Below are 271,761 nucleotides of genomic sequence, written 5' to 3' on the forward strand. Positions count from 1 at the left end.
CACTTTGGGCAGCTCAAAGGCCCCGCTGACCAGCCCTTCCTCAGCCCTCCTCACCCTCCCCGCCCTCTGTCCCCAGGTTGACTGGCTTGGCCTTCACCTCAACACAGAGCTGGCTCCTGTCTCTGGTCTTCTGCATATCCGTCTGTCTGAGTCACAGTCACCTCCTCACCCCCTCCCTTCCTCTTCTCCCCAACATCAAGCATCCTTCTGAGAAGCTGCCCTCAGGGCCCCAGACTGCCTCAGCTGCTACTCTCTGGGCCCCCAGGTCCCTGGGACCTGTACCTCCCTCTGCATGGATCGTGTCCTGCTGGGATTCCCTGTGTCTGTCTGCACCTCCTTCTGGGCTTTGAGCTCCCCTGGGGCAGGATACTGTATGTTGCCCCCAGGCTCCTTCCTCTCCAGGATCCAGTGAAGGGTCTGGCCTGGAATGGGGGGTGGCAGAGGGACTCTGCATGGAAAAGGCGCTGGAGGGGCCACGGGGCAGGGACATGGGGCCCAGCGACTCCCTTCTCTCAGCTGGGACACGGCAGGCCTGGGAGTGCTGAACACAAGGCCTCAATTTACTTCATCTCTAAATACAGAAGGGCCCAGCCAGCTACTGTCATCACGAGCCAAATTCGGAGCTTGACCCCTATCTGGATGGGGACACAGGACAGTTCTTTCGAGTTTCCTTCCAGACAGCCTTTCTTTTTCCAGGTTATAAGACAAAAGGAATTGTTCCATTTCCTGGAATAAACGTACAGACGTATCTTGTGTCTTTCAGCGGTAAACCACAGAACAGAAACCGAGCCTGCCTGCAACTTCGATCACCCAATAGGTGAGACTGGTGCGGAACCGAAAGGAAGGACAGAAGAAGGAAGGGGAGTGACCTACGTGCTGTTGGGGGAAGGGCAGAGCTCCAAACCCTGGCCAGGAGCAGAGGCAGGCAGAGAGGGGATTAGTTCACCTCCCCAAGCCTTTCCCCGAATAGAGGCTTCTCCTGTGAACTGAGTGTGAGCACGCTGGGCCCTCACGGCCCAGACAGGCACAGCTTCTAGAACAAGACCCAGCTTCCTTCACGTGTCACTCACCATGACTCCCCCTCCCTACAAGCCAGGCATGCGATGGAGCCCTGTGGACACAGACAGCACATAGCCCCTCGGCCAAGACCTCATAGCCCCCCAGAGAAAGCACGCTTTCTTATAAGAATGGAATATTCATACGAGTTTTCAAAATAGCAGCTGGTGCCCACTCTCCCCAAGACCAACAATGCAGACTGAGGGAGCCACTCACTGTAGATTTTCCTTTATAAGCAGGAGGACTCGGAGTAAACCTCCACTTCCAGGGAGTGGAGGTTAAGCAAGTGTGACACCTGCTGCTCTCCTGCCCCGCCTTCCAGATGAACTCTGAGAATCTCACTTTTGGTTTCATGCTGCCCTGCTCAGAGTCGATCACTCACTAACCAAGCAGCGAACAAAACTCTGAAGCCTAAAAAATGACCATGATGGACAATCACACAGGGACTCTCGACACACAGAAGTGTAAGAGAAATAGTGTCTCTGGGCAGCCACCCCTGACCCAGTCTTGAAGCTGGCACAACCTCCCCCACCTGAGGATTTCATCAGCTTTGCAGTGCCAAAAAACAACCCCAGGAGCTCAGAGGCTTAGCACAACAACCACTTCCTTCTTTCCGTCACCCGGGGGCTGGGGTCAGCTGAGAATCTTCTGGGCTCTGCTGAGTTTGCATCCTGGTATCCCAGTGGAAGGAGCAGCCTCTAGCTGGGACATGTCTTGTGACAAAGGACACAAGAGCCGAAGAAGCCGAGCCTAACCATGCACTCTCGTTTAAAACTTCTGCTCAGATGTGGGAATCGAAATGTATGCTTGTTTGCTCCCCTCGGCCAAAGCAAATCCCATGACCAAGCCCGAAGTCTGTGAGGAACATGGACAAGTCCCATGATAATGGCAGGGAGATATCATCTTTACGGTAAGGGAGCATAACAGGGGATCCTGTCTACCGCAAGGACATTCTTTCCATGGCCCTTCAGAAACTTAAATACCAGGAGGTATTTGGCTGGAAGGGACTGGAGAGTGATTTTTTGCCACAGCAAAAAGCACAGATGGGATCTAGGTTAGGTTCTCTTGGGCACAAAGTATACACTGCATTCACTGGAACATCTTCAGCTAAAAGTAACAGAATTAAACTACAACAGATTCAGCAGTGAGGAAATATCACTATCACTTGTATACCAAGAAGCCAAGAGATGGCGGGGCTTGTCAGAGGACCCATGATAACATCAAGCACACCCCTACCCTCCTCCTGTCATCAATCACGTTCTTCTCGGTGTCTACAGTATCAGCCCTCATGGGGACAAAATGGCTGCAGCAGCTCCATATGTCCCATTCTCACATGACTGTGTCCAAAGGCAGAATACAAGGTTATTTATCATGTGTCTCTTTTTACCAGGGAGCAAAATCTTTCCCAGAAACATTTCAGACAAACTGGCTATTTGTAGTCATCATCATTCTCTGAGGCAGGGGCCCATTTTGGTTTCCCAGACCAATCAGGATTCTAGCCATGAGAAGACTGGGAAGTCAGCATATCAGTGGGTCTTTTTTTTTTTTTTTTAATTATTATCCAGTCTGACAACATGTGTCTTCTGATTGGGACATTTAGCCCATTTACATCCAGGATAACTATTGAGAAATATGAATTTAGTGCCACTGTTTTGCCTGTAAGATGACTGTTACTGCATATTGTTTCTGTTCCTTTCTGGTCTATGTTACTTTTAAGCTCTCTCTGCTTAGAGGACCCCTTTCAATATTTCTTGTAGGGATGGTGTGGTGATTGCAAATTCTTTTCGTTTTTATTTGTCCTGGAAGCTTTTTATCTCCCCTTCTATTTTCAATGACAGCTGAGGTGGATAAAGTATTCTTAGCTGCATATTTTTCTCATTTGGTGCCCTGTATATATCATGCCAGCCCTTTCTGGCCTGCCAGGTCTCTGTGGATAGGTCTGTTGCCAATCTAGTGTTTCTGCCATTGTAGGTTACAGACCTCTTTTCCTGAACTGCTTTCAGGATTTTCTCTTTGTCTCTGAGATTTGTAAGTTTTACTATTAGACTGGTCAGAGTGTTGACCTATTTTTACCGATTTTGGCGGGGGGGGGGGTTCTCTGAGCCTCCTGAATTTTGATGCCTGTTTCCTTCCCCAAACTAAGGAAATTCTCCACTATAATTTGCTCCAATATACCTTCTACCCCCCACCCCCTGCCTCTCTTCCTTCTTCTTCTGGGATCCCAATTATTCTAATATTGTTCTGTCTTATGGTACCACTTATCTCTCAAATTCTCCCCTCATGATCCAGTAGTTATTTATCTCTCTTTTTCTCAGCTTCTTTATTCTCTATCATTTGGTCTTCTATATCTACTAATTCTGTCTCATTTATCTTAGCAGTAAGAGCCTCCATTTTTTTTATTACACCTCATTAATAGCCTTTTTGATTTCGACTTGGTTAGATTTTATTTCTCCAGAAATGGAATCTCTGGTATCTTCTATGCTTTTTTTTAAAGCCCATCCATTAATAATACAAGAATAGTAGGGGACTTTAACAGTCTTCTCACTGACATGAACAAATAATCTAAGCAAAAGATCAACAGGGCTTTAATTGACACACTGGACCACATGGACTTCATAAATATATTCAGAACATTCCATCCCAAAGCAACAGAATACACATTCTTCTCTAGTGCACAAGGAAACATTCTCCAGAATGGACCACATCCTGGGTCACAAATCAGGTCTCAATTGGTACCAAAAGATTGGGATCATTACCTGCATATTTTCAGACTCAATCACAAGAGGAAAATTGGAAAGAATTCAAATATATGAAGGCTAAAGAGCATCCTACTAAAGAATTAATGGGTCAACCAGGAAGTTAAAGAAGAATTGAAAAAATTCAATGGAAACAAATGAAAATGAAAACAAAACTGTTCAGAACATTTGGGATGCAGCAAAGGCTGTCCTAAGAGAAAAGGATATAGCAATACAAGCCTTTCTCAAGAAACAAGAAAGTTCTCAAATACACAACCTAACCTTAGAGCTAAAGGAGCTGGGAAAAGAACAGCAAATAAAACCTAAACCCAGGAGGAGAAGAGAAATAATAAAGATTAGAGCAGAAATCAATGAAATAGAAACCAAAAGAACAGTAGAACAGATCAACAAAACCAGGAGATAGCTCTTTGAAAGAATTAATAAGATTGATAAACCCCTGGGCAGACTCCTAAAAAAGAAAAGAGAAAGGACGCAAATAAGTAAAATCATGAATGAAAGAAGAGAGATCACAACCAACACCAAAGAAATACAAACAATTATAAGAACATATTATGAGCAACAATGTATCAACAAATTAGACAATCTGGAAGAAGTGGATGCATTTCTAGAGACGTGTAAACTACCAAAACTGAACCAGGAAGAAATAGAAAACCTAAACAGACCCCAAGGAGCAAAGATATTGAAGCAGTCATCAATTCTCCCAACAAAAAAGACCCCAGGGCCAGATGGCTTCCCAGGGGAATTCTACCAAACATTTAAAGAAGAATTAATACCTATTCTGAAATTGTTCCAAAAAATAGAAATGGAAGGAAAACTTCCAAACTCATTTGACGAAGCCAACATTACCTTGATCCCCAAACCAGACAAAGGCCCCATCAAAAAGGAGAATTACAGACCAATATCCCTGATTAACATGGATGCCAAAATTGTCACCAAGACACTGTCCAATAGGATCCAACAGTACCTTAAAAGGATTATTCACCACCACCAAATGGGATTTATTCCTAAGCTGCAAGGGTGATTCAGCATTTGCAAATCAATCAACATGATACATCACACTAATAAAAGAAAGGACAAGAACCATATGTTCCTCTCAATTGATGCAAAAAACATTTGACAAAATACAGCATTCTTTCTTGATTAAAACTCTTCACAGTGTAGGGATAAAGGGTACATACCTCAGTATCATAAAGCCATCTATGAAAAACCCACAGGAAATATCATTTTCAATGGGGGAAAATTGAGAGCTTGTCCCCTAGGGTTAGGAACACGGCAAAGATGTCCACTCTCTCTCACCACTGTTATTCAACATAGTACTAGAAGTCCTAGCCTCAGCAATCAGACAACAAAAAGAAATAAAATGCATCTGAATTGGCAAAAAAAAAGAAGTCAAACTCTCCCTCTTTGCAGAGGACATGATATATAATGTGGAAATCCCAAAAGACTCTACCCCAAAACTGCTAAAACTCATACAGGAATTCAGTAAATTGACAAGATATAAAATCAATGTACAGAAATCAGTTGCATTTCTATACATCAACAGCAAGACAGGAGAAAGAGAAATTAAGAAGCTGATCCCATTTACAATTACACCCACAAGATATCTAGGAATATATCTAACCAAAGAGGCAAAGAATCTGTACTCAGAAAACTATAGAATATTCATGAAAAATTGAGGAAGACACAAAGAAATAGAAAAACATGTTCATGGTTTGGAAGAACAAGTGTTGTGAAAATGTCTGTGCTACCTAGAGGAATCTACACATTTAATACAATTCCTATCAAAATACCATAAACTTTTTTCAAAGAAATGGAAACAATAATCCTAAAATTTGTATGGAACCAGAAAAAAACCTGAATAGCCAGAGGAATGTTGAAACAGAAAAGCAAACTGGTGGCATCACAGCTCTGGACTTCAAGCTCTATTACAAAGCTGTAATCATCAAGACAATCTGGTACTGGCACAAACAGACACATAGACCAATGGAACAGAAATAGAGAACCCACAAATGGACCCTCAACTCTAAGGTAATCTAATCTTCGACAAAGCAGGAAAGAATGTCCAAAGGAAAAAAAAGACATTATCTTCAACAAATGGTGTTGGGAAAATTGGACAGCCATATGCAGAAGAAGGAAACAACCATTCCTTACACCACACACAAAAATAGACTCAAAGTGGATGAAAGACTTAAATGTGGGACAGGAAACCATCAAAATCCTTGAGGAGAACATGGTCAGCAACCTCTTCGATCTCAGCCACAGCAACTTATTTCTAGAAGCATCACCAAAGACAAGGGAAGCAAGGGTAAAAATGAACTATTGGGACTTCATCAAGATGAAAAGCTTTTGCAGAGCCAAGGAAAGAGTCAACGAAACCAAAAGACAACTGACAGAATGAGAAAAGATATTTGCAAGTGACATATCATATAAAGGGCTAGTATACAAAAATCTATAAAGAACTTATCAAACTCAACACCCAAAGAACAAATAATCCAATCAAGAAATGGGCAGAAAACATGAACAGACACTTCTGCAAAGAAGACATCCAAATGGCCCGCAGACACATGAAAAAGTGTTCCACATCACTTGGTGTCAGGGAAATACAAATCAAAACCACAGTGAGATACCACCTTAGACCAATCAGAATGGCTAAAATGAACAAGTTAGGAAAAAACAGATGTTGGCAAGGATGCAGAGAAAGGGGAACCCTCCTTCAATGTTGGGAATGCAAGCTGGTGCGGCCACTCTGGAAAACAATATGGAGGCTCCTCAAAAAGTTGAAAATAGAGCTACCCTATGACCCAGATAAAAGATACAAAGATACAAAGATAGTATCTTTGTAAATATACAAAGATAGTGTACTGACAGGGCACGTGCACCCCAAAGTTTGTAGCAGCAATGTCCACAATAGGCAAACTATGGAAAGAGCCCAGATGCCTATTGACAAATGAATAGATAAAGAAGATGTGGTCTATATATACAATGGAACATTACGCAGCCATGAAAAAATGAAATCTTGCCATTTGCAATGACATGGATGGAACTAGAGGGTATTATGCTAAGCGAAATAAGGCAGTCAGAGAAAGACAATTATCATATGATTTCATTGATACGTGGAATTTGAGAAATGAGGCAGAAGAGGGTCACAGGGGAAGAGGAGAAAAAATGAAACAAGACAAGACCAGAGAGGGAGACAAACCGTAAGAGGCTCTTAATCTCTGGAAACAAAGGAGTGGAGGGGGTGGTGCGAGGGATGAGTGGCTGGGTGATGGACACTGGGGAGGGTATGTGCTATGGTGAGGCTATGGTGAGTTCTGTGAATTGTGTAAGACTGATGAATCACAGACCTGTACCCCTGAAACAAATAATACACTTTATGTTAGTAAAAATTAAAAAATTAAAATTAAAAAAATTAAAAGTGCAAAAAACAGGCATAAGAAGAGGAAGAAGAAGAAGAGGAGGGGGAGGAGGAGGCCTGGGAGGTGCAAGTAAGTGACTATTTGAGGAAACAATAGTGTGGGCCAGGGCTCTATACAAAAAAAGTGTTCAGTGGAAGAGTATCTACAGGCAATAACTACATTCAAACCAATCAGACGAGTTCCTTCTGAAATTCAGGTCAAGCAAGGCTGAATATGGTGCAGCCCTGTGCGCCGCGGGAGCCTCTCCCTTGTCTTCTCCTAAGGGACTGTTCTTTCCTTGTATCTGTTCTTTGCTGACCCAGTGTGGATTTTTCATGCTCTCTTTTGGTTCCCCCGCCCCAAAGCGAGGTCTGGAAAGTGCCATTTCATAGCAGTTTATAGACAAGGAGCCACTGGAACCCGGTACTCCTCCAAATTCTCTTGAGTGTACTCTCCACATGTCGATAGTCCCAACATTGTGGATCCTGCTTCCCAATTTAGAATTTAAAAACTGACCTTCCTCCCTAAGTGCAAAGAGGGATTTAAGTTCTGTTGGCACACGCACCCACAGGGGTCTTGGTGTGCAGTGAATCATACTGGGGAAACCGCTAGGTCCCCAGCATTTCTTTCATGGGTGGAATATTGCTTTTGGCTTCCTTCCAGTTGCTTTCTTTTGGCTCTTTCTGCATAAGAAAGGATCAAAGGATCAAAGACAATATAAGGGGATCTAACAACTGTTGCTACATCCCTCCCAATTACGCCTTGGGGAATAAGTGAAGAAACACAGGATATACAGGATGGGTTTATATTCTAAGATGGAAAATTCCACTTATAAACCTGGTAGTCTGCTGGATATAATCCAGGGATTTCCTTAGCTTTAAGCCAGTTTTTTTTGTTTTTTTTAATCTCTGAAAATTCTAGACATGTTCCTCTCCAGTCACAGTTTCCTGATACCTGCCATGGATCCCTAGGAGTAAAATCGGGAGGAATATGTACAGAACATACTTGCGATGTTTTCATAGGGCTTTTCTTCAAAGTAAGTTGGTGTCTGCTGTTCTGGAGGAGATCTGGGTCTGTGATCCGACTCAGGTCTGGCTACTGAGTAAGATGCCGTAATTCTGCATCAGGCTTCTGACTCCAGACATAAAGGATTCTCAGCTGTGCAACTCCAGTAAGAATGAGTTGACTCCTCAATTGTTTTCTGTTCTAGGGACCGACTGACCACATCCCTGCCACCGAAGATGCCTGTGAGCAAACAATTTTTATTCATACTCCAACGTTTTTTTGTCTCAGGGAACCTTGTCTGACGTGTTTAAATGTCCCTGGTTTGGGATCGCATCACCCCTATTGAAATCAGGAGTCTGTTTCCATGGACTCACCTCTCACTTATGTTGCTTGCTTGCAAAGTAGAGCCTCTCCTGTGCTTTTTAAGTGGCACATGGCTTGGGCCAGAGTCCCGCTCCAGATGGGGAGCCACAAGAGGAACAGCTGAGGGGGTCAGACCTCAGCTGCAAAATCCACCTAACCACTTTGAACCTGAAGACAGGCCTCAGAAACAGAAGTCCAATGTCAGAGGGGGCTCCGGCTGGGCCAGCGATGGCCAGAGCCACATCCCTTCTGAGACTCTAGGTCCACAGACTCATGGTAGAGTCCTCACTCTTAAAGAGGAGGTAACTGACACTAACCAAGAGAGGCAGTTGCCTCTTTCCTAAAAGAAAGAAGACCTTACTTGGCACTTATCTTTTTTCTTTTTCCATTTTGAACATGACCTCAATGCAGGGAGGTGAAAGGTCATGACTTGTCAGGGAGGAAGAATATCCTCTACCCTTTCAAGGTCCTTCTAGCTGACTAAGAATTAAATTGAGGGGGACCTGCGTGGCTCAGTTGGGTTAGGTGTCCAACTCCTGATTTCAGCTCAGGTCGTGATCTCAAGCCCCATGTTGGGCTCCCTGCTCAGCTTGGAATCTGCTTAAGACTCTCTCTCCTACTTCCTCTGTCTCATCCCCTACCCCACCCCTCAAATAAATAAATACACCTTTTTTTTTTTAAAAAAGATTCCATTTACTTATTTGGCAAACAGAGATCACAAGTGGGCAGAGAAGCAGGCAGAGAGAAAGGGGGAAGCAGGCTCCCTGCTGAGCAGAGAGCCTGATGCGGGTCTCAATCCCAGGACCCTGGGATCACAACCTGAGCCGAAGGCAGAAGCTTCAACCCACTGAACCACCCTGGTGCCCCAATAAATACACCTTTTTAAAAAAAATAATTAAATTGAGATGAGACAGATTAACAGGAGAAAAATAAAATTTAATTTTGTGCATGTGGGGAATCCACATAGACATGGAAATTCCAAAGACAGTCGGGCAACATGGGGTATATATGTCATTCTGAACTAAGGGGGAGAGGTCTGAAACTGAAAGAAGATATGCACTTCAACAGAAGATGAAAAAGTAAATGTTTGGTAAATATTTGCTGGACCACCCAGAGATGATGGGACATAGAGACTGTTGTTCAAACCTGCCTTACTAGGTCCCTCCCTGTTTACCATACTTAGTTCATAGTATAATGTACTTATCTATGGTGATAAGTACACTTCTATTCCTGGAGCAGGACTCCTAATAAATTCTTTTAGGCATTTATGGGAGAGGTAAAGACCACTTCCTGAATCTACTGCTAAATCTGATTGCCTTTAACAGGAAAATAATCTTCATGCCAAGGTGGCCCATCTTAGGAAAGCCTGCTTCGGTCCCTCCAGACTCTTAGGCTCCTTTCAGAAATAAAGCTCACTTGGAAGCAGATGGATAGTGCGGGCCTGGGGCCAAGACCAAAGGAACCAATAGATCTTGGACCATCAGGATCTTGGGTCCAAAGAACCTGAAGCCAGAGAATGACGTTAGTAGAGGGGGTGCCCTCCCTGAGCCCCCCAAGCATAAGCTCATTCTGATGGAGGTCCTGCTCACAGCAGCAAGCCTGCTTCATTCTCTGCCGGCCGCTAAGCCGACTGCCCCGGCTTCTCCCGCCAGACCCTGTGGGAAACCAGTGTGATTGTCTGAAAACCAGCTGCAGCCTCTTTGTAGCCTTATAATAAAGCCGTTATGACAGTGGATGGGAAGCAGGTAAGCACATCTTAAGTGCTGGTGACCTAGCCAGGGGCCATCTCCCCATCCCGCCCCCACCACACACATGGTCGCTGGCCTTCTCCCAGGCTCACAGAGCCCTGCTGTTCACGGGGCAGCAGGAGCCCCTCTGCAGATCCAGGTGACGGGCTGGAAGCGTTCTGAGACTGCCCAGGAAGCCCTCGACTGGTTTAGGAGAAGAAAGGTGACCCAGTTCCAGGCAGTGAAGGGCGGGAATGAGACAGTCAGGGGGTGACGGGAAAGCTGTAACTCCCAGAAACCCAGAGGCATGTGATAGGTGATGCAGTCGGTTGGGCGTCGGACTCTTGGTTGCAGCTCAGGTCCTGATCTCAGGGTCATGGTCTCGAGTCCTGCGTCCGGCTCCAAGCTCAGCACAGAGCTGGCTTCGAAGTCTGTCTCCCTCTCCTACTGCCTCTCACCTGATGCTCACACGAACACATGCCCTCTCTCAAGATCAAACAAATAAATAAATCTTTTCTAAAAAGAGAGAGAGAGACACGTGATGAGAAACATCTCCCTTCACTGCCTTTGGACACTGCCAGGTCAACACGTGCCCCTCACGTCTGTTGCAGCCGCAGCGGACCAAGGCGGCTGGCCTCCAGGTAGCTTGAGACCGTAGCAGGACTAACTCCATCTTGAATTCACTTGGCTTTGAACGTTTCTCCCTCCCCTGTTACTCCACAGTAGACCCATTCGTAGGCTGTAAGCGCACTGGGGGAACTCGCTGACCTTGGGGTAAACCCGAATGTGGGAACTAGCTGACCTTTAGATTTTAATGAGAACACTGAATTAAGACCGGACACATTGCACAAAATAAACTAACCAGCACATTCTTTCACGTCACTCCCTAAGCCTTCATTACTATGAGCTTGTAATAATCAGTTCTGTTTAGAGTTTCTTAGGGAACTTGAAGAACCTGGCCCAGGTTTATTGAAGACATTTGATTGATGGCTCAAAGCCTGGGGAAGCTTTGGCAGGTGTCTTTTTCATTCCTCTTCTCCTTTAGAAGACCTGCCTGCATGGAGTTGGGAGGGTGAATTTTGGGGCCATCAGTACGCCATCTTCTCTCTTAGCTAGCTTTCTTAACAAAAATCATTTTCCATGCCCCAACACTTGGTCTCTCTCCATTTACTGGCATGTCCTACAGTGAGCAGATCGGACCTGGTTTCAAGGACAAGCCACAGTGATTCCCTCTTCTGAGTTGGGTAATCACTGGCCCTTCCATATAGAGCAAATGTTAACTCTCCTTAAAAAAATAAAATAAAATAAGGAAGTTTATGATGGCTTTTGAGTGAATCTGCTGGTTATGTGTATGACTCTTGGCCTCAGATCAGGTCTGGATCTCAGGGTCAGCCATGTGAGTCCTGCTTTGGGCTCCAAGCTAGGTATGAGCCTACTTTCAAGTTTCAAGAAAACAGATTTTTATGCAGTACTTTTTAAAGAGTATCAAAAGGAAAAGTGAAAGGAAAACTCTCAAAGTTGCTATAAAAGTGGGTCCACACACAGCTGAATAGCAGACACCACCATGGCTGAGGTAAGCCTCCTGGGACTTTCTATCTGTGGCTCTCCAGCAGCAGGGCAGCCCCCTCCTCTAAGGGACTGAGTCTGGGTTCCTGGTCTTGGCACACTGAACTCCAGAGTTTGGAAAGACTTTAGAAGGATGTTATGGAAAAGTCTTAGTTGTTTCAAAGTCCCTTTTCCTGCAGGACAGTGAGGGCTTCGGGCCCAGTGAGCCTCCTCCATCCTTTGGCTCAGCACGGGGCGCAGGGGCTCCTGGGGAAGGAGCTGTGGTGGGTTGGGGACTTCGCTCACCTGAGCTGGGAAGCACCTGGTGTGTGGGCCTGGGGGTGTGGGGGGTGGTATTCCAGGACTTGGGAAGTGAGGAGATCCCCAATATGCTTATCTCCCTCAAGGGGGCTGGAGTTCAGTGCCTGCCCAGCTCTACCCGCCCCCCTTGCTCTTCCCTCCTTGGCATCTGTCCTGCCTCGGTAGGTATGCTGCAATTCCAGCTTTCTGACTCCGGACCTCCCTTTCGTTTGTTTTTTTTTTTTTTTAAGATTTTATTTATTTATTTGACACAGAGAGAAAGGGGAGCTACAGGCAGAGGGAGAGGGAAAAGCAGGCTCTCTGCTAAGCAGGGAGCCCAACTCGGGGCTCGATCCCAGGACTCTGGGATCAGACCTGAGTCTAAGAGAGTCTCTTGACTGACTGAGCCACCCAGGTGCCCCGACTGATCTCCCGTCTTGTCAGCCCTGATGTGCAGATCTACACAGGTCTAGGCAGGGGCAGGCCGGCTCCCCGGTTGGTGTGCACTGAAGGGGAAAGAGTTGAACTCAGGCAATTCCAGGAAATGAGGCCGTTCTCAGAAGCAGCCGCCCAGTCTGCACCCAGCTGATCATGGGGGTGGGCCAAGGGATGGACTGTTGTCAAAATAAATCTGGCTTTTGTTGCCCGGGCAACCTCTCCTTCTCCAAGCCAGCTGGGTTGACCATTTAACTGCCAGCAGCTCCTGTGCAGGAGCTAACTAAGCTAACTAAGGTCTGGGCTGACCTTAGTTAGACACAGAATCTCAGAGTGAAAAATCCCCTTTTGATTCCAATATGGGAACCATCCCTGGGCCTGCTGTGCCCTGGCTGAGAGAGAGGAGGAGCAGGGCCCCATGTCCCTGCCCCGCGGACCCTCCAGCCCCTTTTCCATGCAGAGTCCCTCTGCTGCCCCATTCCAGGCCAGACCCTTCACTGGATCCTGGGGGGCAACATACAGGATCCTGCCCCAGGGGAGCTCAAAGCCCAGAGGGAGGTGCAGACAAACATAGGGAATCCCAGCAGGACATGATGCATGCAGAGGGAGGTACAGGTCCCAGGGACCTGGGGGCCCAGAGAGTGGCAGCTGAGGCAGTCTGGGGCCCTGAGGGCAGCTTCTCAGAAGGATGCTGATGTGGGAAAGAAGAGGAAGGGAGGGGGTGAGGAGGTGACTGTGACTTAGACAGACAGATATGCAGAAGACCAGAGACAGGAGCCAGCTCTGTGTTGAGGTGAAGGGCAAGCCAGTCAACCTGGGGACAGAGGGCGGGGACGGTGAGGAAGGATGAGCTGCCCAAAGTGTGCGCACTGAGCCCTGAGGCCATGGGAAGGTCATAGTGAGATGTGCCCCTTGAGAAGGCCACAGTGGGTCTTGGGGAGACTGGATGTGGGGTTGCAGGGACAGGAGGCCAGGGTGGGCATAAGGGATACAGTCAAGAAGCTGTAGAGTTGAGGGACTGGCTGGCTAATCAGAAGAGCATGTGACTCTTGATCTCAGGGTCGTGAGTCGAACCCAGCTCCGTGTTGGATGTGGTGATTACTAGAATGAATAAAATTTAAAAACATAATACTCAAGGCTGTGAGGTTTTAGAGGCAGGCCCAGAGACTGTCCTGATGAGTTCAGAGGGTAGGAAGTGGACCAGGACATGAATTCAGGAGAAGCCCCCAGGGTTAGATTTGGTAGTTGGATATTGGCGTGACAAAGAGGACTGAGGAAAGCTGACCCTGGGTCCCTGATTAGCTGGCCTGGAATGAGGGACAGAGGGGTGTGGTTTGCTGAAAGCAGGCACAGAAGGAAGAGAAACTGAAACATTCTCCAATCTGATGCTGTGGAAGCCTGGGAGCTGGTGGGGGGAGGGGGGCAGGGGCACTGAGGAGCAGGAAAGTGGTGTGGATGCGGAAGGAGGCATGGGCAAATCAGGGGGAGAAGAGGCAGCTCAGCGCTGCCCAGCTGAGTGTTCTGGGCCAAGCCCCTGTCTCTCTGATCCTCAGTGGCCCACCTGAGCAATGGGGTGATGCTTCCTTCCCCCAGGACTGTAGAAAAAGTGCCTACAGAGGCCTGCTTTGTACATGCTGGGTGCAGGCCCCCTCGGGGCCAGAAGTTGGCCAGCCCTACAGATCCTCAGGTCCCCTCAGGATGCTGTCAGCTCATGTCCCTTGGGTTGGCATCTCCAACAGCGGGTGTCCTGGGGCTGGAGGGGACAGAATCTGAGGAGAGCAAGTGCCTGGTGCAGCCATGGCCACTGAGGCTCAAGAGGTGTGCAGAGGGTCGAGAAGCTGCTGACTCGCCTCCCCGGCTACTGGGGAGGAGTCTGGGGCTCCCAGGCTCGGAAGGGGTTTTCACACAGGTGGTCATGTCCACACATACAGGGGCAGGTGTACAATGTACCTGCACATGCATGCTCACCAACTTGGTGTGCACACAAGTACACCAAGCACACACATGCAGACCAGACATACACACACACAGATGTGCCCATGAGTACGCCCAACACATACATGCAAACCCAACATACACACACACACTAGTGTGTGCATGACAATGCCCAACACACACACGAAAACCCCCATGCAACACAAAAGATGTATCCCACATACATGCACAATCCCAACATATACAGCACACGCTGATATGCAGGTACATGGAACACAACACAGAGAACACACAAGCACCACATGTACATATACACATGTGTGCTCCCCCACATGCATGCCATACAACGTGAGCATGCACACACGTGCATACATCATAATATGCACGCACTGAATCAATCTCCACTCCCCTATTCCACAAGGACATTTTCTCCAAGCTTCCAGCACCCAGTTGTGTGGAACTCTGGAACATGACGGCAGGATCAGGACCCCACAGGGCCCAGGAGTTCCCTCCCACGCCAGGCTCCCACCAAGTGGTGAGCATCACCCAGTGGGGTCCCCAGGCCAAGCTGCAGGGCCCCAGTTGCGCTGTCTACTGTTGCCTGGAAGGCTGCTTACACCACCTTGGGTTTTTGTGTTACAGTTTGGTCAGGAACCCAAACCTGGAGACCTGATTGAGATTTTCCGCTTTGGCTACAAGCACTGGGCTGTCTATGTGGGAGATGGTTATGTGATCCACCTGGCTCCTCCAAGTAAGCGCTGTTGGAAGTATTATTTTGTTAATTTCTATAATCATTTGTTCTGTTTTTGAGATTCCGTATATGAGTGAAATCATACGGTATTTGTCTTTCTCTGTCTGATGTATTTCGCTGAGCATAATACCCTGTAGGTCCGTTCACGGTGCCACAAATGGCAAGATCTTTTTTCATGGCAGAATAGTACTCCATAGGGAGTTTAATTTCTGGAGCTTGGTTGCCCCTTCCAGCCTTTCAGCCTCAGTAAGGGCAGTGGCGGGTGTACCTACCGGGTCTCCCTGGGGACCCACCTCTAGCAGTTGCTGCCGGGTTTGGGTCCCTCTGCTCCAAGAAGGGTGGGAACTCCTCATCCACCCCCTTTTCTGCAGTCATCAGCTTTGTACTTGTCAAGGGAGTATGACAGAAAGAGGGAATCACAGAAGGTTCATAATCTGTTCTCCCAGGGAGAAGGGGGTGCTCAGCCCATATATGCATAACCAAGAGGGCCGCAGAGGAGCCACAGGTGTAGAAGGTCCACTTCTTTAGAAACGTTACCACTCCTCATTTCAGTTTAGGAAGCCAGGGCCCAGAGACCAGAGACCACAAGCACCTTCTCCAAAGCCACACAGCCTGTGACTGACCCTGCTCCCTTTTCCCTTCCCCTCTGCTCTTGCTCTTGTGGATGGTGCCAAGGGCCTGTGGAAGGACTCCTACAGGCCTGCCCAGCACGGATCCCTCTGTTTCCTCTTTGTGAATCCTTAGGCGAAGTTGCGGGAGCTGGTGCGGCCAGCATCATGTCCACCCTGACCGAGAAGGCCATAGTGAAGAAGGAACTACTGTGTGATGTGGTTGGCAGAGACAAGTACCAGGTCAATAACAAACACGACGACAAGTACTCGCCGCTGCCTCCCAGCAAAATCGTCCAGCGGGCGGAGGAGCTGGTGGGGCAGGAGCTGCCCTATTCGCTGCCCTGTGAGAACTGCGAGCATTTCGTGAACGAGCTGCGCTACGGAGTCCCCCGCAGTGACCAGGTGCGTCCTCAGCCTCGTCCCCATCCCCAGGAGCCAGACCATTCCGTCAGCCGGCGGGGGATGGGCATCGGGCACCTAGAAGGCCGAGGAGGCCACGCTCAGGGTAGGGACGAGGGTGGGGAGACGGGCAGGTCGGCCCCGTGGGCCGGCGCCGTTGTGCACCATGACCCACGATGTGAGTCACCGCCCGGGAAGAATCCTGTGTTTTGGACAACACTGTTTGTCTTTTACCCACTTAAACATTGCTCAAAGTGAAGAAAGCACATGAGAAGTTTCCTTTTCCCAAAACAATTCTGAGGCTTTAACACGGAGAATAAACAGCTCATTCTCGGTAGTCTCGTAGAATTCCTGTTTATCCACATTTAAAAAAAAAAAAAAAAAGTAGATTTCTTAGCACTTCTAACGAAGGACAGCTTTCGTGTTTCATAATATTCTGCTTTATGACCTGTGCCACCCACCTGCGGCCCTTTTGGGGTCAGAGCTCCGGTAATCAGGCTCCCCCAGCAGCCAGGCCCTTGAGAAGTCAGTGTCCCCCCCCCCCCCCCCCGCAAAAATGTTCACTCTCGGACTCACCAGGGCCCCCTGTCTTGTGTTTGGTTTCTTTGCCTCCGCACCGAGTGCGCTCACAGCGAGCTGTTGTTGATTTCCTCGACAAAGTTCCTTTTGTGCGAAGTCGAAGTCGCTGTCTCCTGCATTCTCCCTCCATGAGGTTCTGTAAAGAACCAGGGGCACATTGTTCCTCCTCCCTTATCTGCGACTGTTTCTCCCACCCTGACAAATCATTTAGCAAGGAAAATGCTGGGAACGAGAGCTTTCATGTGGGTACCCCCCCCGCCCCGTCATGTGGGTACCCCCCCCCCGAAGCCGCTGCGGCTGCCACAAAGCCACGCCTGATGACCTCTACCGTGAAGGTTAAAGACTGACTCGCAGTCACATCTTGGGTCTGTAGCTTCGTCCAGACCTTGTCATCCTGGCCTCTGGCTGCTAGGAACCTCAGTTCTGGGTACCGTGTGATGTCAGGGACACTGGTGTGTTTCCTGTCATGGCACACAGCCCCATGGGGCCCACTTAGGAGCAGCGCCGAGATGTATTTATTTTTAGCCCGTGAAGACCTCCAAATTCTTCTCTCTAATGGTCATTAAGGGTTTGTGGCAGCCACATGCATACAATCTAGGCAAGTTCTGTGCTTAGGGGAGCAAGGGCAGTGCCGACCGTGTCAGGTAAGGGCATTAGTTTTACGTACAAAGTTCATATTTTCTTATTTTTTATTCCTGGGATTTGGGGTACATGGTCCTCACTGGACTTGTTGGCATAAAATCATGATTAAACATCTTTCTCTTTGCTTGTTCTTGATTCTGCTTAAACCCCTGGCTTGGCTCGTGGGTGAGATTTCTAGATCTATGTTGGTGACTGTCTTTCACGCCCTCGTGTGGGAAAAAGTACGGTTTTGCTGATTTGGGTCATTGGGCCTTCATTGGGGACAGTGGCCATGAGAGCAGACTCTCCATTTGCATTGTCACGGGGTCTGTGTCCCCAGAGCTGTGCCCGGATAGTGCTGGAAATAGGAAGAGGCTGAACTTTCTCTCTGTTTCTTGCTGATCTGAACTGTTTCCACTGGGTTCTGTTCCCTTCAGTGTCGCTGCTGCACCTGATGGAACATGCAGGCGCTGGAAAGGGGGCCCTAAGGACATTGTGGCGCAGAGACTGGGAAAGAAGCAGGGGACAGGGCCGCGGGATACACTGGCCTTGCAGCCAGACTGCAAATTAGGGCAACAGACTAAAGTGTTGGGATGTTTTCTGAGTCACCTGCTCATCTTCCTAAAACACCGTGGTCTTTGCCTCCCCTGTGGGATGGTTTCCTCATCATCTTCTTACCTTTCAAGTTTTTTTAGATGTGGCATTGGCATTTGAAGTTGGAGGGTGCAAAAAGATTTTGTATCAGGTTTCTGGGCTGACGAGGCAGGCTGCTATTTCTTTGTCCTTTTTTTTTTTTTTTCTGGAATAGTTTTTAAAATTTAAGTTTTAGATTTTCAAAGTAATGCGAGCGTGGAAGTTGTAAAGATAGCCAGTTCTCAAAAATCCCCTCTTTGCTCCTCCCCATCTCACCAGACCACCATTCTTTTCTCTTTTAGCTTGGCACAGGAGCTCCTCCTTTGCACAACCACCTTCTGGGGATTTAGGGGCTTAAAATACCCACAGAGTAGGTCGAGTTGGCCTTGGGCCCGTGCACAGCCCTGGCCAGCGGCCTCCACCCCGGGGTTCTGTCCCCATCCAGCTCTCCTCTCCCCATTTCCCTGCCAGTATGTGTTGACTCCTGAGTTGTCGGGTGGGCCAAGGGGCACATGAGTCTCCTGGAACTGAGTGTTCTTGTTGAACAGACCGCCCGTCCTCAGATCCCCGACAGCGTGTGACCTCCCCCTCCCTCTCTTGCAGGTCAGAGATGTCGCTATGGCGGCCGGCATCGCAGGAGTGGGCTTGGCAGCCATGGGCCTCATTGGAGTCATGTTCTCAAGAAACAAGCGGCAGAAGCAATAAGTTGAAGGGCCTGACCCATCGGCAGGGACGTTATCCACTGAGCGGGTCTGGTTGTGCCAGAGGTTTTGCGGTTGGGTTTGTGGGTTTCATTCTGTTTTATAGTGAGGCTTATTTTTACAGAATAAAATAAAGCCCAGCAAGGGAGCGCTTTACTGGAGAAACCGCAGCAGGAACTGGCTGGCGTCAAGTCTGTTGGGGGCGCAGCGGGGCTCGGGGCCTGGCCACGCCAGCGGGCGCCCTGGGCCTTGGGCGCTGTCCTCTCCCTTTGTCTCTGTGGCTGTGGCCTTTGTCCTGGAGGAGTCAGCCCAGCTCTGGCTGTCTCAAGGCTGGGGTAATTCTGGTAATTCTGGTTGTGGGGAGGCAGGGGAGCAGCAAGGGAGACCCGCAGCCCTGACTGACGGGCCACAACAGGACCCATCAGACAGCGAGGACCCTCGGCCTGGAACTAGAGCCAGCTCGGGTTCTCGGACTCTGCAGCTGGATCTGTGGGTGTTTGGCGGAGTCAAAGCCAAACCAAAGCCGACGTCTGCCACGAGGAAAGTCAGTAGAGGCTCTTGCCGATCTTGTGAAATCCTTTTCTATCTCCCTCTGTTCTCCACACCTGGAATCGTGGTTACATATAGGAGGTTGGGTAAGGGGCAGTATCCTACTTCAGGAGGCTACCACAAGGTCTTACAAGCAGTGGGGCACAAAATCAGAACCTTTAGAAGTCTGTTCTGGTGACAGATGTCCCTGGCTGAAAGCCACTCAGTTGGCAAAACAGGGCGGAATCCCAGGTGGTCTCGGGATGCCCGGGGTCACAGAAAGAATGGAGGTGCCCGAGTGCAGCAGAGTTCCTGATCATCTGAGCAGAGAAGCCATCTGCAAATAGCGAACCTCCACACTGTTTTTTTGCTCCAGGTTACCATAAATCACCAACAGGGTCAGGGGACTGCTTTCCCAGCAGGGCCCTGGCAAGCTGCAGAAATATGGGGAGACACACCCCCCCCCCCCGGAGGAATGGGGAGGTGCGCACAAGAGTACTCAAAGTTTGCAGACTCCAAGCTGGGTGGCGGGCCAGAGATAACAACGCTGAGTCAGAGGCTGGGTGAACACAGAGTGAGGAGGGAAACCATGGAGATAAGAGTGACTGCTTGTCTGTGAAGGTGCCCTGAAGATTTGGGGGGTGCAAGCATTCAGCCCTGGGGCTGGAAACCCCAGCGGGGACTTTTTCAGCCCTCCATTGGTTCTGAAAGCCTAAAGGGAGCAGAGGAGCGCCACCTACTGGATTCTGGAGCCACTTACACTTAGCCCAGTCCAATGACAAGGGAGGGCAATTCTGACCTGGGTAGAGCACCTGACCATCATTGCAATAGGGACCTCCCCCAGACGACCGGCAGGAACATCCCTCATGCGCGAAGTTTACCCATCATAGAGAACTGCAAAGTTTCAGCTCTTGGGGGAAACAGTATATAGTATTTGTTGGGTTTATTTTTTTATTCTTTAGTCCCTTGGCATTTTTTTCAGCTATTTCCTTCTTTCAATTCTTTTTTATTCTTTTTAAATTTTTATAATATAAACATATACATTCTATACATATAATTTTTTGTTTCCTTTCATTGTATTTTATTTCAGTTTTGGATATATGTAGGTTTTGCTTTCTTTCCTATTTCAAGATCTAGTTTCCTTTAACAAGCAAACCAAAACACAACCAATATCTAGTTATTTGTTTTGTTTCTAGTTTGATTTTTTCTTCTTTCGTTCTGTGTCTGTTTTTTTTTTTTTCCTGTTTTGTTTTGTTTCTGTTGCTTTTGTTATTGTTGTCTTTTGTCTTTCTTTATTCTATTCCTTTCTGGACAAAATGACGAGACAGAGATATTCACCCTAAAAGACAGAACAGGAGGTAGTACTCACTGCCAGGGATTGAATCAATGTGGATATAACGTAGACGTTTGAAGTAGAATTTAAAACAATGATTATAAAGATACTAGCTGGGACTGAAAAGGCATAAAAGAAACTAGACAATCCCTACCTGTAGAATTCAAAGAATTTAAATCTAGTTAGGCCAAAGTTTAAAATGCTATTATGGAGATGCAGTCCCAAAGGGACACTCCAAAAGTGAGAATAAGTGAGGCAAAGAAAGAGTCAGTGATATAGACAATAAAATGATGGAAAATAAGGAAGCTGAAAAGAAAAGAAAAAGACCACTACTGAATCTCAAAGGGAGACATTGAGATCTTAGTAATTCCATAAGTGAAATAATATGCAGATAATAGAGGTCCCAGAAGACAAAGAGAAGGAGAGGGGCAGAAGGTTTCTTTGAACAAATTATAGCTGAGAACTTCCCTAACTGGAGAACAGAAACAGACATTCAAGTCCAGGAGGCCAGAAAAACCCCTCCCCCCAAAAATCAATAAAAATAGGTCAACACCTCCACATATACTAGTGAAACTTGCAGATTCCAAAGATAAAGATAAAATCCTCAAAGGGCTAAAGGTTAAGGACAAGAGGTCCTTAACCTACCAGTACAGAAACATAAGACTGGCAGCAGGGCTGTGCACAGAGACCTGGCAGGCCAGAAAGGACTGGAAGGATATATTCAGGGAATAATAAATGGGAAAAACATGCAGCCAAGAATACTCTGTCCAGCAAGGCTGTTATTCAGAACACAAGGAGAGAGAGAGTTTTCAGGACAAACAAAAACTAAAGGAACTTGTGGACACTAAACCAGCCCTGCAAGGAATATTAAAGGGGATCCTTTGAGTAAAGACAGAGCCCCAAAATAACAAAGACCAGAAAGGAACAGAGACAATCTACAGGAACCACTACTTTACAGGTAATACAATGAAACCAAATTCATATCTTTCAATAGTTACTCTGAATGTAAATGGACTAAAGGCCCCAGTCAAAAGACATAAGGTAACAGACTGGATAAAAAAGCAAACCCATTGATATGCCGTCTGCAAGATACCTATTTTAGTCCCAAAGTCACCTCAAAATTGAAAAGGAGGCAATGGAAAACCATTTATCATGTGAGTGGATTGAAAGAAAGCTGGATCCTTATACCAGACAAATTAAATTTCAAACCAAAGACTGTAATAAGGAATGAGGAAAGACATTATATCATAATTAAAGGGTCTATCCAACAAGATCTAACAATTGTAAATATCTATGCCCCTTACTTGGGAGCAGCCAATTGTATAAGTCAATTTGTAACAAAATCAAAGAAACAGATCAATAATAACACAGTAATAGTAGGGGACTTTAACACCCCCCCCTTAAATGGATAGATCATCTAAGCAGAAGATGAATAAAGAAACAAGGGCTTTGATTGACACACTGGACCAGATGGACTTCACAGATATACTCAGAACATTCTATCCCAAGCAACAGAATACACATTCTTCTTGAGTGCACATGGAATATTCTCCAGAATAGATCAGATATGGGGTCACAAATCAGACTGGGATCATTCTCTGGAAAATTTCAGACCACAGTGCTTTGAAACTGGAACTCAACAACAAGAAGAAATTTGGAAACTCAAACTCCTCTTTTGGGAGGCCTGCATGCTTATGTTTACTTTTTGAGAGAGAGAGAGAGCAAACCTGTGCATGGAAGTGGGGAGAGCATGAACAAGAGAGAACCCTAAGCAGGCCCCACCCCAGCACAGAGTCCAACGTATGGATGGGCCTCGATCTCAGGACCCGGAGAGCATGACCTGAGGTGAAATCAAGACCAGGAGCCTAACCCCTGAACCACCCAGGGGCCCATGGAGGCCTGTATCCTTCTTCACGGTGTGAGGCTACACAAGGAGGAGGGGAGACACACATGTGATGCATAAGAACAGGAAACATGGGCCTGTCCCAACCTGGGCCTCAGTGAGTGGAATTGTGTGGGAGACTCTGGGCCGTGAACATGAGGACACCACCAGTGTCGGAAGATGCCCCATCCTCCAGTTATCCCTGCTCCTGTCTCGCTTCCACAAACGATGGGATCTCTCACCACGTCCTTCCTCTGCCTCATCACTTCCACACCCAGTGCTCCTGCTTCCTCTCCACTTGGGCTCGCTGGGACCCCCAAGTCTATGATCCCATACCCCTCCTGCAGCCCCTCTTCTCCCATCAGCTCAGCTCCATCTTTCCTGCTGAGGGGGGCCACTCTGGGTGTACCCTGACCAGTTCCCCAGAGTGTGGTGGGCTCAGCCTTCCGATTGGCTGCCGTGCATCAGGTGCTCTCATTCGATCAATCAGCTCTGCCCCATGAGGCGGGGTCACCCGGCTCAAACCTGAGATCCAGACCTTGAGGTCCAGACCTGATTCAAGGCGGAGAGTCAAACGCTGAACCAACCGAGCCATCCAGGTCAGTGCCCAGGGGCTGCTCCTCCAGCATCTCCATTCTGCTTTCACAGCAGGCTGGATGAAGGGCTCAGTACTTCTTTGGTGAACACACATTTGGCAAACGCCTAGGTGTGCCATGAAATTTGGTCTGAGGTTTGCTTCGTTATCAGCTGAGGGTGAGGCCCGGGGAAATGGCTCACAGGAAGGCAGTCGGACACTTCCATGGTTACCATTAGGTGCCCGTTGAAACCCGAGAGGTGCACGGGAATGTGACAGCCCAGCTGATTTCCTACCATGGGGGCCAGACCATGGCTCACAGAGATGGTTCTGGGGCCATAGCAAGCCCCTCGCAGGTGCCAGCCTCCTTCCTCTTCACAGGGTGGGCCCTCAGCACAGATGGGGCTTCTGGCCAGGTAAGGGGGTGGGAGCGGAGGGGCAGAGACCTCTTGTTTCTCCCCCACTGTTCCTGATGCCAATGAACAGACATTCCAGACATGAAAAAAAATAAATGCAAGAGTTGGAATCCAATTTTTTCTTTTCCAAATAGCAGCAATAGGTAGGGGAACCAGACCTCATGAGAGATGTGAGTCAAGGAATGTTCCACGGGTCAAGCCCCAGGCTCCCAGCAGCTCTTGAGATGCCAAGATTGGTGCTGGCTCTGCAGATCCCGGGTGGCTGGGTCGTCACGGGTGCCCATCAGGCATGGCTCACCTGCAAATCCCTCCCTGTGGAACTTATTCTGGGGCCAGGTTTGCATCCTTGTTCATCACAAACATTGGTCCATAATTCTCCTTTTTGGTGGGGTCTTTGTCTGGCTTGGCAATCAAGGTAATGCTGGCCTCAGAAAATGAGATTGGAAGTTTTCCTTGCATTTCTATTATTTTAAACAGTTTCAGAAGAATATGTTTTAATTCTTCTTTAAATGTTAGAATTCCCCTGGGAAACCATCTGGCCCCGGGCTCTGTTTGTGGGGAGATTTTTGATGACTGCTTTAATTTCCTTGCTGGTTATGGTTCTGTTCGGGTTTTCTATTTCTTCCTGGCTTAGTTTTAGTAGTTTATTATCTCTAGGAATGCATCCATTTCTTCCAGATTGCTTATTTTATTAGCATGTAATTACTCATAATCTCCTATAATTATTTGTGACTGCATATTTTTCCCATTCAGCACCTTAAATATATCCTGCCAGTCCTTTCTGGCCTGCCAGGTCTGTGTAGACAGGTCTGCTGCCAGCCTTATGTTTCTACCCTAGTAGGTAATCACCTCTTGTCCCAACTGCTTTCAGAATTTTTGTTATCTTTGAAATTTGCAAGTTTCACTAGTATATGTCCAGATAGTCACCTATTTTTATTGATTTTGAAGGGGGTTCTCTGGGCCTCCTGGACTTGAATGTCTTTTTCTGCTCTCCGGCTAGGGAAGTTCTCAGCTCTGATTTGTTCATATTGTTTCACTTATGGAATTGCTGAGTTCTCCATGTCTTCCTCCAAGATCCAGTAGTGATTTTTTCCTCTTCTTTTCAGCTTCCTTATTTTCCATCATTTTATTGTCTGTATCACTGACTCTCTCTCCTGCATCACTTATTCTCACTTTTGGAGCCTCCATCTGGGACTGCATCTCCGCAATAGCATTTTTAATTTTGGCCTGACTAGATTTAAGTTCTTTGAATTTTATAGGAAGGGATTCTCTAGAGTCGTCTATGCTTTTTTAAGCCCAGTTAGTATCTTTATAATCATTATTTTAAATTCTACTTCCAACATCTACGTTATATCCACATTGATTCAATCCCTGGCAGTGAGTACTACCTCCTGTTCTGTCTTTTAGGGTGAATATCTCTGTCTCATCATTTTGTCCAGAAAAGAATAAAAGAAAGTGAAAAGACAACAATAACAACAGAAAACAAAACAAGCCAGAGGAAAAAAAAAGCAAAAACAAAACAAACTAAGAAAAAAATCAAACAAGAAACAAAACCAAAAACTGATCACGGGTGTGTTTTCCTCTTTCGTGTTAAAAGAAACTAGATCCTGAAATAGGAAAGAAAGAAAGACTTAGATATATCCAAAACTGAAATAAAATACAATGAAAGGAAGCCAAAAATAATATAGACATAGTAAATATATATATGTGCTAAAAATTTAAGAATAAAAAAGAATTGGAAAAAATAAGAAAATAGCTGGAAAAAATAATACTTAAGGACTAAAAAATTAACAAAAAAAAATTTTTAAACCGTGAGTGTTATTTTCCCCAAGAGCTGAAACTAGGCAGTTCTCTATGATAGGTAAACTTCATGCCTGAGGGATATTCCTGCTGGTCCTCTGGGGGGCGCCCATGTTACAATGATTCTCAGGTGTCTTTCCCAGGTCTTTGCCCTCCCTTGTCATTGGACTGGGCTAAGTGTAAGTGGCTCCAGAATCCAGTAGGTGGCGCTCCTCTGCTCCCTTTAGGCTTTCAGAACCAATGGAGGGCTGAAAAAGACCCCGCTGGGGTTTCCAGCCCCAGAACTGAATGCTCGCACCCCCAACTCTTCAGGGCACCTCACAGACAAGCAGCCACTCTCGTCTCCATGGTTTTCCTCCTCACTCTGTGTTCACCCAGCCTCTGACTCAGCGTTGTTATCTCTGGCCCGCCACCCAACTTGGAGTCTGCAAACATTGAGGACTCTTGTGCGCACCTCTCCACTCCTCCAGGGGGAGGGAGGGGGGCTCTCCCCATGTTTCTGCAGCTTGCCGGGCCCCTGCTGGGAAAGCAGTCCCCTGACCCTGTTGGTGATTTATGGTAACCCTGAGCACAAAGCTGGCAGGGCCGGGGGGGGGGGGGGGGGGGGCGTGGCACTGTTTACAAACGGCTTCTCTGCTCAGATGGTCGGGAACTCTGCCGCACTCGGGCACCCCCATTCTTTCTGTGTCCCCGGGCATACTGAGACCAAGCTGTCCCACCTGGGAGTCCACACTCCTTGGCCACCTGGGCGCCTTTCAGCCAGGGACATCCCTCACCAGAGCAGACTTTGAAAATTTTCTGATTTTGTGCCCCGCCACTTATAAGACTTTGTGGTAGCTTCCCTGAGTGGGCTACTGCCCCTCGCTCTACCCTCCAATATGTCAGCCCGGATTCAAGTCTCTGCACCTCCTACCTTGCAAAAAGTGGTCACTTTTCTATTTGTAGGATTGCAACATTTCTTTTCTCAGATCCCCGATTGATTTTGCAGGTGTCCTGAATGATCTGATATCTAGCTGAATTTCGGGGACCGGATGAACTTAGGGTCCCCTCCTCCTCCACCATCTTTACTTCTCCCAGTCTTGGCATGGCTTTCGGATCTCATCGGTCCCTCTGACATTCGAGAAAACAGATCAGCATCCAAAGGAATGAGGATGTCACCTATTATGGGAATTACTTCAACTTTGGTCTAATTGCTATTCCTTTAAAAAGCAAAGAAAATAATTCCTCAACTTTGGCTTGTATTTTGTAACTGGTGGTTCTGCTCTGGGGGTTGGGAGCTGTTGTTCCTGAAACATTTCCAGCAAGACCCGAGTTGGACACCTTTTCACCTGACGCTTCTTTGTATTCTCCTTCGTTTTGCACACATTTTTGAACACTGAGCTTGTGTGCGGCAGTGGACTCGTGCCCCAGACACACTCATGTTTGAGGTGACGTAGTTCTTTATGGATCGTGTCATCAGTCGGTCAGAGGTCCTCATGAGTAAGCCCGGGTGATGTGTGAGGGCTGCTGTAACAAAATCCCACAGTTCTAGAGTCCGGTCCTCAGAACTCAAGCTGTGCACGGGGCCGCACCCTCCTGAGCCTGTGGGGAAGAGTTCGTGCTTGACCTTCTGGTTCCTGCTGGTCTGCGGGCCGTCCTTGGCATTCTTGGACCTTCGCTGTAGACCTTCAGTCTCTGCTACTGCCTTCCCTCTGCGTGTCTCTGTCTTGACATTGCATTCTTCTCCCTGTGTCTGTGTGACTTTTTCTTTTTCTTTCTTTTTATTTATTTGACAGAGGTCACAAGTAGGCAGAGAGGCAGGCAGAGAGAGAGGAGGAAGCAGGCTCCCTGCAGAGCAGAGAGCCCAATGCGGGGCTCGATCCCAGAACCCTGGGATCATGACCCAAGCCGAAGGCAGAGGCTTTAACCCACTGAGCCACCCAGGCGTCCCTGTGTGACTTTTTCTTATAAGGACATCAGTCATGTTGGCTTAGGGCTCACCCTAATGACCTCGTCTTAATGTGATTACCTCTGTGAAGACCCTGTTTCCAGTAACCTGTCCTGGTGGAGATCTTCCTTCATTCTAAGCCTCTTCATAGAGGCTGGATTCAGTTCTATCACCCAGTAATAGGACATCTGTCACTCTCGTTTTTTTCTGTATTTTTAAAAAGTTAATAGCATAATCATTGTGAAATTAGAAATGATGTTCTTGCAAAAAATTGGGACACCTTGGATAAAACTGAAGTCCCCCTTTCTGGTCCCCAGAGATAACCACACATCCGGTTTGAATATATAGTTTCTGTTCTTCTTCTTTGTAAACAGGTAGGTATCCAGATAGGAAATATATAACATGTGGCAACAAGCCGTATGCAAACGCTTTGAAACTTTATGTGTTTTGGGATTCAAAGTTTTTTGGATTTTAGATGGAAAATATTTTAATTGTGTATAAGCATGTGATCGAGGACAGGAATAGGTATTCAGGTGATCCCTCCTGACCAATCATTTACTGTTTCTGCAGGGAGCGGCACGCCTGATTCATGAAATGGAATAAATAAAGCTTATAAGAAGCCTCACGTCCTTTCAAGACAGATTTTTCCTTCAAAGGAGTTTGCCACCTAACTTGGGTTTTTAGAGCTTTTTGGATTTCAGAATTACAGAGAAATCATGCATGTTGTAGTGTATTTGTACGTGTGTTTTGTTTAGTTTATATATAGTATTTTACATGTATTAGGTATTTTTTCTCAGGCCTCATTTTATTGTTTTAACAAAGTAATACATAGAGAGAGATACAGTTTGAAAGTCAGTAGTCTGGTAATGGTCATAATAAAACAGAACACCCTTTTGACCTCCTATTTCCTTTCTCCAGAGGTGATCGCTTGTCTTTGGGCTGTGTCTTCTGCTATTTACTTCTAATTTTTTCAACAACATACTTAGACTACTCCTTCTGGATTTTTTAAAAAAGATTTATTGATTTATTGATTTGACAGACAGGGATCACAAGTAGGCAGAGAGGCAAGCAGAAAGAGGAAAGGAAGCAGGGTCCCTGCTGAGCAGAGAGCCCGATGCGGGGCTCGATCCCAGGACCCTGGGATCACAACCTGAGCTGAAGGCAGAGGCTTTAACTCACTGAGCCACCCAAGTGCCCCTCCTTCTGGATTCTTACAATTGAAAAATTAATAACTTGTTGTATAAAATTAGGGTTTAACACCTTTACCACTCTCCTGCCCTCAGCCACACCTTCCTTCCCCTCATAGTTAGATCTATAACTGTAGATCTTCCAATAGTCAGATCACAATTTTTGGCTAAAAAAGTATTCAATTGCCTTATTCTATGGATATATTTGTATGTTCTTCCTAAGGTTTCTTGTGAATTATGATTGCATTTCTTTTTTTTTTTTAAGATTTTATTTATTTATTTATTTGACAGAGAAAGACACAGCAAGAGAGGGAACACAAGCAGAGGGAGTGGGAGAGGGTGAAGCAGGCTTCCCGCCCCAGAGCAGGAAACCCCACACGGGGCTCGATCCCAGGACTCTGGGATCAAGACCTGAGCCGAAGGCAGACGCTTAATGACTGAGCCACCCAAGCATCCCTATGATTGCATTTCTTGTAATGAATTACCTGTATCATCTTCTTTGTTAGTTTAGTGTTCTCTGTGCTCATCACTAATGTATCCAGAAGGAAGTGGCTCCAAACACCTCAGTACGGTCTTCATAGTTCAGACTCTGGTTTATTTCCCCCCGGGGAAGCACCACGCGTGGGCACAGCGCTCTCCTTGTCCCCTCCTGGACTGCCTCTTCTCATCCTGGTGCACAGCTTTCCCCCTGGCAACTTCTACCTCCCACTTTTTCCCCTTGATGTAGACTTTCAAGACCGGCTCTTCTAGCAATTTTCAAATATACAGTGTCATATTTTAACTATAGTCAGCATGCTGTACATTACATCCCATGACTTACTTATGTTATAGCTAAAAGTTTGTACCTTTTCACTCCCTTCACCCATTTAGCCTGTTCCACACGACCTCTGGCAACCAACTACTTTGCTCTCTGTATCCATCACCCTGGTTTTTTGGTTTGTTTATTTGGGGTTTAGTTTGGTTTTAGAGTCCACATATCAGTGAGGTCATACAGTATGTGTCTTTCTCTGTCTGACTTATTTCACTTAGCATAGTACTCTCAAGGTCTACCCCTGTTGTTGGAAATAGTAAGATTTCCTTCCTTTTATGGCTGATGAATATTCCTCCGAATATATATGCCACGTCTTCTCTATCCATGCATCCCCTGCTGAACGCTTAGGTTGCTTCCATACCTTGGCTATTGTAAATAATGCTGCAATGAACACGGGGGTGCATATGTCTTTTTCAGTTACCATTTTTTTTCCCTTTGGATAAATGCCCAAAAGCAGAATTGCTGGAGATGGTAGTTTTATTTTTAATTTTTTGATGAATCTCCCTATTGTTTTCTGCCATGGCTGCACCAATGTGTATCCCCACCAAAAGTGCATGAGGATTTCCTTTTCTGCACATATTCACCAACACCTGCTATTTCTTTTCTTTCTGATACCAGCAATTCTAAAAGGTGGGGGGGGGGTATGTCATTGTGGGTTTGATTTGCATGTCCCTGATGATTCCTGATGTCGAGAGTTTTTTTCATGTTGGCCATCTGTATGTCTTCCATCTTCTTAAATTGAATGACTAACTTGTTAACTGATACTTTTCTCTTTCCTAATATAAGGATTTGTGTTATGAAATTTCTCTAAGCAACTCTTCAGTTGCGTGGCCCAAAGATCAATATCTAATACTTTTGCTACCATTCAGTTCTGAATATTATCTAATTTCCGTTATGTTTCCATCTTTGTCTCATAACTTGTCTAACAATGTGCTCTAAGACTGCTCAAAGTAGAAGGGTTTTCTAGCTATCACTTTGTTATTGATTTATTAATTGATTTCATAATTGATAATTTAATGGCATTATGATTAGAGAAGATATTCTCTATGTTATCAGTCCCTTGACATTTGCTGAGACGTGATTTAAGGCCCCACATATGGCCTGTTTTTATAAATGTTCCTTTGTGCATGGTCAGAAGTAATCTGTATGCCACAATCATACTATGTATATATATAGTGCCATATATATTAAATCAGCTTGGTGGTAAGTTTTTGTGAAATATTCTATATCTTCATTGATTTTTGCATCTCCTCGATTTATGAGTTCCTGATGGAGGTGTAATTCGATCTCCCACTATAATGGAGAATTTGTCAGTTTCTCCTTGCAATAGGCCAACATTCTCAGAATCTATGTTGAGATTTGTATTCGATGAATAATCGAGAATTATTGTATCTTTCTAGTGAGTTGGGACTTTCACGGAACCTCCTGGAGTGTTTTCCTACACCAACGACCAATCCTGTGATTCTCCAGACACCAACTGGGTGTTGAACAACTCATTTCAATTTTGACACTGACACCTGGGAAGTAGCGTGGACCCCACAGTAAGGCCTCAGTCCCAGGAGACTGCATCCCATCCCCCCTCCCACCTTCAGGCCCCATACTTCTGACCATGGGTTATAAATCAGGGTTCCCATGACCCCTACTAGGTTCAATGACTTGCTGGAACAGCTGACAAAACTTAAGAAGGCACATTCCTTATGTTTAGCAGTTGATTATAACGGGTAAAACCCAGGAAAAACGAATGGGAGACCTGCATAGGGCAAGACATGGGGGCAGAGGGAGGCAAGGCACCTTCATGCCCTCCTCAGGCACACCACTCTCCCTATAGCTCATGGGTTCACCAACCCAGCAGCTTATCAAGTCTCCCCGTTCAAGAGTTCTTATGGGGCTTCATCTTCAAACTCACTCCCTCTCACAGAGATCAGTGGGATTTGAGGGGGACACTCAAAGTTCCAGTCCTCTAATGACTTGGTCTTTCTGATGACCCGCCCCATCGTAAGGCTCTCTCTGGCATCGGCACCTGAGATCAGCTCATTAGCTCATTAGCACACACTTAGGTGTGATCAAAGGGGGTTCATGATGACCAACACCAAATACTCAGGAAATTCCAAGGAGCTCAGGCTAGGGACCAAGGAAAAGACCAAACATATTTCTTATTATGCCATAATTTTTAATGACCTTTGTGGCTAGTAACAATCTTTGCCTTAAAGCCTGTATTTTTTTTTATATCAATACAGTTATGCCAGCTTTTAGTTAGTATGTGTTCTTAGTCCTAGCATATCTTTTTTAATTTTTAAAAATTATTATATAATTCACCGAAATAGATCCAAAGGTCTTATTTTATTTAAATGTTCAGGTTCAAATTTCAGATATATTTTAAAGGTTTTTCTATGTAAATTTCTTAACATATAGAAAGTACTAGAAAGACCAGTACAATGACCACCTACATATCCACAGGCTAGACTAAATACTTTGCTGTTTTGTCATATTTGCTTTATCTGCCTCTATTTTTTTTTAATTTAGGTCATGTGTTTATATAAGCCTAATATCAAGTCACTTAATAAAATTAATAATTCTTTAAAATTTTTTAATGCCAGTCCACATTTGAATTTTCCCAATTGCCTCAAATTGCTTTCACAGTTGTTTTTCACATTTTGTTGTTTTGTCCCCAACATGCCTTTCAATCTAGACAGCCTTCACACACTCTGTATTTCTCCTTCACAGCATGACTTTTCTTTAAGACAACTGACCAGTTGTCATGTAAAATGTTCATCCTTTGAATTTACCTTTTTTTTAAGGTTTTTTTTTTTAAGATTTTAAGGTTTGGGTTTTTTTATTATTATTTTTAAATAATCTCTCCACCCAATGTGGAACTCAACCTCACAACCCCAAGATCAAGAGTCACATACTCTGCCAACGATGCCAGCCAGGCGCCCCTGGATTTTAATTTTTTTATCTGTATGCTTTACGTGTATCTGCTATAAACCGTATTCCTTGAATCCAGTTTCTAACCCAGTAAAATGTTTATCTCTCACTTGACAAGTGTAGTCCATTTATATATATAGTGATTACCAACCAATATAGCTGCAATTCATTTTTCCATCTTATTTGGTTATTTCTACATATCCCACATTTTTGTACGTAATTTTTATTTTCTTTTTTTTTTAATCTTTTTTTTTAAAGATTTTATTTATTTATTTGACAGACAGAGATCACAAGTAGGCAGAGAGGCAGGCAGAGAGAGAGGGGGAAGCAGGTTCCCCGCTGAGCAGAGAGCTCCATGCGGAGCTCGATCCCAGGACCCCGAGATCATGACCTGAGCCAAAGGCAGAGGCTTAACCCACTGAGCCACCCAGGTGACCCCGTAATTTTTATTTTCAACTGAACTGGGATCTTGGTTTTGTTTTCTTGTGCTTATTTTTCCTCATTCCTTTTCTTATCTCTAATTAGCTTGGAGCTCTCCACTCTGCGTGGCTCTACCTCTTCTCCCCTTCTGCCATGTGAGACGGGGGCCTTCAGGAGACCCACCCTTAGACTTTGACCTGTGTCCCCTTCTTTTGGGAGCTTGAGAACTGGTAGGAGATCAACGGAGCTGAGACAAAAAAGAAAGAAAACTGCACCAGGAGAGAGAACTAGTCTATCAGCCCTGGGACGCGGATGGGCTTGCGTTTACCCTGGACCAGATTGGGGCTAAGCAGGAAAGGGCTGGCATGAAGCCATGTGTAAGTCCTGTCCGGGCTTCCCACAGGTCTCCAGACAACCAGGGCTGACAGAGGAAACATTTGCAACCAGTTGGAGAAGCCTTGCCCTGTGGAGGGAAGGCCAGCTGGCCCCAGCAGAGAATTTCTGAGGAAGAAATCCAGAAGAATTTCTGAGACATGCAAGTCTCCTCAGAGAAATGGCCCCTTTGACCATCGGCCATGTCCAGCGACCTATACCAGCAGAACTCAAGGGATCAGCAAGAAAGGTCTTGCCTCATCCCCAAGCCCTCCCAAGAGGGCGGCGCAGCAAGAAGGTCAGTCATGGGGGCGGCCATGCCAGGAAGGTCTGAGGTAACCGTGCCCCATGGGACCCAGCCACGGGGCAGAGCTGACTGGCTGAGGGGAGTGTGGAGCTGAGGGGACACGGAAAGAGGGGACACGGGAGGGGTGTGGGGTCCCAGAGTTGGGAGTCCACAAGCTAGCCCAAGTGGAGAGGAAGCAGGAGGGCGGGGAGTGGAAGCAACATGGCCGAGGAAAGGTGTGGAGAGCAGAGAGCAGAGGGACACAGGAGAAGATTTCACAAGATCGGCAAGAGCCTCTACTGACTTTCCTCGTGGCAGACGTCGGCTTTGGTTTGGCTTTGACTCCGCCAAACACCCACAGATCCAGCTGCAGAGTCCGAGAACCCGAGCTGGCTCTAGTTCCAGGCCGAGGGTCCCCGCTGTCTGATGGGTCCTGTTGTGGCCCGTCAGTCAGGGCTGCGGGTCTCCCTTGCTGCTCCCCTGCCTCCCCACAACCAGAATTACCAGAATTACCCCAGCCTTGAGACAGCCAGAGCTGGGCTGACTCCTCCAGGACAAAGGCCACAGCCACAGAGACAAAGGGAGAGGACAGCGCCCAAGGCCCAGGGCGCCCGCTGGCGTGGCCAGGCCCCGAGCCCCGCTGCGCCCCCAACAGACTTGACGCCAGCCAGTTCCTGCTGCGGTTTCTCCAGTAAAGCGCTCCCTTGCTGGGCTTTATTTTATTCTGTAAAAATAAGCCTCACTATAAAACAGAATGAAACCCACAAACCCAACCGCAAAACCTCTGGCACAACCAGACCCGCTCAGTGGATAACGGGATAACGTCCCTGCCGATGGGTCAGGCCCTTCAACTTATTGCTTCTGCCGCTTGTTTCTTGAGAACATGACTCCAATGAGGCCCATGGCTGCCAAGCCCACTCCTGCGATGCCGGCCGCCACAACGACATCTCTGACCTGCAAGAGAGGGAGGGGGAGGTCACACGCTGTCGGGGATCCGAGGACGGGCGGTCCGTTCAACAAGAACACTCAGTTCCAGGAGACTCACGTGCCCCTTGGCCCACCCGACAACTCAGGAGTCAACACATACTGGCAGGGAAATGGGGAGAGGAGAGCTGGATGGGGACAGAACCCCGGGGTGGAGGCCGCTGGCCAGGGCTGTGCACGGGCCCAAGGCCAACTCGACCTACTCTGTGGGTATTTTAAGTCCCTAAATCCCCAGAGGGTGGTTGTGCAGAGGTCGAGGAGATGAAGGCCGGATGGCTGAGCTCCTGGCGGCCACCAGGCAGCCCTTGTGGCCAGGGGGAGGCCGTGCAGGAACGGCTCTCGACGACTTACCATGTCACACCTGTGTCCCCCGGGGGAGCAAGGACCTCTCCTGTGTCACTTGTCTTGTTCCTCGCTGCCTCCCCCACACCCGGTTCCGCCAGGCACAAGAGTGCTCTTTACCGGTTCTCAAAGAAATGACCCAACTCGGAGTAGGAGTGACGCTCTACCTCACATTATTAGTATTTCTGACTGCATGGCTCATACCAGGAAAAAGAAGTGTTGCAAAAATAAGAGTAGAGCGTGCCTGGGTGGCTCAGTGGGTTAAGCCTCTGCCTTCTGTTCAGGTCATAATCTCAGGGTCCTGGGATCGAGTCCCGCATCGGGCTCTCTGCTCAGCAGGGAGCCTGCTTCCCCCTCTCTCTGCCTGCCTCTCTGCCTACTTGTGATCTCTCTCTGTCAAATAAATAAATAAAATCTTAAAAAAAAAAAAAAAGAGTAGATTTCAGGGTAAAAAGTCCCAAGTCAAATTTCACTCCCCCGGAAACCTGACAAAGAGTAAAGTAAGGCATTTGTTTTCGGTGTCATTTCACAAGGACCCACAGAACTCTAAATTCTAAGGCAGCAGTGGGAAAAGTTGAGGATCAACCCAAATTATAATGGGATCTTCGGGGAAGGTCAGCTACTGGCAACACCAAGCAGCTCTGGAAACGGGAAGAGAAGGAGCTTCAGCTGGGTCCCTGGGGCCCCCTCCCCCCACCCACCCACCCAACTACAACAGAAGTTGGAAGTTGACTCCTGCAGAGGGAGAAACAGAAAACCTGGGGGCCTGGGAATTGAGAAACGCATGTGAGGATGTGGCCAACATATCAAAAACAATGCTAATTGTGACTCTTGGCACTCCTACCCATCTCTGCTTCCAGAACACTACCTACCACAGAAGAGTCAGGAAGACCTTCCTGGGGGATCTGACCTGTCCAAGTGGAAACAAAAGTTACTTGGGGCACCTGGCTGGCTCAGTCAAGGGAGTGTGTGATTCTTGATCTCAAGGTCATGAGTTTACACCCTTCCTTGGGTATAGAAATTACTCAAATAAATAAATAAAACTTAAAAGAAAGAAAGAAAGAAAGGAAAGATACCAATATCGAGGATTCCCAAACAAACTACCCACCTGTATCGCCCAAGTGAAACTTAAAGTCAACAAGCCATTTGTCCCCCCCCAGTTCACTCGAAGCTTCCATTCAGCAGCAAACCCCCTTCATCATGAGCATGTCACCAAGATGTGCCAGAAAAGCCAGAAAAGGCAAAAACACAGATTCTCCCCTAGAACCTCCAGAAAAGAACAGAGCCCGGGGCACCTTGATTTTAGCCCCGTGAAACCATTTTCAGACTTCCGACCTCTAGGACTATGAGAAAATCACGTTGGGTTGTTTTTAGCCACTAAGTTTGTGGTCGCTTCAAGAAAGAAAGAAACCCTTCCCCAGTCCCAAAAGGAAATTCATAATATACCACAACACTCGGCTGTGAGTAAAATTTACATAAACATAAAACACTGAGTAGTAACTTAATAAAAATGTATAATATGGGCGCCTGGTAGCTTGGTTGGTTAAGCGTCTGCCTTTGGCTCAGGCCATGATCCCGGGGTCCTGGGATGGAGCCCCGCATCGGGCTCCCTGCTCAGCAGGGAGTCTGCTTCTCCCCTCCTCTGCCTCTTCCCCAGCTCTCTCTCTCACTCTCTCTCTCAAATAAAAAAATCTTTAGGGGCCCCTGGGTAGCTCAGTGGGTTAAAGACCCTGACTTCGGCTCGGGTCATGATCCCAGGGTCCTGGGATCAAGCCCCGCATCGGACGCTCTGCGAGGCAGGGAGCCTGCCTCCCTTCTCTTTCTCTGCCTCCCTCTCTGCCCACTTGTGATCTCTGTCTGTCAAATGAATAAATAAAAATCTTTAAAAATAAATGAATTTTTAAAAATCTTTAAAAAGTGTACAATATAAAAATTGAGTGTGACTGGGGGAGGGGAGGGAATGATGGTTTAAGCAATTTAACCTTCACTTAGCATAAGGAGTGGTCAAAAGAGCATATCTAAATTTTTTGAATAAAATGATGGTAGTGGGGCACCTGGGTGGTTCAGTCGGTGAAGCATCTGACTTCAGCTCAGGTCATGATCCTGGGGTCCTGGGATGGGCCCTATGTCGGGATCCCTGCTCAGCAGGGAGTCTGCTTTTCCCTCTCCCCCTGCCCCTCCCCCACTTAAGTTCTCACTCTCTTTCTCTCAAATAAATAAAATCTTTTTTTTTTTTTAAAAAGCTGGTAGTGTACACGTATTGTTTAGAAATTCAGAAATAGGTAAATGCCAAGCTAAAAGAGAAAAGAATGGTGGCCTGGTGAGATGGGGAGGAGCAAAGAGGGGATTTTTGAGAACTGGCTATCTTTTTTTTTTTTTTTAATATTTTTATTTATTTATTTGAGAGACAGAGAGAGCATGAGAGGCGAGAAGGTCAGAGGGAGAAGCAGACTCCCCATGGAGCTGGGAGCCTGATGCGGGACTCAATCCCGGGACTCCGGGACCATGACCTGAGCCAAAGGCGGTTGCTTAACCAACTGAGCCACCCAGGTGCCCGAGAACTGGCTATCTTTACAACTTACATGCTCGCATTACTTTGAAAATCTAAAACTTAAATTTTAAAAACTATTCCAGAAAAAAAAAAAAGGACAAAGAAATAGCAGCCTGCCTCGTCAGCCCAGAAACCTGATACAAAATCTTTTTGCAACTTCCACCTTCAAATGCCAATGCCACATCTAAAAAAACTTGAAAGGTAAGAAGATGATGAGGAAACCATCCCACAGGGGAGGCAAAGACCACGGTGTTTTAGGAAGACGAGCAGGTGACTCAGAAAACATCCCAACACTTTAGTCTGTTGCCCTAATTTGCAGTCTGGCTGCAAGGCCAGTGTATCCCGCGGCCCTGTCCCCTGCTTCTTTCCCAGTCTCTGCGCCACAATGTCCTTAGGGCCCCCTTTCCAGCACCTGCATGTTCCATCAGGTGCAGCAGCGACACTGAAGGGAACAGAACCCAGTGGAAACAGTTCAGATCAGCAAGAAACAGAGAGAAAGTTCAGCCTCTTCCTATTTCCAGCACTATCCGGGCACAGCTCTGGGGACACCAGACCCCGTGACAATGCAAATGGAGAGTCTGCTCTCATGGCCACTGTCCCCAATGAAGGCCCGATGGCCCAAATCAGCAAAACCGTACTTTTTCCCATACGAGGGCGTGAAAGACGGTCACCAACATAGATCTAGAAATCTCACCCACGAGCCAAGCCAGGGGTTTAAGCAGAATCAAGAACAAGCAAAGAGAAAGATGTTTAATCATGATTTTATGCCAACAAGTCCAGTGAGGACCATGTACCCCAAATCCCAGGAATAAAAAATAAGAAAATATGAACTTTGTACGTAAAACTAACGCCCTTACCTGACACGGTCGGCACTGCCCTTGCTCCCCTAAGCACAGAACTTGCCTAGATTGTATGCATGTGGCTGCCCTTAATGACCATTAGAGAGAAGAATTTGGAGGTCTTCACAGGCTAAAAATAAATACATCTCGGCGCTGCCCCTAAGTGGGCCCCCGTGGTGGTGTGCGGTGACAGGAAACACACCAGTGTCCCTGACATCACACGGTACCCAGAACTGAGGTTCCTAGCAGCCAGAGGCCAGGATGACAAGGTCTGGATGAAGTTACAGACCCAAGATGTGACTGCGAGTCAGTCTTTAACCTTCACGGTAGAGGTCATCAGGCGTGGCTTTGTGGCAGCCGCAGCAGTTGGGGGGGGGGTACCCACATGAAAGCTCTCGTTCCCAGCATTTTCCTTGCTAAATGATTTGTCAGGGTGGGAGAAACAGTCTGCAGATAAGGGAGGAGGAACAATGTGCCCCTGGTTCTTTACAGAACCTCATGGAGGGAGAATGCAGGAGACAGCGACTTTGACTTCGCACAAAAGGAACTTTGTCGAGGAAATCAACAACAGCTCGCTGTGAGCGCGCTCGGTGCGGAGGCAAAGAGCACAATCAAACACAAGACAGGGGGCCCTGGTTAGTCCGAGAGTGAACATTTTACGGGCGGGGTGGGAGGGGAACGCGCTGACTTCTCACGGGCCAGGCTGCTGGGGGAGCTGAATTACCGGAGCTCTGACCCCAAAAGGGCCACAGGTGGGCGGCACAGGTCATAAAGCAGAATATTATGAAACACGAAAGCTGTCCTTCATTAGAAGTGCTAAGAAATCTGCCTTTTTTTTTTTTTAATGTGGATAAACAGGAATTCTACGAGACTACCGAGAATGAGCTGTTTATTCTCCGTGTTAAAGCCTCAGAATTGTTTTGGGAAAAGGAAACTTCTCATGTGCTTTCTTCACTTTGAGCAATGTTTAAGTGGGTAAAAGACAAACAGTGTTGTCCAAAACACAGGATTCTTCCCGGGCGGTGACTCACATCGTGGGTCATGGTGCACAACGGCGCCGGCCCACGGGGCCGACCTGCCCGTCTCCCCACCCTCGTCCCTACCCTGAGCGTGGCCTCCTCGGCCTTCTAGGTGCCCGATGCCCATCCCCCGCCGGCTGACGGAACGGTCTGGCTCCTGGGGATGGGGACGAAGCTGAGGACGCACCTGGTCACTGCGGGGGACTCCGTAGCGCAGCTCGTTCACGAAATGCTCGCAGTTCTCACAGGGCAGCGAATAGGGCAGCTCCTGCCCCACCAGCTCCTCCGCCCGCTGGACGATTTTGCTGGGAGGCAGCGGCGAGTACTTGTCGTCGTGTTTGTTATTGACCTGGTACTTGTCTCTGCCAACCACATCACACAGTAGTTCCTTCTTCACTATGGCCTTCTCGGTCAGGGTAGACATGATGCTGGCCGCACCAGCTCCCGCAACTTCGCCTAAGGATTCACAAAGAGAAAACAGAGGGATCCATGCTGGGCAGGCCTGTAGGGGTCCTTCCACAGGCCCTTGGCACCATCCACAAGAGCATGAGCAGAGGGGAAGGGAAAAGGGAGCAGGGTCAGTCACAGGCTGTGTGGCTTTGGAGAAGGTGCTTGTGGTCTCTGGTCTCTGGGCCCTGGCTTCCTAAACTGAAATGAGGAGCGGTAACGTTTCTAAAGAAGTGGACCTTCTACACCTGTGGCTCCTCTGCGGCCCTCTTGGTTATGCATATATGGGCTGAGCACCCCCTTCTCCCTGGGGGAACAGATTATGAACCCTCTGTGATTCCCTCAAGGTCATAGTCCCTTGACAAGTACAAAGCTGATGACTGCAGAAAAGGGGGTGGATGAGGAGTTCCCACCCTTCTCGGAGCAGAGGGACCCAAGCCCCGCAGCAACTGCTAGAGGTGGGTCCCCAGGGAGACCCGGTAGGGACACACGGCTCTGCCCTTACTGAGGCTGAAAGGCTGGAAGGGGCAACCAAGCTCCAGAAATTAAACTCCCTATGGAGTACTATTCTGCCATGAAAAAAGATCTTGCCATTTGTGGCACCGTGAACGGACCTACAGGGTATTATGCTCAGCGAAATACATCAGACAGAGAAAGACAAATACCGTATGATTTCACTCATATACGGAATCTCAAAAACAGAACAAATGATCATAGAAATTAACAAAAGGCAGAAACAGAAAGAGAATGAACTGGTGGCTGGTTGCCAGAGGGGAAGGAGAGGGGAGATGGCCAAACGGGCGAGGGGAAGTGGGAGGTACAGGCTCCCAGGTACCCGGGCAGAAGTAAGTCACGATGATAAAGGGCACAAGCTTGGGGAATAGAGTCAGCGGGGTTGTACTACACTGTACAGGGACCGGTGGTAGCTACATTCGCGGTGAGAACAGCATACCGTATAGACCTGTCCAGTCACGGCCCCGTACACCTGTAACTAATGGAACATTGTGTGTCAACTCCATTTCAAGTAAAAAAATAGAAAACTCAAAAGAAAGGGAGTCTAGGGTCCATCCAAGGACCAGGGTGGTGGGGAGGGGAGGCTGACATCAGCACCAGACCGGGCAGCCCTCCCAAGCAGCCAACCTACACAGCTGCGGATGATGGCAAAAGATGTGGGCCCCAGAGAGACCCACTGTCCCTCAAAGAGCCTCTGTGGCCCTGCTGGGATGGGATCTCCAAGGCCCTTTCCCACAGGGGAGGCGTCTTGTTAGGCGGGCCACCATGGGACAGCAGAAGCAACGGCAGGAAGGGCTGCTCAGATTCCAGGTCTTTCCAAAGACGACTAGCCCCCTTTGCCCTGAGTAGATTTGTGAGATTTTGGAAGAGGAGTTCGGGGGAGTTCAGACTTGCTACCAGAGGGGCGGGAGGCATTTGAGGGAGCCACTGGAGTAAAGAATAGAGCTGGTAGCATGCAGCGCTCTGAGTCTGGGGAGGAGGTCAGCCTGGGAATGGGACCAGGTGAGTTTCAGCCCCCAGGCAGGGAGCACGGCAGGGCTGAGACAGGGATGGGGTAAGCAGGGTGCCTGCAGCACAAAATTTAAGGAGGCTCCAATTCTCAGGGCCAGGCCCGTACAGAGTCAATCCCTAAGAGGGAGGCTTCCTTAAGCTTTGTGCTGTGGGTGCCACTCTGGTGGGAAGTTCCATAGGGGATCTCTGGGTTTAGATTCTGACTGTATCACCGAGCGGTGCTAGGTAACCTGGCTGAGCCAACACTGGCCACAGTACAGACTTGGAAGCTTCCTCTAAGTGTGATGGAAAAGCCAGGCAAGAATTTTAAGGCATTTCTTCCTGACTGGTCTTGGGTGAGTTCTGTCTCAGAGCTGGTGAGAAACACCCCCACACCCTGGTCATTGCCTTTTCCTCATCCCCCAAGGAATCTGCCCTATCAGCTTGGGGTGCCACAATGGGAGAAATGGCCAGGCGAGATCTGGCGCTCCGGCGTGGTTAGGTACCAATAGCAAGATGTCTTCAGGAAATGCCAAAATTGAGCACCCTGCCCCCAAGTTCAAAGCCACAACCATTAGGCTAGATGTCCAGTTCAAAGGCGTCAGCCTCTCGGACTACAAAAGAAAATACGTTGTGTTCTTCTTCTGCCCTCTTGATTTCTGTATTGTGTGCCCCCTGGAGACCATTGCTGTCAGTGATTCAGAATTTAAGAAACTCAAGTGCCAAGTGGTTGCTTTGTCTGTGGATTCTCATTTCTGTCACCTGGCATGGATCGACACACCCAAGAAACAAAGAGGACTGGGACCCATGAACATTCCCCTGGTATCAGACCCCACGTGGACCCTCACTCAGGACTGCAGAGTCTTAAAAGCTGCTGAAGGCACCTTGTTCAGGCGCTTCTTTACTATTGATGATACAGTTTCCTTTGGCAGATGACTGAGGATGACCCCCCCCCCCAAATCGGCTGCTCTGTGAGTGAGACTCTGAGACTACCTCGGGCCTTCCAGTTTACTGAGAAGCCTGGGAGAAGGCCCCCGGCTAGCTGAAAGCCTGGTAATGATACCATCAAGCCTGCCACACAGAAAAGCAAAGAATAATTCTCCAAGCAGAAGCAAGCACTGGGCTGTTTTAGGACCAGGCTGCCGTGGGCGGCCAGGAAAACAAAATCTCTTGTGCACATACTGTCACGCTGAAAACACGGGACTTTAGATCCAGTGCAGATGTGGTATGGGGCAGGACAGGCCTGTCCTGCAGGGACTGGGATGGCCAGCCTTCCTACCTCTGCAGAGAATGGCCTGAGCCGCGCTGTGGGGTAGATCAACTGATGTGAGAGAGCCAGTAGGGAGACACCAGTTTTGATCTTTTGTGGTTTCTGTTAAACTTGAGCAGAGGGGAAAAAGAAAAAAAAAAAAGGAATTTAAAGGACAGAAGTAACATAATCCAATTCATACTTTAGAATGATCACGCTGGCTGCCCAGGGGAGGAGGGGCGGAGCACGGCCGGGCAAGAGGCAGACAGAACAGCCGCAAGCTGCAAAGCTTCGGATGGGCAAGACAGTGCAGATGGTGAGAAGTGATCAGACCTGGAGTCTCTCTTGGAGAGGGAGGCAACCCGATTTCCTGTTGCATTAGATACGGGTAGAAAAGATCAAGAATGACCCCTAAATTCTGGCCTCCAGCAGTTGGACAGCGTCATTCACAGGAGCCTTTCTTTCAGGGCACGTCAAGTTCAAGGCGCCAATCCAACACCCACGTGGAGATGCCAAGTAGTCAAGAGGTTATACAACTCTGAAGCTGAGTGGGGAGGTCTATGCTGAGGGGGCTTAGGAAACAGCCACCAATGGAAAGTACTAGAAGCCAGGGGCCTGAGGAGATTGCCTGAGTAGAGTAAGGATGAGGGATATAGAGGAAGAGGAGGAGCCCACACAGGAGACCGAGAAGGAAGGCCCCAAGTGAGAGAGGAAGAAAGACAGGCTTCCGATGAAGATCAGAGAGAGGTCACTCGTGTCAGATGCTACTGAGAAGCCAAGTCAGCCTTGACCGGAAGACCAACCTTCGGCTTTGCCAAGATGTGGAGGGTCTTTTGGTAGCCTTGATAAGTGCTCCTTTGCTTATCAGTTCAGAGGGCTGGTGGAGGGACCCAAAGACAGAATGACAAGAGGAAGTAGATGATGGAAGATTCGCTCTACAGGAAATTAGCTAGAGAAGACGTGAGACGTGAGGTCAAGAGGCTGTTCCTTCTGGAAGTTATTACAGCAGTTTCCATGCCAGTTGGGATAACCGAGCAGAGAGGGGGACCAAGAGAATATAAGAGGTGAGGAATTTGAGGAGCAAAGGCCTCACAAAAGTCAGAGAGGGGGTCCAGGACCCACATACAGAGGTACAGAGGCTGGCGTGTTTTTTTGTTTGTTTGTTTGTTTGTTTTTTAAGATTTTTATTTGACAGAGAGAGAGAGAAAGCACACAAGCAGGGGGAGCTACAGGCAGAGGAAGAGGGAGAAGCAGGGAGCCTGGATTCAGGGCTCAATCTCAGGGTCCCGGGATCATGACCTGAGCTGAAGGCAGATGCTTCCCCAACTGAGCCACCCAGGTGCCCCCAGCGGCTGGCTTTTTAAACAAGAACAGGGGCGATTTTTTTGTATCTTAACCAAAGAAAAGGCAGAGTAGGAGGGTGCAGACCGTGGTGTGGTTCATCGGGCTGGGGAAGGTGCCACACGCTCTGGTTCCTTCTGATTCCTCTGTATGTACAGGGTGAGGCCATCAGTTAGGGATAAAGGGGTGGGCAAAAGACAAAGAATGTTCAAGAATGTCACAGCTACCATGTCCACAGCAGCCAAACACGGGAACCAGTCAGTGTCCTTCAGCAGAAGCATGTATAACGGGCTGCGGTATTTTCATATAACAGAAAACACACAGAATGCAAGAGAACTCCTCCTACCACTCACAGACCGAGGACTCTCCGGGGAAAGGGAGGAAGCCAGACACAAAAAAAACTCAGGCTTTGCGGCTCCTCCCACATGAAGGTGTAGAACAGACAAAACTAGTTCACAGCAAAGGAAGCTCTCAGAGCAGTTGTCTGTCGGGAAGAGGAGGGTGGCTGCAGAGCCATGTGGGAGCCTCGTAGTGTAGTGGAAATGTTCTAGATCTTGATCTGGGTCACTGTCACATGGATGGAGGATTTATTTTTTAAATTCATTGACTATACACTTCACTATATTTTCACACTTTACTGTATTTATGTTATACCTCAGTTTAAGTTAAAAGTTTAAGAAAAGGGGGGCGCCTGGGTGGCTCAGTGGGTTGAGCGTCTGCCTTCGGCTCAGGTCATGATCTCAGGGTCCTGAGATTGAGCCCCGCATCGGGCTTCCTGCTCAAAAGGGAGGCTGCTTCTCCCTCTCTCTCTGCCTACTTGTGATCTCTGTCTGTCAAGTAAATAAATTAAAAAATCTTTAAAAGGAAAAAAAAGTTTAAGAAAAGGGGTGGGGGGATTCTCACAATGGTTCTCCTAGTGAAGCACTCTTAGCTTCAGTTTATAGATAAGGAAACCGAGACTAGAGAGTAGAAACTAGATTCCTCACCAAGCCCACATCCCAAAAGCCCATGCTCTCTCACAGAGTTTTACACTGAAGAGGTGAATAAGTTTAATTAAAACCCACAGTATCGGGGCGCCTGGGTAGCTCAGTGGGTTAAAGCCTCTGCCTTCGGCTCGGGTCATGATCCCAGGTTCCTGGGATCGAGTCCCGCATCGGGCTCTTTGCTCAGCGGGGAGCCTGCTTCCTCCTCTCTCTCTGCCTGACTCTCTGCCTACTTGTGATCTCTGTCTGTCAAATAAATAAATAACATCTTAAAAAAAAAAAAACCCACAGTATTTAAAACAAGAGCCATCCCCTTGGAAGCCCACCTCAGCCCCTGTAGGGGACCCCTAGGGTTCCAAGGAGCAGAGTTTGAAAACTATTGCCCCATACCAACCTGCCTTCTTGCAGCACTCAGGAACCAGCCACCAGTCGGGGACCACCAGTCGGAGAGAGGCGGAGTTCCCTGTCACCCACAGCTGCCCCATCTCCCACTCCTCCCAGCCCCAGCACGGCGGAGGCCCTCAGTGCCCTTACTTGGCGGGGCCAGGTGGACGACATATCCATCGCCAACATAGATGGCCCAGTGTCTGTAGAAAGGGCGGAAGATCTCAATCAGGTCTCCAACCTTGGGCTCTGGCTGCAAAACCAAGAACAAGGCGGTTAGAGGGGGTGCGAGTGAGACCTTGGAACCAGGTGGCAGAGGCTGGGGTCCCTCGCCAGAGGCCGTCAGATTGGGAGGGTGTCTCCCCGACGTTCCCCAGCTGGCCTAGGGCCTGACCAAGAATTGGCCTATCTCTGGCCATAGTGTCCTCCTGGCTGCTTACCCGATGATGAGTGGCTGAGTGTGTGGATGTGCGTGTGCGTGTGAGTATATGAGTAAAGGACACTCCTTTCTCCTGTGCACTAGAATCACACCAACGTTTCCGACACCAGATCCGTGGTTTCTCCACACCACGCAATCTAGTCCTCGGTGGAAACGGACTGGATATCCTACAGTTTATCTCAATTCTGACATTAACTGCCCAGACCTCACACAGACCCCAGGGGTAAAGGGCTCAGTCCCACCAGACTGCCCCCCCACCCAAACTCAGCGGCAGCCACCTGTCCAGATTGTCCCCTGCACTTCTGACTTACTAGCTGTAAATCAGGGGCTTCCATAACCTCCTCCTCTGCTAGAATGGCTCACAGAACTCAGGAAAACAGTTTACTTAACTAGATCACCAGCTTGTTACAACGAGTACAACTCAGGAACAGCCAGAAGGCGGAGTGTCGGAGCGGCGGGGGAGGGGCACAGCCACCACGCCCTCTCCAGGGGACAGTCTCCCAGCACCTCTGTGTGTTCACCAACCCAGAAACTCCCCAACCCCTTCAGTTTTTATCAGGACTGTGTTACACAGGCAGGATTGATTACGTCATTGGTCCTAATGATTAACTCACCGTCCAGCCCCGGAGATAGGGCTGAAATTTCCAGCCCTCTAATAGGTGTGTTCCTCATCACCTCATTAGCATAAACTCAAGTAGGGTGAAGAGGGTTTATGATGAATAACAGAAGACCCTCATCTCTTATCGATCGGGAAATTACAAGGCTTGTAGAAGCCCAGTGCGGGGAATTGGGGAAAAAGACCAAAACTGTATCTCTCATTACTTCCCAAGCAGTGTGTGTAGGATGAGTGTTGTGTTAGGGGGAAGGTGGGGAGCAGCAGCTAGAAGCCCTGTCCTGCTGAGGATCGGGGAGTACGGAGCAGAGCTGGAGAAAACCTCCAGAGGTTCAAGATCACTTCCATTCAGCATTACTGAGGCGCCAAAACAACAGACACTGTGCTAAGTGCTGGGCGTGCGGGGCATTCCATTTGGACCAGAATCGGGGGTGACAAGCTTCTCTGGTCTAAGCCAATCTTAAATCTCTTTACTGAGCGAGGCAACTATCCCTTTAGAAGACCTAGAGAAGGATTCCCTCTGTCCTCTGGCCAAGTCTTCAGGAGTGGGCTCTGACCTGCTTGCTCCTCGTGGCCAGACCCGTAGGGATTTGCCTACATTCCACTGCCAAGCTCCGTGGACCTGACTGAGAAAGTCCATCAAGGATGCCCTGGGGAGGACTCACCCCTGCATGGCCTGCCTTAGGATAGAAACAAAGAAAGTGGGAAGAGCCAATCACAAGGTCAATGGCAGCGCAAGGTCAATGGCAAGCGCATTTCCATTTATACAAACAGTACAACTGAAAATCTGTATTACATGTGGCAGGAAAAGAATCCTTTCACAGAAATGTTATGTATAAATCAGGTTCTCTTATGCAGTGATTGTAATTAGTCTGCCAAAAAGAAGGCACCCAAACCTTACGGAGAACCTATTTCGGAACAAGAGACAATGGTCACAATTTACGGATCCCACTTGCTTTCCAGAAGAGAAGGAAAAAATATTGTTGGTAAGAATTAGGGAGCCTTCAGAAATGCCCCAAAGGGAATTTAACTGGTGGGGGAGGAGGGTTCCTCCATGAATAAGCAAGGACATAAAGACAAGGCAGGAATCCTGCCCTGGGGAAGGCCACAGATTCAACAGGAGACAGTGTGGGCGCCTGGGTGGCTCAGTTGGTGAAGCAACTGCCTTCAGCTCAAGTTGCAATCCCAGAGTCCTGGGATTGAGTCCCACATTGGGATCCCGGCTCCACGGGGAGTCTCTCTTTCCCTCTGACCTTCTTGCCTCTCATGTACTTCCTCACTGTATCTCTCTCAAATAAATAAATAAAATCTTTAATAAAAACAAACAGGAGACAGTGTGAACATCAGTAATACAATGTCAAGGAATGAGCAGTCAGTGGTCCACAGGCCCGAGGAACTCACTGTGCTCCAGACAAATACCAGAAAAAGGTGGCCTACATGTAGAAAGTCGCCTGAAAAAAAAATTTTTTTGTATTACAATGACAAAAATATCTACAAAGAAATTCACCATAAACACCCCAAGATAATGGGGCAGCAAATGCATGGTGATGGGTAGAAGAAGCCATACCCCAAAAGCAAGTCAACGTCATATCCCATTTATGTCCTGTTCCAGAAAGGGTATCATTATAGGACAGAAAGTGATCGGTGATTGCCAGGTGCTGGGAGTGAGGTAGGGAGCGGACAACAAAGGGGCAGGAGGAAACTGGGTAGGGGAACTCAGCTTCCCCAACCGTTCTCTGTCTGACGGCGGTGACAGTTATGCAGTTGTATGTTTTGATGAAAACTCATGGAAACAAACACTAACAGGGGTCCTGGCTGGCTCAGTGGGTGGAGTGAGCGACTCTTGATTTCAAAGTTGTGAGTTCTAATCCCATGCTGGGGTAGAGATTGAAAAAAAAACAAATATAAACTTTTTAAAAATTATTTTTAAAAAGGAAATGAACACTAAAAGGAATAAATTAGACTTAGGTTTTTTTCAACACAAATTTTTTTAATGTATTTAAATTTTTTTTTAAATTTTGGGGTACCTGGGTGGTTCAGTCAGCTAAGCGGCTGCCTTCGGTCGGGTCATGATCTCCAAGTCCTGAGATAGAGACCCCAGTCAGGCTCCCTGCTCCGCAGGGAGTCTGCTTCTTCCTCTCCCGCTGCCCCTCCCCCCCCCCACTGCTCATGCACTCTCTCACTCTCAAATAAATAAATAAAATCTTTAAAGATATTTGAGAGAGAGAGAGAGAGAAGGAGAAAGAGCACAAGCAGGGGGAGAGGGAGAAGCAGGCTCCCCACTGAGCAGGGAGCCCAATGTGGGGCTCAATCCCAGGACCCTGGGACCATGACCTGAGCCAAAGGCAGCTGCTTAACTGACTGAGCCACCCAGGGACCCCTAAAAATTTTTAAATTTTAATAGCTATCTACAGTTTGAGAGGAAAAAAGTGTTGATTTTTAAAATACACAATCAGGGGCGCCTGGGTGGCTCAGTGGGTTAAGCCGCTGCCTTTGGCTCAGGTCATGATCTCAGGGTCCTGGCATCGAGTCCCGCATCGGGCTCTCTGCTCAGCAGGGAGCCTGCTTCCCTCTCTCTCTCTCTGCCTGCCTCTCCATCTACTTGTGATCTCTCTCTGTCAAATAAATAAATAAAATCTTAAAAAAATAAAATAAAATAAAATACACAATCAAATTGCCTGCCCCTTTCAAGGGCAAAAGTACCTATTTCCAAATATGCACAAGGTCAAAACATAATACCACTCAAGGACACTTTTTTAAAACAAAGTGACAGTGCGCCTGTGTGGCTCAGCCATGGAGCATCTGCCTTTGGCTCGGGTCATGATCCCACGGTCCTGGGATTGAGCGTGGCATTGGGCTCCTTGCTCGGCAGGGAACCTGCTTCTCCCTCTGCCTACCGCTCCCCCTGCTTGCACTCTCTCTCTCTGTCAAATAAATAAATAAAATATTTTTAAAAAGATAAAAAATAAAAATGAAGTGAAAGAGAGTGCCTGGGTAGCTCAGATCTCTAAGTATCTGCCTTGAGCTCAGGTCATATCTCCAGGTCCTGGGATCGAGCCCCACGTGGGGCTTCCAGCTCAGCAGGGAGCCTGTCTCTGCCTCTCCTTCTGCCTCTCCCCACTACTCGTGCTCTCTGTCTCTCTCAAGGGAATAAATAAAACCTTTAAAAAATAAAGTGAAAGGTGGTGGGCTGATCTGCGGAGCCCTGCCCGCTAGTTTCTAACTAGTGCAAGGACTCCATGTTCACATGGCAACAGGGATAAGCTTTTAGACACAGAGCTAAGTGGAAACATGAGAATGAGCTCTGCAATGCAACCCCACTTGTATCAATTAAAGATACACACACGCAAACCAATGATACACATCTTAGAAGAAGCACACCTGAAAACATCATTTTAAAAAACCAACAAGAGGGGTGTGTGGGTGGCTCAGTGGGTTAAGCCGCTGCCTTCTGCTCAGGTCATGATCTCAGGGTCCTGGGATTTGAGTCCCACATCGGGCTCTCTGCTCAGCGGGGAGCCTGCTTCTCTCTCTCTCTCTGCCTGCCTGCCTCTCCATCTACTTGTGATCTCTCTCTGTCAAATAAATAAATAAAATCTTTTTAAAAAATAAAAATAAAAAACGAACAAGAACAGAAGCATATGGACTAAAGAACACACACTAAACACATCAGGATGCCGGCTACTGGGAAGATGGAGGAAGGTATGATAATATCAGGAAACCAAAGAAACCTAAGCCAAAACCCACAAGACAGGGGTCACATAAGGGACCAGTGAGGACAGGGTGCCATGCACTGAGACGATGAATGGTGTCACCCTCTATCCTAAAATCCAGCTAGAGAAACAACTCCATTGAGTCAAAGCGAAGAACTCCAGGAACCAGGTTATAAAATTAGACCTATGAGAACAACAGCCCAGGTGTCATATTGGTTGCCTCTGCTTATTTCTGTATGCAAGCTCAGAACGGTTTTTACATTTTGAAAATGGTTGGGGGAAAGTCAAAAGAAGCATGTTCTGTGACATGTGCAATTACAGGACACTCAGACTTGAGCGCGCACAAAGCTCTATTGGCACACGGCCACACCCCATTCATTTACATCTCGCCCTGGGCTGCTTTCTCTCTACAGCAGATGGGCTGAGGAGTGGCAATGGAGACCGTGTGACCTAAAATCTTCCACTCATTGGCCCTTTACAGAGAAAGCTGGCCAGCTCCTGCTGTAAGAGAATCGACTGTGATGCCTCCCGCACTCATTCCACAATCTCGTGGGGATTCACTGCCAGGTGGTTCTTCCTAGGAAGAAGGGGGCTAGCAGGAGGCCCCAGGAAGAGAGCTCCCTCTCCAGCCCAGGGCTCAGGGGACCCCCCAGCCCGCATAGTAACCAGGGCTCAACTACGCAACGCAGGCTCTAACAAGGGCAAAGCTGAGACTCTGCCTGTGCCCACGGGATTTCAGAACAAAAGGTCTTTATCCTTCCCACAAAAGCAGGATTACAAAGAACTGCATTAACAACCGTTTTCCTTAGCAAGCAAACTGAGGACCAATTTCTGGCCTCCGAAATTATCGGAAAAACAACCTAAATAATCATTAATAGGACCAATTAAATAAATGATCCTGCATTCATATGTCCATATGTACATACTGTCGCTAGAGAAAACAAGATGGATTTATGTGAGCAGACATGGAACCGGTTGAGAAAAGCACATTGAAAAACATTAATATCCCATTTTTGCTTAGAATATATTTTTAAAAATTAAAATAAAATAAATACTTTTTTATACATTTATAAGCAGAGTCTACTATACATTAAGCATGATCTAAAGAAAATACACCAAAATGTTGTATATTTTATACAGTGGGGGTTTGGGATTCAGACTTTGACAAGTTATATTATTTCTTTTTTTTTTTAACCAATATGAGTTACTTTTATAATAAAAACTTTTTTAAGATTTTTAGATGGAGAAAAAAGTTCCTCAGGGGGATGAGCCTGAAGTTTTCTCTCTTCATTTTTTAAAAAAGATTTTATTTACTTATTTGACAGAGAGAGAGATCACAAGTAGGCAGAGAGGCAGGCAGAGAGGGAAGCAGGATCCCCACTAAGCAGAGAAACCGATGTGGGGCTTGATCCCAGGACCCCGAGATCATGACCCAAGCTAAAGGCAGAGGCCCCAACCCACTGAGCCACCCAGGCACCCCAATCTCTCTTCTTTTTTTTTTTAATTTTTTTAAAGATTTTATTTATTTATTTGACAGACAGAGATCACAAGTAGGCAGAGAGGCATTCAGAGAGAGGAGGAAGCAGGCTCCCCGCTGAGCAGAGAGCCCGATGTGGGGCTCGACCCCAGGACCCTGGGATCATGACCTGAGCTGAAAGCAGAGGCTTTAACCCACTGAGCCACCCAGGCGCCCCCCTCTTCTTTATTTTTTTAAAATATTTTTAATAATCTATTTATTTTAGAGTGAGAGTAAGAGAGAGCATGGGGTTGGGGGAGAGGAACAGTGGGGGAGAGAGAGAAGAATTTCAAGCAGACTCCTCGCTGAGCACAGAGCCTGGCACAGGACTCCATCTCAGCACCCCATATTCATGACCTGAGCCAAAATCAAGAGCCAGTTGCTTTACTGACTAACCCACCCAGGCGCCTGGTGCTTGAGGTGTTTTAACAGGAAAAGGTGAGTATCATCTATCACCAAAACCTCTTGAAAACATCTCCCACTTGGAACCTATAAATAAGATCGTATTAATGATCCCTAAAAATCAATCACATTTAAATGTAGGATATAAAACTATAAACAAATTTTAAAATAATATAGAGGCCTTTGTATCAGGTCTTAGAATAAAGACACTCGAAGGATAAAAGCCGAAGAAAAAGACACAAAGGAAAAGAGTAAAAGGTTTTACAATTTAAAAAATGTTAAAGGTCTTATTATTAGAAATTTCTATCACTGCCTCTTATGTCCATGCTCCCTTTTAAGGGAAAATGATGGCCCGCGGTCCCCGCTGCCCAGGCAGCTGCCATATTTCCTATCCTGTGACCACCGCCTCCCACACCAGCTGGCGGGACCTAAGAAGGCAAGTAGGTCCCATCCTCTGATCCTCCACACGTGTCCTTCAACTAAGACTTCTTTCCTCGACCTGGCTTACGTGGACTGCTGGCTACCAATAGCCAAATCAGCCAGACCAATACATTCTCTGCATTGAAAAAACAACAACAACAAAAAAAAAACCCCACAAACTACCAAGATAAGCTAGAAGAAAATGACAGCAAATGTAATATCTTTAATATATGAAGAGTTTTTATGAATCAATAAAAATGATTTAAATTCCAAAATCAAAAAGGGGACAAAGGGCATGCTAAATAACTTTAAAAGGAGAAATACGTTATTACCACTAATTTAACTAAACATATTCTACCTCACTTGTAATCAAATAAATGCAAATTAAAAACTGGTTTGGGGGGGCGCCTGGGTGGCTCAGTGGGTTAAGCCGCTGCCTTCGGCTCAGGTCATGATCTCAGCGTCCTGGGATCGAGCCCCGCATCGGGCTCTCTGCTCCACAGGGAGCCTGCTTCCCTTTCTCTCTCTCTCTGCCTGCCTCTCTGCCTACTTGTGATCTCTGTCTGTCAAATAAATAAATAAAATCTTTAAAAAAAAAAAAAAACTGGTTTGGGGGGAAATTAAAATACGAATATTAAAAATAAGAAAAGATACAAGTAAACACGCACTGTCAGCCATTGCTGATAGGAATAGAAATCATTACAACACTTCTGAAGGGCAATTTGGCAATTTTTTTTTTAAAGATTTTATTTATTTGACAGAGAGAAGTCACGAGTAGATGGAGGGGCAGGCAGAGAGAGAGAGGGAAGCAGGCTCCCTGCTGAGCAGAGAGCCCGATGGGGGACTCGATCCCAGGACCCTGAGATCATGACCTGAGCCGAAGGCAGCGGCCTAACCCACTGAGCCACCCAGGCGCCCCTTGGCAATTTTTTTTTTATAATAGTTAGTGACTACGACAGTAGCCAACATCTTTTTTTTTTTTTTAAGATTTTATTTATTTATTTGACAGACAGAGACCACAAGTAGGCAGAGAGGCAGGCAGAGAGAGAGGAAGGGAAGCAGGCTCCCCGCTGAGGAGAGAGCCTGATGTGGGGCTCGATCCCAGGACCCTGAGATCCTGACCTGAGCTGAAGGCAGAGGATTAACCCACTGAGCCACTCAGGCACCCCAATTTGGCAGTCTGTATCACTAACCTTAAAAATAGTCATACTCTTTGACTCAATTTCTATTTATAGACCAAATTTTAAGGAAATAATCTGAAATGCCTACAAAAGCTGTCTACCAGAAAGTGACATCCAATGGTGAAACATCAGATACCTAAAAATCCTATGTAAAAAAATTATTTAATTCTTGCCATATTTAGGGTTGCCTGGGTGGCTCAGTCATTAAGCATCTGCTTTTGGCTCAGGTCATGGTCCCAGGGTCCTGGGATTGAGCCCCGCATCAGTTTCCCTGCTCAGTGGGAAGCCTGCTTCTCCCTCTCCCTCTCCCTGTCCCCCGGCTTGTGTTCCCTCTCTCGCCATCTCTCTGTCAAATAAATAAAATCTTAAAAATCTTAAAATACATATATATATTATATTTCTTGCCAAATTTATATACTAGGACACTCTATATTTTAAAGTTCTATTTTAGAAAAATACCTAATGACAATAAACGGCCATTACATAATGGTTAATGAAAAAGCTTTATACAAAACAGTATATTTTTTTAAACTTTTTTAAAAAAAGAAAACACGTAAAGAAAAGCTGTGGAAATATACCAAAATGTAAACTGTTTATTGGCAGTCAGTGACATCTGGGGTATTTTTAATTCTTTTCTAGTTTTCCAAAATGCTTAAATACACATATATTCATTTTAGAAGCACATACACACACACCAAAAAAAAAAAAAAAAAATCCCTGACAAACATCAGAGTGTTCAGTTTGGGGTAAGCTATACGATGACTACTATGTAATAAAATAAATACACACCACAGAAAGACTAGAAAGATACACACCAACATCTTCACAGGGAATCCTTCTGGGTGCGGGGCTAGGGGCGGTTACTGGAATTATTTTGCTTCCTTCTCTCTTTCTGTATTTTCCAGCTCTCCTGCAATGAGCATTGTTAAGTTCATAGCATGCTTCCTGACATTTTATTATGAAAAATTTTCAGACATAAAATTTCAAGTCTCAAGCATTGAAAACCGAAAGCGCTGTTTGGTGAACATCTGTGTACCCAACCACCTACTAGCTACACTTGTATTACTGTAGTTGCATTATTCTAAATACGCCCACCAGCTCATTCCGGCTGTTGAGTATCTTTAAATTCTTCTTTTAAACTCCAATTATCGTTGTTTGAGAAAAGCAGAGGTTAAGTGCTGAGGGGATCCAGGACAATGACAAGGGCAATAACGCTGTGTGTGACGTGCTCTAACTCTGCTCTTGAACCCACCGGGTTCCTGACTCTGAGCCTGCAGCCTTTATCCCCAGCTGTGGTTCTCGGACTCGAGTCTACACACAATTTGCTGCAGAGGGGGGTGTTGGTATGCTTCCAGGATCACCGTGCCCCTTTTTTTTTTTTTAAGATTTTATTTTTATTTATTTGACAGTCAGAGATCACAAGTAGGCAGAGAGGCAGGCAGAGAAAGAGAGAAAGGAGGAAGCAAGCTCCCCACTGAGCAGAAAGCCTGACGCTGGACTCGATCCCAGGACCCTGAGACCATGACCCAAGCTGAAGGCAGAGGCTTAACCCACAGAGCCACCCAGGCACCTCTCACCGTGCCTTTTTAACAAATATTCTCCTCTGCCTTAGGGCAGCTGTAAGCGGCCAAGGATGCCCACCTCTGCATGGGAAGGTCAAAAAAAACATTTATTTGCTCACTCAACAGATGCTCACAGAGCTGGATGCCAGGCACCAACCTGGCACCTGCCCCGTGTCTATGAACAAAGTAAAAATCCCAACCTCCATGAGCTTTGGTTCAGTACCAGGGAGAGAGACAGAAATGTTTCCATTTCTTTTAAGCCTTAGTAAAGAACTAAATCATCTAGAATATTAGAAGAGATGCCAAATAAAAAAGAAAGAAAAGGGAGGGCAGTGTTACAGGAGCTGGAGGGGATGGGGTGGCAACAGAGGCTGCCGTATGAAATGAGGGGTCTGGAAGGCAGACAGAGGGCCCGACAGATGTCTGGAACATTCAGGCAGAAGGAGCTGCCCGAGCAATGGCCCCAGGTGTTTGAGGAGCAGCCCAGAGGCCAGTGTGGCTGGAGCGGAGGGGACAAAGGCGGAGAGAGGCGTGCAGGTGGTGGAGACGGCTCAGAGAGGCAGGGCCGGAGGGATGACAAGTGAAGGGTTCTGGATTGCTACCAAGGTCAAACCTACAGGGTTTGCTGATGGAATGCGGTGGGGCATGAAGGAAAGCGGGGTCAAGCTCACCCCAAGGTGATCTGGCCAGAGCAAGGGGGAGGCAGGAGGAGCAGGCTCGGGACAAGTGGGTGCCCCTGCTTGGGGTGCTGGCGTGAATCGCCCACCAGGTAGCCAAGTGGAGAAGCCAGGGAGGCAGCTGGAAACGGGCCTCTGGAGGCCAGGAGTGCGCTCTAGGGTGAGGGCCATGGGTGGCCTGCGTGAGCGCGGCTCCTCTCAGAGTTGGAGGCCAAAGTCCGGCTGAACGGGCCTAAGAGAGGAGGGGGAGAGGCGCTGCAGATGATGCTAGAAAAGGCGCCCCTGAGATTTTTGGTGAAGTCCTGAAGCAGATGAGAGGGTCCGCATGTGGTATAGATGGAATTCCAACCCAAATCCTGCACTTACCCCCTCATATCCTCCGGCAATCTGAGAAGGTGGTGGGGAGGGAGTGGCCTTAAGGGGGATGATGGAGACAGGGAGGCAGGGGTGCGGGCAGCCTGAAGCAGAAGCACAGCTGTGAGGGGACAGCCAGCTGCCCGGCAGGGCATTTTTTTAAAGCTTCCGGGTGGTTCTACAGTGCAGCCCAGAGTGAGAACCGGAGGAGAGGGTATCTGAGGGGAGAGAGCTGTGACCCTGAACATCAAGCTGAGATGAGCAGACACACCTGATTTTGCACGTGGGGAAACTGAGGCTGAAGGAGAGCAGATCACTTACCCCCTCCCATCGATCTGAAAGTGGCAAAGGGGTGGCTGAAGCCCCAGCCTCTTCCCTCACAGGAGAAAGGACACAGCCAAGCCCTCCAGCAGACGACTCAGTCTGCAGCCCCTGCAGAGTCAGCCACATTCACCCCTGCAGAGTCACCCACATTTACCCCTGCGGCTCTGATCCAGTGTGAGACCCTCAGCTGTGCATCCCGCACAGCAACAGCACCTGGAGAATTTTCAACCCAAGCAGTGAAACAAAACAAAACAAAACAAAATGTGCTTCTTGAGGCACCTGACTGGCTCAGTCAGGGGAGTGTGTGACTCGGAGGTCGTGAGTTCAAGCCCCGTGTTGAGTGTGGAGCCTACTTAAAAAGTAAATAAATAAAATAGATACTTTTTTTAAAAAGAATGTTTTTAAAACATTCATTTAATTTAATTAGTTAATTTAATGTTTTTAAAGAATGTGCTCCAATTCACACACATCCGGTCCCATTTAGACTCATTGGTCAGAGCTTTGCGATTTTTTTTTTTTAATGAAATATTTCAGATGTTCCCAAAAATACAGAAAGTAGGCTACTGAACATGACTCATGAGCATGTCTAAATCCAGATGGATTTCGTTTTCAGAAAAAGCATACTGACTACAGCCTCGGGGCTCCAGAGTCAGACAGTCTGGGTTCAAATTTAGGCTCTGCTCCTTCCTCAATGGACAGCCTTGGACAAGTTACCCAACTTCTCGCAGCCTCAGTTTCCCCAGCTGTAAAGTGGGAAGAACTTATGGGGTTATCCTGAGGATCAAACGAGGTAACACATACAAAACACTCAGCAAACACCACAAATACATAGGAACACTTCAGTAAATGGCAGTTTTTGCTGCCACTGTCACTGGGTGTGTTTTCATTATGTTTGATTTGGAAAGTTCTCAGTTCCAGGACCAGCTGGAGATGCCGTGGAGGTTGTGAAACCCAGCCTGAGAGCAGGTTCTCCTTGTTCTCAAAACCACATGCTGTGGCAAGTGTGGAAATTCTGATCTCCCTTCAGATCCCCTTCATTCCTGATGTTCTGGGGAAACTCCTGGAAAATTACAAGAAAGACTGAAGTCCAACGTGGGTGCTTAGAGGGGATTTTCCAGCAAAGTGCTGGTTCAAGGAGAAAAGGAAACCTGTGAGGGGCTGGGCATCAATACTGACTATCCAAGTCTGCGTTTTCAGAAGCAGAGCCCATGTCCACCCAAGATTCAGCCCCTCTCTGCTCTACTGCTGTGTGACCTTTAGGAATCACAGAGCCTCTCTGGGCTTCTCTGGTACAGTGCAGCCATACAGACCCATCCAGCAGTTTGTGTGAGGAATAACTGAGATCATGGGGCAAAAGCTGTAAAACCAAATACTTGGGAGAGGGTAGAGACCCTGTGCCCCTGGGTGGGTGGGTGCAGGAAGCATGTGAGGGAGGGAGGTCTGACCACCCACACTCTCCAGCCTCAGCCCTAGAGAGAGGGTAGAGGAGGGGCTGGGTTGACATAGCACCTCTTCCCTTGCCAGCTGCTGAGAAAGGACCGGGGGCAGCTCTAGTGGGTACCAGGTCCAGCCCCTGTGAGGATCCTAGAAAAAGGAGGCAAAATTTCCAGGGCCTTCCAGGCTCTTGGCCTCCAGGCCTGAGGCCGGGGCGATGCATGAATCAGGACTGCCTCCTAACTCCTCTGGAAACCATGATGGCCACCGCTGCTATCAGGCACTGCGTGCACACGAGTTATCTGTTATTCTTAACAGCCGCCCTATTTTATGGGTCAGGAAACAGCTCAGAGATGGGAAGTAACTTGCCCAAGTTCTCAGAGCTCCCCAAGAAGCAATGGGAGGATTCTACTGTAGGTTTTCCTGAATCCAAGGGCCAAATTCTTTCTACTATACCAAGGAGTTTACACGAAGGTACTGACTTCCAGTAAAAGTCACATGGTGAGCTTTGCCTCTACATCACGCTCATTCTAAGCAACTTTGGAACACAGAGAGGAGAGAAATGGTCAGCGCTGGCCCCGACCAGGAGGTGTCACAGGCTGGACTAACAGGCTCAGAGAAAAGGGGAACCCTCCTACACTACTGGTGGGAATGCAAGCTGGTGCAGCCATTCTGGAAAACAGCATGGAGGTTCTTCAAAGTTCAAAATAGAGCTACCCTATGACCCAGCAATTACACTACTGGGTATTTACCCCAAAGACACAAAGGTAGTGATCCGAAGGGGCACGCGCACCCCAATGTTTATAGTACCAATGTCCACAATAGTCAAACTATGGAAACAGTCCAGATGTCCATCAGCAGATGAATGGATGAAGATGTGTTTCATATCTACAGTGGAATATTATGCAGCCATCAAAAAAGAAATCTTGCCATTTTCAACAATGAGGATGGAACTAGAGAGGATTATCCTAAGCAAAATAAGTCAACCAGAGAAAAATAATTATCATATGATCTCACTGATATGTGGAATTCAAGCAACAAAACAGGATTGTGGGGAAGAGAGGGAAAAATAAAACAAGATGAAATCAGAGAGGGAGACAAACCATAAGAGACTCTTAATCATAGGAGACAAACTGAGGGTTGCTGGGGGGGGGGCGGGGAATGGACATAAAGGAGAGCACGTGTTGTAACGAACACTGAGTATTATCTAAGACTGATGAGTCTCATAAATCTACCTTAAAACCAATAATATGTTAATTAACTGAATTTAAATAAAAATAAAAGGCTCAGAGAAACACTGGCTGAACAGGAGACAGGCAGTCTCTCCATCCCAGGGAGGTCCAGACAGCTGCTCTAACAACAAATGACATTCGACAAGCCCAAAGAGGCAGGCAGCCGCACACTCAAAAGAGCAGGAAGGTGGGAGCTGTATTCCTTGGGTGCAAATAGGGATAAGCTGTCCATAGAAATTTTTTAAACAATAAGAACACACCTTAAGCGGGGGCGCCTGGGTGGCTCAGTGGGTTAAGCCTCTCCCTTTGGCTCAGGTCATGATCTCAGTCTCAGGGTCCTGGGATCAAGTTCCACATCGGGCTCTCTGCTCAGTGCAGAGCCTGCTTCCCCCTCTTTCTCTGCCTGCCTCTCTGCCTACTTGTGATTTCTCTCTCTGTGTCTCAAATAAATAAAATCTTAAAAAAAAAAAAAAAAAAAAGAACACACTTTGGGGTGCCTGGACATCTCAGTCGGGTAAGTGGCTGACTTTAGCTCAGGTCATGATCTCAGGGTCCTGGGATCAGGCCCTGCATCAGGGTCCCTGCTCAGTTGGGAGTCAACTTGTCCCTCTCCCTCTGCCCCTACCCCTGCTCATTATCTCTCTCTCCTTCTCTTTCAAATAAAAATATTTAAAAATCTTAAAAAAAAAAAAAAAGCCTGGGTGGCTTAGTGTGTTGAGCCTCTGCCTTCGGTTTGGGTCATGGTCTCAGGGTCCTGGGATGGAGCCCCGCATCAGAATCCCTACTCCGTGGGGAGCCTGCTCCCTCCTCTCTCTTTCTGCCTCTCTGCCTACTTGTGATCTCTCTCTCAAATACATAAATAAAATCTTTTAAAAAAACAACAATAAAAACATACCAAAAGTTGGTCTGCTGTGTATCAGGTACCAATTTTAAAGAATATTGATGACAAAATACTAGTGACTTAATTTTAGTGATAAAATACTACTCACCCCTCCCCCAAAGCTATCTCCTTGAAGTTCTAATTGCTGCCATTACTATTAAGATTTAAGATTTAATTACATCCATGAGCCTCAAATAAGCACATTTTTATTTCTTTTTCTTTAAAAAACTTCGTCTTCTACATGGAAGTTCGATCAGAGAACACTCATTTGTTTAGTCTGCGGACACACAGACTTAGCTACTGTTCCAACAGTAAGTTCCAAGTGGCTCAGTGATTCGAGCTCATGCTAGGCACAGTTTGTGCACCGACTCTCAAGGTCCTGCATTTTCCTGTGTTTCAACGCAGAAGACAGAAGAGTTGGCTCTCCCAGTGCCAGAAGAAACTAAAAGAGAAGCGGATCTCTTTTACTGAGAACTAGACTCATTCTAAAACAATGGATTAAATAAATGTCAGTACCCACTATCACTCAACAGTTTCCTCTGATCTTTTGCAGAAGAAGGAAAATGGAAGAATTTTGCCAAATAAGATAAAAACATATGATGAATTTTCTGGTGATGATGTTTCAGTGAAAATATTTCGTATGTGGAGATATTTAAAAGCCACTAGATTGATTTTTTTTTTAGAGACATAGGCAGTATTGAAATTTCTGGAATTTACTCCGAAATGTGATTTTTAGGAATCTCTGACAAACCTACCCTCACATTTAAGACTTTTCCTAGTTGTATATTTGTGATTTCATGTGAGAGGAGCTTTTGAAATTAAAATTAATAAAAAGTGCCCTTCAGTCAGCTTTGAGCAAAAACAGACGACAAAGCGAGCTCAGCTGAATACGGAACATGGACATGCAAAGATCAATCCTGACAAAGTCACAGACAACTTTCCAGAAGTAAAAGTTCTAAAACAGAAACTGTCTTGTTCCTATTATTCATGACCATAACCAATCTACATGCAAGAGTAAGCTTTCTTTCAAAACTACATTCATGCAATTAAAAACTTCTTTAAAAGATTTTATTTTTAAGCAATCTCCACACCCAACATGGGGCTCAAACCCACGACCTTGGGATCAAGAGTCACAGGCTCACCAGATGCCCCAAATTAAAAACTCCTAAACTCCTAATCCATGACTTTTTCCTATTTTTCTCCATAATATTTACCTTATTTTTCTTTTTCTTACTTTTTTTTTTAACTTTTGCACTGGCATGATTCCACATACAAACCTCCATAAATAAGAAAATTTTCACTGTTTCTTTCCTGGATACTCTTAACTATCTGCTTCATGATTATTATTGAAAACAGTGCTGTCAGACCAAGGAAAGGGATGTTTAAAATGACCACTAGAGGCATCATCTAGGCCAGGTCCACCCTGTTTCCGGTCCTGGCAGCATCTTTTTGTGGACTGAAATAGTAATACCAGTGAATTACAGGGGAGCACTAGCTCTGCGTGGGGAGCACTCTTCCCAGCACGGCCCGTGTATTAAGTCTTATACACTCTGGGGAACCGACTGGCTTTGAGACAAGAAGTGCTCAGAACAGCGCCCCCGCAGGCCTGTGCCCCGCCAAGGGAACACGACCCCAGATGGGTCTACATCCGAGGCCGGTGCCCTGAATCCCTCCATCACAAGTTCTGGTAGGTCGAAGGGAAGCATTTGCTAAGCCCCTTTATGATTTCTGAACCAGATCACAGGGTAGAAAAAGGAAAAGTGAAAGCCGAGAAATTGCTGTCGGGGCTGATCATGGGGTGAGTCAGCCGAGACCGGAAAAGCCCGGAGAAAAGGTTAGACCCAGGCAGGGCCTGGAGCAGCAGGTGCAGCCCCAAACACCTGGCGCTAGAGCCAGTCCAGATGTTCTGGTCTGACAGGCGGGAGGTGGGGGGGGGGGAGGATAGGACAGGGCCATCTGGGAACAAGTCGTGCCTTGCTGCCTCCCTGCTCCCTGATGTCCTCCCTGCTGTGGCATTTGTTTCAAGAGGAGGACTGAGACATCTGGACCAGGAGAAGGCTAACCCACATGGGACACCTGATGGCCCGCGGCTGCGGGAGGTGTGGTCCCACATCCTCCAGGATCCTTACCCGCAGCAACAACTCAGGCTCCAGGACAGTGAGTCCCACTAAAACTCAGCCCTTCCGCAGCCCACAACGCCCCACACTTACCATGGACGCGCGCATCTTTTTCCGTCCTGTGGACCCTCAATTCCAGGCTGGAGTTGGGTGTATCCGCTGTGTAAAGGCCTGAGGCAGGGGAAGCAGGAATTCATTATGTCATTAATCGGGAACTGTGTTCCCAGGACCCCCAAGATACCGCGGATTCTGGCAGAGACCGTGCGCGGTTCTCCTCTGACCCTTCCCAAGGCCACCAGCTTACTCTTGGCGTTCCTCACTCGCCCCCTCCCTGTCCCTGAACTTGGCTGTGAACTTACGAATCCCTTGAAGAGTCAGGGGAGGCTCACCAGACACCTGAGAGGCGGCGGCGCAGCCCGGGGAGGACGATCATTGTCGCCTACCCATGGTGGCGCTCGCGGCCCGGGGTGCCAGGGGGCGCGGCTGCTGGCAGGCTGCCCCCTCACTTGTTTACGCCCGCCTCCCCCACCTTCTCCGTCTCCCACGCAGCGGTCCGGGGGCTAGAGAGCCACCCCGAGCGCCTCATCCTTCCTTAAGTTCGGGGAAGGGCCGCTCCACCCACCTCTCGAACTTGGGAGGCAGCGCACCGCCAAGGGACCGGGTTTAATGGCCGCAGAGGCTCCAGCCGGCGTAAGGTCACCCGGCTCCTCCCCGCGCGGCTGACTAATGAGAGCCTCGCTGAGCTCCCGGCCCCCGCGGCAGGGACAGCCTGCTCCTGCCCCTGGGGCAGACCCGCAGGGATGCCTCCCACTCACCGCCACTGCCTACGCCCTCCGCCACCTAGAGGCGCCCCTGAACCCAGTTCCAGCGCCACCACCTCCTCGCGGATTCCACATACGCGCCTCGGGCCGCCCATCTTGTATTACACGCCGCGCTGGACTGTCCTCCGTTGACTTATCTCCTCCATTCAAGTGGGCTTACAGTTTAAAACTATATTAAATTTGAAAACCATGTGAAGGCTTTCAGAGGTCCGGCAGAAAGAAAGCCCTTTTCACGATTGGGTCTTAAGCCATCAGATATCCCCCAAACCAGGTCCACAGCTCGAATTCCATGAATGAATGACCAGACACAGGCCCTTCTGGCACCAGGCTCTGGCTGGACTCTGACTCCCTAAGAGTGGAACGAGCTCCTGTTCATCCCTCTTGTCCCCACTCCCAGCCAGCCCTGCCCCTTGCCTTCGAGATGCTTGGGCCACATCCTGACCCAGTCACTTGCTGGCTGTAGGGTCCAGGACACCCGTCCCCCTCTGAGCCTGGTCTATTCATCTTGTAAACAGAGCAATGGTGATGCTGGACAATATGTAAGATCACAGGTGAAAATACATTCCCCGAAGGGAGAGCCGCAGATGAAATGATGCTTACGAAGCACGGAGCCTGGTGCGTGGCACGTGGTAAATCCTCGTGGGGACACGTCAGCTGTTAACAGGAGGAAAAGCACAGACTCGTCAATGACATCACACATCAGTCACCAGCTTCCCAATGGGAGAGTCAGAGGCAACACAAATACATACCAGAGCTTTATGGGCATTGCTACTCACCCAACAAATCGTTTTGCATATTAAACAAGTGACTACCCGTAATGTACTCCAAACCCAAGGTGCAGAGGTTGGGGTTGGAGAACACCAGACTGACTCCTGCTTCTCCGGACTCTCTGCTTTCAGAACTGCCCAGAGGTGACTGCCCAATTCCTGAGTGTTGTGCCAGGGAAAGCAAAACAAAAAGCATCCTGATGAATGAGGGTGTCAGGAAAGTGATTTTCATCTTCCACACAGCGCTACAAAGTGGAGCTCTGTAAGACCCCAGGCCAAGAAGCTACCACTCGATGTTGGTGCCGCCACCAGCGAGAGCGTCCCCAGGCCCGTCGCCAAGTCCACCACCAATGTTCGCATGGGAAGCCATGCCAGGATCAAACTGAGCGCGGACTCCAAAGCCTCTGGTCTTTTCTGCAACCGCAGCCATGGAGCCCTGCTCTTGGTGTGGCAGGGGATGGGGTGATGGTGGGCCGAGGCAGGGTCATGGTCATTATTTGCAATGTCCCCATTCTCTGCCTTCTAATGAGGACAGTGGCTCCCCCAGGAGAATCTAGTGTTTTGGAGTCTCTGAGAAAGTTAAGGAAAAAATGGCTCAAATTTATGCTGAAGACATGAGACCCTCTGGGGATTCTGAGCAGGTGGGGTAGGAGGGGTAGCAAGGCCAGGGCAGGAGAAGGAAAGGGGGAAGGGGAGAGAGGAGAGAAAGAAAGAAGAGGCCAGCCAACCACATTTAAAGGAGCAGAATCCATTAGGAACACTTTGTGAGAACACGAGGGTTTCTGTTACTTGACATTAACTCTCAACACCTGAACACTCATCTGGGGAAAACTCCCATCAAGGTCAACTGAATATAGTCTTTCTTCTTTTTTTTGAGTAGGCTCTGTGCCCGATGTGGGGCCTGAACTCAAGACCCTGAGCTTAAGAGTCCCTGCTGACTGAAAACAGGTTTTTTAACACTCACCCAGGCTACTCTGGTGTGGCTTTGTGACCGTTGGACCAGAAAAATCAGGTTTTCGTGAAAGAAAAGGAAGGTGAAGTGTAATTTCCTCCTGGAACCGATTTCTGAAACCCCTTAAGTCCACTAATGAGAACAAATCTGAGAGGCTCTGAAGAGCTTCCCCTACATAAATGTGCAGCATAATCACCTACTTCCCTTTGAAAGAACATTCCTGAAATGTTCCAGGCTTTCTCATTCTCCCATTTGTTAAATGGAGCAACAGTCTGGGGCACTGGGGACTGTGATGGGCATTTGTTTTTTGTCTGTCCAGCAGTCTTTCACTTGGTGACTCTGTGTTTCCGGTGGACCTGCCAAATCACCGTGCCACGTCACCCTGAACTAGGAACACATGTGACCTTAGTCCGGCTATCAGGCCCCAGCCCCCAGGCTATAGCAACTGACCCTGAAGGAACATATGACCCAAGCCAGACCAATCAGAAGCCTTCTCTAAGTTGGAGCTATGTACACACACATTTTTAAATAGGCAGTGGGTTAAAAAAAAAAAAAAAAGGGCTCTTCCCCCTGGAGACATTAAAGAGGTATGATGTAAGACTGGAACCATCTGTCCCTTACCTCCCCTGCAGCACAGAAGAAATCCATCTGCAAACACAGATAATACAGCCGCCACAGACATGAGGTAATTGCCCTGTTGACACATGAGTTCTTCCAGTGCCTGATGTCAATTTTGCTCCCAGACATCCAGTTACCATCAGTTCTTCTTTGATTCTGCTAGAGTTGAACTCATCTTTGCAAACTGATAGATGGTAATCAAAGGCAAGAATGTCAATGCCCCAAAGACAAACCATAGTTTGCTTGGCTTCTCCCATCCACACACGCCCACTTTCCCCACCTGTCTTTCCTTCTCCCCGGCTTGTGCTACGGGGGGCATCGCCACTCTGATGGTAGCCCTCCGGTGTGCTCCATACCTTCCCTATCCTACCAGTTTGTCAGTTTGCACTTTCCCTAACTATACTGCGATGAACACAAGTGCAACAGCTAGCCTGGCACCTTCCATATGACCACCATGAGAGAGAGACAGAGGGAGAGAGGGAGGGATGGATGGCTACTGACCACACCAAGTATATGTTTGTTTAAGATTTTGTTTATTTCTTTGACAGAGAGACAGATCACAGGTAGGCAGAGAGGCAGGCAGAGAGAGAGAGGGAAGCAGGCTCCCTGCTGAGCAGAGAGCCCAATGCAGGACTCGATCCCAGGACCCTGGGATCATGACCTGAGCCAAAGGCGGAGGCTTCAACCCACTGAGCCACCCAGGTGCCCCCCAAGTATATGTTTTGAACTATAAACATACTAGAAGTCTTACTGCAGGGCCAAATGGGCTATGTATAGCAATTAGCCAGTATTTGGGAAGTCCAGTGCCATTTCTCCACTGGCTCCAAGGTCACCAGTGATAGATAGAGCTTCATCCCCTCCCAAAGAGGAAGCATTCAACCAGACGGGGCAACCAAAGGAAAGTGCTGCAAGTTCAAGGGTCCTCACGAGTCCGTGTTACTGTAAATAAAATTTGTGTTTGATTTTAAGCAATACGTCCAAGTCCTCAGCCTTCTCCAGCACTAAGCTAGCAACACTGTTCGGTACGGTTTCACGGATGGAGAAAGGGGACACACCCGAACCACGTTACCACTAACCACCCCAGACATGGAGTTATTATCCCTCCCCTCAGATATCCTGTTCACTTGGCCAAGCCCAAATCTATCTCACAGACCTGCCTGTATTAAAGAACGGAGAAAGAAACAAAATAAAACACAAGACTTGGTGCTATAATCTTTATTCAATTAAATGACCTTACAACTAAGAAACAGAAAACATGCTTTTAAAACTAATAGCATAATCTCAGCCCATTGCACTTTTAAAAACGGGTATTAAATTTTAAAGCCATTCAAAGGCAAGGGTCTGGGAGAAAGAAAGTATTTTCAACAAATCATTTTATAAAGAAAAGAAAAAGAAAACTTGTAGACGCTCAGGATTAATATGGGTCCCTTTAAAGCTTAAGTCCATGGCAGCATTTAGCCAACTAAATTAGGAAGCTTCAGGAATCAAATGCAACCTTTCCTCGGTCAGAAGAGCACTACAGTTAAATTTTAGTTCCGGCACATGAAAATTCCTTCCAAGGAGGAACATTTTCTTTTGAAATCTTTCTGCTCCTAGACCTGTTCTGGAAAGTTCCTGTTATGGGGGTACTTCTGTCACGAATTTTTAGTTATTTTCTCCTTCCTTTCTGTTTTTATTAGCTTAAGGTGTTCTGTGCACGAAAGATGAGGGGTTCAAGTCACAGTGCTAAATTTTCCTTTTTAAAAAACACCCTTCAAAAAGTGTTTTTTTTTTTTAAATCCTAATTACATCCGTTAGTAAACAGGACACTTGTACATTCATTTTTCAGAGAAGGCACTAGGATATCTTAATTTAGAAAAACAGCTTTAACAAGCTTAGCTAATTCTCTAGATGAAAGACATCGCCCCTATGACTCTGAACACGGTGAGCCATCGGTTATAGTCCTGGCAGCAGAGAACCTATCTGGAGCCGCAGGCAGCACCTGTCCGTCCGCTCGGCTCTCTCGCCGGTCTCTGAGCCACCTCCAATACTGATATCAAAGGGATGATTCCAGGGCCAAAATCCAGACCCACGGAGGCAATCCCTGACATAAAGCTAGTGATCGGAATGGTTTTAAACAAGTCTCCCAAATATGTCTCAGGCACTCTAACATAGATGAGAGCCAAAACATAACTACAACACGATGTAAGTAAGAAAAACTAACCCATCGCAGCAAATGGGCTCTTACAATGGGAAAAAAACACTTAAACAAACAGCTTGTACTTTCATGACTGAAGCTTGTCTTCATTATGCCATACTCCTTGACTAAAATTTTGTCAGATCTAAATGTAAGCCAGGAAGATGTAGCCCACGCTGGCTTCCTTGGATGGTAGCCATCCTAAATCCTCCTAAATTACATTTCAATATTTCTTTGGGGGAAAAAGTCCGATGAAGACTTCTATATAAACTACTTAAAAAAAGAAAGAAAACTCCAGGAAAAAATAGAACTTTTTTTTTTTTTAAATCACTTTTGCCTGGGCTTAGGTCAACCTACTTATCTGTAACTCATCCATAGTACATAGGGACCCATCCAAACTCACCCTATCCAAGACACCACTTTTATAAGGCAGGTAAAACACTGGCTATGGCCTGCTAACGGAACGCTCGGCCAGTAACGAGGCAGTTTGCCTGTTTATTTGCCTAAAGCCTTTCATCTCATGTTAAGAGACAAGAGAAAGAATGGATACAGCAAAATGATATTCATAGGCAATTCTACCAAGTACGAAGACAGCGTTAATAGGTAGCCCCCCGTGGAACAGATCTCTTGGTATATCGCTAAAACGGTACAGCTCTGAAGACACTGGGTCATCACACATGATCACTTCCCCCCACTGTATCTACAAACCAATCCAGAAAGATTTCTCATGAAAGAATTGAAATTTTGATTCTATTATTTTAACTATAAAGAGCTAACTGGATTTTTTTAAAAAATTTTTCCTGAAATGAACACTTCCTGTAGACATTCTAAAAACCTCCTTTTATACGTTAATAGGACAATGCCCCCATATAACTGCTGGAAACATGCAAACCATAAATGCTTCTGTGAAAAGGCTGGTCAGGAGTGGCAGAGCTACACACACCAGGCAAACATTTGCAGTGTGAATGCCTAAGCAATGTCTCTGACCCACAAACTAAAGGCTAAGGGAAGTTTAGAGGTATAAGACATGCTTTTCAACCTGGTTATAAATCTCCCTGGACTATTCAAAGCCAGCAATGAGAATGCATCTTTTATTGAAAAAGTTGATATAAAACTACCAATTTACTGGAAAAATAGAGAAAAGAAAGCCAAAGAAAACTCATTAAGGATCATCATTGAGAAAACTTGATCCAATGCTTTCCAGAGCCAGAATAAGTTAACCTAGAAAGACAAAAATAATAAGGCTTCCCCAGGGAATTAACCAAATTATTTAAGATCAAAAGAGAAATGGTGAATTTGAACAGTAACTAAATCCTAAGAAAGGCATACATTACCACATACTGTAATGTATGCCTTTCTTAGGATTTAGTTTACTGGTTTGCTTTAAAAATTCTAATACTTTAGTATTAAAATACGTTTTAGACACATCATCATTTTCTCACCATTAAAAGCATCACTCTAGACAACATTTGAAATCCATAAATGTGCCTCTACAATGCATTAAAAGCCAAGTACCTCAACATCTGCAAGGCCTTTAGCAAATATTATGAACCTTCAGGAAGATGTGAGGCCACCTGAAAATGCACCACAATTTCAAAGAGAAGTTTCCAATTTAACAGTCAACACTAAGCATCACTGATATGCAAGTAAACAGTTTTTAGAACAAGCTGGAACTTTCCTAAAATTTAATGGCAATTGAATAAACTAGCAAGAACTTCAGGGCAAGATGGTATGTAGACATGAAAAAATATATAAAATGCTTGGAATTAATTCAGACCCATAAAAATACTTCAGTGGTGAAGTGTTTAAAGTAGTAAGAAGAAAATTCTTTGATAAAGAGATTACACGCTTCTTTCTTCTGCCTTCCATTCAGACTTCTTCACGTATGTAGAATCTACACTTGGGTTTCACCTTAGCCTTTCTATCTCCCTCCCACAATAAAAATTATCTTAAGAATTAAGGCTCTCCTACCTGAAAGTTTATGTAAATACTTACAGGCAAGTTTTATGGAGTTTAAAAATCCACAATTCACCATTATATTATAATCAAAGGAAAAGGCAATTCATAGATAAAATGTTATCACCCGGTCAAGGTAAATAAAAAGATTTCTTAGACACTTCTAGACCATGTCCACATTTGGGTGTGACTTCAGTCCTCACTAAGCCAAAGCTATTTTAAAGCTACCAGACTAGTCAAGTGAGGTTAAAGAAAGGAAGATTCACTGAACAAAAGTGACAAATTTTAGCTTTATTATTAAAAAGATTAGTGGCCAGGAGAACATAAGTAAATGTTTTGGATAAAGACCTGATTTACTCCTAGGCCACATGAAACAGGACAACTGAAGGCAGTGATGTCTGGTCATGTCTTCCCTTTCGTCCTCAATAAAGTTCTGTTCTTATGTAGAACTCTTGAAACAAGACCTCTTAAATGACAACCGTGAGATATATAGAATACATGTGTGTATATAAACCTGCAAACAGTGAATCTGACCAAGGCACAAGTTCAAGTGACTTATCAGAGGTCACACAGTTCATTTAAACTCAAGCTTTTTTGTTTAAAGTATCGCACTTACTCTTTTCATTATGAGCCATTCTGGCTCTTCAAGGCATGTTTGCCTCTTTTCTAAAAAGAAGCTAGAGGAATGAAGGCAAAAATAAAATAAGAGTATGTTCCAACAAAACTGTCAGCCTGTCAGTAAAAGACCATAAATTTCAGTGTATGGTGGATTTAAATAGGCTGTGGTTTTTCCACACTCTCTGGCAAGCAGGATTTTTTGACATTATAAGATTTTAAAAGTGTAATGGCATCATTTTCAGTCTTTTGTTCTGAAGCTTTTGCAAGTTTTGTAAACATTTTTAAATAGTAAGGTATAAAAGAACAGACCGGTTTCACCCCAAAACAGCATCTTTCATGAGGTTATTCTTGATTCCCTCCCTATTGTGTCCTCAAAAGCCTGGATACAATCTTAAAAGGCACTAAGTGGTACATACAGGATTTAAAACCACATTTGCAGTTTTTCCTTTAGCTTTCTCCCCCATAAAGTGCACAAAGCAGAGAGTAATAAGAAAACAGACACAGGCGTGGATCTATATCAGCAAGGAAAAGAAATGCTTCCAATAGCAATGGAAGTAGGTTTAAGAATGTGAAGCCACGGGAAAGGTCTGTCTATTAATTTATTACTGCTGAGTTTCAGCTCTTCCCAGGTGATCCCAGATCTGCGTTCCTCTGGACTTGGACCTGGCGTGGCAGAAATCCAGACATCAGGAAGGGCTGGCGGCGTTCTCCTTGGATCCCCTCGTCAAGATGCTATTGAGCTTTTTTATCCACAGGGGGCCTCCCAACAACGGCATCCCTCATGGCAGCCTGAGTGGAATTCCCCATATGAGAAGTAGCCTGCAAGAGTCCATGGATTCAACATGTCAGTTAATAAAAGACAACCCAGCACCAAGAGAAAGACTTCGGAGGGAAACCTTCAGAAATCTCTGTCTACATCATGGGTTAGGTTCTCAGAAAATAGGGAAATGGGGGCGCCTGGGTGGCTCAGTGGGTTAAGCCGCTGCCTTCGGCTCAGGTCATGATCTCGGGGTCCTGGGATCGAGTCCCGCATAGGGCTCTCTGCTCAGCAGGGAGCCTGCTTCCCTCTATCTCTCTGCCTGCCTCTCTGTCTACTGGTGATCTCTCTCTGTCAAATAAATAAATAAACAAATCTTTAAAAAAAAAAAAAAAAAGAAAGAAAGAAAGAAAATCGGGAAAAGAAAATGCAGGTGTCAGGGGAGCCTGCGGCAGCAGAGACTTAGCTAAGCCTCTGCTCTGCTAGCCTAGTTGTGTGGGAAGCCATCTTGGCTCCTCAAAAGCTTCTGACTTAACGGATCCGTTCACAGTACTCAGAGAAAGAAATCAGGCTCAAAGATCCCTGCACCTGGAAAACACGTCAATGTCAACAGCCATTGGCTTTGTGAAAGATTTAAAGCAAAAGAGATGCCACCCGTTAGCAGAACTCAAAACAGAGAAATTTCCCAAGCTCCTGATTTTCAATGAAGCAAATTAACCTCGGAGGAGGGGAGAATCACACAGGAAATGTGTCTGAAGAGCATGTGGTTAGAAGCTCCCCAAGAGTAACACAGTATGTCTAAGTCGGAACTTTCTCGCATTAGAGGGCAGTTTTTAGGCATAAAAACAAACTATGAGGAATAAATATTCACATTCTAAAGAAGGATGATACAACGTAGTGCCCATCAAAAAACAAAAACCGGCCAGGGGAAGTTTCTCATGCCTTCTTTCACTGTGAAGCTCTCCCAAGTGGCAACACTCTACGATAAAGGCACAAGCATCTGTGGTTGTCACCCGCAGCCTGGTCAGTGGCCCCACTCACCTGCTCTAGTACGTATGCGGCGCCAGAATCAATTGCTCCTCCCAGCTCGCGATACTGACCAGAGTACCTGATATAGCCCCAAGTAAGAAGTGCTATTAACAGCAGCCCAACCATGCAGTTGAACAGCTGGGCCACAATCTCAAGACCAACAAAGCCAGTGAGGCCTGAGGCTATGTACAAAATCACGATGCCCGTGAAAAGCACCGCGGGGGTTCGGAAGGTGCTGAAGACGTTCTTGCTGGCATTGTGCTTGCAGAAGTTCTCATAGAGCTCCCTGATCTCCTCCTCCAGCTCCTGCTGGTAATGAAGGCTAAAATCCTGCCCACCCATCTTCTTGGTCTTCCTAAAATGGTCCAGAGCAAGCTGCTTGAATTCACAGTGCTTCTCCTCTAGAATGTCTGGAGACAAATAAGGTTTCTCTCCCCCACAAACCTAAAAAGAATAAAGACATAACATGTTGAAGATCCCTTTGAAAACAAGTGCCCAAGGAAACAAGTGAAAAAACTGAAAAAGTCAGAACATTTTAAGACATGAGAAATTAACTTTAAAATGATGACCAAGACCGGTAAAAGTCTGGGTTCGCTTCCTCTGAAAAGTACACTGAAATAAGCAGGGTGACATTAACAGAAAGCCTGCTTTCTTCTTGCTTAGTAATGGAAAGAACTAGAAGACCCCAATTACCAGGGGGACCTGAACACAGCTTTGTTGTCTCGTCGACTTCAGATACATTAAACAGGATCAGTTTGAGCTTCCGAAGTCAGCCACAGGCCCAGGTGACAGATATGTTAGAATAAGACACGTGCCCAACATACCTCCTCCATGTTGTTATAATAAATGTCTTTGGCGGACGCTGCAGCTGCTAAATTGTTGGCTTCAGCAGTGGCCTTTTAAGAAAGGAAAGCATAAACTCTGAATCCCCTCTTTCAACATTCTTCCACAAACAACCAAGTGCCAGTGTCCTCTCACCCTGCCCCATTCTTCCTTTTTTTTAGGATACTTCTGCCATTTTTTAGGTTTCTACATTGCCCAATTTATGAAAGAAAATATTCCTTTTCTGCCAAAAAATCCTTATACATAGAGTCTTTATCATCAATTAACCTCTAGAAATACCATTAAGAAATAGATGTGGGTCAAAAAAGAAGGGAAAAAATTTGTCTTTCTGTGAACTTCAAACTCTAGCTTTCTTTTTGAAAATATTTTGTTACTAAAGAAATAAACATGGGGTACCGGGGTGGCTCAGTCAGTTAAGTGTCTGCCTTCGGCTTGAGTCATGATCCCAGGGGCCTGGGATGGAGCCCCACATCAGGCTCCTTGCTTAGTGGAAAACCTGCTTCTCCCTCTGCCCTTCCCACTGCTTGTGTTCCCTCTCTCGCTGTCTCTCTCTCTCTGTCCAAGAAATAAATAAATTTTTTTTTTAAAAGAAACATTTGACAGTAAACAGCCTTATGTTCTGCACATGAAAGTCAGAAATTGTGTTAACAAAATGACATCTTGAAAATAGCAAAATGTTGTAAATAAAAGTGGCTGAAAATAAAAAATCTGACCAGTAAGCAGTAAATAGGTATGCCAGGACGTGTTCTACTAAAGCAGACAGCAGGTAACAGGACAATAATTTGTCTAAGATAACTGGGCCTGTTCTACCTGGGTATAATAAAACAGTGCTCTCCACAGTACGTTTGGTGGGAAGACCAGGCCCAGTGAGGGGCCGTTCTGCTTTAACTGTATCCCCATGAATATACACAAAAAACCAGGTGGCTTTTTAATTTACTGGGTGGCTCAGTAAATTAGCATCTGCCTTTGGTTCCCTTGTGATCCCAAAGTCCTGGGACAGAGCCCCATGTCAGGCTCCCTGCTCAGTGGGAAGCCTGCTTCCCCCCTCCCTCTGCCTCTCCCCTGCTTGGCTCCCTCCCTCCCTCTCTGTCAAATAAATAAATAAAATCTTGTAAAAAAAAATAATAAAAATAAAAAATAAACCAGGAACAGTCACCATGAAGAATGTGCTAAAAATTAACATACTTCAGCATAAACAGGCAAGGAAAGCAACAGTATTCCTTTTTAAGTCTTATTTATTTTAGAGATACAGCACGTGCCCAAGCGGTGGGGAGGGGGGCTTCAGGGAAAGGGAGACAGAGAATTCTCAAGTAGACCACCCCACTGAGCACACAGCCCTCCATGGGGCTTAGTCGCAGGACCCTGAGATCATGACCTGAGCCCAAATCAGAGTTGGACACCTAACTGCCTGAGCCACCCAGGCACCCACATTCTCAAAGGCTTGTGAATAGTGGCTTGTGTGTAGGTCAACAAGTATCAAACAGTATCATTTAGGACGTCAAAGAACTGCTTACCTGAAGCATAGATTTGGGATGAGGCAGATCTTCTCCTTGGTAAATTTTAATATATGCCTTAGAATATAAACATAGAAATGACTGTGAAAAATGTGATTCTGTCACATTTAATACTATTTTAATGTTTAGAAAGTGACCAAACTGCATTTTCCTAAAGACCTAGATCAACACCCAGGAATTAGCAAAAACACAACACACCTTTGAGTGCATGTTAGCATTTTTTAGTTAACTAAAACTGTTCTCAAGCAGCACGAGCCTAGCAAGACTAGGAGTCCGACCAGATTCCCCATGCACACTGGCCTCACCACTACCTGTGGGCACAGTGACCGTCCGCCTTGAAGAAGCCATGTCACATCTAGGTGCTGTCTCCTCCTACTCACGGCAACTTCCTAACCACCTCCTGTCCACACCATCTTCCTTGAGGAACAATCTTCCTTTAGCCACAGTAATTACTCCTCTAAGAAAGTGCAAAGAACATCCATTTGGTTCTTAGACCGATACTGCCACCCAGTGGCCCACTCCTGGAAGGACACTGGAGGCTCTGAAAATGCCTCTCCCCATCTCCCCCATGAGAAACTTGTCCCTAAGCTTTCAAATAGTAAAATTCAAGTTAGTTTATGACCGAGATCAGTTTTCCCAGAAGTCAAATATTTTGATAATTAAAACCCATATTTACCTTAAAATACTCCAAGAGCCCCCGACAGGTGACTTTTGAGCCATTGATCTCCTTTTCCATTAAGTTCGCCGGGTTTAACACAAATGGGATCAGGACCTGTAACTGCTCTTTGAATTCACTGGCAATATCTGTTCACAAGACCACGAAGAAGAAAACAGTAAGCCAAACAGGTTTATTCGACCAAGAAGGGCAGAAAATGCAATCTTCAGTCTACCTATTTTAACATTTGAAAGTGAGGGGAGGCAGGGGCGCCTGGGTGGCTCATTCGGTTAAGTGTCTGCCTTTGGTTCAGACCATGATCCCAGAGTCCCGGGATGGAACCTGACATCTGGCTCCCTTCACAACGGAGAGTCCACTTTTCCCTCTGCCCCTCTCCCAGCTCATGTTCACTCTCTCTCGCTGACAAATAAAATCTTTAAAAAAAAAAAAAAAAAAGGAAAGGAAAAAGTGAGGGGAGGGAGTCGCAACCATGTCTGACACTTTCTGCCCACGGCCACATCGCTGATGGACCCCTGTGAGAGTACCTGTACCGTCTCGTTCCTTCCCTTCTCGAGATTAAGGGCTGCCTCGTCCACAACAGAACACGCAGAATATCCTTCCCCTGGTTTTCGTTCTGCGGGAGGTAGTCTACTCCGTAGCATTTCACAAAATCTCACTTTTTAAAGAATTTTACTAACACAGTCTTCAAAAAAATCAATTATCAACCCTTCCAGTCCTCTCCCTTACCACACCTTCACGTTCCCCTTGGATCCATGAGAAATCACTATTCATCATCCACTTGCTTTTCTGTTGTTCATTTTTACGCTAAGAGAAGCAGGAGCACCTATTGCTCATGGCATTTTTTTTTAATATTTTATTTACTTATTTGACAGAGATCACAAGTAGGCAGAGAGGCAGGCAGAGAGAGAGGAAGAGAAGCAGGCTCCCCGCTGAGCAGAGAGCCTGATGTGGGGCTCGATCCCAGGACCACGGGATCATGACCTGAGCCTAAGGCAGAGGTTTTAACCCACTGAGCCACCCAGGCGGCCATCATGGCATTTATTTTCTATTATCTCCTCAAGATCTTCTGGGCCATCCTGAAAGAAAAAGGCTACTATCTCAGGAAAGAGGACAGCTCCTTTGCAGCTTCTACAAAACTCCCACTGAGGGTTCAGGAGAGCCATTAATGAGAGCTCCTTCCTCAAAGTGAGAACAGGCTGGTCCATCTCTGAAGACACAAGGGAATCAAAACACAAGGAATCTTCTTAGATTGCCAACTAATTCAAACATCAGCTGAAGAGAAAGTAACCCTAATATATAAAACTGAGAAATCTGACTTCAAATTTTATTCATTCAACAGTTTTTCAGAACCTTTTCATGGCAGACATTGTTGTAAGAGTTGGGGGCAGAGCAGGGAATAAAACAAAGTGGCTTCTAAATTTTTCCAATTACAAATTAAGACTCTCTGTAGAAAAATCTTCAGGTTACTTTTATTTCCTTAGATTCTTTCCTTGGAATATATGGTCCTCTAAAAGCAATTACTAGATAATACAATGACAATGTACACTCCTGGAAGACATTCAAAATGAATTTTAAAAAATCCCTAAAGCCAGACGATGATTAACATTTGAAATACACCCTTTCCTTTCCACGGTGCCTATATATTGCTGTCATTTTTGTGAAAGACTGTACCAATTTATACCTCTCCCACCAACGTATAAGAAGGTTGTTTGTAACTCTCAACACACTAGACATTTTTTTTTTTAAGCAATCCTACACAATATGGGACTCAAATTCATAACCCCGAGATCAAGTGTCAGGCTCTACTGACTGAGCCGGCCAAGGGTTGCAACACACTAGAGTTTTCTTGTTTTTCAAATCGTTACTGACTTGGGCCTTCTGCTTGACAGTACTCCGGACTGGAGAATCTGAGGAGGCCTTCTCCCTGACAAGAACCTGCATACAATCTGTTCCGTTGCGTTGCTGGACCTGGACGTGCAGGTGGCAGCAAGGGGGCAGGAGGGAACTGGACCAGAGCGGCGCACTAAGTTCACGTGATGCTGCAGCTTATCTGAGGCTGTTCCCTGCGACGGGGAAGCTAAACTTTGGGCAAAATTAACTCCTAAATTAAGCTGAAACCCGAAAGGGGTCTGCAAATGTCCAGGTCAGTAGCCTCTAGCTCCCTGAAGAGGCACTTATCACTCTGCAGGAAAAATCAGGAGCAAGTTAAAGATGTCCATTATTGTTGCTTCTATCCAACATGGCACTAGGATCCTCATCTTCCTACAGGTCCACAACAAACTTTAAAAATATAAAATGTGATGTGGAAAAAAAGCAAAAACTCCATTCTTCATTAAGTGTCATAGACAGTACCTACTATCTACACATATAAATTACTAGAAATAATGGGAGTTTAGCAAGTTGCACAAATGAAAAGCATTGGCTTTTTTTAAAAGATTTTATTTATTTATTTGGACAGAGAGAGAGCACAAGTAGACAGAGCAGCAGGCAGAGGGAGAGAGAGAGAAGCAGACTCCCTGCTGAGCAGGGAACCCAATGAGGAACTCAATCCCAGGACCCTGGGATCATGACCTGAGCCAAAGGCAGATGCTTAAGCAACTGAGCCACCCAGGCACCCCAATGAAAAGCATTTTTAAAAAACCTAACAAATTATAAATAATGGGAAGACAGAGTATTCAATAAATGATGTCAAAGTATTGGTATCTATAGAAAAATAGAAAATGGATCTCTACTTCATACATACACAAAAATTAGTTCCCAGTGGATTAAACACAAATATGAAAGACAATACCTAAGAGAGAGAGAGACAGCAAGGTGTGTGTGCAGGTGTGAGTGTATGGAGAAAGGAAAGGATTTTCTAAAACAAGACTTTAAAAGCACTACAGGGGCACCTGGTGGCTCAGTCGTTAAATCTCTGCCTTCGGCTCTGGTAGTAGTCACAGGTTCCTGGGATCAGGCCCCGCATCAGGCTCCCTGCTCAGCGCAAGGCCTGCTTCTCCCTCCCCACTCCCCCTGCTTGTGATCCCTCTCTAGCTGTCTCTCTCTGTCAGGCAGATAAATAAAATCTTAAGAAAAAAGAAAAAAGCACTACATAAGATCAAAGGTGAATGAATTGAACCACATTAAAACTAAGACACCATAAAAAAAAAAAAAAAGACAAGACAGAAAATGGGAGAAGATATGTGCAACATATAACTAACAAAGTTTCATATCTTACAGTACACACAAAGGGTCTATACATTGCCGAGAAGACAAATCCAATTTAAAACTGAACAGGCATGAACAGGAACTGCAGAAGAAAGGAAGCACAAATGTACATAAACACATGAAAAGATATTCAATCCCATTAGTAACCAGAGAAATGCAATTCAAGGCCACAATGACATACTGTTTTATATCACTAATTTGGCAAAAGCTCGTATCTGGTAACACTAAGCATTGCCTAGGAGATGGGTCAACGGGAATCTCTACATACACTGATGAAGGCAGCGGAACGGGAGCCACCACTCTGGAACATACTCTGACATTAGCCAGGAAAGGTGAAAATATACAAACTCTACCCTCCAGGAATCCTGCTTTTAAAGCACATATACTTGGAGGACCCCCATACATGCACATATACTAAAATGTCTGTGGCACTATTCATAATAGCAAGAAACTAGAAAAGCTCATGTTTCCATTGAGAATAAACTGTGCTATATTTGCAGAAGGCACAATTATACTACAATGAAAGTGAATGAACTAAACTACATGCAGTAACACAGATAATATCAGAAATGAAACACTCGGGGGCACCTGGCTGGTTTAGTCCACTGAGTGTCCGACTCCGATTTCGGCTCAAGTCACAGTCTCAGGGTAGTGGGATCGAGCACCGTGTCAGGTTCCGCACCAAAGGGTAGAATCTGCTTGAGACTCTCTCTCTCCCTTTCCCTCGGCCCCTCCTCTCACTCTAAGCTAAATAAATAAAATTTTTAAAGATTTTATTTATTTATTTATTTATTTGAGAGAGAGAGCATGAGACACAGAGAGAGGAAGTATGAGTAGGAGGAGGAGGGCAGAGAGAGAAGCAGATTCCCCATTGAGCAGGGAGCGAGCCCAATGTGAAACCAGATCCCAGGTCCCTGGGATGATCCGATCGAGCCGAAGGTAGACGCTTAACCGACTGAGCCAACCAGACACCCTAAAAATTTTTAATTAAAAAAAAAAGAGAGAGATAAAACACTCATTGAAGGGGCGCCTGGGTGGCTCAGTGGGTTAAAGCCTCCGCCTTCGGCTCAGGTCATGATCCCAGGGTCCTGGGATAGAGCCCTGCATCGGCTCTCTGCTCGACAGGAAGCCTGCTTCCTCCTATTTCTCTCTGCCTGCTTCTCTGCCTACTTGTAATCTCTGTCTGTCAAATAAATAAATAAATAATCTTTAAAAAAAAAAACACTCAATGAAAATACAAGTTAGCCACATACTATTTTTTATAAGATTTAAAAATTAAAGAAACTTAGCAACAGACTACATGTTTCAAACACAAATAATGATTTTTTAAAAAAATTCGAGAGCAAAATAACCAAAATTGAGAATAGTGGTAATTTCTACGGGGAGACAGGGAGGTGGGCTAGGGAAGCAGCACACAGGAATAGGAAAACAGCAGCACACTGGGAATGCTGACTGGCAAACCACAGCCCTGGAGCCAAATACAGCCGGCTAAGTGTAACTGTCCATCCAGTTTTCTGAAAACACACCATGTCTTCATATATGCATTGTCTATGCATTGTTATAAAAGCAAAGACAAGTAATTGGCCCACAAAACTTAAAATATTTACTATCTAGTCCATTACAGAAAAAATTTGCCAATTTTGATGTTCATTATATGAGGTTTTGTATCTTACATATGTAAGTTCTATGTATCCTTTTACATATGTAGTACTTTTTTGCTTTCTTTTAGATACCTAATAGTACATTTTAAAATTTAATGGTAGCTCTTTATTTTAATTTGCTTTCATTTCTATTGCTGCTAGTTAGACCAAACTTTCTACCATATTGGTTCATCAATTGATTTCCTCTTCCCCTACCAGGTGATACAGATATATTAGAATATAGTCAGTCTTCACAAAATAAACAAATATGCTATCTTCTATCCTTATGTATACTATAATCACTGAAATATTTTCTCCAATTTGTTTGCCTTTTTTAAAAATATGCATAATATTAGGTATTCAAACCAATACCATTTTTCCTTGACAATTTCTTTTGTTCTTCCTAAGTTTAAAGAGTCCTTCCCCAATTCCAGAGGTCTAATAAAATTAAATTTTCCATGCTTTAATTTTTACAATTTAATTTTGTAATCTACGTAGACTTTACTTATGCCTCATAAATTAAAATCTGCATGACAGGGTGCCTGGGTGGCTCAGTGGGTTGGGCCACTGCCTTCGGCTCCAGTCATGATCTCAGGGTCCTGGGATTGAGTCCTGCATCGGGCCCTCTGCTCAGCGGGGAACCTGCTTCCCTCTCTCTTTCTGCCTGCCTCTCTGTCTCCTGTGATCTCTCTCTGTCAAATAAATAAATAAAAATCTTTAAAAAAAAAAAATCTGCATGACATTTCTCTCTAAATAGGAACATGCACTTCTCATCTCGACCGATTCCCACTCCATCTTAAATAACTGATCAATTATAAGAGCTCATGACATCAAGAAAATTTTTTGTTTTTTTTAATCTGTCCCACCTAAGTAAATGGGTACCAACCTTCCATCAAAATACTCTTAATTCCACAGTCTCCTCAGGATGGCGCCAAAGTACGGCCTTTACCAATTTTAAAAAGGGATTAACCCCCATATTACACATCGATTAGTGGCTTAATACATGATAAAGGGGACATTTCAGTGGGGGTGGAAGGGGAGGTTGGACTATTCAGTAAATATTTCTGGGACAAATGGGGAGCCATTCAGAAAATAAGATGCATCTAAACTGGAACATAAATTATAACAAAAATAAAACTAAAAAATTTCAAGGAAAAAAGTGGGACAAATTCTTTATAACATGGAGTGGAAAACCGTAAAATAGCATACAGCCTATGCTAGTCTGTGTAGATTCATATTTGCTTGCACATACTGAAGAAACCCTGGAAGCTTGGAAAAGGAAGAGACTTTTCACTGAAAACTTTGTAATTCTTTGGGGGTTTTAGACATGTCAATGTATTACCTATTCCAAAAAAAAAACCCAACCAAACAAAAACCACCCTTTTTTTATGGTTTCAACTTTTATCATACTAAAAGACTAAGAATTTCAAAAACATTTCACTCAAGAAACTAGCACAATCTAGCAGCAGACTGTTCCTATATTCGATTTTACCCAGATTTAATAGGTCCTCAGCTATTAATGCTTCTACAAAGGCTGTACCAAAACACTAGTTTTAGACTCAGAACAGACAAGAACTACTTCCTGACAGACGATCTCAAAATCTCATGGTGCCAAAGAAGATCGGGCCCTACAAACTCTTGTGTTTAATTTCTAACTAAACAACTCAGGGCTACTGCATTAGGTCTCTCTGCTCTAGAAAACAGAGAGATGACAGCTTTCTTTATGATGATGACAGAGTCATCTGTGTCTGTTGAAGGGGTCTCAAAAGTGAGCTAATCTAGCTAACAGGAAGCAGCAGATGAGCAGTGATTAAACCAAAACTAGGACTGTGTTCGGCAAGTTGTTCCCCTCTGAACAAATGGTCCTTCTTTGGGGGACAAAAAAAAAAAACAGCAAAATAAAATCACTAAAATAATCCCTCAAGTACTTAAAAGAACATTTGCGGAAAATCTAACTCTTACTAAATGTAGCAATAACATTAAGGTCCCTCTATGGATTAGCCCCAACTGCTCTCAAGCAAATGATGTCTTCCAGGCTATACGGAATGGGGCTTGCAGGATCTCAACCGAGTCATCATACAAGTATATACTTGAAAAAAGACAACACGTAGGCATTTTCTTTAACTCTGAAAACCACATCAGCTCCAGTGACAGGTCCCTACAATAAAGTTTATGTGGTTCTCAGTCAAGCACTTGCCAAATACTCCAAGCCACTGTGCCCAATTTATGCTTCACTCAAAACGCTTCAAACCTTGTTAAAAAGGTTCCCTAAAATTACAAAAAATTCCATCTGCAAAGCCCCTAAAAAGTACACAAACCTTTGCAGAGCTAATAAAAATTCTTTATAAACAATCCTAATGACTACAGTTCCTGAAACAGACACATAAGGCAGACTATAAATACATATATTTTTTTAAAAAGATTTTATTTATTTGACTGAGAGAGAGAGTACGCGAGGACACAAGCAGGGGGACGAGCAGGCAGGGGGAGAGGGAGGAGAAGGAGAAGCAAGCTCCCCTCTAAGCAACAGCCCGACATGGGGCTTAATCCCAGGACCCCAGAATCATGACCTGAGGTGAAGGCAGACACTTAAGCAACTGAGCCACGCAGGTACCCCTAAATATTTTTAAAGTAAAGCAAATAAGGAAATTTTTATTTTTCATATCTTTTCTTTTAAAAACATAATTATAAATGTACATTTTTAAATGAATACAATCATACAACATATGCTATTATGCAATCTTTTGACATTTAATAATATGTCGTAGACATCTGTGTAAACACAGATTCATCTATACCTTAATCTTTTAAAGGACTTTGAATAGGGGCATCTGGGTGGCTCAGTTGGTTAAGCATCAGACTCTTGATTTTGGCTCAGGTCATAATCTCAGGGTCATGAGATGGAACCCCACGTCAGGCTCTACAATGTGTGTGGAGACTGCTTAAGATTCTCTATCCCCCCTTCTTCCTTGCTCTCTTAAAAAAAAAAAAAAAAAGGACTTTAAATAACTTTTAAAATAAACTTTGAAAAGTGCAAATGTATCATAACTTAACCAGTTTCTCAAGAACACCCATTTGTTTCTAATTATTCCCTATTATAATTACAGTGATATATGCCCTTGTCCATGTATTTTTATCTACTTATTGGATAGTTCCTTAAGATACTTTCCTAAAAGTGAAATACAGGATCAAAGGATGTAAACATTTTAAGTTTTGAGACTGACCCATAAAGACTATGAATTTGTACCAGTACATTTGCACTTTCTCAATTACTGTGATGCTAGCTGTATTTTCATGAGCACATACTAACCATCTGTACTTCTTCCTTTGGACTTGCCTTTTCATGTAAGAGTAAGACTTTAACCCATCCATAAATGTGTTTTTTTTTTTAAGATTTTATTTATTTATTTGACAGAGATCACAAGTAGGCAGAGAGGCAGGCAGAGAGAGAGAGGAGGAAGCAGGCTCTCACTGAGCAGAGAGCCTGATGCGGGGCTCGATCCCAGGACCCTGAGATCATGACCTGCGCTGAAGGCAGAGGCTCAACCCTCTGAGCCACCCAGGCACCCCCATAAATGTGTTTTAAAGTTCAATGATGAATGAGGGAAACAGTACATAATTACAACACTAACAACTACTTGTACAGAATTTGCTATTTTATAAATATAATAGGAAAATCAGTACACTGAATATTTAGTGAAAAGCTGTACATATTTATTTATTTGTTTGTTTATTTATTTTTTAAAGATTTTATTTACTTATTTGACAGAGATCACAAGTAGGCAGAGAGGCAGACAGAGTGAGAGGAGGAAGCAGGCTCCCTGCAGAGTAGAGAGCCCGATGCGGGGCTCGATCACAGGACCCTGAGACCATGACCTGAGCAGAAGGCAGAGGCCTTAACCAACTGAGCCACCCAGGCGCCCCAAGCTGTACATATTTAAATACATACAGGGTTGAACAGTATCCCCCAAAATGCATGTCATCCTGGAATCTCAGGACATGACCTTGCAAATTTACAGATGTAACTAGTTGAGATCATACTGGATTGGGGACAGCCTAAATCCAAACAGTGGTGTCCTTATAAGAGGAGAGAACACACAGAGACACAGAAAGGCAGTGGCCATATGATGACAGAGACCAGAGCGACACACACAGCTCCAAGCCAAAGGACGCCAAGGCCCACCAGCAAACCCCAAAAGCTAGGAGAGAAGCTGGGAGCAGATTTTCCCTCAGAGCCCCCAGAAGGAATCACTATGGACGCCCTGATTTCCGAATTCCAGTCTCCTAAACCTGTTAGGCAGTAAATTTCTGCTGTTCTCAGCCACCCAGTTTGTGGTACTTTGTTGGCAGTCCTAGGAAACAGATATAAATGCACACCCAACAGTATAAAAAACTTCAAAAGTCGGGGTTTAAAAATGTTAAAAAGCTCTTCCTATCTCCTGGGATAACATAAAAGTGAATTTTTTTTTTTTTAAGATTTTATTTATTGACAGAGAGATCACAAGCAGGCAGAGAAGCAGACCGAGAGGGGGAGGAAGCAGACTCCCTGCTGAGCAGAGAGCCCGATGCGAGGCTCGATCCCAGGACCCTGAGATCATGACCTGAGCCGAAGGCAGAGGCTTTAACCCACTGAGGCACTCAGGCGCCCCTAAAAGTGAATTTTAAAACAATGTTTTGAAACATTATTTGTTTGAAAATATGGAGAAACGCCTTTATGTATATCTCTACCTGATGACCTGAGAGTATGCTGAGGCTCAACTGCACGAGGGAGTCACTGAAGCCACCCTCTCCCCTGCAGCCTCATTTAGGAACGCCCCAGACACCTCCCCTCCCAGTGATGAACAAACCTGACGTTAGGTTTGGTAAAGGTATGTCTAATGGTCTAATAAGAGTGTTAAAAGCCTAAGGGAACACATCACCTACATGCTCAACTTTCTCTAGACTCCACTCAGAAAAGTCGCTTGCAACTGCTTTAAGGTAAAAGGTTCCAGCTCCAGTGTTGCCTGAGCAGACTTCTCTCTAAAGCTAGACCCCAAATTCCGATTTCTGAATTGCCATCTAACAGGCTCTAGACGTCTCCTGCTCAGGAAAGCTGCCAACCACATAAAAACACAACACAGTGACAAACAGAAGACAAAACTAAGTCTCTCAAACTCCGTTTCTTCTGCACTATGAAGACCAGCTGGAATGTAAATCTTAGACTGAACAAGTACGTTAATGTTCTTGGATCAAATCAGTCAAGTAAGCTGAAAATGATATAGTTTATGTTTATTACGAGACTATGAAAAACTCCCACTTCAAAAGCCACGTTCTCCTGGAAACTAAACATTATATACCTTTAAATTATTTCCCCCAAAGTAACAGAACTTCTATTTTAGTCCAATAAGACTTTGGGGCAAAAAGAATCTAGATGTGGGATGCCTGGATGGCTCAGTGGGTTAAAGCCTCTGCCTTCAGCTCGGGTCGTGATCCCAGAGTCCTGGGATCGAGCCCCGCATTGGGCTCTCTGCTCAGCGGGGAGCCTGCTTCCCCCGCCTCTCTCTGCCTGCCTCTCTGCCTACTTGTGATCTCTTTCAAATAAATAAATAAAATCTTAAAAAAAAAAAATCTAGATGTGCATCTCTACCCCGCCCCCCACCCCCCCCACTTACTATTGGAGTACTCTGAGCAAGTTCCTTAACTTTCCTAAGCCAGTTTCTCCGTCTGTGAGATAAAGGAGACAGTATCAGCTGATGGAATCACTGGGAACATGAAGCAGGAAAGAAAACTAGCCCAGCACTGCTGCTGTGGCCTGAATGTTTGTGGCCCCACCAAATTTGTATGTGGAGATCCTAACCCCTACAGGGGATGGTGCTGGCAGGTAGGGCAGATATGAGCGGTGATTAGGTCATAGGGCAGAACCCTTGTGAATGGCACTTGCATGTTTATAAGAGACTCCACGGAGCTCCCTAGCCCTTCCACGCATGAGGGTACAACCAGAAGTCTGAGAACAGCAAGACAGCCTTCACATAACCGTGCTAGCACCCTGACCTTGGACTGTCAGCCTCCAGAACCATGAGAAATAAATGTCTGTTGTTGGTAAGCCACCCAGTGTAAGGCATTTTGTTATAGCAGCCCAAAGAGAAGCGGCGGGAGATGCGGCGGGAGATCCGGCGGAGCCTTGAGAAATGGCAGCTATTTTTATTGCTACTTTCCTGGTACCTGAGAAGCTCAGGTAAGTTCATAAACAAAGGGGCTAGTTTAACACACGTAAACTGAAGGCTGGGCATTACATGACTCAAGGCCTTAATGAATAAGGAACAAAAATAAGAGAATGGAATCCAAGAGTCCCGACTCTAATTTCTCTAAGCTGCTACCTAGTCAACACTTCCTGACATGCACATATGACCCAGCACCAGGCTCTGCACGAATCACAAAGATGAAAACACGCAGCCATGCCACGCATCACATTACCTTCCTTTTGGAGACTTAATTGTACTTGCTAAGTATCAGGTAACCAATGTTTAGTGTTCCTTTCTTTAGTGCTTTTATCTCTTGTAAGCCAGTAATTACAACAGGCCTCTTACACAGATCATTAATGAATCTGACCACCACCATGTCAGATGGAAAAGTTAAGGTGAACTCTAATGGTCACACCAAGGCAGAGGCAGAAACCGAAGCCGACTCTTAGTACCAGTCTCTCTAAGCTAACGTGCTGTCCCTCTGCAGCACTCGCTGGATCTATGCCTGACAATCTCTGGTCACTACTTAATTCCAAAAACTGAATCTAAAGTAACATAATTTGTAACACACCTTTCAATTTCCCATCAAAGTCAGGGCTTGTGGCCACCTGGAGTCCAGGGTGTGGTAGGAGAAAACAGGTGACGTTGGAGAAACACGAGTGAATGTGATTTCGGACATTCTGAATTTCCTCATGTTGATGTTCTTTTACCTGCCAATGAAGACCAACAATTTACAAAAGACCATTTGTTTTTCTTCACTAGGAACCACTAGTATAGGACAAAGAAAAGATTTCCCAACTCAGATGGATCATAGCAGCCTACGTTTTGTCCAGTAAGAAACCTCAGAACCCTAGAAGCAATAAATGCATACATTTGATTAACCACAGTTTGGCTCCCACAGCAACCAAAGAACAGGGACTGAAGAGTTGCTTAATAAACAGTATTGCACAACACTTCCGAAGAATGAGAGATGGTTGTGGGCATGAAGGAGGATCTAACTAGTTAGTAGTAATGGACAAACGACTCCTGTATTTTACTTTTCGGAGAGCAAGCTAAGCCTGTTTATATCTACCCCAAAACAGAATTTTGAAGAACAACAGAACAAAAGTTCTGAATATGACATTCTTTTTTTTTTAAAGATTTTATTTATTTATTTGACAGAGATCACAAGTAGGCAGAGAGGCAGGCAGAGAGAGAGGAGGAAGCAGGCCCCCTGCTTCCCTGATGTAGGGCTCGATCCCAGGACCCTGAGATCATGACCTGAGCCAAGGGCAGAGGCTTTAACCCATGGAGCCACCCAGGCGCCCCTGAATATGACATTCTAGAGGCACATATAGAACCTGGTGCAAAATGTGCAACAGAAACCACGATCAAAGCTTGGACCAGAGTCCAGAGACCTTCAAAATTCCTTCAAAGCCAGAGTCCTTGCTGTAATCCCTGTAGCTCCATACCCAGGCTCTTCACTCCTACACGAATACCATTATGCACCAATATTCGTAAATATTTAATACACTTAACAGAATTTTCCATATTCTGCTTTAAATACTACAGTTAGAGGCAAATGAGAAAGTTACCACTACTTTCTTTATAGGTAATTCCTCAGAAGATTATATTTCTACTCACCTGTAGACGTTTATCCAAAAAGGACATCCCTCCCTCTAGTCCATAGCTGTATTCGTAAGGGAAACTCCAGTCTCGAACCAAAAACATCAGCGTCTATTTAGGAAAAGAACAGAACATATTATTAGGCTGCATACATTCATTTTCTTTTTCTTTTTTTTTTTTAATATTTTATTTATTTATTTGACAGGCAGAGATCACAAGTAGGCAGAGAGGCAGGAAGAGAGAGAAGAGGAAGCAGGTTCCCCGCTGAGCAGAGAGCCCGATGTGGGGCTCGATCCCAGGACCCTGAGATCATGACCTGAGCCGAAGGCAGAGGATTTAACCACTGAGCCACCCAGGTGCCCCTGCATACATTCATTTTCAATATGACTGAAATACTTCTTTGCAAAGAGCCAGCTTTTTCAAAGGCGGCAAGAAATTATGAAGGATTTATTTCTTCTGTAAAGTCTTAGAAACTTTATAAGCACTAGGAGGACATGTAGAAGTCAAATGTGAGGTGAATATATCCTATTGGCTGTTTTTGTTCCCATGGGTTGACCAGAGTAGAAGGAAGAGATCGAGGAGAAGATGTTAAATTCAGGCTCTGCTCTACAGGCAAGCATGAGGAATGTAGTAAAGGACAAGAAAGGACATGGTACCAGCTAATCATGAAATCAGATCTACTTTTAACATTAGAAAGAAAACTAAATAATAAATAATAGTACTTAATGCTCCCCTAATCACATTGAGGTTACTATGCATTCTCATCCTTGTGAAACAACTGGCTAAAGCAGGGGCCAGAAAACCTTTTCGTAAAGGATCTAAGAGCAAATATCTTAAACTGCTGTAACAAACAGCAGCTATGGAGGACCCCTGGGTGGCTCAGTCGGTTAAGTGTCTGCCTTCAGCTCAAGTCATGATCACAGGGTGTTGGGATTGAATCCCACATCAGGCTCCCTGCTCAGTTGGGAAAGCCACTTCTCTCTCTGCCCCTGTTTGCACATGCTCTCTGTCTCTCAAATTAAGTAAATAAAATCTTTTAAAAAAAAGAAAGAAAAGAATAGCAGCAGCTATAGACAAATGAGTATAACTGTGTTCCAATAAAATTTTATCTGCAACTTAAAAGTCAGTGTCTACAGCTAATTTATACATGTCATGAAATAGTACTTTCTTTCTTTTTTTTTTTTTAAGATATTATTTATTTGAGGGAGCAAGCAAGCTAGACAGAGAAAGCTTGAGCAGCAGGGAGGCAGAGGGAGAAGCAGGTTCCCTGCTGAGCAGGAAGTCAGATGCAGGACTCAATCCCAGGACCCTGGGAGGATCGTGACCAGAGCCGAAGGATACCCACGTGGCCCAATAGTATTACTTTTTTATTTCAACCATTTAAAAATATAAAAACTATTCTTAACTCATAGGTCACATAAAAACAGACAGCTAGCCTGATGTGGCCTGTGGGCTACAGTTTGCTGATCTCTGAACTAAAACAAAGACATGAGGGCAGCTGGGTGGCTCAGTCAGTTAAGCATTCAACTCTTGGTTTTGGCTCAGGTCATGAGATCAAACCCGATGTGAGGCTCAGCGCTCAGCAGTGAGTCTGCTTGAGATTCTCTCTCGACCTCTACCCTCCCCCAACTCGCAGGCACACCCTCTAAAATAAATAAATCTTAAAAAAAATAAAATAAAACAAAGACATGAATTACATTTACAGTTAGCATTCTACCTGGAAGGGCTTTTGGAAAATTTCATCCATTGCCAGACGACCGTATTCTGTGAAGAGCTTTAAAAAAGAAGAGTTAACGGTTTGTTAGGCAAATTATTTAAAGTATTTCTATGGCTATTATTTAGCGAAGATTCCATTTAACGACTCAATGCTACTATGAGACCAAAGTTCTACAGTTTCAAAAGCCTGGAGAGCCATGAACCTTAAGATAATCTGTTATTCTTCTGTCTCACATTCCATGTCCCAATTCATTAGCAAACCCAGAATCCAACCACTCACAGCTCCCAAGGGGCTTGGAATATCACAACAGCTTCCTAACTGGTCTCCCTGCCTCAGTCCTTGCTCCATCCCCAGACTATCCCCAGGACAGCAGCCACAATGGCTCTGCTATAAGGTCAGTTAAATCACATCATGTCTCTGCTTAAAACCCTCCAACCTCACAGTAGAAAAGCCAGTCCCATCCAGTGAGATCACTCTTCCTCAGATACGCTGTGCACACTGCTGCCTTAGAGCCTTTGTTCCAACTCCTCCTTCTGCTGTAAGGTTCTCCCCCAGATAACTGCACAGTCCACTTCTTCACCCTTTGCCGTCTTCACTCAAATGGCTCCTTCTCACAGAAGCCTTCCCGACCATCCGTCTCAAAGATTACAAGTTTCCCCACAATTCTTCTTACTCCATGTCTCTTTTAAATATCTTTCCTTAACCCGTCTCACTGTCTAATATACTATATATTTACTTATTTTGATTAGTTTCTGTCTTCACTACTAGAATTTGCGCTCCAGGAGGGCAAGATGTTGGTCTGTTCCCTGCACTACTGCATCTCTGGCAGCAGGAAGAGCACTGGGCCCAGAGCATGTACGCCAGGCAAAGGACCAAATGACCACATTCCCTAAGGTCAGGGCTTACACAGACATTCATCTCTATGTCCTCATGAAGCCTCTGACTAAAAATATAGCAAAATGAAGTTCAAAAGTTATAAACTCACAGGACAAAGGGGATGAGAAATGATATGGCAACAAAGAAGAGTTGTCCTAAACACTCCGGGAGGAAAACGGACCAATGAAAACTATCCAGGTTTTGGCTTTCTCTGCCTTATCTGTGACAGACAGGCCAACAAGAAAGAAGTAGATTCTCTCAGCAGAATCCCTGACAGGCTCAGAAATTAGAAGCACCAGCCACCATGAAGGAGGGGGTGAGGGAGCAGGGCTAACAACTAAAGACACATTAAAAGTCTTCGGAGAGAGGACCTACACTCCCAGATCCTGCTCCCTCCCTGTGCTCCAAATCCTCTTCCTGCCCCCACAGAAGATGGGCAGTGTGCTGTCTGGAGGGGATAAACCAGAAAGAACTTACACTTTGATACCAAACTGATACTTTGATACTTCAGCCAAAAGGAGTAAGGTTAAGTACCCTACTTTACTGGAAACGGACACTTAGGTCAAGGTCTACATACCCCAAATAGTGAGACTCAGCCTCCCAACCTGGGGGAACCACACCAAGCTTCTACCCACCCAGGCAGGAGTTTCAAGAATTCTCTGGGGAAAATGACAGCCCCAGAACATGTTACAAACAGACATTCAGGGGTTGCAACAAAATACAGTCACCTCACTGTGATCAGAAGCAGTCACAAGGTCAGCCCTCTTGCCAAAGGTCCCGGTCAGATTTTTAACAGTTCACTCTTAAATACACATGCCCAAGGACACCAGACCTTTGAGAAAAGCTATTAGCAAGAAAGACGAAAACCTGTATCCTTCAATTCCAGAATATCGTCTTATATTATTCCTTTTATAATTTCTTTCCCTCCATTTTCTCCGTTATGTTTTACTAAAACATCTCTCATCATTAACAGACACAACCTCTCCCGAACTGGTGCTCCAAGTTCCCTCGTCTGTTGTGCCCTCCCATTCTCCCTCTCCTCCACTCGCCCCCCCCTTCCCTTTTCCCCTCTTCTCACCCCCCCCCCCCACCCTGCCCTTCTCTCTCTGCTTCGCTCCCTCTGGTGGGACTTCTGCTCTGTCCTTTCATTCAGCCCGCAAGGGAGATTTTCTCCAATTTAGCTTCCATCTCCTTCTCTACTGAAGTTTCCAATTTTACTGACACAGTGTTCATTTCCAAGTTTTTGTTTGTTTTCTGAATGTTGCTTTTTAATAGCATCCTGTTTTTTCTTGGTGCAACAGCTGCAACATTTTATCTTGGTGAACATATGCATTTACAAAGACTGAAGAAAAGGCCCACACCAAGGTACATTACCATGAAAATTCATGCCAAGAATAAGATCTTAAAAGCTTCAGATAGAAAAAGGTCACATACAAAGGATCAGATGGTGTGGGACTTCAGCAGCAACACTGGAAGCTGGAAGGCAATGAAGCAATGCCCTCAATTCTAAAAGAAAATTAATTCTATCCTGCAATTCTACAATAAAATTAAAATATTCTCAGACTTAACAGAACTCAAAAAATGTATGTATCCTATGTATCCATTCTATTCTTTCTCAGAAAGCCAGTGAAGAATGTTTAGAATTAAGAATAAACCTCCCCCCAAAAGGGGGGGATAAACAAATAAAAGATTCAATAGGATCCAACTGCAAAAGGAACTGAAAAGAATTCCCAGGCCCTGATTTCAAGCTGTATTACAAAGGCATAGTAATCAAAACAGTATGATATTGGAACAAGAACAGACACAAAGATCAATGGAACAGATTAACTTTCTAGTCTCCAAAAAATAAACCCCTGCATGTATGATCCATTGACTTTATGAAAAGGAAGCCAAGAACATACAACAAGTCAAGGACAGTCTCATCAACAAATGGTGTTGGGAAAACTGGACAGCTACACGCAAAAGAATGAAACTGGACCATCTTCTTAACACCACAAACAAAAAGTAACTCAAAATGGATCAACGACTTGGACATAAAACCTGAAACCATAACACTCTTAGAAGAAAACATAGGTGGTGGGGCGCCTGGGTGGCTCAAAACCCAGGTGGGGCACCTGGGTTAAAGCCTCTGCCTTCGGCTCAGGTCATGATCCCAGGGTCCTGGGGTCAAGCCCCTCATCAAGCTCTCTGCTCAGCAGGGAGCCTGCTTCCTCCTCTCTCTCTGCCGGCCTCTCTGCCTACTTGTGATTTCTGTCTGTTGAATAAATAAATACAACCTTTAAAAAAAAAAAAGGGAAGAAGAAGAAAACATAGGTGGTAAGCTTTCTGATGTTAAGTCTCAACGATTTTTTGGATTTGGCAACAAAAGCAAAGGCAGCAAAAGCCACAATACACAAGTGGAACACATGAAACTAAAAAGCTGCACAGCAAAGAAAACCACCAACAAAATGAAAAAGCAACCTACCAAGTGAGAGAAAATATTTGAAAATCATTTTTCAGATAAGGTTAATAGCCACAGTATATAAAGAATTCGTACACCTCAACAGGAAAAAAAACAAAAACAAAAACAAAAACCCCACAATCCAATTTTAAAATGGGCAGAGGGTCTAAGCAGACATTTTGCAAGGAAGATATACCCATCTGGTACTTCATGGCCAATGGGTACATTAAAAAATGCTCACCATCAATAATCTCAGGGAAATGAAAATAAAACCATAATGAGAAACCTCCTCACACCTATTAGAATGAATATTTACCAAAAAGAAAAATATTAAGTGTTGGTGAGAATGTGGCAAAAAGGGAACCCTTGGGCGCCTGGGTAGCTCAGCTGGTTCAGCGACTGCCTTCGGCTCAGGTCATGATGCCAGGGTCCCAGGACTGAGTCCCACATCAGGCTCCAAGCTCAGCAGGAAGTCTCCTTCTCCCTCTGACCTCCTCCCCTCTCATGCTCTCTCTCATTCTCTCTCAAATAAATAAATCTTAAAAACAAAAACAGGGGCGCCTGGGTGGTTCAGTGGGTTGGGCCTCTGCCTTCAGCTCAGGTCATGGTCTCAGGGTCCTGGGATCAAGCCCTATATCGGGCTCTCTGCTCAGCAGGGAGCCTGCTTCCCTTCCTCTCCCTCTCTGCCTGCCTCTCTGCCTACTTGTGATTTCTGTCAAATAAATAAACATAATCTTAAAAAAAAAAATACAGAAACGACTAGAGTGACAGGTGTCTTATTACTAATTGATAGAGCTAAATTCAGCCTCTATGAAGAAGGGTTAGAATGAAGGAGGCTCTCCACCAGGACACGTTATTGGCAACAGGGTCTTCAAAGAGGTAGTCACATTAAGATGAGGTCATCAGGTGAGCCCTAAGCCAACATGACCGGTGCCCTTATAAGAAAAAGTCACACAGACACAGGGAGAAGAATGCAATGTAAAGACAAAGAGACACGCCGAGGGAAGGCAGTAGCAGAGACTGAAGGCCTACAGCAAAAGCCAAAGAATGCCAAGGATGGCCCGCAGACCAGCAGGAACCAGAAGGTCAAGCACGAACTCTGCCCCACAGGCTCGGGAGGGTGCGGCCCATGCACAGCTTGAGTTCTGACGACCGGACTCTAGAACTGTGGGATTTTGTTACAGCAGCCCTCACACATCACCTGGGCCTACTCATGAGGACCTCTGACCGACTGATGACACGATCCATAAAGAACTACGTCACCTCAAATATGAGTGTGTCTGGGGCACGGGGTCCACTGCCACACACAAGCTCGGTGTCCAAAAACGTGTGCGAAACGAAGGAGAATACAAAGAAGTGTGAGGTGAAAAGGTGTCCAACTCGGGTCTTGCTGGAAATGTTTCAGGAACAACAGCTCCCAACCCCCAGAGCGGAACCACCAGTTATAAAGTACAAGCCAAAGTTGAGGAATTATTTTCTTTGCTTTTTAAAGGACTATAAATTAGAGCTAACTCAAAGTGATCCCCATAATAAATGACACCCTTACTACTCTGCATGTCGATATGTTTTCTTGAATGTCAAAGGGACAAGTGCGATCAGAAAAACGGGCCAAGAATTGCATTCAACTCTGGAATACCCCTGGAAGAGTATTTTACAGGAATAACATGTAAGAAGAGCTGCATGGAGAACAAAAGACAACGACTCATAGTAGTAGTAGTAACAGTAATAATAAATAACGGCTCACAGTTATTAAGCACATAATGCTATGCATTTTATAAACAACCATTCCTAGCCTCACCTGGATTTTTGCAACAGCGTCACTGAATGCACACCTGTCCCTATATATCTAAACAGCCAGAGTGATCCTCTGCTTAAATATCGCTCCTCTCCTCAAAACATGCCTCCTACACCCATTCCCTGTGACGAAAAGCCCAAGCCCTTGGCAAAGATCAAGCATCAGCAGGACCTAAATGCCTCCCTGACTTTATCACTAAGCCTCCTCCTGTCACAGGGCACCTGGGTGGCTCAGTGGTGAAGAGCCTGACTCTTGATTTTTGCCTCAGGTCATGATCTCAGGGTTGTGAGATCAGGCCCACACTCAGCAGTGAGTCTGCTTAAGATTCTCCCTCTCCTGTCCCTCCGCATGGAGGGCGCGCGCACACACACACACACACACACACAAGCCTCCTCCTATCACACCTCCTAGTCCTAACCACTGGCCTCCTTGCTGTTCCTCAATCCTGCCAAGCACCCTCCAGTTCAGGTGTTTCTTCTTGCTGCCCCCTGTCCTGTATCACTTCCTCCCCAGATATACAGCAGGACTTACTCTCTCACTTTCTTGGGTTCTGTGCTCAACTCAGTAAGGCCTACCCTGATTATCCCACAGTAACAGGGTGTAGGACCACTGTGAGCCAAAAACCTCCTCCCCATAGTTCAATCCATTACTAAACCTATTCAGCTTTAAAATTTCCCTTCGTCTTAAAACTTTCAAATGATACATTATGACGTTAAAGTTTTTATGATGAATACATACCTGTAGCTGCTGAAGATCGTCTTCCTGAATGTTCTGGGACAAATTATAAATCTAGAAAAGAAAAATCCAGATTGATAACCACTCTAGCTTCACTTCAAAGGAATCCCAAATAAGCCTAGAGCATTGAAAAGAAGCTTTGTACAACTAAAGGTTTACCCCTAAGAACATGAGTTCTGCTCAAACAATATTACCTGTCTTTTGGAAAACTATGCATATAATGTTGAAACCACCTAATTCTTCCTTTACAGCTTAAAATCAGTTTTCCTAAGTTCTTACCAAATCTCTATTTCCTATGTAATTAAAATAATTTCAATTTCCACTTTTCAGACTCTTCTTGGAGTATTTTATACATACTTATAACCGAACTGGAAAAACAGGTAAGCTCTTTCTTGAGCTTAATTTATAGCTATAGCCCAAAAAGAACATTTACACATCACCTAGGCATTGTGATAACAGAACAATTGAAAACAGATGTACTCTCCCTCTGCCTTATTTCCTCTGCAAACTTTTATCTTAATCAAGTGGTGATACCTGAACAGAACTAGTCATGGTGCTTAGAGCGAAGATGGTGGCACAGTCCTTCACAGTAGACTGGCTGTCAAACGCCCCCTGGGTATCCATCAGAACAACTGCAACCTAAGAGAAAGGGAAATACCAACAAGATATGCTAGCGTGAGAAGGGGAAAAACATAGAGAAGAAACTGAGAAATACAGGTAACAATTAAATGAGGCTTTGGCACCTGTTTGTAATTCTACAGAAAAGTAGTTATTGAAGTGCCTTGTCTTGATCAGAGAATTTTCCTGGAGATTATCTGCTCTGACCTGATGAGATGGTATGAAACAGGGACCCACAGAGCCCCATCAATTAAAAGAGTCAAATGTTGAGACAGATTAACCCACTTACCAAGCCAGTCATTCACAAAAGTAATTCACAAAAGTATTCACAAAAGTAATAATATGATTATCACTTTTCTGTTACTTATATATCAGGTCCCATTAATCTCATTTTATATTTTTGAGTTTATTTTCATACCCCTAATCCCCACTGTGGTAGTACAAATGTAAAAATCCATGCAAAAGAAAGCATTATGCCAAATAGAAACATAAGATCAAACCAAATAAAGTTTCTAGCCAGCCTCAAACAAAATTTAAAAATTTTTAATTAAAAAAAAAAAGCTTTTATATAGCAAAGTTAATGATCAACAAAACAAAAAGGCACTACAGAATAGGAGAAAATATCTGCAAATGATGTATCTGGTAAGGGGTTAATACCTAAATATATAAAGAACTTCTACAACTCAACACCAAAAAGGAAACATTCTGATTAAAAAGTAGGCAGAGGAGGGCGCCTGAGTGGTTCAGTGGGTTAAGCTGCTGCCTTTGGCTCAGGTCATGATCTCAGGGTCCTGGGATAGAGTCCCACATCGGGCTCTCTGCTCAGCAGGGAGCCTGCTTCCCTCTCTCTCTCTCTGCCTGCCTCTCTGTCTACCTGTGATCTCTCTCTGTAAAATAAATAAATAAAATCTTTTAAATAAATAAATAAATAAAAATAAAAAGTAGGCAGAGGATCTGAGTAGACATTTTTCCCAAAAAGATATACAAATGGCCAACGGACACATGAAAAGATGCTCAACATCATTAATAATCATCAGGGAAATACAAATCGAAACCACAATGAGATATCAGTCAGAATGGACAGTATCAAAAAGAAATAACCTGGGGTGCCTGGCTGGCTGAGTGGGCAGAGCATGCAACTCTTGATCTCAGGGTCATGAGTTCAAGCCCCACACTGGTATAGGGATTAATAATAAAAAATAAAATTATAAAATAAGCGTTGGTGACATTGTGAAGAAAACAGAACCCTCATACACTGTTGGTGAAAATGTAAACTGGTGTAACCACTGTGGAAAAGAGTATGGAATTTCCTCAAAAAATTAAAAATAAATAACAAGTATTGATGAGGACGTGGAGAATAAAGAACACTCAACCACCACTGGCAGGAATACAAACTGGTACAGCTACCTTAGAAAACAGTAGGGAGGTTCCTCAAAAAAACTAAAAATAGAAATACCATATGATCCAATTAGTTCCACCACTGGGTATTTACACGAAGAAAACGAAAACACTAATATGAAAAGGTACACGCACCCCCCCGTGTCTACTGGGGCCTTATTTACAAGAGCCAAGATATGGAAGCAGCCCAAGTGTCCACCAATACATAACTGGATAGAGAAGACGTGGTATACATCTTTGAATATTACTCAGCCATTAAAAAAAAAAGAGAAAGAGAAATCTTGCCATTTGCAACAACATGGATGGACCCAGTTAGTATTAAGCTAAGTGAAATAAGTGAGACTTAGAAAGACATACAATTTCACTTATATGTAGAATCTAAAAAACAAAAGTACTCTTGAATACAGAGAACTAGTGGTTGCCAGAGGGAGGTGGATAGGAGGACAGATGAAATAAGTGAAGGGGACTCAGAGGTACAAACTTCCAGTAATAAAAGAAGTTAAAAAGATGAAAAGTACAGCATGCGGAATATAATCAACGATATTGTATTAACACTGTGTGGCAACAGATGACGACTACACTACCACAGTGAGCAATGAATAATGTACAGAACTATCAAATCAAGAGGTTGAAAGTAATCTAACAGTTAAGTTATAGGTATCTCAACTATACTTCAAGAATTAAAAAAGAATTTTGGGGTGCCTGGGAGGCTCAGTGGGTTAAGCCTCTGCCTTCAGCTCAGGTCATGACCTCAGGGTCCTGGGATCAAGTCCCGAGCAGGGAGCCTGCTTTGCCCTCTCCCTCTGCCTGCCTGTCTGCCTACTTGTGATCTCTCTCTCTATCAAATAAATAAATAAAATCTTTTAAAAAACAAAAAAATTAAAAACAAATTTTTAATTAGAAAAATAAAACCACCATGAGATACAACTTCCCACCTACTAGACTATAATCAAAAAGACCAACAAGATCAGGTGTGGCAAGCATATGGCAAGCCTGGGAGCTTCCTGCATTTCCAGTGAGAATGCAGGGTGCTACAGCTGCTTTGGGAAGCATTTCTGCAGTTTTTCGAAGGTTAGCTATGGAGTTCCCATACAACCCAGAAACTCTACTCCCACATATATTCCCAGAAGTAATGAAAACATGTTTAATCCTACAACTCATCAGGAAGGAAAGATCATTCTAATTAGAATAATCTAATTAAATAAAGGACTTGAATAGACATTTCTCCAAAGATGACATACGAATGGCCACCAGGTATGTAAAAAGGTACTCAATATCACTCATCATCAGGAAAACACAAATCAGGGATGTTGGGTGGCTCAGTCCATTAAGCAATTGCCCTCAGGTCATGATCCCAGGATTCTGGGATCGAGCCCATCATCCGGCTCCCTGCTCAGTGGGAAACCTGCTTCTCCCTCTCCCCTTGCTCATGCTCTCTCACTACCTCCCTCTCAAATAAAAATAAATAAAATCTAAAAAAAAAAAAAAGGAAAAAAGAAATCAAAATCACAATGAGATACCCTTTCACACCTACTAAAATGGGTATTATCAAAAAACAAGAGAAATAGGGGCACCTGGCTGGCTCAGTCGGTAGAGCAGGTGACTCTTGATATCAAGGTCATGAGTTCAAGCCCCAGGCTGGGCACAGAGATTACTTTGAAAAAAAGAGAGAAATAATAAGTGTTGGTGAGGATGTGGAGAAATCAGAGCCTCTGATCATACAGCTGCTGTGGAAAATAGAATGGAGCTTCCTCAAAAAATTAAAAATAGAACTACTTGGGGCGCCTGCATGGCTCAGTCAAGTGAAGCATCTGCCTTCGCCTCAGGTCATGATCCCACATACTGCGATCAGGCCCCACACTGGGCTCCCTGCTCAGTGGGAAGCCTGCTTCTCCCGCTCCCACTCCCTCTGCTTGTGTTCCCTCTCTTGCTGTGTGTCTGTCAAATAAATAAATAAAATCTTTTAAAATAATAATAATAAATTTTTAAAAATAAAAATAGAGGGGCGCCTGGGTGGCTCAGTGGGTTAAAGCCTCTGCCTTCAGCGCAGGTCATGATCCCAGGGTCCTGGGATCGAGCCCCGCGTTGGACTCTCTGCTCAGCGGAGAGTCTGCTTCTCCCTCTCTTTCTCTCTGCCTACTTGTGATCTCTGTCTGTCAAATAAATAAAAAAAATAAAATCTTTAAAAAAAATAAAAATAAAAATAAAAATAGAACTACTTTATGATCCAGCAAATCCTCCTTGGGTATATACCCAAAAGAATTCAGACCAGTATCTCGAGATACCTCCATTCCCAGGTTCGCTGCCGCATGATTCACAAGAGCCCAGACATGGAAACAACGTAAATGCCCATCAGCTGATGAAGGAACAGAGAAATGTGGGATCTACCTACAATGGAATACCACTGAGCCTTAAAGAGGAAGGAATCCCGCCATGTGCAACGACACGAATGAACCCGAAGGATATTAGCTGAGATAAGCCAGTCACAGAAGGACAAATACTTCTTGATTCCACTTATGTGAGGTATCTGAATAGTCAAACTCAGAGAAATAGAGAGAAGAATGGTGGTTGGCAGGGGAGAAGGGGAAACGGGACTTGTTTAATGGGTATAAAGTTTCTGTGATGCAAGACGAATGGGTTCTTGAAATCTGCTACACAACACGGTGCCCATAGCTGACAATATTACACCGCATACTAATGTTATTAAAAGGGTAGAACTCATGTTAAGTGCTTTTACCACAGTAAAAACAAGGAAAAAGAAAGGATATGTTCACACCAATACTGGTACATGAATGTTCATGGTAGCATGATTCGTAATAACCACAACGTAAAAATAACCCAAGCATCCTTCAAATGATGAAAAGATAAAGTGTGACACGTCCACACAACACAGCATTATGCAGCCACAAGAAGAAATGAAGTACTGATGCATTCTACATCATGGATGGGTCTTGAGGGCACTGGGCTGGAATCACCAGCACCAGGCTGGTTGGGTAGAGGGGTCAGGGAGGCCAAACACAGAGACCGCAGATTGTATGACTCTGTTTGTATGAAATGCCCAGAGGAGGCAAACAGATCCGTGGAGAAGGAAAGTAGATCAGCAGTGGCCAGGGACTGGGATAGGAGGGAAATGGGGAGTGACTGCTAATGAGAAGTGAGTTTCTTTCTGGGGTGATGAAAATCTTCCAGAAGTAGATGGTGATGATACTTGCTCAGCCTCATGACTATACTAAAAACTGCTGAATTATGTACTTTTAAAGCATAAATTTTATGATATATGACTTAGATCTCAATGAAAAAGAGCTCAAACTGGCATATACTTACTAACTAGAAAAATAAGCCTGTATCAGGGAAATAAGAAGACTAAAGACAGGCTCTGGAGGAACAGGAGTCATACATACACTCAGATACTAAATGCTGGATATTTGGGGGAAATGGTATTCTTTCATGCAGTGAAATGGTAAACTCTCATAAATACTGTCAAGAACAATTTGGCAGAAGCTAGAAAAAGGCGGAATGGGCCTCTTGGACCTAGCAATTCCACTTCCAAGTGGCTTTCTAATGTTCTGAACCAGAACAAAGAGAAAGAAAAGTATACTTAACATTCTGACTAAATATACACATACATAAGGCTAAAACTAAATTTATCTGTGTACTGCACTCTACCACTTTTCTACTGTTCTAGTTCTTTTTTTAATATTTTACTTATTTATTTGACAGACAGAGATCACAAGTAGGCAGAGCAGCAGACAGAGGTAGAGGAGGAAGCAGGCTAGAGCCCGATGCGGAGTTCGATCCCAGGACCCCAAGATCATGGCCTGAGCCAAAGGCAGACGCTTAATCCAATGAGCCACCCAGGCATCCCTCTAGTTTTTTCTTTTTAAATACTGGTCATGAGCCAATAAATTGATTTCTCTACCATTAACGGGTCATGGTCAGAGTTCACAGAACCTGGAGTCACGCTTGCACATTTACTCAAGGAGACATTTAAGCTTTGCGCAGTGGCAGTATCGTAGCCAATGAGGTTTATCCGAGGCGCGATTATTGCTAATTGAAAACTCAAGGAGACATTTAACAGATCATTCACTGTAGCAAGGATTATAAAAATTAAAAAAAAGAAAGAAAGAAAGAAAGAAAGAAACAATCTACATGTTCACCAGTGGGTAAATGGGCAAATAAAAAAAGATATATTCATATGAAGACAACCACATAACAGTTAAAAAGAATAAACTGGAGCCACATATTTAAGAATGTAGATTTTCAATTAAAAAGTAAAAACAAATAATCTACTTTTTTAAAAGATTTTATTTATTTAGGAGAGGAAGAAAGAATGCACAAGCAGAGGCTTGACATCATCATCCTGAGGTCACGACCCGAGCCAGAATTAAGAGTCGATACTTGACCAACTGAGCCACCACCCAGGTGCCCCCCCAAATTATCTATTTCTTTAGCCAGATAAATTGTAAGCTAAAATCTCACCAGCTATATTAAAAAACAAGAAAACCACGCAAAACTGTTATTTGGGTAACTTCTAAAGAACTGCTTATTCGTATGACATTTACCCAATATTATATTGATTTTTAAAAGCTCTCCTGATCCTGCTGAATGTCTGAACATAATATTTTTTTAAAGAGTAGAAATGCAACAATGAGCTATCCCTACACCTCTACTGGAATGGCAAAAATCGAGAAGACTGACAACATCAAATGCTGACAAGGATACAGAACAAGAGAACTTTCACATTCGTTGCTGGAAAAAATGCAAAATGATACAGGTACTCTTTGGAAGACAGTTTGACAGTTTCTTACAAAACTAAAAATCCCCTTGCCATACAATCCGACAATCAATGTCCTTGGTATTTACCCAAATTAGTTGAAACTTATGTTTCAACATAAATGCTTACACAGCAGCTTTATTCATAATTGTCAAAACTGGAAGCAAACAAGAAGTATTTCAGAAAAAAAAAAAGAAGTATTTCAGAAGGTGAATGGATACACCGTGGTATGTTCAGACGATGGAATATTATTCAACGATAAAAAGAAAAGAGCTATCAAGTTATAAAAAAACTGAGGAACCATGAAAGCACACTGCTAAATGAAAGAAGGCAATCAGAAAAGACTACACATTGTATGATTCCAACTACATGACATTCTAGAAAATGCAGATTTCTGGAGACAGTGTGAAGATCAGTGGTCGCCAGGAGTTGAGGAGGAGGCGGGAGCAAACAGGCAGAGCACAGGGTTTTCCGGCAGTGTTCCTACTGTCTGAGACAGCAACGGCGGCTGCACACTATTACACACTTATCGAAACCCAGAGACCATAAACACAAAGAGGGAACCCTAATGCAAAGCATGGGCTTTAGTTAATAATAGTATATCAATATTAGTTCATTGGGGTGCCTGGGTGGCTCAGTGGGTTAAAGCCTCTGCTTTCGGCTCAGGTCATGATCTCAGGGTCCTGGGATTGAGCCCCACATCGGGCTCTCTGCTCAGCAGGGAGCCTGCTTCCTCCTCTCTCTCTGCCTGTTTCTCTGCCTACTTGTGATCTCTGTTTATCAAATAAATGAATAAAATATTTTTTAAGAAAGTTAAAAAAAAAAAACTTAAATAAAAAAAAGAAACCTATTACTATTTAACCTTTTAAAATATACTCGTGCTATTTTTAAACCATGCACTTACATTATTTTCAGATGAATTATCAGAGTACACATTAAAGTTCTTGTCCTGTTGCTGTTTTTGTTAATTAACAAGTCTTTTCTTCCTTACCTTCTTCCCACCAGGCTTCTCCACAGTAAAAACTTCACTCCAGATCTGAATCCCTGTTGTTTCTGGGTCAGAGCCCCCTCTCCATGAAAACCCTGTTAATGGTTCTTCTGAGTCACCCAACCAATTTGAATGGCCACCTTCCTTCTATAGGAAAAAAAAAGAAATTTCCATTAAGTCTTAAATTTTGAGTAATTTTACATATCAAGGATAATCGACGAGCTTATTTTGCTCTTTTGGATATTTTCCAATCTGAAATGAAACAATTCAAATTTACCTGGAAATATAAATATCGTAGCATGAAGTCCAGGAAGAAGGACTTGCCCTTTCGGAAGGCACCAGCCACCGACACCACCACCACATCAAGGTCTCGGATGTGGTCCTGCAAGAGAATACTGGCCAAGGCTTTCTCTTCTAGCTCATAGGAATGCTGGTCTTTCTGAACCAAAACAACCTGCACTGGGCCAGGCTTTCCACTCTCCATGGCATCACCTAGATTGTTGTAGAGAAAAAGAAAATTAGTTTCCAAATCTTTTTTAAATTTGTATTTTTGAACATGGGAAAAGCAAAAACTTTTTAAATGACACAAAAGCACAAACAATAAAAGAAAAAATGACAAATTAGACTCCATTAAAATTAAGAGTTTTTGTTCATTAAAAGACATCATTAATGGGAGGATCGGGTAACTGGGTGATAGACATTAAGGAGGGCCCGTGATGTAATGAGCCCTGGGTGTTACATAAAACTGATGAATCACTGACCTCTACCTCTGAAATCAATAATACATTATATGTTAATTAACTGAATTTAAATTTTAAAAAAGACATCATGAAGAGAAAGTAAAAATGAAAGCCACAGACTAGGAGAAAACACCTATATCCAAAAGACTCACATCCACAGTCAATATAGAATTTCTTTTTTTTTTTTTTAAGATTTTATTTATTTATTTGACAGAGAGAGAGATCACAAATAGGCAGAGAGACAGAGAGAGAGATGAGGAGAAGCAGGCTCCCTGCTGAGCAGAGAGCCCAATGCGGGACTCCATCCCAGGCCCCTGGGATCATGACCTGAGCCGAAGGCAGAGGCTTAACCCACTGAGCCACCCAGGCGCCCCTCAATATAGAATTTCTTAAGAAAAGGACAAATATTCCAATTTTAAAACAGTAATAAGCAGGGCACCTAGGTAAGCTCAGCCAGTTAAGCGTCTGCCTTTGGGTCAGGTCATGATTCCAGGGTCCTTGGATCAAGTCCCAGGTCAGGCTCCCTGCCTCTCCTCCCTTGGCCCCTCCTCCCTGCTCGTGCCCTCTTTTCTTCTTACTCTCTCTCCCTCAAATAAATAAAATCTTTAAAGATGAGCAGAGAGCCTGAGACAGGGCTCAATCCCAGGATCCTAAGATCATGACCTGAACCGAAGGCAGATGCTTAACCCTCTGAGCCACCCAGGTACCCCAATAAATAAAATCTTAAAAAAAAGAAAAAAAAAAGATTCACATCAACTTTATTCAAAATAGTCCCAAAGCAGAAACAATCCAAATGTCCATCAATAGTAGATAAGGGTGCCTGCCACTGCTAAGCCTTTTAACATACATTTTATTTAATCTTCAGAATAACCCCATGTGGTAAATAATACAGCCTCATCTTTAAAAATAAGGAAACTAGGGCTACAAAAGTTAAATGTCTTGTCCAACATGTTCCGGAGAAAAGCTCAAAACGCTCTTTATGTGCTAGGACTTGCAGATCACTTTTTTTTTTTTAAGATTTTATTTATTTATTTGACAGAGATCACAAGTAGGCAGAGAGGCAGGCAGAGAGAGAAGAGGAATCCGGCTCCCTGCTGAGTAGAGAGCCCGATGCGGGGCTTGATCCCAGGACCCTGAAATCATGACCTGAGCCGAAGGTAGAGGCTTAACCCACTGAGCCACCCAGGCGCCCCTTGCAGATCACTCTTAACAACCTAGTCAACATTTTAGGGGCAATTAATTCTTTACCTCACAATTAAGCACTAACTAGTAGTTTCCCTACCAAAGTTGAAAGCAGAAAGATATCAATTCCTTGAAATTCACAGAGCCACTCAGCAGCTATGGATTTACAGAAAGTTTACAAAAAACTACCAGTGTGGCCTCAGGGATGAAGCAAAGCACTATTTCCCGAAGTATAAGTATGCAGCACTGGTATAAAAGATGTTTTCATGTAGTTAAAAGGACATTGTTTTAATAATTACGTATTTTCATGTGTATAAGGAAACAAAACCATGTTTTAATGGTTTACTACTTAGAAGAATGTTAAGTTTAAAAGATGAATCAATTCAAAGTAAATTGAAAAACAAATATTAAGCAAAGCACAGTACAGGCAAACAGATATGGCCAAAATCACAAATACGGTCCCCAAATTGCTTTTGTCTGGGAAACACTGAAGGCTGTGTGATCACAGTAAAAAAGTCAACAAAACAGCTTGCCTGCCAGATTCTACCCATTGAGCTATGGGAATTACTACTCACTTTTTATACTTAAAATATCAGAAAGTAACAAAAGGCTCTTCCCACTTTTATATTTTTATCAAACTAGTGGAAAACAAGTTATAAATATACTTAAACTGCCACGATGTCCTTGTAATAAATGTGTATTACTATCTTTCTTTCCCATTACTGCCTGGGTAAGAAGGAAACATTTCTGTGAATAATAATAATCTCTTGCGGTCTTTTTTACTGCCACAATAGGAGGTGAATCCAAGACCTAAAGACCTTCAATCTTTCATATGAAAGAACTATCGAGGGCACCTGGTGGCTCAGTTGGCTAAGCGTCCACCTTCGTCTGCTGTCCGCTCAGGTCAGGATCTTGGGGTCCTGGGATCGAGTCCCGCATGGAGCCCCCTATTCAGTGGGGAGTCTGCTTCTCACTCTCACTCTGCTCCCCCTGCTTGTGCTCGCTCCCTTTCTCTGTCAAATAAATAAAAATAAAATCTTAAAAAAGAAAAAAGAACTAACAAGAACTCACTCAGATCTTATGGATAAACCAGTGTTACGTACTGCACAAGACTCAGAGCAGGTCCAAACCAAGTCCCTGTGGTGGCTGGTTGCTCCCCCAGTAATTCATTTTCCCCTCCTGCTATGGCAACTGATTTTTAGCTGGGCATCAAACTGCCCAAAAGAAATCTTCAACCCAACCTTGCAGCGGGAGTTATCACTGTGTGACTCAGTTCAGACTGGAAATGATACAGCAAATTCTGGGGCAGGCACTTTCCCCTTTCCTGCTCTCTGGATGTATTTGGGGGAGGGAGTCATCATGCACCAGGCGCATGAGGGCAACGCCCCAGAAATACTGGAGCTACAAGAGAGGTAGGGCCTTGGACTTCGTGTAGCAGAACTGCCCTGCTGGCCCACTTTTATGTGAAATAAATAAGTAAATAAATGTCTACCTCGTTTAGATTAACTAATTTGAAGGCTCTATCGGATACAGCCAAACCCAGGAACCAGTTTAAGAGTCCCCCAGGATCTCACAATTAAGTTCATGATACTGGCTCTTTCCATTTCATCTATTAAACCATTAAAGTCTACAGAACAAAGCAGACACACAACAGATGATCACAGGAAGAATGAATCTGTCGGGCTGTAATATAGCGGAAGGCCACAACCCTGAGAATGCAGGTGGTTTTGCCAGAGCAACAGACACAGAAGGTAAGGTTCCCTGGGCTACTGACAAGACGGAATAACCCAATGACAGGAACGTATGCAGTTATGCACAATGAGCTGTACTTCAAGAGAATCTGAAGACCACTGAGGACAGTTGTGGGGGGAAAAGGTGATGAAGCCCTTCACTCAACTCTTCCTCTCCTTCTGCCCAGAGAACAGTGAAAAGGAAGAGAAAACCAGACTATTTTAGTTGGAGGAGCGGAGCTGATCTTGCATTTCTCTTCGAATGGTTTACTGGACACACTGGATTTAGAAAGATCTTGCTCCTTTGGTTTCCATCCACTTAAGGGAAAAATCATTGTGAACCGCACACGTCACCAATAATCCAATTTAAACAAATAGAGTTGCTCACTTTTCACCATATCATCTTTCTCTCTCATTTTCTAAGACAAGACAGTACCTTTTTTTCTAAAAGATTTATTTATTTTGAGAGAGAGCAAAAGGGAAGCGAGGGGGAGAGGAAGAGGGAATCTCTAGCAGACACGGCACTGAGCATAGAGCCTGACACAGGGCTCACTCTCGCGACCCTGAGATCATAACTGGAGCCAAATCCAAGAGTCAGATACTCAACCGACTGAGCCAGCCAGCTGCCCCCAAGACAGTATCATTGATCTTCCAAGTAAAAACTTTACTTTTACTCACCCCTTTCCAGGTGTCATCTAAATGCCATTTATTCTTTTAAAAAATTGCTAAAAGGGGTGCCTGGCTGGCACAGTTGGAAGAGTATGCAACTCTTGATCTTGAGGTCATGAGTTCAGGCCTCACATGGGAGGCAGAAATTACTTAAATGAGTAAAACTATAAAAATTTTAACAAAAAAATAAATGTCCTTTGCCGATTTATCCCCATATCTCAGGCTCCCCAATCCCTTACGATGTCTTAATCAAAACCTCAGGACCTTCTCCCTTAGATCTTACCACCACCTCCTGATCTTTCTCACCTATTAGGTACTATCCCCAAGTGTTGCTTTAATGATGCGATCTCATCCATTAGGGCTGACCTCCTTCAATATAGTACATAAATACATCACGATAGCAACTACATAAGGGCTCCCCAAACACTTTATGGATCAAGGACTCAAAGCTAAATCTCCATCCTCTAAGTCAAACCCTTTCACCATTCTCCCCACTTATTCCTCACCCTCCCTCGTCCTCTCAGACAAATTTACTTTCACTGGTCTTTCTACTGAAGAAACAGGATTCTGGTCCTGTCCTGCCTTGATTCCAAAATTTCAAATGTATAACTTATTCAACCACTTGTTCCCATGGCCTCAAAAACACATCCCTCCCCCCCAACTCCAGGCAAAGACTGACCCTTCAACACCCACCTTCTCCTCCCTCTGGCCCAATCCTTTGCCTATCACTTTACATGGTATACTTAAAAAAAAAAAAGAAAAGAAAAAAAAAAGAAAGAAAAAAAACACGTTCTGGAGTCTAGATACAGCAGGGCTTGAATGCTTCCTTTCTGCCCTCTAGAATGTAAGCTCCATTAGGGTAAGAACTTTTGTCTCTGCTGTTCAATGCTATATCCCCCAAGACCCCAGAACCGTGCCCATACATAGTAGATATCCAAAAAATATTTCTGGAATAACTGAATAAACTCCACCACTTAGTCTCAATGTAACTATGGATAAATTTCTAACCACTTTCAGGTCCATTTATTTAGAAACTGAATACTCATCTCAAAGCTCAGAGTCCAATACATACTAGAAACTCATAAAGTGGTCCCACTTTCCTATTTTTACTAAAACCTCATACATACTGTATTATCCCACCCATTCCAATATTAATATTAATCATGACTTATCACTCACGTGGGAACTTCTGGGGAGTAGGGAAACTGTTATACTCAGCCCCAGTATCTAAAAGGAAGAATAACAGTCTCCTAGTATTGTGAGCACTAAACCCAGTAATACTTGCCAAGCACCTCAATAAAAACCAGTTTCTTCCCTTCCCCCACTGCGGTCTCCTTTCTTTCTGGGCCAAACTCCTTGAAGGTGTGTCTTCATTCATGTACCTGCCCATTCCCTTCTCATTACCTTGCAACCTGACCTTCCTCTCAACCTCCTTGCTGAAACTCTTCGTTTATCAATGACCTGTCTTGCCAAATCCAATGGCCCTTCCTTGATTCTCACTTCACCCTCTCTGCATAACAAAACACAACTGGCATCTGCTTCTAGAACTCCTGAAAACCTTTGGTCTCAGAGACAGTGCCCATTTCTAGCTCCCTTCCAACCTCTTCACCATCTTTTGCTACTTCTTTTTCTCTTCAGGCTCCTCTGAGCGCCACGGGTGCTCTGCTTCCATCTCGAAGTTCTCCTTCACTCCCTCACTGAGCTCTTTTATTAGTTCACTATACCCTCTTTTGGTGATGCAACGTCATTAATTCCCAACCTGCATTCAGGTCCAATACACAACTGCCTCAGGGACAGACGCACCTGGATACTCCACTGTCACCTCCTTCTCAGGAGTAGTGTGTAGAAATATATGGGCACAAGAGTCAAGAGACGAGTTCCTGTTCCAGTTCTACCACTAACAACCTATGTGACTCTGGGCATGTCTAGTTTGTGGTCTCAAGAGTGAAATGAGTCAAGATTTAACTTCTAGAAACCCTGCAGGACTAACACTCTCTGTATCTATTTATGGTATTGTCGCAATGAATCCTCAGTTACTCCACTTCTTTCAAATCTCTACTTCTCAGCCTCCACAGCTTCCCTGACTCCATCTTCCTATATACCATATAGCTCCAAATCCATTTATTTCCTTTTTTATATGTATATTTATGTGAGAGAGCGAGTGAGCACGGGGGAATGGGGGGGAAGCGGGCACAGAGGGAGAAGGAGAGAGCATCTTAAGCAGACCCCACACTGAACGTGGAGCCTGACACAGGGCTCAATCCCATGATCCTGAGACCACAACCTGAGCTGAAACCAAGAGTTGGACACTTAACCGATTGCATCACCCAGGCTCATTTCTCCCTCCTAGGACTAAAGCTTGTTTTGGCAAAGGTGGTTATTCTCCGGTGAGGCAGAATGTACAGGAAAAAGGCCTTCCCCAACACTTAGGGCCCAGCTGTAGAATGACTGTACAAACCACATGATTAAATCGTTTTACTTCTCTGCGTCTCAGTTTCCTCTACAAAATCTGGCAGTTAGGTGAAGCTATTGTTTTTCTAGCTCTAAGAGTCAGTGACTCTTCAACAACTGAAAATTTCCTGAATGTCTAAACTGGCCAAACTTGCTAGGTAACCTATACATCCCTTGGGTTAAATTTAAATTGTACAGGCCTGGCTAAAGAACAGATCAAAATTTATAATGATAAAAACATTAAAGCAACTTGCTCAGTAAGGACTCACACAAAAGTTTCTGAGGTTTGGGGTTTTTGTTTTGAGGGTTTTTGGGGGGAGGGAGGAAGGGCTTCCCCTAATTGCAATGAAATTACTCTCACTTCTCAGGAATCTTAAACTCTGGAGATCTTACCTCCAGGAATGTTATTAAAAAAACCTTTAGGGTGCCTGAGTGGCTGAGAGGGTTAAGCCTCTGCTTTCCGCTCAGGTTGTGATCTCAGGGTCCTGGAATCATGCCCCGCATCAGGCTCTCTGCTCAGCAGGGATCCTGCTTCCCTCTCTCTCTGCCTGCTTCTCTGCCTACTTGTGATCTCTCTCTCTCTCTGTCAAATAAATAAATAAATAAATAAAATCTTAAAAAAAAAAGAAATAAGATATTTTAAAAAAAGAGAAAAAGAAAAACCTTTAGGGGACAACCTTTTATGCCTTTTCCCTTTAGTAAAGCAATTATTTCCCAAGATCTAGATAACCACTCTGAGACAACAGTAATCCTCACTTATATGAACAGTTAATGCTTATTTAGATGAAGAGTTGATGCTGTATTATGTTCATTTATATGAATAACAGAAGAGACATTTTGTACACACAGATATGGCCTGACTATAGCCACATCTGTCATCCATTTACACATAAGTGAACTGAAAACCAATGTTTAAAAAAAAAGAAAAAAAAAGACGAATAGACCAAATACTGTATCATATTGCCAATTCTGATTATTGCTGTAAATAGTACATGGTAATACTGAATCAGTCATCATTTCAGTTATATAAGAAGTGCTGAAAATTCTTGGATAATTAAAAAGACTTTCGGGGCGCCTGGGTGGCTCAGTGGGTTAAAGCCTCTGCCTTCGGCTCAGGTCATGATCTCAGGTCCTGGGATCGAGTCCCGCATCGGGCTCTCTGCTCAGCAGGGAGCCTGCTTCCTCCTCTCTCTCCGCCTGCCTCTCTGCCTACTTGCGATCTCTATCTGTCAAATAAATAAATAAACAAAATATTTTTTAAAATAAATAAATAAAAAGCCTTTCAACAGTCCATGTGGAAGCTACAAACTTTTTTCTAATTACTTTTCAAGTACTGATTTAGCCTTTACTTCTGGCACAATACAACCTTAACCCAGACTAACCAGTAGGTTTAAATGTGCCTGTTCAAATAATCTCTGTAATAACAGCATTCAACAGCCTGGCTCTGCACTAAAATGAGAAGAACAGACAACCCAAATAGAAAGAAGCTGAAAGACTAACAAGTGAAACTAATTCTCGTAAGGAAAACTGTAGAGATCTGAGCAAATGACAGCATTAACTCTTCTAGAATGATCTAACTCTGAATGTTTGTCTTAAAGATGTTTTATTTGAGAGAGAAAGAGAGAAGGCACACGGAGGGGCAGAGGGACAGAGAGAGAATCTCAAACAGACCCCCTCACTGAGCGAAGAACCCAATAGGGCTCCATCTCATGACCCCAAGATCACAACATGAGCTGAATCCAAGAATCAGATGCTCAACTAACTGTACCTCCCAGGAGCCCCTGCAGCTACTTTTTAAAAAGTCTTTTAGATTGGGGTGCCTGGGTGGCTCAGTGGGTTGGGCCTCTGCCTTCAGCTCAAGTCCTGATCTCAGGGTCCTGGGATCAAGCCCTGCACTGGGCTCTCTGCTCGGCGGGGAGCCTGCTTCCTCCTCTCTCTCTGCCTGCCTCTCTGCCTTCTTGTGATCTCTCTCTCTGTTAAATAAATAAAATCTTTTTAAAAAATGAATAAATAAAAATAAAAAGTCTTTTAGGGGCACCTGGGTGGTGCAGTCTGTTGAGCATCCATCTCTTGTTTTGGCTCAGGTCACAATCTCAGGGTGCCGGGATCAAGCCCCACGTCAGGCTCTGCACTAGATGTGGAGTCTGCTTAAGATTCTCTCTCCCTCTGCTCCTTCCACTTATGTCACCTCCTTCACTCAAATAAATGAATAAAATCTTAAAAAAATAAGTCATGGGGCGCCTGGGTGGCTCAATGGGTTAAAGCCTCTGCCTTTGGCTCATGTCATGGTGTCAGGGTCCTGGGATCGAGCCCCGCATCAGACTCTCTGCTCAGCGGGGAGCCTGCTTCCTCCTCTCTCTCTACCTGCCTCTCTGCCTACTTGTGATCTCTCTCTCTCTGTGCCAAATAAATAAACAAAACCTTAAAAAAAAAAAAGTCATTTTAAAAATGCAAAAGTAGCTGCAGAGGCTAAATAAAAGTCACTGAGACTACTGAATCATCATCAGCCTTTCCAGTCCTATGGAAAACATACATTCTGGGGGCGCCTGGGTGGCCCAGTGGGTTGAGCCTCTGCCTTCGGCTCGGGTCATGATCCCAGAGTCCTGGGATCGAGCCCCACATCGGGATCTCTGCTGGGCAGGAAGCCTGTGTCCCTCTCTCTCTCTGCCTGCCTCTCTGCCTACTTCTGATCTCTGTCTGTCAAATAAATAAATTAAATATTAAAATATATATATGTGTGTATATATATGTATATATATACATTCTAAGAAATAAGTTCTATTAAAAAACATTATAGGGAAAAAAGTTTAAATTCCCCTCAAATATTTGAAAAGACCATCTGAACAGTGATAAACTCAAGGAAACTAGTTAACTGTAAGCAAGTACAACTGCTTTTTCAGAAAATTCATACAGAATTAAGTTAATCAATTCAACAATGCACACCAGGTTCCTCAAGCTCAGCACTACTGCTATCTTGGGCTGGGTAACTCTTCGTTATGGGGAGCTAGTCTGTTAATTGTAGGATATTTGGCAGCAACTCTGGCCTCTACCCACTAGATACCAGTAGTGCTACCCCTGGTTCTCAGACCCAAAAATGTCTGCAGATATTGCTAGATGTCCCATAGCTGCAAAATCCCCCCAGGTGAAGAACCACTACGGCAAAGCCGGCCCCAGTGCTCATCTTTACTATTCAGAGTTCCAAAGAGCAGATTAACTACAGTTTCAGAAACATTTCACTGAGTAGAGTGTATGACTCAGGGCAAAGTTATGACCTGAGTTTTCCACTCTCCTTTTGAAACACATTTACTAAAGGGCAAGAGGAACACACCCAAAACCAGAAGCACACTATTTCATGCCTTGTTCTCGATGGCAGTCTTTAAAGTCCCTAACTCAGGCAAGGCCAGAGAGAACGTATCATCATGTATGATGGTAAACCCTCAGCCAACTCAAACTGCTGGGTGTGGTTCCATTTTGCTGATGGTTGGGAGTGCTTTTTTTTTTTTTTTTAATTTGACAGAGAGAGATGACAAGCAGGCAGAGAGGCAGGCAGAGAGAGGGGAGGAGGCAGGCTCCCTGCTGAGCAGAAAGCCCAATGCGGGGCTCCATCCCAGGACCCTAGGATCATGACCTGAGCCGAAGGCAGCGGCTTAACCCACTGAGCCACCCAGGCGCCCTGGGAGTGCTTTTATACAGTCTATTTTGTCTTAAGGCACTAAGTATGCTGGTAGATACATGTACATTTTTTTTAAAAAAGATTTTATTTATTTATTTGACAGAGAGAGATCACAAGTAGGCAAAGAGGTAGGCAGAGAGAGAGAGAGAGAGAAGGAAGCAGGTGCTGAGCAGAGAGCCCGAAGTGGGACTCGATCCCAGGACCCTGAGATCATGACCTGAGCCAAAGGCAGCAGCATAACCCACTGAGCCACCCAGGCGCCCCGATAGATGTACATTTGTAAAGCTGTTTCAATAAAAAAACTACCTATACCCAACAGAAGAGAATATGGAGAAAATTTACATTGGAATCAATTAAAGGGTTTAAGAGGGAACTTATTCTCAATGCATGTGTTACAACAAATCTTTATACTTGAGCACAGAATGCTGAACAAAACCACATTTTGTCAATTTTGTAGTGGTTTATGGATTTATAAAGACCAATTATGACTATACAGTACTTAAGATTCAGAAATGCAGAGACTAGGTTAAATCTAAAAATGATGCCAGGGGGGCACCTGGGTGGCTCAGTGGGTTAAAGCCTCTGCCTTCAGCTCAGGTCATGATCCCAGGGTCCTGGGATGGAGCCCCACATCGGGCTCTGTGCTCAGCAGGGAGCCTTCTTCCCTTCCTTTCTCTCTGCCTACTTGGGATCTCTGTCAAATAAACAAATAAAATCTTTAAAAAAAAAAAAAAAAAGATTCTCTTTGGGGCGCCTGGGTGGCTCAGTGGGTTGGGCCGCTGCCTTCAGCTCGGGTCATGATCTCAGGGTCCTGGGATCGAGTCCCGCATTGGGCTCTCTGCTCGGCAGGGAGCCTGCTTCCCTCTCTCTCTCTCTGCCTGCCTCTCCATCTATTTGTGATTTCTCTCTGTCAAATAAATAAATAAAATCTTTAAAAAAAAAAAAAACTTTTAATAAAAAAAAATAAATAAAAATGATGCCAGGCTATGCTATAGAAAAAAATTATTTTTTTAGTAGACTGAGTTCAATATTCATCTCATTTGACACTTCCCTAAAAATAAAAAATCACCAAAATCAGGGTGCCTGGGTGGCTCAGTTGGTTAAGCATCTGCCTTTGGATCAGGTCCTGATCCCAGGGTCCTGGGATCCAGCCCTGAAATGGCTCCCAGCTCACCAGGGAGACTGCTTCTCCTTCTCCTTCTGCCCCTCCCCACTGCTTGTGTGCACAAGCGTGCCTGTCCAGGCTCCCTCTGTCTCTATCTCAAATAAATAAAAACTTAAAAAAAAAAAAAATCACCAAAATTCATTTGGTTACCTGAGGGTTTTGTGTTCCAGATGAATAAGGTTTTCTTAATTGTCAATATTTGACTTGGATTCCTTATGATTTCAAGACATAAAAAGTTAATCTTATTTTTTTTTTCCACTGACTATACCAGCAAAGGCTATTTTCTAACTTTTAATATGCTTTAGCATATTAAATCCACAAGTTCATAAATACATCAACAAGTTCTCTCGATATACATACTAATAAAAAGCATCCTTTACAAATTTCCAAAGAGCATCAACTTCTCAATACACTGATATTATAAATCAAACTTCCTATTAAGTAAACAAATCAATTGAAATGTAAGCAACCACCTATAGGGAAATTTTATTCTCTATTAGTATGCAAATTAGAATTACTCAAAGTTCTTTTTTTAACGTTGCCCGGCCACACAATGAATTAAATCACAATCTGTGGGTCCCATGCACTGTCAGGTTTAAAATACCGCAGGTTATTCTAATCATGCAGCAGAATGCAGATCCAAAAGCCCAACTAAAGGTTTTTTTCTTTTAATTAAAGCTTTCCCCTCATTTTCCCCCCTTTGATGTTTTTTAAAGAATATACTCCCAGGGGCGCCTGGTTGGCTCAGTAGGTTAAGCCTCTGCCTTCGGCTCAGGTCATGATCTCAGGGTCCCAGGCTCTCTGCTCAGCAGCGAGCCTGCTTCCCTTCCTCTCTCACTGCCTGCCTCTCTGCCTACTTGTGATCTCTGTCAAATGAATAAATAAAAATCTTAAAAAAAAAAAAAGAATATACTCCCAAAACCTCAAAGACAACTTGCAAAAATGTTTTAAAATTTAGATTAACTTTAAAATGCAGCTGTGTTATTCGAACAATTTCTCAGTTCACAAGGCCATAGAAACTTTAACAGGTATGCCTTATAGGCAAATTCTAGTTCCCAACAAGTTCACACAACCTGGGGTTCCCTATTTCACTGGAATCTTAATATGTAGCCAAACTGTTAAGTGACCTAGCACTGGGGATTGGGGGAGGTAGAGAGAATTTTATATTAATTTACTGCTTTTTATAATTCTCTATTATCTCATTTTAAATTAGTGTGCATTTATCCTTTATTCTAAGATTTAGAAATCATAAAAATGAAAAACACACGAGCTCCACCACAGAACACCAAGTTAACAAACCCTATTCTAAACAACTTCTATTGAGTGAAAGCTACAGAAAGTATGCTGGTATAGGTATCTATCTTGTTGTCATTTTTCCTAATTTCACGGTTACTCCAATGAGAGAGTAAACGATAGCTAATAAAACAACGTGCTGTCCTGTTAATTCCTCATTACATAGAACTCCTTTTCATCCACGCCTTTCCTTTACAGGTGGTAAAACAGAAACAGGGATTTCTAGACTTCAAGCTAGTTTCTATGGAAAGTGGGGGGGAAAAGCACTAATTTGAATTTCAGTTCACTGCACTACTGAATCCTGACATGGATTTAAAACCACGTAGGTTTCGCTTCTCCAAAAGCAAGACAAAATGTGAAACTGCGTTTTTCGTCCGTTAGTTCTTTTCTCCCTTTCACAAATCATTCCACCCAGCTTCGTATTCAACTTTGAGGGCTGAGATTTATTAAGATTCTTCAGTGTTTTCATTGCTTTTAGATTTCGCAAGTGAAACTTCTGGCGATTTCAATAGCACACACATTAAGCAAGAATAAAGCCAGGTAAAATGACAGGTGAAGTATCCCTCAATCTTTGATGACTTTCCACTTGGTTTTTCTTTTACTATTCTTTCTGTCTTCAGGAAAGCAAGAGAACAACGTACGATCCCGAACGTACTAAAATAACTTCCTAAAAAGCCATTAAGGCCACATTCTTTTATTTCGTTTATGGAAAGAAGTGCGGGTTTAAAATCAACTTTCCTAATGCTTGCCAGCGCCTCGAGGTCGTTAGGATAAAAATAAAGCTTCCAACTCCAAGACACTTCGGAGCTGTCAAGCGCTTTGTCAAAGACAAAGTAAAGCATCTGCCTTTCCGCTGGGACCGGGACCCCGGTTGCGGGCCCGCGAGCCTGCGGAGCGCCAGGCGGGAGGGAGCCGCAGCCCCGGAGCGCGCGGCTCCGCCAGGGCGGGGCCGCAACTGCGGGGCGCCGCCCGCCAGTCCCCCGGCCCTAGAGCACCGCGGGCCTCCCCCTAGCGCTGGGCCCAAGCGCCCGGCCCGACCTCCGACGGCTACCGCTCCCACCGGGAGCCGAAGGAAGCGCCGCCCGCGCCCCGCCGGCCGGGCCTCGCTAGCAGCCCCCGGCCCCGAATTCGCGGGCCGAGGGTACCCCGGCGAGGGGCACGGGGTCCCAGCCCCGGGACGAGGAACGGGCGGCGGTGCGGGCGGGCGTTCCCCTCGGAAGGAGTCGGGAGCGCGGCGGAGGGGCCACGGAGCGGGCCCGGGGACAATTGGGCGCCTCACCTGCTCCTCCCGAGGCAGCCGCTACCGCTCGCTGAGGGGACAACATGGAGCCTCCGCCTTCAGCAGAAGCAGCAGGGGCGCAGAGAGGGGCGGGCTGAGTCGGGAACGACCGGGCCCAGGAGGCGGGAAACGGGCGGGGCCTGGACTCCAGAAGAAACTGGGCAGAAGGAGGGGCACGCAGAGCTTCGAGGGAACGAACACAGGGCGGGTCTACGAGGCCCGACGGACCGCGCTCCCCGAGACCGGCAGTGGGCTTGCCGGAGCGGGAAGGCGGGGGCGAGAAGGGGAGGCGCACCCGGTCAAATCCCGCCACCGCCCGACGCGTACGCTGGAGCGCGCGAGCGGGCTGCGGGCTACCTGGGAGTGCGCCTTGGGTGCGATGGTCCGTTGGGAATTGTAGTTCCACGCTCTCTGGGTGCCCCGCCTGCGGGTCCCTATTCTGCGCACTCATCTGGGGCGGGGAGGAAGCGGAAGAAAGGGAAGGGGCTTGGCGCGTCTGTTCGACGACTGAACTACAACTCCCAGCAGGCCATCCGGGGAGGGGAGGGGAAGGGCGGGTCGGCTCAGGCCGGGGATCGCCCGCCCACCCCGCCGAGATCTTAGCGTTGAGACCCGCCCGGGGGGCGGAGGACTTGGGATGACCGGCCACAACCCCCACCTGCCGCGTTTGACGGTTCGGTGTTTAAGGACTAAAGGACCAAAAGGAGGCCTTAAACCTGGATGACGTGAGCGTCACTGGTTTTTGTTTTCTTTTTTTAATAACGATTTTGACTTCACAAGGAGAGGAGGACGTGACTTCATCATCATCATCGTCAGTTTCACCCCATAATCGCATGCCTGGCCAAGCCTGGTGATGGACCATCAGCAGCACTCTAACAGCTAAAACTTCCAGTAAAACTCCTTCCACAGGCTCTGTCCAGCCTAAGCCATGGCCATGTTTTGTAAACGTCAGGTTTACAGGGGCTTGCTTTAGAGGTACTTTTGCAAGCACACCCTACTTAAACTGTGTGTTAGGTCCATAAAAACAAGGTTCTCCGAAAATGATTTTATTCACACGTCACATGTGATTAAGAAAATGTAAGTTGTAAATGTAAGTTGAAAATGTAAGAATCTTGTTTGGGTTTGCTGGGGTAGGGACGGTTATCGGAGATTAGTAGCTGGTGGATCTTACGGGAGGCTAAAACAGCCATCCCATTACCACCCCCTCTTGGCATCACCATATCCTCATTCATTAGACAAATTATTATAATTTCTTCTGCCTCTAACTTTTTAAATTTTTGCTTGCTTGTTTGTTTTTTTTAAGTAATCTGTACACCAGACCTGCGGCTTGAATTCACCACTAAGAAATCAAGAGCCGCATGCTCCTCTGACTGAGCCAGAAAGGTGCCTGCCTCTGCCTTAACTAATACTATAATCTACCCAGAACCTCCTTCCAGTTACCTTCCCGCCCTGCCAAGCCTTTGAGCTGTTTTTTTTGTTTGTTTCTTCCTACTTCCCAAGTGATTAGGACAGAGGTGAAGAGTGAGAGATAATTCTGCCTAATCTTATCTAAAATCCTATTTTGATTTCTTTCACTCTGCCTTCCTATTTTCCCCCAAACTTGAGATTACTTGAATACCCGCCTCTAGGCTAGAGATTTAAGAGTCTCGATTAGATCTAGCCCACTCAGGCCGGCAAGAAACTAGCCAGTAGTGGTTATTGGGGTTTCACACTACTTGTGCAGAAGGCAGGACCTACAGGATATGACACAAGTCCAGGCCATTATGTGGCATGCTCAGGAAGAGAGAGGGGCTAAAGGCCAATGTCTTGTCACAATTGCAACACACAGTGTAAGAATTTAAAACTGCACACATATCCCAGAATTCTCCAGTACCCTTCCCTGTCCAACTTCGTTAGACTTCTTACCATCTGACTTGTGTTTTATTTTTATTTATTTGAGGGAGAGAGCACGAGTGGGCGTGCTCTGAGGGGCAAAAGGAAAAGCAGACTCCCCACTGAGAAAGGACCGCCCCCCAACCGCCCAGTGATGCAGTGCTTGATCCCAGGACCCTAGGATCATGATCTGAGCTGAAGGCAGACACTTAACTGACAGAGCCACCCCAGATACCCCAGACTTATGTTTTAAGTAAAACATAATCTTTATGTTTCTCTTCCCACTAGAAGAGGAATTTTGTCCGTTTACTTTCTTTACTGCTATATCCACAGTGCTTCATACAATGCCAAGCAAATAATAGAAACTAATATTTATTGAATGGATGAGTAAAGAGGGGATATGGAACATTTAACACTGCTCACTCACTTTTATTGCTCCCTTAATATACGCCCCTAACTTTTGCTTTCGAACAAAATACCCTGCTCTATTTTAAGGGCTCCAAATAGAGATCCACTGAAATCCATCCTGTTAGGAGGTCACCAGCAAACACGGGCAGACACAAATCTGTCTCAATTAATTTCATCCAAGTCAGTGTGAGCACATCAGCCTTCCCCATACCTTGTAGAAGTTTTTAGGATTTAGAACACAGTCCAAATTATGGATAGATTTTAGGATTAGTCACAGCTTAGAAAGCTACTCCTGTAAACGAGAACTACATTTTATTGTTAGTGTTGTTTCTTTCTCAAATAACCAGGGTCATCAAAACAGTGGACATTCAAAATGCTAAATATTGATGTTACTGATTACAGCCTGTCCTCAGCCATCTTACTCTGGATTGAGTCATCATGTATTATGATCAGAGCCTAAGCTTTCCTTGTGGTTTTCCAGAAGCAGGTGACAATGCAGACATGTTTGAGTGGTTAAGACCACAGTATTCAGGGTCAGACTCACCTGGGCTTTGCATTTTGGCTTCAATACTTACTAGCTGTGCAAAGTTGGGTGATTTATTTAAACTCTTTGAACTTATTACCTATTGCCAAATGATTTGAGTTGTTGTGGGTTAAATGAGATGTAAGTATTTGGCAATTATGACTGATGTATAGTTAGTGCTCAAAAACTGGTAATCATATTTCATTCTGGAAAGCCAAAACAAAGTCATAAGTATCCAAAACAATCAAGTATTTATGAATCACAGAAATAACAAAATTGTTTTCTGCAGTGACATCCACCATGACTCAGGTCCCAAAGCTTTCCAAAAATAGCTTTCCAAAATTGTTATGTGCCAGGCATAGTGCTAGGCAGTATTGCTGATATATACATAAGACATACTCCTGTCCTCCAGAGACTCAGTCTTGTGGGGTAAACAGCCAAGTAAATAATAACTCACTGGGACTGTGCAGGGCCTTAGTTCAGCCTTTTCTCCTATCGCCTACTCATAGGATCCATGTTTAAGCAACAGTCTGAGACCTCAGAAGGGACAGATTGGACTACTGACATCCCTGGGCATCATTTAAAAAAAAAAAAAAGATTATTTTAGGGAGGAGGGGTAGAGGAAGTGGGGAGAGAATCCTCAGCCTCCCTGCTAAGCGGAGAGCTCCACATGGGGACCCTGAGATCCCAGAACCCTGGGATCATGACCTGAGCCTAAATCAAGAGTCAGATGCTTGGGGCTCCTGGGTGGCTCAGTCAGTTAAGCATCTGCCTTCGGCTGAGGTCATGATCTTGGGGTCCTGGGATCAAGCCCAGCATCAGGTTACCCACTCAGCAGAAAGCCTGCTTCTCCCTCTCCCTGCCACTCCCCCTGCTTGTGCTCACGCTCACTCGCTCTCTCTCTGACAAATGAAAAAATGAAATCTTAAAAAAAAAAAAAAAAGAGTCAGATGCTTAACTGACTGAGCCACCCAGGCAGCCCGACTATTTTCTTTTTATAAACTATGACACCAAGTAAATAGCTCATTCTATACACGGAACAGAAATATATTAAATATTTAATATACAAATATTTAAATGATGCCCAGCTGGGCACCTGGAGTCTTGGGGTCCGTGAGACTAAGTCCTGAGTCAAGTCAGGCTCCGCACTGGGCATGGAGCCTGCTCAAGATTCTCTCCCTCTCCCTTTGCCTCTCCCCTGCCTCTCTGAAAAACAAAAAAGAAAGAAAGAAAAGAAAAAATAGTCAATCCAAACTCACAGACTGTTATAAAGTTGGAATATCAGGCCCTCAACATGGAGGTAACACACTAAGACTCCAAGACCTATGAGCTCCTTCATTATTGTTCTTGTTAACAGCGTGTCTCTCTGCCTCTTCAAAAGGATACTAGAAAAGATCACTAGAATTTACTATTAAGGAAAGGAAGCAACATATCTAACTATGTATAGCATGCTATCATTTCTGTTAAAAAGAGTAAATGAGGGGGCACCTAGGTGGCTCAGTTGGTTAAATGTCTGCCTTTGGCTCAAGTCATGATCCCAGGGTCCTGGGATTGAGACACGTATGAGGGAGGTGGGCTGGTGTCCCTGCTCAACAGAGTCTGCTTCTCTCTCTTGTTCTCTCTCAAATAAATAAAATCTTTTTAAAAATTTTTAAGAAAGAGTGAATGAGGATAAAGATTTGTTATATTCACCTTTGCATTTGCCACAAAAAGCTCCCAACAGTACTTACCTATGTGTGTGCAGAGGGGGAGACTAGGAGCTGGAGAGGGGTTAATAACAGAAGAAAACTTCAAGGTATATATACACTCATCTGTGAGTAGAAATTGCTCCACAGAACTGAGAAGTTGCTATGCTCCAGTGAGCACTTTAAAAATCCCATCTGAGCCCTTCCCTACCTGTAAACATTCACTGAATCCCCATTAGCCTTAAAAGGAAGCCTCAAGGGGGACCTGGGTAGCTCAGTGGATTAAGCCGCTGTCTTCAGCTCAGGTCATGATCTCGGGGTCCTGGGATTGAGTCCCACATCGGGCTCTCTGCTCGGCAGGGAGCCTGCTTCTCTCTCTCTCTCTCTCTGCCTACTTGTGATCTCTCTCTCTGTCAAATAAAATCTTTAAAGAAAAAAAAAAAAAAAAGGAAGCCTCAAGCAGCAGCTCCTTCTGCCCATGGGTCCTGTCCCCGTGCTTTAATAAAATCACCTTTTTGCACCAAAAAGAAAAAAAAAAAAAAAAAAGGAAGCCTCAGTTCCTTAGTGCTCTATTACTGCTTTTCCACACTGTGGCCCCAAGGCATCTTCCCCATTTTCTCTCCCTCTTGTTAGCCCTTGGCTCTAGCCAACCTGGGCTAACCACACCCCAAACACCTTACATGGGGTCATGCTGCAGATCCTCCAGCCACCACAGATGGCTGTGCAGTCTATGTGTAGGTCTAAGGCAGCCCATGGAGGGGAGGGGCAAGAGGGGATCAAATCTAGGCCAAGTTCTGCTAAACAAGCCAGCATTGATTAAAGTGCATCATGGGTTGGGCTGGGAGAAAGGGGTGCTCTTCTGTGACTGGTCTGCCCAGAAGGAGGTCTTATTGTACACTTGCAAAAAAGCAGCCCCTGGCATTTGCTTCATACCATTCTCCTCTGCCTATAGTGACCTCCTAACATTCCAAACTCCCATCTGACTTCGTGCTCCTTCATAAAACCTCCCCAAGCCACTACAACTCCATAGTGATTCCCTCTCCCTTTAAATTCATACAATTCACTTGCCATCTAAAACAACAACATAGCTTTGTGTTGCTGGGGGTTGTTTTGGTTGTTATAATTTTTATTTTTATGTGAGTATGTTCTAAGCCCCAACTAGCTTGTAAGCTTATTGAAGACAGGACAAACATTTTTTGGATTCCTCCAAATTTCCCAGCAGAGTGTCATTCACTCAGCATGTGACCAGTAAACATTTGCGGAACAAACCATACATACAAATAACATCTCAAGCAAGAGTCAGTCTCAGGGAAGTTTACTGGTATAGCAAGAGGGAGCAGGAAGGAAAGGTAGCTTCAGGAATTGGACCTACACAAGGCCTCTGATGTAAAAAATCTTGAGTATGAAAGGACCACCAAGACAACCTCAGTGTCTTGATTTTTAGCTCTTTTCTTTGCTTCTAGTTACCATGAAAACAGGTTTCCTTTCCGAGGAGGGTCTTGAGATCCTAGCAATTGCTGTCAGGACTAGGGAGCAGCACTGTTAATTTCCTTATCCAGCTCCTAATAACATACGTTTTTTAAGCTTTTGCATTTATTAGAATGGCTAGATAACTAGCTTGGTTATCAGATTGGTTTGTATTTCCCTTTGTCATCCAAAGGACAGATTGCTGCGTTGTCAATGGATGCTGTTAAGTGTCAGAGTAAGATATTTGCCACGAAGTTATTTTGGGAAAGATCTTCTGTGCCTTTTTTTTTTTTTTCTTCAGAGCCCTGTGATGGCTAGTTTTTTTCCTATCCGAGCTTTATCTGATCTTAAAAACTGTCAAGGGCAGATGTCATCCACTTCCTGTTCTAGAAGATTTCCACTGGTCAGATCGCTTTTTCTCTGGGTTGCTGCCTGGCTCACCACCTCCCCCTTCACTGCATCTCTACAGGTCTGCCAATCTTGGATTTGCCCTTCAGGTCATTGACTGATTGCTGCTTTAGCAATAATAAGGCTTATAGTTTTCATTGTGGTCATTTCCAGTTTATGCTCCCCTTTCTAAAAGAATTATGCATATTCAGATATTTTAACCAGGTGTATAGAGAAGACTTTCTATTTCACACTCCAACCAAAAACAAAAACAAAAACAAAATGAACAAAATTCAGTATAAGCTAGATATCTGGTTCAACTAAATTCCCTGTTAGGACTCCATCTAGGCCCTAAATAAAATTCAATTATGTGTATTTTGTGCCATATTCTCAAATTTTAATACCTCATTTACCGTCCTCCATAACTGCAGCCAGGATGTGATCTCTTGGCTCTTCTTTTTCTCAGTGGCTCAGCTATTTTTTCCTTCAAAATATATCTTCTTTACCTGATAGCCTATTTGGAGGAAAGGACAACCTTAAGACCCAAGATGGACCCCTCTCTGGGAACAGAAACAACCTAAGAATATGAAGCAGGTTCTGCGGCTGCATTGCAATGTGACTGGAATGAGTAATAGTTTTTCATTCTGTATAGCATCTTGCTCCACCTACCAAATAGGAAACAGTGCCATCTCTGCCTCAGGGTGATATTACGACACACCCAGAAAAATGCACAAGGCACCCTGCAGAGTGGGCCTATCCACATTATGGTTTTCACTTTTCATTGGCGTCACAGGCAGAAACGCAACAGACAATAGACATCTGCTCTGGAATTTATGGGAAAGACATACTCCAGGTAGTGGAAGCAAAAGAAACTAATATCGTTAAAACACATAATCCGCCGACCCTAAAACATTCACAAAAGACGTGTAAAGAGACACTAACCTGCAGGGCCCCCTCCCACTTTGGCCGCAGTGGTGGGCGGAACTTGGCACTTGGCCACGCCCCTTGCGTCTAGTTCCCGGAGGGGCGCGGCCCAGCCCGGCCTCTCGCGCGGACGCAGCGTGAGGCCAGTTTTGCCCCTCCTTCCCCGCAGGAGCGCGGAGGGACAGTTCTTGCGCTTGCGCCCTGCGTCGCTGGGCGCCTAGGCGCGACCGCCGCCCGCCCGAGAGCCCTTTGTGCGCCTGCGCGCTCGCGCTCCCGCCCTCTCGCTGCGCTCGGCTGAGTCAGTCAGTCTGTTGGAGTCTGTCCTCGGAGCAGCAGGAGCGAAGGGACTTCTGAGAGCCAGCTGCTTGGTTATTTTCTTTCCCCTCCCTCTCTCCCGCCCCGCATCTCTCTTCATCCCTTTCCTGCCCTTGCTCGCGCAGCCATGGCGGAGCCGTCGGCGGCCACTCAATCCCCGTCCGTCTCCTCGTCGTCCTCCGGGGCCGAACCCTCGGCGCCCGGTGGCGGGAGCCCTGGATCCTGCCCCGCCCTGGGGGCGAAGAGCTGCGGCTCCTCCTGTGCGGGTGAGGCGCGCCGGGGGAACCCCGCCCTCGAGGGGGTTGTTTTTGGGGTCGGGGAAGGTAAATCACCCTCGCCTGCTGGAGGCTTCAGCCCCCGGGAACGAGCGTCTGGAAAATGGGCTGAGGGGGAGGGGAGCGTAAGGTGGTGCAGGCGGTGAGGAAATAACGGGGTGTGAGACAAACAGGTTGGGGGCGGGGAGATATTCTAGGGAGTGGGCGTTAAAACCGAGGCAGGGCAGGTGGGGAAAAACACCAGTCCGGGGGAGCCGTCCGCTGAACCGGGGTGATTTAGTGGAGGATTAGAGAGATTGAGAGGATTGGGGCAGGTTGGTTGTGGGAGAAAGCACCAGCTACGATTTTGAAGGGATGATGGTGAAAGGGTTGCATTGCAGGTTTACAGACAGATGTTGACATAATCGGAAATTCATGGTAGTCTTACAAAAAAATTTTTTTTTCGTTTTCCGTGGGGAGGATAGGAAGTTTGATGGAAACATTGTAGCCGTTTTCTATACTTTTTTATCTGCTTATACTGGTTTTTTTGTTTTTGGGTTTTTTTTGTTGTTGTTGTTTTTTGTGGCTAGACTCTAAATGTCCGCTTTTCTGAGGCTACGAGGTAAGAGGAGGCGTGATGAGAATAGCTCAGGGAAGATTTGGGAGGGAGCAGCTGATGGTCCAAGATGGATCCGTGGCTGCATCTGCAACACAGACTGCTCTTCACTGGCGCGGCGTGGGGGTGGGGACAAGCAATCAGTTGCTTATATTCCCGAAGATAATAGAGTCATGCCACGCCATCAACACATTTTGATTTCATGCTCTCTCTGGGCTGTTATTGATCGCAGTGTAACAAAAGGGGGTGTTTAGCGCAGAGAGGGGGGAGGGGGAGAAAAATTAGACAAAGCAGGAGCTGGTTGAACCCCATTCTCCTATCCGTGTGAAAGACTAGGAGCGAAGCTGCAGGCCGCTTTTAGTTTCCATTGTAAACGCGTTAGCCTGCTGGTGGGAGCTGGCTGGCAGGCCCCAACTCCCCTCGTGCAGAGATCTGCAGTGCAGATGCCTTCTTGAGGGGGGAGAAATATGCACCATGAGCAGGTGGTGGTTCTTAAAGGAACTCAATCTTTGAAAAAAAGAAAAAAACCTTTTTGTCAAAGTGGGCCATGAGCCTGGGAGAGTACAGATAATTCTGCCTTGTATTTAGTTACCTTAAAGGATTTTGAGGGATTTTAAAATACTTCACTGTCTCCTTTGCCAGAATCTTAGGTTGATGTAAGGAATGTAGAATTTCTGATCTTTGCTTTAAATACCTTCTCTAAGTGTTTGGGTTTTGTTTTGTTTTTTGTTTGTTTTTTTTTTTTAAGTAATCATATCCAAGGTGGGGCTCAGACTCACAACCCCAAGATCAAGAGTTGGATGCTCCACCAACTGAACCAGGCAGGCACCCCTTATTCTCTAGGTGTTTTTGAACAGTGGATTTCTACAAAGAAGCTTTGGTACCCTGCTGGATTTTCCACTGTGGTTTTGGCCATTTCAGTAGAAACAGTATCAAAGGAAGCTTCTGCAAGGTCAAGATTAGCTGCCCAGATAAAGGAATGAGGCAGCAAATTTAGAACTCTTGTTCCCTTTAAACCACCAGCGTTTCTCCTCCAAATTTTCATGTTCTCTGGGCAAAGGTCCAGATGAACAGCAGCTTCCCTATAACTTAGCAACTTGGTGTTTTGGATTTAATCACTTGTCGTTGCTTACCGTTTGGTTGTTGGCCCTTTGGTACACAGCTTTTGATTCTTCCTGATTATAAGTTTTTGGTTCACCTGCAAAATGGATACTGTGTCTTAAATTCTTACCTATTGCAGATGTGTATTAATATTATTTACAAAGCATTAATACAGTTTTGGTGGGCCTCACTTGTCACTACTTGAAAACTTTAGCTTAAGATCCTGCAATGTGTAGTTGCCATTCATTGGAGAAGCTCTTCTTCCCTGCAGAATATTTTCTCCATACCTCAGAAAATGTCCTAGGCTTCTGCACTATGAAGATAAGTTGAAATTTGTCACTCCACAGTTTAACCTATTTAAAATGGATATTTGAGGGGCGCCTGAGTGGCTCAGTGGTTTAAGGCCTCTGCCTTCGGCTCAGGTCATGATCCCAGGGTCCTGGGATCGAGCCCCGCATCAGGCTCTCTGCTCAGCGGGGAACCTGCTTCCTCCTCTCTCTCTGCCTGCCTCTCTGTCTACTTGTGATCTTTGTCTGTCAAATAAATAAATAAAATCTTAAAAAAAATCTTAAAAAAAAAAAATAAAATAAAATGGATATTTGAGAATCTACTTGATTGTTTAAAAAATCTGCTAGTGTTGATTAGACCTTCACCTTCACATTCTTTCACCAAGCTCCTCTTGGTTTTAGAGACTTTGAAAAAGTAAAAGAAGTGGTTGCTTGATGTCCTGAAGGAAAAGCTTTGTCTTGATTAACCTGTCCAGTAAAGCTTTTAGAAATACTAGTTCCTACTAAAGGTCATAGGTTATGTGGCACACTCTGGTCTAGTGCCTCAGGTACTGGCACAGGAGCATTGTAATATGCTTAAGGAAGTTAAGGTCCAGAATTGGCTTTCCAGATTTCTACCTTAGAAGAATATAAAAAAGATCTCAAAGGCAGAAAAATGGAGATTAAGGTAAAAGATTTAAATATTTGGTGTACTTTTCAGGAGGAGAATTGCCTTTATTAGACGTCATGTATAGGTACATATCTGTTGTGTGGACTTTAAAGTTGAATCTTTTTTTTTTTTTTTTTTAGATTTTATTTATTTATTTGACAGACAGAGATCACAAGGAGGCAGAGAGAGAGGAGGAAGCAGGCTCCCTGCTGAGCAGAGAGCCCGATGCGGGGCTTGATCCCAGGACTCTGAGACTATGACCTGAGCTAAAGGCAGAGGCTTAACCCACTGAGCCACCCAGGTGCCCCTAAAGTTGAATCTTTATAGCATTCGAAATTCTGTAACTTGCCAGAGACTGTTCTTTATTATTGCTGTGAAAATCATGGTGCCAGAATAAAGCTGCATTTCTTTTTTCTATTCATGGAAATTAACTCAAAGCTAGAACAGCTTGGACAATTTTAAGAAAAAAGGTTTTTGTTTTAAATACTTATTTTCCTTACTCATGAAATTTAGTTGTTCTATGTAGTTTTTATGGCACCATTTCACATTTGTCCTATCATGTCAATCAAATATGAGTATGTAATTTGCATTTTCCGTCTTAACCCTTAGACATCTACTTGTTCAGCACTGACATTAGCTGTATTTTATTCATGTCAGATTTTCAGTGGCAGTATAACATTGGTGATTTGAGCTTCAGAGGCACAAAATTTCAAGCCTAATTCTGTCCTAATAATTGTGCATATTATGAGTCTCTGCAATATGACCTAGGCAAATTTACTTTGTGCCCTAGAATCTGAACTCTTACTAAGTAAAAATAACTAATATTTGATACATCTGTTTGCAGGTTGCAAACTGTTTGCACATACATACAAAATAGCGATTGAATTATAAGCAAGAAATCATAATCTTCATGATGATGTAAGATCTGAGATGAAGTAAGATTTGATAGGACTTCTTTTTAAAACTGAATCTGTTTTGGGTGCCTGGGTGGCTTAGTTGGTTAGGCTACTGCCTTCGGCTCAGGTCATGATCCTGGAGTCCTGGGATGGAGTCCTGCATCAGTCTCTCTGCTCCACAGGGAGTCTGCTTCTCCCTCTGACCCTCCCCTTCTCTTGCTCTCTCTCTCATTCTCTCTCTCAAATAATAAAATCTTTAAAAATAAATAAATAAAAGTGAATCTGTTTCAGGTTTTGACCTTTCATATTAATGTCATAAAGCTACCACCCCTTTCATTCACCTTGTCTGTTAGAAGGGAAGTGGAAGACAGCCACAGCGTTTTGTAGATAGCTTGACATGACACCAACATGCTTAAGTATTGAAGCACCTGGCTGGCTCAGTCGAAAAAGCACATGACTCTTGATCTCAGGGTGGTGAATTCGAGCACTACGTGGGGTGTAGAGATTATTTAATAGCTTTAAAAAATACATGCTTAAGTATTGTTTGCGGCATTCTGACCATAAGTTTAGTTCTGATGCACTATGAACCTACTGTCACTGGAGGCAAGAGTACAGAAGACAGCAAGAATGGTCATGTCAATATGGTTTACATTTGCCTGTTGAGTTGGGTGAGATTTTATTTGCCAGGAATAAAAGGTTTCTTTTAAAGCTTTTTTCCTCTTACAGTCACATTCACAAATAATTTAACCACTCTGATGAAACAAACCAGTCTCATACATTTGACAGGTGTACCTTAACCCTAAATTGAAATCTCTAGAGGATTGTTCATTAAATTGCTGGTAAGTGTATCATGTTTTTAATTTTTATGATTTTAGAGATGGTCTGAAAACAAAATAAAATAAATATCATTGCTTTTATTTTGTTCTATGGCAAGGAAATTACATATTTGTCCTAATACAGGACTCACTGTTTTGTTTTGGTGGGGGAAGGTCGATTCCTGTTCATGTTTCAAGTGCTTGTCAATGAAGTTTGGTAGTGAAGGAATTGGTGACATGTCACTGAAGTTTAGGGAAAGTTAAAGTTTCCAGTTTTGTTTGAGATTGTTTGTTGTGTAGAAAAGCACTTCTCTTTAGTAGTAATCCTGGAATTTATGGTTTTTGTAATTCCAAGTGGAATTATAAAGGCTCCAAATAAATGAATAACTATGCATATTGTATGTACTTAGCTTATAGTTTGTGTTTGACTTTATTGTTAATGATGAATTTATAAGTACCTCCTAAACTGTATAAACTTGTGAAAAATATATAAATTTTATAATAAAACTTTTCAGATAAAAATTACCAAGTTGGCCTTATGTTCCTATAATTATCTCATTCAGAAATGACCCAGGAAACTGGTTTAACCTTTTATTCAGTTCACTCATAACAGCTGTTAACTCTAGAATTATTTTTGGTCATTGGGTATGCTAAAGATGTTTTGAAAAATTGTGTATGCTAGGTAATTTTAGCTATAATCAGTTTGGCTTGTTGAAGTCTTCTGCTGCATTTCCATGACGTATATAAGACATGTTACTCTGTGATGCTGCAATTTCTCAGACAGAATCCCTTCAAATAGGATTTGTGTTTTTATTTTGTTAGGAAGGAGTATGGTATAATTGTCAATAGGTAGCCCTCTCATTTTTTTTAAATTTCAAAGAAATATACTTCCCTGTTTTCTCCAGCTGTTTTATTTCTCCCTGTAACCACGTTGTCATGACCAGGAGAAGTGTGATCTTTCTGACACGTTCCTCATTGGCTACTTGCCCTTAGGATGTATTTAAGGGTATTTGGGGAACATTTTTTAAGCAAAACCGATACGGATCCCCTTTTGTCTTGTTACCTGAAGGCATTTCAACAGTGAGAAAAAGTGTCTTCATTTTATATAGGAAGTAAAATATTTGGTTTTTATGTCTTACATTTATTTGTGTACTGCTTTATGGTTTAAGTTTTGCCCGTACATTAACTTAATAAATGTTTGAGCATACAGTAAAGCTTTTTGGAAGATAGGCAAACAAAACAGATCACTAGAGGCTGTATTTAATAGGAGAAAGCCTTATGTTATGTTAATCTGTGACATATGCAGTGATATAAGCCTCATTTTACAGATGAGGAATCAGGCTCAGAGAGATTAAGTTACATGTCTAAAGGTTTGTTGCTCTAACATTGAAGGTAGGATAAAACTAAGGGATTGAGGGCCCAATTCAGTTCTCTTTTAAATGATACTCACTGCCTGTCTTTAACATTTGAAACAACATGTGCTAAAAATCATCCAGTCACCCTCTTTACTTCAGTTTCTGGTTGAAGTTAAAATTTTGATTTCTGGTCCCGTGCTTCCTAAGCCAGCTGCCTTTTTGCTCCACTTGTCTACAGAATCTTCTCTTGTCACCTTCACTAGTTATTTTCCACATTGTTAAATCCGACGGCTCTCAGACCGCATCCTAAGTGCCCTATCAGCAGCTTTTGGTAAAATTGATCACTTGCTTCCTCATTGAAATACCTTTCTCTTTGGTCTTCCATGACACCACATATGCTCATTGGCTGCTCCTGTATCCTTTGCTAGTTTTTCTTCTTTTTTTAAATTTAAGATAGAGTTCACATAACCTAAAAAGCACCAGCCACGTTATAAAGTGGCTTTTTGTATATATACAAGGTTGTGCCACGATTGCCGTTGTCTAGTTCCAGAACATTTTCATCCCTCCCAAAAGAAACTCTATACCTGTGGCAATCACTCTCCATTCCTTGGCAACCACTAATCTTTCTGACACTGTGGATTTTCATAATATTGGTCTTTCATATTGCTAATTCTTTTCTTGTCTCTACTTGTAACATGTGTAGTACTCCAGGACTCAATTCTCAGAACTTTTCTCTTTGCACTGATCTCATTTATGATATCCATCTTGTGGTTTGAAATACCATCTGTAAAGTGGTGACTTGTAAATCTTTATCTTCAGTCTTCATGTCTGATGGACATCTCAAACTTACTGTGTCTAGACCTGAACTCCTGATCTTTCCTTGTATAAATCTGTTCTCAAAGTCTTCTGCATCTCAGTAAGTGGCCATTCGTCATCCATCTTTTGCCCAAATCAGAAATCTTGAAGTCACCCTTGACTCCTCTCTTCCCTTCACACAGTATCAGCAAATCCTACCGATTCTACCTTCAGAATCTATCTAGCGTCTAACCATTTTTCTCCACCTTCATTGTTATCACCCTGGCCCAGGCTGCTATCCTGGCTCTCCTGGATTATTGTGCTTCTTCCTAACTGTTCTTGCCTCTTTTCAGTCTGCTTTCCGTACAACAGCTGGTGTAAACCTGCGAAAAAATAAGTCCGATCATGTCACTTATAGGCAAATGCTCCAGTAGCTTTCGATCACATCACAGTCAGTGCCACAGTCCTTAGAGGGCTGTTGAAGCCTTATGATATCTGGCCTCAACCTCCCTCTTACTCACCCAGCTTTATATACTGGCTCCCTTGCTCTTTTCCACATCAGGAATACTCCTCTACCTCAGAGTCTTACTTGCTGTTCTCTCTGCTTATAATGTTCTTCCCCATATATCCTCCTCACAGCTTTTCTCTCCCTCACCTTTCTTAAGTCTTTGACTACCTTATGTAAATTGCACACAAAAAAATACCTTATAGGCCTCCTCTGCTTTATTTTTCTTACCATCTGTCATATTCTTCTGTTTACATATATATGGTATATAATCTGATTTACTTTATTGTCTGTCTTCCACATTAGATACAAGATCCACCAGAGCAGGGGTTTTTGCTGTTTTATTCACTGCTCTATTTCTAATGTCTGAGCAGGACCAGGCTCTCAGATATCTTTGAATGAGCAACTAGTTATTTTTGTTCAGCTACTAAAATTACAGGTATTCAGTAAATATGGAATGAATGGAGAAATTCTATACCCAGAAGAACATGCATATAAGCAAAGTATTGCATAGGCTTTCACAAGGTCCATCGTTCATGGACTACTATGAAATTGTTCATGGAGCACAGGTTAAGAATGTTTGGTTTTTGAAAATTAGAATACGAGTTTTGCAAAAACTTAACCCCTGTGGAAATTGACATATCCATGAGAGTATTTATGTAAGCCCATAAAACTATATCTGTAATAAATATATCTTGTGTTTAAGATTGGTTTCTTTTATTACTCTCTTTACCTCTGGACTCATGGTATTCTTCACTAATGGCTTTAATCCACAGAAGTTTCTTTTCATAACCACTTGAATGCCAAGTTTTGGAATGTTATGAAGAGACTCCATTTCCAATACTCAGTGGTAGGCTAGTCTGATGTGTCAGAATTAGTAAGTTTAGGGACGCCTGGGTAGTTCAGTGGGTTAAGCCTCTGCCTTCGGCTCAGGTCATGATCTCAGGGTCCTGAGATCGAGCCCCACATCAGGCTCTCTGCTCAGCAGGGAACCTGCTTCCCCCATTCCTCTGCCTGCTTTTCTGCCTACTTATGATCTCTCTCTCTCTCTCTCAAATAAATAAATCTTTTAAAAAAAGAATTGAATATGTTTTTTTTTTTTAAATTTTAATTTTTTTTACTCCTTTTTTTTTAATTGTTGGGTGTCTGGGTTGAGGCACCTCAACATTTGGTTGAGCATCCTACTCTCTTTTTTTTTTTTTTTTAAGATTTATTTCTTTATTTGGCAGAGATCACAAGTAGGCAGAGAGGCAAGCAGAGAGAGAGAGAGGAGGAAGCAGGCTCCCTGCCGAGCAGAGAGCCCAATGCAGATCTCGATCCCAGGACCCTGAGATCATGACCTGAGCCGAAGGCAGAGGCTTAACCCACTGAGCCACCCAGGTGCCCCTAATCTTTGTTTTACTCCTAACAAAATCTGAAGTTTTGATTCAGTGCATTGATCTTGAACATTATTTGGAAAAGGTTAAGACATTTCCAAAAGTACATGTAGTGTTTTAGAAGTTGGGTTATTGAGGGGCTCCTGGGTGGCTCAGTCAGTTGAGCAGTGGGTGGTTGGCTCAGGTCATGATCCCAGGCGGCCTAGGATTGAGCAGCTTCAAGCTTCCTGCTCAGTAGGAAACCTGCTTATCTCTCTCCTCCCCTCTCGTGCTTTCTGTTGCTATCTCTGTCTCTCTCAAATAAATAAATAAAATTTTTAAAAAAAAAAAAGAAAGCCTAACAGAAATAAATAAAATGGACTGTGTAAGTAAGAAATTGGTCACAAGTATTTGAATGACACAGATTCTTTTTTTTTTTTTTTTTTTTTTTTAATTTTATTTATTTGAGAGAGAGCATGAGAGGTGGGGAGGATCAGAGGGAGAAGCAGACTCCCTGCAGAGCAGGGAGCCCCATGCAGGACTTGATCCTGGGACTCCAGGATCATGACCTGAACTGAAAGCAGTCACTTAACCAGCTGAGCCACGCAGGTGCCCCTCTGTTAGACTTTCTAATTGTGTTTCTTTTGCACCAAGAATTCTGCTTGTTCTTCCTCTTGGACTGCATACACATTTACTCCATAAATGTACAAAGAAAGCCTTTCAACTTTGGGATGCACAAGAGTTAAAGTGGAAGGTGCTTAGTGACTTGCATCTAGAGAACACAGTGTGGAAGGACAGTGGAGCAGTACTGCCTGGAGAAACCAGGCAAACCATCTCAGCCAGGGGATCAAGGTTAACATCTTCAGTGATAAGTCATATTGATAGCATGTACCCTTGATCTGTTATGACAAGGATGCCCTTTACCTAAGTGGTAATCTTCTCTAAAACTCCATTCTGACCATGAGACAAACTCAAATTGAGGGACATTCTGACCAGTATTCCCCGTATATCTGACCAAAACTCCTCTAAATTATCAAGATCACTAAAAGCAAGGAAAGTCTAAGAAATTGTCATAGGCCAAAAGAGGCTAAGGAGACATAGTGACAAAAACGAGGTATGGTATCCTGAATGGGATTTTGGGGCAGAAAAAAGGCATTAGGAAAAATCAATGAAATAAAAATAAACTATGGAGTTTACTTATTAGTGATGTGTCAGTGTTGGTTAAATATGACAAATGTACTGCCATATTAGTGTAATTTGTTAACAGTGGGAGAAACTGAGTGATTTATATAAAGTAACACTCTACTACATCTGGGCCTTTTCCATAAATCTAAAACTATTCTAAAAGTAAAAGCTTCATTATTTTTTAAAGAAAGCCTTAATCATGAAAAAGAACTGCTTTGGACAGGACACCTGGGTGGCTCAGTTGGTTGAGCTGCTGCCTTTGGCTCAGGTCATAATCCCGGCGTCCTGGGATCGAGTCCTATATTGGGCTCCTTGCTCAGTGGGAGCCTGCTTCTCCGTCTGCCTCTGCCTGCCACTCTGTCTGCCTGTGCTCACTCTGACAAATAAATAAATAAAATCTTTAAAAAAAAAAAAACTGCTTTGGCTAAGGCAAGGAGGTCCACTTTCATCATTAATATTCAGTAATACAGTGGAGGTCCTAACAAAAATATAAAGGAAGAAAATATATATAGATAAAGGAAAAAATGGTATAAAGTTTGGGGGGAAGAGTTGGTCTGCCTATCCCTGCAATTCTGGTAGGACAGGGGGTATGAATTGGCTCAGTGAAGCAGCTTCTACGGAAATGATGAGTTGCCATCAGGAATTGTGGTCTTGAGAGAGTGGAAATACCCTTTTCAGAGAGCCTAGGTCTATAGACAAACAAAAACTGTAACCCAAATCTTAGTTTTTTGGGTTGTTTTTGTTTGTTTGTTTTCTTTTGAGAGTAAGCAAGGGAGAGCACAAGCGGCAGGGTTGAGCAGAGGGAGAGGAAGAAGCAGGCTGCCTGCTGAGCCAGGAGTTAGATGGGGCTCCATCCCAGAACCGTGACTTGAGTCAAGGCAGATACTTAACTGACTAAGCCACCCAGCGGCCCCATGACAAAAATCTTTTAAAGGTAGAAAGAAAAGATGTTTGAAAGAGCTAATGAATTTCTAATTTTCATTGTATTAATCTTAGATAAAATTTCAGACACTACTTTTCCTTATGTATTGGAAGATGCTTTAATAATCTGTGGAAACTAACAAAAAGGCAGACATTTTGAGGTTAAATATGGAAGTCATTCATTGAAGTTGTTCCTGAAAGTCACCTTGCTGCTTTTCTAAAAATACAGTTTGTGTTCTGTTGGTATTAAAGGGCAGTTTTCACCAAAATGAACAGTTCATTGGAACAATGTTTTTACTGGGGGTTAGAAAACTCAAACAGATTTATTTGGTTTATTTTCCCCCCATCTCAGTAAAACTGGAGTCTCATGTCCAGTCCAACACACCTCTCTTTCTCTCCCCCTAACAATATCTAGCACAGGCTTGACCCAAATTTGAAAACCTACACCAGTGTGCCATTTGGTCTTTTTCCTCCTGTTTTCCATTTCTTACCCACTCCATATGCTGCTGGAGAGAAGGGTTAAGAGGTAAGGGGACAAGGTCTTATCTTACTGGTCTGATGGAGTTTTAAAATATAAACTAGTAAATTTTTAGGTCAGTAGCATACGCATGTCAGATCAGCAATATCAGGACAGGTGATGTGACTGGTGGATAGGATCATAGAGAAAGAAAGCCACAGATTTTCAAGAAAAGTGCAGGTTTAAGTACTGATAAAAGCTTCAGGGGTGTGTGTGTGTGTGTGTGTGTGTGTGTGTGTGTGTGTGTTTTAAATCTTAAATGAGTTTTGTAAGGATTTCATTTAATATGTATATAAATATTTAGGTTAGTGTCTATCGCAGATATTCAGGACTCAGTAAATGGAAGGACCTGTTTTCAAAGAGGCAGGATTTTGGGGGGTAGTTTTGACAGTTTGTTGCAGATTGAAGACTTAGTACAATTTGAAAATCTAGTGGTGTGAACACTGAAAAGATAATTTACTCAAGTTTTATTGAAAGACCTGGTAAGAGATCCCATTTTAGGTGTCCTTTTTCTTCTCTAAGGTTGCTAATATGTTCCTTGAAGAAGGGAATAGATACGTGTTAGGGATTTATCTTTTTTTTTTTTTTTTTTTAAGATTTTGTTTGTTTATTTGACAGCACGAGCACAAGCAGGGGGAGCAGGAGAAGGAGAAGCAGGTTCCCTGCTGAGCAAGGAGCCTGATGTGGGACTCGATCCCAGGATCCTGGGATCATGACCCAAGCTGAAAGCAGAGGCTTAACTGACTGAGCCACCCAGGTGTCCAGGAATTTATAATTCTTTTTTTTTTTTTAATATCTATTTATTTATTTATTTGACAGATCACAAGTAGACAGAGGCAGGCAGAGAGAGGTGGGGGGAGCAGGGTCCCTGCTGAGTAGAGAGCTCTATGCAGGGCTTGATCCCAGGACTCTGCAATCATGATCTGAGCTGAAGGCAGAGGCTTAACCCACTGAACCACCCAGGCACCCCAGAATTTATAATTCTTGAAAAATGTATGTCCATAGCAAAATTCAGGAAAATTAAAAATACAAAGAAAATTAAAAATCAGTGAGTAGTACCACCCAGTTAACATTTTCGTGTCTATCCTTTCATTTGTAACAAACTGATAAACTTTTTTGAAATAAGAATATGTGTTCATTCTTTTCAAAATCTCAAACACAGAAGAAAATATACTTTTTTAAATTTTCATAATCACTCTACTCAGTGAATATCATTTACTTTTTTTTCTTACATGAATTTGTATTTTTTACCAAAATGGGGTCGTGTTGTTGAAATTTTTCAGTGTTCTTTATTCAGTGTGCTATCAACATCATTTAGTGTCGGTAAATTCCTGTCTACAGCAATTTTTAATGAATGGTGTACCATTGTATGGATATATTGAAATTTATTTAACCAGTCTCTAATAGACCTTTTACTAAGTCTACTAAACAAAAAACTGATGCCAAGATTATACTGTAGCTTTTCAATTAAGTCTAGGGCTCTACCTGCTGCCATGGTTCTTTTTAAAACACATGTGATATTGTCAGTCCCTTACCTTAAAATTCTCAGTGATTCCTTATCCCATATAGGATATAATCCAGATTTCATAACATGACATTAGAGTCATTTAGAATTTGGCCAGTTATTCCTTCTTTCCAGAATGCCTTCCTCTGCCATGGTCACTTGACCATGAAGACCAAGTTTACCATCTCTTCTGCAGTGTACCCTAGTGACCTGACTTCACAGCAGTCCCACAACTCAGCAGTTTTACTGGTTTGTATTTCTCTTTCAGTTACTTGTGGGCTTAGCTGTCATCTTGGTATTCCAGTGCCGATACAATGCCTAGACCCGCAAATGGTTACTGTTGTTACTGAATGATAATGTTTGATTTAAGTAATAGCATATGAGAATTAAGATCACCATTTTTTTTTTTTTTTTTAAAGATTTTATTTGACAGAGCGAGACAGGGAGAGAGAGGGAACACAAGCAGTGGGAGGGGGAGAAGCAGGCCTCCTCCTGAGCAGGAAGCCCTATGCGGGGCATGATCCCGGGACCCCAGGACCATGACCCCAGTCAAATGACTGAGCCACCCAGGCGCCCCTAGATTACCATTCTTGAGATTAGTTTCCTATGGCATAAATATGGAATATGAATACAGTATGGTTTTGTAAGTTAGAAGATTTCATGCAATATTGTCAGAAACTGTCACTGGTTATCTGTGCTTTGTATTAGAATAGATGCTATGTATAAGAATTTTTATGTTGAAATTTTCCGTTATGAGGGGGTGTTAGGTGGAGGTGGATAGTCAAGTTCGTAGGATCCTTTTTGGCTGTGGGCTAAACTTATTAGCATTTTTTTTTTAGGTTTATTCAGACTTAAACTCATCATCTGGGAGAGATTTAATGTTGAAGGTAAATATAGGGATGAACCCATCCGGAAACACTGAAGAAACAGAGGAACACTTGCTTTAGAAAAGGAAAGGAGAAAAAAAAAGAAAGAAAGAAAGAAAGGAAAGGAAAGGAGAATGGGGCACCTGGCTGGTTCAGAGTATGCGACCCTTGATCTCAGGAGGAGAGATTGAGCCCCACGTTGGGTGTAGAGATTACTAAAAGCAAACAAGACAAAAACAACCAAAAAACGATTTTTCATTTGTGGTGGTAAATGAGATGCTTCAGCTTGATATAATTAAAAAGCAATGAATTTTAAAATTCTGGTCCTGAGTTATTGAATTGTGCCTGTGCTCCACTAAGCTCTCCATTGCTGTGCCTGTGCTCCGTTGTTTCACGAAATAAATTCGTACTTATTGATGGAAGTTATAGCCCAGTCCTTTAAAGTAATCAACCTCCCTATTTTGAATATTTGTGAAAGCATTTATAATTGCAAGGAAAAAGGAGTAAAGGCCAGTATATTTAGGGACACTTTGTTGGGGGGCTGCTTTTCACATTCTATTTTTATTCATTTTTTTCCATTTTTGATGAAAAGGTAATGTATATATGCTTTGTAATGTATACAGCCAAAGGTCGTAGTGAAAAGCAGATCTCCCCCACTTCAGACCTCAAAGTCCCTCTTATTAGCAACCGGGGGGGGGCACATGTTGTACACTTCAATGCTTTGCTTTTTAATTTCTTCAACTATATCAACATACATAGCTGTTATTTACTCTTTCTCGTAGCAGCTTTTCATAGCGTACTTTTTCAAACAATATTCCTTTGTTTGGATGTAACTAGTCTCCTATTGGTGGTCACTTAGAGTATCCTAATACTTGTAACCAGTGCTGTTACGAATATTCCCATATACATGTGTTTGAATTCTATGCTAATATTGTAGGTTAAATTTCTCGAGGCGTAACCAGCCAAATTAAAAGGGTGACTATTACTGGTGGGGACAGTACATGCATTTATAATTTTGATAAATGTTGCCAAATTGAGAGGAGTATAATTTTAGAAGGTGGGATATTTCTCATGCAGTCCTGTTTTCCTAGTGGATTATTTGTGATTTTTTTTTTTTAAGTATTCAGGGTCTACTTTGCATATTTGCCAAGTATATACCTTTAAATGCTTGTATTAGTGACTAACTCTTCAAAATGCAGTTGAGAATGATTAAAAGCAAATATCCGTTAGTACTCAGGTACCTCTTTTTTCTTTCCCACAAAGAGTCAAAGAGTTGCAGGATAGTATCATCTTTCTTGAGGTTATACTTGTTTAAAAATGCTAGAGGTTCCTCTTTTTTCTTTGAAGGTGAGAATATATGACTAAAACATTTGAATTGATTAACTTATAGAAATGCATCTTGAAAATGAAATAAGGTTTTGCTGCCAGGTGAGTGAAAGCAGTAAATGGAAATAAAGATATGAGTTTTCCCCTCTTGTTTAAACCCAATGAAATTATGATGCTTGCCCCCCCCCCAAAAGTTGGAGAGTTAAAGTTAAAATTCCTGTGTGAGGTTGTCAAATTCTCACGCTCTATATTTTCTTTCAGATTCCTTTGTTTCTTCCTCTTCCTCTCAGCCTGTATCTCTATTTCCGACCTCACAAGGCAAGTCTGTCATTTTTTTGTGTGCATTAATAAAAGAAAAATGTTGAGAAAGAGGCTGTAACTGGGGACATGAGGCACAAGTTTCCTATTGCTCCCAAATCCCTTGAGATACAGACTACAAGGCAGACCTTCATATTTAGTAGTTGCATTGGATTTCCTATAACGGTTAATAAAATAGGGTAAGACTAGTTAGGTGAACCCTTTAAAGGACATAAACTTTAGGTATAGTTTTCAGCATTTCTTAAAAATTATAAACTCACCCACAGAATTTAGAGCAGACAGAATTGTAGCTCATAAAACAACCCACTGTAGGATGCATTTAACCTCCTGATTTGCAGTTATGTAACTGGTTTGGAGTGGTAGTGGATTTGGGGGGGGGAAAAACAGTATTAAAGTGTGCTTCCACTGAACTACCAATGCACTAACTGAGCTGGAGTACTTTAGTGTGAATTTATCTGAGATTTGTCCCAAGAGCTAGGCTGGTTCCAAATTGCCTGGGAACACTGAACCAGTCAGTTGACTTTTTGGCAAGCAAGGCTTGTTTTCCTAGAGATTAAGCTGTAGCTTTGTGGGATTGTTTGTTTACTCTGCTGGCCAGTGAAAAAGGGAATCAAGTGTGATAGCTATATGTTTGTTGGGGTAGCACTACCAAGAATCTGCAAGAGAGAGCACTGTGCTCTGTTACACTAATAATAAAGCAGTTTCATTTGTGTGGTTGTAGTCAACCTAAAATATAGGTCAATGGGAAATGCTTATTTTTAAAAAAGGTAATTAAACTCACTAGATAGGTCTGAAAAGCCCTGTGCAAACAGATTATTGTCCCAGCTGGATTTCTCTAGATGTAAAGTCTGGATGCTGGTTTGATAGGAAGGCTTTGACCTTCTAAGAATGAAAACGAAATGGGTTAAAGTGAATGTAGTATATTTTTTATGAAACATGGTAGATAATTTGTTGCTTTTAAATCAGGCTGATAATATTAGGTTCCCCGGCCCCTTTGTAATGTATCTCATTGTATGAATTTGGGTAACTTGTGGGTCAAATCATGACCTTTGAAATTAAGTGTTTACATTAAAAGTAGATATTTTGTGAATATTAGAAAAATAACTCAAACCTCCAAAGTGACTGGACATCTGAAATCCAACCAGATTGATTTTAAGAGTTTTTTTCCTTATGAGTAATTTAATAATTTAGGCAAGTGGGTATTATATTCCAGTTTATCTGGAATTTTTCCCCCAAATCTGGAAGATAAACTGGTAAAAACATCATAACGTAACAAATGATTACATTTTCTCTATTGTAAATATTTCAGATCTTTTAAAATACATTCTTCATGGTTATAACCTTCAGCCACTTTTTTCATACAGAAAGGGGATAATTGATATCCTAAATAGTGTAATAATGCAAGCCAAGTACAACATACCTAATGTATGGAATGTTGACAAGATAAGTGTCATAGCTTAAAAAATTATACACACATTCAAGTAGAATAGAGTAAATAAAAAGGATTTTGCTAATTAAAAACTAACATTTAAGTAGGCTTCAGTGTCACAGTGAATATGAAAGTTTGTAAAGGAAAATAGATTTGCCATTTTTCCTTTTTGCTTAAAAAGTTATTTTGAGCAGTGTAGATTCAGGATAATGTTATTGTTAAACGAGTATTATAAAGAGGCAGTTAAAAAAAGCCATATCCCTGAAGGTGTTCCAGTCTAGCCATTATTACCACTAGCTTTTTTCTCCTGCAAAAAAAACACATAATGGAAAAGTGACCCAGGAGGTGCTCTACTTCGCTGGCAGGTCTAGAGATCAGCCTGTTGTTTGAGGAAACACCTTGGCAAGTGATTAGATGCATTCCAGAGTAGCCAAGAATGGTAGCTTCTAGTGTGCCTTATAAAAATAAGGAAAGAGGATGTTGGTGTCCTTGTTTCACTGGATTAAAACCCTTGGGGAGATAGCTGGGACCAGTCTGGCCCAATGCAGAGCTTTCAAAGTGGCTGCTGCCACCAAGAGGAACCTTGAGTCCATCACTGGCATTAACCCAACTAACTCATCCGTCTCTGGCTTCCTTAACTCTCAGGCACTTACTTTGCCTTTGAGACTGGTGTCTTGCTTTTAGATCTCTAAGCCATAGTAACAATTTAAAAAAAAAAAAAATAAGATTATTTATTTAATTATTTATTTGACAGAGATCACAAGTAGGCAGGGAGGCAGGCAGAGAGAGAGAGGAGGAAGCAGGCTCCCCGCTGAGCAGAGAGCCCAATGTGGGGCTCCATCCCAGGACCCTGGGATCATGACCTGAGCTGAAGGCAGAGCTTTAACCCACTGAGTCACCCAGGCGCCCCCATAGTAACAATTATTAAGTATGACATTTTCATGTTTGAGAATGACCTCTTCGATCCTGAAATAGTTGTTGTTGGCCTCCAGGGAGATGAATGTACAAAAAACTGCCACTAATTTGTGGGCTGGATAAAGGAAGGGCAGTTAAATTTTCAAGAGAGAATTATGTAATATTTATTAAATTGTAGTCCTTTGAAGTAGACAGCTATTTAAGGTAGCAAAGCAAACTTTTTGACAGCCATTAAATACATTTGTAATGACGTATTAGAATAATCAGTTTCTTTTTAAATAAGTTGTATTCCTAACTAGGTCCTTTGTAGTCTTTTCTCATTGATTACTTTTTTCTTATCAAGCAGAATTTAATTTCAGCCTAATTCCTAAGTGTTTCAAAATAGGGGAATAAATTTAAGTGGTGTTTTCCAATAATGTAAAATAAAGATATTAACAGATGTATACATGTAGGCTCGTTTTTATTGAGCTTTTACTGTGTTCCGTACTTTATGAGAATTGTTTCATTTAATCCAGCCAGTTTCATAGAGGAAAGGTTACTAGCTCATTTACCAGTTGACATGGGTTTAAAATGGTGCAGTAACTTACTCAAGATCACAGAGTGAATAAATGACAGATGAAGGACTCCAAAGTCCATGCTCATAAGCACTGCCTTATGGTAAAGATGATAAAGTATATTAGTTGTATTTTAGGGTTTGCAGATATTGTTAGAGATGTCATTTTGAGGTTAATGCTACAGTCATAAGAGCGGGGGAAGAGGCAGAAATTACTATTTTAGCCATATCGTTGCTGTTAGTGATGTAATTTAGTATTGTGGGGGGGCTGTGCTCCCTCCATGAGCACAAAATCAAACTGCAATTTGGTTTCTACTTCTGAAACCTTTGATAAGAGTGGAGGCTGAAACATACACTGATTTTCTTCAGAAAACATGGAGAAAAAGTAGATAAAAATAAGATGGGAAAGAGGGGAAGCTGAGGAACTGGAAGCACATTTGCAGTAATGAACATTTGCATTCAGTTTGAGTAATGCAGTAGGCATCTGGAATAGGAAGTTAAACACTGAACTTTGGGGCAAGCATTTGAGGAAAAAAATTTGCCAGTTACAGCCTTTTTTTTAACAAAAGCAAAACATTTTTCTTTGTACAGAAGAGACTTTTTGTTTAGGATCTAGCTTGGCTGCAAAGTGTCTGCTGGCTAACTTCCTATTTTGATGCTGTGGCTGAAAGTTGCTGATACTGTTTTGCACGAGAATTTGTCTTTCCTTCCTGTTTTGTGAACATGAGAAATTTCAAGTGTAGGAAAACCTATACCTGAATATTTCAAGCCTCCCTTGTATGAATATGCATAGTATTTCTTCGCTGATGTGTATGGCTTTTCCATGGTGCAACTATCCTTTTAATTAAAAGTAATGAATTTCCTTAGTGAGGAGGGAGGGGAAATAACCAAATAGTATCTAATAGTATCTAAAACAGAATTCCTTTTTTTTTTTGTTATGATTTTATTTATTTATTATTTGAGAGAGAGACAGAGCATGAGAGACAGGGTCAGGGAGAAGCAGATTCCTTGCAGAGCAGGGAGCCTGATGCGGGACTTGATCCTGGGAGTCCAGGATCACAGCCTGAGCAGAAGACAGTCGCTTAACCAACTGAGCCACCCAGGCGCTCCCTAAAACAGAATTCTAAGCTATTCCCTTTTTTAGGGAGAACTCTGATAATAGGATATGACATTCATTATTTACTATTCTAGATCACATTTTTAGTAATTAAGTTACCAACACCTGAATAAAAATATTAAATCTTTTTTGAAAAGTCCGTTTGGGGAATAAGAAAGTAAAAGGAAACTTATGAAGGATAGAGTAAACAGTATTATGAAAAGGGGTTTTTTTTGTTGTTGTTGTTGTTTTTTTTCATTTTGGTGTATTTACTTGAAGTGAACACAGTATTCACTTGGAAGTTGATTTTTTCATCGTGTCCTTTTTTTTTTTTTTTTAAGATTTTATTTATTTATTTGACAGAGATCACAAGTAGGCAGAGAGAAAGGAGGAAACAGGCTCCCTGCTGAGCAGAGAGCCCGATACAAGGCTCGATCCTATGACCCCCAGGACCCTGAGCCGAAGGCAGAGGCTTTAACCCACTGAGCCACCCAGGCGCCCCTTTTCACGTCCTTTTTAAGTCCCCACCTTGTTCTGAGATAAAATACTGCAGGCATAGAAGAGGGAACATTGTTCCTGAATTCCCACACCTTAGTCTCCAGTCAAATGGGGCTTTTGCTTTATTCCAATCAAAATTTCGTGTGAGTCACTATACTTTAAAATGAGTAGATTGAAGTATTTAAAGCAGGCACAAAAGGACTGCCCATTCCCTACTAACCTGTAAGCTGTGCATCTGGACAAGGACAGGGACAAGAGTGAGAGTCAAAAGCATCAGGCTCATCTCCTGTGGGATTTTTACGGGACTGGAGTTCTGAAGTACAGCTTAATTTTTTTTACCTTTATAAAATTCATAAAGTGTAGTACAGCTCTGGTTTTCAACCAGGTTCATTACCTAGGAAACTTGTAATGCAGATTGCATCGCGCTCAGGAAATTCTGAGTCACCTAATGCAGAGATCATACATGAAGTACTAGTAGTTCTAAAGTTTGAAAGGGAGTGTCAAAGATGGCATCCAAGACTGGTTTTGTGCCATGTTGTCATATTATTCAGCTAGTTGACATCGAACTAAAATCTACTTTGACCTTGGTGGTAAAATGAAACCTTTTGTTCAGGAACAGTTCTTTTTTCTTTTAACATTGCCTTCGAATTTTATGTGTTGGGCTGCCTTAAATGTCTTTACCTACACAGAACCCAGCATAATTCTTGGAATGCCACAGGCATTCGTTTTGTAATAACTGGTTCAGAAGTTGCATCACCCAAACTTTTGAAATAGGTAAAAGCTCTTTAAATTACTTTAAATTACTTTTTATTTGAGAAAGTGTCTGAATCTCTGAATGAGGATTTATATACTCTCCCCTTATCAAAAAAGCATATGATCTGGAGTTTCTGTGTCAGGAGAAAAAAGAATTATTATTTTATTATTTATTTATTTATTTATTTATTTATTTATTTTGAGAATGTGGTGTCTGTGGACATTTACTGAGGATTTACCAAGTGCCAGATAGCACTCTAAGCACTTTTCACGTATTAACTCATTTAATCCTCACAGCAGTTCTCAAGTTAGGTTTTTTAGTATCACTGTTTTTTTAGAGAGATTAAGCAACTTGTCAAGGCCACATGATTAATAAGTATTGATCAAATGATTTTGCATCTTTTTTTTTTTTAAAGATTTTTATTTATTTATTTGACAGAGACACGACAAGAGAGAACACAAGCAGGGGGAATGGGAGAGGGAGAAGCAGGCTTCCCACTGAGTAGGGAGCCCGATGTGGGGTTCGACCCCAGGACCCCGGGATTATGACCTGAGCCAAAGGCAGACTCTTTTTTTTTTTTTTTTTAATATTTTATTTATTTGACAGAGATCACAAGTAGGCAGAGAGGGAGGAGGAGGTAGGCTCCCCGCCCAGCAGAGAGCCCGATGCAGGGCTCTATCCCAGGACCCTGAGATCATGACCTAAGCCAAAGGCAGAGGCCTTAACCCACTGAGCCACCCAGATGCCTCCGAAGGCAGACTCTTAACGACTGAGCCACCCAGGCGCCCCTGTTTTGCATTTTGAATTTTTTGATGTGGGAGCGGTCTAGAAATTTAGACTGCCAACTTAGTTTTCTTATCTTATTTTGAATAGTACACTTCACTTAAGTGGGGACTTACAAGTATTTAGAGTTTAGGAAGATACAGGTAAGCAAGAAGCTCAGTACTGGATAAATTTGGGAACATTCTCAGGTTATGACATTTTTCACCTCTTACCGTGTGTAATTCCCTTTTTAAACAAACCTATTAGGTGTATAGATCCATACCAGATTTTTAAGTAATTAGAATTCTTGAAAATGAATATGCACATTAAATCCTATTACAGCAAATACCTGAACTAGAAAATACTAGAATATTTTGACAGACATTGATTTTGAGTGATATTGAAAGTCCCTTGTAGTGCATGTGAAGGGTTGAATCCTTTGAAAAGGGAAAGGGAATGGGCATTTTCTGAGATGTAAGATGATTCAGAGTCATTCTGTCAGGCACTTTTACAGTGTACACGGTGTTGTAAAAATGAACAGCCTTCGAACTCCTGGCGTTTTCTGCTGTTTTGCAGTCTTGGACAACACCAATGACTATTAAGTGCCATACTCACTAATTGGAGGAGTCTTTGCTTATGGGAGCCGTTCTAGAAAAGGCTTAGTAGATTCTGGTCTCGTTCTATTTAATGTTTTCATGCCTTTATAAACTCTTTACTTCCAGCCCAGTTTTTTCCATTGTCTGGGTACAAGTCAGCTCTGTCCAAGTTTGTTAGGGCTTCATCTAGCCAAAGAAACTTCTTTTCATTTGCTGAAATTCTAAACATGATGATTAAAGTTGAAGCACAGATGCGAATGCTAACTTAACTTTGTTACACATGGGAAAGCTTGATTGACAGTGGTGAGGGCTGGCACCTGTATCTCACAGTCTAAGAGGAGTTAGAGCAGCATTAAGCTCTTTTTGCCCCCAGGCCAACCCCCCCTCCCCGCAAAAGCACTATCTACTCCATATAAATTCACAAATTATAAATATCACAAAATTATTATTAGGAATATGACTGAAGTTTTTTTGTGTGCATAATAGTGACATCATATTAAAGAATTAATTAGAGAATGTTATAAGTTTTATTTATTGCAGAACTTGCTGATTTCTAACCTAATCTTCTAGCTTTACCTCAGATTATTATATACCTAACTTAAAACTTCTGGAGTATTAAGAGTTCAAGGGGAAAAAAAAAGAGTTCAAGGAATAAAGGAGAGAAACAAGGCTTGGAAAACTGACAAGTTTGTGTCTGACAAAGCATGTTAGAAGGGTTCCACCATGCTTTTTCCCCCTGGTAATAAGCGCATTCTTCTGTTAGCTTTCAGGGTAGGTTGCTTCCTTTTTCCTTTCTTCCAGCCCACCACCATCACCACCACATCATCATCATCATTGTACTCACTGATTCTGCTCATTGTCTGTCTCCTGCTCTGGGCGCAGGTGCTCTTACAGCACCACAAACACAAGGGATCTTTTGTTTTGTTCACTGCTTTTAATCTAGTTTCTAAGGCAGTGTCTGGCACATGATAGGCACTAATATTTGTGGAATTACTACTAATTCATTTTGTCCACTTCTGTCTAGAAGATGATTGGTCTGAGTCCTCTGATACCTTAGTCTCTAAAAACATTATTATAAGCCTTGCATTCCCTATAAAGTGGGAGTCAGTTTTGATCGTGTCAAGAGTTCCATTCATGTTTGAAGGGAGGGGCTCCCAAACAGTTTTAATCTTTTTTTTTTTTTAAAGATTTTATTTATTTATTTGACAGAGAGAGATCATAAGTAGGCAGAGAGGCAGGCAGAGAGAGAGAGGAGGAAGCAGCTCCCTGCTGAGCAGAGAGCCCAATGTGGGGCTCGATCCCAGGACCAAAGGCAGAGGCTTAAACCCACTGAGCCACTCAGGCGCCCCAATAGTTAAACTATTCTAAAGGTCGGATTCTATTATGTGAAATTTCAGTGATGTGTTGAAATAGAGGAACTTCATCTGGCATTTGGAAACATTTTTTATAATAGTTAATTCTATTTTTTGGAGTAAGATATTTAATTTTTATTTCTTTTCAGCCTTATAAAATGATTTTTAATAAAGTCACAATTTTGCTTCTGTTATTCAGCTTCTCACATGAAAAAGAGCATAAGCTGAATAAAAGTCATCCCATATGTTTTTCTCTTCCACAAATTCACAGTCCCTCATTCACACTCAGCGCTGTGCTGTCCAGAGCCTGTTCAGGTCTCATCTGACCAGACTGAATCTTTGATGCACTCATTTGGAACTATGTATTTAAGACCTACTTGTTCTAACTCCAGAGATAGCAACAATGTGCAAGAAAGACTTACTACACTTGGGACAGTCTTGATCTTTTCTTCAGTAAAAACTTGCTAGATTGGAAAGTTGGAAAACAATGTGATAAATCATTGGCTGCTGTAGTATTAATAATTGATAGATTTAATTAATCTATTACTTTTAGAGGGATATTTTCTGTTTTAAAAGGATCTCTGGTGTTAACTCTTTTATTTTTAAGATTTTATTTATTTGAGAGAGAGAGAGCACGAGAGGGGGCAGGGTTAGAGGGAGAAGCAGGCTCCTCACTGATCAGGGAGCCCAATATGGGGCTCCATCCCAGGACTTCAGGGTCATGACCTGAGCCAAACGCAGTCACGTAACCATCTGAGCCACCCAGGCGCCATGGGGTTAACTCTTCTTAATCACAGAATAAACCTTACCAGTTTGCACAGTTTTGTGTTGGTTAGATTGTCACATTGGTGCAAGAAATTTTGGAGCAGGCCAATCATTTCATACTCTTTTTAGTTTAAAATGAGGTCGTCTAGGGGTCCCTGCGTGGCACAGTCATTAAGCGTCTGCCTTCCGCTCAGGTCATTATCCCAGGGTCCTGGGATCGAGTCCCACATTGGGCTCCCTGCTTGGTGGAAAATCTGCTTCTCCTTCTCCCACTCCCCCTGCTTGTGTTCCCTCTCTTGCTGTCTGTCTCTCTCTCTCTCTCTCTGTCAAATAAGTAAATAAAATTTTTTAAAAATAAAAATAAATAAATAAAATGAGGCCGTCTATACCTGAGACCAATCTTCCCTGTGGGTAGAGTAGAGTAATTCTAGTCTGATTCTTAGGCTCAGGAGGGGATCCACTGTATCTCCTGAGAATCAAAAAGAACAGTGGTCACTTTTTTTTTCCTTCTCAAACTGTCAGACTATAACAGTGGGTTTGTGGAAGCTCTGTGTACTGAAATGTGCAGCTTACAGATGAGAACATATCAGTACTTCATAATATTAAGTTGTTTTATATTGATTACACTGAATAGCTCTACCAAAAAAACAGGGGGAAAAAACTTCGCCAGATTTCCCAATCTCATTACATTTCTTTATGCTTTACCTTTACAATGGAAAAAGTAGACGGAAATATATTTGTCATGAAAATCTTTTGTCATCTGCAATTTGTAGCATGATACAGCTTTTCTGTTTCACTCTTGGCACTTTTTATGCATGTTTTATAGGATAGCTGTTGATCGTTGTTTTGTTATATATTTTGTGTGTGTGTGTGTGTGTGTGTGTACATCCTGTGTGTATGTAACTTGGAAAATGAAAAGCATGCTGCTTGGCCTCACTAGTTAATGTGTGATTGTACCTGGTAAACAAACTTTTTTCTTTCAAATTCTGACCATAGAGGGATTGAGCTCTCTTTGCTCTGATGAGCCACCTTCAGAAATTATGACTTCCTCCCTTTTTTCGTCTTCTGAAATGCGTAACACTGACCTTACTATACCACACGGAGAAAAAAGCAGTGTGTTAGGCAGCCAGCCTATTTTAGCCAAAGAAGGAAAAGACTGTTTGACCCTCCTAGATGCGAAAAAAATGGAAAAGCCTCAAGGGACCAATAAAGGCATAGCATGCTCCCCAGTTTCTGTTGCAGAAGGCGTTGAGTATAACCGTCCTTCCATTCCAGCCAGTTTCCCAGAGCGTCCTGCTTTTCTCTCAGAGGAAGTTGGTCTAATGGAACAGCAAATAAATAAAGATCAGGAGTCCAAGAACCCAAATGAGGTAGCAGGAACCGATGATAAAACCGGCTTGGAGGTTGCTGACAAGTTCACTTTGCCTCCAGCCCAGAAACCACTCACCCAGGAGCCTAAGGCACAAGGCGTTTGTACATATTCCTTATCCCCATCTGAACTTTCAGGAGGTGATATTACTGAAAAGGATTCCCCCGAGTCACCATTTGAAGTAATTATTGACAAAGAAGCATTTGACAAAGAATTTAAAGATGCATATAAGGAGAGCACAAATGATTTTGGTAGTTGGGCAGTGCACGTTGATAAAGAATCGTCTGCAGACATTTTGTTGGAGTCTAATGACAAATTATTTCCGCTGAGAAGTAAAGAGGCAGGGCGCTACCCAACTTCTGCGTTACTCACTAGACAGTTTTCGCACACAACTGCAGCGCTGGAAGAAGTGTCTAGATGTGTGAATGATATACATAACTTTACTAATGAAATACTGACTTGGGATTTGGTTCCCCAAGCAAAAGAAGAGAGCAAGAAATCTGATTACATCACAAAAACTACAGGACTTGATAGGAGTGAATATAATTCAGAAATCCCAGTTGTAAATCTTAAAACTAACGCTCACCAGAAATTTCCCATTTGTTCTATTAATGGGAGCGCTCCCATCAAATCAGCAAGTGACTGGGCACCGACCTCTCTCCCACAAGAAAATGCTGTCATTGAAAAACCTATGCCAGACTGTCTCCATTCCGCAAAGGAAATTAGTATCAAAGGCGTGGGAGGCAGTGTGCAGAAAGAAGATAATACGCTTTCAGAGTTACCTAGATGGCCTCTTGAGAAAGGTGTCTCTTTGGGTTCTGGAGTGGCCACTGTGAAAGTGGTCTTACCTGACGGCCACCTAAAAGGTGACGTGAACTGGCAGAGCTCTATGTTAGCAGAAGCCACAGAGGCTGATAGTTCTGCTGAGTCTGATGACACAGTAATAGAGGACGTCCCAACCAATATTTCATTTGAAAGTAACAAAGTTCAGGCTGAAAAACCTGTTTCCGTTGCAAGCACTATTGTAAAAAGAGATGAAAGAGAAATCGAAGAGGTTGTCGGTGGCAGCAGGGAAAGTAAAACATGTGAAACCTTTGAAGGGCCAGTCAGTGGCTCTGAGGCAGCACAAGTTCAGCCTGATAGTCTTGAAAGGAGTGCAACTGGGGAGGCGGTACGTTCCCAAGTACCTGATCGGAATGGCATGTCGGGAGACGTGGGGCAGTCAGGCAGCATAAGCGAAGTTGCTCCTGAAAAGCCCGTTGCAACTGAGAAGCCCAAACTTCCTTCAGTTCTGTCTCCAAGTGTTCTTAAGGAGAGAGAATTCTCATTACATGTGACAACGTCTGCCTGTTTGGAGTCAGTACATGAAAAAAGTGTTAAAAATGCAGATGATTCTTCCCCAGAGGACCTGATAGCAGCCTTTACAGAAACCAGAGTGGAAGGAATTGCAGATAAACGTGCAGGAAATGCCTTTCAGGCAACATCAGAAAAGACTTCGGACTTTAAAGCAACTCTTGCTTTGGAAGCCTTGCATGAAACTGAATCAGGTGATTCTGAAATTAAAGACGTAACAAGCAAACACCCTGAACAAAGCAGAGAGACTAACGACGGAAGTACGGTTCTGGATGTTTTCCCTGCCCAAGGTACTCCAGCAGCATCTCTTGACTTAGAACAGGAACAGCTCACAATCAAAGCTCTTAAGGAGCTGAGTGAAAGGAAGGTTGAGAAGTCAGCTTCTGTACCGGGTAGTGCAGAATCTCCTCCTGAAGAAGTATCCAAGCAGATTTTCACATGTGATCCAGAATCTTCTTGGCTTCAGAGATCGTCTGATGTCCTAGAACACACAGAAGTTAATGCTGGATCTGATCTTGGGATTTCCAAGAAGCCCACAATTAGCAAAGAAACCACTAGGGTAGAGACTATTTCGAGCCTTAGTATGACTGAAGTGGTAAACAAGCAAGTCCTAGCAAGACTTCTAACAGACTTCTCAGGTAATCATTTACATTAGAAATACTGCATGTGATTAATTCTGCTGTGGTTGATTACTTATTAGAGTGTCATCTGATTTTATGTCACCAAAATTATGGCTAGAATAAAAACAACACTGCATAATGGGGAAAGGTAGAATTTTTTGTGTGGTTGCCTTGATTGGTCTCTCTTATACAAAAATTTCCCAAAGCAGTAGACCACTTTTTAATACTCTCCTTAAAACATTTTTTATGTTCCAGTTTTTTTCCCCCCCTCAAGGTTCTCCTTTCCTTACAGGTTGGCCCTAGAGCAGTTGCTGCGTTAAGAATATCCTTAGACATTTATTTATTTAGAAAGCTTGCTTTTAAATCTCCATAATAGTAGAACTGCTTGTTACCACTTGGGTTTTTGGCTGTGGACCTTGTGAAATCTATTTAGCAATCAAAGATCAAGGAATTCCAGCTGGGAACGACAGCAAATGAAACTTTTAATTAATGTGATCTTATACTACAGAGATTTTACACTCTGAAAGTAGGTAACCAGTAATGTATTATAGTACTGTTTCATGAGTATTGCATAAGAGAAGTCATGCATTCTTCTACTTTGGACCTTACTGAATACCCTTTAGGCCAAATTTATTGTGTGGTACTGGAAGCCCTTCCCGTTGTCTTGTCTGTTTATTTGAATGATTCCTTTTCTTGAAATCAGCATTTAGTTAAATTACTGCAAATGCTGTCTGTTCTGGGATCTTGGAAGGTGTAAGCAGAAAAGGATATGTAAAGGCTTCCAAAAGGGACCCGCAACCTCTATGTTGTGCAGTCACTCTTAGGTGCTACGTAGGGATCTGTGGTTTTGCAGGCTTCTCTGACAGTGGATCCCTCTTTTCGAATGAAATGATATACAGAGTTAGACTATTTAAAATAAAAATAAGATTTTTTTGTTGGCATAAACTTATAAAAGTGATTATACCACCCCCACCCCCCCGCATAAACATTGTATTTTGCATAGAATGGGGAGGAGGTCCAGCCCTTAGCGACCACTGACTGTTCTATCCTGGTGGCAGCCAGAGCACTGCTCAGCTCCCCCTACTGGGGTGTCTGTCAAGAGCTTGTCCTTCGCCAGTGTGATGTGCCTCATTAGGTGCCCATGCCCTCAGCGTTGCCTTGGCTTGCTCATGTTCTCTGTCACCTGTGGCCCTGGTTGAGGTACATGACTGGGGGGGGTCTCCAGAGCCATGGCCGCTGCCCTTCAGCTGCGGCACCTTTACCTTTTATTTCCTTACTGAAGACCACAGGCAGATTACTTAGTCTTTCTAAATTTTAATCTTTAAAATAGAGATAATCGTGCTTACCTTATGATATTGTGGGGATCAAATGTGGACATGCAAGTGATGCAGTGCTTAGCACATAATAAATACTCATTTAACACAAAGTACAGGACCTGGCATGTGGTAGGTACTGGGTAATTATTTGTTAATTGTGAGTGAATTGTTCAGTATCAGTGAAAACATTGAGACTGTTTTATAAACTGAAAAATTTGAAGAAGCAGTGAAGGATGACTGTTACTCTTCTAGTAATTGAAGATCGCTGAGCTTGGATAGAGGAGTGCTGAGTTTTCATTGTTGCTTTATAGCTTCTAGAAGGCTTTGAGCAGTTAAGTGTATTACCTTTTGGGGCCTCAGTTTCCTTCTCCATAAAGTGAGGATGTTTCAGGAAATGATCTTCAATATAATTTTCATAATGTGACTCTGACTCTGGTATATTCTAGGTTTCTTTGTAAATTGTTGTCATAATTCTCACAGGTTGTTCTTTTGAGTGATAAGGCATATGGGAATTAGGCTACAAGAATTTCAGTGTCTAATTTTGGCAAATTCCTGCTTTAGCGTGACCTCAGTTAACTCACCTAACTGGTTTGGCATCTTCCTTTGTTAATATGGTAATAATTATTTTGCTCTGCTTTATGATGTTGTAGTAAACAAAGTACTGTGTAAATACTAATTATTAGTAATTCTTAACCGAGTTATTTAATCTATTGTGAGAGGTGAAGAGGGCTATGGAAGCTTAGGATATTTGTCGCTGGCCAAATTCTATCATTAGTAGACATTTTTAGATGCTAATTAAACACCAGTATAATTAGACCAAGAAGCTAAAGGGCTTTCCTTTGCAGACTTCAAAATAGAAAACCTTTTTAAGTTGTCTGTCTTTATGACTAAATCTTTTAAAATATAACTACTTCAGCAAAATACATCAGTCTCTAGTTCTGAGTAGTAAATCTGAATAGTCTTGCCTTTAAAGTAAAACCTGTTCTGTAATTATGTTCTGCCTGCAATTATGGGGAAAATAGGCAAAAGAAACAATGAAAAATAATAATGGGTTTTTTTTTTTTTGCTGTCTTATGGGATATTGTGTACAAGTTTGTAATGAAGCATACACTTCATTTCCTTTATGATGCTACTATATATATATATAATTCAATAATTCTGGTATGATCTATGGTATAACGAATCATTTGGGGAAAATTTAGATCCTTGCTCATATACCTAACTTGGTGAAGACAGGTTTTTGGATTTTAGTATCCAGATTGGCAAGAATACAAGGAAATAGGCAGGTAGATATTTTGGTGATAGGTAGATGTAAGTTTTTACAACTTTTCTGGAAGGCATTTTGGCAGTATGTAACAGAGTCCTAGAACTGATCTAGCAGTTTTGTTTCTAGGAATTTATTCTAGGGGAAAAAAAATTATGTACAAAAACAACTGCAAAGTTGTGGAAGTTTTTGTTTTTTGGGAGGTTTTGGGCTTATTTATTTATTTATTTATTTTAGACTTTATTTATTTTGGGGCACCTGGGTGCTTCAGTCATTAAGCCTTTGCCTTTGGCTTGTGTCATGGTTCCAGGGTCTTGGGATCAAGCCCTGCATCAGGCTCTCTGCACAGTGGGAGGCCCACTCCTGCTTGTGTTCCCTGTCTCGCTCTCTTTCCAAATAAATAAATAAATAAATAAATTTTTAAAAAAGATTTTATTTACTTAGAGAGCTCTAGCAGAGGAAGAGGGAGAGAGAGAATCTTTTCTTTTTTTTACTTTTTAAAAATTTTTAAATTTTATTAACAATGTATTTTTATTAACATAATTTTATTAACATGTATTATATGTATTATACATTACATATAATGTAATATAATATCTGATTAAAATATAATGTATTATGCATATATACATATAATGTATAATGTGCTTTTAAAATTTTTATTTTTATTAACATATATAATATTTATTTTTATTAGCATATAATATATAGCCCCAGGGTACAGGTCTGTGAATTGCCAGTTTTACACACTTCACAGCACTCATTATAGCACATACCATCCCCAGTGTCCATAACCCAACCACCCTCTCCCTACCCCTGGCAGCCCTCAGTTTGTTTTGTGAGATTAAGAGTCTCTTATGGTTTGTCTCCCTCCTGATCCCATCCTGTTTCATTTATTCTTTTCCTACCCCCCAAACCTCCCACATTGCCTCTCAACTTCCTCATATCAGGGAGATCATATGATAGTTGTCTTTCTCTGATTGACTTTTCGCTAAGCATAATACCATCTAGTTCCATCCACATCGTCACAAATGGCAAGATTTCATTTCTTTTGATGGCTGCATAGTATTCCATTGTGTGTGTGTATACATATATATGTGTGTGTGTGTATGTATACACATACCACTTCTTCTCTATCCATTCACCTGTTGATAGACAACTAGGTTCTTTCAATCGTTTGGCTGTTTTGGACATTGCTGCTATAAACATTCAGGTGCACATGCCCCTTTGGATCACTACATTTGTATCTTTAGGGTAAATACCCAGTAGTGCCATTGCTGGGTTGTAGGGTGGCTCTATTTTCAACTTTTTGAGGGACTTCCATGCTGTTTTCCAGACCAGTTTCCCCAGGTTGCATTCCCACCAACAATGTAGGAGGGTTCCCCTTGGGAGAGAGAGAATCATTTTTTTTTTTAAGATTTTATTTATTTATTTGACAGACAGAGATCACAAGTAGGCAGAGGCAGGCAGAGAGAGAGGAGGAAGCAGGCTCCCTGTTGAGCAGAGAGCCCGATGCAGGACTCGATCCCAAGACCCTGAGATCATGACCTGAGCCGAAGGCAGCGGCTTAACCCACTGAGCCACCCAGGCTCCCCGGGAGAGAGAATCTTAAGCAGGCTCCACACCTGGCATGGAGCCAGTATTGGGGCTAGATCTCATGAGCCTGAGATCACAACCTGAGCCAAAATAGGGTCAGATGCTTGGGATGCCTGGGTGGCTCAGTCAGTTAAACGTCTGCCTTCCGCTCAGGTAATGATATCAGGTCGTGGGATCAAGCCACACATCGGGCTCTGTGCTCAGCAGGGAATCTGCTTCTACTCCTATATTCTCCCCCTCTCTCTCTTTCTCAAATAAATAAATAAAATCTTTAAAAAAAAAAAAGATGCTTAACCACCTGAACCACTCAGGCACCCTTCAAAGATGTTTTTATAGTGCTCCTTAAAATATTGGCAGGTTTATTGGTCAGTGTCTTACGACCTATCTGTGCAAATATTATGCAGCCATTGGAGTTGTTAAAGGTTGGTTTTGTTTTTTTTTTTTTAAGAAATGGAAAAAATTTTAAAGGTATGGAAAGATATACACTAATATTTCTATATGTATAGTTAACTTCTGTGAATTAACATTAATGGTCATATTTGCTTCCAAACTAAAGAACACTTTGATTACCACCAGACCCACTTAATTCCCTCTTCCCTTCCCCAGAGGTAACCACCATCATGGAGCTGATAAATCCTTCTAGCTTGTTGTAAATGTATGTGAATGGAGTATTGTTTAGTGTTTTCAGACCTTTATTAATATCATCTCTTTTTTTAAAAAAATATTTATTTGACAGATAGAGATCACAAATAGGCAGAGAGGCAGGTGGTGGGAGGGGGGGACAGGCAGGCTCCCTGCTGAGCAGAGAGCCCGATGTAGTGTTTGAATCCAGGACCCTGAGATCATGACCTGAGCTGAAGGCAGAGGCTCAAGCCACTGAGCAACCCAGGCGCCCCTAATATTACCATCTTTGTTATGCAACTTGTTTCATTCGACATTAGGGTATTTTCTTAACTCTTTCATATTGAAATATAAAAAATTTGAATGAAGTGAATAATTTATTCATTTTAACAGCTATGTGTAGTAATCATTTTATCTATGTTATTTCCCTTTTGATTAGGATGTGGGTTATTTTCCATTTTTTACACTTAGACACAGAGCTGAAATTAACATCTTTATAATTGTCTGATTTTACACATACACAGATATTTCTCTAGGGTCAGAGTGCCACCACTTACTAATTTAACTTCTAGGTATGTGCGTTATTTTTTTTTCTTAAAGATTTTATTTATTTATTTGACAGACAGAGATCACAATTAGGCAGGGAGAGAGGTGGGGGAAACAGGTTCCCCGCTGACCAGGGAGTCCAGTGTGAGGCTTGATCTCAGGACCCTGAGATCATGACCCGAGCCGAAGGCAGAGGCTTAACCCACTGATCCACCCAGGCACCCCTCACAATTTTTTGTTTTTAAGTCCTCTCTACACCCAGTGTGGGTTCAAACTTACAACCCCAGGATCAAGTCACACACTGTACTGACTGAGCCAGCCAGGTATCACCTGATGTTCATAATTTATTAATAAAAATTGTATTATTGAACACCTAGCAGAACTTTTATCATATATATGATGAATGATTACAGTAAGAAGACACATGTTAGAAAAGAAAGTATTCAGAATAATTATTAAAAGTGAATCTAGGGGCGCCTGGGTTGCTCAGTGGATTAAGCCGCTGCCTTCGGCTCGGGTCATGATCTCAGGGTCCTTGGATCGAGTCCCACATCGGGCTCTCTGCTCAGCGGGGAGCCTGCTTCCTCCTCTCTCTCTCTGCCTGCCTCTCAGCCTACTTGTGATCTCTCTCTGTCAAGTAAATAAAATCTTAAAAAAAAAAAAAAGTGAATCTAGGGGTACCTGTGTGGCTCAGTCGTTAAAGTGTCTGCCTTCCACTCAGGTCATGATCTCAGCATCCTGGGATCCGAGCTCTTCATCAAGCTCCCCTCTTCAGCAGGAAGACTACTTTTCCCTCTCCAGCTCCCCCTTGCTCGTGTTCCCTCTCTCATTGTCTCTCTGTCTGTCAAATAAATAAATAAAATCTTTAAAAAAAAAAAATGAATCTAGGGGTGCCTGGGTGGCTCCGTCAGTTAGTTAATTGACTCTTGATTTTAGCTCAGGTCACGATTTCAGGGTCATGAGATTAAACCCTTCATGGGCTCCATGCTGAGCGGGGAGTCTGCTTAAGATCTCTCTCTTCCTCTCTGTCTGCTCCTTTCCCCACTCACACATGCACACATGCTCTCTTTTTACTTATATTTATTTTTATTTTTTTATTTAAGATTTCATTTACTTGACAGAGAACAAGTAAGCACGAGCAAGGGGAGCAGCATGCAGAGGGGGAGGGAGAAGCAGGCTCTCTGCAGAGCAGGGGGCCCGACCGGGGTTCAGTCCCAAGATCCTGGGATCATGACGTGAGCCGAAGGCACATACTTAACCGACTGAGCCACGCAGGTGCCCCGTCTCTCTTTTTGAAAAAGAAAAGTGAACCTATACTGGCGTGCTCGGCTGCTTAGAAGAAGCACGTGACTTTTTTGATTTTGGAGACATAAGCTTGAGCCCCATGTTGGGTGTAGAGATTATTGAAGAAAACTTTTAAAAACTTTTATTTTAGATTTATTTATATATCCACACACAGTGAAGCTGAAGGAAATTTGTAGAACAGTCACATCACAATGGGTTCTCTTGCAGTATGGTCAAGTAAACTTTGCTGGAACTGACCTTTCTTGCATATAACTATACATTTTGGACAAAATTGGAAGAGAAAAAAAGACCTGAAGGCACTGGAAAATGAACAAAAGCAGGCAGCTTCTGAAAAGGAACTGACCCTTTTAAGAAGAAACAGCATGGAATGTGTTTTCCATTTTAACTGCTTTTAGCCAGACAACAGGCTGAAGTTCACACCTGGCAGGTTGGTTAAAACTTTCATAGAAAACTTGTAAGAGGACAGAATTTGGGTCAGCCACAACCATTCAGCCACTGGAAAGGTTTGGAGGAGTGCTGGAAAGGAGAGATCTAGAGAGTGAGAACCTAAAATTCTGTATACATATTCTCTATACACCTCTGTTTAACCCTTGAACTATACACGCGCATGGAAGACTACAAGCAGCTCAGCTAAAGAGAAAAGAAGGGAACTAAGTGATGCCCAAGAGGCAAGAGTTTGCAGTTTGAGTCCAGCCAAATTTAACTGCATGCTGAGAGATATATAAGCACTTTCCAAAAGAATATAACAGAGCCCATTATGTACAACATAATATTCACAGTGTCCAAGATAAGTGCAAAACCACACCTTTTAAAAACTAGGAAGATACGACCCAAACTGAAGAAAAAAGACAAGCAACAGAAACCAACTTCATTTGTTGGGATTCGGAAATGGGTTTTAAGGCAGCTATTCTGATGAAATAAAGGAAGGTACACTTGTACTGAAGGAAAAGAAAGGAAATCTCAGTTGAGAAATAGCGCCAAGAAGGAGCCAAGTGGGAACTGTAGAAGTGTAAAGTACGGCAGCTAAAATTAAAATTCACCAAGTGGTCTAATACAAACAAAATGGAGACCACAAAGGGAAAAGTCAGTGAATTGTTGATAAATGAGCTGAAAATCATCCAACCTGAAGAACAGAAAGAAAAATCCATTACTGAACCTCAGGGACCTTTGGGACATTATTTATAAGATCTAACTCACAACTGGAAGTTTCAGAAGGAGAGGAAAATTGAGAGACACAGAAACATATTTGTTGATAGAATACTTTAAAAACTCTCAGGTTTATAAAAAACACATTTGCTGTTTAAAGAAGCTTAGTGACACCTACTGGGATAAGGACAAAGGAAAAAACATACCTTGGTACATATGTCAGGGGTCCCCAAGACCACTTCAGGCTCAGTTATTTGCTATAAGGACTTAGAGGATTCAGAAACTGTTAGGCTTAGAGTTACCAGGTTATTGCAACAAAAGGACATATTAGAATTGGCAAAGGGAAAGGCATGGGATACAGTCCAGGAGAAACCAGGTGCAGGCTTCCAGGTGTCCAGTGGATTCACACAGAGATGCCTTTAATTTTCCCATCAGTGATGTGACAGCATGTGTGGCGTTGCCAATATGGGAAGCTCACTCGGTGTTTGGTGTCCAGAATGCCATGCAGTGCCCACATGACTGACCTCGGCTACTCAGACCCCCCAGAGCAAAAACAGATGTTTGCCATAAATCATATTGTTAGGGCAGACTTACCTGATCACACTGGTGCAGCATGGCTCAAGTCCTCAGGCGTACAAAAACACTTAGCAGCCAGAATATCTCAAGGGCTCAGAGTTCATGTCCCAGCTACCAGCCAGGGGCCAGTCCTAAAGACAGACCTTGGCCTGTGCAGGGTTTGAGCATTTCTGGCCTATTGAGTTAACCCTTTCCTACACGGTATTGTTTTTAAATTACTGAAGCCAAAGGTAAGGAGAAAATACTAGAAGTAGCTAGACAACGATGATACGTAAAAGGGAGACAATAATTAGAGTTAGCTTCTTACCAGCAACCACAAGTGCCAGAAGACAGGGAAATAACGTAAAGTGCCAAACAGGGGAAAAAAATTGTTGACCCAGATCTCTCTGTTGGACAAAAATACCCTGCAAGAATGAAGGCAAAAGAAAGACATTATAAGATGAAAGAAAACTAAGTTGTCACTGCACTGTAAGAAACACTAAAGTTCTTCAGATTAAAGCTAATTGACGCCAAATAGAAACTCAGACCATCAGGAAGAAAGAGCATTAGAAATGCTAAGTATCTGAAACAATATTAAATTTTTATTTTCTCAGGGTGCCTGCTGGCTCAGGCCGTAGAGCATGACTCTTGAGCTTGGGGTTGGGAGTTCGAGCCCCACATTGGGTGTAGAACTTACCTTAAAAGAGGCGGGGACCTGTGTGGCTCAGTGGGTTAAGCTCCTGACTCCTGGTTTTTGGGTCAGGTCATGATCTCAGTCCTGAGATTGAGCCCCACCCTTATCGGGCCCCACACTGAGCATGGAGCTTGCTTAATTAAGATTCTCTCCCTTTCACCCTCCCTCAGCCTTGCTGCTCAGGCACACACTCTTTCTCAAAAAAGGGGGCAGGGGAGACCTAAGTCAATTCTGTCATTATGTTAGTAGACTAAAATACTACAATCAGTAGAGTGGCAGACTACCTAAAACTGCTAGACCCAACATATCCTGACTATAAAAGGTGCACGATAAAGACACTGATAGGTAAAAAATAAACAAATGGAAAAATATATACCAAAAATATATATAAATGAATACCATGCAAAAGTTAAGTGTAACAACAAAGGGTGTTACCAGAAATTTAAAGTGATATGTTGTCATGATGAAAGGTCTCAAGAAATCTTATAGTCATAAAGGTGTATGTGCCTAGTAACAGCTTCAAAATACGTGAAGCAAAAATTTACAGAATTAAACAGGCACTTCTAAAATCATAATTGGAGATTGTAATACCTTTGTCAGCAGTTGATAGACCCACCCACACATGTGCGTACACACACTGAGCACAAAATCAACCACTTTGACCTAGATGGTATTTATAGAGGACTATCCTACAATGGCAGGATACACACTCTTTTGCAATTAGACAAGAAATACATTTACCATATGCTAGACCATTAAAAAAAAAAAGTAAATTTAAAAGATTAAAAACCCAGGGCGCCTGGGTGGCTCAGTGGGTTAAAGCCTCTGCCTTCGGCTCGGGTTGTGATCCTGGGGTCCTGGGATCGAGCCCCACATCGGGCTCTCTGCTCCGTGGGGAGTGTGCTTCCTCCTCTCTCTCTGCCTTGCCTCTCTGCCTACTTGTGATCTCTCTCTGTCAAATAAATAAATAAAATCTTTAAAAAAATTATTAAAAAAACCCATACAAAATATGTCCTAAGACCATAATGAAATCAGATTTCTTTTTAATATTTTATTTATTTACTTGACAGAGATCACAAGTAGGCAGAGAGGCAAGCAGAGAGAGAGGAGGAAGCAGGCTCCCTGCGGAGCAGAGAGCCCAATGCGGGACTCAATCCCAGGACCCTGAGATCATGACCTGAGCCAAAGGCAGAGGCTTAACCCACTGAGCCACCCAGGTGCCCTGAAATTAGGTTTTGAAGCAATAAAAATAAGATACTAAGAAAATTCCTAAGCATATGGAAGTTTAGCAAGCTGCTTCACATAATGTGTAGCTCGAAGAAGTTGCAGGAAAATAATTTTGATGTTTTAAACTGAATGATAGTGAAAATGCAGTATATCAAACTTTAGGAATGTAATGCTGAAAGGGAAATTTATATAGATAGCTTTGAATGCTTACATTAGAAAAGAAAAAATCGGGGCGCCTGGGTGGCTCAGTGGGTTGGGCCGCTGCCTTCAGCTCAGGTCGTGATCTCGGGGTCCTGGGATCGAGTCCCACATCGGGCTCTCTGCTCAGCGGGGAGCCTGCTTCCTCCTCTCTCTCTCTCTGCCTGTCTCTCTGCCTACTTGTGATCTCTCTCTGTCAAATAAATAAATAAAATCTTAAAAAGAAAAGAAAAAATCTACATTCAGTGGTCTAGGGTTTCAACTTAAGAACTTAGAAAAAGGGGCCCCTGGCTGGCTCAGTCTGTAGAGCGTGCAGCTCTTAGATCTCAGGGCTTTAAGTTGGAGCTCCCTGTTGGGTATAGAGATTCCTTAAAAATAGTGTTTCAAAAGAAAAAGTCTTTTCAAAAACTAGAAAAAGAAGTGCAAAGTAAATCCACAGTAATAGAACGATATTAAAAATAAGCACAGAAATCAAGGGAATAAAGAACAATTAACAAGGCCAAAATTTGATGCCTAGAAAAGATAAGCAAAATTGATTTCTTGATTAATCAAGAAGAGAACCAGAATACCAATATCAAGCATGAAAAAGGGGTTACTACTTCAGATACTATGGATATTAAGAGGATAATAGAATATTATGAACAACTTCATGCCAATAAACTTATCAACTTTGATGAAATGAACAAACTCCTTGAAAATACAACTTATTGAAACTTAACACAATTTCTGTTAAATTAATTTTCAAAAATCTCTCACACAAAAACGTTCAAGTCCAGGGTTTTACTGGCACTCTAAGGAAAAAAGAGGAGAGAACACTTTGTAACTCTTAGACAAGAATGTAGTAATACTGAAACTGGATGAAGACAATGCAAAGAAAATTATAGACTAATAACCCCATGAGCATAAGATGAGAAATCCTTCACAAAATATTAGCAAATCAAATCAGCCATGTATCTAAAGGTTAATGCCCCTTGGCTAAGTACAGTTTGTTCCAGGAATACAAGCTTAAGACCGTAGAATCAATCAGTGTAATTCACCACATTAATATAACAGAAAAACTGATTATTTCAGTCACTACAGAGAAGGCATTTGAAAACGCTCAACATCCTTTTTCTGATTAAAAAAAAAATTTTTTTTCAGCCAGCTAGGAATAGAAGGTAATCTCCTCAGTCTAATACATGATATTTATTTAAAACTCGGCTGACATCTGGGGCGCCTGGGTGGCTCTTGACTCTCATGGTACAGAGGTTGCCAAGAAGATGGCGCTAGAGCTAAGGGAGATGAGAAAATGAAACTTTCAAACAGTAGCATCAAAAGCATAAGATAGGAATAAATTTAACAAAATAATGTGTAAGTCAGTCCTCTGTACTCAAAACTGCAGAGAGAAGCTTAACTGTCTGAAAGGAAAGCTCTGCTATGCTTATGGATTGGAAGCCTCATTATTGTTAAGATGTCAGTCCTACCCAGATTCATCAATGGATTCAATTGAAAATCCCAGAAGAATTTTTTTCTGTAGAAATTGATAGGCTCATTCCAAAATGTCTTTGGAAATACACACAACCTAGAAAATCCAAATCGATTTTGAAAAAGAACAGTTGAGGACTTGGAATACTCACTTCAAGACTTAAAATTCCAGTAATAAAGACATTGTGGTACTTGCAAAGGAGTCAACAAATAGATCTAAGAAACAGAGGATTCAGAAGTAACTTACCACAAATTCAGTAACTTGTTTAAATCAGCACTTCAGTTACCTTGGAATATTCATGGATCAGAAGGCTGGGCACAGGTTAGCTGAAATTAAGTGTGCTCTGAAAATACCAGGTATGAACAGGATTGTGATCTAATCGGAGACTTGGGGTTCTCTTCATGGATTATTGGCAGAGTTCAATGCCTGGAGGCTGTAGGACCAATCCCCCATTTTCTTGCTTGCTGGCTGTGGGCTGGGATTGTATTCCGCCTATAGTCTCATAAGCCTTTCCTAACATGGTAGTGTGCTTCTTCAAAGCTATCAGGAGAATTTCTCTCAAGTCTACTACCAGATCTTACATAACAGGACAAGTGACTACTGTCCTATCAGATTCACAAGCCCTGCTCACTTTGGAGGCAGGAGGGACCTGCACACCAGTCAGCAGGGGTCTCGGGAGCCATCTTCGCATTCTGCCTTCCGCAGTCCCTACTTCACATGATATGCAAAAATAAATTTAAAATGCATCAGAGACCTGAATACAAAAACTAAAACCACAAAACTTTCAGAAGAAAGCATAGAATATCTTCATGAATTGGGGGCTTAGGCAAAAGTTTTTTACACCATAGAACGCACTAGCCATAAAAAAAAAACTCATTTAAAAAACTCGATAAATTGGACTTTGTCAAAATTAAAATCTGCTAATTAAACGATGCCACTAATAGGCAAAGCATTGACTAGGAGAAAGTATTTACAGAACGTGTCTGATGAAGGACTAGCATCTAGGAAATATTAAAAACTACATTTCAACAGTAAAAGGACAAACAACACAAACTGAGCAGAAAAGATTCTGACATCTCACAGAAGAAGAACAAATGACCAGTAATCCAATAAAAATGTGTTCAACAATGGAGTCTTCCCAGAATTAAAATCAAAATAACATTGCTGTACATCCATCCAAATGGCTGAATAAAAGACTGACAACACCTAATGTTAAGTTGTGGAACAACTTAAATGCTCATGAATTACTGGTAAGAAGGTAAAATACTCCTGAGAAAGGTTGGTCAGTTTCTTAGAGGATTAAACATGCCCTATGACCTTGTAACTCCACTATGGAGAGATGGAAATGTGTTCGTACAACAACTTGTTATGTTCATAGTTTTAATCGTCATAGCTCAAAACTGGAAATAGTGAGTTGTCCATCAGCATGGGAGTATAGAACCTGTGATATAGCCTGCAGCAGTATTCATGATTCTCAGAAATTATGCCCAGTGAAAGAAGCAATACAAGAAATTCATACTGCAGGATTCCATTTAGGTGAAACTATAGAAAAAGCACACTGGGGCACCTAGGTGGCTCAGTGGGTTAAAGTGTCTGCCTTTGGCTCAGGTCATGATCCCAGGGTCCTGGGATCAAGCCCCATTATCCGGCTCTCTGCTCAGTGGGGAGCCTGCTTCCTGCCTCTCTGCCTACTTGTGATATCTGTCAAATAAATAAATAAAATCTTCTAAAAAAAAAAGAAAAAACTGCTCTATGTAGGAAAAAAACCAATTACTTCTTGGGATGTTGGCTAGGAAGGAACATGAGGAAACTTTTGGGGGTAATGATGATAATCTGTATTTTGATGGAGTTACATAGGTGTATTGTCTTCAGAGTCAGTGAGTGTATTGTGTATTTCCATGTATACAGATTTTAACGTCAAAAGGAAAAGAGTAAACATTGCACTTCAGTTGGAACTGGAGTAGATTTCCTCTTGGTGATTTACTTTTAAATACATTTCTGAAAAATGAAATGGACTCATGGACAGATACGAGGGATAGTATGTAATTGCATACAGGTTTCCCCTACTATCCAAAAGTAGGGCATTCCTATGAAACCTTTGATGAGCCAAAACGAAAAGTGAAGATTATCCCCCCCCTTTTCCAAGAGTTCACATTAAGCCACTTTGCTCTTATGAAAGACTACGTTAGTACCAATTTTTGCCTACTGAAAGAATCCAAAGAGGATTTTTGCTTTTATGAAAAAAGCCATGAGCATGCCAGTGTAGGTTTTTTTTTTTTTAAAGCAAAGTGGCTTAATGTGAACCTTGGGGAAGCAAGGGATACCTGTGTCGTAAAACATCAGGAAATAGTGGTGATGGTTGCACAGCAATGCACATGTGCTTAACATCACTGAGTTGAATACTTGAAAATGGCTAGATGGTAAATTTTATGTTACGTGTATTTTACCATGATTAAAAAAAAAAAAGGAATATGGTAAATGTAAGTAGTGTTTATATGGGGTGTTCACTCTGAAGTCATCACCTTTGCAATATGGTGGGGGGAAATAAAGCAGAGGGAAGAGACAAGCTTTTCCAGTTATTAAATAGATTTGTATTATTTCCGTGGGGGAAACACTGAGTAGAACTGCTGGGGAAATGGAGAGAATGAGATCTCAAAAGTCAGGGGTATGTGTATGACCTAACACTTTATTTTATTTTTAAAATTTCTTTTGCTTATTACTGATAAAGATTTTAGAGATTGCCAGCTTTTTTAAAAGATTTTATTTATTTATTTGACAGAGATCACAAGTAGGCAGAGAGGTAGGCAGAGAGAGAGGAAGGGAAGCAGGCTCCCTGCTGAGCAGAGAGCCCGATGCGGGGCTCGATCCCAGGACCCTGAGATCAGGACCTGAGCCGAAGGCAGTGGCTTTAACCCACTGAGCCACCCAGGTGCCCCGATTGCCAGCTTTTATAGAAGATAATTGTGTGTCCTATAGAAGTCTGAAGCTACAGCACTTAATCTCTATTGCTTACCTGATTACCAAAGACATGTACAAGTATACCAGTAACTACAGCAGAAATAGAGTGCCATGACCTGATTAGCATGGAAGGCAGAATTAGAAATAAATGTGTGCAGAAGGCATAAAATTACTTTTTAAATTTGATTTGGCTTTCACCATTATTAGTAATTAACTAATGCTTTGTTCAGTTTTAGATTGGGTCTGGTGTTTTTTGCAGGCTTAAGTTCAGACTTTTCTTAATTGGAGAATTTAGGAATTGTCTAACATGTGCGAAGAACCAGCCACATCTGAAAGGAAGGAAAAAAGGACAAAACACTAAAATCAGAGTTCTGTGTCTGTTCCATCGTGATTCATCACTACATTTTTTTTTAAAATTTTATTTATTTATTTGACAGAGATCACAAGTAGGCAAAGAGGCAGGCAGAGAGAGTGGGAGAGTGAGCAGAGAGCCCGATGCGGGGCTTGATCCCAGGACGCTGGGATTATGACCTGAGCTGAAGGCAGAGGCTTAACCCACTGAGCCACCCAGGCACCCCAACCACTACATTTATTATTTTTATTTTTTATTTTTTATTTTTTTAAAGATTTTATTTATTTATTTGACAGAGAGATCACAAGTAGGCAGAGAGGCAGGTAGAGAGAGAAAGAGGAGGAAGCAGGCTCCCTGCTGAGCAGAGAGCCCGATGCGGGACTCGATCCCAGGACCCTGAGTTCGTGACCTGAGCTGAAGGCAGCGGCTTAACCCACTGAGCCACCCAGGCACCCCATTTATTATTTTTAATTATATTCTTTAGATAAGTTCAAAAGTTACATTTTCAGATCCACCTAGCGATTTTGGGTGGAGAGGTAGTCAATGCCGTTTTGTGCTGTGTGCTTTATAAATCTGAAATCAAGGGCAAAGGGAATGTTAGGTTATTTTAATAAAGGAAAAACTCTTTTTTCTTGACAGTCTAAGAGGAGTGCTAGTTTGAAAGGGATTCCTACAGATTTCTTTGGCCTGCTGTCAGGTGTGTTCATGGCCGAAAGCATATATGTCTATCTTTTACAGGAACAGCTTCATGTTTGGTATGATCCTTCTGTGCCTTTTTGAAGGGAATGTCTTGAGTTAAGGATAAATCTGTAGCAGAGCAGTCTATTAACCCATTTCAGCAGTCACAAAATTTGGATCTAAATATGTAAACACATTATCCAATGTCTTTTACAACTCAAAAAGTGGCTTCATTTATTATGAGCTATTAATGTAAAAGTCATCAAAATCAATGTGAAAATACATATCTTTCTTCATGTAAATAATTGTTCATATAAAAAAAAGTAACTGCCCATTTCCCCTTTATTAATGAATAGTTTCTCTTCTGTCATAAAGCCTGGCTTTTTTTTTTTCTTTTTGTTATTTCACCTTTAAATTTTCTTAGAGATGTATATTACAAATTTTGAAAAACTAATGAATATAGAACGAGTTGAACAGACTCTTGAGTTGTAGATATATATATATATTTTTTAAGATTTTATTTATTTATTTGAGAGAGCACAAATGGTGGGGAAGGGTGGGGTGAGAGGGATAAGCAGACGCCCACCCCGCTGAGCTTGGACACCCCCTCCCCCCGTCCCCAGCCCCAGGCCCCATGACCTGAACCAAAGGCAGACACTTAATCAACTGAGCCACCCAGATACCCCGAGGTGGAGATTTAGTTAAAGTTGATTAACTGCTAAAACCTAAAATTTCTTAACATATTTCTTTCTTTTCAGAATAAGCATTTCAACAGCCTTTTCTTCCTTTGGAGAGTAAAATCATTTGACTTATGGGAAAGGCTGAATGAAGTTAGAGTTAAACCAGGAGCTTTCCCCAAACTTAGTAATAAAAATCAATAGGTAGGGACTCAACAAGATTTGCTCACCTTCTCACTCAGATGGACAGGTACCATTTTCTTTTTCATTAGCCTTGAGCTCACCATTGGATGTGTTAGTGCCCTCTTTTGGCATAAAGCGGGTACTGCAGTTGGCATTCTTAATATGGGCAAGAGCTAAACATCCTTTTTTCTTTTAAAAATTTTTTAAAATTTAAATTCAATTAATTAATAAAATATGTATTATTAGTTTCAGAGATAGAGTTCAGTGATTCATAACTCCCAGTGCTCATTATATCACATGCCCTCCTTAATATCCATCACCCAGTTCCCCATCCCATTACCCCCTTCCCCTCCAGCAGTGCTCAGTTTGTTTCCTATGATTAAGAAGCTCTTACAGTGTGTCTTCCTCTCTGATTTCATCTTGTTTTATTTTTTCCTCTCTTCCCCATAATCCTGTTTTGTTTCTTAAATGTCCATATATGAGTGAGATCATAGATAATTATCTTTCTCTGATTGACTTACTTCGCTTAGCATATTATCCTCCAGTTCCATCCACACTGTTGCAGATGGCAAGATTTCATTTTTTTTATTGGCTGAGTAGTATTTCCGTGTGTGTGCGCGCACGCACATGTGATACTAGATACAAGTCAAGTACATTCTTTGCAAATACTTTCTCCAGTCTGACTTATTTTTTATTCTTTTAAGTGTCTTTCAAAAAAGCCAAATTTTTAATTTTGATAAAGTATAATTTATCAGTTTTTTCTATTACATGCCAGATGTTTATTTTCTTCTAGTAGTTATATAGTACTAGGTTTTACATTTAAGTCTTTGATCCTTTTGTGTTCATTTTTGCATATCACATGAGGTGTATAGATCAGAGTTCGGGTTTTCTTGCATATGGATGTCCAGTTCAGACACAATTTGTTGAAAGACTTCTTTCTCCACTGAATTGGTTCTGCAATTTTGTACAAAAATAATTTGTTCATATATGCATGGATTTATTTTGGGACTTTGTATACCATTTCATTGCTCTTGTCTTTCTTTAAGCCATTGCTGTACCATCTTGATAATGGTAGCTTTATAGAAGTCTTGAAATTACATAGTGTTAGTCTTCCAACTTCATTCTTTTTCAAAGTCAGTTTGGCTTTTTTCGGTGCTTTGATTTCCTTAGGAATTTTAGAATCACTTTGTCCATTCCTACAAAAATACTTCCTGGAATTTTTGTTGTAACATCAAATTGTAGATAAACTTGGGGACAATTAGCACTTGTTAAAAACTGATTTTTCAGTTTTGAGCCTTTGAACCCATAAAAACAGTATAGCTTTCAATTAATGTAGGCCTTCATTAGTTTCTCTCAGCTATGTTACACAGTTCAGTGTACGGATTTTGTCAGAGGGTGTAGCTCAGTGGGTAGAGCATTTTGACTGCATCTTTTGTCGGATTTATGCCTAAGCATCTTATATTTTGATGCTATTTTAAATGGTATTTTCAGCTCAATTTCTGGGTAATACTAATACATGGAAATAGAACTGATTGTATATATTGACCCTATATCTTGCAGCTTTGCTAAACTCACTGGTTCTTTCAGCTGTTCTGTCGATTGCATCACGTTTTCTAAATAGACAGTCAAGCCATCTGTAAATAATAGTTTTACTTCTTTTCCAATTTGGATGTGTTTTATTCCCTCTGCTTGACTTGCTACACTGGCTAGAACTCTCCATACAGTGTTCAATAGAAGTAGTGAGAGAGAACATCCTTTCCTCTTTTCATTAAATAGGATATTAGCTCTAGGTTTCTTGGAGATTCCCTATGCCAAGTTGAGGAAATTTTATAACCTAGCAGCTTGCTACTTTTGAAAGGTTGCTGAAACCTTGCTAAAAGATTTTATCAGAGGGGCTATTAGATTTTCTTAAATGCCTTTTCTGGGGGCGCCTGGGTGGCTCAGTGGGTTAAAGCCTCTGCCTTCTACTCAGGTCATGTTCCCAGTGTCCTGGAATAGAGCCCCATATCGGGCTCTCTGCTCAACAGGGAGCCTGCTTCCTCCTCTCTCTCTCTCTCTCTCTCTGCCTGCCTCGCTGCCTACTTGTGATCTCTGTCAAATAAATAAATAAAAAATCTTTAAAAAAAAAAAAAAAATGCCTTTTCTGTATCTTTTTTGAGATGATCATATGATATTTTTTAGTTTTAGTATATCAATGTGGTGAGTTAATAGTGAATGATTATGAATGTTAAACCAATTTTGCATGTTTGTGGAAAAACCCCACTTGGTCACAGTGTATTCTTTTTATATATTGTTGGGTTTGATTTACTGAAATTGTGTTAAGGAATTTTTGCATCTCTGGGGTGCCTGGATGGTTCAGTTGGTTAAGTGTCGCCTTCGGCTCAGGTCATGATCCCAAGGGTCTTGGGATCGAGCCCCACATCAGGCTCCCTACTCAGTCGGGAGTCTGCTTCTACCTCTGCCCCTCCCCTTCCTTCTGCTCATGCTCTCTTGCACACATGCATGCACGTTCTTTCTCTAAAATAAAATCTTAAAGAAAAAAGAAATTTTTGCATCTGTGTTCATGAACAATATTGCTTGGTATAGTTTTGGAGTCCAGGTAATGCTGGCCTTCTAAAATGTGTTGAAAGACATTACCTTTTCATTTTATTGGATGAGTTTTTGTAGAATTGGAATTATTTCTTGTTAATGTTTGGCTGAATTCCCCAGTGATGCCATCTGGACCTGGAATTTCCAGAGTGGGAAGCATTTTATTTGTTTTATTTCTTCAATAGATAGGGGACTAGTCAGTTTATTTTTAGAATGAACTTTGGTAGTTTGTGTCTTTGGAAGAATTTGTACACTTTATCTAAATTATCTAATTTAGGGGTGCCTCGGTGGTTCAGTGGGTTAAAGCCTTGCCTTTGGCTCAGGTTATGATCCCAGGGTCCTGGGATCGAGCCCCACATCAGGCTCTCTGCTCAAAGAGGAGCCTGCTTCCCCCTCTCTTTCTCTGCCTGCCTCTCTGCCTACTTGTGATCTGTCAAATAAAAAAAAAGTAATAAATAAATAAATAATCTAATTTATTGGCATACTGTTGTTCATAATACTCCTCTTTTTTTTTTAAAGATTTTATTTATTTATCTGACACACCATAGAGAGAGCACAAGCAGGGGAGCATCAGGTAAAGGGAGAAGGAGAAGCAGGCTCCCTGCTTGGCAGGGAGCCTGATGCAGGACTGGATCCCAGGTTCCTGGGATAATGACCTGAGCCAAAGGCAGACGCTTAACCAACTGAGCCACCCAGGTGCCCCCTTTATTATCCTTTTAATGTCTGTAGAATCTGTAGTGATGTCACCTCTCTTATTCTTGGTACTAGCAGTTTTTTTACTCTTTCACCTTTTCTTGATCAATCTAGTTAGAGTTTTATCTGTTTTACTGATACTCTCAAAGAACTGTGGCTTCATTAATTTTGTTATTTTTCTGTTACTTGTTTCACTGATGTCTGCTCTGATTTTTTAAAAAAGATTTTATTTACTTATTTGAGAGAGAGAGACCATGAGCTGGGGGAAGGGCAGAGAAACAAGCAGACTCCCCGCTGAACAGGAATCCTGACAGGGGGCTCAATCCCAGGACCCTGAGATCCTGACCTAAGCTGAAGTCACTCAGCTGACTGAGCTACCCCAGTTCCCTGATGTCTGCTCTGATTTTTTTTTTTTTAAAGATTTTATTTATTTATTTGACAGAGAGAAATCACAAGTAGATGGAGAGGCAGGCAGAGAGAGAGAGAGGGAAGCAGGCTCTCCACTGAGCAGAGAGCCCGATGCGGGACTCGATCCCAGGACTCTGAGATCATGACCTGAGCCGAAGGCAGCGGCTTAACCCACTGAGCCACCCAGGCGCCCTGCTCTGATTTTTACTATTTACTTTCTTCTGTTTCTTAGGGTTCAGGCTCTTTTTCTAGTTTTTTTAGGGTTGCAGCTAAGATTGTTCATTTGCTATCTTCTTTGTTAACACAGACACTTTCGTACTCTATATTACTTTAGTTGGATCCCACAAATTTTGTTGGTGGTGGGTTTTTTTTTAAGAACCCACAAGTTTTTATTTTCATTCAGTTAAAAACACTTTCTAATTTCCCTGTTGATTTCCTCAGAAGTGTGTTTAGTTTACAAATAATGGTTTCCCCAAGCTTTCTTTCTGAATATCTTTTGTTAGAGTTTCTAATACAAATACCTTGTAGTCAGAAAACATAAAAGTGACTTGAATCCTTTAAAATGTTTTGGGGGTGCCTGGTGGCTCAGTAGGCTATATGCCTGGCTCTTGATTTCGGCTCAGGTCATGATCTCAGGGTCATGCGATCAAGCCCCATGTCAGGTTCCACGCTTGGCATGGAGTCTACTTGAGGTTCTCTTTCTCCTTCTGCCTCTCTCCCTCCCCCACATCACGCGTGTGCATGTGCGCTCTCCCTCTCTCTCAAAATAAATCTTTAAATGTATCAGGACTGTTTCATGGCCCAGGATTTGGTTTGACTTGGTTAATGTTCTGCATATCCTTGAATGTGTATATTCTGCTGCTGTTATGCAGTGTTCTATAAATGTCAAGGTCAGATTGGTTAATAGTGTTTTTCTTCTGTATTTTTATTGATTTTTCTATCTACTTTCTGTCTTAGAGAGAGGGATATTGAAATTCCTTTTTTTTTTTTTTTTAAGATTTTATTTATTTGACCGAGATCCCAAGTAGGCAGAGAAGCAGGCAGAGAGAGAGGAGGAAGCAGGCTCTCCGCCGAGCAGAGAGCCTGATGCGGGGCTCAATCCCAGGAACCTGGGATCATGACCTGAGCTGAAGGCAGAGGCTTTAACCCACTGAGCCACCCAGGCGCCCCGATATTGAAATTCCTAACTATATATATTATGCCTTTATTGAGGTATAATCACATATACTATATATACAAATGGGTTTATATAATATATATTAAATGTATATAATATATAAATGGATTTATATATAAAATCCATTTAAAATGTACAACTGAATGTTTTTTATCATCACTATCCAGTTTTAGAACATTTTAGTCCCCCTACAGAAAAGAAACCCCATACTCATTAGCACTTACTCCGCATTTCCCACCACCACAGCCCTAAACAACAACTAACTGTATTGCCTGTGCCTATAGATTTGCTTATACCAGATATTTTACATAAGTGGAATCATGCAATATATGGTCTTTTATAATTGGCTTCTTTCACTTAGCCTGATGTTTTCAAATTTTAGCCATGTCTAGCAGGTAGTGCTAGAACCTTTTTATTACTGTGTAATAATTACATTGTATTGATATATACTGCATTTTATTCTGTTCATCAGTTGATGAATTGTTTTCCCTTTTTGGCTATTGAGAATAATGTTTCCGATAAATATTAGTGTACACAAATTTCTGTGTTGTATGTTTTTATTTCTTGAGCATTTGCCTTAGAGTGGAAATGCTGGGTCATATAATAACTATGTTTAGCTTTTTGAGGAACCGCCAAACTGTTCTCCCAAGTGGCTGCACCATTCTTCATTCCCACTAAGAATGTAGGAGGGTTCCAGTTTCTCCATGTCTTTGCCAGTCGTTGTTACTGTGTTCTTTATGGTAACTCTCCTGGTGGGTTCATTGTGGTTTTGATTTGTACTTCCCTAATGACCAATGATGTGGAGCATCTTTTTATGTGCTTATTGGGCATTTGTAGTCTTCAGAGAATTGTCTATTTACATCCCTTGTTTATTTTGCAGTTGGGCTATTTTTTAATTATTGAGTTTTGTAATTCTTTACGTATTCTCATTATTATATTTTGGACACAAATACCTTATCAGATACATAATTTGCAAATATATTCTGTCACTTTCTGACTTGTGTCACTTTCTTGGGACCATTTACAGCATAAAGTAATTTTGATGTAGTGCTGCTTCTCTGGTGTTTCTTTGTCACTTGTTCTTTTGGTTGATTCATCACTGCCTAACCCAATGTCACAAAGATTTACTCCTGTTTTCTTTTCTTTTTTTTTTAAGATTTTATATATTTATTTAACATAGAAAGAGCACACAAGTAGGGGGGAGGGGCAGAGGCAGAGAGAGAAGCAGGCTCCCCACTGAGCAGGGAGCCCAAGGCGGGGCTCAATCCCAGGACCCCGAGATCATGACCTGAACTGAAGGCAGACACTTAACCAACTGAGCCACGCAAGCACCCCTTCTGTTTTATTTTTTAAGTTTTTAATTTCGGTTCGTTAACATACAGTACAGTACAATACAGTGTTATATATTAGTTTCAGGTGTACGGTACAGTGATTCAGCAGTTTCGTGCATCTCCGGTGCCCATCACGAGTGCATTCCTTCATTTCCATCACCTATTTAACTCCTGTTTTCTTCTAAGAGTTTTGAGATAGCTTCTCACTTTTCTGAAACAACTATTTATCTTTTTCTTTTTCTGTAAATCTTCACCACCTTGCCCCCACCTCAGCTGGTAACCTCAACACTTTTTCATTGAGAAACTAGAAGCATTCAGAAAGAAATCCCTCTTCCTGCAGTCTTCACATCTGTGAACTGGCCTGTGCCTCTCATCTTCGCTGCTCTAACAAGGGTCAGCCCCTTCATCTGGGCTCTGGATCTCTATCCTGCCTTTCTCCTAACTACTTCTGCTGCCCCCTTCAGCCTCTTTGTGTTTGTATCCTCATATAAGCATGCTTCAGTGTTTCCCATCTTTGAAAAGCTTTCCCTTGGCCCAAATGTCCCTTCTCCCCTTCACAGCCAGACTTCATAGGCATTTCTTCTCACACGGCCTTCACATCTCACCACTGATTGCTCTTCCGCTCCCTCCAATTCCTTGTGCTCGTATCACTCCACTGAACAGCTTTTTTTTTTTTTTCTTAAGATACTATTTTATTTCGACAGCATGAATGAGGAGGGGCAGAGGGAGAGAGAATCCCAGTCTCAGGACCCTGACTGAGATCATGACCTGAGCCTAAGTCAAGAGTTGGGCGCCCAGCTCACTGAGCCACCCAGGTGTCTCTGCACTGAATAGTTTTAATCAGAGCATCAGCTTCTCTCCATGTTGCCAAGTCCATGGTTACCTTTTTCCTTATTCAAGCTCAGCAGAATTCGCCAGTTTCCACACCTTCTCCTCAAAGTACTTCTCTCTCCACTTCTATGATACCATACTCTCCTAGTTCTCTCCTGCCTCCCTGGTGATTGCTTCTGTTTCCTTCCACTAGCTCCTCTAGTTTTACTCCATTATTAAATATCAGAGTGCCATTGAATTAAGACCTGGGCTGCCTTCCCTATCAATCGTAGGTAACCTCGTCCATTTTTTATGACTTCTAAATATTATTTGTGTACTGGTGAAGTCCAAATGTATATTTCCTGCTCAGACTTGTCCTGTGTGCTGTGCACTGGTGGATCTGCTTTCTTTAATTATGGATATCTCGAACATCCATCCCAAAATTAAAATGCTCTGTCCTCTGCTCTTCCTTAGCCCACCTCATTAAATGACACCACAGCCATCTATTGTGTCCCACATTTAGTCCACCACCAGGTTCTACCTGTTCTACCTCCAAAATATAGCTCTGATCTGTCCACTCTTTTCCATCCTGACTGCCCCCATCCTAACCTGAATGACCATCATCTTGCACTTGAACCTCCATGTTAGCCTCCTTACGGTCTCCCTGCCTATACTGTTGCCCACCCCAACCCATTTTCTATGCAGTAGAAGTGTTCCCTCTTTTAAAAATACAGTGTACCGTGTTACTCTCCTGCTTGACCTTCAGCGGCTTCCCATTTCACCTGAAGTTAAAATCCAAGCTCCTTACCTTGCTCTTTGAAAGTACTCCATGATCTAGCTCCTGCCAGTCTCCAGCCTTGTCCATCCTCTGGCTTCTTGCATGACCAGCTCCTTCTCATTTTTCATATCTCACTTTTCATGTCAGTCTTCCAAAGAGCCTTTTTCTGACCGCTAGATTCGCTTGTTCCTGTGGACTCACACATTGCTCTCATCGTGGCACAATGGATTCATATCCTTGTGGGCCTCTGGGACAGGTGACACTTAGCTTGTTGCTATTCATGCCTCTCTTTCCGCCTGGGAAGTAAGTAAGGATCTTGTTCACCTTGTTCACTGTTGTATTATATTCCCAGTGCCTAGTACTTGCCTGGCATGTGGTAGGCACTTAAGCTTGCTGAGAGAGGCGGTGGGTGGCTCAGTTAGTTGAGCAGCTAACTCTCAATTTCAGTTCAGGTCATGATCTCAGGGTCATGAGATCAAGCCCTGCCTCAGGCTCTATGCTCAGTATGGAGCCTGCTTAAGATTCTCTCTCTTCCTTTGCCCACAACCCTCCCCCTCCTGCACACACACTCTTTCTCTCAAAAAATAAAAATAAAAAATCAAGTTTGCTGAGAGAAGAGGGGGCTGGGAAAGGAAGGAAAAGAACACATTGAAAAGGAATTTCCGGGGCGCCTGGGTGGCTCAGTGGTTAAGCCGCTGCCTTCGGCTCGGGTCATGATCTCAGGGTCCTGGGATCGAGTCCCGCATCGGGCTCTCTGCTCAGCGGGGAGCCTGCTTCCTCCTCTCTCTCTCTCTCTCTCTCTCTCTCTCTGCCTGCCTCTCTGCCTACTTGTGATTTCTCTCTGTCAAGTAAATAAATAAAATCTTAAAAAAAAAAAAAAGAAAAGAAAATAAGGAATTTCCTATTTTTAAAAAATTCTGTACTGAAGTAGGAGGAGCAGATAAATGAAAGTAGGAGAGAGAAAAAAACATTTTATGGAACCAAACCATTGCAGTGTCTTGGTGCTTTTCTGGTTGTGAAGCAAACACTAAAACCAAGTCTAGAGGCTTCACCATTTTAAACTTTCAGCAGCTGCCTCTTTTATTGCCTCTTTCTTTCTTCCTTCCTTCCTTCCTTTCTTTCTTTCTTTCTTTCTTTCTTTCTTTTTCTTTCTTTTTAAGATTTTTGTTTATTTATTTGAGAGAGAGAGAGAAGGAGAAGCATCAGCTCCTGCTGATCAGGGAGCCTGATGTGGGGCTCCTTCCCAGACCCTGGGATTATGACCTGATCCAAAGTAGACACTTAACTGACTGAGCCATCAGGTGCCCCCTTGCCATTTTCTTCATGTGTTTTGTCCTACTAACTTGCCCTTGACAATCAGAGGACAGCACTTCCAGACTGTGCCACGTTCCTTTATTTGGTATCGTATCGTATTGTGTACTCAGATCCTTGGTCCACTGTACTTGATGGGCTCCAGGTGCAGAACCTTGGCCTCTGTGAGAGGAAACAAATGCAGACTGTGGTTAATTAGCCCATGCTTTAAGCACTTAACAGCAGATCTGAAGAAAAATAAAGCAGAATAAGGAGATGGAGCGTGATCAAAGGAGGGGTATGTTCAGTGGGATGGGCAGTCTGGGGGCAGTATCCCATGAACCAGGACCCAAATGAGGTGAAGGAACAAGTCATGTGACATTGTGGAGGAAAAGCATCTCAGCCCGAGGTTTGAGGGATTAATCAGCCTGTTCTTTCCCTCTGTTATAGCCCCTTTAATCAGTGTGCCCCTTTTCTAGAGACCATAATTCTACCATTGAGTTTTGTTTGTTTTCTTTTTTTAAGATTTTATTTATTTATTTGACAGACAGAGATCACAAGTAGGCAGAGAGGCAGGCAAGGAGAGAGGAAGAAACAGGCTCCCTGCCGAGCAGAGAGCCCGATGTGGGGCTTGATCCCAGAACCCCAGGATCATGACCTGAGCCGAAGGCAGAGGCTTTAACCCACTGAGCCACCCAGGCACCCCTACCATTGAGTTTTTTTAAAAAGATTTTATTTACTTGACAGAGAGATCACAAGTAGGCAGAGAGGCAGGCAGAGAGAGAGGAGAAAGCAGGCTCCCCGCTGAGCAGGGATTCCCATCCCAGGACCCCAAGATCATGACCTGAACTGAAGGCAGAGGCTTCACCCACTGAGCCACCCAGGTGCCCCTCTGCCATTGATTTTTAAGGCCTAGCCTAGGGACTTCTGTACTGTTGTGCAGGTTGTGTACTGCACACCTCTATGGGACACGATTCACGTATGTTATCCCTGTAGGTTTCACTATTCTTCCAATGGTCTTCCAGCAGATGGCAGTAAGGTTCATGAATATAGGGTGGCTTTTGCTAATCTAGATTTGGGTGTACACTGGTGTCATTACCTCTCTTAGATACATTGAGCCCCAGTCTTTTTTCTCTCTGGGCCCCAGTCTTACTTGTAAGCTTTTCTTTTTTCTTTTTCTGTGTTTCTTTCAAATATTTTAAACTTAAAGAATTCCAAGTACATTACAAAAAACTCCCACGTAAACTTCATTCTAGTTCACCAGTTGTTAACATTTGCCTACTTTTGTTTTATTTCTCCCACCTCCGCTCCATAGGTACATGTTTTTTTCTTTCTTTTCTTTTCTTTTCTTTTTTTTTTTTTTAAGATTTCATTTATTTGAGAGAAAGAAGAGAGCACAAGCAGAGCAGAGGGAGAGGGACAGGCAGACTCCTGGCTGAATAGGGAGCCCAACATGGGGCCTGAAGCCAGGACGCTGAGATCATGACCCAAGCTGAAGGCAGAAATTTAACTGACTGAGCCATCCAGGCACCTGATACATGTTTTTTCCGGAACTGTTTAAGAGCTGATTGCAAACATCCTGCCCCTTCACACCCCTTTCCACTTTAGAGTGTTTGTGTTTGTCTTCGTTTGGGGGGGGGGGTTATGATTTTATTTATTTATTTGACAGAGATCACAAGTAGGCAGAGGCAGGCAGAGAGAGAAGCGGGGAAGCAGACTCTCCACTGAGCAGAGAGCCCGATGCGGGACTCGATCCCAGGACCCTGAGATCAGGACCTGAGCCGAAGGCAGAGGCTTAACCCACTGAGCCACCCAGGCGCCCCATCTTCGTTTTTGAGCAAGAATTTTTTTCAGGAATGTACATAGCCACAGTACACTTACTATATTTAGGAAGTTTAATATTGGTACCATATAGTTGACCCTTGAACATCATGGTAACAAGCAGTGAGTGCCATGTAGTCAAAAATTCACCTATAAATTTGATTCTCCAAAAATGTAACTACTAATTGCATACCATTAACCAGAAGCCTTACTGCTAACGTGAACAGTCAGCTAACACACATTGTGTATGTTCTGTGCACTGTATAATATATGTTCAAGAGTAAGCCAGAGAAAAGAAAACGTCATTATGAAAGTCAAAAGGAAGAAAAACTACATTTACAAGTACTATACTGTATTTATTGGGAAAAAATCCACGAGAATGAGCGTGGATTCAAGCACCTGTTGTTGAAGGATCACCTGTGCTTTTATTGGTTACGTAGTCCGCGTTCAGATTTTGTCTCTGTCCCAGTGGTGTCCTTTACAGCCATTTTTACCCCTTGATCCAATGTTCAGTCTGTAGTCCTCACACATGGCATTTATGTGTTCTCAAATCTTATCTCCTTTATTTTTTGCTGTTTTTTTTATTGAGGAATAATTAAGTACAGTGTTGCACATACGGGGTGTGCAGAGTAATGGTTCAGCAGTACTGTGCATTACTCGGCGCTGTAAGTGTACCCGCTCCAAATCCCCTTCACCTTTTCACCCCCCTCCCACCTCCCCTCTGGCAAGCAGCAGTGTATTCCCTGTAGTTAAGAGTCCGGTTTGTCTCTTTCCTTTGTTCACTTGTTTATTACTTTCCACGTGTCGACGAAATCATAGGGTATTTGTCTCTGTTTGACTTAGTTCACCTAGGGTTATACCCTCTACGTCCATCCATGTTGTGAATTTCTCAGTCTGGGTTTTCTGGTGTTTTATTAGATCTTGGTTGTTATTGGCAACAATACCACAGAAGTGATGTTGTGTTCTTGGTGCAGTACACCAAAGAGGCACATGGTTAATCTGTTCCACTCGGAAGCATTCTGTGTTGAAACTGTGCTTGTGGTCTTAGGAGCAGAGACGTCTATATACTGCTTAGTATTTGCTCTCCTAAGAAGGCAGCACGTCTATATACTGCTTAGTATTTGCTCTCCTAAGAAGGCAGCACGTCTATATACTGCTTAGTATTTGCTCTCCTAAGAAGGCAGCACTCTGTTCAGCTTTCTGTCCCATCAGGTGAGCCTGATTTGCCTCCCAGCTCTCTTCCTTTGCATTTCCGTCAGGAATCCTAATGCCTGTTACTTCTCCTAGTGCCACATCCCTTGTCTGGACTCCCCAGCCAGGGATTGTTTCTTCTGTACAGCCAGCATACCTTCAGGGTAAAAGTTTCAAGTTAGGATATGTTGGTTTTAGCAAGGTTAGGCTTCAGAGGTGAATATTGTAGCTGGACCATGGGGAAGATCTAGGTGCCAGGGGGTCCCCTTGAACAGAATCAAGTTCATTTTACCCTGAATCACAGTCTTACAGACCTGTCCTGTTTTGATTATAGTTAAAATGTGAGTGTTTACTGCAGGTCACTAACAATGCTAAGCATTCTACTGCATTGGTGTCCTATAAAAACAGCTCTAGGAAATAGGTGTTACTTTCTTTTACAAAAGAAAAAACAAAGCTTTAGAATAGTCATGTAAGACAATATGGCTAAAAATTAACCAGGATCCGAACTCCTATCTCTCCAGCTCTAAAGCCCTTGCCCTTCTTCATGAACAGAAGAACACAGCAAAAGGACCATTTGTGTTGAAGTTAATAACCTTCACAGGTTGAAATTCAAATACAGGGTCCTTGCTAGATTGATGGTAATCACTAGCAACTTTTACACACACTTCTTGAGTCTTTAAGTAGAAGAACTTAGATCTTTCCAGTCTGGCTGTCCCTCACCACAAGACCCACTTGTCTGAGACAGTCTTGATTTATACCTATTTCCTAACAATTAGTAAGAGTGTCCCCATTCATTTTCACAGGTATTGCGGTTTAGATAATAATGTAGTTCCCCACCCACTGTCCTTCCTGAGTTCTGTTCGGGTTAACAGAGAGACTGGGGTTCCCTTGTGGCCAACACGAATAGAGTTGGGTTTCATTTTATCCACCTCTCTCTCCTGCTCCCACCCCATTTATTATCCATACCTTAGCTTTGGTTTTATAGTGACCAGATGAATTTGTCGCCATGGTTTGCTTCATTCAGTCAGCCATTAAAGAGTTTATCACACTTCTTCTACCCTTTCTGTTGAAACATTTCAAGACATTGGTATTTTATCCCATTGTACTTCAGTAGCCATCTCTAAAAAAAAGAAGTTTCTAAGTTTCTGTGAACCTGTACAGAAACCGCAGGAACCGTTTGCAGTATGAGTCCTCACTCCTGACCTACAGTTTGATTTTCATTTATCAGATTCTCTTAAGGAGCGGTGCGTCTGAACTGCGTGTTGTGTAATTACATTAGCGTAATGCTTCTCCGATGTGCAGGACACAGCCCAAGAGCAGGCCTGGCCATGTGCTCCCGGGTAACCTGTGTTCCCTTTTCTTTTGGCAGTGCACGATCTGATTTTCTGGCGAGATGTGAAGAAGACGGGTTTTGTCTTTGGCACCACACTGGTCATGCTGCTCTCCCTGGCAGCGTTCAGTGTCATCAGCGTGATTTCTTACCTCATCCTGGCCCTTCTCTCTGTCACCATCAGCTTCAGGGTCTACAAGTCTGTCATCCAAGCTGTACAGAAATCAGAAGAGGGCCATCCGTTCAAGTGAGTGGAAGTATCACAAGTAACACTCACCAGTTTAGAGAAGGGGTTTGCTGAGGATGGCGGGACCGGACTAAGGGAAGAATTAGCCCAAAGCAGCTGATCCCTCGCAGGAACCGTCAGCTAGAAACCTTGTCTCTTCAGAAGGGACCAAGTTAGGAGCCAAGTAACTTTTGGACAAACGTTTAATATCAAAGACGACTGCCTGAACTCCTGAGTGGGGCCTCCAGGACCCCCAGTTAGATGGGGTCCCAAGGACATGCTTAAGTTCCCTATTATATAGTTAACTATTTTTGATTTGGTTTGGTTTTGGCTTTGATTTTTTAAACATTTTTAATTTAAATTCAGTTAATTAACATACAGTGTATTATTAGTTTCAGAGACAGAGTTCATTGATTCATCAGTCTTATTTATATAAGACCCAGTGCTCACTGCATCACATGCCCTCTTTAATATCCAACACCCAGTACCCCTGGGGATAAAAATATATGTTTATAAAAAATTAAAAATTTTTAAAAAATTAAAAATTAAAAAATATATATATCCATCACCCAGCTACCCCATCCCCTAGTCCCCCCCATATAGTTAAACCTTAGAACAACTTTGAAATCTCAGTATTGAGGCTGTGCTCTTGGCAATACCAGAATTTGACATGCTCACTCTTCGTTGTATTACTGAATTACTCATCTCCTTCTTCTCTCTCCCTTAGTTTTCTAACCCTCCCCTGCCCCCACCCTTTAGTTCTCTTACTACCAGGAACAAGTCTTGAGGTCAGTAGGTCATGCATTTCTAGAATCCACTTGCTAGCTTTTCTGTGTTGTAACTTTATTTTTTTTTTAAGATTTTATTTGTTTATTTGACAGAGAAGGATCACAAGTAGGCAGAGAGGCAGGCAGAAAGAGAGAGAGAGAGAAACAGGCTCCCTGCTGAGCAAAGAGCCCAATGCAGGGCTCGATCCCAAGACCCTGAGATCATGACCTGAGCCAAAGGCAGCAGTTTAACCCACTGAGCCACCCAGGCGCCCTTGTGTTGTAACTTTTTTTTTTTTTAAGATTTTATTTATTTATTACACAGAGAGAGATCACAAGTAGACAGAGAGGCAGGCAGAGAGAGAGGGAAGCAGGCTCACTGCTGATCAGAGAGCCTGATGCGGGACTCGATCTCAGGTCCCTGAGATCATGACCTGAGCCAGAGGCAGCAGCCTAACCCACTGAGCCACCCAGGCTCCCCTGTGTTGTAACTCTTAACAAATGTTTTCCTCACACTTTTCCTCTTGGAAATCTTCGCCCATGAACAATTTTAATATTCGCAAATGGCAGTTTTTTAAAAGCCTTTTTCTTATAGGGAGAGAAACTTCTGTGACCTCTCAAGACTATGACAGAATCGGTGTCTGGCTGCAGCTCTGGTCCTTTTTTAATTTTCTCTTGGTGAAAATAGAAGACAGTTTAAACTATATGTGGCATTTAAAAAGTTATTGCCGGGGTACCTGGGTGGCTCAGTGGGTTAAGTCTCTGCCTTCGGCTGGAGTCATGATCCCAGGGTCCTGGGATCGAGCCCCGCATCAGGCTCTCTGCTCAGCGGGGAGCCTGCTTCCTCCTCTCTCTCTGCCTGCCTCTCTGCCTGCTTGTGATCTCTCTCTGCCAGATAAATAAATAAAATCTTAAAAAAAAACAAAAGTTATCGCCAGTTAATTTTAACAAATCAGTAGCTGTTCACTGAGTGAATAAATATGACTTTTGCCACAAGCTCAGGGGTCTTAGGATTTTTCCTCTTTTGCAGGATACTGTTGTGGATCATGAAATGTATCATGTCAAGTTGTATAAGTTATGGCATCTATTTTTTATAACTTTTGTATTAGGTAGTAAATACTTTCTTAATAAATAGAAAAGGAAAGCTTATCTGTTCCTTTTCTGTTTTTCCCGCAAGACTGTAGGCTCTTTAAGGCAAAAGCAGTCTTTTTTTTCTTGAACGCCAGCACGTGGCAGAGGGTCTGATACCCAGTAGGCACTCACTGAGTACTGAGTGAATGAAACTGGTTATGAGCGCATGCTTACATCTCAGTTCTCTGGCGCATCTGTGAACAGAACCCAAGTCTTTGTCTTTCTCTATAGTTGTGAACCCTATCAGACTCAGTATCTCCACCGTCTTTTTTCTTTTGTTAACAAATATTTTATAATGCCTCTTTTAATGTTTTGAAATGAAATTCATAGATAGCTATAAGCAAAATTTCAAAAATAGACTATACTTGTAATAGAAAGGAATGAGAAGATGGAAGGTCTTCTCATATCCCAGTCAATATTTAACTGCTTGGACATGACTATACACCCACAAAAAACAATAGAGACATTATATACTTACACTTAGATGTGTAATCTCCAATACAGATGTGACTTTCCAAAGTGATCTAAAATATCTTATTAAAGTTCAGAATACACAAAATACAGTCTTTTTAGAAAATTCAGGGTATGTTAAAACTGGGGGAAATACCTTGTTTTTATATGTCCTGCGCTTTTGATCATTACAAATGAATATCCTATGAGGCCATAAAAGTTTATGCACGGCATAGGACACTACTTTATTGTGTATGACTGCCCCACACTTTGCAGACATCTGGCATCTTTGCCTCTGTCTGCTGAAAGACGATGGGGCCCTCTCCCCAGCCCATGACAGAAAAATGCTCCTACAGATTTCTAAAATGTGCCCTTGGGGGAATTTCACACCCTAAATAACTGCTCTACTAGCAAAGATGTTCTTCCGTGTCAAATGTATGACTGTTGTTTCTTCTTCTGGAAGAGCCTACCTGGATGTAGACATTACTCTGTCCTCAGAAGCTTTCCATAATTATGTGAATGCTGCCATGGTGCACATCAACAGAGCCCTGAAACTCATTATTCGTCTCTTTCTGGTGGAAGATTTGGTTGACTCCTTGAAGGTCAGTTGCTTCTACAGCTTTTGGTGGTGAGGCTGAGGACAGCCAGGGACTAAGTTATAAATCAGAGGAAAACCAGTAAATAGGGTTTTATCACACAAAACCAAGTGTATGCTTATCTCAACCAGCCTGTGAAAAATGGAGGTAGGAGTCAGGAGAGGAGGAGACATCTCCTGCCCCCGTGGAACTAAGTGCCCTCCCAACAAGGGCAGCATCACTGACCAAAACACAGTCACAGTTTGTCTCGGAGCTTCAGAGAACTACGGAATTCTCTGATGCACCCTGCAAGTGTGTGGTGCGGACGAGGTAGAACCTTCATTGTGCCATTATAATTGTGTGTGGCATACGTCCCTAAGTTTATGCAGACTTAATTGGCAAGGGGAGAATGACATCAGTTAACCTAAATTTTGCATTATGATGCCTCCTGCGTAATCCTCTGATGTTGGCTTTCACAGCTGGCTGTCTTCATGTGGCTGATGACCTATGTTGGTGCTGTTTTCAATGGAATCACCCTTCTGATTCTCGGTAAGGCGACAAGGAAAATGTCTCCATGCTCTTTGAAGTACAGCTAGCCCTTGAACAACACAGCTTTGAACTGTGGGATCCCACTTATACGCAGATTTTTTGCAGTACAGTATTGTAAATGTATTTTCTCTCGGGATTTTCTGACTAGCATTTTCTTTTCTCTAGCTTACTTTACTGTAAGAATACAGCATATAATATACATACAAAATAATATGTTGATCGACTGTTTGTGTTCTCAGTAACGCTTCTGGCCAAGTTTTAGGGGAGTCAAAAGTTCTGTGCAGATTTTTGACTGTGTAGGGTATCCATGCTCCTAATCCCCATGATGTTCAGTGGTCATTTGTAATTGGTAAAAAGTAGGAGCCAAGAGAATGCCCGGCATGTCTCCACTCCTTCCATGTGGCCCAGCCTTTAACATCTATAAACCTTGAATTAGACGTTGGAAGAACCTGTGTGGCCATAGGGTTTTTGAAAGGGCCTAACTGTAAAGGTCCTAACTATGAAGTGAAAATAGAAGTAAAGGAGAGTTGCCTACATTTGTGTTAAATATAGGGATCTTACAGAAATCATTTTCATAATTTAGAAATTATTTGTGATACAAAGAAAGCCTGTGTACCTATAGCTAACCGTCCTTAATTGCGAGCCCTAAGTAGGATTTCTCATATTTAAGATCTGTGTTTCCCCGTATTTCATGAGGAAAATGTATATTCCTTGAATCTTGGGTCTTTTTGACTGTCTCACATGTACACTTGCTGTGTCCTATGATTCTCTTACAGCCGAACTGCTCGTTTTCAGTGTCCCCATTGTCTATGAGAAGTACAAGGTAAGCACTTGCCTGTTTTGAATCATATATGCCTGTTGATGTATGACTAGCTTTAGTCCCTTTTTTAGTTATTGAAAATTTGGAGCGATCATTTTCTTTCTTTTCCTTTCCTCTCCCTCCCTCCCGCCCACCCGCCTGCCTTCCTTCCTTCCTTTACTTATTTTAGAGAGAAAGTGCACAAGCAGGAGGGGGCAGGGGGAAGAGGAGAGAGCATCTCAAGCAGGCTCCACACCCGGCTTGATCTCACGACCCTGAGATCACAGCCTGAGCTGAAACCAAGTGTAGGACACTTAACTGACTGAGCCACCCAGGCACCCCATGAACGATCATTTTGTAACCATTTCTGCAGTCTGAGTTTTAAGTCAGGAGCCTGTGAGAAGTAGTGGTTTCCTCTACCAAGAGAAACTGAAGTGTAGGAGAGAGAAGGGTAGGAAGGTACCTTTTTATGACTTGTTGTATGTCTTTTAAGTTTTTCATGGGGATGCATTATCCGTTCAAAAAAATAAGTTGAAAAAATGCTTAAATAAATAAAAGCTGATGTCTGAAAAGAAATTTAAACTGTCAAGGCTATTATGGGACTCCCATCTGTGTGAAGAGATGATTGCTTTGTAGAATGGTACAGCCTTGCCAGATGCTCTGAAGTTGTTCCTTATAGATTAAGTCCTCAATCAACAGACTTTTATTTATACCTTTTGATATTAAATGAATTAGTCTTACCTAGGAGCCAAAACAACATTTGTGATTACAGAATATAGGTTAGATAATTTTTAGTATTTACAAAATGCTTTACTCCAGTTTCTATAAAGGAAATACCTAGCAAGTAAGACCTTAGCAAAAGAAACAAGAGATTTTTACTTCAACAGACTATTATAAGGCGTTTATGGCATAATTTAAAGTCTGAAACCTGAAAGGTTTTGGGGGTGGGGTTGTTTTGTTTTGTTTATGGGCTCCATGCCCAGTGTGGAGCCCACCACAGAGCTTGAACTCACAACCCTGAGATCAAGACCTGAGCTGAGATCAGGACTCGACTGAGCCACCCAGGCACCCCTAATACCTGAAATGGGGAGGAGGCTTTTTGGTTTTCTAAGATTTTATTTATTAGATAACTAGAGAGCACAAATGGTGGTGGGGGGAGAGAGAAGTGGGCTTCCTGCTGAGCAGTGAGCCTAATGTGTGGGGCTCGGTCCCAGGGTCCTGGGATCATGACTCGAGCCGAAGGCAGATGCTTTACCAACTGAACCATCCAGATGCCCCAATACCTGAAGTTTTTAAATACTCTTAAAAACTGGGCATTAGGGGCGCCTGGGTGGCTCAGTGGGTTAAGCCGCTGCCTTCGGCTCAGGTCATGATCTCAGGGTCCTGGGATCGAGTCCCACATCGGGCTCTCTGCTCAGCAGGGAGCCTGCTTCCTCCTCTCTCTCTGCCTGCCTCTCTGCCTACTTGTGATCTCTGTCAAATAAATAAATAAAATCTTTAAAAAAAAAAAAAACTGGGCATTATTGGGGCGGTTGGCTGGCTCAGTTGATAGAGCATCTGACTCTTGATATCATCAGGGTTGGGAGTTCAAGCCCTGCACTGGGTGTGGAGCCTACTTAAAATAAAAAATAATAATAAATTTTAAAAACTGATGTTATTCTCATTTCCCAGAATATGCAATAGTGTTTTTAAGAAATGGTTAAACTAGGTAACATTATTTTCAGGAAAATTGTTAATCTGTGTGTTGCCATAACTTGAGTCTCTTCCCTTTCCTTAAAGACCCAGATTGATCACTATGTTGGCATCGCCCGTGATCAGACCAAGTCGATTGTTGAAAAGTAAGTATACTTTAATTCCACGTTTTATCAGAATGTGTGCTTTTCTTCCCCAATTATTTTTGGCCTCTTCTATAAATACTGACTCAAAGAAAGAAATCTTGATCCTGAAGAAAAATGTTGGTTAATAGTTTGGTTTTTACTACAAATTATTTCATCCTACTTCCTTAGAAAACATTCTTTGTATCTTAGATTAAAAAGGAACCATGAGGGACGCCTGGGTGGCTCAGCTGGTTAAGTGGCTGCCTTCGGCTCAGGTCATGATCCCAGTGTCCTGGGATCGAGTCCCACATCAGGCTCCTTGCTTGGCAGGGAGCCTGCTTCTCCCTCTGCCTCTGCCTGCCATTCTGTCTGCCTGTGCTCGCTCGCTCTCCCTCTCTCTCTCTCTCTGACAAATGAATAAATAAAATCTTAAAAAAAAAAAAAAAAAAAAAGGAACCATGGAATTAGAACCTTTTGCCTTTCTGACTTGGCCTTTTAAGTGTCTGAAGCTACCCCCCGCCCCCCACATTAATCTATTTTAAGCCAAACTCTTCCCTCCTTTTTCAGAAATAAGAGGTTTGGGGGGGCTTTTTGTTTGGTTGGTTAGTTTTTTAGATTTTATTTATTTATTCGACAGGGACACAGTGAGAGAGGGAGCACAAGCAGGGGGAGTGGGAGAGGGAGAAGCAGGCTTTCCACTGAACAGGGAGCCTGATGTGGGGCTTGATCCCAGGCCCTGGGATCACGACCTGAGCCAAAGGCAGACACTTAAGAACTTAAGACACTTAAGCCACCCAGACATCCCCAGAAATAAGAGCTTTACTAAATAAATGACTCAAAACCAATGCTACTTTTCCTCAACTACCAAATCCCTGTTTTCTCTCCTTTTTTTTTGAACCAATTTAGTATTGAAATCAACTAATAAACTATTGGTAGACATTTTTATGACTCCCTCTACCAGGGAGCCATTGGGGTTTCTTTGTTTAGTTTTTTTGTTTTGTGCTTTTTTTTTTCCTCCCAATCATGTCAAACACTAAGGAACCCACACTTCAGCTAAAATGTTGACATTTAAGAAATAGAACACAAGCAGCTAAACCTCTTTTGTGCACCCTCTTCCCCGCCCCAGTCCCTTTCACACCTCCAATTTTAGTGCTTTTCCCAATTTTGATAAGGGGGAACTACAAGTATATGTACACAGTTCTGGCTGGATGCCAGGGTCTTTACTTGCTATTTTGCTTTTACACGTATGCATTAGAGCTAACACCAGGCAAGGACAGTTAGCACAAATATGTATCTGGTTGCTGTTTACTTCTGATTGTGAAATATAGATGTCGCTTAGCTTTAAGTCTCATGTCTTGGTCAGTCCCTGTTGTGGGATCTAATTGTGAAGAGTGGCTTTGACATTGGCTGAGAGGTATGTGAATGCCCTTAGTGAAGAGTAACCTATTAATGCACAAAATAAAGGGTGGCTTTGGTGTCCGGCGAGGGGCCAGGAACTGTTGCCAGCTCCTATAGTCTTTTTATCTGTCACCTTGACCCTTGACTCCTGGTTCCTTTTGTAGCGCTAGTGGGTCACCTAGCCTTCCCGGAGAAATGGGTTCTTGCGCTGCCAGTGTGTGGAACACAGCAGGTGTTAGGCCCAGATCCCCTTAATTCTTCTCTGGAACCCCAAGTGAAGGACCCAGGAGGTGCAGGCAGTACAAGAGGACAGGCCACAGGCTGCCAGTGGCATTGCAGCAAGGGCATGAATCTTTGCAGACCCCTCAGCTCATCCCAGACCAGACTCGGCCCCGCATTTTTCATCCAGAGTAAACCCTCATGGGAGATTGTACCACAATCTCCAGCAAGCCCATGGCCGTCTTTCGGTGTCACAAAAGTAAAAACCTAGGGGTGCCTGGGTGGCTCAATAGGTTAAACCTCTCTGCCTTTGGCTCAGGTCATGATCTCAGGGTCCTGGGATCGAGCCCCGCATCGGGCTCTCTGCTCAGCAGGGAGCCTGCTTCCCCTTCCTCCTCTCTGTCTGCCTACCTCTCTGTCTACTTGTGACCTCTTTGTCAAATAAATAAATAAAAATCTTTTAAGAAAAAAAAAAAGTAAAAACCTACCTCTAATGTCCTTTCTCACCTTTTTCTTTCTTTCTTTTTTTTTTTCCTTCAATAGGATACAAGCAAAACTCCCTGGAATCGCAAAAAAAAAGGCAGAATAAGTACATGGAAACCAGAAATGCAACAGTTACTAAAACACCACTTAATAGTCATAACGTTCTTACCTGTGCTATGAAGGAACGTGCTCAGTGTCAGCTCGAGCCTGCATTCCAAGCTGCTTTTTCTTAATTTGTTTTCACCCCTCCTTTCCCGTTACCCTCAGTATCAAGCACAAGAATTGTTGGACTAAAAAAAGAACTGATACCTTAGGATCCAAAAGAATAAAGAAAGAGTCAAATTACTAGGATAAATCGTATCTTAATGGTGGCGGAGCTTTTACTTGTAGCTTGAAAGGGGAGAGGTTGGAGGTCAAGGAAAAAATAAAAGAAAGCACTGCTCTTGGACTCTGCTCTCCAGGTCTCAAGGACTAGTCTTCCCCAGCTTCCCATCGGAGTTTTACCCTTATTTTTATGTTAAGAAATAATGATTAACTTATGAGGAAATTATCTGGGGACAGGAGTAGGATTCCTTCCTGTGGGTTTTGGCGAACCTCTGATCCCATCTTCCGGCCCCACAATGTGAGCAGCTACTCCTAATACTCGTCTTCGTTGCGTAATGCTAGAGCCTCCAACTCTGTGAATAACCTGTAGGTCAGAGTGAGAGTTCCTGATTCCCAGAATGCCGCCTGGGAACCAAGAACGGAAATGGGAGGTGGGGCTGGGACAACCCTCCCCTCCCGCTCCCCGCAGGAAAGGAAAGTCTCTGCCATTTGGGAGGGCGGCGTCTGTGTCTGTTCTCGTGGGCACCAGTGCTGGGCTTGCGCTTGAGAACTCCTTCCTGGATGTGCTTTCCACCCTCTTCTCTGCCCACCTCACCTCAAGTTGAATAAATATGGTTGTACTTTTCTTATTATGAAATACATGTCTGTAACTGCTGTACACTGCTGTAAACTTGGTAGAGAAAAAGTATAATCTGCATGTGGGCTCCTCAGTTGTTGAGTTCTTGTAATCCTGTCTCAGTCCATGGGGGGGGAAACATTCTCAAGAGGCGACTATAGAAACGTAAAAGGTCTTTTTTGCTTTTTGTCCTTTCTCCACAGCTTCCTCCTTCACATGCTACATCTTTAACCTGTGCTCATCACTGTACCCTAAGGACCAAAGCCAAGCTGGCTTGAGAGGAGACTGTGTGTCTGTGGTTAAGAGACCACAAATTAGTGTAAGAAAGTGTGTTCTGTGGTTCATACGGAGTTTTCACTTTGAGGCTAGCTTCTGGGTGTGTGTCCCGTGTTGAGGGTTCCTTTCATCTTCAGGCATATGAAATGTCTCAGCACCTGTCTTGGCCCAAGGTGCTTCTTTTGAGAGAGTTTCCCAAGAAGTTTTAGGTGAGGGCGACCAGGCAGGAGCAGATTGTGTCGATGGGGCTCTGTGTACGATTGAAAGATCCACAGAACAACCCAGACGGACATCAGATGGAGGGCCGTCAGGAATCTGATTCCTGCTGAGGCTTCTTCCAAAGTGAAAATTCAGTCAACTTGAAAGAAGTCATCTGTGAGAGTTCCTTCAGGTTGTAAAACTCCTAGTCCTGATAGTCCAGAGGGAACGTGCGTTGGTGACTTTAAAGTAAGGGCTACAGTCTTTGACGGTCCCAAAGCACTACAACTCTCTAGAAGGTAGTGGAAGTTTTCTTTCTACTGTTTTGGAAAAGTTACTTCAGCATTTAGATGGGTAAAAGGTACCCTTGCCTTACTCCATTTTCCTATTTACTTAGCCCCCTTTCCTTTTTCAGTTTTAAGCTGATTTCAGTTGGAAACACATTCTGCATCCTGTCTTATGCCCTCCCAGAAAGACAGTGCTCTGATCAGCTTTTTGGGCTTCCCCTCCAGAGGACCCTTTTCTGCACTGGAAGCCTCCACACCTAGCTCTTCTGTTGTTTTACTGCTGTGTTTAGGTAATTGGACAGATCTTTGTGCCACACAGGAGTTTCGTGGGGTTTTTTTTGTTTTGTTTTTTTTTAAGGAAAACCTATAGATGAACTATTACTAATGAAAATGTGCGTGTATGTACGTGCAACATGAAAATACAGTAGCACCTAAGGAACTTGAATCTTGGTTCCTGTAAACTGCAAATTGATGTGGTATTAATAAAAAAGAAAAAATAAAAAAAAAACACAGTGACTGTGGTGTCGTTCTGCTACCTTTATTCTTTATACATACAGTTTGGGTAAAGTAAGAACCAGGCTTCCACCAGCCTCCATCCCCACTCCACTTGTGAGGCTTTAAAAATTAGCTCATAGTTGAGGCTGGTAATGATTCCCAAGATTGCCTAATTTCCATAGTAGAGCAAAGCTGTTGTGTTTGGTTTCTGAAAGATCCCAGAGACCCTCTTAAGAGGTGACCTTAGGAGAAAGAGGGTGAGGAGTGGAAGGGGCCGGCGGGTCTGCTGTCCCAGTTCAGCCTCACACCAACCTCAGTGGGTCGCCCGCCCGCAGCGTGAAGCAGCCTAGACGTCAGAGTCAGTCACCATGGAAAGTGGAGACCACATACATCAGAACCTTATTCCTTCAGATTTAGTCTTCCCCAAAACTAAGGCTGCCATGACCCTTAAGCTGGATTTTAAAAATTTATTCAACATACCTCTTAGAAAACTTAGGCTGAAATTTTTCTTTAAAAAATAACTGAAGCCAACAACTTCACAAATACACATACAAGTAATGTTCGAGTAATGTCACTAACGTGGCGTATAAATATGGATTCAGAGTAACATTTACATATTGGCCATAATAGCAAGCATACCATTAACAAAAAATTCATGAAGAAACTTCACCTGTTCATGTCAGACTCCCGAGGCAAGGAGGAGGCACAGAGAGAGGACGACCTGACCCCCCCCACTCCCACCCCAAGAGGCGGTAGGGGCGGTCTAAGCAGGAACCCCTACAGTGGCACTGGGCCCACACCTGCTCAGATCTTCAGCTTCGTGAGCACTGGAGGGCTTATCCAAAAGGACTGCTGGGTGCTGCCATTTCTGATTCAAGACGGGGCCCAAGGATATGTGTTTCTAGTAGGTTCATAATGTGATGCTACGGGTCCAACGGCCACACTTGGAGAAGCCCCTGGGGTGCCTGGGGCTGCCTCTCAATGAAGACCCTCATTCCTGTCTTAAGGCTTCCGTCCCTGCCTGTCCAGTGGAAAAGCCCTTCCTGACCAGCTCTCTGTCCTGGCTTACCTGAACGTTGGTGGTGGGCTTGGGTAACCAGAAGAGGTCACCCCAATCTGCCTCCTGTTTTGGAACAGGCAGAGTCGCAAAAGTGGTAAAATACTCATTCTGGATCTGAAAACAACATGCATGAAGAAAAAGAAAAGAATGGCAGTGCCCCGCCCGGTGCCATCCGTAATCCCTGCTCTCAAGCTCTTAATACTGACTCACAACCCCTGGAGGTTCAAACACGGAATTCACTTCTCAGCCAACTGACAGCTCGCGCAGTACTTCCTGAGTCCCTGGGGCACCTAGAACAGAACACAACGCCAGAGCCCTTGCCCTCCTGGGGAGGCCGCAGGACAGGGGCCGTCAGCCGCGCTCCTGGACTTCCGAGGGAGGAGGCGGCTGCCGGAAACCTGGAGCTTAAGTCGGAGGCGGCCAGAGCTGCCCTAGACGACACCGGTCCCAGGGAGCCATGCATGTCTTTGCCATCCCCGGAGGCCACCCCGCTCTAACGGCCTGTGGCACCCGGTCCCACCCTTTGACAGGCCCCATGGGAAAAGAAACCTTAATTGACCAGAGATTGGAAGGCCGAGGGGTGTAGTGCAAACAACACTGAGTTGGGAGTTGAGCTTTTTATTCTATTTCTATACTGTTCCTACCTGGCTGTGTGTGATCATTTCACTTTCCGAACTTCACTACCTGTCTGCGGAAGGGGTCGAGGGGGCGGGGACTGGTGGATCTCCAAGGTCATTCAGACTCTGACAATCTTGAATTATATAAAAATGCTATAAAATCCATGGTATAAAATCCAATTCCCAATCAGGACAAGTCAAGGGGACTGGGCCTGAGGCACTTGAACCTTGGGCTCTGGCCCGGGGGTGCTGGATGAGGAAGGGCTTCCTCTTTGCTGTCCTGCGTTCCCACCCACAGAGGGAGACCCTGGCCCCGGGTGCCGGGGCCCCTCTGCCTCCAGGCCTCCCCGGCAAGTCCCACGTTCCCACTTTCAGGCTGTAAAGACCAAAAGAACCGGCCTGGCCATGTGAAGAGCAGACACAGGCCCAGAGACTCCAAGAAAGGCCTGGAGAGTCACACATTAGTGCGGGATGTTTGGGGTCCCCCATCCCCACCTCGGTCCTCACTCTTTCCTCCTTTCTCCACCACCTCACAGCTTATCTCTGATACACGTATAATAAATAAGACATTTGCACGTAAGGGTGACTGGGACAGCTCTCTCCCCGCCCCTCTCCCTTTCATATAAAAGCATTAAATACAGTTTCAAAATAAAATACAAAGAGCAAAAAGGGCCTGATCTCGGGGCCACCTGTTCTCCACAGGAGAATGAATCTACACGCCCCACTCGGACCTGCCTGGGAGATCGCGGGGCCCCTTCCCGGCCCCACCGGGCCTGGCGCTGCCGCGGGGAAGAGAAAGGAAGGCCGAGGCCCGGCCCCAGGCCCTTGGGGACTGAGAATGGGTGGCACGTCCACCGTGTACGAAGGGGGACAAGGAAGGGACGGGAATAGAACGCCAGCTGCCGGGACCTCCAGTGCCCCGGGCTCGGACCAACGGGGACCCTAGAGCAGGAGCGCCCGACTGGGTTTAGGGGAAAACGGAGGTCTTCGGAGCAGGAGAGGAGCAAAGGAGAAAAGTGCTAATCCCTTTACGACATCGGGGGCCAGGAGGGCGCGGCAGGAACGGGGGAGCCGGAAGGGGCCGCGGGGCGCGCTGTCCCCAGAGCCCCCCCCCCCCGTAAGGCTGGCGCAGCTGCCGGGGCCCCGGCCCAGCTCCGCCCCCGCCTCTGGCCGCCCGCCCGCCGGCGGTCCAAGCGTCCTCCCCGCCCCGAGCGGGCTCCCGAGCCCCGCCGCCCCGCCCTCCGCTGGAGGCCCTCGTCCGCAGTCCCGGCCTACGAGCGGCCGCGAATACCAATGAGGGCCGGGGAGCGGCCGCCCCCGACCCGGGGGCCGTGCCTGCCGGCGTGCAACGCTACAGGGAGCTGGGCCCCGGCCAGCGGACGCGGCCGGCGCGGCCCTCCTGCCCCCCACCAACCCCCACCCCGCCCTCGGGGCCCTAATACTGACAGTCGGCAGCCCCCACCCCACCCCCACCCCGGGCCTGGCGCGGGCTGGGGCTTCAGGCCCTCCGTGCACACGCTTGGCGGCCGCGCTGGCCTCTCGGGAAACGTGGGGCCCCGCGCTTTCCTCGGCGCACCGACGGGCCCGGGGGGGGGGGGCTCCCGGGCTGCGAGCGGAACCCGCGACCCCACCCAAGTCCTATCTCCGCCCGGCCCGGCCAGCGGGGCGGGGGCAGCGGCGCCGGCTGCTAGGGTCGCGGGAAGCAGGGTGTCCGGGCCCGCGGGCCGGCGGAGCACAGGACGGAGCCGCCCTGCCCGCCCCGCCCGCCCCGCCCGCCCCGCGAGCCCGCTACGCCCGGCAGACGGCGCCCGCTTTGAGGTCCGCGCCGCCGTCGCGCGGCGCCGGGGCCGGCGGCCCGAAGCCCTCGTGGCCGTAGCAGCGCAGCGCCGCCTCCTCGTAGGCCTCCAGGATGGTCTGGCGCTCCTCGGGCGTGAAGTCCATGGAGAAGGGGTGCACCTGCAGGATGTGCCGCTTGATGGTGCTGACCTTGAGCGTGGCCAGCGCGCCCCCGCACACCATGCACACCAGGCCGCGCCGGCTGCCGTCGTAGTCCATCAGGTACTCGCCCCGCCAGCGCGGCTGGTAGTTCCGCCGCTGCTCTCGGCTGCGGGGCGGGGGCGGGGGCGGCGGCGGGGGCAGCGGCGGGAAGGCGAGTCCTCCGGGCTCTTGGCCGTCCTCGTCATCCTCGTCGTCCTCGGTGGGCCGGTCCGACGGCTCCCCTGGGGAAAGGGGGACATCGCCTAGGAAGGGACAAAGGAGCGCATTGGAGCCAGCAGAGGGCCAGCCGCCCGCGTCTCGCGTCTCAGTCCCGCCGCCGCCCACCTGGGCCCACCGTTCCCGTCCTCCCCGATATGCCCTTCAGCCTTCCGCTCTCCCCACCCGCTTCCACCCAAGCACTCCCAGCCCTCGGCCCCCGCCGGGCCCGGGTCCCTGCCCCCACTCTCCCGCGCCACCTGCTCTGGCCCTGCGCCAGCTCACCCCACCACTCCTCCTCCTCTTCCCCACCCCCCTCCTCGGAGGCTGCGGCTGTGCGGGGGGCGGCAGGGTCCCTGGGGGGCTCGGGGCGGGGCAGCCCCAGGGCCAGCAGGTGAGCTGCCTTCTCGCTCCACTCCTGGGCGATGAGGGCCCTGACCGGCCCGCTGAGGCGCGTGGAGCCCGGGTGGCGCTGGCGGATGTGCCGCTTGATGGTGCTCATCTTGAGCGAGGCCAGCGCGCCCCCGCACACCATGCACACCAGGCCGCGGCGGCCGCCGTCCAGCTCCATGAGGTACTCCAGCCGCCAGCGCTCCTGGTAGCGGCGACGGTGGTCCCGGCCCCGCGGCGACCGGCCCCGGACCCCCACCCTCTCGCCCTCCTCCTCCTCCTCCTCCTCCTCTGCGGGCCCGGGCCTCTCAGGGACCCAGCCAGCCTCTTCCTTTTTTACGTCTGGGGGACTGAGGTCCTGAGAGGAGAGGGCTCCAGCAGTGGGGGCGGGGTCCCGGCTCTTTCTGGTCAGGTCCTGGGGGACGAGGTCATCGTCTGTTGGGGAAGGGGTGAGGGAGACGGGCTCAGCCTGGTGGCAGGGTTGCCCTTACCCACGCAGAGGGGTCCTCACCCCAGCCCCAATCTAGAGGCCCCAGCTGGTGTGGGGTGTATGTATGTGTCTGTGTCTGGGGGTGGGTGGGTGTAGACAGGAGTCCCTCCCGGTTTTGGTCACAGACCCCCACTTTGCAGCCCTAATATGGGGGGGAGGTCTCGGCCCTGGGAGGGGCCTCGCACCTGGTGGGGACTGAGGGAGCTCAGACAGTGTCTTGGGCTGGCCACCCCAGGCTTGCAGCAGGGCGCTGCGCTGCGGGCCGCTGAGCCCCAAGGAGCTGGGGTGCACCTCCAGCACGTGGGCTCGGATGTCGTCCAGGTGCAGGCTGGGCAGTGCCTGGCCACAGGCCATGCACACCAGCCGGTTCCCCCGAGGGTCATAGTCCATGAGACACTCTGCCCGGAACCAGTTCTGCAGGGACTCCTTCAGCCTCCGCTCCAGCCGCCGGGCCCCCAGCCCCCTGCTGCCCCCGGCCCTCCGGGAGGCTGAGAGGCGCCGACGCCGAGCCCGGGGTGCCACTGGGCCCCCTCGCCGCTGGCATCGGCTGCCCTCACCAGCTGGGGCTTTGCCTGAAAGGGTTGGAGGGAGGGAAGGAACTGAGATGCTGGCCCTCCAGGGAGTGCCCCACCCCCCACCGCCACAGCCAGGTCCTCCACTAGCCTGTCCCTCACTCTAGACTCTGAGCCCCCAGCCTGACCTTGGCCCTGCTCTTCCTCTCTCCTGAGGCCTGAACTCCTCCAGCTCCTGCCTTGCACACAGACCGGAAACTCTACCCGCTCTGCCCTGACACCCAGATTCTAGCCCCTTCCCCGGACTTCACCGTCAAGCCATACCTTTCCAGCACCCTCTACTCCTAGCCTTCCCCCCCAGCCCCACGAATGCCCCCACCTCCACTCTCCTTGCTCCTTCTAAAACCACAGAAGGCCAAGACCATCAGAGATGCTGCAGACCCCTTCCTCTCACTGCCCCGCCCCCAATACTGTACAAGAAGGACAGACCCCCACTGACACTCACTCCAGAAAGTGAGTTAGCTGCCTGAGAAGCCAGGGCTGGCCCTAGGGGGCCCCGCCCACCACCCAGGCCCCTGCCTCTCCAGGTCCTGTGTTACCTGGGCCCTTGGGTGGGCAAGCTTGCAGGCTAGCCCCTTCCTCCTCCTCTTCCTCTTCCTCTTCCTCCTCCTCCTCGGCCCCCTGGGCCCCCAGGCCCTCGGACTCTCCACAGGCCCCCAGCCCCAAGTGGGCATCCCAGCTGTTGCTGATGACTTCCTTCTCCCGGGGACTCCAATGCAGGGAGTAGGGGTGCTTCTGGCGGATGTGCCGTTTGATGGTGCTGAGCTTGAGCGTGGCCAGGGAGCTGCCGCACACCATGCACACCATGCCATGCCGGGCAGGGTTGAAGTCCATCAGGTACTCCAGCCGCCAGTGGTCGTGGTAGTAGCGCCGGTGGTCACGGCCGGGGATGCGGCTCTTTCCAGGCCTCGAGGCCCGGGCCTCACAGTGGTCTGAGTATTTCCTGCCTGAAGATGCCGGGCCCCTGGCCCTGGAGGAGGGCAGGGGGGCGCTCCCCCAGGACCCCAAGGCACCCCCATCCAGCTGAAGATCTTGCCCTAAAGGGGAGGGGGGAAAGGGAGACAGTTTTTCAATGCCTGATATCCAGGAAATGAACCCAGGGCGGGGATTCTGCAGAGAAAGGGGGGTGGGGGAGGGGTCGTTTGGTGAGGGGGGGCAGGAAAAGGATGGCAGCAGCAATAAGAGGGATATGGGAGAGCCCCGGAGTCAAAACATTGGCCCTTTACAAAGCGTGAGGACCCTTTAAGAGAGGACCAAGAACAAAAGGATGCAGGGCACTGCCAAGGGTCTAGCTCTGACTTTTTAAAAAATAAAGTGAAGGCCAAGGCGGCAGCCAGCTCTGTATGGCCCCCTTTCTGGCGGCAGGCTGTGAGGGAAAAGCCAGGAGAGCAGCAGGCCGGGGCGGTTATGGAGCAGAGCGGGCAGTGGCAGAACAAAGGGGGCATCTGTCTGCATCCAGGGCTGCACACAGGACCCACCCGTCTGAGGCCCCAGCCAGGAGGGCCCCACCCAAACATCTTCTCCCTTTTTCCAATAATGCCTCAAAGGCAGCCTTCTGAGAGTTCCCTTTGGGGGGGCTAAGCATGGCCAGTTTCCCAAATACAGGCACCCCTGAGAGGGGAGGGATCCCCAAGACAAAGCTGTCAACACCTCCAGGGACAGGAGTTTCTAGGACCCTGGCGTCCCTAGACTCTAGGGAGAGCCAATGACCCTGCAAGGGGATGGCTCAACGGAAGGGAGTGGCCACCACCCACCGAAGCCCATTAAGTCTTTCTGGGGATTTATTTTTTTGCTCTCGCAGAGAACCAGCCACTGCCCAGCAATCAGGGGGCAGGCACTGGAGAGGCCCAAGCACAGCACACTAAGCCAGCGGTGTGCCCTTTTGCCAAACAGGCAGACACCCCCAAGCAGTCCCGACCTTCCCTGCAGTTTGGACTCTGTTTTATTTAGAAAAGGGTTTCCTGGCCACATAAGCTGAATGGACAAGTGTGGTCATGCTCCCACTGGAGAATCTCAGGGTCAGAGAAACAAAAGACAGGACCAGAGAGGACTCCTGTCACCATTGTGGGTTTTTTGTTTGTTTTGATTTAAGTAGATTCAAAGAAAAAAGCACTGGCTTCAAAGTCAGAGACCTCGGTTCCAGTATGGTTTCACTGGTAACTTGCTCTGTGATCTTTGATAGGTCATGTGGCTCTCTGGGCCTCAGCCTCTTTGTCTGAAAAGGCACCGGAGAGCTAGCTGGTCTCCAAGCATCCTTCCAGCGCCGGATCTAAGCCTGTCTAAGGTGGATTGGCCCTTTAAGAGCCCAAAAAAAGGGGAGGAGCTGAGATTCTTTAAAAACAAAAGGGGATGGGGAGTTTCTGGGAGGGGAGCTCCGAGATTAGGGCAGTCTCCCTAGCCCGGACTGAACCGTCACGGGTCTTCAGGCGGGGACCCGGCAGCAGGGGAATGAAGAACCACAGCGTCCTCGGAGAGCGAGCGGGGAGGACGGGCTGGTCCTACTATAGCTGACAAATTGTGGCAAAATTTTCTTTAAAAAAGGGAGGCGATAACGCGCGGACAGGAGGGGGTATCTGCCTTTGTGAGGGAGCCCATCCCTTTAAAAACTACCCGCGGTGGGTTAAGGTAGCGGTGGGCCCCCCGAGGCTCCAGCCAGCGCTTTCCTAGAAAGAACGTTGGGGCGGGGTGGGGGGTGTTGGAGAAAAAGGTTTCCTGTCTGAAAGCAAGGCCACGGGAGGGGAGGAGCAGCCCGACTTAAAGCAGCGGAGTTCCCAGCTCAGCTCCTCTGGGGGAAGCCTCCCGAAAGGGACCCCCCAGTCTGGGCAGACTTTTAAGAGACAAGCCGGATAAGGGAGACCACCTGGGAGTCTGAAAGAGAAAGGGGCGGGGGCGCAAGTCCAACATCCCAGAGCGCGCGCCCGGTGGCGCCGGGCCGGGCCCTTTGGAGACCCCTAGGCCTGGCCTTGAAGGCGGGGGCCGCGGGGCCCTTTAAAGGGGAGGGAATCCGCCCGAGCCCCGCAGGCGGACCCCGGTAGCTGGGCGGGGGGCTCCCCTGCTGGCCCTGCAGGCGCGATCCGCGCCCGCCAGGTGGCGCCCCCGGCCGCCCTGCCCGCGTCCCCCCCTTTGTTCGGCGGCGGAGAGGGGCCCGGAGCCCGGAGCCGCAGCCCTCCCCTCCCCCCATGCCGGGGCCCCCGCCCGAGCCGCCGGCCCCAGCTCTTACCGCCGTCGTCCTCCTCGGGTTCCGCGCCGCCGCTCGATCCGGCGGGCGGCAGCCGTCGGCCCCGTGCGGAGGCCGCTGTTGGCCCGGGGCCGCCCCTGCCGCCGCCGCTCCGGCTCCGGTGGTCCCCGCCGGGCTCCATGCGCTGCGCTGCGGAGCGGGGCCCCGGGGCGGCGGGGCGCGGGGCCGCGGGGCCGGCGGCGGCCCGCGCGGGGCGCTCGGTGCTCGGGGCCCCGGGGCGCGGGGCGCATGCACGGGGCGGCTGGCCGCACGGACGGCTGGCTGCTCGCTCGGCGGCGCGGGCTGGACCGGGGTGGGGACTCCTGTCTGGGGCCCCTGGGGCTCCTTTAAGGGCTCCTGGGTAAATTTAAAGGGGCCGCGCGCTATTTCCTCCTGCCAGCTCGCGGGGGGCTGGAGGGGAGAGGCGGGAGGCGACGAGCTGGCCCGAGGCTCCGCAGCCGGCGCCCGCCCGGGACGTTGGGAGCACAGACCTCGCCGCCCTCGCGGGCCCGTACCGCCGCCTCCGGGGCTCCGGTCCCGGCTCCTGAAGGGTCACTGAAGTGGCGAGGGGCGCCCGCGTCCGCTGCGACGCGCTTCCACCCGGGCTCGGCTCGCAGCCACTGCCCCCTCGGGGCATCTCAGCGCCTGGCTCCCCGCACCCGTGCCGGCCGGAGACCGCCCGGTGGGAGGCCCAGGGTCCCCGCCCGGGCTGCCTCCTCCCGCGCGAGCTCGGCGCGGGCCCCAGAACGGACGCGACTGGCAGGGGCCCCAGATGGCCACGGCCCCGCCGAGAGGGTGGAGCCGCGGGGGCGGCCGCGCCCCCTCCCGCGGGAGCCGCCCCGGAGCGCCGGGAGTTCGGGCTCCTCCATGGGAGGGGCGGACGGGCGAAGCTCGCCGAGAGCCGGCCGGGGGCGGGGGCCGCAGCTGCACAGACTCGGGCCGGGAAGAGGGGGCGCGCTGTAGACTCGGGGAAAGCCGGCTGCGCCGGGGCTCGACGCTGCGGAACCGAGGGGGCCCCAGACTGAAAGCCGGGAAGAGAGGGCGTGCGCCGAGGTGACTCAGGCTCCGGCCCCCGGAGGCCTGGGGGTGCCAGACGAAGCCCTTGACGCGCCCCCCAAACCCCCGCCCGGCCCGAGGAGGCGAAGAACGCTGACCCCGGGCGGGGTGTCGAGCACCTCGGGACGCGCGCCACCGCGGCTGCGAAGCGCTGGGACGTACCCTGGCCGCAAGCCCCGGGATGCCTTGGGGCCCCCAGCTCCCAGGAAGCGGAGAGAAGGGATCCCGAGAAGCAGCGGGGGGCGCGGGTCTTTCCGCGAGGACCGGCTGGAGGAGCAGGTGCTCGCTTTGCCTGTGGTTGGTCGCCCACAACAAAGGCGATTCCTAGAGATCCAAATTACAGGGTGCGGAGGCCATGCAGGGTCTTATTATCTCGAGGTGGGTTTTATGCTTTTCCCTGGGGAGGTACCCAGAGATCCGTCAAAGAAGTCACCCTGGACAGACTCGTTCGCCCATCCAGCACCTACTGTGTGCCAACACGCTTGTAGACGCTGGGCGGTGAAGGAGACAGACAAGACTGATACTGTTTATGACTTAACAGGCACCAACGGCTTATAAAAAGGAAACAATTCCAGCCCTTCGGGAGCCATGGGAAATATTAAATTACTTGGAACACAGGAAGCCTATCCCCTAAGCGTTCGTGAAGAGTGGCCCAGAGCTAAAATTTCTTAAATACTTGAAGGTGTCTGTCACCACTTGGAGATGTTGTCCCCATGATGACCCGCGAGATACCTCCTTGGGTAAACTGAGTCCCGGCCCTCCAGCTCTGTTCTCTGCACCGCTGGCCTTGCTTTCAGGTTGCAGCTGCGCTGTTTGCAGCCTCTTGGAACTCTGGGACCCTGATGGTGATGACAGACAGTGCTATGAGATGGGGGATTCCTTGGTTCATTATGTCCTTCACTTGTGCCGATCCCGGGCCATAAAGGGAAAATGAGATACAGACCTGACCTTCAAATGCTCCTAAGTCTGGGTTTAAAAAAAAAAAAAAAATCACAAAGGTAACCCATGACCAGGACTGGCCATTGTGCAACACTCTGGCTATGTGTCCTGCCGGTTCTCTATCAGTATAAATAGGATATTTTTTTAAAGATTTTATTTTTAAGTAATCTCCACACCCAACGTGGGGCTCGAACTCACATCCCCCACATCAAGAGCTGCTCTACCCATGAGCCAGCCAGGCGCCCTTAAGTAGGATCATTTTATTTGTCACCAAAAAAAAAGTATCAAAGCCACCCGGAGCCATTTTTTTAATGCGTGGTGCTTCTCTCCTTGTCTACATCCAGCTCGGCTCCAGAAATGGCTCCCAGCTCTGTAGTCCTGAAGCATTCTCGCCAACTGATGCTCACAGCCACCCTGTGAAGATAAAGCTTTGTTCTCATCACCAAAAAAAATTACCTAACACAGCCTGGGAGGGGGTGGGAATGTTTCATCCGCCCTTTGGAGCAGATCTTCCCTTGTGGGGTCTCCTGCAAGATGGGCAAGCAGTAGTAACCACGACCACACTGCGACTTTTCATGGGACCTATGGACTTTGGGCTCAATGTGTATCTTCCTCTAGTTTAAAAAAAAAAAAAAAAGATTTAATAGATTTTTGTGGGCCCTTCAAACTTCTTTATTTTCTCTGATGTGAGGAAAGATAATGCCTCTTCTTTAAGCCTCGAATGTCACTTTTTTCTCTTCTGATTTTAAAGTAAATTCAAATGTTTCCATGAGCCCCTATAGCTATCGTAGGTTCTAGGCACTATGTCCTCAGTGCCTGATGCTAAGACAAGTCTTGAAGGGCTTCGACCAGGTTGCCGGGAGGAGAAAGGAGCTAGGGCTTTCCTAGCCAAGGCCAGGGAAGTGCCTGGGGTGGAGGGTTTCCAGTGGGAGAGACAGAAGAGGAAATAGGAATGAGCAGGGCCAGGGCCTTGGGTGGGAAGCTGAGAGTCTGCATTTGTCCTGAAGGCATGAGGAGTGCCTGGAGCCTGTGTGCAAGGCGTTCTGGAGGCAGCCTGAGAACACGAGGGAGGGAGCGAGGAGGGAAAGATGGGGACACTGGCAAGCAGTCCACAGAGGGGACACTGGCAAGCAGCTCACAGACCGCAGTGCAAGTAACATGAAGGCAGCGGAGGAGAAGCAAAAGGTTCAAGTGGGGCCGCAGGATGTGTGTGCCATCTTCCCAGCACACAGGGGGCGATCTGGGGGCGAAATGTCACCTGTGCCCGGGGCTGAGTCATGCACCCCGCTGTCTCCCAGGAGGAGTGGATACCTCTTCTCACCAAGGAGCAATGTGTAAAGCAAGCATGCACCTGAAAGCTGCTTCCGCTCAGAGGGGGCATCCTTCCCTAATTCACAAGCCCCAAAGGGGCCCTTTTCACTAATTTTTAACAAAGACCCCCTTCGAAGCTAGCCACAGTCCTAGATTGAGCCGACGAGAGGGTAGAATCCACAGGACATGGAGCAGGATTCAATGTGCTGATCAGAGAAAGACCAGGCTCACTCCCAAGCCTCGGGTTGAGGGGGGGCAGGAATATAAAAGACGACATAGATTTGGAGGGTGGAGACACAATGAAGTCTGGGAAAAGATAAACTGAGGCATATTAAAATTTTAGGAATTTGTTTACACAAAATCGATTCAAGCGGGGCAGCGCCAAACCAGAGTGGTTAGAAGCACTCTGTCAACGGGAGCTGGAGAAAGACTAATAGAGAAGAGTCGGAAGCAAAGTAAGGAAGGTATTGATTGGCTATAGCTTGAACTCCTGGTGGCTGTTGGCAATTGGTTGCCTTTAGGTCACACTTTGGTGACCTTGAGGTAGTTACAGGCTTAGATCTGGGTTTGCTTATATAGGTGCCGAGGGCGAGAGGCACCTCTGTCTAATGGCCTCCTTGTTGAATTAATTTAACAATTACTTCCATTTGGTCATCCTTGCATGGTAATAGATGGACCGCAAATTCAGTACCGGTACCACTCTCGGTCACCATCAGAGTTAAATTGTTCTACCGTAATGTGAGATTTGTGGTTACGATGTCAAATCCATCGGAGAATTGCTTTGGCCATTTGTCTGTTGTGCGTCTTTTCTTATTTTAATTTATTTATTTGGAAAAAAAATTTATTTATTTGGGAGAGAGAGACAGCAACAGAGATAGTAAGAGAGCGCACTAGCATGGAGGAGAGGGAGAAGCAGGCTCCCTGCTGAGCGGGGAACATTACCTGAACCAAAGGAAGACACACTGAGCCACCCAGGTGTCCCTGTTGTGCGTCTTGTTTCTTGTTCCTCCAAGAGTAGGGAGACTATCCAAGGTGCTGATGGCTGCAAACATGCATGGACGATCTCGGAGAGAACTCAGTGCCCCCAGAGAGATGATAATGCTGACTGTGAATAGAATAATGCCAAGAGGCTGACATCAACTCTTAGCCAGGGTCCCCATGAGCCAATCCAACCAGAACCTTCTAAGTCAAAGCATGTAACTGATGAGGTACCAAACTGTTCTAGCCAGTAGCCTGTTTGCTAATCTCTCATATTTGAGTTTCTACACAATGGGAAGTTGATCCAGGGGCAGTAGAAGGCTTTTTATTGCGGTACAAACATCTCCTTTTTCAGCCAGCAAGTAACTGAAAGCAATTCCGTTGCCAAAAATCATGTTAACGAGAGACTTTAGGGACATCTGTTGTCCAACCATGGCCTGAGTAGTAGACTCAGCGATGGTTGCCAAGGTCAAGGACAAGTTTTTAACCACATATTTGTTTGTGCTCATTGGAGGGGAAGGAAGAAGGGACCGTCCCAATGACACCTATCCAGAGGGATACATCTGCTGGTAAACTTCTTCTTAGTCATAGTATAAATTCAAAGGAGCAGACCAATGTTGAGTTTCTGAGGTATGATGAAGGGTCAGTGAAATGGTAAATACAGCAACCACACATTCACACAGCCCTTGCACCCTCCAGCTGTCAAGACAACGAGTGGGCCAAGCTTAGAGGCCATTGCCAAAACCTCCACATGTGAGTAGTAGCTAGGAGATATGCCTAGGACTCCTTCATAATTATTAGCATGTATGGTGGGCCCATTGGTGTTAGCATCATTCATAAATTCTGAAATGACTCAGTATTGTAAAGTTTTAATTCATTATGCCAAAGTGTATTTCCACCAGGTAAAGGAAGCTTTCTGTGATCCTTCTACAGATGGTCAAACCTTCCATGAGTTAGAAACTTCTGGGAACAATACTTAAGAAAGATTGCCCTTGAACCTCATTGGAAGGGGCCACACCAGGTTCTCCTGGTGGGACGCCTGGGTGGCTCAGTTGGTTAAGCAGCTGCCTTCGGCTCAGGTCATGATCCCAGCGTCCTGGGATAGAGTCCCGCATCAGGCTCCTTGCTCCGCAGAGAGCCTGCTTCTCCCTCTGCCTCTGCCTGCCATTCTGTCTGCCTGTGCTTGCTCTCTCGCCCTCTCTCTCTCTGATAAAAAAAAAAAAAAAAAGTTAAAAAAAATACTGTATTATCGCATATTGAAAGACCACCTGAACATAGAGGCCCAAACGTAAGCCTAAAGATGGTCTGATAAACACAGACTGCTCTGTAATGTCTTTCATATATTTTCCTCCGACCCCCGCCAACAGATCTCATTTTCCCATCCCAGGGTTAGGTAAAATTGAGGCAAAGAATGAGGGTCTGTGGATTTAGCATTTTAGCTTTATAAAAGGGGCCTGTGGGAAATTTAGGCATACAGTGGCATGTGGGATGTCAGTGAAATTACTTGTAGGGTGAACTAAGGGGGTCTCTATCGTAAAATCCTGATGTTGGTATGGCATGACCAACCGAGCAATTAGCCAAGTTTCCTGTAGTAGTATTATTTGTGAAATTCTAATTATAGTGCTGCCTTCCCGTGCTTTAATAGAGAGAAAAGCAAATAGCAAATAGATAAAAGGGATAAAGATTTCATATTGGAGATGAAGATCTTGATCCAGTATCTTGGGAGAGCTGTCCGCCTCAAGATGTTGATGGCTTCTGGGGAGGAATCTCCCCAGCCTGTTTTAATTTTAGATCTCTGCCTGGAATGCAGTCCCAAGAGTCTGGAGGAGCCCTTTTCAATTGGGAGATGGGCGCCTAAGGTTCAAGTACCTCAAATTTGGCTGCCACCTGCGTAGTGAGGAGAACCTGGTGTGGCCCCTTCCAATGAGGTTCAAGGGCAATCTTTCTTAAGTATTGTTCCCAGAAGTTTCTAACTCATGGAAGGTTTGACCATCTGTAGAAGGATCACAGAAAGCTTCCTTTACCTGGTGGAAATACACTTTGGCATAATGAATTAAAACTTTACAATACTGAGTCATTTCAGAATTTATGAGTACGAGGGGCGCCTGGGTGGCTCAGTGGGTTAAGTCTCTGCCTTCGGCTCAGGTCATGATCTCAGGGACCTGGGATCGAGCCCCCCATCGGGCTCTCTGCTGAGCAGGGAGCCTGTTTCCCCCTCTTTCTCTGCCTGCCTCTCTGCCTACTTGTGATCTCTGTCTGTTGAATAAACAAATTAAAAGTCTTTAAAAAAAAAAAAAGAATTTATGAGTACGGGAGACACATGAGTTTCTTTTTTTTTAACACTTTTTTTTTTAAGATTTTATTTATTGATTTGACAAACAGAGATTACAAGTAGGCAGAGAGGCAGGCAGAGAGAGAGAGGAGGAAGCAGGCTCCCTGCTGGGCAGAGAGGCCAATGTGGGGCTCGCTCTCAGGACCCTAGGATCATGACCTGAGCCGAAGGCAGAGGCTTTAACCCACTGAGCCACCCAGGCGCCCCGACACATGAGTTTTTATCAGCCAAAGACATGGGTCTTTCTGTTACCATTTCCTTTATAACGCATTACTTTATGCCTTCCCAAAGGTATTGATCTAATTGCCATCAACGCCAATGGTAGAACTTTTAGCCGTGGCAATCTAGTTGACTTTGTTAATTTAGGTAGCTTTGGGAGAAATGGGTTCCCCTGTCACTGGCGATCTCTCCTAGGATACCCCATAAGGAAATATATTTTCTAAAATTTCTTAGTCATGATTATGGTGTCAGCCATCCTGCATGGGAAGTTTTCAATCCATCCCAAAAACATACAGCCGCAAGAACATACTGATAACCCATTGCAGGGAACAACTGAATGAAATCCATTTGTAAGTCTTCACGTGCCCCAATAGGTGGTGGGGATGCTCCATCTAACTTAATGGTCTTTCCAGGGCTATGGGTTGGACAAATCAGTCCCCAAGACTGGCTAACCAATTTGGTAGCCAAAATTGGTAAACCAGTTATGAGACCTCAGAGCAGTTACCCGCGCACCATAGTTTTTTGTAATTTGGATCATTTCATCTGTCCCACAGTGAGTTGCAGAATGTAGGGCTTTCAGTAATGGCATTTAGAAAGAACCCAGCAGCCACCTGGGCCCTCAGTGAGTCATCTAGTTTTGCACTTGCACCCTCATTCATTCAAGTTGCCTACTGGAATAATTTTAGTGCTGGTCAATTTAGCATAGAAGTCCGCTAGAGTACTTCTTGATACTCAGCTTCTGTATTCTAGTAGGATCTTCAATGTTAATCGTTGCAAGTTGTTAGGGAATAGAATAGCAGGGAGTGGTTCATTTATTTCTTGGGGCCCATTTTTGATGGGGGTTTCTTTAGAAATGAGGAACCCTCTCTGTTTCCATAACATGCCCAAGTCATGGGCCATCCCATAGGTATACATGCTATCAGCATAAATGCTTATTGATTTTACTGTGCGTAGCTGACAAGCCTGGGGTCGGGCATGTGGCTTTGCTTCATCACACAGACTTGAGTTGGGAAAGATTTCCCCTTCCAATAGTTTTAAGATTTTATGTATTTGACAGAGAGAGAGAGAGAGAGCTAGCACAGACAAGGGGAACTGCAGAGGAAGAGGGAGAAGCAGACTCCCCTGTTGAGCTGAAGGCAGACGCTTAACCGTCTGAACCATCTGGGCACCCCCCCCCTTTCCAAAAGTTTATATTGAGTTGTTACAGAATATCATGCTCAATATTTCCCTAATGAACTCTGGGTTTTCCACTGTGTCCTATGAGTCAGTGCAAGCCACCTCACACCCACCCAGGTATGGTGGTCCATCCCGTTGTCAGGCAGGGAAAGTAGAGTAGCAGAGCTGGCTGAGCAAGGTGCCAACCACTTAAGGTGGAGGTCAGAAGATGAGAGGAGAAGGTTCTCATAAGGCATAAGTCTACCTGCTGAGAAACGTTGAGCCTGATCAGAGAGCATGGGGTACTTGGAAGTGTCAGACATGTACTAATACCAGTTCTGCCAATCTAGCTGCTGTAGCCAGAGCTTTCCAACAGTTTGGATATGGTCTGGCTACTGGGTTTAACTGTAAGCTATAGTAAGCAACCAGTCCATGTTTTCCTCCATGCTGCTATGTTAGAATTCCTAGAGTCTGCTTATCATGCTTGTGGACAGATAAGATAAAAGATTTAGTATAATTTAGGAGCCCTAGGGCGAGATTTTGTTGTAGAGCTAATGTTAGTTGGCTAAAGCCTTGCTCATGATTATCTTCCCAGGGTAAGGGCACTGGAATTGGGACCCTTGTAAGCCCATACAGGGGAGTTGCAATGAGAGAAAACTTTGGAACCCAAGATCCACAATATCCTACAAATCCAAGGAAACCCCTTAACTGTCACTTAGTTGTGAGTCTGGGGAAGTCTGGGATAATCTCTATTCTTTCAGATGAGAGACAGAGACTGCTTTTGCAATCAAACAATGTCCTAGGTTGGGGGCCTTGCCTTTGGAGAAGAGTTTTTCATTGGAGGCTTATGGGTTTTGCAAGCTAAGTGCTGTAATAGATAAACCAAAATCTATTTCTTAGGCCTCCCTCCTGGCGGGGATGTACCAGTAGATCATCTCCATATGGAATGACTGTAGAGTTGTTAGGGAACTGTAAGTTTGCCAAGCCTTGATGTTAATAAAACCTGTGAAAAAAAATAAGGACAGGCCTTCAGCAATCCAGGTATACTGTTGGTTTTTCCAAGCCAAGGTGGATAAATACTGATTCTTCTTGTCAGCTGGGCTCCTACAGAAAGTGGAGCTGAGAGCCACCACTGTGAACCATTTTAAGTTTGTAGGTATATTAGACAGCAAGGTGTTGGGGATTTGGAACTCCAGGGAACCTTGGTATCACAATTTTACTGACTGTATGCAGATCTTGTACAAAACTCCAACCTCATCCATTTGATTTTTTTTAAGATTTTATTTATTTATTTGAGAGAGAGAGTGGGCAAGATCGAGAGCACATGAGCAGGGGCAGAAGGAGAGGGAGAAGCAGGCTTCCCTGCTGAGTGGAGAGCCGGACCTGGTGCTGGATCCCAGGACCCTGAGATCATGACCTGGAGCTGAAGGCAGACGCTTAACTGACTGAGCCACCCAGGTGCCCCTATTTGATTTTTTAATGGGTAAAATGGGAGCATTGCAGGAGTCAGCCCTTGCTTCATTTAGTCTTCTCCAACTGTCTCCAACTGTGAGCGCCCTCAGATACCTTCTGGTTTTAGTGGACATTAAGTCAACTTAGGCAGGGATTTGAAATATTTTTATGGGTTCAGCTCTCTTAATTTTGCCTTTGTTGGTTGAAGAAAAAGCCCATAGGCATTCAGGCACTTCTGAGAGATCAGGGCTTTCATGCTTTCTTTTTTATTTTATTTTTTAAATTGTTCTTATTTGTTAAGAATTTAAAATTTTAAAAATTTTTATTTATTTATTTAGAGATAATGAGAGCAGCAGGAGGGGCAGAGATAGAGAGAGAGAGAGAATCCCAAGCTGATTCCATAATCAGCAGGGAACCCGACACGGGACACTGAGATCAGGATCCCAGCTGAGATCAAGAGCCGAACGTTTAACTGCACCACCTGGGCTCCCCAGAGGTCATTTCTCCTGAGTTAAATTTTACATGTCTCCTCAATTTGGAAAGCAGATCTCATCCTCACAGTTTTACTAGGGCAGGGCCACACAGGACGAGAGTATGGGTCCCCAAAAATGGTCCTAGTGCCATCTGGACTGGTTTAGATAGAGGTACCCTTTGAGCTTACTTAGAAACTCTCACTACAGAAATACACCCTTTACTCCAAGGGGTTTTCCCCTTTATGAAAGCAGGGTCTCACGTGGATACAGTGGCTCTGGACTTCACCGACATTAAACAGGCTCCTCTGTGAATGTTTACCTTAGTGCCCCCTTGCTCATTTAGAGGCATCGTAGGGAGTGATTTACCTGACGAGCCCTCATAGCCCATCTATCCTTATGATTATTTTGGTAATCTGATTTTGCAAGACTTCCCCCAGAGGGGAAACAATCTGGATTCCTAGGTGGAAGTCCATGAAAAGATGGGTTCAGGGGACACCTGGGTGGCTCAGTTGTTAAGCTTCTGCCTTCAGCTCAGGTCATGATCCCAGGGTCCTGGGATTAAGCCCCACATTGAGCTCCCTGCTCAGCCCCCCTGCTTGTGCTCCCTCTCTCGGTGTGTCTCTCTGTCAAATAAACAAATAAATACATTTTAAATTAATATATAATGTATTATTTGCCCCAGGGGTACAGGTCTGTGAATCATCAGGCTTACACATTTCACAGAACTCACCACAGCACATATCCTCCCCAATGTCCATAACCCAGCCACCCTATCCCTACCCCCCACCCACCACCCAGCAAACCTTGATTTGTTTCTTGAGATTAAAAGCCTCTTAAGGTTTATCTCCTTCCCCATCCCATCTTGTTTCATCTTTTCCCTCCCTACCCCCATGACCCTCAACCCTGCCTCTCAAATTCCTCATATCAGAGAGATCGTATTATAATTGTCTTTCTCTGATTGACTTATTTTGCTCAGCATAACACCCTCTAGTTCCATCCAGGTCATTGCAAATGACAAGATTTCATTTCTTTTGATGGCTGCATAATATTCCATTCGTTGTATAGCTGTACCACATCTTCTTTATCCATTCATCTGCTGATAGACATCTAGACTCTTTCCATAGTTTGGCAATGTCCATAGTGGACATTACTGCTATAAACATTCAGGTGCACGTGCCCCTTCAGATCCCTACATTTGTATCTTTAGGGTAAATACCCAGTAGTGTGATTTCTGGGTTGTAGGGTAGCTCTATTTTCAACTTTTTGAGGAAACTCCATGCTGTTTCCCAGAGTGGCTGCACCAGCTTACATTCCCACCAACAGTGTAAGAGGGTTCCCCTTTCTCCACATGCTCACCAGCACCTGTTGTGTCCTGACTTGTTAGTTTTAGCCATTCTGACTGGTGTGGGGTGGTATCTCATTGTGGTTTTGATTTGTATTTCTCTGTTCCCGAGTGATGTTGAGCACTTTTTTATGTGTCTATTGGCCATCTGGATATCTTCTTTGCAGAACTGTCTGTTCATGTCTTCTGCCCATTTCTTGATTGGATTATTTGTTCTTTGAGTATTGAGTTTGATAAGTTCTTTATAGATTTTGGATTCTAGCCCTTTATCTGATATGTCATTTGCGAATATCTTCTCCCATTCTGTCAGTTGTCTTTTGGTTTTTTTTTTTACTGTTTCCTTTGCTGTGCAAAAGCTTTTGATGTTAATGAAGTCCCAGCAGTTCATTTTTGCCCTTGCTTCCAATGCCTTTGGCAATGTTTCTAGGAAGAATTTGCAGTGTCTGAGGCCAAAGAGGTTGCTGCCTGTGTTCTCCTCAAGGATTTTAATGAATTCCTACCTCACATTGAGGTCTTTCATCCATTTTGAGTCTATTTTTGTATGTGGTGTAAGGAAGTGGTCCAGTTTTATCCTTCTGCATGTGGTTGTCCAATTTTTCCAACACCATTTGTTGAAGAGACTGTCTTTTTTCTATTGGACATTCGTTCCTGCTTTGTCGAACATTAGTTGACCATAGAGTTGAGGGTCCATTTCTGGGTTCTCAATTCTGTTATATGGAGCTATGTGTCTGTTTTAGTGCCAGTACTGTACTATCTTGATGATTACAGTTTTGTAATAGAGCTTGGCGACTGGAATTGTGATGCCACTAACTTTGACTTTCTTTTTCAACATTCCTCTGGTTATTCGGGGTCTTTTCTGGGTCCATAAAAATTTTAAGATTATTTTTTCCATTTCTTTGAAAAAATTGATGGTATTTTGATAAGTAGTGCATTAAATGGGTAGATTGCTTTAGGTACTTTAGACAGTTTCATAATATGTGTTCTTCCAGTCCATGAGCATGGAACATTTTTCCATTTCTTTGTGTCTTTCTCAATTTCTTTCATAAGTACTTTATAGTTTTCTGAGTACAGATTCTTTGACTCTTTGGTTAGGTTTATTCCTAGGTATCTTATGGTTTTGGGTGCCGTTGTAAATGGGATCAACTCCTTAATTTCTCTTTCTTCTGCCTTGTTGTTGGTGTATAGAAATGCAGCTGATTTTTGTGCATTGATTTTATATCCTGACACTTTACTGAATTCCTGTATGAGTTCTAGCAGTTTTGGGGTGGAGTCTTTTGGGTTTTCCACATAAAGTACCATATCATCTGTAAAGAGTGAGAGTTTGACTTCTTCTTTGCCGATTCAGATGCCATATATTTCTTTTTGTTGTCTGATTGCTGAGGCTGGACTTCTAATACTATGTTGAATAGCAGTGGTGATAGTGGACATCCTACTATGTTCCTGACATTAGGGGAAAAGCTCCCATTTTTTTCTCCATTGAGAATGATATTTGCTGTGTGTTTTTCATAGGTGGCTTTGATGATATTAAAGTATGTTCCCTCTATGCCTACACTGTGAAGGGTTTGCTTAAGAAAGGATGCTGTACTTTGTCAAGTGCTTTTTAAACATCTATTGAGAGTATCATATGGTTCTTGTTCTTTCTTTTATTAATGTATTGTATCACATTGATTGATTTGTGGATGTTGAACCAACCTTGTAGCCCAGGAATAAATCCCACTTGATCGTGGTGAATAATCATTTTAATGTACTGTTAGATCATGTTGGCTAATATTTTGGCGTAACTTTTTGCATCCATGTTCATCAAGGATATTGGTCTGTAATTCTCCATTTTTTTTTCATCTTTTTTAAAAGGGTTTGTTTATTTATTTGAGAGAGAGAGAGACATAGTGAGAGGGAGGGAACACAAGCAAGGGGATCTGCAAAGGGAGAAGGAGAAGCAGGCTCCCTGGGGAGCCCAACATGGAGCTCGATCCCAGGACCCCGGAATTATGACTCAAGCCGAAGGCAGGCACTTAACTACTGAGCCACCCAGGCGCCCCTAGGGTTAGGTTTTATACTTGAGACCTTTCTTGTTTCTTTCTTTTTTATTTATTTATTTTTTCTCTTTTCAGTGTTCCAGAATTCATTGTTTATGCACCACACCCAGTGCTCCATGCAATACATCCCCTCCATAATACCCAACACCAAGCTCACCCAACTTCCTACTGCCCTCCCCTCCAAAACCCTCAGTTTGTTTCTCAGAGTCCACAGTCTCTCACAGTTTGTCTCCCCCTTTCTTGTTTCTTGAGAAAGGCTTATATTGCTATATACTTTCCTCTCAGGATCGCCTTTACTGTCCCAAAGATTTTGAACAGTTGTGTTTTCATTTTCATTTGTTTCCATGAATTTTTTCAATTCTTCTTTAATTTCCTGGTTGACCCATTCATTCTTTAGAAGGATGCTCTTTAGTCTCCATGTATTTGAGTTCTTTCCAACTTTCCTCTTGTGGTTGAGTTCTAGCTTCAGAGCATTGTGGTCTGAAAATATGCAGGGAATGATCCCAATCTTTTGGTAGCAGTTGAGACCTGATTTGTGACCAGGATGTGACCTATTCTGGAGAATGTTCTATGTACACTAGAGAAGAATTTGTATGCTGTTGCTTTGGGATGGAATGTTCTAAATATATCTGTGATATCCATCTGGTCCAGTGTGTCATTTAAAGCCTTTATTTCCTTGTTGATCTTTTGCTCCGATGATCTGTCCAATTCAGTGAGGAGGGTGTTAAAGTCCCCTATTATTATTGTATTATTGTCTATGTGTTTCTTTGATTTTGTTATTAATTGGCTTATATAACTGGTTGCTCCCATATTAGGGGCATAGATATTTAAAATTATTAGATCTTCTTGTTGGACAGACCCTTTAAGTATGATATAGTGTCCTTCCTCGTGTCTTAGTATGGTCTTTGGCTTAAAATCTAATTTATCTGATATAAGCATTACCACTCCAGCTTTCTTTTGATGTCTGTTAGCATGGTAAATTGTTTTCCACCCCCTCACTCTAAATCTGGAAGTGTCTTTGGGTCTAAAATGAGTTTCTTGTAGACAGCATATTAATGGGTTTTGGTTTTTTATCCATTCTGATACCTGCATCTTTTGATTAGGGTATTTAGCCCATTTACATTCAGGATAACTATTGAGAGATATGAATTTAGTGCCATTTTATTGCCTGTAAGGTGACTGTTACTGTATATAGTCTTCATTCCTTTCTGGTCTGTGACTTTTAGGCTCTCTCTTTGCTAGAGGACCCCATTCAATATTCCCTGTAGGCTGGTTTGGTGTTTGCAAATTCTTTCACTTTTTATTTGTCCTGGAAGCTTTTTATCTCTCCTTCTATTTTCAAAGACAGCCTAGCTGGATATGGTATTCTTGGCTGCATATTTTTCTCGTTTATTGCTCTGAATATATCATGCCAGTCCTTTCTGGCCTCCTAGGTCTCTGTGGATAAGTCTGCTGCCAATCTAATATTTCTACCATTGTATGTTACAGACCTCTTGTCCTGAGCTGCTTTCAGGATTTTCTCTTGTGTATTTTGGTCTGTTAGAAGAAACTACCTTCCAAAATTTTAAAGAAAGAGAAACTCATATATATATATATATATATATATATATATGAGTTTATGTAAACATGATTGAAGGGATGGAATATGACTATAAAGATGAAAATTAAAAAGATTCTAAAAAAGAAATAAGAAGTTGGTTGGAAAAAGAAAAAGGAAAAGGAAAGTCTGTTCTCAGGCTGGAGACTAGAACAAAGCCATGTGCTACGTTTAGGGTATACCCAAATTTTTAAACAAAAAAAAAAAACACCTATATATATACAAATAACAAGGTTAAATACAATGAAGGGATAAAATATGACTATAGCATGAAATTTTAATATATTTTTAAAGGGTATTGATAATATAAAATAGTTAAAAGTTAAAATAGCCTTACCTCCAAGGAGACCAAGTATCTTCAAGTGACAGAAGTGCTCCACAAACTAAAGCTACAGAGTAGAGGGATACTGAGAGAAGAGAAGCAGCCAGCCTCGGCCCAGTCCACCCCAAGCAACAGCCCCCACTCTTCCCTTCAGCACAAGTCCAGAGGCTGGCTCACTTCTGGTCCTTCCACAGCCTTACCTGGCCCATACCCTGGCACCATGGATTCTGCAAGTGGGGACAAGGACAAAAACTTGGTGGATAAATGGAGACTTTTTGGACCAAGATCCCTCCAGAAGTCTGATTCAGGAGGTTTTGCCATCCAGACTTACAGAGGAGCCCAGAAGCCTCCAATGGAACTGATTCATGTCCAGGCCACCCAAATGGCCAAAGATCCAGCAACCTTCAAGCCACCCAAGATGGACATGCTATTGATGGAAGGGAAGAAACCACTGCCGCAGACCCATAATCTCAAACCCCTTGACTTAAATGTGCTCACACCCACTGGCTTCTAGAGCTCTTTGTATTCCAGGGACTCTGGATAGAGGGTATCTTGTACCCAACTCCCCTTTTACCTTGGCTTTGACATAGGAGAGGTTTTCTTGTTTGTTTGCTTTTTAAAGATTTTGTTTATTTATTTGACAGAGAGAGATCACAAGTAGGCAGAGGCAGGCAGAGAGAGAGGGGAAAACAGGCTCCCTACTGAGCAGAGCACTGGATGTGGGGCTCGATTCCAGGACCCTGGGATCATGACCTGAGCCAAAGTCAGAGGCTTTAACCCACTGAGCCACCCAGGCAGCCCCAACCCTTTTTTTTTTTTTTTTTTTTTTTTGCTTTTAAAACCTCTTAAACTGAAGCTAGAGCTGGAGATACACTTGGTTTTTGAGAAATGTTAATGGGAAAAAAAAAAGAAATGTTAGTGCAAAGCTTGTCCTTGCGTGTGTGAAAGAAACCATTTTGTATGGTTTAAAGTTAAATAATCCTGGTGGTGACGTATGGGGGACCTCATTAGTCATTTTTGTATCATTTACCTTAGACGAGAACTTTGATCATTGCTTACTACGTAAATAATATTTCTGTTGTTCTGGAACTGAGGCTTCTTGACTTCTTTACCACTGTAAACATGTGCGTGACCTAGCCACGGAGTAGAGGTGTGCCCCAACTAGTTGAGACTTTGATCCTCTTGACTGTACACTTCCATGTGCTCCAGGCTTGTCAGCTGGGGGGCCTGAGATCTGTTTGGCAGCCAGGGCAGCAGGGTCCCCCACTTCCTGGGCTGAAACCGGAGCATTCCTCTGTTTGGTAGCCTTCCAGGTCACTTTGTCCTGCAGCCACTTCTTACCAGAACACTTCTGGCCAGTGCTGTTGGAGGGATGCTTCGCTTTTTTGTGTCTCAGAACAAACACTAGTCTTGCATATCCTATTTTGCACTTTTAAAGATTTTATTTACTTATTTATTTGACAGACAGAGATCACAAGTAGGCAGAGAGGCAGGCAGAGAGAGAGGAAGGGAAGCAGGCTCTCTGCTGAACAGAGAGCCCGATGCAGGGCTGGATCTCAGGACCCTGGGATCATGACCTGAGCCAAAGGCAAAGGCTTTAGCCCACTGAACCACCCAGGCGCCCCTCCTATTTTGCACTTTTAAAATGAAATTAATTTACCTCCAATCTGATTGAAAACTTCCTAAGGGAGAAAATTCAGGCTACTGGCTTGGTATAGATAAACGGATGTTAAACTTTTTTCAGGTATGCGCAAAGTGTACCTATGTTTAGATGGTAGTCTTGAGGTTCACGTGAAACTAGTGTCATCCTATTTTGATTTTTGTTTCTATTTTCATTTTCTTGTTCAGGCCAGGCATAAAATTTTTTTTTTCTGAGAAGTGCAAGAATTTAAAATTTTTCTGTATGAAATCATTGCCCCCAAGAAAGAGCTACATACTTTTATAAATAAGTTGCAAAGGAAAAGAACTAAGGAAGCCACTTTATTTGTCCTCACCATGTATGTGTTCATTGTCTTAAATGCAGTCTCAAATTCCCACTGGTTTTTTTTTTCTAATATTTTATTTATTTATTTGACAGACAAAGATCCCAGGTAGGCAGAGAGACAGGAGGGGGCAGGAAGCAGGCTCCCTGCTGAGCAGAGAGCCCTATGCGGGGCTGGATCCCAGGACCCCGAGATCATGACATAAGCGGAAGGCAGAGGCTTAATCCACTGAGCCACCCAGGCGCCGCCCCCCATTTTTTGTTTTGGATTCTATCAAGTCTACATAAGGAGCTGAGCCGACCTTCCCATAGAGAAGCCCTGGAGTCTAAAATGATCAGAATAATTAATTTATTTGTTTCTTCTGTTATGCTTGTATCTCTTATTTGTTTTGACAATAAACAAACTTCTTTTTTTTTTAAGGTTTTCTTTATTTGTTTGACAGACAGAGATCACAAGTAGGTGGAGAGGCAGGCAGAGAGAGAGAGAGAGGAGGAAGCCGACTCCCCACTGAGCAGAGAGCCCGATGCAGGGCTCCATCCCAGGACCCTCATGACATGAGCCGAAGGCAGAGGCTTTAACACACTGAGCCACCCAGGCACCCCCAATAAACAAACTTCTTAAACTGCTTTCTCAAAAAAAAAAAAAAAAAAAAGTTAAAATACGAAAGAGAAAAAATTTTAAAACAGAATAAGAAAAAAGTAAAAATTTTAAAAAATCTAACTTTGGAAGACTAAAGGATCATGGGGGAAAATCCATGAATGCTATATGTTGCTTTCCCCTAGCTCTGAAGCTCCTTAATTTTCATTGGTCGGTCAACTCTGTTTTGGCTGGATGTTCTTGCTGATCTTCTGGGGAAGGGCTTGTTGCCCTGATTGTGATTCTCAGATGTCTTTGCTTGAGGCGGAATTGCACCGCCCTTGCCAGGGGCCAGGCTGAGTGATCTGCGTGGGTTTGCTCTTGGAGCTTTTGTTCCCTGAGCGCATTCCGTACCGCTTTGGAGGATGGGAATGAAAATGGCCGCCTCCCAATCTCCAGCCCAGAGGAGCCGAGAGCTCGGGCCCCACGCCTCAGTGGGCCCTTGGAGAAAAGCGCTCAATCCCTCCCACGTCCCTGGTCTCCGGCCACACTCCAAGCTCACCCGCCTATGACCAAGCATTTCTGTCTCTGGCACACGGCCCTGTTTGGAGTCTCCAAACCCAGCAGATTCCTGCCACGCACTCCCGCACCACTCTCCCTGAAGGTGAGTCTCCCCAGATCTGCCACTTCTAGGGTCCCTGCTTGAAGAATAGTGGTCTGACTGTGCCACGGATCATGGCCTAAGGTAACCCTGAGCTGAGAGCGCACTCCTCAGCCTCGTTTCTGCAGCAGCTTCCCTGCTCCAATACCTGTGAGCTCTGCCACACTCAAACACCCCCTATCCTTCTGTGACCCTGCGACCCTGAGACCACACTGTCCCTGCGAGGGCTCCACCTCCTGCTTAGCCTCTGGAGTGATGTCTCTGAGTGGAAAAGACTTCTAAAAGTCTGGATTCTGTGCTCCGCTGCCCCACCGCTTGCTGGGAGCCGGCCCCTCCCCCCCCACCACGGTCTATCTTCCTGTCGCTTTGGATTCACTTCTCTGCTCATCATACCTTCAGGAAAGTGGTCGATTTTCTGTTCCTAGAATTGCAACTCTTCTTCTCTTCTATCTTTTTGTAGATGTTTGTAGGTGTTCGAAATAGTTTGATAACTATCTAGCTAAACTCCTGAGACCTAATGAGAGATATCACAGTCTCCTACTCCTCCACCCTAAAGATCTTTAAAAAGAAAAAGAAAGAAAGGAAAGGAAAGATGGGTTTAGCAGGGGGCGTTCCTTTGGTTCCCATGCCCCTGGTCGTTTACAACACAGGCCAGCATTCCGGGGTGCAGTATTCCTGTCTGGAGGAGTTCTAGGTTTCTGTCTTGCCATGTGTGCGTGGAGGTCCTCTCTGACCCTGGAGCTGTTGTATGTCCTCTGTGTCATAAGTGTATTGGCTTTTGCATTGTACCTGGCTTTGTGTTTTTTTTTTCAAAATGCTCAGCAAGGGGGATGGCTTTCCAGCCTAGCTTCTGTTCCTTTGTCAGGCTACCTAGTTTGGACCTGGGCCTTCTAACGAATAAGGAAGTCAGGACACTTTTCTGTGCCTGGGTGTCATAAAGCCAAGAGCATTTCGCCAAAAGTGTTTCCAATCTTGTCTTATAGTGTGAGACTGGCTCAGATTTCCTTTGTTTGCAAGATGGGATGATAGACCAGTCAGTGTTTTGAGGAAGTCCTCTCAGCTAGGTCTTGGGCTATTTTTCTAGTACATTTTGGCCCATCCCTGGCAGAGCAAGTAGTACATGGGTCTTTAATATTGCTCTCAGTATCTTCCCATTTGGCTTCAGCCATCCATTTTTGGGTGATACTGGGTCCTAATGTCATATTAATAAATTGGAAGAGATCTGGGAGCACCAGACATAAGTTCCAATTAAATTCTAAATTCCTGGGGCACCAGGCTAACTCAGCTGGTAGTCATATAGGGTCATGATCTTGGGGTCATGAGTTTGAACCCCATATTGAGGGTAGAGTTTACTTCCAAAATAAATAGATAGGGGCACTGGGGTGGTTCAGTCAGTTAAGCATCTGCCTTTGGCTCAGGTCATGGTCTCAGGGTCCAGCCACATCGGGCTCCCTGCTCAGTGGGGAGTCTGCTTTTCCCTCTCCCTCTACACTTCCCCCGGCTTGTGCTCTCTCTTGCACAAGCTTTCTGTCTATCTCAATCAAATAAATACATAAAATCTTTAAAAAGATGTATAAAAAGTACTCTAGGTATCTTCTGAGAGAAAAGGCAATTGAGTAAAGGGATTCATAGGTTCAGAATATTTAGAGAGGGGGTAAAGAGAAAGGGCAATCAGACAAGTTAGTCAGTGTGCCTTATAGATTGACTATCAACTTGTTGCGTAAGGTTTTCATTTGCCTTTTGTAAAGAATCTTTTAAAGAGCCAATTTTTTATTCACTTAGCTTTTTAAAAAAGATTTTATTTATTTATTTGAGAGAGAGAGAGAGGGTGTGAGCATAGGGAGGGAAGAGATAGAGGGGGGTGGACAAGAAAACTCCCCACTGAGCAGAGAGCCCGATGCGAGGCTCGATCTCAGGACCCTGAGATCATGACCTGAGCTGAAAGCAGCCGCTTAACCGACTGAGCCACCCAGGAGCCCTTATTCACCTAGTTTCTTAGAAGCTTCCTCATATCAATAAAAAACGCATTCTGTTGTTTTGGAAAAATTTGGGATACTTTCTTTCTGGAGGAATTTTCAGATTATCTTTAGTAAGGTTAGCCCGCTGGTTCAAAAAATGCAGGTTCTGTGACCATCATTTTTATACTTATAGGTAGCTGGGGTCCTAGATGGAGGAGGCCCCAGATTGTTTGGATTCAGAGGAATGTATTTTTTTCTTTCTTTTTTTTTTTTTTCCCCTTGTTACCCGAGGCTTTGTCCTGGACCCGGTCCAACTTAAGTCAGACCCTGTCTGACCTTGGGCTCAGTCCAGTTTCTAAGCTGGACCTCATCTGATCCTGGACTCAGTCCAGGTGTTTTTACATGAGCTGATCCTGGACCCAGTCTGGAGAAAGAAACATGAGGAAATTCAGAGAGGTCTTTTAAATGCAAAAACCGAAGGAGGTGGAATCAGAGAGGGACCCACCAACTTCAGGGGCAGTGAGAAAGCAAAGAGCTCCATGGCCCTGTGAGAGCTGGCGGCTGGCTGCTTGCTGCTCCCGGGCCTTTGGGGGTCTTCTTCCTCTCCCCCTGCTGACCAGAACTATGAACCCATAAACTGAGGCATATTACAATTTTAGGTGTTCATTTGAGCAAAAATCAGTTTGAATTGGGTAGTGCCGAAGTTAAGGTGGTAATGATGTGAAACACTGGAGTCGGGGAGCAAATGGTTGAGCAAGAATTCTTGAGATGTCTTCAATGCCAGAAAAAAAGGGGGGGGGTGATTTTATTAAACCATAGGGACAGGACCTGTGGGAGGAAGAACTGCTGCGGGGTTGTGAGGAGTGGCTTGCAAGTTGGGAGGGGTTTAGGGAGAGTGTAAATCTCTAAGGTGTGTAGGACCTTGAGGGGTCATTTACTACTGTCTAATAAAACCTTAGTCATGAGACACTTCAGATGGAGATCAGTGGCCCACATGCTTGGAGGATGATTGCTAACATGTATCTTGGGGGGGGGGGGCATGGCATGTAGAGATGAAGGACTTTTCCAAAGGGATTTTCATATGTTAAAGGAAGCTTCAAGGATCCTGGAGGTCGGGCTAAGGTTGCTTTTCGGCTTCAGCCAAGTGTTAACGTGGAAGCAGTTGAGTTCATGGAGGAAAGTCACTAGGTCACTTTGCCTGCCCCAGGTACTTGCCAACTGGCTGTCAGTTGTAAGGAAGTTTAATTTTTTTCTGTATTTCTCTTAGCTTTGTTCTCCACATGAGTTAGAAGCACTCCATCAGGGGGAGCGTAGAGAAACTTTATTTATGGGGAAAAGGTGGAAGCAAAGTGAAGAAATTATTGATCAGGGTGCCTGGGTGGCTCAGTGGGTTAAGCCGCTGCCTTCGGCTCAGGTCATGATCTCAGGGTCCTGGGATCGAGTCCCACATCGGGCTCTCTGCTCAGCAGGGGGCCTGCTTCCCTTCCTCTCTCTCTCTGCCTGCCTCTCTGCCTACTTGTGATCTCTGTCAAATAAATAAATAAAATCTTTAAAAAAAAAAAAAAGAAATTATTGATCAACTATTGCTTCCATTCTTTTGGCTATTATGAGTGGTGGTTCTTAGGTTTTGCTTTCATAACCTTGAGGGACTTACAGTCTCAGGTTTAGGTTTGCTCAGGCAGGCGTCCTGCCCATAGAGCCACTTCCATCTAATGGCCGCCATGATTAATTCACTGAAGGTTCTCAGAACCGGCCTCAGATGCTGGCCTGCTGCTGAGTCCCCTGCTCCTGGTTGCAGGGATGTCTCCAAAATGGCTCCAGTGTCCTACTCTTCCTGATCTGGCATAAACATTTGAGGATTTTAGTCTTCCCACTGCTTCTCCAGACTACTTAGGACAAATTCCACAACAGTCCAACTCCTTGATTTGGCCATAAGCAGAAATGTAGAAGAGCAAGGAGAGATTAACTAGCAAGTCTTTCATTCCTGTCCATCTTTAAATGTGTCAAAACTGGCCGTGTGGGATTCCTCTGTCCCTTTTCTATAACCTGTCACCCAACACAGAGCATTCCAGTGGTTGCTTAATGCCTCATTAATCCTAACTGTTAGTTTGAGTCAGAACACTTTTGTGGTAAATGACAGAAAACCCATCTCAAACTGGTTTTAAAAACATTTTTTCAGGGGGAGAGGGTGTATTGTTTTTGTTCTTGCTGCTGTGGGAGAACTAGCAGGCCACTGGGTTTGAAGGCTTGGGTTAATAGAAGCAGAGTAGCAAGATTGTTCCAGAAAGGAAAGATCTCAGGAGTTGAGGGCAGTTCTGACAGGATTCCAGGGGAGGCATAGAAGAGATGCCTATGGACACTTCCAAGGTCTTGGGAGCAGTAGGGAAGGTCTCTGTGGATTGTACTCAAGGAGAAATTTGCTGAGCTCTGAAAAACTGGGTCTAGCAATGAGTTTAGGTGATCAGAAAAAGAGTCACCTGAGAAAGTCAGAGTAATGCGGAGATCTAAAGCAGGGCAGGAGGGGCTCAGGTAAGTGCAAGTGGGGACGATCATTCCAGGCATTCTAACACGTGCAAAGGGAACAGACTCCTATTAAGAAGGAAGTACTGGGGTGCCTGGGTGGCTAGGTGGGTTAAGCTTCTGCCTTCAGCTCATGTCATGATCTCAGGGTCATGAGATCGAGCCTTGCATCGGGATCTCTGCTCAGCAGGGAGCCTGCTTCCTCCTCTCTCTGCCTGCCTCGACGCCTACTTGTGACCTCTCTCTCTGTCAAATAAATAAATAAAATCTTAAAAAAAAAAAAAAAAAAAGGAAGGAAGTACTGAGGGTGCCTGGGTGGTTCAGTCAGTAGATCATGCAACTCTTGATGTCAAAGTTGTGTTTGAGTCCCACATTAGGTGGAGAGATTACTTCAAAATAAAATCTTTAAAAACAAAACAAAAGTAAAGTAGCATGGATGAGGTATGGTGTGAGGTAGGGCCAAGCATGCAGGATTTTAAAGGCTCTGTTAAGGAGTTTGCTCTTTTTTCTAAGTGTAAGGGGAGGAAACTGAAGGGTTTGTAAACACTGTGTGTGTGTGTGTGTGTGTGATTATCAGATTTATAATTTGCAAAGATAACTGTGGAAATATATTACAGGAGAAAAAGAGTAGAGGCAGGAAGACTGGATAGAAGTCTATGGACTTGGTCCAGGACAGAAATGAGGAGCCACTAGGAATATAGCCACAGTGGTGGGAAATGCAGAAAGGAGGCAGATTCCAGAGTTCCTGCAGGAGGGAGTTCGACAAAACAGGGGGACAAACAGGAGATGGAGAGGGAGGTTCCAGGGGTAAAGGAGCTAAGGAAGGGCTAACGGGTTGCTATGAGCTAGATGTGCACGAAGAGCAAGGACAAATATCATTTATGCAACCTACATCCATGCTTCTTTCTGGAAACAGCACTGCCATTTTCCCTTTTGAAATTCTTCCTCTTCTCACACTCCAACCAAGTGGTTTGGGTGTGACTGGTCTCATCCCCCTCATTGAAGAGTTGGTGTAAGTCCGATATGGTTGCCAAATAAAGTAGAGGAAGCTTAGGACATACTGATCTTCAGACTTTGTTCATTGTTTATCTGAAATTAAAATGTAACTGAATGTCTTGTATTTCTGTTTACTACATCTGGCAGCTCTAGACCCAGGCCTACTAAGAGGACACAGGTTGGTTTGGGAAAGGTCATGAGTCCTAAGCCAGGCTGATGATGGCTCCCCCCATTGACAATTGATGGAGCTCTCAGCAAAGAGGCTCTTATTTTGGGGTGCCTGGGTGGCTCAGTGGGTTAAGCCTCTGCCTTCAGCTCAGGACATGATCCCAGGGTCCTGGGATCGAGCCCCATATCGGACTCTCTGCTCAGCAAGGAGCCGGCTTCCTCCTCTCTCTCTGCCTGCTTCTCTGCCTACTTGTGATCTCTGTCAAATAAATAAATAAAATCTAAAAAAAAAAAAAAAGAGGCTCTTATTTTCCACCAGGTTGGAAAGCGAGCAGAACATAACATCAGCTGCAGGAGAGTGCCCAAGACCCAGATCTGGCCCATCTGAATATTCCTTCATATTACAATGCTGGGTTCACAGCTGGACACAAAACCCAAGCAAAGTCAGCAAGCGTCAAGCATGGGGCTAGTGATGGAATTATCGGGAAGAGAGATCTCTGTGTTGCTGAGCTGGAAGAATGTAAGCCTAGGGCTCCTGCTAACCGTGTGAGGCATATAGGCCTGAAAGTGAAGCCAGCAGAAGTAAGAGGTAGAAGCATGGATACTGAGTCTTGTCAGTATCATGTGAGCCCCTAAAATCAGCCAGGGCCTGAAGTCACCCTGAACTTTTCACTTAACTGAGCCAATAACTTTCCTTTATGGCTTGAACCAGTTTGACTTGGAATTCTGCCACTTGCCTCCAAGAGACTCCTGATTAGATGAAGACCCCTGGTTCAGTTTTGTACATTGTTGAGTTTGAGATACCTACTGATGTCAAGTAGGCTGTTGTCTCTACAGGTCTGAGCTGGAAGTTTAAACTAGCAATTCTCCTTTTCTAGATGGTAATTAAATTCCTCATGCCTAGAACCCAGCCTGGCATGAGGTAAGGATTCAATAAACATGTGAATGAATGAGTTAGCAGTCTGATTATTCTTTAGTAGCCCTTTAAAACCCAAAGTTCTTTTTCTTTAAGACTTTATTTATTTATTTTTATTTGAGAAAGAGTGTGTGAGTGTGGGGAGAGGCAAAGGGAGATGGAGAGAGAGAATCCCAAGCAGACTCCCTGGCGATCATGGAGCATAACAGGGGGCTCAATCCCAAGATTGTGTGTGTGTGTGTGTGTTTTGTATGTATTTTTTTTTAATTTTTATGTTTATATATGGCAATGTATAATGGAATATTACTTAGCCATCAAAAAGAATGAAATCTTGCCACTTGCAACAACATGGATGGAGCTAGAGTGTATTATGCTAAGTGAAATAAGTCAGTCAGAGAAAGACAAATATCATATGATTTCACTCATGTGGGATTTAAGAAACAAAACAGATGAACATATGGGAAGAGGGGGGAAAAAGAGAGGGGGAAATAAACCATGAGAATCTCTTAATGATAGAGAACAAACTGAGAGTTGATGGAGAGAGGTGGGTAGGAGATAGGCTAGATGGGTGATGGGCATTAAGGAGGGCACCTCCTGGGAGGAGCACTGGGTATTGTCTGAAATTGATGAATCACTGAATTCTACTCCTACAATCAATATTGTACTCTATGTTAACCAACTAGAATTTAAATTAAAAAAATTTTTTTTTAAAAAAAGCTCTTTTTCCAACGAAGATATAGAGTTTTCAGCATGTCAGTGCTCCCACTGCAAGAATTAAAAGGAAAAGAAAAAAAACAAAGATTGCAAAAATCGTCTTTTTAAAGACAGCAGAGAGCTATAAATGCAGTGCTCTGAATGATTGAGATGAACTAAAATTTCAGAGAGTGAAGAGGTTTTCCTCCCTGGATGAACTGAGGATCACTGCCCAGGTCTTCTTTTCTGGGGCAATTGTCAATTCTGGGCACAAAAGTTTAGCTCAGGCAAAGGGACTCTACAGGGAGAAAGAGAAACCAGTGGAGCTTTGGATGGCTCTGAGAAGCTGCAGGCTTCTACATGCTCCTAAACAAAAGAGCGAAATCCTCCACAGTCTCATAGCAGTGAGAAGACCAGATCCAATTCGAGAAAGAGAGTCTACTGGAAAGAAAGGATATTTGCCAGATTTTCAGGATGTGTGGGGCAAGAGGCAGGAGAGTTAAGCTCAAAACTTCCAATACTCAGAATAAAATCTCCCGCAGCCCATAGGCTGAGATGGAGAGCTTCCAGACCTGAGGAAGGACCATGCCTGGAGAATGAGGATGAATCAACAGTAGACAGAGTCTTTGTAAAACTGGGTCTCATCCCCATTCCAACTCCACCAGTTACTGAATGGATGTGATCAGTGTTTTGGTGCATGAGCCTTAAAGAGTACAGGTAGGACATTCTCTGGTGGGAGATAAAATCATCTGTATAAAAGACAATGGTTCTTGGGGTCCAGTATGTACAAAACTTGGACGTTACCTCTCTGTCATAACAAGTAAAAAAGTAAACCACCTGAAAAATCAACAATTCTTAGATTTGTAAGAGAAGTGAGGTCACAGCAAGAGATAGAAGGTCTCAGAGTGATAGGGACATGGGCAGGGAGTCCCAGAAGTGAGGGCAGCAGTTTGCTGGAGAAACTGGAGAAACAGGTACAAACAGAGAATCACAACCTCCCAGAGCAGAAACCCAAAGCTGAAAGCTCCATGGGAAGCAGTGCTGGGGTAGAGAAAACTGGACTATAAGGGACAAAATGCTGGAGGCTCAGCGTGGACAGCTCTGAGAGATAAAATTGCTGGGTGGACTCAGTCATAAAGGGACCCTACACTTTTGTAAGTTTTATCTCTAGGAACGTGACCTGGTTTTCGCAGTGAGTATCAGAGAAAAATCCCCTCATGCTTCTGGCAGGGAGAGGGGAAAAGTAACCATTTTGAAGTATGCCAAGTAAGGGCTCCTGGGTGGCTCAGTTGTTAAGCATCTGCCTTCAGCTCGGGTCATGATTCCAGGGTCCTGAGATCGGGCCCCACATCAGGCTCCCTGCTCAGCAGGAAGCCTGCTTCACCCTTTCCCATTCCCCCTGCTTGTGTTCCTGCTCTTGCTGTGTCTCTCTATGTGAAATAAATAAATAAAATTGTTTTAAAAAGAAAAAGAGAAGGAAATATGCCAAGTATTCTGTCCTTCTTAACAAGATCTGCCTTCAAGTAAAACTGTTCAGAGGCACCTCTGGCTCATGTGGTAGAGCATGTGATTCTTGATCTTGGGATCATGAGTTCAAGCCCCATATGGGGCCTGAAGTCTACTTAAAAAAGCAAACAAAGTGAAAAACAACAACAACAAAGCTATTTAACTAGAGCCTAACTTTCTGGGGGGTTTTCAGAGCCTAACTGACCTGGGGGAAGGAAAATACCCAACTTCAGAGAGCTCTAGCCATGCTATCCTGCCTAAGGGAGGAGGAAACAACAGCAATGGCTCAAGAAGCATATGTGAAGTTTACAGTCTAGAGGTAAAGGGTAACTAAAAGACTGTGACCTAATCATGAGACTATAGCATGCCTCTTCCTCCCTACCCTACCTCCGCATTACTACAGGCTAATCTACAGCAGTTCCTTATACCCAGTACCTCATGTCTCATTGTTAGGAAAAAATTATAAGACAGGGTGACTCAGTCTGTTAGGTGTCTGCCTTTGGCTCAATACATGATCCTGGGGTCCTGAGATCCAGCCCTGTGACGGGCTCCCTGCTCAGCAGGGAGTCTGCTTCTCCCTGTCGCTCTGCCTCTTTCCTCCACCTGTGCTCTGTCTCTCCCTTTCTCTCTCTTTCAAATAAATAAAATCTAAAAAAAAAAATTTACAAGACACACTAAAAGCCAAAAAAACAAAAACATGGTTTGAAGAGACAGAGCAAGCACCAGAAGCAGACTTAGCAGGGATGTTGGAATTTTCAAACCAGGAACTTATTTATATATTTTTAAAGAGTGTAGTATTTTATTTAAGAGAGAGAGGGAATGAGTGGGGGTGGGGGGAGATGGGCAGAGGGAGAGGGAGAAGCAGACTCTTTGCTGAGCTGGGAACCTGGCATGGAGTTTAATCCCACAACCCTGAGATCATGACCTGAGCTGAAATCAAGAGTCAGATGCTTAACTGAGTCATCCAGGCACCCTCAGACCAGAAATTTAAAACAACTATGATTAATATGCTAAAATTATATCCACTAAGGGCTCTAATGGATAGAGAAGGCAGAATGAAAGAACAGATGGGCGATCTGAACAGAGATGGAAATCCTATGGAAGAACTGAAAGAAATGCTAGAGCTCAAAAACCCTGTAGCAGAAATGAAGAACACCTTTGGTAGGTTTATCTGTGGACTTGAAACAACTGAGGAAAAAAATCTCTGGGCTTCAGGACACATCAAGAGAAACCTCCAAAATAGAAAAGCAAAGAGAACCAAGATGGAAAATGACAAAACAAATCATCTAAAATCCTTTGGACAGCTATAAAATGTGAAGCATACTCATAATGGGAAAATGGAAGGAGAAGAGAGACAGGAACAGAAGAAATATGAGAATTTCACCAAATTAATATCAGATGCCAAATCACAGATCCATGAAGTTCAGAGAACACCTAGCAGGATAAATGCAAAAACAAAAACCTATAACCTGGCATATCACCTTTATGCTACAGAAAATCAAAATAAGTTAAAAATTCTGAAATACCTGGAGGAGGGGGAAAAAACTCCTTACTTCTAAAGGAACAAAGGTAAGAATCACATCCAACTGCTCAGAAACCATACAAGCAAGAGAAGAAAGTAGAATGAGATATTTAAAGCATTGACAGAAAAAAACCAACCAACCTAGTATTTTGTACCCTGTGAAATTATCCTTCAAAAGTGAAGGAGAGGGGCACCTGGGTGGCTCAGTGGGTTAAAGCCTCTGTCTTCAGCTCAGGTCATAGTCCCAGGGTCCTGGGATTGAGCCCCGCATTGGGCTCTCTGCTTGGCAGGGAGCCCGCTTCTTTCTCTCTCTCTGCCTGCCTCTCTGCCTACTCGTGATCTTTGTCTGTCAAATAAATAAATAAAATCTTAAAAAAAAAAGTGAAGGAGAAATAAAGACTTCCTCAAACAAAAATCTATAAGAGACAAAGTAGAATGGTGGTTTCCAAGGACTAGGGGGATGGGGAAATAAAGAGTTATTGTTTAATAGGTATGGAGTTTCAGTTTTATAAGGTGAAAAGGGCTATAGCAATGCATGGTGTTGATAGTTACATGACATTATGAAGAATGTATTTAATATCACTGAACTTTACATGTAGAATATTTAAGATGAAAAAAATAAGATGGGGTGCCTGGGTGGCTCAATTAGTTAAGCAAATGCCTTTGGCTCAGGTCATGATCCTGTTGTCCTGGAATTGAGTCCTGCATTGGGCTCCCTGCTTAGTTCTGCTTCTCCCACTGACCTTCCTCCTCTCACATGCTCGCTCTCTCTCTCTTTCTCTCTCTCTCTCATATTCTCTCTCTCTAAAATAAATAAATAAAGTCTTTTAAAAAAGAAAAAAGAGGGATGCCTGGTGGCTTAGTTGTTAAGCATCTGCCTTCAGCTCAGGTCATGATCCCAGGGTCCTGGGATCGAGCCCCACAAGGGGCTCCCTGCTCAGTGGGAAGCTTACTTCTCCCTCTCCAACTTCCCCTGCTTGTGTTCCCTCTCTCGGTGTCTCTCTCTCTCTGTGTCAAATAAACAAAGTCTTTTTTAAAAAATAAGATGATAGGGGCACTTGGGTGGCTCAGTGGGTTAAGGCCTCTGCCTTCAGCTTGGGTCGTGATCCCAGAGTCCTGGCATCGAGCCCTGCATCGGGCTCTCTGCTCGGCAGGGAGCCTGCTTCCTCCTCTCTCTCTGCCTGCCTCTCTGCCTCCTTGTGATCTCCATCTTTCAAATAAATAAATAAAATCTTTAAAAAAAAAGATGATAAAGATGATAGGTAAATTTTAAGTTATATGTGTTTTACCACAATAACATAATGAAAAATCTGTAGGAGGAGAACTATAAACTGATGGAAGATATCAAAGAAATAAATGGAAAGGTAGTCCATGTTCATGGATAGGAAGAATTAATATTTTCAAGATGTAGTTTTTACCCAACTTGATGTATAGATTCAACGCTATCGTAATCAAAATCTCAGCAAGTTACTTTATGCATACCAGCAAACTAATTCTAAAGTTTATATGGGGAGGCAGTATACCCAGAATAGCCAATATAATATTGAAGGAGAACGAAGTTAGAGGACTGACACTCCCCAACTTCAAGACTTACTACACACTAGGATGCCTGGGTGGCTCAGTTGGTTAAGTGTCTGCCTTTGGCTCAGTTCATGTTCGAATCCCACATCAGGCTCCTTGCTGAGCAGGGAGCCTGCCTCTCCCTCTGCCTGCTGTTCCCTCTGCTTGTGCTCTCTCTCTCTGACAAATAAATAAATAAAATCTTTTTAAAAAGTAAAAAATTAAAAAAAAGACTTACTACACACTAATCAAGACAGTGTAGTTTTGGTGGAAAAGTAGACAATTAGATCAATATATTCTATTGATATAGAATATATATCAACATATCAATATATTCTATTGATATATATTCTATATATTCTACTCTCTCTATTTCAATATATTCTATATATATTGAATATATATTGAATATACAGAATATATATTTCAATATATATTCAATATATTTTAATAATATATATTGAATATATATTCAATATATATAGAATATATTGAAATATATATAGAATATATTGAAATATATATGAATATATATAATATATTCTATATATTGAAATAGAGAGTCCAGAAAAGACCCACATAAATATAATCAATTCATCTTTGACAAAGATGCAAAGACAATACAATGGATAGAAGATAGTCTTATCAATAAATGGTGCTGGAACAACAGGACATCCACATAACAAAAAATAAATCTAGACACAGACCTTCTGCTCTTCACAAAAATTAACTCAGAATGGATCACAGACCACAGACCTTAAAATGCAAAACTATACAACTCCTAGAAGATAACATAGGAGAAAATCTAGATGGCCTTTGGTTTGGCAATGACTTTTTAGATATATCATCAAAGGCACAAATCATGAAAGAAAGAATTGAAAAGCTGGACATCATTAAAATTAAAATGTTCTCACTGGGTGTAGAGGTTACTTTAAAAAATAAAAGAAAATCTTTTTTAAAAGCTAAAAATTTCTTCTCTGTGAAAGAACTCTCAAGAGAATGAAAAGACAAGCCACAAACTGTGAAAAAATATTTGCAAAATATTTTGGACTGTTACCCAACATAGACAAATAACTCTTAAAATTCAACAATAAGAGAACAACCTGATTAAAATATGGGTCTTAGTCCATTTGGTCTGCTATAACGGAATACAATAGATTAGGTGGTTTATAAACAACAGAAATTTATTTCTCAACAGTTCTGGAGACTGGATGTCTAAGGTCAAGGTGCAAGCATGGTCAGGTTCTGGTAAGGGTTTGATTCCCAGCATTATGAGACATCTCACTGTAACCTCATGTGGTGGAAGGGGTTAGGAGGCTCTCAGGTCTCTTTTATGAAGGTACTAATCCCATTCAGGAGGACTCTGTTCTTATGACTTAAGCATATCCCAAAGGCCCCACCTTCTGATACCATCACATTAGGGATTAGGATTTCAACATATGAATTTTGAGGGGACACAAACATCCAGTCCATAGTAGGGCCAAATACTTAAACAGACACCAAAGAAGATGTATATATGGCAAATAAACACATGAAAATATGCTTCACATCATATGTAATCAATTTTTAAAGTTAAATTAAATGAAAATCTCATCCTAAAAGGAAAAATATTAGAATTATTGCCCCGGAAATCATGGGTATCTTAGTCAGCTAGAGCTGCCATACAAAAATGCCACAGACTGGGAGGCTTAAACAACAGAAATTTATCTTCTCACTGTTCTGGAGGCTGGAAATCCAAGATCAAGGTATCAGCTGATATAGTTCCTGGGTGAAGACCCTTTTCCTGGTTTGCAGACAGCTGCCTTCTCACTGTGTTTTTGCAAATAGGTGGGGGGAAGAGAATTCTTGTTTTTCTTATTCTTCTTAAAGGACAAGATCCCATCATGGGGGTCCCATCCTCACTTCATCTTTTTTTTTTTTAAGGTTTTATTTATTTATTTGACAGAGAGTGATCACAAGTAGCCAGAGAGGCAGGCAGAGAGAGTGGGGAAGCAGTCTCCCTGCTGAGCAAGAGGAGAAAGCAGAGGATTAACCCACTGAGCCACCCAGGCGCCCCCCCATCCTCACCTCATCTAATCCTAATTTCCTCTCAAAGGCATCAAGCCCAAGTCCCTTAGGTTGGGAGTTAGGGCTTCAACATGAATTTCTGGAGGGGGACACATTCAGTTCATAACAGAACCCAACTAATGTAGAATCCACATTACATTACATTGCATTTCCCTAAATAAAATCTTTCTGTGCTTTTATATAGCTCCCTTAAAATAAGCCTAAGTGACCACAAAACAGAGTGAAATCAATAAACTGAATTCCACACCAGCTGGCTAAGCAAGATTTCTCCACAGTAAATGGTTGTTCCCAGGACAATTCCTTGGACCTACTGCTTTGCCTGCTTCCTTCTGGTTCCTGGTGAGGGCTACGGCAGCTGGGCCACTCCCAGGACACCTGCTGACATACCTACTGTGACTGCAGCAAAACAGAAGGGAAGTGGGTCACACTCAACATCAGGAGTCTAACATGTACCCTAAAATTCATGTGGCATCTCAAGGGGCTCCAAATAACCAAATCAATATGGAAAAAGAACAAAGTTGTAGAACTCATACTTTCTGATTTCAAAACTTAATATAAAATGATCATTACCAAAACAGTATGGTGCTGGGCTTTAAAATATAAATAAAATAAAAAATAAATTAAAACAGTAAAATAAAATCTTTTTAAAAAATAGACATAGGGGGGCACCTGGGTGGCTCAGTGGGTTAAAGCCTCTGCCTCCGGCTCAGGTCATGATCTCAGAGTGCTGGGATCGAGCCCCACATTGGGCTCTCTGCTCAGTGGGGAGCCTGCTTCCTCCTCTCTCTCTGCCTGCCTCTCTGCCTACTTGTAATCTCTGTCTGTCAAATAAATTAATTAAATCTTAATTTAAAAAAATTTTTAAAAATAGACAAATGTGTTGAATAGACATTTCTCCAAAGAATACATACAAATGGCCAAACAACACATGAAATGAGACTCAATGTCATTAGGTAAGTAAAAACCAAAACCATAATGAACTACTTCATACCCATGAGAATGGCTATAATCACAAAAGCAGAAAAGAGCCAAGTGTTGGTGGGGATATAGAGAAATTAGAACCCTCCTATAATACTGGTGGGAATACAGAATGAAGCGGCCACTTTGGAAAACAGTTTGGCAATTGCTCAATAATTAAATATGGTAGTAGCACATCATGTGACAATTCCACTCCTAGGCATATCCTCAGAAGTGAAAGCGTTCAAACAAAAATTTGTATATGAATGTTCACAGAAGCACTATTCATGATAGCCAAAAGGTGGAAAGAACCTAAAAGTCCGTCACTGATGAACAGATAAATAAAGTGGGGTAAGTCCACACAATGTAAAATTGTTCAGCCTTAAAAAAAGAATGAAGTGGGGCACCTGGGTGGCTCAGTGGGTTAAAGCCTCTGTCTTCTGCTCAGGTCATGATCCCAGGGTCCTGGGATCAAGCCCCGCATCAGGCTCTCTGCTCCTCTGGGAGCCTGCTCCCTCCTCTCTCTGTCTGCCTGTCTCTCTGCCTACTTGTGATCTCTTTCTCTCTGTCAAATAAATAAATACAATCTTTAAAAAAAAAAAAAAAAGAATGAAGTACTGGGGTGCCTGGGTGGCTCAGTCAGTTAAGATCCCGGCTCTTGAGCTAGGCTCAGGTCTTGATCTCAGGATTGTGAGTTCATGCCCTGCATTGGGCTCCACTTTGGGCTCCTCCCTGGGTGTGGATCCTACTTAAAAAAAAAAAAAAAAAAAAAGAAAGAAAAGAAAAGAAAGAAAGAAACAAAGGAAGAAGTAATGGTAGATATGCTACAACATGGATGAATCTTGAAAACATCATGCCGAATGAGAGAAGCCAGCCAGAAAAGGCCATGTATGGTATGATTCCATTCATATGAAATATTCAGAATAGGCAGATGCAGAGAGACCGAAAATAGAGCAGTGGTTGCCAAAGGCTGGGACAAGGAGAATTGGGAGTGATTGCTTGATGGGTACAAGGGTTTCCTTTTGGGGTGATGAAAATATTCTGGAACTAGATTGTGCTGATGAATTCATACATTGTGAATGTTCCAAATACCACCAAATTATAGGCTTTAAAGTGGTTAAGATGGTGAATTTAATGTTCTGTATATTTTAGCACAGTTTTTTTTTTAATTTATTTAAAAGAAAGTCTTAAAGGGAGCACTAAGGTTGGATAATTCAGTTTCTCACCAAAAAGCAGATTGGCGGGTTAGCTTTTCTGGGGATCTCTGTTTCTTCTTAATGGTTCCAAGATGGCTGCCACAGCTTTCAAGTTTCCCATGCCCACGTGACAATATCCTCTTCTTAGAGAGGAAAACCCTTCCAAGAGCCCTCCAGCAGACTGTTCCTTAGAATCTCATGGGCTAGAGCCCCATCACATGCAGACCCAGAAACCAGAAACCAAAGGAAATGGGATTCTGTGCTTGGGTTAGACCAATTATACTCTGCCTGAGGCTGAGCATAAGGCTTTCCTTCCTTCAGCACGTTGTTGCTGAAAAGAATTTGGACTCTATTAGCAAAGAAAAAGAAGGACGTAACTATTTCATAAGCAGGTGGTGGTGTATGCCACATCGCTCTTCTATGGTAATGCCATCCCATACACACTTTGGAAACTCCCATACATCACTCTCAAAAAAGTAGTTCAGACGGGATGACCCCACCCTCAAGCATCAGGAGGGAACAACAAAAGTCACAGTGTTGTTTCAAGGACGGGCATATGACCTAGTCTCATTCTTAGGAGGTATCCTCTGAACTTTTCTGGAATTTCCTGGACAAGATGCATTTACTCTCTGTTGAGCTTAATAAAATGCCAGATTGTAAACTTGAGATGGCTATTGATGTGAAATGTTAGGGTCTGAAACGAACTGTCAAGAAAGAATTCTTGAGACACCTTCGGTGCCAAAAGGGTGGTTTTCATTAAAGCACAGGGACAGCAGCGGGAGGCAGGAAGAGCAGCCCTGGCGTTGTGAGGAGTCACTGATTATATACTTTCAAGTTGGGAGGGAGTTAGGGATAGCATAAGCCTTGAAGAATTTGGAAGCAAGCTTTCCAGGTTTCCAGGACTTTGAGGGGCTAGCTGTCGTTAGGAAAAGGTCATGTACTACTGCCTAGTAAAACCTCAGTCATGAGACCCTACAGATGTGTATCAGTGGGACATATGTTTAGAGGGTGGTGATGATCGCTAATGTGTATATTGGGGAGTTGGGGTAGTATAAAGGTAAAGGAAGTTTCCAAAGGGGTTTTTTATGGGATCCTGGAAGTTGACTTAATGTCAAGCTAAGGTTGCCTTTTGCCTCTAGCAAAGTGTTAACACTGAGGCAGCTGAACTCCTTTTGTCCTTAAGTAGGCTCCACACCTGGTATAGAGCCCCATGTGGGGACTGAACTCAGGCCCCTGATATCAAGGATCAAGAGCTTGGGACACCTGGGTGGCTCAGTCAGTTAAGCATCTAACCTCAGCTGAGGTCATGATCCCAGGGTCCTGGATTCTAGTCCCACACTGGGGTGCTTGCCTGCTTCTCCCACTGCCCCTCCCCCTGCTTGTGCTCATGCATGCTCTCTCTCTCTCTCTCTCTGACAAATAAATAAATAAATGAAATCTTTAAAAAAAAAAAAAAAGAGTGGAAAGCTTAATTGGCTGAGCCACCCAGGCACCCCTAGGCAGCTAAGTTCCTTGAGGAAGGTCACTCTGCCTGTCTCAAGTACTTATCAATGGCTATAAGATTTTTTTTTTTTAGATTTTTATTTATTTATTTGACGTAGAGAGAGAGATCACAAGTAGGCAGAGAGGCAGGCAGAGAGAGAGAGGGGGAAGTAGGCTCACCGCCGAGCGGAGAACCCAATGCGGGGCTCGATCCCAGGATTCTCAGATCATGACCCGAGCCGAAGGCAGAGACCCAGCCCAGTGAACCACCCAGGCGCCCCTCAATGGCTATAAGTTTTAAGAAAGTTTAATTTTTCTTTTGCCTTCATTCTCCACTTCAGCTACAGTGTTCATTTTTGCCACCATATACTAGATTTTGCCTGAAAACAAACTCAATGCAAAAGACTGAGCCTGGAGTTGGAGAGAAAGGACATTCCTGAAACTATTCTGCGTGCTCCTGAATCCAGCCATGTCTGAAGTCAGGCTTTGTGATCCATGGGCCAGTACATTTTGGTTGGCCTTTGGTTTCTGTCATTTGCAGTGGGAGAGTCCTAAGTGATACAGGAAACAAGCAGGGGGCAGATCATGTAGGACTGGAATGTGAGGCTAATAAGTCTGGACTTTATCCTGGAGTAGCTGGGAACCAGGGAGGGGTTTTAAGCAGGAGAAAAACATGGTCCCTGTTGACAGAAATTGGAGTCCTTCCCTCTGGCCCAGACCAAAACCAGATCTGCTCCGTTACACTGGTCCTCAAATCCCAAATCCCACCACTATCAACTTTATCTGAGGTAGACCCTAAATCAAAAAATCTTTAATGAGTGTTGGCATCGCCCCCTGGGTAGTAAACCAGTCAGCCATTAAAAAGTATTATGGATTTATAACACCAAGACCCAGGCAGTGCAGGAAGGAACAGTATCTGAAAAGGTAAGTTGAGAGCTGTGCAAATGGGCAAGAAGATGACTTTTTAGATATATTTTTACATTTATTGCTTCCAGAAACTTTGGGGGTGGGGCGTAAAAGATGTGCTTACTTAAGAAGAAACCTAATAAGGGAATCAGCAGGCTTTGCAGGTTTGACGCTTTCCACTGAGTTAAAATTGGTGGGTTCGCCTCGTTCATCTTTACTCTTGGTGCTAGAGGCCATTCATCACCCAGAGCTTGCTGGCCCGGCAGGAAGTGAACATCAGTGACCTTCCAGCTCAAGCCCAGGACCCACTCTAGACAACAGGATGCAGGAAGGAACACAGAAGCAAAATCTCCTCCTGTGGAAAGGGGTGGAGTCTTCCTTAGGAAGAGAAGAGTCGTCTTATTTAGAGGCTAAGAAGGAAGTTCACGTTCACATGCAGGGTGAACCTGAGGACCAGAAAGCAGTCGGAGGAAGAGAAGCATCCATGAGGATGAAGATGGAAAGAAGCCTCAAGTCCTCTGATGCTTTTCTACGTGACACCAGGGAATGTGCAGGGGAGTCAGAATTATAATCATTGCTCCTTTTATAATGTAAATTCCTTCTGAAAACAGCCTAATTCAGTGTTTTGCAAATTGTTTAGCATGCGTAGGAATCACCTGTAGGGCTTGTTACAAATATAGATTCCTGGAATCCTTCTATAGATTCTGATTTTGTAGAGAGAGTAGAAGCTGTTATTTATACCTGTTCAGCATCCTTCAAACTGCCTTTTGGTACCCTTTGGGGAAACACATTCATTCATTGGTAAACTCTGGTCCCTATTGGTTCATGACAGCTCCACAGGCCACTCACTTTTAGGATGCACGTGTGTGAGTGCTAAGTAGGTTCCCACAGGCTCCCTGTGCTGAGCTGTCGGAGAAACCCTAGAACAAAAAGTGAAAGGTACAAAGTGTGAAAGCTACAAGGTGTGGAAGAGGGACCATGGGGTTGTACCTACACAAAGTTGGCAAAGCCCACAGAGAACTTGAAAAAGAAAAAATAGTAATGATAATAATAATAAATTTTTTAAATAAAAATAAATTTTTTTTTAAAAACGGAAAAAGAGACATGGTTGAGAGGACTTGAAGTAGCGCACAGAGAGAGCTCCTGGAAAGTCAGCTTCTGGAAGTCTCAGAAAAATTCCATTAAGTCCAATCCATTACAAGAGGATTCGTGGAATCAGCTGTGTGACTGATAGACCCCTGAGCCTCTAGCAGGACGGCTGTAACAGAAACAATGGGCCACGACCAGGGTGGGCAAGGTTATGGAGAAGCTGGGCCCTTCTTGCATTGCTGCTGGCAATGCTGGATACAGCCGCTGTGGAAGACCATGTTGGCAATTTCTCAAAAAGCTGAACGTAGAACTAGCCTGTGACCCAGCAGTTCCACTCCTAGGTATACACCCTGAAGAACCAAAGACAGGTGTCCAAAGACTTGTACATATATGTTCACAGCAGCGCTATTCACAATAACCAAAAGATGGAAGCAACCCGAATGTCCATTGCTGATGAATGGATAAATAAAATGTGGTGTGTGTGTACAATTGATTATCATCCAGCAATAAAAAGAAATGAAGTACCAATACATGTTGCCAGAGTGAACTTGGGAGGTACTATGGTCATTAAAAGCCAATTACAAAAGGCCATACTGTATGACTCCATTTATATGAAAAGCCCAGAATATGCAAATGTATAGAGACAGAAGGTAGACGGGCAAGTGGTTGCTATAGGATGGAAGTGGTGCTGGGGAAAATGAGTTGGGTCCGCTAATGGGTACGGGGTTTCCATTAGGAAGGAAAAAATTATTCCAAAATCACATTGTAGTGATGTGGATTGCACAAGGAACTGGACGCTTTACATGAGTGAATTGTATGGAATATAAATTCGATCTCAATAAAGCTGTTGTTATTTATTTATTGCTTTTTGAGAGAGAGGTTGGGAGAGGCAGAAGGAGACTCTTAAGCAGAATTCATGCCCAGCATGGACCCCGATGTGGGGAGGCGGTGGTGCTTGACATCCCTACCCCCAGATCATGGCCCCAGCCCAAATCAGCACTCCGTTACTCAACAGGCTGAGCCACTTAGGCACCCTTGCCTTTCAGGTTATTAAAAAATAGCTTTATTGAGGGGTGCCTGGCGGCTCAGTTGGGTAGAGTATGTGGTTCTTGATCTCAGGGGTGTGAGTTCAAGCCTCACTTTGAGCATGGAGTCTACTTAAAAAAAATTGGGGGCACTTGGGTGGCTCAGTCGTTACGTGTCTGCCTTCCGCTCAGTTTAGGATCCCTGGGTTCTGGGATCGAGCCCCGCATCGGGCTCCCTGCTTGGTGGGGAGCCTGCTTCTCCCTCTCCCACTCCCCCTGCTTGTATTCCCTCTCACTGTCTCTCTCTGTCAAATAAATGAATAGAATCTTTTTAAAAAAATTAGTTTTATTGCAGGGCACCTGGGTGGCTCAGTCAGTTGAGCAAGGGACTCTTGATTTCGACTCAGGTCATGATCCTGGGATCCTGGGATCGGGCCCAGGAGTGGCTCCCCTAGTAAATAAACCTTTTTAAAAAATAAATAAATAGGGGCGCCTGGGTGGCTCAGTGGGTTAAGTCGCTGCCTTCGGCTCAGGTCATGATCTCAGGGTCCTGGGATCGAGTCCCGCATCAGGCTCTCTGCTCAGCAGGGAGCCTGCTTCCTCCTCTCTCTCTCTGCTTGCCTCTCTGCCTACTTGTGATCTCTGTCAAATAAATAAATAAATCTTTAATAAATAAATAAATAACCTGAAAACCCCATGTCCCAGGAAACCCCTCTGTCACTCGGGCCAACCAGGAGGGTTTGTACCCCTCACACCACTGGCAGCCATATGACATTAAAAAAATAGGGGTGCCTGGGTGGCTTAGTGGGTTAAAGCCTCTGCCTTCAGCTCAGGTCATGATCCCAGGGTCCTGGGATCAAGCCCCCCATCAGTCTCTCTGCTCAGCGGGGAGCCTGCTTTCCCCTCTCTCTCTGCCTGCCTCTCTGCCTATTGTGATCTCTGTCTGTCAAATAAATAAATAAAATCTTTGGAAAAAAAAGAAGAAGAATAACAAGGAGGTTGGGGAGAGAACACAGGGCCTGGACTATAGGCTTGTTGTGACCATGCTGTGTAGGGAGGCAAATGTTTATTTCTTGCTTACCCATCTGTGGGTGGACTGTGCCTCTTGTAGGCCAGCTGGGCTCAGATAGACTTGAGTGTCTCCCATGGACGGACCCAGGCTGAAGGACCTGCATCACCCTGGGGCAAGCTCTTGTCATGTTGGACAGCACAATGAAAGGCCAAGCCACACCATGTAAATATCCACAAAGCCTCATCCAGGATACAGCCTACTTCACCCCTGCTCATGCTCTATCGGCCAACACAAGTCACACTGCCTAGCCCAAAGTCAGTGGGATGGGAAAATATTCAATGCCTAGTAAGAGGCACTGAAAATTCTCAAGGTAATGGGGCTGGATGTGTAATCTTATTACAGGGGGAGTGGAATAGTTGAAAACAAGCCAATCTACCACAGCTACTGGGCCACATACTTGCCATTCCTGTCTTATGAGACATTTGTCTAATGTTGTGGCATGGGGATCATTTTTTCTTTAATAGAAATTACTATATTTAAAATTATGATTATAAAAGTAAAAATGTCAGACAATACAGAAAACTTGTAAAAATGTAAAATGAAAAATGTAAAAATTAGCCAGAATCCCATCATTCAGGGTTAGACAATGTTAATAGCTTCATGTTCATTCTTTTTTTTTTTTAAGATTTCATTTATTTATTTGACAGAGATCACAAGTAGGCAGAGAGGCAGGCAGAGAGAGAGGAAGGGAAGCAGGCTCCCTGCTGAGCAGAGAGCCCAATGCAGGGCTAGATCCCAGGACCCCAGGATCTTGACCTGAACCAAAGGCAGAGGCTTAACCTACTGAGCCACCCAGGCGCCCCTTCGTGTTCATTCTTATATAATTTCTTACATATAAATTAATCACACTGATGCTGTATTTAACATAATCAGGATCATGACATACATACTGTTTTGTAATCTCTATTGTCAGTTAAAATTTCAAGAATACCATTCTATACAAAAACAAAGAGATCACCAGGCTCCTGGGTGGCTCAGTCATTAAGCACCTGCCTTCAGCTCAGGTCATGATCCCGGGGTTCTGGGATCAGGCCCCATATCTGGCTCCCTGCTCAGCAGGAAGTCTGCTTCTCCCTCTCCCACTCCCCCTACTTGTGTTCCTTCTCTCTCTCTGTTAAATAAATGAAATGTTTTTTTTAAAAATAGATCATTTTTTAAAAATTTTTTGAGAGCGAGAGAGAGCAAGCGACTAGGGGTGGAGAGAGGCAGAGAGAGAGACTCTTAAGCAGACTCTGTGCCCAGGATAGAGCCCAACCTGGGGCTCGATCCCACAACCCTGTGTGAAATCATGACCTGAGCTGAGATCAAGAGCTAGACACTTAACTGACTGAGCCACTCAGGCGCCCTAGATCATTATTTCTAATGTTCCTATGATTCTTATGGTACTTACACATTTTGTAATGTGTAATGTGTAAAAATGTTTATGTTCATGAACATTTTTCACCAATAATTCTGTTATCATGACACATTGATTTCCATTTCTCATGTTTACTTTCGATCTGTATCAACGTTATTCAATTTTTTTGCTTCGGCATAAGCATCACATACTTGTTTGTGGGTTTGCACACTTAGCAGTATTTCATAAATGCTTTCCCATGTTGTTACAATCTGGATATTCTTTATGGTGATAACACACCATCATTTGTCAGCCAGGTCCTGTTAGACGCTAGGGTTAGTGCTAGGATCTTACTGTTACATTTATTCATCCCAGAAATTCTTATGGCATTGATTGGCTGGGGCTTTTGATTGTTTTTTTGGTTTTGCCTTCTTTTCCACCATTCTTCCCTTCCTATGGAGCGGAGGTGGGCCAGGTGCTGGCATTTTCCAGCTGCTGAGTTCAGTAGTAATTAAGTGGTTCAGTAAGAGAAGTTTACGTGGTTTTATGTAGATTACGTAGTTTTATTTGGAGCAGTTTATGTAAATTTACATCGTTTGGAGCCAATTCTCAGATACAGGGATCGATAGTTGTCCTCAGTAGGAATGGTTTCCAGATTCTCCTGCTGCCCACTAAGCTGTTTCGGCTCATTTTCTGGCACCAAAGCGCAGGGCCAGATGTCACTTGGTGATACGAGTGTGCCATACAGAGCCCAGCCCCAGAAGCTGGGCTTCATACTGGCAGGCAGTGGAGGAGAAACAATGTTCAAAGTATACAGAGCTAGAAGCTAGTCTAGGGAAGGAGCGGCCACATCGCCTGCTGTGTGGGAAAAGCCCATTGACATGGAGAAAATAAGTCTTCTATGCAGAAAGAGGCAGAGACCACAGATGAAAAGAATGTCCTCGTGGCATTCGTGCCTTGGGTCCCGTTATTCCCAGAGTCTGCCTGGGTCCCTGGGCGTTCAGTGCTTCCTTGAAATCCACAAGTCAACAAATCCCCCATTTTGCCTGAGCTACGTTGAGCTGACATTTTTTGCAATGAGAGCCCTGAAGTGCAGGGACCAAGCCCGTGCTAACAGCCCAGCCGCTGAGCCAATGCTGGAACTAGAAAGATAGACAGAAAAAACGGACCTGCCCTCTAGGAGCCCAGAGACCACAGGGGACTGGGACACGCAAACAAATCATCAGAGTGTGCTATGCCCGGGGTCCTGGGATAGCTGTCCCAACTGAGTCATGAGCCAAGAGAAGGGGACATCTGACTACATGCAAGAACTGAGTAACATTTCACCCAGCACCTAGGAGTGAAAGTATACTAAGTTTCAGGGAATGAGTAGTTCAAGCGGCAAACATTGCTCTGATATCCATGTTGGGTCATTATTTTTCTCCTTTTGGATGACTTCAGATGACTTCAGGGTAACTCTTTTTTTTTTTTTTCTTTTTATCAGGTTCTACACTGGGAGCCCAATCCAGGGCTTGAACTCATGACCCTGAGATCAAAACCTAAGCTGAGATCAAGAATCAGACACTTAACTGACTGAGCCCTTCAGGTGCCCTGTTGGCAATCAGATTACTGAGCCAAAGAGCATGGATATTTATTATGGCTTTTGCTGAAGATCACTACAAAATGACAAGCAAGTTAGAAGCAAAGCCACACATCCACCCTCTTTTTTTTTTTTTTTTAAGATTTTATTTATTTATTTGACAGAGCGAGAGAGATCACAAGTAGGCAGAGAGGCAGGCTGGGGGCGGGGAGCAGGCTCCCCGCCAAGCAGAGAGCCCGATGCGGGGCTCGATCCCAGGACCCTGAGACCATGACCTGAGCTGAAGACAGAGGCTAACCCACTGAGCCATCCAAGCCCCCCCCCCCCATCCATCCTCTTACGTAGCCTTCAACAACCCTCTCCATGTGTAGAGCTTCATACGACTTTATTTCCTGCAGCACTTCACTGACTGCCGGAGTCATCACTGAGACCCTAAAACGCCACCAAAAGTAAAAGCTGTACCAAGAGGAAATGCTTCATCCCAGCCTGAGCCTCCAGCCCAGGGGACACTACGGAGAGTGGCCTGGAGCAGCCCATTGCTGGAGCAGGCCATCTGTTCCCCCCTCTCTCGTCTCCAGGCTGTCCTTCCTGTTTCAGGAATCTCATACTCCAAAGCCAGATTTACAGAGGGAAAAGATGAGTTAGGACGTACTTGTTTAGGAAACCTACCCTCTCTCCTCCACAGGGGGCTGTCTCAACAATTAAGATTCCACTTCCATCGAGGGGCTTGGGTGACTCAGTCGGTTAAGCGTCTGCTTTCCACTCAGGTTATGATCCCCGAGTTCTGGGATCGAGCCCCGCGTCAGGTTCCGTGCTCGACCCGGAGTCTGTTTCTCCTTCTGCACCCTGCTCCTTCTTCTTTCTCAAATAAATAAATCTTTAAAAAAGGAAAATATTCCACTTCCTTCGGCAAGGTACTATGTAGTCAGTGGGTGGGAATTCCCCGTAAGATGGTCTGGAGCTCTCCGTCGGGTCCTCCGTGCGGAGAAGGCTAGCTCAGCAGTTGGGGTGATGGAATAGAGCCCAGCTTTTGCAGCGGGACAGAATTACACTGTCATTTGCAAGTCGTTCCATTCAAAGGACTGATTTCTCTCAGACTGGATTGCTTCATGTATATACTGGAGCTAATAGTAACTACCCTTTCGTTGATTTAACGAGGACTTCAAGTTCACAGAGAAGCAGAACAGTAATGGAACGAGCCAGGACAGGGCACAGGCAGAGCCAGACCAGAGTACTGCTTTTGCAACTAACTATATTCCATTAAACCTGAGATATCACAGATTGCAAGAGAAGCCATGATCTTATGTACCCTTAAGAAAAACCCTGCCAGGAGCTCCTGGGTGGCTCAGTGGTGTGAAGGCTCTGCCTTCAGCTCAGATCATGATCCCAGGGTCCTGGGATCGAACCCCACATCGGGCTCTCTGCTCGGTGGGGAGCCTGCTTCCCTTCCTCTCTCTCTGCCTACTTGTGATCTCTGTCTGTCAAATAAATAAATAAAATATTTAAAAAAATAAAATAAAATAAAAACCCTGCCAAGGGGCACCTGCCTGACACAGTCAGTAGAGCATGTGGCTCAAGCCCATGTTGGGTGTGGAGCTTACTTTAAAAAAAAAAAAACGACAACTGCCAAATTCTGATACAATTTCTTATCCTTTGTACCTGGTTTTACTCTCTCCATCAGGTGGCTGACCTGGGGAGCTCCCTTTGCATTTCATTTTTAGTTAAAGATCTCTTCCAAACTTACGGATATTTTGACAGGCTTTTATTTTTTTTAAGATTTTATTTCTTCATCTGACACACAAGCAGAGGGAGCAGCAGAGGGAGTGGGAGAAGCAGACCCCCCACTGGGCAGGGATCCTGACTCAGGGCTCCATCCCAGGACCCCGGGATCACAACCTGAGCTGAAGGCAGGTTCTTAACTGACTGAGCCCCCCAGGTGCCCCTTGACATAGACTTTTATTATTATTCAGTCTTTTTTTTTTTCCACTTCAAAGATTGAATTTTAATTCTTTTTTTACCTTTTCAAATTTTTATTAAATTCTACTTAGTTAGCACATAGTTGGATATTGGTTTCCGGAGTAGAATTCAGTGATTGATCACTTACATATAACACCCAGTGCTCATCACAACTGCCCTCCCTAATGCCCTTCACCCATTTAGCCCATCCCCCACTTCCTTCCATCAACCTTCAGTTTGGCTACATATAGTTAAGAGTCTCTTATGGTTTGCTTACCTCTTTTTTTCCCCCATCCTCCATGTTCATCTGTTTTGTTCCTTAAATTCCACACATGAGTAAAATCATACGGTATTTGTCTTTCTTTGACTGACTTATTTCCCTTAGCATAATACATTCTAGCTCCATCCACATTGCTGCAAATGGCAAGGTTTCATTCTTTTTGATGGCTGAGTAGTATTCCACTATGTATATTTGTACACACGTGCGCACACACACACACACCCCAGATCTTTTTTTTTAAAGATTTTATTTATTTATTTATTTGACAGAGATCACAAGTAGGCGGAGAGGTTAGCAGAGAGAGAGAAGGCAGGCTTCCTGCTGAGCAGAGAGCCTGATGTGGGGTTTGATCCCAGGACTCTGGGATCATGACCTGAGCCGAAGGCAGAGGCTTTAACCCACTGAGCCACCCAGGTGCCCTGCAGATTTTCTTTATCCATTCATCGGTCAATGGACATTTGGACTCTACGTAATTTGACTACTGTTGACAATGTTGTTATAAACATTGGAGTGCATGTGCCCCATTGAATCTGAATTTTTATACCCTTTGGCAAATACCTAGAATTGCAATTGCTGGGTCCCACGGTAGTTCTATTTTTAATTTTTTGAGGAACCTTCTGTTTTCCAGAGTGGCTGCACCATTTTGCATTCCCACCAACAGTGCAAGAGGTTTCCCCTTTCTCTGCATCCTCGCCAACATCTGTTGTTTCCTGTGTTGTTAATTTTAGCCATTCTGACAGGTATGAAGTGCTATCTCATCATGGTTTTGATTTGTATTTCCCTGAAGATGAGGGATGTTGAGCGCCTTCACGTGTCTTTTGGCCATCTGGATGTCTTCTTTGGAAAAATGTCTATTCCTAAATATCACTCTTCATATACATAAAAATGAATGCAAAATAAATTGGCTAAGGTTGTCAAAGCCCTCTGACCAAAAACCACCAGGGACACAGCTGTTGTCAAAAAAAAGTTAGGTTTATTTAATTTGCTTCTGTAAAGGAGAATGTACCCTAGGGAAACCCTCATATGAGTCTTTAAATATGGGTTTGCATTCCGCGGTTCTGTAGAGGGATTAGGGAAGTGTGGGACCATTTCTGGATTGAAAGCTGTCAAAAAGCAGGGGCAACTTAAAGACTGGGTTATATATAGTCCTAACTAGTTCATCTAGGAGGCAGGGGGACGCAAACAGGGCTGGAGTTACCAACGGTAAGGAAGCAGCAACCACTCAGAGTCAACTTTGTGGTCGTCAAGGGGTCTCACCGATGTCTCATTCTGAACGTGATTTATTTTATTTCTGCTGGTAACATTATGGTCTGAATATCAGAGGGGTAATCTTAAATGTTCTTGGTATTCCTAAAACTTCATCGTAATGTCCATTATAGAAAGCATCCCCATTCCAAAGATGTTAAAAATGTAGAAAAAACGCTCATCTTAGATTTGATGAAATAGGATTCTTGGTGTATTACCTTGGGCAAGTAATTTACCCCTTTAAGCCTCAACTTCATGTTCTGGAAAATGGGAACAATACAGTCTACCACATAAGACTTGTGAGGACAAACTGCCTGGTATAATATTGGGTGTATCACTCAGAGTCCAAGAGGGTAAGAGGAACCACTCTAGGTATGTAAAACAAAGAATTTAAAGCAGGGTGTTCCTGACGCTGGTGACAACAGTGCTGGAAGGGCTGAGTAGTCCCAACAGGGGACAGAGAGGCAACACAGAGATTAGCAAACACAGGGCACTCCCCACCACTCCTAAACTGGAGGGACAAATGGAGGAGAGGGAATTAACATAACCTGGAAGTGAGTTGGGACTCACTCATCCCCCAGACGTTGGGACCACAGAGGAGTTTTATCTATGACTAGAGACCTGCCCAAGCCTGAGCAAACAAGAGAAAGAGAAGAAACACACTGGCTTTATCTTTCCTGCTATCTTCCAGTCTACTGCTACTGGCTCCCATGGGCCAAACCCACACCTGATGGCCCCAGTCCTGGGAGCCTGAGGATCTGGACCCATGCAAGGCAGTAGAGAGGAGAGCGTAAGTTCAAGGAAGGGATCCCTGCACAGCTTACCACGTGATCGAGAGATAGAAATGACTGAAAACGGCTTGGTAATACCTTTATTTGTAAAACCTTTAAAGTACGGGGTACACTTGAAAGTAACAAAATTATTCACTTAAAGACCCACGGTAATGCAGATACCCTAGCTCCTATTGGCTCTTCAGCCCCCAACCCACTATATACATTATTCTGAATTATTCCTGTGTCTGGTCTGATATGGTGGCATTTTAAGATGGATTTCCAGTGTCAGACATTTTCTCAACCGACATCTCAGGAGAGCTTCTGGAGCAGAGGGGGTATGCCCATTCTGTGTCACGGAGGTAAAAGCTCGACCTGAGTAGGATGGCGGCGAAGCAGTGTCATGGCAACTGGACTCCGGTCTTGGGGCTCTCAAGAATTTGTGTGCCCCTGGGGAGGTGCACAGTCTCTAGACTCACGTTTTAATAAATGGAAATCAAAGCCATCGGGGGTGGTTTGCGTGTGCCCACACTCCACTTGGCTCTTCCACCTTCCGCATCCCCTTGTCCAGAAGCCTCCACAATGTCTTCCGAGAAAGGATGAGGTCGTCTAAGAAAACAGAGAACGTGCCCAAGGTCACAGAGCTGGCAAAAATCAGAAGGAATTCCCTATCCCCCCTTCCCACGCCAAGGCCCTTCTCGCCGCTCCGCCGGATCCTTTCCCGCCCGGGGCATCTTCTGGCGGCTGAAGGCTCGTTCGGGAAACGCAAAGGCGACCCCCAACAAAACCCCACGGCACCTGGCAGCGCTCTCGACGCCCGCCAACGGGCGCGATCCGCAGCCCGAGGGACGACGCCCCCCAGCCCGCGGGGTCCGGGGGCTTCTCCGCCGGCCGGCAATGCCCGCCTCCGCGCCGCAGGCCGCCGGGGAGCGCGCGGCCCTCCCCGCCGCCCTGCGGGTCCCCGGGCGGCTAACGGAGCCGCGTGCCCGGGGCGGGGCCACGCGCGATTGGCCGCGCGGGGTCGGGGGCGGGCCCGCGGCGGGCCGTCCGGGAGGGCGCCGACAATGAGCCTCCATAAAAGGGAGCGGCGGGGGCCTGGGGCCCCGGATTGAGCCCTCCCCGCCCGGGGTCCCGACGCGCTCGGTCTCGGGGAGGCCCGGACGCGCCCGTCGCAGGCCGGGCAGTGAGCGGCGAGCGGCGGGCGGCGGGGAGGGGGCGGGGAGGGGGCGGCGCGGGGCGGGAGGCGGCCCCTGGCTGCGCGCCCGGCCTCCGGCGTCCGGTCACCGCGATCTCCCCCGCGCGCACACACACCGGCCGCACCATGGCCCTGAAGGCCGAGGGGGCCGCGCTCGACTGCTTCGAGGTGACGCTCAAATGCGAGGAAGGGGAGGACGAGGAGGAGGCCATGGTGGTGGCCGTAATTCCGCGGCCTGAGCCGATGCTCAGAGGTGAGGATGGAAGGGGACCCCACTTCCGCGTCACGGTCCGGGCCCGGGCGCCCCCTCCCACTCCGCAGTCTGGGGGCTCCAGCGCCCCCTCCCCCCCCCCCCGGTCTGGGACCTGGGCGCCCCCTCCCCCTCCGGCCTGGGGCCCGGGCGCGCTCTCGCTCCGCCCCCTCCAGGGTTTGGAATCTGGGGCCTCCCCGAATTCCCTCTCTCCCGCCCCCGTCCGGGGTCTGGAGCCTTCGATCCACACCCCGCGCGCTCCGGATCTTCCGGTGCCCGAGCGCCCCCACTCCCGGGCCCCGCACCGGCGGCCGCGGTCTCCCGCCCCGCGGAGCCAGAGGCCGGCGCAGGGGCCAGGCTGTGTTTTAGGCCGAGGGGCAGCAAGGCCTTCAGGGCCGAGGCCGGGCGCGCAGCCTGGTGTCCGGAGAGATCCGAGGATGCCGCCCGCCAAGGGGAGGATTTTCAGGGCCCTCTACGCAGAAAGCTTTCCTGTCCCCCAACTCCCCTTGCATCCCGGGCCTTCCACTTGCGTAAGCCACAGGTGTCAGATTCAAGCGCTTCAGGGGTGAATGGGATGGCACAGAGCACACTCAGATTCGGAAGAGAAGCGCTTGCTAGGGGTACCCTCTGCCACGCAGGAAGGAGATTGGCCTTGGCAAGGGATTCGAGGAACAACCTGGGAGCCGTTGATTTCCCCTCCCCCTTTACCAATTTCTGTAGTCCGCAGGATCTTGCAGACCATTAGAAAACAAAGGGCCATCTTAGTTGGAAACTTAATACTCATGAAAATGCCAAAAAAATGTTCATGGAAATGCAAATATCGTTTTTATTCTCCAATACCTCTTCCCGTAGGGGGGATTGTTCACCAAAGAGGTTGAGAGCAAGGCCATTTATTTAACCTCAGCATCACACGCTGTTTCCCCCCACCACCTCTCTCATCCTTTTTTGGATTCTGGAGGGTTATAAAACAAGTCAGGGAAATAAAGGCAGCTACCCTTTATCTCAGAGCTTGCCATCCACCATAGGTTCTTTCCCTGCCTGTGCTAGTATTTACCGAGGGCTGGAGGCCAAGCTGTCTCAGTTCATCCTCTCAATAACCCTGCAAGAGAGGCCCTGTTCCCCACTGTCAGGGATGAGGAAATAGAAGTCCAGAGAAGTTAATTCATTCAGTAGGTCTTTATTAGGCACCTGCTGTAAGCCAGGCAGTTTAAGACTGGGCACGCTAATGACTATGAGCAAAGATGACAGAAAGAAACACCCCTTCTGGAATATATAAATGAATGACCCAAGACCAACATAATTAAATGCATAGGGTGTCAGGGACTCATAAGTGGTTCAGAGAACACCAGAGCAAAGGGAGGAGAAAAGAGAATGGGGGTGTTTTATTTGGAATATCACGCAGTCGGGAAAGGCTTCTCTAATGTGAATCTTGAGCGCAGTCCCAAAGGACATGAGGGAATGAACCTTGTGGACAGTGGGAGGGAGGGAAAGCACTTTAGGCAGAGAGGATAGCCAGTGCACATGTCTTAAAGCAGAAGCTTTTTGAAAGATTTGGGTTAGGAGGAGAAAGGACGAATTCAAAGTCTTTGGCCTGAGCACCGAGGACGGGCCTCCCATGTGCAAAGACAGGAAGGCTAAGATGTAGGCCTGGGACACATTCAAGTGGTATGGCCAGACAGGCATCAGACACGTGCATTTAGATGCCTCGAGTCTGGCCGGAGGTACAAGTAAGGAAGTCATCAGCCGGCAGGCAGTGGGAAGAGACTGTCAGAGCAGGGAGGTAGACAGAAGGGGTCCGAGACGGGACATGCAGAGCTCTCTCTGGCGACAATAGGTTGGAGATGAAGTCAGTCAGTCCCTCGTCAGAGATTGTCCGCATGCCACCACCTGCTAGGCACTGTTCTGGAGTCTGGGGGTCCAAGTGTTGACAATCAAAAGTCATGCAGCGGGGAGACACTGTGCGCGAGTAACACCATGTTAGACCCGGTGGCGGTGTGGGCTAGGGAGGACATGGTGGGGGGTTGGGTAATGGGGTGCCCAGCATTCTGCATGGGGGCCGAGAAGGCCGTCTCGAGAGGATGGTTCTTCAGCTATGCCCTGAAAGAAGTGAGAGAGCCGTGAGAAGGAGGAGAGGAGCCAGCACGTGTGACCCCAAGAGAGCCCCAGGGAAGTAAGAGATGAACCAACAGGAGGTGGTGCCCGGAAGCTGAGCAACCAAAATCAAGCTGGAAGAAGTGATGAGTCAAATGATGAAGTTTAAGAACTAACGAACTAACGGCCGGGTTTAGCATTGGTGACTTTGGCAAGAGCTGTTTTGGAGGAATGGTGGGAAAGAGAGCCCAATGGCAACCAAGAGGTCAAGGTTCCCAGTCACGTGGGAGATAGGTACAGTCCAGCCTTGGACTTGGATCTTCTGAATCCTGGCCAGTTCGCAGACCCAATTCAAAAGCCACCTCCCTGTACAGTCCCTTGGCGTTAGGACGGCCCATATTTTATTTCATCCCGTCTTCTGAGGTGAGAAAGAGGTGTGGCCATGAGAAATCGCAGAGACAGGCTGACATGGGTCTCAGCCTGCCGCCTTTGTCGAGTTTGTGTTCCATGCGCACAAAGCAGGTGCCAGGCAGACCCTTGGGCGCAAGATTACACCTGCACATGCTCTGGGAGATGGGAAAGGGATTCTCATGGGGTGTGGTGGCCTGTTGAAAGGGCCTCGCCCAGTGGAGAAGCTGGCATGCCCCGTCATTCGAGGACAGAAGGCCCACGAGCATCTCCTGCATGCCAGGCCCTGTAGGGACAATAGATCAGATGGACCATTCTTGTTCTCAAGAAAGGCCACAGTGTGGCGTGGATGTCAGATGTAGATCTAATCCCCCACCAGGGGGGGGAGGTCAGGAAGGCTTCCCAGGAGTAAAGGAAATTGTCGGACTCATCAGGGTGGTCTGGACAGACGTGTCAAGGCTGAAGACCTGCAAGAACAGCCTGTTGGAAAAGCCTGGGGAACTGTGGTTGGAGCCCAGGTGGAGAGCAGAGAGGCAGGGAGCTAGCGGATGCCGAGGCACCCAGGGAAGGTTTAATAAGGTTATGGTCTTTAATAAGGTTAAGGTCAGTCTCATGGGCGGCAGGGGAAGGGAGAGAAAGACTTTGGGTGGGAATGTTCCTCCCCCCGCCCCCCAGACTCCACCAAGTTTGGGGAACCATGTTGTAAGTCTTCTAGGCCACGGGCACCTTTCCTGCTAACGCCTCCTGCACGTCTCCCTCTGCAGTGGCCCCGCAGGAGAAGACCCCCCCGCCCAGGCCCAGCCTGCTGGAGGCAGGTGGCGAAGGCTGTGAGGAGCCCAAGCAGCAGGTGTCTTGGGAGCAGGAGTTCCTGGTGGGAAACAGCCCAGGAGGCAGCGGGCGGGCACTGTGCATGGTGTGTGGGGCGGAGATCCGGGCCCCCTCGGCGGACACGGCGCGCACACACATCCTGGAACAGCACCCTCACACCCTGGACTTGAGCCCTTCAGAGAAAAGCAACATCCTGGAGGCCTGGAGTGAGGGAGTGGCCCTTTTGCAGGACGTCAGAGCCGAGCAGCCTTCTTCACCAACCTCGGGTAGTTGGAACGGTGGGGTTGGCGGGGTGGGGGTGGGGGTGGCCCCACAGAACATTTGGAGCTTACTGGGCGTGCACCCTCTCCAGACTCAGGCCAGGATGTCGAAGTTGACCCGGACTCCGAGCCAGACCCTGCCAGGATGCCGGCAGAGATCGTCGTTCTTCTGGACTCTGAGGAAAACCAGTGTCTCCCAAAAAGGAGCCGGCCCAGGGGCCTCCGCCCCCTCGAGCTTCCTGGTCAGTCTCGGGGAAGCCCTTGAGGCTGAGCCGGGGAGAGGGGAACACGCACCCTGCACCCTGCGTTCTCTGCGGAGAGGGGCTGCGGGGCTCAGGTGTGGACCCTTTAAAAGGTCTGGGGTCTTCTCGTTCTGCAGCTGCCCCTGTCTCAGAGCCAGGAAATAGGAAGCCCCGTGGTCAGAGATGGAAGGAGCCCCCTGGGGAAGAGCCGGTCAGAAAGAAAAGAGGCCGACCCATGACCAAAAACTTGGACCTGGACCCAGACCCCGACCCAGGTGAGAGGAAGGCCCCGTGCTTGCAGGTGTGGACATGGGCTCTGGCCGCAGTGCTCCAAGAGGAAAAGCCAAGCAGGGGAGGGAGATGGTCTAGGCCTTTGGATTCTGGCTTCAGTGAGGATAGATGGCTCCACCTCCCGGACTCCCATTTCCTTCCTATCTCTCCTTCCAGACCCCCCGTCCCCCGACTCACCCACAGAGACTTTCGCGGCCCCCGCTGAGGTCCGACACTTCACCGACGGCAGCTTCCCCCCGGGCTTCGTCCTCCAGCTCTTCTCCCACACGCAGCTCAGGGCCTCAGACAGCAAGGACTCCCCCAAAGAGGGGAGAGCTGCAGAAGGAGGCCTTCCCCAGCCGGAAAGCCCCTCTCCAGGTGAGCTCCCGAGAGGGGATGACAAGGGAGGGACAGGCAGGCTGCGTCCTGGGGCTCGGGCCTCCTCGAGGCCCCTCTGTACCAGGGCCTTGGGTGTAGAGGTGGTCAGCACTCGGGTCTCCTGAGAGACTGGAATGACAGGGACTGGCCAGAAATCTGAACTAGCTCCTTGGAAGTGTCCTGGAAGTGATCCGTCAGGTTGGGCAAGGCCAGTGCTCCCCCAGGCCAGATACCCAGCTCCACACTTAAGGCTGCTCCCCCCCCCCGGGGTCTGTGGTGCTCCGCTCACCCTGTTGGAGCAAGGGCCTGAATGGACCCATGGGGAACTCAACACGCACCTCTGCGCACAGAGCAGTCCAGTGACTTGTCTAATGATAGCAGTAAGTGCTTGTGTTTGTATCATGTGTAACCGATTTCCAGAAACTTCTATACGTGGTTCATCAGGCCCTTAGGAAAGTCTGTTTTCTGCAGGGGAGATGGAAGTGGGAAGGCTGAGTCTCAGAGCTGGTTCCTCCTTCCCTTGGTCCTCGTATTCGTTTCCTGTGGTTGCTATAACAACCTGTTCGTGGTTTATGAGAACGTGCTTTATTCCTTTTCAGTTCTAGAGGTCAGGAATGGGCCTCACTAAGTTAAGATCCGGGTGTCAGCAGGGTTGTGTTCCTTTCTGGAGGCTCCAGGGGCAAAGACTTGACTTATTTGTTTGACAGAGACAGAGAGAGCAGAAGCAGGGGGAAGCATCAGGCAGAGGGAAAGGGAGAAGCAGGCTTCCCGCTGAGCGGGGAGCCCGATGTGGGACTCGATCCCAGGACCCTGGGATCATGACCTGAGCCCGAAGCAGAGGGTTAACTAACTGAGCCATCCAGGTGCCTGTCCTGCCAGCTTTTTAGAAGCTGTGTGCAGTCCTTGGCTTTCGGTCTCCTTCCGTCTTCAAAGCCCGTAGAGGTTCCAGGGCCAGGAGAGTTCTTCTGAGCTTCGGCCTGACTCTTCTGCCTCCCTCTTCCCCACTGGGACTGGGAGTACATGAAGCCCACCCAGATCATCCAGAACCATCTATTCAGTTTAAAGTCGGCTGACTAATCCTCAACATTAATTCCACGTGTAGCCTTAATTCTTTCTTGCCGTGTGACAAGCCACAGTCACAGATCCTGGGGCTGAGGCTGTGGACATTTTTAGGCAAAAGTCCCAGAGTGAAGCCGTGGCAGAATTCAGTTTAGACCAGAATGCTTTCTGGGAGGGCAGAGGCTGAGCCTGGTTTCTTCAGCTGTCCAGGACAGGCATCTCGGGCTCGGGAAATGGCCCTTGAAGGAGTGACCGAGTGACCCACAGCACCTTGTCCCGGCCTGCCTGAAATGTGCATCCGGAGTTAGAGCCCAGGGAAGGTAGCGGGAGAAGACTGTGGCTCCCCAGAGCGGCGCTCTCAGAGAGGAGGTGGGCTTTTTGCACAAAGAGAAAAGCAGATGTGCATCTCGCCCTGCCCTCCCCTCCCCACTCCCCAGCAGGGAGCTGTTAACAGTCCGGTTTGTATCCTCGAGACCTTCTGCAAAGCTCAGGGTGGGCGTGTTATGCACACGCACTTTTGCTTAATGTATTTTTTTTTAAGATTTATTTGACAGAGACAGCGAGGCAGGGATCATCAGCGGGGGGAGTGGGAGAAGGAGAAGCAGACTTCCCCACCGAGCAGGGAGCCCAACTCAGGGCTCGATCCCAGGACCCCGGCCGGGATCACGACCCAAGCCGAAGGCAGACGCTCAATGACCGAGCCACCAGGCACCCCTCGCTCAATTATATTTTACCAAACCAGGCTCCGCTTTTCCTCGTCTTGAGGCAGGCATCAGGCGTTCACATAGGTCACGGTTTTAACTGTCTCAAGTTTCAGCTTGAGCCACATTCCAGTCCTGCCTCCCCGAGACTACGCTCTGCTGGGACTTGAGCGCTCCCCGAGCCTCCTCGTCCTCTGCGGCGGATCCCTGCTCTAAATGGCTGGCCGCGCCCACTGTTTAATGGGTCTTCTGATTTCATTCTCAAAAGGGAGCCTTCATTTTGAGTCCCGGGCTACCCTGTGCCCAAATTCCACCTCCCTGGAGTGGTGAGAAGCTGAGAAGGGAGTCCCCAAGGTCACAGGTTCCTTTGGGGTGTGTGGGCAGAGTCTGAAGTCGTCAGGTTCTCCCATCTGATTGACGTGAGAGGGTCTTTCTCGGCGGGTGGCAGAATGTAGAGAACCCACAGCAGCTCATTCCTGAGGCAAGCACTCTGGAAGATGACACGAGTGAGGACAGAGTGTCTTTGTCCCCAAGAAACTGACTGTCTCTTTGGGGGTACAGGTCAGAGGCAGGGACACAGCCACCATAGTTCTGTGCAGAGCAAAGGGCCCAGAGTGGTGGTCGCAGACTGTTTCAGGATTGCAGAGCTTGGACAGATTTCCCGAAACCATGTGAGGCTTCAACCAGAATGTCTTCACGTTGAGTTGCTTTATGGATTGAAGTTCTTGGAAGATTTTGAGTAAAGATTCTGTCACTTTAAAAAATCTTGAAAGTCAAGGATTTAGAAGTTGGGAAAGGTCACTGTGGTGTGGTCAGCTGAGCTGATGGAAAGGAATGTGAAGCAGAGAAGACTTTCTGGAACTTTCCATGGGCCTTGCAGGGTGAGGGTGGGGAGGCGTCCAAGCCAGGAGAGAAGGACGAGGCTTGAGGACCCCACCCACAAATGGTGAGAAAAAGAGCCTCTTGGTCTTGCTAGTGTCTGTGTAAGACCTAGAGAGCTGGCTCTTAGGATGCCTTGACCAGGCTCAGTATGCTTCCAGGCTGGACCAAGGGAAAAGGTGTGCGTGTGCGTGCATGCCTGTGCTCATGAGGGTGAGCGTGGGTGAGCTTCACAAGGGACAGGGTCTTTGTCTTGTTGACTGTTGGATCCTCAGCAGCCGGTATGGGGCCTGGCACAAAGAAAGCCCTGCGTAAAGATTTACTGAAAGAAGGGTGGATAGCGGCTACCCTCGCTTGTCATGTGGCAGTGACATTTTCAGAGTTGCTGATCAGAAACAAGACTTAACAAGAGAAAAGCACCCGGGCCCATCCTCTGGAGAAGGTTTGTGCTTGTACACATTCACGCACAAGTGTGGGGGGAGGGGGACAGGAGCCGGAGAAGCAGAGGGGCTTGGGTCCCCAGGATGGAGGGGGCCAGCCCTGGGTTTGGAGTGCTGAGGGGGCTCAACTTGTCCCCGGACTGATAAGTCCTCCTGGTCTGCTCTTTCACGGCCGTGGGGCTCAGATGGTGCCTGCTTTCTGGAAGGGCACCCCACATCACGGTCGCCTCACTGTCCTGATGCTCCCCTCCCCACCACTCTCGGCTCTGCCCTCCATGCTGCCAGAAAGAACTGGTACGTAATTCCGTTGCTTTGAGCAGTCCCCAAGTCCGTGAACTCTTAGCACATGCTGAACTCTGTTAACATCTTAGCATGTCACCCGTCTCCTTAAATCCCCACAATCATGTTACGCCGTGTTAGGAGTTCCATTTTGGAGAAGAGGACATAGCCTCGAAGAGATACGGCACCTGTCTCAGGGCCCTTCACCTAGTAAGTGGCAGCCTGTGTTTCCACCTGTACCCAGCCCCCTGCAGCCTCCAAGCCTTCTCTCTGCTGCTGGGGAAGCCCGGGGCCCCTAACGCCTGGCTAGAGCCCGTCCCCTCCCTGCTGGCCGCTCTGTCCCTCCCTCTCTCCTCTTTGTCCAGGGTCCGTGTTCACCTCCAGATCTCACCCGGCAGCCTAGGCAAAGCTGTGATTTCTCCCTTCGTGACCCCTCATCCCTCCCTAGCCACTGTCTCATTTGTTCCCAAACCTTTTCAGGGAGGCTGGGGAGCGTTTCCCACACTAACCGGCCCTCCTCTCTCGGAGCCGCTCCCGCCCTCTTCCAATCTTCCCATCTCCTGCTAAAATTGCTTTTTTCGGCAAGGTCCCCACTGACTTGGCTAAAATGAAAATCCAGCGGTCACTTCTCAGTGCTGGCCTTTCCCCAGTGCGACCGTAATCACGATACCGTCCCTCCCTCCTTCCCAGATCTGCTCTGGTCTTGGGGCTCCCCGGACCACTGGCCGGGTCTCCCTCCAGCTTCACCAGACGTTCTGTTTCCCCAGCCTGTCCTTTCACACGCGGCTCCCCGAGTCCGATCTGACGGTTCTCTCTCCTCCTCTTTCTTGAGTGTAAGTAGCTTCAGGTCAGGACATGTATCTGTTTCATTTCCTGTGATCTCCCCAGAGCCTGGCACGGGGTCCAGGTGCTGCTTACGTGTTCTGTGAGTGAGTGGTTAAGTGACGGACTGGATGCCTCAACCTTGGGGCAGGGCCTTCCTCACTCCTGGAGGGACCCAGTCCAAGTTCATGTGTTTCCAGCTCCCACCCAGATTCCCCTGGTGACATGCCTGTGGTTGTCCAGAAGATCTATGGAACTGCCTTATCCAAACTGAATCTCCCCCTGCACCCCCTGCCCCCAGCCTCTCTCATCCTCCCCAGCCTCCCCTCCCCTTTTGCATTCCGCACTTTGCTCAGGCTAAACCCTCAGGATCATCCTCTTCCCGTTTCCATCAAGCCCTGGGCAAATCGTGTTAGCCCCACCTCCAAAATGGGTTCAGAATTCTGAATTCTGTCACCCTGTCACCCCCTCCGCTGCGGCCACCCTGGTCCAAGCCATCTCTTGCCTGGTTCCTTAATGGCCTCCCCCCTGGCCTGCCAGCTTCTGGTCTTTGCCCACTCTGGTCTCCTCTCCTACGGAAGCCAGGGTCCCCGGTGCAAACCGAGTTAGATGCTGTCCCTGCTGTTCACGTCACACTCCCGATAAAAAGCCAGAGTCCATGGCGACCAGGGATGCTCACCGCAGGATCCCGACTCTCCTAAGCAAGCCGGCCTGCTGTTCCTACAACGTCAGGCAGGCGACCCCCGGGGCGTTCGCGGTCACCCTTCCTTCTGGCTGGAATGCTGTTCCCTGGCCACCCACATAGCGGACTCTCTCTGTACATCTTTGTTCACATACCCGCCCCACGAGGCCCTCCACGCTCTCCTGTCCCCTTCCCCGGTGTCTCTTCTTGCTTCCCTTTCTTTCCGATGTGTCTGAATGGAACACATTGCGTTCATTGATCGTATCGGCTCCCGCCACGGGATCAGAAGTTCCAGGAGGGCCTCGTGGTCTGCTCCCTGCGCTGCTGGGACCCCGGTGGTCAGAGCCGTGCTGGGCACAGGCTGGGCGCCCACTGCCTTGCTGTTGAACTTGGGATCCGGCCTGTCCTCACAGAGCTTGGAGTTTGTCAGACACAGACCGACTTACCCAGAGCAGAATTTGGCGATGGCCACTGGTGTGGAGTTTGGAATGTCAGCAAACTGTACAGCAAAGCTGTGCCCAGTTTCCCAGCCACCTGTTAGAGCGCGTCTCTAAAGACAGTGTAGGCCAAATGCCACAAGTGGATCCTTCTCGAAACAGACATCCCGACAGTTGCAGTCACCGTGTTCGGTTTTGCTTTTCAATGTGAAGTACTTCAGCACGTGCCCGTGTGGCGGGGGACATTTTTTGTGGCTGCTTGAAAGCCATGGAGAGTCTGCTCTTTCCTCTAAGGCCTGGTTTTGCCTTTTCAGAACCGCTGCTCCCCACTGCTGAGGTGGACGTCTGATCCCCGTGGCGTGGGTCCTGATGGGAGGGAAGAGCCCAGGGAAGCTCTCAGAGCAGAACTGGGATGCTAGCCCAGGGCATGCCATGCGGGGCTCTCGCCTTAGCTTCCGGATCTACCCGTGAGCCCCATGACAGGCACAGCTGCATTTTACTTGGGTAGGGGGTTCCCCACACCCACCCCCTCTGCCCACACAGGGCAGAAGCCTTCAGGCTAGGGCGCCCAGGAAGTTTTAGATGAAGCAGAGTGAGCCGAAGGGAGGAGCCGAGGCGAGTAGACACACTGAGCATCCGTGCACCAAAGTACGTGGGGAAGGAAGCCCACGGGCTGCGTCTGACTTAACACCTGAGAGCCCGTGACCTCATCTTCTGGTTGGTCATGGTCCTCAGATGAACCAGGAGTGCGGCTTCCTGCCTTGGGCCCCCCTCGTACCGGGCCCCGGACTGTGGAAGTGAAGGCCTGGGAGTGGAGGTGCGGTTTGCAGAGGCCTTTGGGGGGCATCCTTGCAGTGGGGGGTCCGGAGGGCCCTGACTTCTGCTCTCTGCTCCCATCCCTGCCCAGCTCCCCCTCCGGGGCTCCGCGGGACACTGGATCTGCAGGTTATCCGCGTCCGGATGGAGGAGCCCCCGGCAGTCAGCCTCCTGCAAGACTGGTCCAAGCACCCCCAAGGCGCCAAGAGTGTGGGAGCAGGTGACCCCCCAAACTGGCCGGCGGTTCTGTCAGACTCCAGCACCACTGTGGGGGCCCAGCCAGGGGCAGGGGGAGGTGTGTAGGCTCTCACTTTCCCGGGGAGGGAGGGAGGGAGGAGGCAGGGTCCCCCTTTGGCTTATCACTCAGAGCTGCCCGGCTCGGCCACCTGATGGAGAGAGTTAAACCAGGTGCCAAGGCAGGATGGAGGAGAGGACGGGGGTGGGGGGGGCAGCATTTACTGCTACTTGGGGGCACTGGAAGGTGTCTACCCCTGGCAAGGCGCAAGGCCAGGCCCTGAGATCTGGGCGAGGCCGGCCTCAGGGCTGTCGTGTGGTGCGGCATTGGGCCTGTGGAGAACACCTACCCCCACCCTTTCGCTGACCCTGACCTCTCTGTCCCCCTTCCTTTCCCCCTCTAAACCCCCCACCATTCTCCCTTGGCACAGTGCCTTACACAAGAGGTGGTCACGATGGGGTTTGAACTGAGTCCCACTACCTCGGGGGATGCCTCTCCTCCCCCACCTGTTCAGGCTTCTAAACCAGGAGGCCCGAGCAGCCCACCTGGGGGTTTTGTTCACTCACTCCCTCCTTTTCACCTATTTTCCTGTTGTATATATCTCCTTTGTTGACAATAAATTATTTTTTTTTATTAAGAGCGTTCCGTCTGGGCCATCATTGGGGGAAGGAACTTGCTAGCAGGATATCTGGTCTCCCGGAGCGACCTTGAGGGGAGGGAGAGCAGACCAGGGCCAGGCGACAGGGCGCCATTGGCCGGAGGACCGGCGCCCAGTCGGTGCCGGTCACAGGGCGACGCCTCGCCCCTTCCCCGAGGCCTTGAAATGGGGTCACAAACAGCTCTTCTTTAACATTTTGGACCTTCTAACTCCCTTGGTAAGTCTCTGTGCAAGAGAGACTGTTGGGGGTGGGGGGACGCCATGCCCACCCTAGTCGCTGACCCTTCTAAGGTGAAATGTTCGTGGCCAGCCTGCAGGGGGTGGCCTGGCCCCCGGATGAGGTGGCACCCGGCACCCTGCTCCAAGCCGCCCTCTCCGTGGCTTCATTAGATGCCCTCTGCCCCGTTCCCTGGACTGAGAGGTGGCCCACTTTGGGTTTCTTCACCAGACCCCTTACCCTCTAAACCAGTGTCCCAGCCCAGATCTCTGTGGGATTTTGTTTCTCTCTCATTGGTGAGAGGGGCATGGGGAGCTCCCTGTCAGACCCCAGACCCCACTGTCGCCTTTAGAATCCAGAGGCACGTGGAGCATTGGGACAGTCTGGCCCCTGCTCTGGGCGGCTTCACGTGCATTCACGTGCATCCACGTGCAATTCTGTGCATCCAGGGAGAAGGGAAGGACTCCAGAGGGGGAGTTCGCCCACCACACTGACCCAGCCAGGTTTTGAGATTAACCGGAAAGCTCCTCTTTAACTCCAGGAGTATCCGGGTATGAGCCACTACACGGTGCTGTGTGCTTCTCTGAGCTGGTGTGGGCCACGTGTGGGCGATCTCCGCGGGGTTGCTTCCGGGTACTTGGTCCCGCTCCCCATCTGACCAGCTTGGGAGAAGGAGCGAGAGGCTGTGGGGCCCTAGTCGGGATTAAAAGGCTTGTGGAGAACAGGCAGTAGACGAGTGTGGGGTGGCTTCCCCAGTGTGTGACAGGAGGGCCCCCAACTCTCCTGTATCTCCACCCCTGTTTCTGCAAATGGGTAGAACTTCTGTCCCACTTAACAGGAAGGAATAACTAAGGCTGCAAATCGGGCTTTGAAATAACAAATGTGAATCATCGCAGGTGATGTCTTTCCGTCCTCGCAATCGTGTGACTGTGTTTACATTGATGCCAGTGTGCTTTTAACTCACTGTGGCTGTGTCGCGGGGTGTTTACAATTGAGAAAATGTCTCAAGCGCGCTGTAAAATCGTGACGTCCAATGCCCCTTCGCTGCTGTTCATGTGATCGATGGCCAGCCCGCTAGACTGCGAGCTCCTTTCGGGCAAGGACCAGGCTCATTTTCCTCATTTTCCTAGGACCCTGCTTGGGGCCTGGCACATCGTAGTTGCTCAATAAATGTTTGTCAAGTGCCCTCTTGGTGTGTCTTCCTGTGCACCTGGCCCCCAGAGTGCACACAGCTCCCCGCACAGGGGTGGCGGCCGCAGTGGCTGTGGAGGGCACGACTTTCCGGTGACTTCATCCCCACATCTTGGTTGCCGAGGGTCTGCCCAGCCTCGGCCAGGACCGTAGGGACTGTGAGTGTGGGGGGCTGGGAGCTCCCAGTGGGCATCTCTGGGTTTCCGGGGAGTGGTGGGGAGAGGAGTGTGTCCCCCTGCCGCCCTCGCCGTCTCCCCCAACCCCAGGCCAGATGCTGCTGCGGCTCTCCCCAGACAACAAGGAAGCCTCGAGCGCTCTCAGTGCCCAACTTTCTCCAGGTGTGATGCTCAGCCCCATCAGGACGTTGAGTGAAGGGGTCAGGCACGAAGGGGCCACTATCCCCAGTTCCTGACACCCTTGCCTCTCGTCCCCTTTGCTCTCTGAAACAGGCTGCCTCCTGCTCTTCCCAGCTGCCCTCCTCAGGGTCCAGGATGGGGCGATCTTTTTGAGCTGTATAGCTCAAACTGGTCCAAGACAAAAAAGGAAGCAGCCTCTTCCCTCCTCGAAGAGAAACTGGTGTGTGTGAGGGTGTGGATGGGAAGAGAAGACACTCGCTGGGCCCTGCGGGGCACCCCAGCTGCTTTGCCCGTCCAGGCCAGCCTCTGCAGCTCCCACAGTCCAACCTCCCTCCCTCTCCCCCGCCCCAGATCTGGCCCTCGCCCCCCCATTGCCCGCACACAGCTGGGTAGCTGGTGAGACCACAGAGCCCTCACACCCTTGAAGTGTGGTGGAAGGTTGGGGAGCTGGAGTGGGAGAGAGCATCTGTGATGGGACCGCAGCCTCTCTGTGTCCCTTGAAGGAGGCCCAGCTGACCTGCCTGGGCCACCCACTCATTGGGTCTGCTGCTGGCGGGCACAGCGACAGGTAAGTGTGTCTATCTTCCAGCCCTCCTGGAACCACGTGCATTGGCCCAGAGCCTTCACACCAAATCTGGTCAGCTCCTCATCCCACCACAAAAAACGCACCAGCCTTGACAGGAGGCAGCAACACAGGACTTCCGGTCTCCCCAGCAGCCCTGTCAGCACCTTAGGTCTCCAAAGACCCCACATCTGGGCGGCCTGAGGAGGCAGGAGCCCCAGGGGCTGGGCGAGCACCCTGCAGGGCTCGGATTCCTCAGACAGGACTGAAGGCCCCTGGGGGCAGGCAGCAAGCTAAGAACTGAGCACAGACAGGACACCGGCCTGACTCCATTGTGGGTCACCCCCCACACTGTGCCCATTACACAGGTGAGGGGTCGGGCCCAGCAGGACGAACGAGATGACTTGCCCGCCGTTCCAGAGCTGGTGAAGGAGCAGAGCCAGGCCAAGCCCGGATCTGTCTGACCCCTGGGCTCTCGTCCTGAGCTGCATGGCCTGTTTCGGCTTCAGGAGGACTGAGACCTCTTCCCCTGAGAGCCTGGGGACCTGCGGTCGGTTGGTGAGGGTAAGAGGCAAGAACGGCGTCAGGTGAGAGTGGGGACGGTCGTTCACGATGACGACTGCTCAACACCTCTTCTGCATTCAGACAGGGGTGCCCAGTGCCCTCGCCATGCTGATGCCCACAGCACTGCCTCCCCCCGGGCCTAGCTCCTGCTGCGATCCTACCTTGCAGCCGACAGTGCCAACTGAAGGGGCTTCAAGCAGACGCCGAAGGGTGCTCATCTCAGCATCCCAGGTGACTGTATCTGGGCACCAAGCTGAGGGCTCTGAGGAGGAGGGAGTCCTGCTCCTTCCTTGTCCCTTTTCCAGAAAATGCCTTCCAGGAAATGCCACCCAGACACCATCCCTTCTGGATTATTTTAAAGCAAATCCCAGACAGGTTGTCATTTCATCTGTAAATAGGTCTGCTTGTATCTCTAAGAGGCAATCTTCAGTGAAACACATCAATATCACACTTTAAAAATTGATTATCCCAGGATGCCTGGGTGGCTCAGTCATTCAGCGTCTGCCTTCGGCTCAGGTCATGATCCTAAGGTCCTGAGATCGAGTCCCACATCAGGATCCCTGCTCAGCAGTGAGTCTGCCACTCCCCTGCTTGTACTTTCACACTCTCTCGCTCTGTCTCTCTCTGGCAAATAAATAATATATATATATATTTTAAAAAGGGGGGTGCCTGCGTGGCTCAGTGGGTTAAAGCCTCCGCCTTCGGCTCAGGTCATGATCCTGGGATCCTGGGATCAAGCCCCGAGTCAGGCTCTCTGCTCAGTGAGGAGCCTTCCTCTCTCTCTGCCTGCCTCTCTGCCTACTTGTGATTTCTGTCAAATAAATAAATAAAATCTTTAAAAAGGGGGGGGTGGCTCCTGGGTGGCTCAGTGGGTTAAGGCTTCTGCCTTCGGCTCAGGTCATGATCTCAGGGTCTTGAGATGGAGCCCCGCATTGGGCTCTTTGCTCAGCGGGGAGCCTGCTTCCCCCTCTCTCTCTGCCTGCCTCTCTGCCTACTTGTGATCTCTGTCTGTCAAATAAATAAACAAATCTTTAAAAAAAAGTTTAAAAAAACATAAAGGGGCGCCTGGTGGCTCAGACTTTGAGCATCTGCCAAAGTCCTGGGATCAGGCCCCATATCAGGCTCCCTGGTCAGTGGGGAGCCTGCTTCTCCCTCTCCAGCTCCTGCATGCCAGTGTTCCCTGTCTCACTCTCTCTCTCTGTCATAAATAAGTAAAAAAAAATTTTAAATAAATGAAATTAAAATTAAAATAAGTAAAAATACTTTAAAATTAAATAAAAATTAATAAATAAAAATTAATAATCACCTGACTGGCTCCATCAGTAGAACATGGGTCATGAGTTCAAGCCCCACCCTGGGCATGGAGCCCACATTAAAAACAAAAACAAACAGGGCGCCTGGGTGGCTCAGTGGGTTAAGCCGCTGCCTTAGGCTCAGGTCATGATCTCAGGGTCCTGGGATCGAGTCCCACATCGGGCTCTCTGCTCAGCAGGGAGCCTGCTTCCCTTCCTCTCTCCCTGCCTGCCTCTCCGTCTACTTGTGATTTCTCTCTGTCAAATAAATAAATAAAATCTTAAAAAAAAAAAAAAAAAAAAAAAAAAAAACAAAAAAAAAAAAACGGGGCATCTGGGTGGCTCAGTTGGTTGAGCATCCAACTCTTGATTTCAGCTCAGGTCATGATCTCAGGGTCCCAGGACTGAGCCCCAAGTCCATCAAACTTCATGCTCAGCAGCCAGTCTGCTGGAGATTTTCTCTCTCCCTCTCTCTCTGCCCCTCCCCCCAATCTCTCTCTCTTTCTCTCTCTAAAATAAATATATAAATTTTCTTTTAAAAACTCATAATTCCGGGGCACCCAGGGTGCTCAGTGGATTGAGCATCTGCCTTTGGCTCAGGTCAGCATCTCGGGGTCCTGGAATCGAGTCCCTCATTGGGCTCCCCGCTCAGCAGGGAGTCTGCTTCCCCCTCCTCTCTCTGCCCCTCCCCTCATTCGTGCCATCTCTCAGATGAATAAATAAAATCACTGAACAAAATTTATAATCCCTTAATGCCATCTAATATCCAGTCAGTGTTCATATTTCCCAATAGGTCCATGAACGTCTCTGTTTTTAATTTTCTAACTGCGGTAAAAATACTCACGCCATGACATCTGCCATCTGATGGTATCACATGGGCAGCGGCTACGTGCGCTCACACAGGTGTGCAGCCCCTCTCTGGAAGTCTTCCACGAGCCTCTTTTCACAGCTGATCTGTTTGAATCAGACGCTAAGTCAGGTCCATACATTGCATTTCAACCTATGACAACCTTTCTTTCCTTTTTTTTTTTTTTTTGTCTTGTTTCTTTTTTCTTGTTTAAGAATACGGTGCCTTGTGTCTCTAGGTTCTGTGAATAGAATTTCCTCCATTTGGAATTTGGCTCCGTTCGGAATGCACCCCTATAACACCATTTGACATGCTCGGAAGCCTTCCTCTTCCCCGGGAGGGGACATTTAAGTAGGGAGCCATGCAGTTCAATGGAGAAAGGGCATTCTGGGCAGAGGGGGACAAGGCAAGCCAAAGCTCTGTGGCTTTCATTCCCGGGGGTTCACAGATGCCTGCTACATCCAAGCCCCGCAGGAGGCACCAAGTACATTCCCAGGAACCACAGAATGTCCCTGCTCTCCTTGGAGCTTGGGCTCTTCTTCCCAGGGAGGGCGGCAGGAGAGGAAAGTGGGAATTTCAACTACAGACACCCTGTGTGACGGCTCTGGCTGTGACTCTGCAGCCGTGGATGCTCAGGGAAATCATCTCGGCACACGGATAAGTCTGGCTCAGCCTGCTACCCGCCTCCTCCAGGAAGCCAATTAGAGCACTGGACACCAGCTGGTACCAACTCCCTCTGCCAACTCCAAGTCAGCAAGTCCAAGGCCCATCGGACATCCTTCTGAGATGGGAACTCCTTAAGGACCCGTCTTCTTCATGCCGCCCCAGGCTGCTCTGATTTCTGCCAGTCCTTCCTTGCAGAGCTTGCTTATCCCTGGAGTCAGACTCAGGGTCACCTCCCCTGAGAAGCCTTCCGTGCTACTCCCTGCAGGTCCCATGCTCCCTCTGAGCCCTATGAAAAACCACCCACTGCCATTTTCTCCTTGGCTTCTCCCAGGACATCTGCCAACGTGGCCGCTCAGCTCCCCATCCAGGATGCCCAGCCTTTTCAGTGACAGCGACAGTGGCAGAACGATGCTGCCCAGGGACAGTGACCCAGTGTGGAAACAGGGCTTGGTTTAAAGGGTAACTCCTCCCAGGAGAACAGACTCCACAGGTGGGTTCTCTGCCTGATGTCCCTTCCCCTCCCGCCCTTGCCCCAGGGTGGTTGGCACTGGTCGTGCCATCTCAGTGGGACCACACCGAGCAAGGCTGACAGGGACACCATCCCCTCCTCCCCAGGCCGCGGTCCCTGGCCGCAGCTGAGGAAGGGTGAGAGGGATATGGTTGCTGGGTTTGGGTTTTGGAGACTGTCATAGACCTCGAGCTGTGGTAACAAAATACCATAGACGCGTGCCTTAGAAACAGCAAATCCATTACTCACCGTTCTGGAAGCTGGAAGTCCAAGATCAAGGCGCTGGCAGATTCAGAGCCTGCTTCCCGGCTCACAGAAGGCAGTCTTCTTGCTGTGCCCTCACTTGGACGAAGGCACTGGGGAGGCCTGTAGGGCCCCTTTTAGGAGGGCACCAACCCCATTCTGCCCAGGAGGTCATGCTCAACCCTCAAGACCTCATCACCTCCCAAGGCCATCACCATGACCTTGGCGGTTAGGACTGCAACATAGGAATCCTGATTGGGTGGGGGGGGCACAGACATTCAGATGATACCATTATAGATGACCCCATAGACAGCAGCCAGTCCAGCTCCCCCTCACCGTACAGACAAGGAGCCTGAGACCTCAAAGGAGGAAGGGAGTTTCCTAATGGCTCACGTGATCCATTAGCAACAGAGCTGCGACCAGAATGGGCTCTCTTACTTCTAGTCCCGTGTTGTTCTCCAGGGAAGCAGGGAGGTTACGGCAGAGAGAATTAAAAGGAGACTCAGGGAGGCTGGTTAGATGATGTCTTATAATAACAGCAGCCCACACAAAGCGTTGGCCATCCATCGGGCTCTGTCTAAGCACGTTTCCTATACTAACTCATATCCTCACCCATCAACCTTGTAAAGTAGGTACTTTTATTCTCCCCATTGAAAAGATGGGAAAATTAAGGTAGAGAGAGGTTAGGAGGCTTGCCTAAGATGACAGAAGTACTAAGAAGCCCCTCTGGCGAGGACACCTGAACTTGACTCCTCTGGTCCCACAACAGTTCCGCAACAGGGAACTTCTCTCATCCTGACTGAGAGAGCGTCCACAGGGTACCCAGCTCTCCATGCGTGTTAGCAAAACCAAGAAAGAAAGGGGAATGCGAAGGGTAGGGCCAGCCCTGGGCGCGTTTGGGCAGGGGCACTGATAACGAACATTCTAGTCCAGGGGTGCTCAGAGGGGCATTTGGTTCTCACACGCCAACATCTCTGAAATGCCCCGACTTCAGTGTGGCGTCTGGGCGTGGTGATAAAATGCATGATGGAAATTCAGAGACACCAAGAAAAACAGGATAATGCTCTGCGAGATGGGAGGGTCTGTGGTGAGTCAGAGGGCACGCGTGGGTCTTGCCTCACCGCAAACACTGGACTCTTGACCAGAGAGTAATTCTGGTCCCTGCCTCCCAGCGTGGAGAGTGGCCTACCGGGAATGAGCGTGCTCTGGCTCTGGTGTTTGGGAGGAGAAAGATGAAGTGTCTTATTTCAGAGCAGTGAGAACAAGGATGTCTTCCATTTGAGCATCGTTCCCTCCCCTTGACTTCTTTCTTCACTGTCCACTGACCCACTGCCCCGTGGGAGCGCTACCCTAACCCCTTTGTGCCCACTGGGGCTGGGAATCCCACAACCCCTGCCTTCCCTGATTCCAAAGAGCCTCATGACTTCTCTGGGACCCTGGTCCTGTTGGTCGATTTCTACCTGGTCTGAGGACTGTGGTAGATGTCTTTTTTTGTGTTTGTTTTGTTTTGGTCAGGTTAGAAAACTTGGAAGTACCCTGAATTCCTCTCTCACACACCCCCTAAGCCAGTCCATCCAGAAACCCCCACAACCCTATTTTCCAAATACATCCCCAAACCAACCACGTCTCACTTACGTCCACTGCTGCTGTTCCTCTCCAAGCCACTGTTATCTCATCCCTAAATTATCCTAAAAGTCTTCTTCTTGGTCTCCAGGCTTCTTCTGCACCTGCCCTTCTGCTTTACCTTCTTCTCGACTCAGCAGATGGTCTGATCATGTCCCCGCAGCGGCTCTCCAACCATGCCAAGGGAAAGCCAGAGCACGGTCCACCAGGCCAGACTCCATGACGTCTTTCTGTCCTCTTCTCCTACTACGCACTCCCTCTCTACTCCAGTCCCAGTAGCCTTCTTGTTCTCTTGCCCCAGGACCTTTGCACTGGCTTTCCCTTCTTGCCTAGAATTCTCTTCCCCCAGATACCCATAGATACTCACTCCCTCACCTCTTGTACGTGTCTAGTGTCACCTTCTGGGTGAGGCCAACATTGACGACCTTAATAATGCAACTCATACTCTCCCCACTCACCCCTGCAATCCCGATCATCCTTAGCTGACCATTTTTATTTCCCATAGCCCTTAATCCTTACTGTTATGCTTGGTGTCTGTCTTCCTGTAATTGAGATTTAAGTTCCCTAAGGGCAGAGATCTTTGTCTATTTTGTTCACTGACCTAAGTGAGGAACCTAGAACAATGTCTGGCACATAGTAGGGGTGCCATAGAGATTTGTGAATGGATGGGTTTGCAGATTGAAGGGGGTAGCTGTGTGGCAATAACTAATCTTTGAGGGGAACTAGGTAAGTTAGGGGATTTGAGAAAGTGATGCTTGAATTGAATCTTGAAGTCCATCTGGGAGCACACGGTGGCGCAGAACACCGTGAGAGAGCTTGGTGGCAGGGCAAGAACTTGGGGGGATGGTGTCAACCAGTGATACCAAGCAAGGTTAAGTTGAGGCTAGACTGTGCAAAGCTGTGAATGCAAGCTAACACTTTTCTTACCACCGGGACCGGCTCCCAAATTTGTGGGGCCCAGTGCAAAATGGAAACACAGGGCCCCTTGGTAAAATTTCAAGAGGGTGATAGCAGAGTATTGAATCAAACTCAAGAGTAGTGATCTGTGGGACCGCGTGGTTTCCAGGCCCAGGAAGCCAGCTCTGCAGATCTCGCATGGGAGCCGGTGAGAGCCTTCCAGTAGGGCAGAGATGTCATTGGAGCTGGATTTGGAGCAGATTATTCTGGCACGTCTGGTGAGATTAGCTTGGAGGGAGTCTGGGCATGGAGACCAGTTGGGCAGCCTTGTGAGGAAGAGGAGGGGATGGGTGAAGTAGGCGTGGGCACTCAAGGACAGAAGGCAGGGGTGAGAACTGGAGTGAGTTAGAAGCATGGAGGAGGTAGAGTTTGCTTAGACAAGAACATGGCCAGGAAAGACCCCAGGGCACCCTCCATTGCTCTTGCAAACCCCTTGCCCCTTTTCCCTACTTTCCAGACCCAAGCCTTGGAGTGGTTTGGGGCACAGGAATCAGTGGTGTGTCTCCCTTTGGCCACCAGAGGGCAGATGATTCTCATGGATTTTCCAGATGAATTTGGGGTGGGGGGTATTGGACTATCCTCCCGCCTCACCTCTTCCTCTCTTTCCCTCGCACCTCCTTCTGTGCTCCTTCTTCCTCAATGATGGGGCGCCTGACTGGACCCAGAATGGTCCATGAGGAGGTGTCCTGGAGCACCGTAGGTGGCACCTGTTGCCTTAGAAAGTACTCCATACTGCAGTTTGTTGCATCTGTCCAGCTGCCTATTTCTCTGGGTGACTTGGCCAAGATGGGAGTTGAAAGTCAAGTGTCAGAAGTCCATCTAGCACCTTTCCCCACAATTCCTGGGGCCTATCTCCCCCTGTACCTTTGGGGACTTGCTGCTAGAGCCTGGTCTCGGGCTCCTGCGGGAACTCTGGTTTCTGTCCACCTTAAACTGCTGTTGAGCCCTGGGGTGGGGTGGGGCAAGTTCCCATAGGTCCAGGGTATAATGGGTTGGGGGCAGCTCAGAGCCAGAGGAATGAAATCATCCTACTGCCTTGCCCTGGTGAGACAGACTAGGGGGAAGTGAGGAGTGAACTTCCTGTTGGAGGTGGGGGCTCTCAAAAGATAGGAGACCTCACTTTATTGATGAAACTGAAGTCCAGGAAAGGAAGAGAACTTCTCAATCCTGAGGAATCCTCATTTTCAACCAGTTTCTTTTTTGTGTGTGTGAGTTTTCTGGTCTTAGAAATGAAATGAAAAATGAATTAAGATGCGACTGTCTCCTCTGCCTTACCTTACAGGGGTATTTTAAAAGGTAACCGGCGTGACTCAGTATTACCATAGTGCAATGTCGTTTTGTGCTATTTTGAACAATTTAAAAAAAGAGGTAAGTGGAATTCAAAGACGTTATTTGGAATGTCATCCCTGGAACAAAGGCATGAATTCTCTTAATATAAGGACGTCAAGAAGCCTAAACTCAGAGATGTTATGTAATCTTTCCAAGATCACGTCGTATTTTTCATTGCACCGAGCTGGGGCTGGAATGCAGGGCTGGGGGAGACCCCCGCAGCCTTCCACAGCCGGGAGCCAAGGACGCTGACCTGGTGCCCGCCCCGGACCTTAGGGGACACTG

At 45.2% G+C, this 271,761-nt stretch overlaps 7 protein-coding genes, 1 long non-coding RNA gene and 2 pseudogenes across 18 annotated transcripts; 6 read left to right on the forward strand and 4 right to left on the reverse strand.

The window, feature by feature from the left end:
- Positions 1-11,778: 11,778 nt before the first annotated feature.
- On the forward strand, positions 11,779-18,985 carry LOC101676773 (phospholipase A and acyltransferase 3). 2 transcript variants are annotated; one of them, XM_004770231.3, is made up of 4 exons: positions 11,779-11,878; positions 15,163-15,271; positions 16,016-16,284; positions 18,718-18,985. In XM_004770231.3, the coding sequence occupies exons 1-4, from the start codon at positions 11,870-11,872 to the stop codon at positions 18,817-18,819; spliced, it is 489 nt and encodes a 162-aa protein (XP_004770288.1). In that variant the 5' UTR covers positions 11,779-11,869; the 3' UTR covers positions 18,820-18,985. The 2 variants fall into 2 exon arrangements, with proteins under 2 accessions (XP_004770288.1, XP_044919902.1); XM_045063967.1 differs by lacking the exon at positions 11,779-11,878 and adding an exon at positions 14,975-15,055.
- A 14,969-nt stretch (positions 18,986-33,954) lies between these two features.
- Positions 33,955-62,568, reverse strand: LOC101675684 (phospholipase A and acyltransferase 3). 5 transcript variants are annotated; one of them, XM_004770225.3, is made up of 5 exons: positions 62,405-62,568; positions 61,876-61,953; positions 45,069-45,171; positions 39,199-39,467; positions 33,955-34,230 (listed from the first exon to the last, which is right to left on the reverse strand). In XM_004770225.3, exons 2-5 carry the CDS (start codon positions 61,888-61,890, stop codon positions 34,129-34,131), a joined length of 489 nt encoding a protein of 162 aa, XP_004770282.1. In that variant the 5' UTR covers positions 61,891-61,953; positions 62,405-62,568; the 3' UTR covers positions 33,955-34,128. The 5 variants fall into 5 exon arrangements, with proteins under 5 accessions (XP_004770282.1, XP_004770285.1, XP_004770284.1 ...); XM_004770228.3 differs by lacking the exon at positions 62,405-62,568 and adding an exon at positions 62,312-62,330; XM_004770227.3 differs by lacking the exon at positions 62,405-62,568 and adding an exon at positions 62,172-62,305.
- Positions 41,478-42,154, forward strand: LOC123388131 (annotated as a pseudogene).
- A 3,572-nt stretch (positions 62,569-66,140) lies between the features above and the next one.
- Positions 66,141-117,332, reverse strand: ATL3 (atlastin GTPase 3). Of its 2 annotated transcripts, none has more exons than XM_004770224.3 (13): positions 117,063-117,332; positions 102,801-103,015; positions 102,527-102,670; positions 95,280-95,384; positions 94,749-94,799; positions 88,900-88,956; positions 87,201-87,293; positions 86,149-86,287; positions 74,510-74,637; positions 73,834-73,890; positions 72,301-72,372; positions 71,489-71,920; positions 66,141-70,509 (listed from the first exon to the last, which is right to left on the reverse strand). In XM_004770224.3, the coding sequence occupies exons 1-13, from the start codon at positions 117,154-117,156 to the stop codon at positions 70,423-70,425; spliced, it is 1,674 nt and encodes a 557-aa protein (XP_004770281.1). In that variant the 5' UTR covers positions 117,157-117,332; the 3' UTR covers positions 66,141-70,422. The 2 variants fall into 2 exon arrangements, with proteins under 2 accessions (XP_004770281.1, XP_012900009.1); XM_013044555.2 differs by lacking the exon at positions 117,063-117,332 and adding an exon at positions 116,706-117,017.
- Positions 100,752-100,878, forward strand: LOC123388714 (annotated as a pseudogene).
- Positions 117,333-124,246: 6,914 nt separating the features above from the next.
- RTN3 (reticulon 3) lies at positions 124,247-190,577 on the forward strand. 2 transcript variants are annotated; one of them, XM_045064003.1, is made up of 9 exons: positions 124,247-124,552; positions 139,495-139,551; positions 149,268-151,631; positions 181,852-182,059; positions 184,850-184,988; positions 185,441-185,510; positions 186,287-186,333; positions 188,089-188,147; positions 190,287-190,577. In XM_045064003.1, the coding sequence occupies exons 1-9, from the start codon at positions 124,414-124,416 to the stop codon at positions 190,330-190,332; spliced, it is 3,129 nt and encodes a 1,042-aa protein (XP_044919938.1). In that variant the 5' UTR covers positions 124,247-124,413; the 3' UTR covers positions 190,333-190,577. The 2 variants fall into 2 exon arrangements, with proteins under 2 accessions (XP_044919938.1, XP_044919942.1); XM_045064007.1 differs by lacking the exons at positions 139,495-139,551; positions 149,268-151,631 and having other exon boundaries at positions 124,262-124,552.
- A 1,869-nt stretch (positions 190,578-192,446) lies between these two features.
- ZFTA (zinc finger translocation associated) lies at positions 192,447-201,539 on the reverse strand. 3 transcript variants are annotated; one of them, XM_045064024.1, is made up of 5 exons: positions 201,453-201,539; positions 198,284-198,781; positions 197,358-197,744; positions 196,578-197,117; positions 192,447-196,339 (listed from the first exon to the last, which is right to left on the reverse strand). In XM_045064024.1, the coding sequence occupies exons 2-5, from the start codon at positions 198,576-198,578 to the stop codon at positions 195,888-195,890; spliced, it is 1,674 nt and encodes a 557-aa protein (XP_044919959.1). In that variant the 5' UTR covers positions 198,579-198,781; positions 201,453-201,539; the 3' UTR covers positions 192,447-195,887. The 3 variants fall into 3 exon arrangements, with proteins under 3 accessions (XP_044919959.1, XP_044919949.1, XP_044919961.1); XM_045064014.1 differs by lacking the exon at positions 201,453-201,539 and adding an exon at positions 200,965-201,113; XM_045064026.1 differs by lacking the exons at positions 197,358-197,744; positions 201,453-201,539 and adding an exon at positions 200,965-201,113.
- On the forward strand, positions 201,102-216,687 carry LOC101683439 (putative monooxygenase p33MONOX). Its single transcript, XM_045067748.1, has 2 exons — positions 201,102-201,274; positions 216,183-216,687. The coding sequence occupies exons 1-2, from the start codon at positions 201,102-201,104 to the stop codon at positions 216,685-216,687; spliced, it is 678 nt and encodes a 225-aa protein (XP_044923683.1).
- Positions 216,688-248,274: 31,587 nt separating this feature from the next.
- Positions 248,275-249,241, reverse strand: LOC123387310. Its single transcript, XR_006601689.1, has 2 exons — positions 248,990-249,241; positions 248,275-248,800 (listed from the first exon to the last, which is right to left on the reverse strand). It is a non-coding gene; the product is annotated as an uncharacterized LOC123387310 (long non-coding RNA).
- A 41-nt stretch (positions 249,242-249,282) lies between these two features.
- Positions 249,283-261,100, forward strand: SPINDOC (spindlin interactor and repressor of chromatin binding). 2 transcript variants are annotated; one of them, XM_045064028.1, is made up of 7 exons: positions 249,283-249,639; positions 252,900-253,229; positions 253,316-253,465; positions 253,603-253,740; positions 253,913-254,113; positions 257,378-257,486; positions 260,320-261,100. In XM_045064028.1, the coding sequence occupies exons 1-7, from the start codon at positions 249,513-249,515 to the stop codon at positions 260,450-260,452; spliced, it is 1,188 nt and encodes a 395-aa protein (XP_044919963.1). In that variant the 5' UTR covers positions 249,283-249,512; the 3' UTR covers positions 260,453-261,100. The 2 variants fall into 2 exon arrangements, with proteins under 2 accessions (XP_044919963.1, XP_044919969.1); XM_045064034.1 differs by lacking the exon at positions 257,378-257,486 and having other exon boundaries at positions 249,286-249,639.
- The last annotated feature ends 10,661 nt before the right edge of the window (positions 261,101-271,761 follow it).

Source organism: Mustela putorius, unplaced genomic scaffold (genome assembly GCF_011764305.1).
Source record: "Mustela putorius furo isolate JIRA1106 unplaced genomic scaffold, ASM1176430v1.1 tig00000127_pilon_pilon_pilon, whole genome shotgun sequence".
Classification (NCBI taxonomy): domain Eukaryota; kingdom Metazoa; phylum Chordata; class Mammalia; order Carnivora; family Mustelidae; genus Mustela; species Mustela putorius.

What these genes read in the sequence shown, in the direction of transcription:
- LOC101676773 (XM_045063967.1), top strand. Translation starts at nt 14,990, where the DNA reads ATGACGGCAGGATCAGGACCCCACAGGGCCCAGGAGTTCCCTCCCACG. An exon ending in GATCCACCTGGCTCCTCCAA is followed by an intron (nt 15,272 to 16,015) that starts GTAAGCGCTGTT and finishes GTGAATCCTTAG; the next exon opens with GCGAAGTTGCGGGAGCTGGT. An exon ending in GAGTCCCCCGCAGTGACCAG is followed by an intron (nt 16,285 to 18,717) that starts GTGCGTCCTCAG and finishes CCTCTCTTGCAG; the next exon opens with GTCAGAGATGTCGCTATGGC.
- LOC101675684 (XM_004770225.3), bottom strand. An exon ending in CGTCCACCTGGCCCCGCCAA is followed by an intron (nt 39,468 to 45,068) that starts GTAAGGGCACTG and finishes GTGAATCCTTAG; the next exon opens with GCGAAGTTGCGGGAGCTGGT. An exon ending in GAGTCCCCCGCAGTGACCAG is followed by an intron (nt 34,231 to 39,198) that starts GTGCGTCCTCAG and finishes CCTCTCTTGCAG; the next exon opens with GTCAGAGATGTCGTTGTGGC.
- ATL3 (XM_004770224.3), bottom strand. Translation starts at nt 117,156, where the DNA reads ATGAGTGCGCAGAATAGGGACCCGCAGGCGGGGCACCCAGAGAGCGTG. An exon ending in CCATGACTAGTTCTGTTCAG is followed by an intron (nt 94,800 to 95,279) that starts GTATCACCACTT and finishes TTTCTTTTCTAG; the next exon opens with ATTTATAATTTGTCCCAGAA. An exon ending in TTTTCCAAAAGCCCTTCCAG is followed by an intron (nt 87,294 to 88,899) that starts GTAGAATGCTAA and finishes TTTCCTAAATAG; the next exon opens with ACGCTGATGTTTTTGGTTCG.
- RTN3 (XM_045064003.1), top strand. Translation starts at nt 124,414, where the DNA reads ATGGCGGAGCCGTCGGCGGCCACTCAATCCCCGTCCGTCTCCTCGTCG. An exon ending in ACTTCTAACAGACTTCTCAG is followed by an intron (nt 151,632 to 181,851) that starts GTAATCATTTAC and finishes TTCTTTTGGCAG; the next exon opens with TGCACGATCTGATTTTCTGG. An exon ending in ACCAAGTCGATTGTTGAAAA is followed by an intron (nt 188,148 to 190,286) that starts GTAAGTATACTT and finishes TTCCTTCAATAG; the next exon opens with GATACAAGCAAAACTCCCTG.
- LOC101683439 (XM_045067748.1), top strand. Translation starts at nt 201,102, where the DNA reads ATGCGCTGCGCTGCGGAGCGGGGCCCCGGGGCGGCGGGGCGCGGGGCC. An exon ending in GCGGCGCGGGCTGGACCGGG is followed by an intron (nt 201,275 to 216,182) that starts GTGGGGACTCCT and finishes AAGTTAAAATAG; the next exon opens with CCTTACCTCCAAGGAGACCA.
- ZFTA (XM_045064014.1), bottom strand. Translation starts at nt 201,103, where the DNA reads ATGGAGCCCGGCGGGGACCACCGGAGCCGGAGCGGCGGCGGCAGGGGC. An exon ending in ACCCGAGGAGGACGACGGCG is followed by an intron (nt 198,782 to 200,964) that starts GTAAGAGCTGGG and finishes CCTCCCCTTTAG; the next exon opens with GGCAAGATCTTCAGCTGGAT. An exon ending in TTGCCCACCCAAGGGCCCAG is followed by an intron (nt 197,745 to 198,283) that starts GTAACACAGGAC and finishes CAACCCTTTCAG; the next exon opens with GCAAAGCCCCAGCTGGTGAG.
- SPINDOC (XM_045064028.1), top strand. Translation starts at nt 249,513, where the DNA reads ATGGCCCTGAAGGCCGAGGGGGCCGCGCTCGACTGCTTCGAGGTGACG. An exon ending in CCGCCCCCTCGAGCTTCCTG is followed by an intron (nt 253,466 to 253,602) that starts GTCAGTCTCGGG and finishes CTCGTTCTGCAG; the next exon opens with CTGCCCCTGTCTCAGAGCCA. An exon ending in GGACCCAGACCCCGACCCAG is followed by an intron (nt 253,741 to 253,912) that starts GTGAGAGGAAGG and finishes CTCTCCTTCCAG; the next exon opens with ACCCCCCGTCCCCCGACTCA.